The sequence below is a fragment of the Pholis gunnellus genome (assembly GCF_910591455.1).
Source record: "Pholis gunnellus genome assembly, chromosome: 8".
In the NCBI taxonomy this organism is placed as follows: domain Eukaryota; kingdom Metazoa; phylum Chordata; class Actinopteri; order Perciformes; family Pholidae; genus Pholis; species Pholis gunnellus.
The window spans coordinates 6,631,090-6,899,364 of record NC_136534.1 but is presented as its reverse complement, the minus strand read 5'-3'; the positions used below and the strand labels follow the sequence as shown (position 1 = coordinate 6,899,364).

Below are 268,275 nucleotides of genomic sequence, written 5' to 3'. Positions count from 1 at the left end.
TATTCTCTGTCAACGAGACAAGGACATAAATAATATTCATACCATTGTATGTATCTATAAATACTTTTTAGTTCTACAGTTTTCAGTGAGTCTATAGAAATGACATCTGAGCAAACGACTATCATTTTGCTCAGGAAGCTTTTCTATAGAAAACACTTTTTTCTTTTTAACATGTTTCTCACATTTGGTGACCTATCATACTTTGCATCACTGTTGTCATTGGCATACAGTACAATGACAAGCCTTGCCTTTTAGCTGATGCCACTACTAACACATTCACCTTTGTCATCGTCTTACTGCACAATCGGCCCTGACTTTTACAAAGCTTTAGACGCATGCCGTTCAGAAACATTCAGCTCCCACTTTCTGCCTGCAATGTTTCAAAGCGAAGCTTTGTTGAAGAGAAGCGAAGGCCGAGATGCTGTTGCTCAGCAGGGCAGCGTGGGTCCATTAATTGCAGATGTGTACTGAATGTAATTGCTTTGGAATGCTGGATGCCTGAAAAACACCAAAGTGATAGTTAAGCTGTCACTTTGCCTCCCATCTCAGTAACAGCCATTATGTTTCAGCATTCATCATTAAACTCTTTTACTCATGTGCTATCGTTGTTTTTGCAGGTCGCCCACTAAGGTAAGCTACATTTCATGATAATCATAATCTAGCGGTCTTTACTTATGAGAGTGAGGATAATTTGACTTTCTATAGTTTCTACTACAGACAGGAAGTGATTCATCGTGAAGTCATGTGTTGAATCACATCAGCTTACATAACCGCATTGTGCACCATGTAAGCAAGGTTTCTTTCTCTGCAGCAGGATGCGACAGCCAACAACAGCTCGCCGGTGGCGGCCGCTGCCGCTGTTGTCGCACCGGCCAGGCGTGCGCCTCCCGCTCCCGGTGGCGGGCCCCCTGCTCGCCCCGGGCCACCTGCCAAACCTCCTCCGCCCTCTGTCACCCCTACCACGCCAGCCCCCGCCGTCACCGCCACCCCTACCAGCAAGTAAGAGTCTCTCAAGAATATTACAAATGGTTTGGACTGAGCTGCATCAATATCCGAGCATCAATATTGCATTAGAAATGGATTGCCTCTGTCAGCAGCCCTCTCTTGTTCTCTTTCTTTGTGTTTAGTGCCCTTGATGATGGCTTCTTGTTGGATCTAGACCCCATGGCTTCCTCATCAGCAAAGGGCGCAGCAGCGACTTCCTCCATGACTGGATGGGGAGGTGAGAACTTTCTGCTTCCTCAGAACCTGGTTGTTAAGGCCCCGACCCCCTTAGTTGCTGTTGCTGCACACACATATGCAGTAGTGATAGCAGTGGTCGATTTAACCCTTGAAATTCTTCAACCGTCCATTTTTGCCTCTGAAAAAGCTGCTGCTAGCTTATTTTGTCAGCTGTAGCTAGCTGACTGAGCTAACGTTAACTCAATGAGTTGGTTGACGTCTCCAGCTGACTTTTTGATGATTCTTTTACTTGTTTGTATTTTCAAACAGTATGTTTTCAATTTAAATGTTACAATAGAAAATGCTTTTAGCATCCAAGACAGTTAACACTCAGTGGGTGTGTTGGATGTAAACAGGGTTTATTTGATCAAATGTAACCTGTTATTCTACATAACAATGTATTACAATAATGAGATGCTGCTTGGATTCAGAAGAAACGCTGTATCAAGCTTGTTTGCGGACTAATGATTGCAGTTTCTTCTTCTGTAGTTTAGCAATTTTCTGGGGCCGAAAATAGATATTGAGTGGCCTAAAGTTGAATTTATTTACAAAAAAAAAAAATCAATAAATGACATGGCATATTTGTTAGACTTAAATTCCATCAATTGTTTCATTCCGTTAACTACAAACCTTTTTACTTGCCGTTAGGACCATTTTCCAAAGTTTCCCTGAGTTGAGATCCCTGCAGAGCGTTTTTTCTATATCACAGTCAAATGAATGGAAACCCATTGCTACTTAGAAGAGTCTGGAAGAAGATCAAATCAAAAAACGTAATGGTTTGCTTTGGAAAACGGTTGGCACTTGTATAATAGTAATGAGCTGAAACAATCTAACTGTGGTCTTTTGAAATGACTCCGTAAAGTAGAGTAAAGAAGTGGTACCCTCGCTGATGCCTTTTATTGGACAGTGTGGTTTGAATAGCAGAGCATTTTCCAATATAAAGCTGCTGTTGCTCTTTGGCATGTTCTCTGTTTAGCCCCACATCTCCACTGATAGCCTGAAGATGGCCACAGTCCAACTGTACTCTAAAGTAAATTAAGGCGCTTTTAGCTTTATTGGGCTTAAACATCGGCCCATGTCTGCTTTTTTTCTCTGACTCGTTCACTATAATGTTGGCAGCTTGCAAATTAAATATGTCTAAATTTCATCAGGGCATTTCTAGAGTTTAATCATTCATTCTCTTTCACCTGTCTCTCTCTCTCTCTGTCTGTCTGTCTGATGTGCAGATCTCTTGGCTGAGGGTGAGTACTCTGTTAGCACTCTGCTAGAGACTGTACAGGAGAAACTCCTGCAGGCTTTTGATTTTTAACCTTACTTTCTACCTGACATTCTCCATGTCTTTGCGTCAAGCTATTTTCACTATATTCTTTTTTTTCACACTGCCGTCTTCCTCCCTATCTCCTTTTTTCCCCTCCTCTTTCCTCTCTCTTTCGGGGTTTGCGACTGGGTCGTGACGTTCGGGTTACGGGGTTTATCCACATAGCAGCACCGCCTGCCACTGATGAAGCCTCTGAAGCTCTCCTAGCGGAGGGAGAGTCTGATGCTGCCGATGTAATAGCTCTTGCCCCTGCACCTCCCGCACCCAGAGCCGCCACCGCTACCATTGCCGCTGCAGCCGCACCAGCACCCACCTCGCTGCCCGTCTCCGCTCCCGCCTCCGCTCCCGCCTCAGCCGCTGACATGGACCTTTTCGGAGGTCAGTCTGGTCCAAGACAGAATGTAGACCAGGATACTCAGCACGGCAGCCTGCCTGCTTGTCTACAACACATATTGTTATTTACAGATTCATTCACTTTTGTATGAAGTTGGTACTTATTAAAGGATTAGGGTTAGATTATCACTCCCTAAACTTTGCATTGTAACCACTGATATATTGCTACATTAGACCATAAAAGGTCTACAGGCTTTTCTCCCATCAGATTACACATTTATGACATATCTGCTATGTGATATCTTTGATGCAACATAAGAATCCTGCTAGAAATATGTATGTAAATGTACATTATGACGTTTTAGTAAGCAGATGGCACCATATGCCCCAGTGTGCCGCCTTATGTATTACCGTTATATTTGAGCCACAGAGCTGAACATCTGATTTTCAAAAAAAGATTATTACAGTCTTTGAACAAATCAGAGTGTTTAACAGAATTTCCAGAAACTTTAAAGACTTTGTCTGTTGCACGATAAAAGTGTTTTTGATGCGTTTCTCAAGTTGCGAATATATTTCTATGTAGTCATTCAGTACATGACATAATGTCCTTGCTCTTTTTTCAAAACACACAAAAGATATATACCAAAAGAGGTGCACTTTTTTTTATTCGGCAGTGTAATATTTTTTCATTTAGTTACTAAAGTCTTCAAGGACTCTGGAAATATCTTCAGAACAGCAATAAGCATTTTTGAATGACCTTCTGAGCTTTTCAAAGATTGCCGGTTATGTGTTTTTCAGCTGTGACTCAAATGCAATGGTTTTCTATCCTCACCGTTTTCTAATGACATCATGCTTTGTTGCAACCATGTACACTAACCTGCTGACATACCGTCAAGCACGGCATTGAGCACAGAGCAAACTGTGTACCATTTGTGGCACATCCCAAAAATATGAGCCAGTATTGTGGATTACTTGCTTTTCTCTGGGTTTAATCAAGGCTGCACAGTTGCAACCAAAAAAAACCAAACGCTAATGAGTTTTGACATTAACAAGTTACAAACATTCACCGGAGTGTTTTGTCATAATCTCGTGCGGCTCAATAAACCCACTGCACTGTAATTAATCTGCTATTATGACATTGTATTTTGGGGATTTGTAGCGTTTTTGCCTTTTTTTATTCATCACCCTTAATGATTCTCCCCTAATAGCCTACTAACCGTTTCATAAATATGTCAAGAAGATGAGTCGCTGGATTTTATTTAATTATATTTTGGCTTCATAATATTAACCTCAACCCGAGCATTCGAAAAGTATCCGCTAAAAAGAGCCGATTGAGTTTCTTTTGTCAAAGAGAGCCTTTGCCTCGTCCATCCCTGAACTTGACATCTTCCCTCTTGTCACAGAGTACAAGTAACTTGTGACAACTTGCCTCATTTCACAAAACCCGCACAGGTGGTGCACTCACTGAATGCAGCATTATGCAGCCCTTCAAAACTCAACACGCGACTGATGCTCCAATCAGATCTTCCGCTGCAGTAACCTGGGCTGCATATTTCTTGTATTCTCTACTTTTTCCTGATGCTGACCTCTCATTTCTGTTTTCCTGTTCCTTCCATCTGTTTACTCATCTTTCGTTCTTTACATCCATGTGTCTGTCGGTGTTATGTTTTGCGTTCCGGCTGTTTTCGTCTGCAATACCCTAGATGCGTTTGCACCTTCCCCAGGAGACGGTCCTGCCGCCCTGGCCGCGGGCCCCGTCGCCGATGCATTTGGTGGATCTGGTGGGTGACAAAACGACTTCTTGTGCAAGTGTGTGAGTGTATGGGTGTGTGTGTGTGAACGTGAAAGCTGTTGCTTTTATTATATCAAAGCTGCTTCTGCTTCCATAGGAGACAGTAGAACAAACATGTGCCCTCAGCGCCTACTGTCTCACCCCAAATCCTGCTTTAATGCCCCAGTCATAAACCCTCTCCTCCCTCATCTCAAATACTCTTCTCCTCCTAATATTCAACCACTGAATACTGCAGTAAAAAGCACAGTGCAGCAATTAACTGTACAGTAGTCCAGGAATGAATACCATTTGTTTTGATACCCTAACCCTGATAGTACCTGATAATAATAATGATGATTATATTAATCATTGTCAAGCCTTTTTTCTTTTTCTATTTCTTTTTAATAGCTCTATTTAGTTTCTCTCTTTGGCCTTATATATATATATATATGTGTATATGTATATGTAGCAGGACAATGAACGGAGCAATCTATGTAATGTCCATGCAATGTTATCTAGCAAATAGCTTTTTTAATTAATGAAATGAACTCCCTTGCGGTACATCTAGTTTGTGCATAGCATACTAACCACAGCAGTAACACAAACAGTTGTAGTTTATTTAATATGCCTTGCCATTTATTTTATTCTGCTCCCAAACTTGACCTCCGGTATTAATCGGTGTAGAAAGCACACACCAGGAAAACGTTTCCTATTGGTCAATTAACTTTTTCAGTGATGAGAGTATACATGTAGGCTCTTAAGTGAACCATGTGTTCCCTACATCTGCGGTACATCTGCGGTGCTACAATTGTTGCCTTGGTGAAACTGGCTAACACTGGATTTAGCTATTTTTAATAGCACGAATGGAAGTGCTGTAATATTCTCAAAGAGAAAGACGCTATCACCACAGGTCACAGTCTCTGGGTAGTTGAACCAAGTAGGAAGCAGTTTCTGTAATCACTTTTATTAGGTGCAAGATCTCTACTCTTAAACGTATGTGGTAGTTATGGCATTTTTATTGAATGTTAGCAGCCCAATGCCAACAATCTACCCAGGACACATGGAATATTTGGGTGTTGTCATAAGTTAAAAAATGAATCGGCCAATGTGCCAGTCAACCAAAAGTTGTTCTACACTACCATCTGTAGTCAGATATTAGTTCCGGAGGAGACGCTCACCACTGTCAGCTGTTGGATGCCGTTCTGAAGCTAATGAGTGTCCGTGTGCTTGGTTTACTTTCTTTGTATCTAACCCTGGTTTGGAGTTTCAGAGGCGTCTCGCCTCACAAATATGCTTTTTACAGTGTTTGTTGCTTTAACAAACCCTCAATCCCCCCTTCCTCTTCCTCATCCACTCACCATCCCCTTCCCTTCTTCTCTAATCATAACCCCCCCCCTAACCCATCAATCAACACCACCCCCCTGATGCTCTTCCTGAAGACCCCTTCGCTACGACGGAGGGGAGTGGGGTTATTGCTCAAGAGCTGGACCTGTTCGCCATGATGCCCTCCGACACAGATGCCACCAGCGTCACCCCTCCCACCTCTATTGAGGCGCCGACCATCGTCGCCCCTATCGCTGCCCCCGCTGCCCCCACCCCTTCTTCCACCACCACCACTACCACCAACACCACCACCACAGAGTCTGCAGCCGCTCCGACTCTAGATATCTTTGGTGGTAAAGTCCTCTCGCTCTCATTATGCCTCTCACTGCTTTGGCCTGCATTATGACGATGATAACGATGGTGATGATGATGTAGGTTTTTGATAATGATGATGACTGTGTTGCTCTTGCTAGTGATGATGATGATGATGACAGTAGTGGCAATGATCCTGTCCAGTCCCTACATTTCAGATGTGTTTGTTTTTTATTTTCCATAATGCCTTTCCTTGAGATACAGATCTTTTTATCAAAATGAAGCAAGCATCTTGACCTCCTCTGCAAAATCATTATGTTGAAAAAATCCACAATCAAATCAATTGTGTATGCAGTTTTAGTTGTCCATTAGTAATTTAATGTTTTGGACCAAAATCTCAGTTTTAATTTGGCATCTAGGGACAAAAATGGAGGTTGCTCAAGTTGTTTTGATGATTAACCAAATACTAACAAACAGACTGCCAAATCTAGGAGAGAGAATAGTTTTCTTCTCCTGCTTGTGACCAATGTTTTAGATACTGACTGCTGAGAATGCTTTATTTCAGCTTATACACTTTAGTTAAAAAGGAATATTGCTCAATGTCAGAATCCATATATGCCCAGCGTGAGCTAGGATGGGATCCAGCCCCCTGTGACCCTGCACAGAATAAGTGTGCAGAGATGATGGATGGATGGACATGTACTATTTATATGCGTTTCCAGCCACGTTGTAAAGACTGAAGTATCTCAGCAACTGTTGGATTGGTTGTCATCAAACCTGTGCAGGTGTTCATGTTCCCCAGGGGATGAATCATCTCACATTCTATTTAGCACCATCAGGTCAAATTTGAATTCGTCCAAACTGTGGTTTTTGGCCTCAACTGTACTTTGTGTTTAGGGCTAATTTGCTAATGTTAGCATGCTAACAGGCTAAACTCATGAAATGAACCTGGTAAATATTACTTGCTAAACATTAGCATTTTAGCTCAGTCACTGTGAGCATGTTAGAATGCCAACGTCAACATTTATTCAAATCACGGCTGTTCCTAAGTACAGCCTCACGGAGCCACTAGACTTTTAGCCTTGTTAACTAAACATGTTGGAGATTGGGAAAATGGGAGCTCTCAAAAATTCACAGAAGCAAACAGGGAAATCTTCATGCTGAAATTTAGCAATATACCCTTTTAACTTTTGCACTGTTTCATTTTGCATTGCACTGAATAGATACACAGCAACTTACCCCGTTTTAATAATCAAACTATCTGCTGCTTATTCTGCTTTCCCTCATCTCTCTCTTCTTAACTCATCATTCTGTATGCACTGGACTTGAAATCTGAATGTACATATGATTGTGTGTCCTTGTTCTTAGATATGTTTGATTCTATGCCTGAGCAAAGCCCTACCACAGAATCCAAAGCCGCTACCACTCCTAGCGTAGACCTTTTTGGTGCAGGTACAGGAGTCGATATCCATTTCTCTGTGTGTGGAACCTCTTCATCTCTTCTGGTTTCCATACGTCCACTCCTCTGTCGACTGTTTCTTTCCCCCCCTCCCCACACGTCTTGGTTTGTCCCCCATAGTGGTATGAGAACTGTGCATGTAACCCACTCGTCAAGTCTTGGATTGTCCTTGTGGCTGCTTTCTATCTACGCTGTCTTTCTACCTGCCACGCTAACACTTTTCTTTGCTCCCAAACCTCCGTGGTTTCCTTCTTTCTCGTATTCTGCCTCACGCTTGCGCTGGTCACTTAGACCTCCCTGCTGTTTCACGCGGGCCTTCTCCTTTGCCCGAGCCGACTCCGGGTGGAGACATTGTGACCGGTGAGTTAAGCTGCTTTATCTTTACTGCATCACTGTTTTCCCTTCCTTCTTTCACGAAGTGTGCAGCCAGCCTCAACTTATCATGACGGGTTTTCTTTTTTTTGTGCACGGTGCTGGTGTCCGCATGCACATGCACACCAGTCCTGTACCGAAACGGTGCACGCTTCGAGGTTGTGGATACACAGTTGAGATGCAGGGATGCCTGCCTCATTTCTGCATGTCTGCAAGCCTTTTAGAATGGCCATAAAAGTTCACGAGCAAAGCAAAAGCCTTAGAAATAAAGCTGTCACTGATCAATGCAGTCACATAGACTTGAGAGTAATTTAATCCTTTACTGCTTCTGTCTCTGCTCGTCTCTCCGTTCAGACTCATTTGACTCTCCAGCTGCTGCCGCCGACGCTCCCGTCGCTGCTCCCGCTGCTGCTCTTAGTGCAGCCTCCACCCCAGAGGACTTCTCTCCTCCCAAAGCAGAGCCAGCACCTGTCATTGACCTGCTGGGTACTGTACCTCCAAACACACATACACACATCTCTTTACAGCAACATGTGCTGCAAGCTAATTGTTTCACTGTTTGTGCATTTTTTTATTTCTCAGTTGGTACAGTAAGTTCTTGAGTGAATGTTTGTTCCAGTGAGGCTGATAGTGTCCAGATGTGGTGATAGGCTCCAGGTGTTAAACTAATTTCACCAGCTTAGACTATCCAGTGGATTATATTGCAGTACTTGTATCTTTTTTATTTTCTTGCGAAACCATTATTATAGGAAATATTATAGGACACCGCCTGGAAAACTTGCGCTGCTCTCATTAATTAAAACAAAGGATGTTGTAGGTGATGGAACAGGAGGGTGGGGTTTAAAGCCACAGCAATGATAATAACAATAAGAGAGAGACTCTCCTAAGCACCAGCTGTGCCGTACGTGCATCTATGACATCAACATGATAGAAAAGGTCCCATCATGCCCGGAAATCTATCTCTAACCACACTAAGCTTTCTTTTTTCTTAATTTCTTTTGACGTCTTTGTTCCCTTTTTATTTCTCTTTCAGTCATAGTTTTGTGTTATGCAGTCAATCTTGTCCCCTACCCCCTCATTGTGTCCCAGTGTGTGGTCCAGGGCTGACCTCTCTCACCCTCTTTCTGCCCTGCTTGCTGCGTTGTGGATAACTGGACGGCCCTGCAGACTCCTTCGGCAGTCCTGTGGAGGAGACGCACAGCTCTGCTCCTGGAGGGCCTGGAGACGATCTGCTGGGAGGTGGGTCTCCTCTGATATTTTTGGGGAAATGATGGTTGAATGAGAAAGGCTGAAGGGACCAGAACATTTTGATAAGATGTCCACAGTATTGCAAAGCGTTTTTGTGCTGGCAAACGGCTGATGGAAATGTTTTACGCTGATTAAGGAATAAAGCAGGAAGGAATGACGGAGTTGCATTTGTCAATTGAATAATGACACAGACTTGGCAGGGCTGGTTACATTTCATTACACAGCAGTTCCAAAGTGAATTTGGACTCATTTGGAAATGTCTGCAAAATGTCTGTCCAACACGACTTCCTAGGGATGTCAAAGCCAATTTCAAGTCATTTCATTTTATTTCTGTGACTGAACTGCAATCGTTCATGAATGAGATTGTCACAAACATGTATTTTTGTTTTCATCTTTGTGCGTTAAAAGATATGACGTTTTCAACACACACAACACAGCATGCATTTCAGACAGACATCCTATTTGCATAGTAGCGTTTATGAAATATACTTTCAGTATGCACTAACGTGTTAGTCAGGATGAGTCAATCTATGAAGCTCCAGTATCACCTTGCAGTTGTACATGACATTACAATCTGAATGTATTATAAGTACAGTAAGCTAATGTGTGTAACGTGTACACACCCTTTGTATATTTGTATTGGGCTATGTCTATGAGTATTCAGATCACTCAACTATGTAAAAGCGCAGTGCAGTTCCAGTACTAATGTAAAAATACTGCATTACAAGATAATGTCCTGCATTTAAAATAGAAGTACTTCTTCCTCTGTGACTGATCTATCAAAATACAGTATATGACATTTTTGTAAAGACAGATGCATCAATGCATAAGTAGTATTTTATTGTTGCAGCTGGTCGTGGGAGCAGAACTAATCAATATATGTCTTATATTCTGTCTCTCCGTGCCGTGTGCTGATACTATTTGCTGCTGCACTGACCGGCTTTGCCCACAGAGAACGCCAACATTTCATTTTGCTTCCTGCTTCCCGAGACGTCTTCGTTTGCCATCTGTTGTGTCAGTAATCATATTTAACATGTCCTCCTCGTGGAATTAGGGTGAGTCAGAAAACAGTGCTACATATCACAGTCATGTCTGTTACCCCCCCCCCCCCACAGGCCTGATGTCCCCCACCCTGGCTCCCACTACTGCCCCAGCTCTGGCCCCAGCTCTGGCTCCAGCCTTGGCTCCAGCCTTGGCTCCCATGCAGAACGACCTCCTGGAGTCGGGCTTTGATGCTCTGGGCTCCCTCGCCTCTCCAGCGCCGCCTCTACCTGCTGTGGTACCAATAGTACCAGCTGCACAAGAACCCGCAACCACCACACCGGCGCCCTCTGGTGGCTTTGATGCTTCGAGTAAGTGGATCATGAAGTGTTTTCATTTTGGTAATTTGTCTCATTGTCATGCCTTCTGAAATGTTAGAGAATCTCAATGAGTATTTTGTTCATATTTGCACAGGTCACCTGCTTGATGCACATTAATCTGCTCTGGCTCATTCAAACTGAGCTACCTTAACCATGACCTAGTTAACTCCTTCTGCTGAGAGCCTGACTGCTGCATGAATGACACACTGATGTGCTGCTGTCACTGTCCTCCACATACGTCCAACGGTTGTTTCTGCTGACTGCTTAACTCCTCAGCGCTGTTGCCTTTCTCGCAATGATTTTTCTTTTTTGTCTCTCAATCTCTTCTCTTGTACTTCTCACACTTTCACAAATGCTGTGCTTTCTCCACCTCCTGCTCGCCCCACCACCTCTCTGCAATCTTTCTTTTTTTTTTTTTCTTTCTTTCTTTCTTATTTGTTGTTTCTGTTACACACCTTTTTATCTTCTGCTTCATTACATTTCCTACTTCACCACTTCCACTCTGCTGGGTCATTGCTTGCTTCTTCTAATCTGTAACCGGTGAGTTCCACCCGGCAGTGCATTGCAGCATGTGCAGTTTGGACATGTCTTCCCTTCTGCATCTTTGCATGTTGCAGTAAGACCCCTGATTGTCTCCTGCATGAGACAAGGCCGACTGTATTGTTGTTTTCTTGCCCTTGTGTTGTAGAGCAGTGGCTTTTAGAGTAACCACATGCCATCAATGCCCAAGTCTGAGGTAGAGTCTGCAGGTTTTTATACATTTCATATTTTTACAAGTGGCCCATCAAACAGCCTCACATTGTAGTGAAAAGCCTTGTTCCTTGGTTACTCCAGTGGTGGAAGCTTGTTAATTAGGCCCTGTGTGAAGCCTAATATATCATTAAACGTAATGAATAAACAGTTGAAATAGAAGCTAGCTAAAAGTTCTAGAATAAGAGTTGAAATATACCTTAAAGTAATGATAAATAGTTAGCTAAAAGTAATGAATAAGAGGTTAGCTAAAAGCAATGTTGAAATTGTTATCTAAAAGTAATGAAAAGTAGTTGAAGTAGTTAGCTAGTCGTAATGAATAAACATTTGAAATAGAAGCTAGCTAAAAGTTCTTGATTGACAGTTGAAATTATAGCTTAAAGTAGTTTGCTAAAATCAACGTTGAAATAGTGAGCAAAATGTGATGGATTAATGGTGAAATTGTTAGCTTGAAGTATTAAACGGTGTAAATAGTTAGCTAAAAGGGTACAGATAAAAATCAGACATGGTTGAAATGTCCTGCTTCTGCCAATCCCAGTAGTGGGAGTTAAAATACAAACTTGACCAAACAGACCTAATTAAACTGTATGAAGACGTCATTGCTATAATTCATTGTGTTCAATAACATCCAGTTCAAACGTGTTTGGAACATGACAGGTGGTGATAAAGGGTTATCTGTATGGGCTTTGGGGGTACGTCAGACTAGGTTGAGAGCCACCGCCTTAGTGAATACACCCTCAACCAACTTTCAACAACACAATGCTTCTGTAGAGGTTATGTGGAATGGAAACCTGTGAACTCTGTGGTCTTGATGACACCTGGTTCAAAACCAGTGCTTTATTCCAAAATCAGCCAGTTTAAGTCCCTGAGATGTGACTATGTAAACTGGCTGTGCAACTGACCAAGTGAGTGCAGTTGCTGTAATTACGTCCCTTTTGAATGCTCAAATATATTTACAGTGCAGTCCTGCATCGTGCATGCGGTGCACAGCTGACTACTGAAGCTGTCACAGCTGGATTGTCCCCTTCACTGTACTGACTGGTCTCACACCTGCCCTCTGCCCGTATTATAACTAGATTAGGGATTTGCAGATTTGTAATTGGTGTTGTTTCTCTGATGTCCCGTCATTCCCACCCTCCCCCCAAGTGTTTGATGGATTAGGCGACTTGCTGATGCCCTCCATAACACCGCAGAGCACCGGCGGCAGCACTGCTGGAAGTATAGCAGGAAGCATGGGAACTCCTGTCTCAGCGGGAGGGATTATAGCTGCTCCTCCGACGAAAACCGTCGGAGGAGACCTGGACTCGTCACTGGCCAACCTGATTGGAGGTAGACTGCAGCTTTGTTTGTCTGGAGTTCAGTCATTTCTGTTTCCTAATGAAATAGAAATGTAACTTGTTCTTCTTTCTTTCTTCTGTTCAGACCTTGGAGTAAAGAAAAAGTAAGTGTGTGTTTAAAGATGTAACTTCTATAAATGCATGATGTTTGTTGAGGCTTTGACATGTATGCATAGCTCCTGTAGAGCTGCAATGTTTGTAAAAAACTAAATTGAGGGAGCAACACGCTCAAGGCTTTAAGGAAGCTTAAAGATTTTTTAGACATATTTTATCATATGAGCTGCTTACTTTTAGATTGCATCAAACCCGAATGTTGTTTTGTGCTAATTTCTTTGGTTTGATTTTGTTGAATCATAGCCACCATCTTATTATAAGTTTTCCACAGCTATCTAGATACTATAAGAGGGAATACTATGTGATGAATGTGACAGCAGTAGTTTGATTTCATTAGGATTTCTTTGGAGAAAGTCTTATCTAACGGATTTTCTGCAGTCGCAGACCGACGAATAGCACAGTAGAGCCTGAGGTGTATCCTGTGTTTGATTCTCACTAGGGACCCACTGAGTGAGAAGAAGCTGACAGGAGGGGCCAACTGGATGCCACATGTAGCTCCCACAAGCTGGGCTACATCAGGAGCCCCCATGGTAAGAGCAGCATCGACACCGCGCCCCCTGCACACTTCATCCAGGCCAGGACCTTGCATGGTAGCTCCGCCTCCATCGCTGTATGAATAGTGAATGAGAGGCAAATTTGAAATTGCTTTGTTAGGTAGAAAAGGAGCTCTATTAATGCAGAACATTTATTTCTCTAGCCATCACAAACAAACAACAAAGATAAAGATGGCAAAAGAAAAGTTCTTTCACTATTGCAACCATTGGAATTCACACTGGCTCTTCTCCGTGTCTCTCTAGGCTGGTCCCGCCCCTGGAGCTCCTGGGCCCCCAGTAGCAGCCATGGTGCCGCCAATGAGCGCACAGCCTGGCTTTGGCATGGTGAGCTTCAGTTCTTGCAGAGAAAGGTTCCCTAGAAATTAACTGTGAACCTTTATCAGCTTTTATTCAGCAGGATTAACCGTTGCAGTTTACAAATATTTACTAGCCATACCATTATGATGGCAGATGATGATAAATCTGCATAGCCCTTAAACGTCTACTGTGTTATCCCTGTGTTACCAGCCTCCTGCAGGAGGGCCTGGAGCTCCGATGATGCAGCCCATGATGGGGCAGCCTATGATGGGACAGCCCATGATGAGACCTCCCTTCACTGGGGTGGCTGGAGCTGCACCCGGAGCCCCTGCACCAGGAGCACCGGTAACAAACCACCCATAGTAAAACCCTACAGTGAATAATCGATCAATTTATACTTCATTTCAGGAAGATTCATGTTATCGTAAAAAGATGCTGCAATTTTCTGTTCTTATTTTTCTCAGATTCCTCCAAGCAAGAGCCCCAAGAAGCCAAAGGACCCTTTGGCAGATCTCGACCTCAAAGACTTCTTATAACGCCCCAGGTGGGAGCTCGGACCAGTACATGCAGTATAGTACATTGTAGTACAGTATGCCACAACTTACGGAGGACTTTGATACATTAACTTTGTTGTGGTTGATATGTAGAGTTGGTGGACAGAAGGTTCAAATGGCTTTTCCTCTACAATGTTTAAATAACAGAGATAGAGACTTGAGAAATGACATAGACTACAAAAATTCACCTTTTTACACACTTTGCATTTACAGTCTCAGAACTATTTATATTTGACTGGATCATTGGCTACTAATCAGCGCTAATTAACGGTACAGTCTGAAGCATTTAGGGGGATCTATCGGCAGAAATGGAATATGATATTATTAAGTATGTTCTCTTTAGTGTATAATTACCTAAAACTAAGAGTCGTGTTTTCGTTACGTTACAATTTATCTACATGTAGAGTGGGTCCTCTTCACGTAGCCGGCCGCCATGTTTCTACAGTAGCCCAGAACGGACAAACCAAGCACTGGCTCTAAAAAGGGACATTGGCATTTTTACGTCCTACACGCTTGGCACACAAGAAAAGTTTCTGTTGGTTGCAGTCTGCAACCTCACCGCTAGATGCCGCCCGATCTTACACACCGGACTTTTAAGGGACCGTTTTAAGTGTGCTTGGAGTGCTTGAACCCCTTTTAAAAAAAAATCTAAATACCCACCATACAAACGCACCATCAGTATTCATGGGAAAAATGTGACAAAAATGAAATCACTGTCTGTCAGCTTTGCATTATTTAAAATGTGTCTGACTCTTATGTTGAAATGTTCTCTATTTCCTGTCTTCCAGCTGCTTTCTTCTCTGGAGCAGGGCCCTCTCACCTTTTACCTGGTGTCTGTCAACATCTCAGGATGTTCAGCGACTATAAGAGCCTCTTATCTCCACCCCGCCCATCAACACCCCACCCTTCTCCTGTGTGATGTCGTAGCACAAACTGTGAAAGTGAACCATAGCGGATTACATATATATATATATATATATATGAGAAAAAAAATACAAGTGTGTGCTTATGTAGATGTTCTAATCTTTTGTCTAAAGAAAATCACTCAAAACCCAGACAAAAAAAAAGTCCACAAAAGTGAACGAAAGTGAAGGTGTGTGTGTTTAGGTTTATTTCCAGTGTTGAGTTGAACGATGGATGTGCTTTGGTGTCCTAAGCCCCACCCACCACCCCATATGTGTCCCCCCGCCTCCTTATAAAGGGGGAGGAGCTCTTCTTTGTCCCACTCTGATTGGATAAGAGTGGTGAACAAAGCCCCGGTAGATTTCTTTGGAGAAACCTGTTGTGTGTTGTTTACAGAAAGGTCCTCGTTGATGTACATAGATTTCTCTGGCGAGGACTACTTCTCTATTCTGTATGTCTGTTGAAGAGAAATATAAATGTGAATCTGACATGAAATTGTAAGAAGTCGTGTGAGTATCCTTCTATTTCCCGTCATCTTTTGAAAGTATTCGGAAACAAATATGTCTACCGCTACATAATTGCTGTATATTAAGAAACACCCTCCATGGTCGTCTGAATCATACCAGACCAGCAAGTGATCCTTTTAATTTTGTTCTTTTTTTTTTAACTTGTGGCTTATTTTTGTATGTTTCTTTATTTGTCCCGTGTTACATTTACATGTTCTGTTTCTGTTAGAATAATCATCCTCAAACTGCTGTCGATATATTTGCTGGCATCGCTATTAAAGAACATATCTTACAACTAACTCCCAGAGAAAATGCTTTAGTTATTCGTCAGTGAGGTAAACTCAAACTGTCCCTCAGTATAACTGTACATGTTTCTACCTGCGGTTGTGACTCTACCCATGTGGATATGTGTGTTGCCTGTGCTTTCATTATAACTACGACCAGGTCAGTATGATTCCCTTTTGTATTTAGAGTAGAAGATTATTCCATTGCCATACTAAACGCTATGTTCAGACAGATCAAATCAAAAGATTTCAAAGAATAGCAGACAACCAACATCCAGCAGAAAGGACTTCAGTAGCAGTCAGGTCGAGCTTTTGCTGAACAAACAAAGTTCTGTTTACACTCGCTGTTCCTCACCAAATAAGCTTTTGGGTGCGTCATTGAGGCCTAACAAATGTGATGAATGAATTGACTTCCTCATGAAACATTTGAAAAGCTAATTTTTTGAAAACTTTGAAAGCTACATTGTTTACACACAAAAGGGGGCCTAAGGACTGAACTCCACAGGGTACCTTTAAGTTCCATGATACTGTACTAACCTATTGCAACCATTGCTGTGGGACGTGACGGGCCAAGTGACAGCGCGTATGCCTGCAATGCTGCTTTGACAATATTGTAATTCACCTGAAAATGCAATATATTTGATTTCTGTCTGAACATATTTTTTGTTCAAGTTGCTCATTTGATCTTTGCTGACCTTTCGGCCCGTTGTCAGTTGAGCAGTACATATTGTCAGTGGCCACAGGAGGAGGCCACTGTTCGTCTAGCCATGACCTTGTCCCCAAAAGCATCATAACACAAAGCTCCTCTGTTCCCCGCAGACTAACAATGAAATCGATGTGTTGAAATGCATGTGGACAGCTGCTGTGTAACACCTCGGTCCTGTGCTGTAAACCAGACTAACGTAAAGCCTACTCGGCGTGTCGTCTTTTCAGTGGACTGAATGAGCAATTGGTCTTGAGAATCTGATATGATTCAGAGAAAACGATGGGAGATTACTAACATTTTTCATGACTGAATTATTCAAATTGTATTTTTGTTTTGTTGTAAATTTATTTTATTTACGATGGCCCGCCCCAGTGCATGTAAGCCCTTTGAGGTGCAATAAATTCAATGACGGATTGAACAGCACATGATGAGGACTTCTTTTCTTCCATATCGCAAAGATTTTAGACGTGTCAAATTAAAACTATTTCATAAAGTTAAATCCTAACATATCAACAGTACGTTCATGTCCAAGGCCAGATTACCAGCTTGGTAAAGTGGGCGAATGCCGAAGGCCCCAGACCCTCAGGGGCCCAAAAATACCTCCAGATGCATCGCTTGTAATTTGGTTTTTGGACACTTCATTAATTCAGAATTTTGGAATTTACACCACTGAATTAAAATACAGACTAATGCAGATCCTACATTTCTACATATAGAAGGGCCCTGTGTCAAAATCCAGATTCAAAATCCACATTCCCTATATTCAGTTGTCTTAACTCAAATGACCAAAAAAACAATTTCCAAAGAAAACCAGCATAAGTGTTTGTTTCTGGGGATCAGGGTGTATTCGGAAGCTGCCATGTATAGTCTGCTGTGTAGACTGTACTAAACAAAATTTACATATTATCACCTTAGAAAGTTGATGTGGCTAACTTGCTAGCAAGCAGATGCTTATTTTCACTTTCTGTCCAGCTGACTACATCCAATATTCACTCTCCTTCGCTCTTTATTTATCTCTCCTTAGCTGCTAAATGCTAGCTGCCAACTTTATCTGCCTGCAATTTGTACTGGTTCATTGCTAGTAGATGACATCTTTCACATTAAACATATAGAAAATATTGATGAGTGAAGCTTCAATGGGAAAAATGAGGCAACAGGGTACATACTGTACATAATGCACAACAGGCTAGAAGTCAGATGCGTGGAAAGGGGCCCAACAATACATTTGGCCCCCAACAAAATAATGCCATGGAGTTCAGTAGTTTGACTTAACATGCATTAGTTGTTGTTGAGTAAGTATGTTTTTGTGAGTTGAACAGCTAATTAAATGGTACAGTTACTGTTATTGGTAGTGGTCTCACAACAATTGTTGTCCACAGACCAGTGTATAATAGTAGACATGGTTCTTTGTAATCAGGATCATCACAAACACACACACACACAAGTAGTAATCTTGATTTAATGGTTGTAGTCTTCAATCGGCATCATTGATTTCAGGTATTTGGTATTCAAAAGGATACTCGCATGAATTTTTGGAACATAAACATCAACTTGAAAGGTAAAAAATATCACATGCCAGATTTAGATTTGTTATTTTATAACAATATTGCCTCGGTAATCTCATTTAACCCTTAGAATTAGAGAAATCTCTACAGCTCAAGTAAATCATTAAATGGTTCAGTCCCCATCTTAACACAACCCCAATATGTCGCCTCGCATGAAATACATCGTTACAGTACTGGGCTATCAAAATATATTCTGAGAAGTCTCCCCGTCCCCCCCCGCCCCCCAAAAAAGTTTACAATTCCATAAATTAGCACCACGTCTTCTGGATAAGCACCGATATAATTATGTGCACAACAATGAAACCACATTTCACTGCGTTGCAAGAACAGAGAAAAGATGGCGTGACTCCCACATCAGACAACTATTCTATCCAGGATTCATGAGGACCCTTTCTCTTTCCAGACAGAAAACAGTCTTTTCTTATAGTTGTAAAAAACATGTCTAGATATACACAATGCAAAACACCAGTTCTATCAATTCAAAAATGTTTATAAAACCAATTATCTCAATAGCTCTATATAGTTCATTTGTAAAACAAAAGTTACATAAATTTCTTCTGGGTCTTTTGTCAAAGCCATCTTTACAGTGGTGGAGGAAATGCGAGTCTCTCCATATAAAGCCTAGTTGGAATTTAAGAAGAATGTACCAGGGGCTTTGCTCACAAACATTTGAATATACACTCTTCCAACATCGTATCCAAAAAGGTCAAATCTTAAAAAAAAAGAAAGAGCCAAAATCGAAAGCAAAACGGCAGATCTCAACGATCTTAAATACATACAATACATATTTTTTTCTTGGTTGTTTTTTTTAAGCAAATAAATTAGAAAAGCTGAAGAGCCACAGTTCTCTTGATGCGCTGACGAGTTCTTGTTGATGTCAACACTGAGTCTGTATGGCTGTGTGCGTGTGTGTGTGTGTGTGTTTGTGTGCGTGTGTGTGTGTGTGTGTGTAGATCAGTGGAGCAGGAGTCCCTGGGAGGCACAGGAGGTAAAAGGAAGGCAGGAAGAGGAGTGGCAGTCGCCGGGGCCCCTGGTGGGTGGTGAGGGGTCGGGGGAGGAGAGTAGGTAGGGTGTAGAGAGAGGTGCTGGTTTAAGGGGGGGGGGGATCCTGTGTTTTTCTTAGGCTACCTGGCACTCACTCGAGTCCCCGTGGACCCAGTAGCAGATCTGGGCATATTTGAGAGGTGTTATCCTCACCGCCACGTTGTAATCCTGCTGCAATCCGTTCCCGTTTACATCCACCCACTGGTGACCGGAGAAAACCCCAATGATCTTCCTCGTCCACTTCTTCTTGCCAGGCTCTTTGAGGCGGATGTAGATCCCAGAGCCGCTGGAGCCGGGCTTGGCGTCGCAGTACTGGTACAACAAGTCGTTGGACTCCTCAGAGACGGAGCAGAACCGGTACACCAGGTTGCCAGGGCGGTCATCATCGAAGCCAGAGAAGTGGATTCTCCCGGCTGGGAGCTTCTTGACCGAGGGGATAACACCCAGATCCATGTGCTTGACCTTTGGCGCTTTCTTCAGCTCCAAAACAGCATAGTCATAATCCGCAGCCAGTCCGTCAGACACACCTTTGAACCAGCCCTTAGGCACCTGGGTCTTCTTCACCCCGGTCCACTTAAATGAAGGTTTCCCTGATTCCGCACTTCGCCGACTCCTGCTCTTTCTACCTTTCCCTTTTCCTTTATGGTCCCCTTTCTCTCCATTGTCTTCCTTTTCTTGCACTTCCTCTTTATCCTTGTCCCCCTTTCTCCTTTTGCCCTTTCCTCGCCCTCCTTTCCCTTTGCCTCCTTTCCCACGTCTGGACTTCTCCTTCAGAATACCAACGCGCAGCTTCTGCACCCCATCTAGATAATCCTTTCCGTCGTGGATGCAGTGGGCAGCGGTCAGCACATGTTTAGGCGACACGAGAACCCCGGAGCATCCTGTGGAGATCTTCACGGAGGTGGAGAAAGGATATTTGGTGGAGAACTGCTTATCTGAGATGGTGAAGCGGGTATCCGTGCCGTACACCTCACGCTTGTGGCGGGAGCTGGACGAGGTGTTCCTGGACCAGTCAGTCACCTCATTGAGGCCCTGCACGGAGACTGAGGTAAACGTGCGTGTGCCGTTGTCGTAAACCGTCTCGTAGGACAGGAACTGCTCCAGGTCGTCCAGAGAGGTGGCGGGGAGGCGACGCTGACACTCGATCCCACAGGTCCCGCTCAGCTCCGGCTGAGGATGGGCTGAAAATGTTGGGCTGCTTAGAGGCACAGTGCGTCTTTTTTTTACCAGAGGCACCTTCCACTGTGGCCAGGTGTACTCGTCGTCCACTGCATTGCCCTCAGCAGCTACAGCCACCACCACAGCCAGCACCGTCACCGGTAGCAGCACACACAGGGGTATGGGGCCCATTGTTAAGTTGGGCCTGGCTCTGGAATATAAAGAATAGAGAGGAAGACTTAGTGACACATTTATAATAGAGGTGAAAAGACTCAAAGATTCAAAGTTTAAACGTATTAGCTGGCTCTGCGAATGACAATGTCAGATGTTTGGTCGGTCCACCACTTTGGTCCAGAATGAAATATCTCAACAACTATTGGATGGATTTACATTAAATATTGTACATGTATGTACAAGTGATCCCTAACTTTTCCTCTTGCACCTACATGGGTTTTACGTTTTTTTAAACGAGATGTCTGGTCAACTACAGGATGGATTCCCATAACATTTAGTTCAGGTACCCGGTGTGCCCAGATGATGAACCTTACTGACTTAAGTGAACCCCTAACTTTTCATCTCGCTCCACCACCAGGTCAAGGTTTTCCTTTATCCAGGAAATATCTCCATGTGTACGAAATGGATTGCCAATACATTTGGTACAAACATCCATGGTTCCCAGAGGATGAACCCCAATCACTTCGCTGTTCCTCGGAAATTTCCTCAAGCGCCACCATGGGGTTTAAAGTTTGGAGTGAAATGTCTCAACAACTATTGAATGGACTGACATTAAACGGCACACATTTGTGCACACATCCGTGTGCCCCTCTTTTATAATCCCTTTGGGCACCATCTGACATTTCATCTGGCGCAATCATCAGACTCTTAGCCTTATTTAAGCTAAGCAATCACATCAACAGTTCAGCATGCCATTGCTCCACCTTTTATAATTCCTTGATATTATGATGCCGCTTCTGCAGCCCATTGCTTATTTTAACTGTTTCCTTCTGTTCCTTAAAATACCAGCTCGCCAGCATAACAATCTGCGACAGTTTTCACGTCATGATTACAAAAAAGCTTTTGACTATGCTTGTGACACTGATGATTCTGTGATACTTGCTTAAGTACTAGACATATCGGGCATACAACACTTCTTATTTGGAATCTTTAATAAGTTTTACACAAATGCAACATGTGGTAAAACTCAGACTCCACTGAGCTGAGATGGTGAGGCCTCCAGGTCGAGAAAATATAAACAGATCCATGTATGGCCACAGGGAGGCAGGGTAGCCCAGAATATTAGAGACATCTGTTGTGTGACAGCACAACACACTCATTATTGCCAAGATTTTCTTAAAAGAGCATTCCTTCTCGTTGCCATTATGTATGTAAAGAAATATTTTTCTCCGTGAAACACATAAAACATTAGCTGTGTGGTTGAGAGGAGATTAATGTCCTCTGAGTCTTGCTGGAGGCTGCGGGCAGCGAGGAGGAGAGGATGAACCCTGATCCCCTGAATGGGCTGAGACAGTGGCTTGGAGGTTTGCCACAATGGTTAACCTTCTCCTGCAGTAATGACCATATCTGGTTTCCTTAGCTCCACTCCACTCCTCGTCGTGCATACAAATGACATCAAACATAAAGGCTGCGTGGACCGCAGACAGCCTGCTGGTTCATGCTTCTACTGTACGTGTGTGATGCCGCCAATAACCCTGATAAAGCTTTAAAACATTCAGCAGACCATCACTTAACTACAGGGTAGGAGAGCCCGGGGATGAAGTCACACAGGAGAAGAAATCATTTGGTTGCTGTGCATTGAGGAGCACTGCGGCAGGAGTGCAAATCCAACAGTTGGTTTCAAACAGAAGTCACAGTGATTGAATTCACTCTGGCGTTTTATTAAGGAAGTTAGATGGTGTGTGACAGACAGAATGATGACCATCTGGGGAATTCAGCTGGAGTTTACATAGTCCAGGGGGTCCACAACCACACATTCATTATCAATGAGATATAAGTGCAGCGTGAAAATGAGGCTGTGCCTGCTTTGGCAAAGCTCCATGTATCACCTGTGGACCATATCGATGCATCATCATCCTCTGCAGAGATACTGCCCAAAGCACCATTTTTTGTTTTACTTGAAACTACCAAGAATACCCTTTTCATTCCAGGTTTGTTTGCCAGAAAGTGCATTGTCATCCATCTGCAAAGGAGACCATTCGGGTTAAGTTTACCACATAGTGTAATAAAACATACCCAGTGGCCAACATCTAACCAGCCCCAAGCAGACAGTGATAAAATACAAGCCCACATGAGCTGTAAAAACAGCCTCAATAAATGAAAATACAAAACTGACCCTAAGTTTCTGTTCAGCTTCACACTCCCACCGCCAGACTCAGACATAACACAAATCTAGGAGAGAGCCTGCAATTATATTCAGCATAGAGTGGAAACTGATACGCTGCCATGATGGCTCTTGGTCACAGAAGGCGCTCATTTGAACAATTTTTCCACTGCAGTCAGCTGAACAAGAAGCGGTGCCCCCTCTCCATCCCACAAGGTAGAGGCACCCGGGAGACAGAGTGACCAAAGGATGGCGCTATTTATATGTGCAAGTGTCCATTTCCAACTCAAGAAGCATGGATCACCTTCTATTGTCACCTTTAATTAAAAGAAAAGATTGTCTCATTCATTTTGACGTGTCTCAGGCACAGAGTTTCCAGCGTGACAAGAACAGGAAAAGACAGTTCTTAGTGTCAGCTCTTAACAATAATGTGTCAAAAAAAAAAGTCTAATTTAAACACAATTTAAAATGTTTTAGTAAATATCCAAGCCGAGTCTCTCCTCATTCCAGAAATAACAAAATATCCCTATTGGCATTGTAATGCATAAAAATGTCCCCATTAAATTAGATATCCAATCCAATCTAAAGAAACCACATCTGTAATTCCACATCTGTTACAGCATAGCATACTGTACTTGGAAAGAATAGGGACAGTATTAATTGCAAATTAATTATGAAAACTGTCTATAAAAGTATTTCTGATTCACGGATTAATAATAACATAAACATCTCTCAAAATATAGATTTTAAAGAAGGAATATTGTGCACCACAATCCGATGAAATTCCTGGGGGGGACAAAGTGCATCTACAAAGAAAATAAGCAACAATCCAAACAGAAAGAAAGCTATTACAAAACTGAAGACATAAACATATGGAATAAAATAAAAAATAAATAATAACTAAAAAACAAATAAAGAGCACACTTCCCTCAGGGTTCAATGAAGAGATCACAATAACTGACAAAGGTTTCCTACCTGCTTGCATCCGATTGATGGAAATGCCAAATCCGCAATGTTTGTTTTCCCTAGAAATATACAAATATGATCCCAGTAGACAACACACGGCTGTTACAGCATCCCAGACGTCCTGGTATCAGCGGGGCGACGGCTCCCTTCTCCTCATTGCTTCTGCTGAGAGAGAGAGAGAGAGAGAGAGTCACAGCCGGGACGCTCCGCTCAGGCTGCACTTGATGCTGAGGAGGGAGGGAGGAAGGGAGGGAGGGAAGGATGGGGGGGAGGCAGAAAAAAAAGAAAAAAAATCTGTAAAGGACTTTCTTTTTTTTTCACTTGTGACAAAAGCTGTTCACATATGGGTGGGACCAGACCGGGCGATCTAAGTAAAGGCTGAATTGGGTGAAGTCAGTGCTCTATTCAGCAGCGGCCCAGTATGGGAGGTGTGCCGGTGTACAGCGGGCATGCGTCCCAGCCAGGCAGCGGGAGGAGCGCGCCTCAGTCAATGGGACATTCAGCGGACTGTGAAGGAATTAGTTCTGCCGCTCACTCCACAATAGATTCCAAGGCGTTTCCATTCTGAGCCGTGCGAGCCTCAACATCTGGAGCGCTTTTTATTCTGCGAGTCCAGTGAGGCGTACACACTAGTGGTTGTGGCTGGACCCATAATGCACCCAAATTCTGTCTTTACACCTAACAGAAATGTGATGACCTTTCATAATGAACAAACATTCAAAATAGAAGGGGATTATGATTAATATTCACAAAATGTTGGCTATCCTTTTTACTCATGTGCAGTAAAAACACCACAGGGGGTTGGGACCTTAACTAAAGGGTAAAGATCCATCTGATCCTGTACATGTGGGTCATGAAACAGCACCAGGAGCAAAGAAAAATCATTGTTCTGTCTTCTAATCTTTAGCTTTTCTGGTAATATGCTGTGTACACATTATATTTGAGGCTACTAACAAACATTCAGATTAAACAATCCTTTATCCTTTACTTAAAAGTGCCGATACCATACTATAAAAATACTCTGTCACATCTAAAACCTCACTCCCTCCAACAGTGCACTTTGACGCATACTTCTTCCTTGTCAAAACCTTGTGCCTACATTACCCACGATGCACCGTGACAACCAATATTTCAGCAAGAGATTCAGGTGGGGTATGTTATTAGCCCTCTGGTTGAAGCTCAGTGTCTCTGAGCACTTGGCCGCTTGCTGCCTCCACATCGTAACAAGAAGGCTGCCACGGTGACTCGTGGAAGTCTCGATGAGCCAAGAAAAAGGCACGGAAAATATGTGTGTAATGAGGGAGAGAAAGAGAGAGAGAGAAAGAAGGGGGGAGGAAGAAAGGAGTGTGATGATACACATCTGGCTCGAGGGGGAATGAGGAGTACAGGATGTAATTTGGATTTGAAACTGATCTTTGTGTAATCACTTATGTCAGTCACTTTGATTTACAGGAGGCTTCACAGCAGTTCAGCCGATGTCGGCAAACTGGTTGTAAATTTACACCAGTTCCTGAATCTGTGTGTGAGAGAGAGACAAGTCTTGGGTGGCCTGCACACCTGACCGGCATGTTGACGATCCTGATGGACGCTCATCCATGTGGGCGGGGATCACATTGTGTTGTTGGAATATGAGCTACGTCTCTCTCTTTTGATTGACCCATTGGTCAGTGAAAACATACTACAGGGACTGTAAACACACCGGGGTCCCTCGAGTGCTTTTTTTTTTGTTGCAAAATCGCACTCATGCTCGGCATATCAAGTTATGCAGCAGGCCACACAGACTGTGGGAAAGAAAAACGTTGTGCGTTTGACATCACCCACAGCTCTCTGAGGGGACTGTTTGAAGCGTCAGTTGGGTTCACCACCCATCGCCATCCTCGTCAAATTACCGAAGCCACAATGTCTAAATTATTTAGGCAAGGAGCCGGGAGGAGCAGAGGTGGGATGAGCACGTGAAACCTTTTCCAGTCAACTAAACACGCCCCCTCGATACCTGAGGTATTGTGGAACCTAATGACAGAATATGAATGTTGAAGAAAAGTTTGTGTTTTCATGTTCAAGTCAGAGAAATATTGTGGCCAACATCTAGTGGCCATTCACGGAACTACAGCTTCAGACACTCGTGGAGTTTTCGACCTCTAGTAGTGGAGCAGTTTAATGACAGGGACCCTGTTTCATTTGTTGTGCATGTGTATGAGGATGCACAGACAAACATATACGCACACACACACACACACACACACACACACACACACACACACACCAATGTGACTGGATACACAGTGCTGCCAATGCTTCCACCCTGTTCCAATGATCTACAGGTGGCAGCGATGTGCCAGTCAAGACTAGCTAGTAAACATGAATACAATGGAGGATTTCACATACTTAAAAAAAAATAATAATCTTACTTGCAAATGTTATATGAGGAAACAAATATGAATGAAAACAGGGCACCTTTAAGCTGGGCTGACACTGTCAAAGTGTCAGATCGTTTATAGTTCAGGTTGATTAATTAACTGCCATCGACCATCTGGCAGGAATTCGGCCTAATTCTAAAATGAGTCTGGGCGTCCGATGCGTGCTTCAAATCTTAATCTGAACATTGTCTGCCTGACTTTATACATTTGCTTGAACAGTGGGCCATGGTGATTCACTCTTGAGTGTGCCACTTAATAGACCAGCAGCATTATCTTACAGAGAGAAAGTGAGAACATGTACAGCTCTACAGCTGACTAGTGCGTTGAAAATGAAATGGTTCCCCAACTGAAGTATTTCTTTAAAAACATCCTGGATAGACCAGCTATCAAGCTGTGTTTGTTCTCTTTCTTTTTCTTTCCGCAAATGATCGCCTGTGGACACATGACTGATTTTGTTGGTCACCTCTTGAGTGAGCTGGCAACTTGCTCCCCATCACTCAGAGGAGGAAAAAATACTGTTATCACAACCCTCACAGAACCTCAGTAAATGTTCCTGTTTTCAGTTAAGTTCAAGGTCAAAGGTCACAGAAGTGGTGTGAAAGAAGAAAAAGAGAGAGAGAGAGAGAGAGATGCCTCTGCTCCAAATAGAGAAGCAGTGAGTGATATTTCTGGTCGGGCTCGGCGCCGTGCGGTGTGGATAGAGGGGCTTTTGTGCCGTCCGTCGCTCCCCCACGGGAAGTGCTCCCTTTGCACTCTGCTGTGGTAGATGGATGCCTATTGGAGGGAGCTAAGTTTTAGGAATTTCATTAGTTGTGTTTGGGTGTAGAGGATGATACTTTGCCCTTCTTCACAGCAGTAAACCAGTAAATGGGCTCTGAATGGGCGTGCAATTGAAGGTTTTAGGGAGACTAGCCTTCGAGTTAACTTTCATCTATGAGGAGTCACATGACCTGACTCACTGTATCTCATAATGCTACTGGTGAGCTCTTCTTCTGCATTATTTTTAAGAGATGGTGAGCTCCCTGATTTGTGTTACAAATTTGAGAAAGCGCTAAGCTGTTTTTCCCAATTGAAACTGTATCTTAGACTGAGCTTCAGTTCAGTCTTAGTCCAGTCCAGTCCAGTTAAGTCCAGTCTAATCCAGTCCAGTCCAGTCTAATTAAGTCCAGTTCAGTTTCAGTCCATTTCAGTCCAGTTCAGTTCATTTCAGTTCAGCCTAGTCTAGTCTAGTCCATTCCGGTCAAGTCCTGTCCAGTTTTGTCCAGTTTAGTCCAGTCCAGTCCAATTCATTACACATTAGAATGGCTATTTTTCACGTTTCCATTAACAAATGTGAGTAGTACTTTTTGTAGCACCACCTCGGTCGATGTCCAACACGAGCTGAGGAGATACTAGAAGGTGAAGCTAAAACACTGCAGACCACTGATTGGTCAGAGAGAATCAATCAGTAGTGCGAAACGGGACATCCTGCACAAACACGGACATTTTTAAAATAGCCAAGCTATACTGATACTGTCAAAAGCGACGCTTATTGTTTTATTCACTCGACTCTGGTTTTTAAAAACAATGGCAACCCGTAAACTTACGTTGCACACTACGCCGAAGTGCAGACGTGCAGAGCCGTACCATGCAGTGGCATTAAAGGACCTCGTTGCCCTTTTCGCTGCAGTCTACATTAAAGGATGCCTACTCCTCAACACAGACCACACTAATAAACCAACTGAGAGGGCTGCAGTGACCCGCAGTTCACTTCCACAGGCTTTATTTTGACAACTGAACAGTCTTTTAGCTCCGCTCCACGCCAAACAGACCACCATTGATCTGATAGGACTCTCCACCTCACTACCTCTCTCTCTCACATACACAAACATTAATACAGTATATATAGTAAATATATATAAACAGTAATGGGACAGTTAGTTAAAGGTCTCGCTTAGATCCACATGCAGTTTATAACCTTTTTTGATCGTAAATATTTGGGTAAATGGTTGGCATGCCAGCTTTCAGAGCCGAGACTGTATGTGATGAAAGGCTGACTGGAGTCACACGTGCTCCTTTGAATCCCGTGCGCTAAATTAACAGGCAACCACAGTCCTGCTGCAAAGATGGACTTGTGAAGGCAGGTCTTGGCACTGCCGTCAGTACATTCAAGAAACACTTAACCTTTCAGGAAAATTACGCCTCTGCCCAAGATTGTGGGATTATGCTTGATTGCTCTCTTTGACGTTGGAGGTTTGTCACCGCTCCAAGTGAAGGAGTCCAAGTACCTTGGACGTCGAGTTCAAGCTCAGTGAGGGTTAGATGGAGTATGAGAGGGACGGGCAGATAAATGCAGCATCACCAGTAACGTGGACGTTGATTCGGACTGTCGTGGTGACATCAGGTGATGACATATCCCATCTGGCCGAAGGTAGGGAAAAGGACGAATGGGCTACTCTGCTTGCCACAGCAACCCGGACCCTGATGATCGGCAGAAAATGGAGTTGTGAATGTATGTCGGATTTTGAGAATACTCCTCGAAGTTGACTGTATCCCCAAAACAACGCAACACGTCACTCCCCTCTGTTTTATATCGAAAGGACTTCTTCACTCTAAAACAAATAACCCCCTGTAGTCTCCAGCCACATTAGCAGCATGTTAGTTAAACCAAAGTATTCAACAACTAGAAATGTTGACATGATAACTCTACTTGATGAAACATCCGCAGATCAAAGCACCACATTGTTTGGTAATCCATGGAACAGTTGTTAAGGTATTTCACTATAAATCACAAAAGTCAACCTGCTGGTGTGTTAAAGGAAACGCCACTAGCATACATTCTCTGGGGACCATCTATCCAATAGTTGTCGAGATATTACAGTTTACTCTAGACCAAAGTGGTGGACCAACTAACAAACAGCCACACCTCTAGCACGGCTACAAAGTCTAAACTGTAATTGTCTAAAGCTGGAAATACAACATCCAGCAACAACAAATCCAGCAGCAGTCGGCTGTGTGTCTTTGCACTAAACTTCACGGAAAGATTCTTGAGATTTTCTGCTTTCAGAAAAGCTAACGGATAAACTGAAAACAAAAACTCCTTGGTTTAGGTGTGCAGCACTCTGATATGCAGATTAGCACGCTGGACTGAGCTTGTCCTGTACAACAGACCAGCACGTATATATGCCTTTATCACCATCAAAGTCTTGAACTCTGTGTGTGGCCTCATGTTTACATAGGCAGGCCATAATCCCCTCCTGCAATACAATTCATAAAAATACCATTCCACATCACAAACCTTGCATGCACCTGAAACATCCACCATCCCCTCTCCACCAAAACACACAAACCATGCCCCTTTCTTTTCATGGCTTCACGGGGATAGTATTTGAACACTCGAGGTTTCAAGCCATGATTGATGATCTTGTAATTTGTGCTCCGGTACAGTAATGATTGGTTCAGAAGCTCTAAAGAGCAAGAGGCAAATGGCATTTAGGAGTCGAGGCCTCCTTTGAAAAGGCGAACTAAAAATAGGAGCCTCTTTCACTCTTTTTTTTACAGAGATCCTGTGCTGCTGCTGTACAGCACATACATGGCGGATGTTCTACCATAGATGCTCCTCCAAGTGCTGAAGTAAAGAGAAGAGGTCTTTGTAAAATGTCTTCTCTCCTCATCCATCACACCAGTGTCGAAACACTGCCCAGCTGCAGCTGAGATATCTGGGCTTGACAAAGAGGAAGCAGAAAACAAACACCACAAAGCCATATCTCTTATCATGATAACAATGTGTACGCACTAGACGGAGCGAGTGTTCCAAACAAAAGTTTGCACAATATGTTGGTCCGACATGAAACCAGTTCCTCCACTTTGAGATAATCTAAACACCGTACACCAAAACATATATTTTCGCAGATTATACACTTGATGCACTATCAGCTGGGCTCATTTGGCATCACAGGGGGAAGTTGAACCAACAATTCGGGGCCCCGCTGTCGAGCCGACGGATCCGCAGTGTGTGAAGCTGTTTAGACACGCCGAGACAAACACGGTGAAATGTGACATTTATCCCCGACGGAGCTCTTGTTTACAGTGGGGATTGTGTTTTCGTTTCACAACGCGCTGCCAGGACTTGAGACATGATGTGGGAGGAGGGCGGATACGGGGAGAAAAGGTTTTTGTTGAGCTTGAATGTTGCAGATTTAATCAAAGAAACTATGGCGGATGCATTTAAAGAAGAAAAAAATAAGATTAAATAAATCCATGTGTTCGACGTCTCGCATGCAAAATTTTGGACATTTCAGATGTGAAAACGTGATTTTGTGAACACAAACGCAAGTTTGCAAGTTTGCAATGACTTCATAACATAAGAATGAAGCGGGAAAAGTAGAAATGCTTCGGTGTCTTTGCATGTTGAAAGACAGAGAGACTCACATATCCTGCAGGGTCAAAAGGTTACATCAACACACTGCGTGACGAGGTTAACACACTAATCCCTGTCCTCTTTCCAGGAGAAGAAAGGGGGTTTTGTTGAAGTGCAATGATGACGCGTCTGTGGCTCATTCTGCCAAATGCCATGCAGCAGTTTGACTGGAGAAGCTCCACCGTCTCTCTGGCCGAGACCTTCTCTCTCTCTCGCATGTTCAATGTCTGGTTCCGTTGTGTTTGGCAAATGTTGACCTGGCTGCTGCACAGCTTCTTTTTTGAAATTCTTCAGTCACTCATAGTTCAGAGGCACACCTTTTTGTTTTTTTGAAAACACACACGTTCATGCATGCAAATAAAACACACGCAGCCAGAAACTGGGAGCAACTCATTTAATTTACTGTTGTTACTGTGACAATGTTTTTGTCACCATTTATCACACAAGTAACGTACTCCGCTGCATTTCAAGTAGCGTCAGAGTAAAACCAAAAGTCACATGAAAAAGTCCTGATTAATAGAAGAAAGGAGATCAATCCTGCACGCCTGCAGCAGAGAAGAAGCTGCAGGCGTGTCTGCAGCCGCAGGGGGGGCGGAGCTCCAGAGAGGAGACGGCGGGAATGATACGCAAGAAATGTTTGCGTTCACGAGCCAAACACTCGGCCGGGGTCACTTCACACACAGTCGAATGAAATAAAAGGGAACGGCTATAATAAGCATTATTGTACCTCAAATAACAATATAGTCAAACAAAAATGCTGCATATATCTTAATTCATCTTCATGAATGATTTAATGCGGTGATTTAATGTCGGTGAGCGCGCTGAGTGAAGCACCCACAACACGTTTGTGACCTACACAGTCGGGACACTTTGGGTCCGGCTAACATGCTAAATGCTAACAAGATCCTGGATCCTCCAGCAGTCACTTATTTGTTCACTGAGGACATTCTCCCATTCTACGCGGTGTGTAAAAACTGTGCCGTGGTGTCCTCTTTTTATTTATTGTTGATCTTTTCTTTTCTTTTTTTTATTGTCTGACTTTTGTATCTTTTCTGGTTAATTCTGGTGAGGCGACACTAAGGAAAGAAGTTCTATATTTATGTTGATAATCTTTTGTATATTTATATTTGATAATCAGTTGTATGCAGACTGCACAGTGCCCGTCTGTTGGAAACAGGTAACAAAAATGTAAAAAGTACAGTAACTTTACGCAACTTTAAAAAAGAAAAAAATCTAAACTCTCAAATCAATACCATCACTGCACTTGAGGCATGCATATGCATAAGGCTCAGCGGCACCTTCCTCAGGATATGTTCAGGGATTCCTCGACTCAACCTGGCCCATTATGATCAAGCACTCTTGTCAACCCAGCTTTCTCTAATAATGCACGACAGAAAAGCTGCAGCTCAAAGCTCTCTCTTTTTCCATCTCCCCAAATATCCGTGGGCTCAAACAGTGGGTCATTATGAGGAGTGATCGGTGAAAGGGCCCATTGATTTGGGGTGCTGGGGGAAGGTCATGTATGGACTTGTAGGAGAAACAGAGAGAGAAAGAGAGAGAGAGAGAGAGAGAGAGAGAGAGAGAAAGCTAAGCAGCGAGAGCAGTCATGTATGTATGTATGCATGTATGTATGGCAGCAGGCTTGGAAGTGCAGTGTCCCTCAGGAGCCCCTCCCAAAACATCCACCCATTTCCGCTCTGGTACTGAAGGTGCTGAGCAGGGCCGACGCCTCTCCGCTCTTTTGTGTGTGTTGTGTTCAGGGTCCAAAACAACAACAGTTAAGGCCTCATAAAAGTACCTAAAAAAGAGGAAATGTGCTTCTTGTTCAGATTTTCCCCCTGCCAGTGGTCAAACTTGAATCGACGCGCTGCCAGATCGTAAAACTGGAATGGCTTTTGGAAACCTGGGGGAGTTGTGGAATGGTTGACTATAGGAATGCTTGTTCTGTCAGTCTGTGAGCCCACTGCGGAAACACACCGGAGTTTATTGGTCCAAGGCAGTGATGATGAAAAAAGGTCAAAAGGTCAAAATGCCCTCGAGGCCTGAAGCAGGTGAGCGCACCTACGTACATGTGACAGGGACTGTTTCACCTCGAGCTCTCGTGTTACCTTACAATTTGACCTTTGTGTCTCTTCGCCCATTGGCTCTATTCATTGCATTCAAAATCCACAGCAACACCTGGAACTGTTCTTTCAACCATTGAAACAAATCCCACATTTCTATTGAAGTGCCCATGTCTATTGTTATCAGGCAAAGATGCTCAGATAATGTGAACAGTAGTGACTCACTTATTCTTTGATGTATAGGATTAGAACGACGTATTACCTTGCTGCAACCTTGTCTCCTACAAAATTACCTTCCCGCATTACGGCAGTTATGAAACCGTTTGAAACCGTTGGTTAATGTTGTAAATTTAAACTACTTTGGTTTAGTAAAACATCATAGTTTGGCTTAAAATTACGATGAAATTGAAACAAAACCGAATAAAAATGCAGCAAATCTACATGCTTATGTTCAGCCAACAAAAGTACTTGGTTCATGCGGGCATGAGCAGGGTGAAAGCCCTGTGCTTTTTGACCCTTCTACCACCCTCCTCCATGCGGACTCATTTCAAATTTACGTCAAACTTAATCCACGATTAAATACGTTTCCCTCGAAACGTACTTCACAATGCAGTTCTGTTGCGTGGGACGGTAGTTTTCAGGAGACTGGGCTGCTTAATAGATGGGCTGATGTATCAAGGTAATTCTGGTCCGTTACCCTGCTGTCTACTGCTCACATGACGGAGGTTTCTCACTGACAACAGCAACACTGACATCTAAATTCTAAAATGTATCGCCAATGGCCCGATTATACAGAAGTCATGTAAGCATGGGTTATTGATTATTAGTGCATTTTCATTGGGCTTGTTTAGTATGAAGCTGTGCAAGAGTTGTCTGAGCTCAACATAACTTAATTAAATTGTTCTTGTTTTTTGTGTTTATGATCGACGGATGTTAATCAGCAAACATGTAAAGAGGTTAAGATGCTTTCACTTCGAGATATGTAAAACATAATCAGTATCGGTGAGTTGATGATCTTAAGTTGTCAAAACAAAGAGAAATTAACTAGCGAGAAATCAACAATTGCAATCTTCCCAAAGTGCTCGGATGTCCATGTACATAGTTCAAAATAAATAACGTCAAGTTTACATTTCTTTTGTCGGCTGTATTTCTTCCACTGAGCAGGAGTCTAGAGCTGTTGACTCACCAGACAATTCCTTCAGAACCCACACTGCTCAAACCTTCACATGCACTCTCTTCCCTATAGTTTATACAGGCAGATGCCAAATCAATCAGAAGGTATGGTTTTCCCCTCTCTGGCTGTAATTACGTTTAATGACCACGTTTGTGAATCCTCCGCCATCAGATTTCGGCACAGGAAGCACGGCCAGGTGTTGCTGTCAGTACGCAACAGAATAACTGGAGATGAGGGAGAAAACCATGTGTTTGCGGGTGATTTTTATTCTCAGTAATTGTATTTGTCTTTGTCTGCTGCCTCCTCCTCTTCCTGACCAGAAAAGCCCCACGGTGATAAACAAGAGTCAAAACACAGACAAGAAAAAAAAAGTAAGGCTGTGTACGAGGCAGACCGCGTGGATCCTGATCATACGTTAAGGCAGCTTCCTCAGCGCCGTATGTCTGTGTGTGAGTCAGGACCACGCTTGTCATTAAGTTGCAATAACAAGAGATTTACGTCTATAACACATCTGGTTCAACCGCGGTCATGAAGAGTTGATGAGGAGAGGTGGTGATATGAAATCAAAGGCAGCCTTATATGTGCGTAACATTCGCGAGTTGGCACATTTCTGTCAGAATCATTAATCATTCTGTTAATATTACAACAAGTTATCATGTCATTACATCACCACCAGTAATAGTTCTATGCTCTCTTTCTTTATCTGCGGATCATATGAGATTGCAGCAGGTCATCCAAACACTCTCTCAGATCATGGCCTTGATTGTTGGCCCTTCACCTGCAGAAAACCAAGAAAGACTACAATAGTACAATGAAAGTATCTTAATAGTACAAAAAGTAAAAATGCACATTATGCAGAGTCCATTTCAGATTGATGTAGATCATATTATTGGTTTAGATTTAGAAAAAGTGTCACTTAAATTATACAGCTGGTGAAGGTGGGGTTAATTTGGAGTACTTTATACACTGCAGGAGAGATTGTAAATGTCTCCCTGGTGATTAATTAAGTCTTATCTTGAACTATAGCAATGCATCAGAATTTACTTGTTGATTCTATTTTGTATTATCAATCTGAATCTGCAAAGTAACTAGAAACTAGAGTTACCAAATAAATGTAGTATAGTAATTACAAAATTAAGGAAAATAATGTCAAAATTGTACTTAAGTACACTACTTGAGCTTTCATCATAACTGAAGGCGCAACTAAAGCCTTATCACTGCTATACCAATGCAGGAACTTTAGAGTTTTTATTATCATTTTCAGTCATGGTAGTGGAGGGGCTCCATGGTTATGGCCTGCTATATGGTCGGTCTGTCCACAGACAAAAATATATAATAATAAAACAATTGGATGGATTGCCATTAAATTTGTCATTTAAATGTTCCACTCAGGATAAATAATAATGACTTTTCTTCAAGTCAAGATTTCTGTTTGTCCGATACTGTGGTTCATGACCAAATACCTGCAGAACTAATGGCATTCCCATTCCCGCAGTCAACATGGCCCTTCACTTACCTTCACAACCTATGCCAGGATCCTGTTTGTAGACTTCAGCTCTGCCTTCAATACCATCATCCCGTCTCTGCTGCAGGACGAGCTCTCTCAGCTGCACGGGTCCGACTCCACCTGCAAGTGGATCACAGACTTTCTGTCTGACAGCAAGCCGCATGTGAAGCAGGGAAAGCATGTCTTAGTCTCTCAGACCATCAGCTTGTTCACCATATTTTATTGTACATTTTCATATTTTCTATTTTTAAATTATGTCATACTATTGCACTGTGTTTTACTGTTATGCACCAAATCACCAAATTCCTTGTACATGTAATGTACTTGGCAATAAACAGTTTCTGATTCTGATTAGAATACTTTGTGTTCACTGCCACTTTGCATATGTTGGCATCCTAACATAGTAAAATAACATGGTGAACGTGGTGAAAATGATACCGGCTAAACACCAGAATGTTAACATGGTCACAGTGAGCATGTGAGCATGCTGACGTTAGCATTTAGCTCCACGCACTGCTGTACCTAAGTACAGCCTCACGGAGCTACTAAGGCTGAAGGCTCTTAGTCTTGTTTTGATGTTAGTCTCTTTCTCTACTCGTGGTTAAACTGCCAGGAGTGTTGCAACCCATGGAGGCATTTTAGATTTGTTAGCTGAGGGGAAAATAAAGTAAAGTGTGGGCGTAGAAATGATCACACAAAGGCTTGTACTGGCACATCTCCTGGAGGGATTTTTTCGTTTGATTTGCCTGTAGTGCTGCATTTTGCAAAATGGGGCCTATACCTGGTTCATGAAAGCCTTTAATATACACTTGGTTTTCTAACCACCTGTTGTACTGTTGTGGGAGCACAGGGAGTGCTCCAGTGCAGTGTCTGTGCCCAGTGCTGCCACTGCTAGGTATTAACAGATTTTGAACGAGACATATCACAACTGTAGGTTTTAGCCCAGTTTTTTTGCCGTTGGATGAGAAAACATTTTTTAAATCTGATCAATGACAACATCCAGCTGTTCCAGTACTGTGATTAGCCTTCAATGGGTGGGCTGATTGTGCTTCCCAAACTCTCCCAGCATTCCTCATGCCCTCCCACTGCCAACTGGCGTCCTGCCTCAACCCTCGAAAAAAGAACTTCCTGCTCCTGGTACAGAAACAGATGGCAGACGTTTGTCTTCCAGATTAGTCATTCAAACACAGACTGAAAGCCTGATAAACAAGGTGATCAGCAAGGGTTCATCTTTGGTCCGCTGTGTAAGGAAATGCTTTGGCCGTAGTCATTGATCAATATCAAACGTTGACACACAGAATGCAACTTCTAAACCAAGTCTTTCAACGCTCCCTTCCTTATTCGGCCAGTGACACCTTTTTTTCATTTTAACATTTACCAGGTTGTAACATTTTAATCAAAATGTTTTGGTGGGTTGCTTATGGTTGCGTTCCACTAATCAATCAAACCGGATGAGGCATATGAGCTCAGGTCTTGGGTTCACAGAACTCGGTCTGGTCGGTGCGTTTGGCAGCAGCAGCAGCCGTCTGGTGTTGACTCTGAACCTTGAGGACAAAGTAGCTTGTCACCGAGTCTGTTGCCAAAAAGAGCCAAAACAAACCCCACGTAGCCCCATTTGAACCTCAGCAGCCTGTTGGTATGTATTGGTTGGTGGCCTGTGTTTCCCACTCCTGCAGACAGGTGCCCAAATGCAATGGCAATAGTATTGTATTTAGTGCAGCTTAAATGAAGTTGAATAGGAGAAACGCCCAAGGGTTCTTATTATGCTGTGCCTGCTGTTTTGTATGTTCAACAGTGAACGGATGAGTCTATCAGCGAGGAGACAATATCAAATTATCCTCTAATAGTAGTGTGACTGGACCAAATTGACACACAGCCACAATATGGCATGATTAATGGGAGACGTGATGTCTGAATGCAGCAGGTTCAGACATATCCTCCACTCTTTCTGTTAGAAAGTAGGCCGGCTTTAGGGGTAACAATGAGGGCAAAGTCCTCATTGTCCTGAAAACATGAAAGTGTGATATAATAGCACTACATGAGGACCCATACTGCCCTCCACATCCTCTATAGGCTCTTATCCTCTCCGTTCTGCAGTCACTGACTTTATCAGTTCAAACAACTTTACACACTTGGAACGAGCCCAACCATGACAAAGATAAATCTGTCTGTAAATGTGTTCACTTCAGGGTTCAGACTCCCTTTATCTCAGTGACGCACACTGGCAGGGAATCGTTGATAATAAAGATGAATATATAATCAAATACATTTGAAAAACTGAAACTAGTATGTCCCTGTGGATGCCTGTGATTCTGCAGGGACAATAATATGCAAATCGGCCTGTTTCGAGGCAAGGCGGTAGTGAGTTTGGAGCAGTCACCTCATCAACATGAGATATATGGACTGAGGGTTGAATAACCTTTCTTCCCCTCCCAGAATGCCATGCAGGGTATATCTCACTGTCCACGTTTCTGCTGCCAACTGTTGCATAACCTGAAACAGTGTGAAGGCTGAAGGATGACCTTGGCTTCAAACATCCTCACTCCTGTCACAGCCCTCAGACACACCAAGTCGTAAAATCATCTCAGTTGCGTGTCATGACTCATCAAAAAACTGGATGGATAGTCCACATTTTACATGGTAGAATATGTGAACTGTTTATTTAAGACCGAACAAATTCCTGGGAATGTTGCTCGCACAGTGTGACTTAGTTACTGTAGACGTATCATTATTATAACTGCTACAGCTATATCTCCTGGTGCTACTATTACTTTAGCTACTTCATGTAACTTAGTTCGGGTTAAAAGTTGTTTTGTAGACAGTTCACCAAGAAAATAACAATCAATATGAATAAACTTATACAAACTCATATGTTTATAAAGATAATAGTATAAGTGAATTCAAATTCAGTTTAGTCTTACATCATTTTTTTAATATGTAAGACGCAATATGAATAACCCAGCAGCCTGATCAATACACTGACGTCTTAATAACTACAGTACAGATGCCATTAATTAACCCAATAAAACTCCTGCTACAATACTGTTTGAAACTATGTCGTTATTATTCCGATTCTTTATTTAATAGAAAAGTTAATGCATAGAGAAAAAAGTGTACTTTAGTTCATTTGTACATTTCAGGTGTTCCTGTATATACTGTATAATATATATATAATATATGTATATATATATGCCTTGCACCTGTTGCAGGATGATACTACGGAGGGACTTTGCACGTATCAAGACCGTCAGGGAACAATAAAAACGGCCTCATTGATAAGGAGACTCCGGTTGTCATTAAATTCCCTTAAGTGACTACATAGGCAGAGGGTGCGAGCAGAGCTCAGTGGTCGGACCTGCGCATCCACTTGTTGAGTTCACAACAGTTCACCGTCGCTCTATTTAAAGAGGCAACAACATGGCACGCGCCGGTCTGGTCAGACGGGAATCAGTGGAAACCGAGATGCACAAGTCCGAAGATAAAATAAAAAGCTTCGTTTACACCAAGAAGAAGGGCTACGATGTTATCCGGAACCCCTCCTTGAACAAGGTCAGTGTGGAGACAGTTGTGTTAGTTGTCGGCTTAGTTTCCGTGAACGGCAAGGTTGACGAGCAAACTGCTGCTGCCTTCAGGCGCTGTAGGACATATTAGAGGCGGCAACGACCACAACAACGTTTTTGCTAATAAGTTACTACAGTGCTTATGCTAAAGATTGACAACTAACTTACTAAGATTCCATTTCCCACCTAATTTGTGGCGTTGATTATCATCTTCACCACACAAGCAGCAACCATCAATACTGTTTGATGTGTGCCACATGTATTTAATAGTTTATTAAGCTGTATAGGTCCTCTTGTTTATATTTCTGGACCGCGTTCAGAGAACTCGAGAAGCAAGTGAACGCAACATTATCCAGGAGGTTTAGGTATCAGCTTTGGACGCGTTTATATTTAGATTTAAAGAGACCAAACGGCGTAGTCACACAGAGAGGGTTTTTTATTAGTATTGCCCTGTGACGTATTGCTTTACAGAGACTCTTGCGGTGTGTCAGGAGCTTAACATAAGGAATGGATCATCAGGCCTGTCCTCCCAACAGTGAACATTACAATATGTGATCCAGCATATTATGACAAGCTCGCTGTGGAAGCTCATATATCTTGTCAAGTGTAAGCCAAATGTTTTTAGATTTAAAGTTGTTTTCATTTTCTCTTCTGGTCGTAAAATGAGGAACAGAGTTTGAAGTTGCTTAATCGTGGAAAAAAAATGTTGCTGAGCAGCTTCCTCTTGGATCGGGAGATAAGCGGAAGACTGTGGGCTGCTGAGATTTCCAACATGATTCCTTTGCTGTTGACTTAGCCTGATGTCATTTTTTTAACCATGCTCAACAATAAAAAGCCTCTGGCAGCGTCTGAGCCTTTCCAGTGTTTTCTCTTGGTTTGTGTGGCAGCACGGGGCCCCAGAGGTCAAGCTGTGGTGACAGCGTCTCTGTCCATGGTGCTGACTGACCACCTGAACAACTGGCTGAATTCAGGGCCACTCTCATGTCAAGTGTGACCTACAAGCAGAGCCTGGCCTGACAGCTCTTTGTCAAAGCCAGGCTAATTTTAGAACACTTGAACTTTCTATTTCTTCCCTCTGAGTGGTTTTTCTCGGCACCCTCACCGGCCAAATGTCTTCCCATCTCGGAAGCTACAGGAGAACTGTAGGCCTGTCCACGTCTAATCTTTAATCTCTTCTGGTTTGTTTCTCTATGAGTTTGCAGCTACAATAGTCTAATCGCTATACATGTTTAGTTTCAAAGCTGCTCCGCTCTGATAAAGGCCGCAGTCAGTTTTCCACAGTTGGTCGGTGTAAACAGCGAGCCCCGATAAGTGAGACAGTGGAGTTCAAACAGGCCAGTGTCTGTGGAGCGAGGAGTGGCGAGCTGGTGGCGGCACAGAGACGCGCTTGTTAGCGCAAGTTAATGACTCCACTCCTGAGACCGCCACATGCTGTTTGTTTTCACGTGCGTGGTGTGGTGGGGCGAGGTGAAGCGTGTGCACCGATTGCTTTATGACTAATAAGACACAAGTTAGGGCACCCTGTGCGCTCAATCAGAGACACGTCTTGCTTGTTTAAACATTCACACAAACGTGCTGTTTGTAGAAATGTAACAAATCATTTGGGATAATATTTACCAAAAACAAACCACACTGTCAATGTGAAGAATACTTTATGTTGTGTCACTTTAGAGGAAGTCCGTTGAAATTGCATAGCGGCACAAAACAGAAGGTTCTGTTCTTGTAGCATTAAAAAAAAAAGCAACATCCTCTTTTTGACATAAGGTAATGGTTTATGGGAAACGGGACCCTCATCAGGAGACACAGCAGCACTGTGAGTTATTAAGCAGTGACACATCCTGCACAACCTGATGATTACCAGCAGCGAGAGCGGCGCTGGTATTGTTTTCACCCTGTGAGTCTGTGGGTGTGTCATCATGACGAAACGTGGTCCCGGAGACACCTGCTGTACTGGTTTTGAGTACTTTGCTAGCTGTTGTTATTTCTGTTATGTCTGTATGTATGTATGTATGTCTGTCTGTGGAAAGCTACAGCAGTGCAAAATCTAGTTACTAAACTTCCCAGGTGTGTAGAGATCACAATGAAGGCCGAGTTTGAAGATGGGTGTGGTCTCTGCAAAGGGGTAGGAAGTAGGGAAGAGTTCATTGCTTCATTCTTCTTAAAATCTCATCAGACTGAGGTGATGGCTGTTTGCTATGGAGGTCAAACCGGGACCTATAGCCTCAGCGCCTAAACCTGGCCCAGTAAACTGTTTGTTTACGTCTCAATTTACACCTTGGGGCCCTGAATGGACCCAGTGTACAAGAGGGCTCTTAAAGAGGGCGAGATAGGTTGACCTAAAGCCATGGGACCGGCCTGGCACTCAGGATGTTTCGCTGTATTTTGTGTGTTTTATTAAAGGTCTGTTGAGAACGAGGCCTCAGACATTCAAATTTGGAGCCTTTACTAGAACAGTAAAGATGTGTTTGAAGCATAGAGACACAGAAATATCATTTTACTCACAGTTTTAAGACTCACACTCCCTCATCTGTTGTACTTACTGTCCTGTTTCTTGCTCATTCCTCTTTCTCTTAATTTCCTTTGTTTTTCTGTGAGTAAATGTTATGAAAGCCACAGTTCTTTCTTCCTCTGTTTACAAGAAGGCTGAGTATGGCCAACTTTAAAAGGGAGGAGAACTCCCTTTTAAAGTTGGCCATCTTAAATGAGCTCACATTTAATTTTGTTACATTGTTTTGTAAAACAAATGTGGTATAATGAGATTAAACTGGCATTGAAGCTACCAGGATCTGAGGAGCCAGTATGTTTGTTTTTAATGTTTTATTTTATTTTATTTATTATGTCAAGCTCAGATATCTTGCTATAACCTTTTATAGTGTACACCACAATTTTAAGTGACTGTAAAATCAACTTATTTTGGTCAGAGGAGATAGAAAGAACACAACCATTCCTACACTTAGAATGAAAGCAGCTCATCTGGGTTGGTGGTTGTATCCGATCTGCCTCTCGTCACTCGGTTAAAGTGACCCCAAAACACAGGCTCGCTCAAACACACACACAGGTCAGAGTCATAGCAGGAAAAAAAAACAGGTTTGTTATGCAGCCAGGTGAACCATCCACTGTCAGCCCCGTGCATGAACCGGGGCTGAGGAAATTGGAGGAGAAGCTAGGAAATGACTGCTAAAGAGAGTTTAGTGGCCAGGCACAGGCAGGCCTCTGTGGCTCAGGCGCTGGCACATTATTGCCCCTCCCTCTGATTTCAGCGAGCCCCTCGGGGCCGAGGCATGTTTACCTCCCTGGGCCGGCCCACTTCACCCCTAACAGGAGCCAGTCACAGCACAACCTGCTAATTGATGCTGAGGGACGCGGCGCTGAAAGCACCCTGTCCTCACATCTGCAGGCTTGGATTTCCTTTTAATCCCCCCAGTCCCACGCTTATACTGTATGTGCGGGGCTGATGCATGCACACACCACCAACAAACCTAGCACGCACGCTCGCTCGCACGCATGCAGCCTCACCTTGCTCTGCGGCACCAACGCTCCCTCCTTCCTCTCTGGAGGTGGAACCGGATATTATAGGTGTGTTTTGTGTGCGCTCGCTGCGCAATAAAGAGACGAAGTGGGGTGCGAAGGGCGTAGAAAGGGTGCTCTGTGGCGAGGAAGAGAGCGCTGGCCGCACTCCACAGACGACCTCTGTCCCCCAGCTTGATCACACGTTAATGAGGCATCTGTGTGGATCCCGGCCCCCTCAGCGCGTCGCTCTGACGCTGGTTCCGCCTGCCGGGGCCTTGGAAAACGACAACAACAACAGGCTCCTTAAAAAATGCTCTTAGCACCCAATCAGGGATGCTGTTTCACCTCAAGCGCTGGGCCGAGCTGCCGGTGTGTCGGCGGGCCAACAGATGCCCATTCACAGGCTCTCTACTGTGGGGGAAGGGGACTGTAACAAGTGCAGTCAGTCATAAAGGTTTAGGAGAATGAGAACTGAAGCTCCTGTCTGTCGGGCACGTTCTACTTGTTTAAACAAAATAACATCAAACCTGATAAAATACAGTCATGAGTAATGAAATGGTGAATGCTTTCAGTGCTAAATCCCAAGGACTCACATTGATCCCCTCGATTAAGCAGCGATGTTTCGTTTATTGAGGTTCTTAAAAATCGCTAACTCGATGCATCGCTTGAGCCCGCGAACCCTGAATAAAACGGAGAGCCCGGTGCCAAGGCGGGCGCTGCAATTGAAGGCCCCATTTGCATCCACAGATGAAAGGCTTCAAGTAAGAGTCTCTGTTGTTGGCGAGTGCCGAACAACAGTGTATCTGATTGGGCATCGGGGATAGCGCTGATGGTCCTGATAACCTTCTGCAGCAACTGGAAGTAATTAGGCTCTCATGTTAGATTTATTCTGGTTTGACCGCTACACTCATCGACTTTTTTTTCCTCCCCTCACCAGGTTTGCATTTCCTTCTAAACCTGAGACCGCCATAAATAGATTTAGCAACAAACAAAAATGGCAACAAATATGCCCAGATTTTAATTCTGAAATGGAAATATTTCTGTTTCTTCGTGGCTCTCTGAATCCTCTTTCCTTTGGTTACGTGTCACGCTTTGCTGGTCGCTGCACGGCGTCTGACACGCTGAGTTTTCCATGTGAATCGTAATGCGCTCCAGCCGGCCTGCGTTTCTAGCAAGGACTGATAAGGGTTTTATAACCGCGCGTGCACTCTAATAGAATTATGTCACAATTGGTAAAAGGTGCCGGTGAGACAACAGCTGGATGACCCGACGCTGACTCCAGCCGATGCAGTCTGGAGCTTTGATTTCCCACTGAGTCACTGTGTCAGCGTGACACAAGGATGAAGTTTGTTTTCTGCCCAGTCAAGACTTATAAAAGCTTGATGCTGACCATTTGTGCTGGTGAAGCATTACAGCAGTGCTCTGTTTGTGCTGCTAGCCGAGGTTCCCATGGACCTCGGTAATCTTTCTACATTTATTAGTCTTGTCAGCTTTCTGGACCCTATTCTTCATACGATCAACATTTCACAACCGAAGGAAAATCCTCTGGTGGATATTTGTGATGAAAGAGCAGGGTTTTCTTTTTGAAATGCAATAAGTTCACTGGTATTTCTTGACTCGATAAGATAAGGGGAGTAAACAATGAGCCTCTAATGATGCTTATTCTGGCAGATGTCACGTTTTTACCCCATGAGCCCTTAAATAGTTTCACATTTTGGAAAATACAATGCAGGGCTGTTCGATTACGGCACAAACTTTGGAAACATCATGCATCTAGAAAAAACATTTTGTACAGTTTAAGTTAAGTTAAATGCATCAAACTGCATCAAACTGGTGCACTTTCAGAGCAAAATTAAGAGACTAGATCAAGAACTCTGTGCTCTTGTTTTCATAAACTTTGCAAGAAAATCTGACTTAAAGCAGTGACACCTCAAGACTCCAGGAAGTGACTGCACATAACTCCCCGTAAAACAGCAAATTGTACTTTGGATTTTAGAGGTATCTCATGTTAATTAGTGAGATTAAGAGTGGCAGGTCGGAAGAGTTTTTAGCCATACTAGCGGTCGTCAACCACTTTGACCTCACAGCGTCGGAGCCTCTTGCATGGCAAATGTGCGTAGCTACGTTGCTACTCACAGTTTTGATCTCAATCATGTGCGAGTAATGCTGTGTTCCTTTTGAACTGGGAAGCAGAAATGTATGTGTTCCCAGTTAGAAATTTCACCTGGAACACTGCCTGATGTCAGATTTCCGACTTGGAAAGTCGGACGAACCCGACCCCTAACTCAAAATCCAAGATGGCACCGTGCATCGACAGTAAAAAAGATGGAGCAATATGATGTTGATGGCTGGAGCAAACCCCAAGTTTCTGACTTGTTCTACTGGAACGCAATCAACTCTGGCGTGATGTCATTCCCAGCTCCTAATCCCGATTTTCGGGGTAAATGGAATATAGAGTAACAGTAACTTTTCCAAAGGCCATTGCATGGGGGATTCTGACATCACGGCACTGTCTGGTGGGGCAGAAATTAAGTGAGAATGCTAGGTGTGTGTGTGTGTGTGTGTGTATTACGACAGCGGTTATGTGAGGTTGAACTCGATGATGTTGGCAGCGAGATTACAAGCCTTCGTTTAACTGAGCGGTGAAAATGGAACAAACCTTTCTCTGTTCAGACTTTACGCAGAGCAGCTGCACTTGTCGATCCACCTCACTAGGTGGACCGCCAGAGCTCCATGGATGATGAGTGTGTGAGTGTGTGAGTGGGTTGTCTCAGGTGTGGCCAGGTGTTCCAGTTTGACCGCACGCATTGTCGGTGACCAGACATTCCTCTGATGGACTGGAGTGGATCGGCCAGACAGAAAGAAAGTGCACCTTCGTTCCCCTCCAGTAACCAACCCCAACTTGAGCCTTACACACACACACACACACACACACACACACACACACACACACAGGCACCTGTAGACACAAACACATACTCTAACATCTTCATAAACCAGTTTAAATAGCTTAACCTGCGGCCCCATAAGTGCTTTTATCAGTGTTTTCTTCAGGGCTGGCTCAAATAAAGTGTAATATGATCACACTGTCAATTCACCTGTCTCTGCGTACACACACACACAACACACACACACACACACACACACACACACACCTACACACACACACACACACACACACACACACACACACACACACACACACACACACACACACAAGTGTGATGCTGTGTTTAGTCAGCAGCAGGTCTCTCTAAATAGCTCGACCTCCTCAGCTCACTTTTGTGTGTTTTTTTTTGTCAGGTGGTCCTCATTCATGAGAGGACAACGGAGGAGCCATTAGCTTGTCCCAGACAGACAGAGAGAGTAGGAGACAGTCTGAGCCTCATCACCTTCCTATGAAGCTCATCTCAAGCATCCCCTTCTACCCCCCCCCCCCCCCCCCCCCCTCTTCCCTTCAATGCTGCTTTTGTCTCTTACTTTAGAGTCAGAGTGGCGGAGGTCTTGTCGTGTCTTCACAAAGACCCAGCAGCAAGAATTTAAAGGTAGTATTTGGTTTCAGCGTCCTGCGACTTAGTGGATATATGGACATGATGTACAAATGGTTTTCCCAAGCGCAGAGAGATGGCTATCATTGAGACTGATGCTGTGTAGAGTGACAGGTTTCGTGGTGGTTGCAGCCCCGTTTAAAAAAAAGCGTTGCAAATGTTTCGCTCAACTTTGAGATGTTCATTTTTGCCGTTGACCGATAGTAAACCATCTTGATCAGAGCTGACCTTTGAGGGAACTGAGAGCTGGAGAGCTCCAAAATGAAGGAATCTTCCGAACCAATCATCTTGTGAACGTGGGTGGATGAATTTTGCTAGCATCACCCCTCCCCTGACTCCAAATGCTCCCACCACTAGCAGATCCAACACAAAGAAGGAAAAACAGCAAACTCTAAGTGTACTTAGCTGTTTCCCTCTTAAGTTAAGCTGTGCTCTTTACCATTAACCGTAAGCTACAGCCTTTACTGGTGGCAGTGTTACGGCCCGTTTCTTGTATTCTAACAGTAGTGATGTTTCTTTGCAAAGTTCTTTTCTTCTACATTTTTACTGTCTGGGTGCATTTAGAGAGGCGGCTGCCAAGTAGGTGATCATTTGTTCAGAATACGTTTCTGTCCTCACAGAAACTAGCAGTGACCACAGGAAAACACATTATGGTGGAGCTCCATCAGTGGAGTACCAGAGGTGAGACTGGCTCACTGCTGTTTTACACAAATACTGAAGGCGGCTGCGATTCTACCGATGCAAAGATAGCCGTAATTCACCCGTTTGCTGTTATTTTTACGACAAACTCTGACATTGGAAATATATTTGAGATTTCCAATAAAACAGTTCATCCAGCAGACACTTGTTGTTCGTGACCTTGTAACACAAGTCACAAGGATTTTGCTTCCGATGAGGAGGTAGTGTGAAACACCTGTATGAAGTTACACATGGCTGTCTAGGCCAATACTGTCATTTGGACACTGCCAATGAATGCTGAAGCCCAAAGTGAATTGGCTTGGATGTTTTTCCGGCAACACTCAGGCTCCTAAGGGACCTGGACTGTGGAGCATGAAAGGGCTGCCTCAGGGGGATTGGCCTGCGTTTGAAGAGCCCCGCATGTCCGCTACCTCCACCCACTCAAGGCTGCCCTCCCTAAGTCAACAGCGGCTCGGTTTCCAAGGCTGTTTGACCAACAAGCGTGTCTGTGCATTCACAAGTTGACACCTCCTGATTTAAGGAGCCGCTGCTCTTTCATATTTGCTCAGGAAGAGGAATTTAAGACGCTCTTTCCGGTCGGCCTCAGAGCTCGGTGTTGCTCGGCGGGGATCATTAAATTAGAGTGACTGTCTGCTCACTGATGGAAGATTAGGACAAGAGATGCGCTGTTGTAGTCCATCTTGAAAGCTTTGATGAACTGTTTCTGGGCTGGTTATACCAACTTTACCTCTCAAGTTATTTTCACCAGCATTTTCTGCCTTGTTCATTTAAAGCAAAATCAAATACAAATATCTTCAAAAATAAAGTCCAGTTTTATCAAGACCTGCAATCAAACAAACAGTGACATAGGTTAAGGTCTTTCTCTCTAAACCAAACATATGAAATTAATCTTAAAAAGCCGGCACGCAGAGCTCCCTTTCTGCCTCCTCGTTTTGCTTTTTCTCAGTGCTCCTGTCAAACAGCATTATTAGCACAGTGCAGCAATGTTGATAGAGAAAACGCTAGTTATCTCTCTGATTAATGCGTTTGGCCCTGCAAACAAAGTTTTCGAAGCGCCATAGTCCCCGGGGCTGCTAATGACCAAAATTAGTTGAGGAACACGGCACATTTGTTGGGAGGCATTCATTGGGAAAAGCTTAGTCAGGCAGTAAGATCCTGAGAGGAGACGGGCCGGAGCTGATGTGTGCTCTTTCTCTCCCTCCTGAGAGGAAGGCATGGATTTAAAGGGCTTTACTCACAGGGCGATCCTCTTGAATCCTGCAACGGCTGCCATTTTTGCAGGAAACAGATGGGGGGGGGGGGCATCTGGCCTTTTTTAGTGAGAAAACCTATGGGGTTTGGACACAATAGGGCAACCTGGTACTCAATACTGTTCGAATACAAACATAGGCAGAAGTGAGAGCTTACATGGACAAAGAAATGACAGTGACCAGGCATCTCGCTTCATATTCATCCTGAACAAGTCACAATAAGGCAGTTCGTTGTCATGACCTTTTGCTGAACTTTACCTTTATCTTTTCTACACAAGTAGATTGAGCGTAGCCATTGTGAGATATCGACCGTATCAAAGTACAAGTCTAGTAAATAATAAGTACAAAATGATAACCATACTAACCTGGAGACAAATATTTGTTGAACTCATTGGCCTATGTTTGAGGCGTTGTGTCCGTTCTGCTTTACAAATTATTAACAGTCTCTTTGTGTGTTTCATGTGACGGCCTTGCCCTATACATTCCTCAACTTCTTCCTGTGCCTTTTTATGAAAGATGGACCGATAGCAAGTGTAAAGATTAGACATGGACCATAAATTTGAACCTTCCAATACCACCCAACAGGCTCTAGTCGTAGACATATGATTTACTTACTTGTATGGGATGTTTTTAAAGATCCACTTCAAACTGTAACTTCTTTACATTATAGTGTCAGTCTTCTCTGGTAAAGATCAGCCTCAGTGCTGTTGTCTCACGTCTAGCACTGAATGACCCTCTTGTCTGGTGCTTCATACAGGTGCTCTGGTGTTTCCCCCTCTGGCAGGTTTATTGGGCTCAGTGTGCAGTCCCGTCTGTCACTGAACACTGCCGGAGGAGATAATGAGCTGTCTGTGATTGGCTGTAAGTCCGTACAGGATACAGGGCAGTACAGTACATCATTATGGAAGAGATGGAATCAGATGCATCAGCTAATCTGATAAGTTACCTACGATCTCTGCAGAGATCTTTGGGGAATTTCACACTGACTGTTCTACTGAGACTCAAACTTCAGTTGGATCTCTGGAGTCAGAGTCCAGAGGGTCGACCAGGACTCCGTGGTACCCGTCTTTTGCACGCAGATTGTAAGCCATTCAAAAAGAAAGTTGTGTGCTTTTTCAGGAGCCTGATTTAGCAGCTTGGCTGTCAATGACGGGTCATCTTTGTTGTACAGGACATTGAATTAAATTGGTAAAACACTGTAATAGTCTTTCCCTGCAGCAAGATGAAAACAGTGGTCTGCAATAAACCTTTTTGAAATGAAATTATTAATGCCTGAATACAATTTAGCTGCTTCAGTTTCAGGGTGCTGGTATTGTGCATGCTGGCTCACCATCACGCTGTAATGAGTCATTAATTACTGGGACACTTGAGTAGAGCCATCTTTAATGTCGTAGGGCTTTTCCCACTATGACATGCAATGGAAAAGGGCCAGTCCGGGATTTGAGCCCGGGACCTCTCACTCCCAGCGCTAGAATGATGACCCCAGACCAACAAGCCCCTCAAAAGGAACTAGAGGAAAAGTCAGAGAATCACAAAAGTCCTTTTAGATTCATCGTCATTGGTTGAGCCAGAAACTCTGTTAGATGTTGGAGATCTTTCACTGGATAAATCATGGACTTGCTGGTGGCATTAGAGCAAAAGTCCGGCCTTTGGTCATTAGAATACGTTGTCTATGAACCATGAATGTTATTGAACGTTGTAAAAAAAGTCATGGCAGTCCAATCTCAACCGTCAACTTAAGTTACTCATTTTATGAGTAACTTAAGTTGCTCATAAATAGCTAGTTACTCATTTTATTGCTCTTTTTACTCGTCTAACACAAGCGAAATTACAGTACTGCAGATTTGATGAGTCAAAAACACAATACAACTTCTTAGTTTATTGATTACCACATGTGATTACATCACATAATCATAGATTAATGGCTGATTGTGCATGTCTTTTTGAGTAGTTAATAGCTTTCTTGGCCTTCCATAGAAAAAGCTTTTACACTATTAGTTGAAGATGCTGAATGAATATCAGCAACATAAATGTCACCTCTCCCCTTTCATGTGCTGGTCTTTATTGCGGTTTTTTTTGCGTTTGTGTTACCATGAAGTTGTTACATTCATTGTGGCTATTTGTAATGGAATTTCCACTCGAGAGGGAACTTCCCTTTTTTAATACAGCGTAGGTCGAGGTAGCTCTGTAGAGTCTCAAGGTTCCCCTCAGTACGGCAAAGGAACCAACTCTCTCTCCTTCACTGTCTCTGACACACACACACACAAATACGCGCACATGCAGTCATGCACACACGCTAATGTACACCAGGCTGCGCAGTGTTTTCCATTCTTCAGTGCTACACCTGCAGGCAGAGCCCATAAATAAACCTCCCACTCTCTCTGTGTACAATTAGGATCCTTTAAGGAAATCTTCACTCTTACTTCTTAATGACAGAAAAACACTTAAAGTTGGCTCTCATAAAACGGTCTTTACCGAGCTCGTTACCGTGTAGTTTTGTTAGTTTACGGTCGGGTGCTGCATCGTCTTGGGGACAAATGGAAAAAGGGTGTGCTGTCAGAGGAGAGTTTAAAAAAAAATTTTTTTTAGGGAAACACTGTCTCACCTGTCATGTGTTGAACCAGAAAGCAGTCGTATGCGTCAGAGGGCAGAGGCCACATAGCGTATGATTCTCTGGCATGTGTGTCAGAGAGTAAAAGGGTCATTTGAAGGCCTCTTTGTTTGCTTTCATCTCCTCTGGAAACGAGCACAGACATCTCTGACCTCCATTGTCACATCGCTGCTCCAGACTTTCTAACTGCTTCTCTCAATGTCTTCTGAATGTTGAGAAGTTGGACCGTTCAGATTTGCTTTTCAGACTCTTTAGACGCACTCTGAACATTTTTCTTGAATTTACGACCTTTTTTTCCGTTGTTTTTGACTTCCGTGTGGACATGTGCCAACCATGTGCCTGGATGTGCTTCCCCTGGCTCTGCTTTCAGAGGAATCCCTGATTGAGCTGTTTCCAAAGCAAAGCCGCAGAGAGGATTCTGTTTGTCATGCTTGTCCCCCTGCCTTAAATATGAGCCGGTATAAGACCGGCCGTGGCTGTGAGCCGAGGATGCTCAATTATAGGGGGAGTGGGTCAGAAGAATCCGCACCGCCGGATGGGGAGGCGATGCGTATGGATCTAAAGCTGGTTGACAAGTATATATTGACAGCAGAATTGGTTAGCGAGGTCAGGTCGCAAGCTGCTGGGCTCGTGTTACTGTTCCGCTAAAGTAACCTCAGGAAATGACTTAACCTCCACTCACTCCAGGGACTCTACAACCTGGCTGCTGCTGCACCGCCGAAATGTGAATTCTTCTTTGGGAAAAGGCTTTACAAGGTTGTTATAGCTGTACGAGGACAACAGTATAAAAAGTCTGGTTCGACGATGTCACTCATGCAATCAGTTTATAAATTGTGTCCACACAATTGATGTTGACGTGTCCACAGAATGCACAGAGGCCTTTAATGTTGTTACAGTGAAGTATGATGAAAGGCATCTTTACAGTTTATTCTATGCTTTGGGTGACATGTGTCTTAATTGCCTTGAACGTGGTCAATTTAGTTTATTTTAAATTAATCTTACATACATCAGCCTGGTGCTATGAATGCTCACTAGAGAACCAAATGTGGATTAATACAGCACTGAAAACGGCCCTCAACAAAAGCCGTTCACCCCAGTTTGTCTTTTCAAAGAAAAGTTTCTTACATATATATGTTTATGAGATTCATTGACAATATATTTGTTGACAATATATAGAGTAAACAAGATAGAAGAAAGCCATTCTTATCCAATAAACATGACATCTTTGAGAATAAATTTTTTTCTTTTACATCCTCCTCTCTAATGTATGCGATGATGGAAAGGTCATCACGTAGAGCTATTTTGTGAATGCACTATATAGAGTCTGGTTATAGTTCTGTTATGTTAGTGCTAGTGCTATGCTAGTTATGTGGTTTGCCTCTGTGAGGCCGTGTATGAGCTGGTCCGTATCCACAGCAGGATGACTGTCCCAGGATGGACGGCCTTCTTATGTTGCTACCGTTTCCACTTGATCGCTGATGCCTGTAGGAGTTATACAGTGTAGGATGACCGCCACGGCCATTCGGAACAATGAGTGCAGTGATGCCGTTAGACTTGCTTCCTCAAAATCAGGAAATGCATTCCTGTGCAGCGTGGGCCCAATAAAAAAGATGGGGTTTTAGTTTTCCATGAAACCTGCATAATTTTCCTTTTTTGAAACCCAAGTACACCTTTGGACCGACTCCATATGTATAACCTGATTGATCGGCGCTGACACTGATCCCGAGACCCCCCATTGTATCGGAGATGTCTGTACGCCTCCATTCAGATTCATGGCTGCTGTGTGTTTTGCAGATCAAACGCATAGAGTGAGCATGGACACACACACACACACACACACACACACACACACACACACACACACACACACACACACACACACACACACACACACACACACACACACGTGCAGGAATATATGCACTCATTTTGCCCCTCTCTCCCTCTTTCTTCCCTTTTATTACTCCTCCAGCACACACTTCCACAGTCACTCTAATGTAAAAATGTAAGAAAACATATCGTACGTCACTAAACTGGGTCTGCCGCTGTGCACTGGAAACCATCAAAGAGGTTCAACACCTGCTTTGCCAGAAGGCGTTTTCAATGAAGCCGCTAATTACAAAGAAATTTCAAAATGTATGGATTGCTGACTTGTTGCCAGTCAGTCTGGTTACCTGTTTTATATTTATGCATTGTTTTCCCTGATTTCAACTTAAAGTTGACTTTTGCATTGTGAGATACTTTAACTTTAGGGGTGTTTACACTTTCCTTATACACGGGCAGACTGTTGTGTGTGTGTGTGTGTTTCAGGGTGGATGTTTCATGACCTATTTAAAGGTCCCTGAAAAAGATCTTTAACCAGACATCAACATGAACACCATTCAACTCCACTCAGTGTTTCAAATTAAAATTTCTCATAATTTTTCACTTGATTGGATGATTGGATTGATGCGTATCTAACTGGTCGTGATTGGTCGTTGGATGTATTTGACACAGCTTGCATGATATAGACTAGCCTATCTGATGACATGATTTTGATGTGCTCAGCTTCATATTGCCACCCACCGCGGTGGACGTGGGTTGAACACGTGTCCCGCTGTAGGAAAGTTCTCATGGACAACTGAAACAAGTGTGATTGTACCAAACAATGTTGCCTAGTGCAGCTTTAAATGATTCCTCTGCTTACAGCTCAAACCTCGCCACAGCATCTGTCTCTCTCTACGTGGCAGCACCAGAGAGGGGCTGAGCTGAGTGTGCCGGTGGTTCCTGGTCTTGGTGGTTTTGCTGTTATGTAACTGGCCTGGTCGGCTGGCTGATCTCAAGCCTAAAAAGGGCTGCGAATGCTGGTCCCGGTCTGAACGGTCTGCTTACGTCCAGTCTCCCCACCAGCCAGGCGCTGGCGGCCCGATCCGTTTGTCTTTGACCTTTTCATCGAGAGCGACCCCGCCTCTTTCTTTCCCGCTCTTTTCTTTGTTTTCTTTTTTGGTCACTCCTCACCCTGCTGTTTTGCTCATCTTTGGATTCTATCCTCTAATCCCTCACTATGATAACTCTGGGATGAATTCCTCTGGGCCAGCCGCTCTCTTTCCCCCACCAGCTGTTTTCACAGAGTCTAGACACACATGCCGATATTGATCAAACAAGAGGACGCCGCGGTGCGCTGCCGGACAAATGAGGACGTCGTGGAGAGTGGGTCTTCTGATGAAGTAGACTCTATGTTTGTGTGTGGGTGGGTTAATGAAGCAGGTTGTCTACCTGTGTGTACGCTCTTTGTGTGTTTATGAAGAAATTGGGCTTGAATCAGCATTAACATCCTGCTTTTAGCACGGCATGTATACGTGTGTGTTTGCATGTGTATGTGTGTATAAACACTGAAGCCAGGGCTGTGACTCAGTCTTTCCTCCAGCTTTTTGCCAGTGCGGGTCCTGAACTCATCAGGCGGCTTCCTGCGATAGCGAGCTTTTTAATTCAGCTTCTGCTGATTCTCTGCTTTCAGCGGTCTGTCCTGCCTGAGCTTTGAAGCTCTGAGAACAAAGATGTTTACGTGGGCATGCCTGAACCCTCAGAGCACAAAACCTTTTTTAACTTTCAGGCCACGTCCAAATCTCCATCTCGTTCCCTTTTAACATTATTTTCTGCCGATTGCAGCCGCTGATCAACTGAGAAGCTACTGCGCCGTACGCTGCACACGTCCAAACTGTAACAAAACAGTGTTCAGCTGGAGTCCTGGAGCAGTGCGAGGGAGAACACGTGGCGATGATAGTGGGGGTAGAGTGGATGGCGCTGATGGCGGCGTTTTATGGGAACAACCTCAGCAGTTTGGTCAGCTGCAGAGAGATCGCCGGTCGGAGGAGCTCTGACATCACCTGCACAAGTGAATCCAGACACGCCGGTCTATGGTGTAACAGCTGCGTGGGCGAGCTCAACCGCGGCAGACCACTTTCTCACAGTCCTGTTAAATGTTGCGTAAACGTCAGCCCCCCCCCCCCCCCCCCCCCCTACAGGTTTTCATTTAAAAATCTACTTTTATATTGGCAACCGCAGATGAGGCTCTAAATTTAACTGCCAGCACGAAGGTCACCCTCCGAGTGGTGACGCGTTACAGAATATAGAGTGGGCATTTATTAAAGGGGTCATTTCATTTTGTGGATTTTGATTTGTTCAACCTGCAGCTGTTGGCATGTCTTAGTGGCTTAATGCCAGTGATATGACCTTCCTTAAAAACCTTCTGTGTCCTTTAAAACACCCACGATCCAATTTTAATCCAGGCATTTCCATGATCTTGCCTGTAACTGAAAGTGATTGTAGCAGAGGTGTCAGCTCCACTCTGACTTATCACCATCGACTTGGGACTTAAGGACCTGTGCAGCGAATCCTGACATCAGAAGCCAATCCCGCTGCACGAGCATGTGTGGAAGGTGTGTTTGGCAGTGTCGGCCATTAAACATTTGATACTGGATCATTACATCCGAATAAAGACTTCCCGCGGTGTCTTTTTTCTTGTGTCGGCCCCCTGCATCTCCTGAAGAGCTACACTGTTAAATTCCGACATTTCTTTGCTCAATTTTGCTTTATTTTACTTTACTTGGACTCCACCCAGAAGTATATGCCTCGCAGAATTCATTTCCTGTATTCAAAATGTTGATTGAAGTGTTAACACCTTTTAAACCTCTTTATTGCGTTACAGTGTGACTGATGTGGTTCACCTGCTTCTACTGTAATGGGCTTACCCATTAGCTTCCTCTTTGTTCTGTTCTACCCTCATGAAACACCGGCACATTTAGATGCCTCCATAAATATTGTTGCCCTGAATCATTGAGTTGGAACATTTGAAAAAAAAAAAACACTGCGGAGGCGCTGACGCGGCATGAATAGGAGACGGATAAACGAGGGTTAAGATGGCTATCACTATACATCACTTTCAGCAAGTGGTTTTTGCCGATAAACAAGTCATACAAGAAGGCCATCTCTTGTAGTGCTTGGGCTCTGCCTCGCTATGAAAAGAGAAACCCTCCCCTCTCCCACACAGCGTTGAATAGAGAAGCGCTCTGTGGCCACACACGTCTCTGCCAGGCCGGATCGCGGTGCCAAACATTTGAGCCCTCTCCCTGTTGTAGGCCTGTGGGCTTTTGTCCCCGCGTCAGATCTGCCACTGCGGTCCAGAGGGGCTCAATGGGAAAAGGCCTCCCTGTCGTGTTGGGCTCAGGTCTCTCTCAATAGGGGTTGTTTCTCCTGGAGCAGGGGGCATTTCCATTGAAGCCGCAGCCGGGTAAACACTGGGAAAAGAGTGAGGCGTTTTTTTTTTTTTGATTTGGAAGTGGGAGTTGTGTGTCGGAAGGGGAGAGGACTGTGAGCAGGAAGATCTCCTCCTCGTCTCTTATCTGGGAATCTCACAAGCTGAATCAATCACGGCTTTGTGTGGAATTACATCATTTAAAAAAAAGTTTTACCCAGAAAGTGGAGAAGGCTTTTGAGGGTTTAACATTTTGGTTTTGAGTTTTTTCCTCGTCAGCACATTGACTAAATTGTCCCTCTAAACTAGTCATTTAGTCTCATGGAGTCACCGCGAGAGGAGGAGATGGTTTCATTTTCTTCCTCTGTGCTTTGCCACACTTTTGATATGATCTGCCATATTCCTACTGCAAAGATTCTCAAAATTGCATTGGAAATATTGCTGGACGAAATGCCTTGTGAGGCAAGGATGTAGTCCATAGTAGGTAATGTTGCAAATGAATGAATAGGTCGGCGTTATTGGTCGGATTTCTGGGATTTCGTGGGTGAGGACGCAGAGCTGAGAAATATAACGGATTACTTTGATAAACTGAATGATTTGAAAAGTACCGCAAGTACTTTTTTTGATTAAGTAGTTCAGCTCTATAGCATGTTTTCCAAATAACTCCCCCAACACTTCCCCTATTGCCTGAAACCTTATTGAAAACCTGTCACCCACCAGACAGCATTTGATTATTGTCAAAATATGTAAGTTTAATTTAGGTTAAAATGAAATGTTCAGCATCTGCACATTCCCAAGGCTCTGCGTGATGTAAATGTATGTCACTGCACAGTGTAGGAAGTCGCATCAGATTCCTTTACTACTCTTCCCCCACAGAAAGTGACATCTGAGAAAACATTTGAGAGTAGAGAAGTGTGTGAGAAATGTTTTAGAGCAGCGTTGATGTTGTGATAAGGAGCCTTCTCTTGTGGGCGAACTTAAACCACGCAGTGGCATTAAGGAATTTAACTCTCTCCAGATCAAGGACAAGTCCTGCTGTAATGAAGGGAGTGGCTCCGTAGACCGAGCTCTGTGCGGTTGTGGCAGATTGAAATGAAAAGGTCCGAGGTGGCAGAAATCTCGAAACCTTTTACGCTGGAGAGTTGCGATGAACCAACCCTTTGAACTCCCTTGGAAGCGAAGCAATGCAGTATTTATCAGATTCAAAGAAACTTGCCCTTTCATCTTTCTTGTTTGGGCATCTGGTGGACTAATGATCTCTTTCCTCTCCGCTGAGCGTTTTGGGGTGGGCACGGCAGCAGTCCGAGGTTAAGGGGTGGCACCGGCCGGCGGGGGCGGATTACAGGTTCGGGTTGTTACCGCGGCTTCTGGAACATGGAGCTGCGGGCGTCACATGTGTTGGCACTGGGTGCGGGCACTTCAGATGTGGTCGGGGACATGTGGAAGCTCTCTAGGGTTTATCCTGCCCGGCCCAGTTTAGGGCTCCTGAGGGGAGAGAGGGCAGGCATTACAGCAGTCAAACATCGAAAACCTGTATTCAGACAAACAAACACAGGGGTGCTTTGTTTGTGTGTGTGTGTGTGTGCATTTCTGTTAGCTTTCAAGTTTGGATGTGTGTGTGTGGGGCGGGGGGGGGGTGTATGTTTGTCACCGCGCTTTGGTTTTTGTAAGAATGTAAACCAAAAAGTACAGTCGAGGAAATTGTTGCCACTTGTTCTATTCGTGATTGATCAATCTCTGAATCTTCTGTTTGCATGTTTGGCTCGTTTTTGGTTCACACTTGACAATTGCAAGCCGACCCGAGACCGTTAACAGAACGAGTAGAAGGCTACAGATCTTTGCTTCTCGGGGAGCTGAACCGTCGGACTACATTTTAGGGTCATTTTCTGCCAAACGAAAGGAGGAAAAAATGCACTGCGTCCAATATTGTTGGTGTGAAGCTGTCGTAACATTTGAACAGTAAGCGGGAAAGCTCACCATTCCTGCAGTGTGTTGTCCCCAGTGTGTTGAGACAAAGTCCTTCCTTGATGCCTAAGACGTCCGACTGACGGACACATTGAGAGGACCTTGGGATTGAAGAGATTGGCAGCTCTATTTACACGCTGAGGTCAAGGGCGTCGCGAAGCCAACAATCAAGTCAAAAGGGATGTCAAAACTGGCGTCAACCGTTCCCACGCTTTCCCCGGCCAAAGTCTGCGAACCATGCAGCGCTGATCTTTCTTGCCGTGGAACCCCCGCCCCCTGCTCTTTTCTCCCTTCCGTCACCAGCCGTATCTTCAATCATGAAGTCACTCAGGGTTTCCCCTGTCTGGACGGCCGAGCTGCCCGCTCCTTTGTGGGGGATGTTAATTGGTCATTTTGGTCCCCGACTCCACGGATGGTATCTGTTTCTCATGTGACACTGGCAGCCTTTGAGGGCTCATAGAGCTGTGAGGGCAACTCTTTTTAAAGAGGCCTAAAACGCTTTCATTGCTCTTTTCATCTTTTCACCATCTATTGTATATGTTTTGTTCTTTAGACCACGTGACAGAAAGTAATGATGAGAGTAATTGATGGAAAACAACAACTGTCTTGCACAGCACCTGTTATTTCTTTTTTATGTGATATATATCTATATTGGTTATTTTTATTTTCTTTATTTTAAATACAAATGCAACAAGATTTTAACAAAAGCCCTCCAAACCCAGAAATTATTAAAAAAAAAATATTTTAAGGTTGTTTTTCCGCTCAGTGCCGTCATATTCGGAAGACACAAAGGTAATAACAAATAGACACCGCCCAAGCAGACACTGAACATGAAAACTAAAAAAACACAGCGGAGTTGCAGGATTAAGAGAGAGGAAAGCCGTTAGTTGTGGAACTCGCATGTGAGACAAAGAGAGGATACGGGCTTGACTGAGTGTTGTCAGTAAGCAAGAGTGAAAACAAATTTGAGTCTAAAAGTATAAAACCTGTCTGCTAATTACACAGCTCCATGTGTGTGTGTGTGAATCTGCAAGTAGCTTAATCTTTCGTGAGAGGGTTGTAAAGTAGAATTTAAGTATTTCTTTGAGGTACTTCTACCTCCATTGTTTCCATTTTATGCTGAGACGTCATCATACTTCAGTGTGAACTATTGCACCTGGTTTTAATGTGATTAATATGATATACAAGACACACAAGGAATACTTGTTGAATACATTTTGCTGATAATACCGTCTGAGCCTACTAATGGTAGACTAGTACGTTGCCGTTTGTTTGTGTTTTGTGGGCCTTTTTTTTCAGCGCGTTCAGGCTCCAATTGTCCCTCAGAAAGAGTCCAACAAAAATAATGTTTCTCAGCTAATGAAAGAGCAGCGTGAGCCCGTGTGAGGAATGAATCTCGTTTCATAGCCTCGTATTAAGCTCAGTATTTTAAGACTCTTCTCTCTCCCATGTGTCCCTCACGGTCAGCTGTGGCAGAGCAGCAGACCAAGCAGAGCGGCGGCGCATCGATGGAGGTGGGGGGGCCAGTTGCTGCTCCAAACGCACGAGGCGGGCGCCTGGAGACAGCAGCTGGCTCTCTGGAAAATAGAAAATCTTTTTTGATTATCGGGGAAGGTTGTAATTCTGAGCTGCTTCTGCCTATTTGAGGTCCGTTAAGTACAGACTGCGTCGGGCCGAGGCGAACGGCAGACGGATCGGGACTCGTACTTTGCCGAAATAACCGATGCCCTCTTTCTTAGTCCTGCTCACATGATTTACCACTGTCAAGTAGCTGACATTGTTTGTTTGAATTGATGTGTGCGTGTTCTGTGTAAACTCATGTCATTACTGATAGCTTGTAGACAGTAAGCAAACACAAAATCTGTTTCTTTAGATGCTCTGCCAAGAAAGGAAATGGAATTATTTCTTTCTCCTTATTCCCTCCTTTTTATTTTTGCATCATTTCCCTCAAGAATTACTGAGATTAAATCTAAAAACCCCCAGCTAGAAAGAGGTCTGCTTTTTTCTTTAACAAAATGTAACACTAATAAGATTTGGCAGCGTGCCTGTGGTCAGCGCTGATGCTTCTTCTTTCTACTTCCCTCCTAACAGTGCTTCTCGCGTGATCAAGCACATTCTTTTTGTTTTGTTTTAAACCTCAGAACCGTTTTAACACAACCAGATACACAGAGAGTGCCGGTGGCTTGGAAACGCTGTAAATTGCGGTGGCCAACAGGCCGAGCTAAGCATCCGTGGCCGTGATCCAAATCAGAAGAGGTTTACGGCGCAGCTTCGCTTCTGTCTCACCAGTCAGCAACAGTAGCTGGCATGTTGTGGCTGAGGTTTCTCCAGGTCGCTGCACTTTCATGGGCTTAGAGGAGATGGAAATGCCCACCATGCATCACTTGCAGAGAATAGTAGAGAATGCTGTTCCCATTTCAAATATGGACTCAATACTTGTTTTGGGTGATTTGGGGACAAATCTCCTCTTCTTTTTTTTATATCTGCAGCTGAAGTACCTCAGTCTCACGCTGTCACCGCTTCCCGATGTCACATCAACATACGACATTGTCTCCTCTGCTTAAGAGCCTCAAAGGTCAGAGGTCAGAGTCGACAGGGTAACAGGCTTGACACTAAACGTGTGCATGTTTTTCAATAGTCCCGTTCAGGGGTCTGGGGGGGAGAGATGAAAGCCAGTGTAGAGGTCAAAGTGAAGCAGGTTACTGGTCTTGACCTTGTTGTGTGTGGTTTTTGAGGATGTGCACTGGTGAAAGCGGACATCGCACCAGAATGCGAGCTGCCGGCGGCCCCACTGAGAGCAAACACCAAGGCCAAACAGAGGAGAAGTTTGACACGCCACCTCTCTCATCACTCAGGAATGTTTGAACAGAAACGATTGGTGAATATTTTCCCTCAATATGTAAAAGTTCAAACTGAGTTTTCAGAGGAGGGGGGTAAATACCGAGGGGAGTAAATAGACGCCTTTGTCAGCAGTAAATGGAATATCTGTTAAATAAGAAATAATGCATAGTTTAATCTTTAGAAATTGGATTTCATCACGGTTGCAACAATCTACTTCTTTGAGCAAAGTACACTTCTACCATGAATAGATCAGCTAAGTATTTTACACTTTTAGACGGGACAGTCCAGATCCAACATTTAAAGCAATATTTTTTTCAATATTTTTGCAATATTTCTGCATAATTTGGTGGTCAAAAGTCACTTTGACCTTACAAAACACATTTATAGCCATAACTCAAGAATCATTATGCTAATTGTGACAGTTTCACACAAATGTCTAAAAGGATAACGTTATGAAGTGAATACATTTTGCACAGACATGGTTGTAAACTGCAGCATGACTGGTTGGTGGTGGCATGCAACCTCGAGGCGGTTACTCTTATTGATCCATGAGGGGTTTTTATTCGTTAAACAAATGAGCCTAGAAAAGTGATTTCTAAGTCATGGAATCTGCAAAAGTTTTTTGGGGCTCATCATGGCAGTGAGCAATTTAAATGAATGGGCGTCATATTGGAATCCTGGAGTCTCAGCCGGTTGCCTGGCACCCTCAAGGTGATGACACGGCTCCAGGAAGTGACTGCCCCCACCCAAGTAATAGTCCCTGACAACCATTCTTTTTACAGATTACACAAATGAGATACAACGTATTCATTTGTGAGCTTTACAGGTGCTGGAGTAGAAGAGTAGTATCAATCGTGTCATCTAACTCGGCAAGAACGCACATTCTCCATTTTAATTCAATTGACAGGAATTTGTCTCAGTGAACTCACATAATCCGAGGTACCTCAGGACATAACATGGCCTTACTGGATCGCTGTTTGTGTTGGGATGGTTGGAGGATAATGGCGGCGGTTTGTGTGTGTCCGCAGGGCATGGCTTTCTCCCTGGAGGAGCGCCTCCAGCTGGGGATCCACGGCCTGCTGCCTCCCTGCTTCATCAGCCAGGACGTCCAGCTGCAGCGGGTGCTCAAGAACTACGACATGAAGAGGGACGACCTGGACAGGTGAGGCTTGCACAAACGCACCGACAGAAACCTCTACTTACTACCGCGACGTATCTTTCAATCAGAGTTGAATTTCAATGGATTCCGCAGAGGATTCGCCCCGTGCACGCTGGGAGTCCCTACATCTGGAAGCCTTCAAAAACACAAGAGGCAGATTAGCCATCAGCCCCCAGAGGTCTACACCCACCTCCTTACACCGTATATCTTACTAAACAGATCTCTCTCAGCCCCGTTCCTCCATCTCCTCCCTGTACTCCTTCACAAGTGTTTTTCTAACCTCCGCAGTGACCAAATGAAAACTTCAGCTCAGTTTTGCACGCGTCATTAGACAGAAGTGCTGCTAGCGTTATATAATGAATCCGCCTCATGCTAACATTTCAGCCTGAGCTCTTTGATCAACAAGACCGGGCCGGTTTCACTGCTTAATCATATGCAGAGTACTGGATATTAAATGGTCCTCTTATTCCAGTCTGCTCAGCTCGCTCTCAGTCAACCGCTCCATCAGCTGTCGCTCCCAATGTCGAGGACGAGCGAGCTGTTGGCGAGACAGGACTTTTAGGGTCAACAGTAACTACACGTCTTTTTAAAGGCCCCCTTCATTTTCCACCACCGTGGCAACATCACAGCATCAACATCTAGTCATTATGAGCTTGTCACTGCCGTTCCCATGCCCTATCAATGTCACTGACGATCCGTCTCCAAGTGCGTTCCAGCGTCGGGCTTTGGTCCCGCGGATTAAGGGCTGCTATTTGCCTGCCATTTCTCAAGCCTGCTGTGTTTACTTACAAGCCTGTTCTCCCACGCTGAATCCTTCTGTGGTGCTCACTGCTGGACGCCGTCATTTATTTTCTACCACCATAACTCATTCTATTTTAATCAAATATCTTGAATCTTGAATTATTCTGACACATTATGGCAAAGAGAAGAGCGCTGCAAAGCACATACGTTTATGATCTGAGATGATGGAGTGACTTAAGTACCTAATGTGACCGTCGTCAACAGAGGAAATGGATAATCAGAGGCTTTGCCAACCGAAACAGTGCAGCATGTAAAATGCTACAGCTGAGGGGAAAGCTTGTATCTAGTGAAGTTGTTAAAAAGCAGGAACAAGCTTAAAGAAGATGAGCCATTTGATCTCTGGTGCTGAACTAGATGAAGGTAGTGATAGATTATGTCCTGGCTGCTTCACTGGGTTGACTTTAAAGGAAACACTGCACTCAGTAAGTCAGCACGGATCCTGCTTTATAAAGCAGTGTGTACTGTAAATATTCCTGTTTCCTGGGTGCGGGCAGCTGCTCACGCCTTTTAAGGTTAAGAATGGAGAAAGAAATCTTCCTTAATGATCTGCCAGCATAATATCAAGCAATAGCACACAGCAGTAATATGTTAGGGTTCGATGTGGGGGATTTAATTATAGGTTTGTTTGCTGAGTCATAGCAGCTGAAAGCAACTGACTGACCGTGATGGGTGAAGTCATCAAAGTGTTGCAGTTCAAGCTAGTTGGGATCACAGTTCAAACTTTTGTCTTTGTGACTTTTCTTTCTTGAAGGTACATTGTGTAATATCTGGCTCCATGCTCCGAACAAACAGAGTCAGCTTTTCACTTCTACTACCGGGTCCATACAATCTAAATGTACAGTCATCTCATGCATGTATCTCATCTCATGCATCTCATGCATGCTCATTTCATTAGATTTCTCTGCAACACAATACAAAGACGTCTTTTGATGTAAAGTCAACACTGTAGCCCCTTCACATTCTGATGATAGTTTTAGTTCACTTTTTGAATGTTTATATCGTTTGATCAATAAAAAGTCAGAAAATTATGAAGAATTTCCTGAAGTCCAAGCTGACTTCTTCAAACCTCAAAATACTTTAATGTAAAAAAAGGAAAAATAGCAAATTCTTAGATTTGAGAAGCCGTTTGGCATTTTTCTTTCAGCCCAGGAGTTTGACATGAGGTTGAAAGTTCAAGTTAATGGACTAAAGAAATGACTTTCATATAAAAAACAAACATTTTCAAACATTTTAGGAACATATACAGTAGAAGCTACTTGATTCCACAAAGCATAATCACTCTATGGCTGAATTTCTTACAACTCCATACTGCAAGGCATACGGAAACCCTTCATGTGATAAATTGCACGTGGCAGAAGCTAATTCAGTTCACCAATATGAGAACAGTGCTCCTCAAGAGCAACTGTCACCACCGTGTATTGTGCAGCTGCGGTGGCCTAACCTATAGCAGGGAGGGAGCGTGCATGCTTTGTTTCCCTTCAACAAGAGGCACCTTGTGCTCTTGGCTTTATGGAAACTTCTCTGATTAGGAGTAGAGCCCTTTCTGGCGTGCTCCGCTTAATTTGGGTTGTATGCAAAACCCTCTGTTCCCGGGAAATCTACAGAACAAGGAGCTTGTGTAGGCTATCTGCTGGCCGATTTCTATTCCGTGTATTTATCCATTCATTTGGCTTTCTTTCCTTTCTTTTTTTCTCGATTTTTCGTAACCTCACTGCTTTTACTTTGGCTGGGTTTTTACAGTGTTGTATCCATCTAATATAGTCTCCATATAAACATACTCTCATACAGAAAACATTAACTGTTGCCTCTCTCTTTTCTCTGTGTTTCCTTGCAGTTCCAATCCTGCCTGGTACACCTCACACAAACACACAGATATGACCATCTGACTTTAATAAACCCCTCCACAGTTCCAGCAGGTTTGAGTCCTCAAGATGTTAAAGATTAACATGCTGTGTTTTCCTCCCTGCTCCTCCCTGTCACTCCCAGATATGTGTTTCTGATGGGGCTCCAGGACCGCAACGAGAAACTGTTCTACCGGGTGCTGTCGTCAGACATCGACAGATTCATGCCCATCATTTACACCCCCGTCGTGGGTCTGGCCTGCCAGCAATATGGACTGATATTCAGAAGGCCGAGGTAAGACACACTCCTAACATTGACTTATAAAAAGAACATTTTCATGCAGCAGTGCAAAATTACATCCTCTCATTCCCCACTGCTGTGAACGGGCAGAAGGCCAAAAGGAAGCTGGTGATACTTTTTTTACCACTTTGATTTACCAAATCAAGTCAATCTTCAACCACTCAGTTATTACGTTTTAGGATTTGGGTCCGTTTAATTGTTTTTTGTTGTGGCACTTGGTATCAGCCAGCATTGTCATATTCTGCTGGCTGTGTGGTTTCAATGTTTCACTGCTTTTGGCATTTGCACCAATCACAGCCCACTTGTTCATATATAAATATTTGGACATGAAGAAGTTCTGGACTGTCGTGGCATGGCTAATCTCACGTTCTGCTGCAGCAAACTTCCTAATATTTTGGGTGTTCCGCTATGACTGCACGCTCGAGGACCTCTCGTGGTTGCGGTCACTCACACTTTCTCTAAACACCTTTTATTGGCTGTTTTATACTGCCGTTGACGGCCTGCCTACTCCTAATTCACCACTCTTAACCGGCCACGGCCAGTTGGCCATTTCTCGGTTGTATTCATTCAATCGCACAATACAGCAGTGGTAGTTACAGACACACCTGAAGGAGATCTGCAAAATGTAATGTTAGTTGGGTTTAGTTACTACACAGAACATTAACATCCAGACTGTGAAGGTCGGACTAAAACAGTAATGTTTTTTCCCCCAGAGCTGTCGAAACTGAAAGCCGTGTTTTGAGTCTGAAAAAGTCCACATTTACATGAGCTAAACAAATTTGATGGGGCGTGAATCTGATCAGGACCAACTCTTTACCCAAACCTTTCACTTTACAAGCATATCTACTAAAGCTACAGCGAATTGTCCAATTATTTGATGTATTGCATTGAAACCTGAAGCTCAAGCACTCTTAAAGCATGTGTACGTTATGTTGGAATCGGTCTATGAATTTCGAAATCCGAACCCCATTTGGAGGTTGCGGTAGCTCTCTCAGCTGGAGTTTGGTTAAACAGCTCAACTCTAGGCAAACCGCTGTACGCTGTAGAAATCAGTTTAGGGTTCACCTTGAGTGGATCTGGCTCTGCTCCTAGCAGACAGGCGTTGGTCTCTTTTCCTCTTCGACTGCAAACGCACTTTCACGCTCTGTCTCACACACACAGACACACACACACACACACACACACACACACCTTCCTGCTAGGAGTGTTTTCCTTCAAATAGGTTCATCAGGTCCAAGTTTCCCACTATCTGGCAGTGACACTCCCTAAGCAGTTGCTAATCGATCTTTAGTTGATAGGGCTTTCATTCTACGTGTTGCATTCAGGACCGCACTCTGTTTAACTTGGCCCTGCCTCCCTGCGTTTAACCTTATATGCAGGTGGTTACAAGTGTTGGGTTTTTCTTTTACTCTAATAATACTGATAGGAGAAAGACCACCCTAGTCAACTGTCGGTTAAATGTGCTAACGCTCACTTACTGCTGTTTGCTATTATCCTTGACTCCTTTAAGTACCTAAAAGGATACATATAAGCCGACAATCCCCACAGCAACCTACAGTGGTTAGCTATTGTTTGTGGCCAGCAGGCATTTCACTAGCAGTGATGAATATTGTCTGAAACAAACTAGCTACATTTTGACAATTGGGCATAATTTAGCATGATAAAACCATACTAAAATAACACTGGTAACTTCTTAAGATGGTATCAGAAATATGTCAGTCCCAGTATTTTCCCCTAGCGTGCATCCACTCTTCAGTAGTTTTTAAAAACACTTTATTCAACAATGGCCTTGTTTACTTTGCTCCACAAATGCTTTTGATAACTGTGAAACCTCAGTTTACCTCATTTTGTCTAAGCAGTTTTATTACAAATGCCTACCATGGGTGCATTTCAAATAACCCAAGTTCTCCCATGCACATAGCTTTGTTTTCCGCCAGCTCCCTGCTTCCCATCCCTGCAGAACTATGTGGAAAATATTCCTAGCATGCTCCCTTCCTCTCACACTGAGCTGACTGGAGGAGTCATTTTACTCACTCCCTCAAAGTCACAGCACAGCGGCCCACGGCCTGCTGCCAGAGGCCCCGGGGTTGGAAGTTTGGCCTCTAGGAAACGTGCATCAGCGGGGTCACTTAGCAGAACACACCGGGGACACGGCCGACCATGTTTGACAGATGTAGCGTTTTCTCTCTGCTCACCAATGAGAAAAGGGAACAAGCTGAGACCTTGATACATATAAGTCTGCATTTATTGCATCTGTAATATCTCGACAACTATTTGAAGGATTGCCATAAGATTTACAGATCCAGATCCATGGTCCCCAGAGGATAAAGTTCACCAACTTTGGTGATCCCCTGACTATTCTTACTGCCACCATGAGGTTGCATTATTGTTGTTTTTATCGAAATGCCCCAATAGCTATTAGATGTATTCCACTGAAATCTTCTACAGATGTCCATGGTGGCCAGAGGATTAGTCCTAACAAATTAAGTGATCCCCTGACATTTCATCCAGCGCCAGAGGGTAACTGTGGATGAGTGGATCGTCACCCACAGAAGGATCGTCCTTCAATCGGAGGATTAGTGGTTTGATTCTCGGCTCCGCTAGTCGAACGTAATACACAATACTCTTATGCGGAGTATGAATGATTAGTTAGAGTTCTGATGGACATGATAGCCCCTGCCATCAGTGTATGAATGGGTGGGAATGGATGATTGATAACATGTAGTGTTAAAGCAAAAACACATTTCTAGTTGGAAGAAGCGCTATACAAGTCCATTTACCACCAGCAAGTCAACATTTTAATCCTGTGAGTCCTGTGAAATATCTCAGCTAAACATTGTGTACAGATATTCATGGATGCATTATTATGACTTTATTGAAGGGATTGCCAGTATACCAATGCCCCCCCTCAGAATACATTTTATTAACTCTGTGGATCCCCTAACTTTTGGTCAAGGGCCTTCATCAGATCAACATTTCAATTTGAATAATTCTTGTATAATAAACCAAATACCTTTTTGTTTTTAGTGCTAATTAGCAAATGTTAACATGCTAAACTAAGCTGCCTAATAAAGTGAACATAATTCCTGCTAAACATCAGTTTTATATGCATTGTCATTGTGAGCATGTTAGCATGCGGACATTTGCATTTATCTAAAAACTGTTTCCAAGTACATCCTCACAGAGCAGCTGGCATGGCTGTAGAGTCTGTTTTGTTTGATATGATCTTGACCATAGACTGTGTGGTTTGTAGACTGCTGTTTTCAGGTCTCAAGGTCAGCGTTTTGGCCGATGCCGCCTTGGTTTTTGGCTGTCACCATCTTGGTTTTTAGCCGTTGTCATCTTAGCTTTAGGCAACCAGAAGTGACACAAGAGGGTGGAGATACGCACAACCGAAAGCTGAATAAGACATTTTCAGGCGATCAAATGTTAACTTTCATGAACTGAAAACACGCTCTGAAAACGCAGACAACTCCCAGACCGGACAACGCCGTACTAGCATCCTGTCACCAACTAGGTAGTCTAGCCCTAAAGTATGAACATCATGCTGCACCGAAGAAGACTTGAAACTAGCAATTGAGACCATAAACTTGTGTTTAGATGTTAACTGAGGTAATAAATCAAGTGAGAAGTAGAGTCATTTACTCATTGCCTTCTATACAATTAGACTTCTTTTTGCAACCGGACGAGTCACTCCTTTATGGCCATTAGAAAGAATTTGAGTTTAAGCACTTCCACATTGGCTTCATTTTTCAGAACGGTTGCCGACTGATCTTGACGTAAAATATCTTGTCTCTAATCTCTGCTAGGTGTGACTGAATTCAAAATATTATTCAGTTTCTATCTAAGCCCAATGCACAGGGAATTTTTACTTACCAGTATCCTCTAGTAATGACTGCAATGGATTACTGATGCCACTGTGTGTGTGTGCATGCGTGTCTTCCAGTCAGACCACCATAGCAGCAGATTAGGTCTCTATTTACTGGCTCTCAGGTATAAAGAGTTTCTGTGTGGAAGCAGCAGCGTCTCCTTGTCTTGCCTGACTTTACCGGCTAATCTGCTTCTTGAAGACTAAACACTCCGACACCAGGCTCTGTACCGGAGGCCAAAGGTCAATCCCCATTAAGTGTCAAAACACGGCTCATTCATTGATCTTTCGATGGGGCAGAGGCAGGAAGCGAGGCTATAAAAAGGAACACATTCACATCATCAGGAGATTAGCGGACATGCTTACTTTTATTGGTTTGTAAGCTCATGAGCGGACGCAGTGTTTAGCAGAGAAAGTTGGTCTGTCTTCATCTCACAAAGTTTGTTTCTGTTTTTCGCCATAAATGTGAGTTGTATACTTTGTTTGACAGCTGAAAGTGTCAGCTGTGATAAATGATAATGTTTTGTAGCGGAAAAATTATCCCAAGTATTGCATGAGAGTAGTTAGGTGTACTTCAATCATGTCCAGTGTCCCCGGGCCCTCTGTGGTGCACTGCTACCGAGTGTCTAAATACACCTTTAATAGGCCCTTTTAAAGTAACACTCCGCTTGTTCAAGGAGCTCTCGAGGTACGTGACACAAACCAATCCATCTTACTGATGGAGATGGATGATCATCAGTATCCCATTAATGGAGTCCTGGTTGAGGGTCAAGGGTCAGCAACTCTACTACTACAGCTGCCTGTCAGGAGCTGGAAAATATAATTGATAGTTAGAGATAAAGACTAGATGTTCTCTTTATCTTCTGCCGTTCTTAATGCATATAAGCCTTACTTACAAGTATTACTGCTTGTAGAGCTGGAGATAGAATATATACATCTATTTGAAATGAACTGCTAAATTCATTTTGCAAAGGGTCCATAACTAAAAATGTCTGGGATTAGCTAACAATAAATATAAGTATACATTTTATTAGAAATATAGCCAGCCCTGTCTTTAAACTAGTAATTGTAGGTCTGACATAAAGCACGACGTAGCAACTTCCAGGCCAATTTCTCACCTCCAATTTCTACAAAACCTTTAGCCCAGTGGACACAATGAGGGAAATTTGACAGCATTCCCAGAACAGCCGCCATCTTTTTGTTTCCATCTGAGGATAGCTTGGTGATTGGCACGTTTGTCCGCTCAGGTGCAGGAAGGGTTTGTGATGTCCGTTGAAGGAGAACACCTGCTAAGTGAAACCCTTGCTCCTAGCAAATGCTTATCGAGCCTTGTCGGATCACAAAGAGGGTAAAGAGACCAAATAGTTTTTAATATATACCTGTATCAACTTGACTATATAAGTATTTATAGTGTATGTATCAGGCTGTAATGTATCTGTGTGAGGGTAATAATGTATGAAAGAATTAAAGTGCTATTTCATTCATTATCCACTACATAAAAGATGTACTGTAATGTGACCTTTTAAGGCTGGACTTTGATTAAAACGAGGGTGAGCTGCAGGAGGTTATAAAGGCCTAATGAAAGGCATCGGCCGAAGCTGCCTCGGCCACCTCTGAAGTGGCACATGCCGGATGAAGAAGTGTTCCAGCCTTCACAGATTAGGGGCTTCAGAGCTGGGATTTCACCCCATTCAGGCCCACACACGGCGTTACACTGCTTTGCCTTCTGGATAATTACTCCGCAGATGATATTGAACCGTAATGACTTACTTCAAATCATGGATGAGAAACAACTACTTATTCCACAGAACTCGAGTCCAGTAGAGAATTTGTTTCCTCATAATGACGGATTGTATGGCTTTTGCTGATGTATTTTTTTTACCGCAATTTTGCTCTTTGGTAGACCATGAGAGAAGCTCAGAATAGTCTGTGTTGAACTACATAAGCATTGGAGAAGTAGGAGGGAGAGAAATGGTCTGGAATTACACTGACCTCATGAGAAACGTGGCAAACATTGTGGATTAATTCCACCCTGGAATTTAAGTACCTTGTGCAACAATATAGAGCTCATGTCAGAAGATGTTTTAGAGCCAGTGAAAGCAAAGTACACAGTAGACTGTAACTAAAGTTTTCCCGCAGTATCCCTTGGTATAAGCAGCTAAAATCCACAGCAGTTGACTGTGTAAACATGGAAAGTAATCAACCTAAATAAATGTTTTGAATAACTGTCAACACGACTAAGACTACCTGGCTGAATTGTCTGTGACCTGTAGTACCGGGCACCATCACTGATTCAAAATGCCATAACTCTCCATGACTTACAGCGTTGTAGCATGGCTGGACAGCAAGGTGGTTGGGTTTGGCACTTATGAAAACATTGCAAACATATTCGTGTAGGTTTTGGTTCGGTTGACCGCTGTCAGCCTACGTAAACCTTGAAGATGTTTGGCCTCAGTCAGGGCCTGTGAACACCGTGGCTGTCAGGTACCAGCTTCATTGACTGACCGGCTGTCACTCAAACTCAGATTAAAAAATTTGGGCAAGTGCTATAAACACTATTCGATAAACGAATGGATATTGGCCCAGTAAATAACAGCCAGACAGCTGATGGTGTGTGGTGTTAATGCAGAGTTTTACAGCTTACTGACTTATAACCAAGAACGCACATGTCTTGTCCTGCATCTCAGCTTGTTGAAACGGCAACCAAACGAACATTCATCGGGAAGAAGTTTACTAAATTCAGCTTGTAGATTAGATAATTAACTGATTAACTGGACCACATTCAACAGAATGTAAACGTACCTGCGATTGTTACTCTGGTCTCTTTAGATGCTGATGTGGTCCTATCTGTTCTATACCACAGATAAAAAAAACAGTCTGCCCATGGCGTTGTAAGCTACAGGGCATTGGAGACTCTTGCAGGACGCTACAACAGGTAAGGCAAGGGTCACATGACCAACGGGATTCCAAGGCTCGATTTCTGCATGTTGGCAGTCGCCATCTTGTTTTTTAGCCTTCGCTATTTTGGTCTTTGGTCGTTGCCCCCTTGGCTTTTTGCAACCAGAAGTGACATGAGAGGTTGGAGGAAAGTACAACTAAACGCTGAATATGACAATTTTATGTGAAAAAACATTCATGAAATGAAAACACACTGTGAAAGGCTTAAAGTTGTAAGACGAAAACACGGATACAGATTTGTTTCTGCACTGTACGTTTGCTCTGGTTTAAGCTCTAACTTAGATGCTTATTTAAAAAAGGAGATGCACTTATGACTTCTGGTGACTAGTAGTTCTCTTGAATACCTGTGTTGAACACTTATTGTAAGTCGCTTTGGATAAAAGCATCTGCTAAATGACTGTAATGAAATAATGTAAATGGATACGAACTCACTGAACAGAATGTCGCTCCACCGCTTGCTGTTCTTGTCATCTAGCCCCGTGTTAGCCACATGTCACATCACCAGGTAGTCACGCCCTAAAACATACCCTACGAATTGAAACTAGCGATTAAGACCATAAACTCGTGTTCACAATTTTACTGAGGTAATAAATCGAGTGAGAAGTAAAGTCATTTTATCATTGACTTCCACACAATCAGCCTTCTGAAGACCAGAGGAGTCGCCCCCTGATAGCATTTAGAAAGAATGCAGGTTTAAAGCACTTCTGCATTGGCTTCACTTTTCAGACCTAGAGGTTACCGCCTGACTGTAACACAGATATCGGTAAGTAAGTGAAAGCTGTTGAAATGATCATAAAATGTAGTAACCAAACGTTCCTTACTATAAATACTATGATTTCAGTTTGACTTCATTGGAACTGCTAAATGATACATTGATACAAGACTCCCCTTCCCCGACTAAATTATAGAGCACAGTTCTGTTTGGCTGCTGTCCCCACACCATCTCCACCCGACACATTTTGGTGGTCAGTAGTAATATTTCACCAGCCCACACTGGAAATATCGACTTGCTGAAGCTTATCTGATGCTGTGAGTAAATCACACTCAGCCTGGCTTGTAGTTCTGAAGTTCAACTCTTAAGGTGTCTGAGCAGCGTGCAGCGGAAAATCCATCCAGCACGTCACAAAAGTTGGCAGCAAGCTTAGATCCTCTCTCATGGCTTTAGTGTGAATTTAGAATAAGTGAGAGAACCGAGTGTAGAATGACCAAAGGGTTGAGCACATAAGGACTTAAAGTGAATCAATTGCCAAAGCGTCCTCGACAGTAATGACCTGAACTAGTATGGATGTAGCCTTCATCTCCCTGCCTTGAGGAACTGTGGCAGAACCATGAGACCTATAAGAAGGTAGAGGTTGGTGAGTTAAATACGATGCCTTACGGATTATCCATGTGTTGGAAAACGTTGCCAACTTCCGCCACTTTGTCCGTACACGCTCTGTGTGTTTTAACGATGTTATCTTTTCTTCGTAACTGCTGCTGCAGGGACCCTTTAAATCCTCAAAGGGAGTGACAATTTAAAATATAACTATATCATGTCTTTATTACCACTGTCAAGGCTGAAATGTGTGCATACTGCTTGGATGCCAAAGCACATGTTGGAGGTGGCTTGTCATGAGCTTGTGCAGGAGGGTTGCCAGCTCCTGCTGGCCTCACTCCTGCAGCCAGAAAGGATACGTGCGACATAATGCAGCACAAGTGTGTGTGTGTGTGTGTGTGTGTAATGCGTCTATGTATGTCTGCGGGGTGAATGGAGTGTCACACATGTTGTCAGAGGTGGAATTTTTAACACGTGTGGACAGATTTGTGGCCCCGAGTTGGATATCGCCAACAATGTCATTGTCGTTTCCATTATTGACATTCTTCCCAGCAGCCCCAGCTGCACACACACACGGTGTGAGGAGAGCAGCGGAGCAACTGACCTGTTTTCCTTCCATAATGGATCCAATTGTAAAAAAAACCCAGTGGTATTACCTTAAACTCAAGAGTTAAAGATAGGGCTAAAGGATATAGAGTTAACATTTAAGTGTCTAATGGGTAAAAGATCACTGTTACACCTCTTTGTAATCAATAGACATACGAACCACTCGCACCACGCATGGAAAAATGCCTCCGTAGTTTGAATTCAGCTTTGTTTCCCCCTGGATTGAGTGGAAACTCCAAAACCAAAATTTCCCTAAGTCACAGTCCAAGCTTCTTGGCATGTTGCAATCTACAATCCCTGGCTTTCCGTTTCGAGTCGGGTGTAAAGCTCACATTATGGCCTACTGGAATGATGCACAAATTAGAAAAAATATAACAACAGCCCCATCGGATCTAAACTGCTGTCACAACTTGAAAGTCTGATGGAGCTCAGTGCTGGCCTGAAGCTTTTTTTTCAAGACTGTGTTGATTAGTGGAGATGATGGAGTTTGACAGTTTGTTGTCACTGAGCACAACTAACCATCTAATTTACTACTGTAAAGTGTCAATTTTTCCAGTTGTTGTATTTCAACTCGGATACAATTTTGGCCGTGCAGGGAGACTTCACACATTGCATCAATTTCTGGAGTATGTTGTGTTATGATATGGGTGAACGGTGACCACCAGTTCGTAATCATCATAAAGCAAGCAATTAAGTACTACGGGCCAAAATCACATCTATGTCCTGATTCATTTATTCATTGCTTTTTGTTTTTGCATTTTTTTATTCTGTAGACTATGTTCACATCATGAAAAATCAGCTTAGGTGGTTTTCCTGTCAGCCACGTCGCTGGCCATAACAAACACATAGCAGTCATAGCTATTTGGTTGTGATACAGTCGTTGTTGGAAAAAGACTACACTGCAAGCTTTGGTTAAAGGCAGAATGATGAGATTTTCCTAAAGTCATACAAAAATAATCCCTGTCAATCATCACTTCTGACCCACTAGAAGTGTAAGGTGGTGCCAATATCTAAAGAGACCCATTTTGTTACGTTTCTGGGCGTCAACCTCTATAAAGACTTAGCGACCAGTTGCCAGATCGACGAAGAGGAAGCTACGAAAATGTCGGACACAGTGGAGAAAAACATAACTGTAGCGAGACAAAATGCATATTTCATAAAATGTCAACTATTTCGAAGTAAAGAAATTCATCTTTTAAACATGACAACAAATGTTCCCTAACCTTTTAACAGAGTATATCTAAACCCAAACTATGATCTTTTCATTTTGCCTACATGTGACCAAACGTCATTCAAAGTTGTAACAGACTAGAAATCACTTATATGTGGGAATCTTCGTCTTTCTGAAAAATTCAAAGGCAATTTTAAGAAAGTACATTTACAGTATATGGAGGAATGATGGTTTCCAATCTTAGCTGAGCAGACCAGTGAAACTGGGTCAGCCTCATGTTGACGGGGGACACTCCCCTCTGACTAAAAGAGCTAAGTCAACAGATCACACATTAATCACCAACCAACGGCATCTCTTTTAATATCTTCACTTAGATAAGACCATACTTCTTAGAATGGTATGCGGTTTATACAATATCTGACAATAAAATCTGCTAACGTCTCTGCTTCTTAATCGTCAGTTCAAAACTCCCACTATAGTTAATGGATGTGGTAAGAAAGCACTAAAAGCTAACTTTTCTTTGTTTTGACAGCTCCGTCAGCTCTCAGCTCAGCTTTGGCTGTGAACACTTGTAGACCTGTCACGCATTTGGCCCGAACTTAGAAACTGAAAACTTGAAGGTATCCATCTGCGCTTAAGGGCCGTGTGAGCTGTGGAATCAATCAAAAGGCTTCCAGACTGTAAGCGTTTTCTACAAACATCATTTAATTCACTTTCAACACAACCTTCTGCAAGGAAAGAAACAAAATCAGAGAGATTATTCAGTGGCTTTATTTGGGGAGTAATACCTATATTAGTCTTGCAGACTTGAAATCATTTAAAAAGGAAACAGATTGCAACCACAGTATGCTAAGAATGTCGATTGATCTACTAAAAATAACATTACTATGAGCAATATGGCTTCTCACACACACACACAAAGCATGCCATCTACATCATGTCAGAGCTATTTAGAACATAGGATTCTGATTTGACTGTTATTTTTTTACATAAAACACAAGGCAATACACTAAAATCATATTTAGTTTGTTTTTGGCAATTATTTTGGCGAAGTCTATTCATGTGCCTGATAGACTTAGGCCATTTTTTATTTTTAATAGTTGAAAGTTTCAGAATATTTATTGCTAATCCATTAAGATTTCTTTAGGCTTTGTAATTGTGATAGTGAGTGAGAAATCAAATTGCACTGTGCGACAGACGTATATGGCATTGGTTCAGAAGTTAAGACGTGCTTGTTTCTCAGCGTTTAATATGTTAAGGCACTCCAGCAAATCTGCTGCACACTTTGTTCCATCTGAATATTAGCAGATAAGAATTTTATACATTCAAACTATAAATAATAACTTCATTGGTCTTGCGAAAGCCTATTTGATCCCAGCCAATGAATTGTAATAACATTATATATGAATGTGACAAATGAGATTTATATACAGTGGAGCATTTTTTGGCAGAGCATGCTGGATTTTAAGGCGGATCTCTGCAACCATCCTGCTGTTTCACAGCATTCATATTCCCCCTTGTATGAGGCACTGTCTGCACTTCTATGTCATATAAAATGTGTATGTCACACACATTAGGAGAGGTTGTCTGGATGTACATTTTTGCTCTTAATTCTACAGAGTATACATGGTGTCAGGGACATGGCCATTAATGAACACAATGTTTGACCTTGTGGATATTATGGATGATCTCACTGCGAGGTGATTGGTTTTGGTGGTGTTATAGACTGACTCTGTCTGACCTCTGACCTCTCCACAGGAATGGGATTTGACTTTCCTTTTTGAATCTCTTTGATCAGTTTTCGTTACGTGAGACTTGACCTCTCCCCTGGCATCCTGAACATTCGCTTTGAGTTATGCGTTAGCGTTACATCAGTGAGAGCTTAACTGTCGCCTACGGGGCCTTTTTGCATATTAACACATTCCTCTTGTATGACAGGTGGTAGAGTAAAAAAGAGATGGATTATGAGTACAAAGTCAATGTAGAATGAATTTGGCTTTCTTCAAACAAATGTATGACCAGTGTTTATTTACTAGATGTGACTCAAATCCTAGCAGTGCAGATAGTGTGTCCAGGTTAGTGTATGGTGTAGTTTTGCGAGCTGCCATTCTGAGTCGAGTGAATTCAAAATTGCAGGATGTCCCATGTTGTGCTAGTGTTGATTCTCTCTGACCAATCAGTGGTCTCCAGCGTCTTAACTCCACCTTCTAGTATTGGATCTGCTCTTTCCGAACCTTGACAGAATGGGTACCAATAATGGAGCGGTTCTATTGGTACTATCCACAACTTTTACTCATGAAAACACAGAAATAACCGTTCTAATATGTAACAAACTGAACTGAACTGGACTGCTTTGGTTGAAACGAGCCAATTGTAACCATGATTATGAAGATCCTTAAACTTGAAAAGAATAGTCATTTTCCACCATGAGTTTCCGATGTTTCTAATTTTGACAAAGTCTTTTTTGGAACCCAAAATATGATCTTTTCCTAAATCTAACCAAACCTTAACCATAACTAACCACTAAATCAACCCTACTCTCCAAGGTGAGCTGGTACCAAATATCACAGGTATCTTATTCAGGTTCTCCAAAACAAGACATTCATTCAGGTTAATGGATTCATTTTCCAGAAAATAACAAAATATGAATTCACATCTGAAGACCTGCTTGATCGTCTTGCGACATAAATAAATGGTCTTGAGAGCCTGAACTGGACAGTGAAATACAATTGTATTAATATTCCATTGTAAACTGTGATGGTTTTAGCCTCTCACTTGGTGTCATATAGTACATGAATTTTCTCCTCAGCTAAGCCCTGAAGAATTTGAAACTCTTAAAGCTTTTCTCCATCTGTTCTTCAGTGGACACTAGCGGCTCGCCTGACACCAACCCAGACCAGACATGCCTGAAATTGAATACACATTTTTCTGTGAGTGTCAAAGAGAATACAATGGGCCATCCATTATTGTCATCCATACAGTGCTCAATGCTTTTACAACATTCTCTTTCATCAATGTTCTTCATGTCTGTTTTTCATTAAAAGGATGACCCTTTGGATTTATGAAGTTGTCTTGTATATGCATTGTGCAATCCGGTCCTGACCATTGTTGCTAACACAAAGCAGCAGTTGCAAATGCACAGTTGCTGGCAGAGGCAAAACCCAATTGCTTTTGAATGCGACTTTGCAACCCACACTAAACGTCATTGGCATGCCCCAAATGACCGGACGTAGGGGAATGAATGGAAAACCTGCTTGCAAGAGGGCTGGAACTCCTCTAATAGCCAGCTGGGTTCATCAGGTCTGTGTCTCTGATTCCTTTAGCAGGGCGGTTGTGCTGGAACGGGCCCTTTGCTGCTGCTTCTCGCCCCTCGAGTTATGCAAGGCTGGCTGAAAGGGAAGCTTGATGTCCACAGCAATCGTCTGGACATTCGAATGTCTCTCCTTCACCCGCACAGCTACAGTAGACGACAAGTTTTGAAACCCCAGAACCTCACGCTGTCTGGTTGCTATTTTCATCACTTCCAGGTTATCCGGTGTAAAAGATTCCGTGCCTTTTTATGTTTCTCCTCAGCGTGTTACCCGAAGTGATGAAAGGCCGGTCAGATTAGTTAAACTGTGTTCATTTTGGCTGCAAATTCTCTCGAGTTTCCCGTCTCCTTCCAAGTCTGGAAAAGCTTCACGAGGGAAGATTAGTTGCTGTGTAGAAGCCCGGGATGATTTCAGCGGGCTGCAGTGGAATGAAGTGGGAGTGGGTTATGATTTTCCGAGGCCAAGGACTGGAACTGGTTCTTGATTGCGATTCAGGCAACGTGTTGAATACTTGTAATGTGATGGAATCCTGTCAAAGAGCGTGCCATGGAGGGTGGGAGGCAGTGGAAGAAGAGTGCATTGTCTTGGGAGGGTCGCACTGGATGGAGAGAGGAAAGAGAATTCCTGCGCGTCACGTTTCATTTCAAAGTGATGAGAGCTGTGTGTAGGACAAAACTTACTGGGTATAGTTGCGTCTTGCTGCTAAGACATTGAACAAACACAGAGAACTGAAGGCTATGTGTGCTTAGACGGTGACTGAGAATGGTGGATTATGGGTTGGATGACTGTTTGTTGAGCTGAATTATTCACCCACCCTTAGCATCCCTTTTGTCGTTTCTATTTATTTTGTTCTTTTTGTGTTTACAGAGTATTTTTCCCAGAAGTCTGTTGCATATTTAGTTTCTTTGACGATCATCTTTTCCATTGCATTTAGGTATTTTTAAAATGGGCAGTGTTTGCGTCAGCTCAGGCTGCACCATGAACATGGGTATTGATTGGCACTGCCAGACCTTCAGTTCTCCTGACAGTTTTTCTTCTCCTCCTCTATTGGTTTAGTCAGATGCTTGGCTGCCTGGTGCGCTGCAGCATGAGTGTGTTATTTGTGATGCCAACAGCTTCACTCCTTTGGCTTCAATGACTCAGTTGCCTTGGAAATGATCCGTATGAACAAAATCAAGGGTATGAACTAAGTAATAAAACTGACTTGCTCTACTGTTATATGGATACGTGTAGGTAACTTAGTTTGTGCCTAAACTGAAGAAACATCTCATTTGCTTATGAATGTGATCAAGTCTGTACTGTTAAAAATGATTATCTCTATTTGCGATACTTGACAGGAAAAACAGTCTTCCCTTTTCATGGAAAGCCATTAACTTATTAAATACCACTCAGCGTAGGAAGCAAGAAAGTTGAAACCAGCGGTCTCATTGCTTCAATATTGTGCTGTCAGTCCTTTTCTACAGCGTGTGGTCAGATACCACATCCAGTCATAGAAATTACTCTGTCTCCTTCTGAGTGGGCGTATGTCTGTGTGCATGTGCTGGGCTGGTTCATTTGATGCTGTGCTGGTCCTCAGAGGATACTCCACTCACCTGATATGATGACAAATAGATGTGTGGTAGACCCAGACCAATGTATTGAACTGTAATGTATTAACAAATTGACTACTGACATTCATTACAAATTAAAACATGGAGCCAAACACAAGATACTGTTTATCCTGGGATGAATTGTTGGGTTTACCTTACCTTACCACTTACCTGTCACTGACAACAGTTAGAAACACTGCAGTCTGCAGTGTTGTAGAAAGAACCAAGCTGCATTACAAGTTACTCAGGAAAAGCAGCTTTACACCACTGCATCTATTCGACAGCAAGAACCATCTACTGCTCGGTAATATAATTAATAATTATAATAAACAAATTAGTTCATTATTTTGTTGTGCAATTTATTACTTTATTAAGTAATTAGTCCAGTCTGTTGGTCAGTTTGATACACTTTACTTATAAATGGATGGCTCAGTATTCATTTACACAATTATCAAGTAAAGTTTAAGAAAAAAAAAAATATATATGTATATATGTGCGTTTGCCCCAGTGAAACCAATGTGGAAGTGCCATAAACTTGCATTCTTTCTAATGGCCATCAGGGGGCGACTCCTCCGGCTGAAAGAAGAAGTCTGATTATATAGAAGTCTATGAGAAAATGTCTCACTGGATTTATTACCTCGGCAAACATAAACATGAGAAGACTTGAAATATTTAGTTTCAAGTCTTCTTCAATACGTCATGATGTTCATTTAGTAAACTATGGTTCATTTAGAGCAAAAAAGAATGATATGCTTTAGGGCGTGGCTACCTTGTGGCTGACAGGTCGCTACCACGGTGCTGTCCGGTCTGGGAGTTGTATGTTGATGTTTTTGTCTTACGACTTTAACCCTTTCACAGTGTGCTTTCATTTCATGCGTTAATTGTAACATTTTGGTTGCCGAAAAATGTCTTTTTCAGCATTCGGTTGTATTGAGCCCCACCCTCTCGTGATACTTCTGGTTCTAAAAAAACCAAGATGGCGACGACCAAAATGCCAAAACTCTAGGCATATAAACCATAGTCCACAAACAAATGGGTGATGTCACGATGACTAAGTCCACTTCTGATATGCTGTCTATGGTTTGCCTGTGAAACCACTGAAACACTAGACGGATGTGTTGTACATGATCAAGCCGTGTCCTGCCTTTATTGCATTCCCTAAAGTAATTGTCTTCACATCCTTCATTTACTTTGTGAAATAAAGCCACTGAGGGTTACAACACACAATTGGAGTAACATCCGGGTAACTTTTATTAGTGCCTTGTCTCATCACTGAATAGGAGCCTGCAATCACCTTGTCTGGTCTTTAATTCACAGGAGAGCGGAGGTCATGGTGATTGCTTTGCTAGATGTGTTTCACTGAAAAATACAAAGACTACTGAGTCTTTCTTGAACTTAAAGGGTGCAGGCCGGAGGGAACATAGCCCCTTACGGCTGAGGCAACTCACATTATGTAAATGTAGAATGTGTACAGTAATACCTTTTTTCTTGAGTGACCATATGAACCCTGACCAAGTGACGAGTTGATTCACCTATTATAATAAAATCATGAATGTTAATCTGTTGTTATTGGCAACTGCATGGCTTTGTTTCAGTGAAAGCCTGTTGAAGTTCCCAGCCTTCATACAATGATATGTCACATATCCCAGCAGCTGGTCTGGCAGAGGGATCCAGTGTGTTCATTTTGGAGTGATGCTCCTGTTTGAGCCTGTTTTGAAAAGCCATGGATCTCCACGAGGGAGTTCTCTCACCGTATAGATGTGTTTCCTTTTCCAGCAGACAGACTGTATCTTGGACATCCCTCTGCTTTTATATACCATGAGTTCCACACTGTGCTAGAAGTTACAGTGCCTTGCTTTTTCAGTTTAGTTCACTTTGTGCGTGCACAAAACTTTCTGTTGAGGACCTCAGAATGCTACATGTCGTTGCTAAATGAGTGTCTCGCTATCGCTCCGTGTGCGACCTTTCTTGTTGCATAATCTTTGGACAGTGTGTCCAGCATGTCAGACAGCTCTGGGTAAATAAGAAAGTAGTTAGTCTAACAGATACAGATTTCTGGGGTCAGTGGCAGCTCCAGCAGGCTGATGGAAGAGATCGATAAACTGTAAGTCTTACTTTAAGTCCAAGTCCCTTTAAACAGTTCATTTTTAACGTCAGACGATTCGTATACAATTCAAGATTGGATGTAATGCAACTGGTCTTGGTTGAATGTGAACTAAACACTGTAGTTTGATTTATTAGATTATGGACCCAATGGATGTGTGCGTTGGCTCCAAAGGTGCGGCGTAACCTTTTAACGCACAATAAATGCACCGTAAGGCCATAACCTGTAGTGAAGGGTCATGGGTAGATATTGCTCCATGCCGAAAGAAAATCCTGACACAGCACACTGTATACTGGAACTGAAAGGAATAGTGTTTTATCTTCTTGACCAAGAAGGGTACTATAAATTCTGGCAAGGGAAGCTTTAGCTTTACCTCTCAACAATCACATTTGCTCTCTGTCAAAGTGACATTTCAGATGCTTTTACAAAATGTTAGACGTTTGTTATATTTTTAATTGGAAATTACACACATTAACAAAAAAGAATGTTTTCACTCAGTTGACATTTAGCCCTTCCCTCTGGCCAGAGTCACACGCCAAGATGTCGGTGCCATTCAGCTCCAATTAGGCCCTTTCAAACAAATTTAGAAAATCATGTGGGAAAAATCCTCTGTGTTGAATTTTCTCAGGGGACAGATTTGGAGCTTAATTAGTTGGAGACGTCTCATGGTGTGACTTTGACCTCTCGCACAATTTTTTACAGTCTTTTCTCAATGATTTGTGTTCACTGTGTCAGTCGAACCGCATGTAGCTTTGCTAACAGTGGGCGTCCAGCACAGTGAAGATCAAAGTTATGCGCTGGGGGTGAAGAATGGTGACTGGTGGTGTTTTGTGTGGACACGGGTCAACGATCGGAAGCCGGCTTCCCCGTGGGGCTCAGGCCGTGTTTTGGGGTCATGGTGCGGAAAGCAGCCTGTCCTCCTGCCGGCCCCCGGCAGCCTTTCCACACTCCCTGGGGTGTGTTTTGTGTTGGGCCGCAGGTCAGCGGCGCTGCTGTTTCAGGCCATCAGGTTGTTTTCTTTACCCTCTCTGTTCTCGCCACACTCTCTTACTGGAAGAGACAGACATGGCAGCTCAATGCTTTGTGGCCCTCCTCTCATCTAGAAAATAAGGCGAGTGCTATTCGTTGTGGTATTTCAGCAGCAGTAGGCTTACACACATGCGCGCACACACAAATATCAACTCTATAAGAGGAGAAATATAGCATTCCCAACCAGAGAGACTTGTATCCCAGGAGTGTACTTTTTCTTTGGAGGTACGTGGAAAATTATGGAGTATTTCAACTCATCTGCTGTATACTCTCAATGACCCATCAAGCCAATTTTTTCCCCTTTTCAAAAATAACAGACAGTGATGATGGATTTAAAACAGCACGACTCCTGACATCATGAGATAATGTAGATTAGCTTGTTCCTGGTCTGGGTTCTGTAGATATGTGATGGACTTTCTTAGAGGAGTTGGTGTGTGTGTGTATGTGTGCACTTTTCTGACTGTTAAAAAGGCATAACCACCGCTCCGGCAGCTCTACTTCGTTATACTTGTCAGGGTCAAAGGTCATGAGGTCGACAGCTCCTCTGCAAAACACAGAATGGCAGAAAATGAGGGTTTGGAGGTGAATAATGGCAAGCTGAACCTGAAATGTTTTTCATAACCTTCATGTTGACGGAGATTAGGCATTACTGCCAGTCTGCCTGTCTGCTTTGATCCATCTCATGGAGTTGTTTTCCAACAGTCGTATTGCCGGGTCAACCTTTCAGCCCCATTGCCTCTCTTTCTCCCAAAATGACTCATATTCCTGTTGCTGGCAGTGGCTCGTGGTCCTCTTGTCCTCAGGTAAACACACACAGCGGGCTATACACACATCCAGTGCGTGTGCATTTCCGTGCACAGATGTGTAGCTGTATGCAGATGTGCGTCGTGGTATTGCCAGAAACATTTGATGGTGTTTAAAATGCCAGATGTCTGTGACCTTTATGTGACCTGCAGAGAGCTCTTTGCAGAGGGAGTCAGCCTCCATGTCTTCTTCTCTCTTTTCTCTCCTTTTTGTCTAATGCAGCGCTGCAACCAATGATTATTTTCATTATGAATTAATCTGGTGATTATTTTTTTTCAATTATTCGATTAGCCATTTAGTCGATTGAATGTCAGAAAATGTCCATTCTAGTGGCCAAGGTTACATTGTCAGATGTTCGTTTTTGTTGGACCGGCAGACCCCAAAGATATTCAGTTTTACAATATAACAAAGAAAAGCAGAAAATCATGGCATTGGAGAAGTTGGAAGCAGAGAAGTTATTTGTTCTTTTTGTGTATGAGACAATTGTATGAGACAATTGTATGAGACAATTGTCTTGTATGAGACAATTGTCTTGTCTTGTATTACGAATGGGCCACTTGTAGAAAGAACTAGACCAATGATTACAGGTGTTTGTATGGGTACATATAAATATAAGCTTTAATTATTTATAGATGATCCATCCTAACCACCTTTGCTCAACTTTTTTTCAAAATATTCAGTTGTCTCAGGTTATGGAATTAATCAAGGGAAAAAGCTTTTGGTGGAATAAAACAATGTTAAAACAACATGAGTTACATCAAAAGTCTATTTAAAGGGGCTGCCTGATGTATAGCCTACTCTGGGATTTCGACCTGTGAATTGCTGTTTTTGGCTCCAGGGATGGCAATGTCGCTCAGTCGGTCAACCACTTTAGTCCAGACTGAAATGTCTCAACAACTGTTCAATGGATTGAACATTCATGGTAACCAGATGATGATCCCCAGACTTTCCTCTGGCGTCACCATGAGGCTTTTCTTTTAGTGAAATATCTCATCAACTTTTGGATGGACTGCCATGAAATTTGGTACACACATTTCTGTCCCTTTCAAGAAGACTTTAAATAACTGTGTTGATCCCTCAACGTTCCCTTCAGGTCAAACTTGGAATTTGGTTCAAGACCAAATACCTGAAAAACTAATGACATTCCCATCAGTTGTACTTTGTGTTTAGTGCTAGCTAAATGATAGCATGCTAAAACGCTAAACATACCTGCTAAATATTAGCATGTAAGCATTGTCATTGTGAGAATTTTAGCATACAATGTCACTATTAAGCCCAAAACACCATTTGTGTCCAGCCTCACAGAGCTGCCTGCATGGCTGTAGACTGTTTTATCTACCATGGTTACTGGTGTTAAGTGGAAACCCATGCTGACAGTCTCCCCTTCCTATCAAAGCAATTTTATGTGACAAGTTTATGTCCTTCTCTTCATCTCACTAGATTTTATTATTGCTTTTAACAATGTTTGACATTTCTCTGCTGTCTGTCTTCCACAAGCATTGACCTGAGATGGGTCTTTACTTTATGGGCAGATTCTTACAAATAGTAATGTTTTTACTGTCACTGCCGCATGGAGGAGGTGTTGCCGCCCCCCTATTCTATAACCAGATGGGTGTGTTGGGTAGAAAAGACGCCGCAGCTGGACCCTACACAGAGATGATCTCTTTATCCTGGGATTGTCCCAGAGGAAAGGACCCTCATTCCAGCGAGCAGAGGAGAGAGAAGAGGGAGGGTTGGTGGGAGGGGGTGATACTAAGATGAATGAATATTTGTGGAGTCTCAAGGGTCCAAAGCAAACTCCCTGCAGAGGCCCTGGGCTCTGGGCTCAACATTAAAGTCCCAGGTGCCATCGGTATTCAATAAAGCCGTGGTCAAAGGAAAGAAAGGCAGAAAAGAAACTTCAAACAGTCTCCTAAGAACAGCTCAAAGCTTTTCCCTCAAATCTTGGATATGTTTTTGTGTTGCCATTACAGTATTGCCAACATTTTAGTGACATTTTTGCATTAGTGATGCCTTTTGAACATGCAAGAAGTGTGGTCTCTTTCTCTTCCTTCTGCTAAAATGCGTTCTTCCATTTGATTTTCTATGTTCCAGGGGGCTGTTCATCTCTATACATGACCGGGGCCACATTTCTACGCTGCTCCAGAACTGGCCAGAAAAGGACGTCAGGGTAAATGATACCGCTCAAACGGTGGCATGAAGTCTTACTTATTAATGCTCATGTTGTTCCAGCACTGTCGGATTACAAAAACCCATGGACACTAAGTGTCATTCTGTCATCAATAAAGCACAGTATAACAATGTTCGAGTGCAAAAATGGAAACACCAGAAAGGTTTGGTCGATTGGCTCAGTGGCCAATAAAAAATTTGTGATGATACAAAAATAATTTGTGGCTTTTGTATTGGTTCCATGGAATTCGCTGACAATTCTAAATTATAGAATGTGACCTGCCTTATCATTACATTACATTACAGTCATTTAGCAGACGCTTTTATCCAAAGCGACTTACAATAAGTGTATTCAACATCGATATTCAAGAGAACTACTAGTCACCAGAAGTCATAAGTGCATCTCCTTTTTTAAACAAGCATCTAAGAGCATAAACCAGGGCAAACGTACAACAACATACAATAAGTGCAACGAGCTAATACGATTACAATAAGTGCAATAAGCTAATACGAATAAAATAAGTGCTAAGTGGAAGGCTCAGGGTAGTACTTCTTGAAGAGGTATCTTTAATATCCTTAGATTCATATGCATTTAGCAGACAACATTTTACTGTAGGACATTGCACTATACACAAATTGAAAAACAACAGAATACAACCAACAAACTTTAGAGTCATTGTTTCGACATAGATTATGGTGTCTATGATGTTTCATTCTGATAAAGCAACACAATGTTGTTACCTGGTAACAACATTGTGTTGGTCCTCTTGACCTGCTGTATTGGCCAATTTCCCAAAAGCCTGAAATATTCCTTTTAATCTTCTGTATAGAGCAACTATGTGCTAAGTCACGATCTAGTCATATTCAGAATGACGAAACCAGTGGACATTCCTGGCACGTCAAATAAACCTGCAGCTCAGCCACCTGTTCACGGCTGTCAACAGCAGGGCATTTAGCTCAGTGCTGACATGCCGCCTCTCATTGTCAGGGTGGTCTTATCGTAAAGTCACCTAATACGGCCTACTTTTAACATTTCCATAGAGGGGAGGGCACACGGGAGCCAGGGTAGTCATCCACTGACTCACACATTAACAAGTGATGGTTGGGGGGAGAAAAAAGCTCTTAATGGTATAAATTATGGTCATTATAGATTTTAAACATTCAAATGGGAAAACTAATGACACTCTTTGTCAGATTGTGGGAGGAACGTGGCTATTAAAAAAAAGTTATGCTAGTGTTATCTGCGTCACACAGATGGTGGAAAAAGACAAACACTTGACAATTAGGAACATTTCAAATTAAACTATTTTGCTGGGGATATTAACACAATGGATTTGATTCATGCTGTGGAATCAACCTCATTTACTGCTTAATGAGTAAAAGAAATAGTGGAAAGCCAGGAGGGTGAGCTGTAGGAGGGCCTGGCTTACACTGAGGGAAAATAAACATGTTACTGGGTAGCAGGGTGAACTTGTTATGCTCAAAACGATTTGAATTCATGAGGGAAGGAGGCAGAACTGCTGCTTCATTTATGTTCTCATAAGAATGTGTGTAAATGTGATGTCAAATCTAATTTTAGACTACCCTACATGAAACAGCATTATACACAGATTGTAATTGATGCGATGGTTGTTTAAAGCTTACAGTTCTGTTGATTGACAGGCGGTGTGTGTGACGGACGGAGAGAGGATCCTGGGGCTGGGAGACCTGGGCTGCTGTGGCATGGGCATCCCCGTGGGCAAGCTGGCCCTCTACACAGCCTGCGGAGGTGTGCCGCCACAGCAGTGCCTGCCTATCATGCTGGATGTGGGCACGGACAATGAGGTGAGAGCTGAGGTCTAAATATATGTGACGGACCATTCACAGAACTATAAGCAACTTCTTATATTGAGTTATCTTTATTTTGCGTCTATCAGAGATGGAAAGCAGTATTTATTCATGAACTGTTCAGTACACAAGTATAGTTTTAATGCATTTTCATTCTGTTACAGAATAAATAACTAGTCTACAGTTATGCTAGCCACTCTGTGAGGCTGCAGTTAGCACACACTTTATCTAAATGCTAACGCGCGAATGCGAACATGCCCTCAAAGACGACGCTAACATGCTGATATTTAGCAGGTTTAATGTATACCATGTTCTTAATCTTACTTTAGCACGTTAGCGTGCTAACAATGGCTAATTAGCCCTAGCACAAAGTACGGATTAAACAAACAAAAGATGCAACATGTTAATTAGGGAGCTTTTAAGGTGCTGGCAGGCAGATTTTGTTATCGCTTGCAGAGTTTCCAGTCTTTATGCTAAGCTAAGCTACCCAGCCGCTGGCTCTAGCTTCATATTTACCGTACAAACATGAGAGTGATATCAATCTTCTTGTCTAAACCTTGACAAATATGTGAACAAGTATATTTCCGAAACGTCAAACTCAACTTTAGTAGAATTTGGAGTGTAGGACTATCGCCTGTAGTGGAGTATTTTTAGTGTGGTGTTGCTACTTCGACTTTGAAACATTTACATTTTATTGAAGTACAGTGGAGCTAAGACTAGGCAGGGAAAATGGTTTACCTCCCACACAGAGGCCAGAGATAAAGGTTAGCTTCAGAGCAGCAGGGGCTGAATTCAAAGTGGATTACATTTAATTAGATAAAACTCTAATCGTCCCCTGTGGAGAAATTAGGTCATTATAGCCCAAGGAAGTAAATATCAAGTGTGCTTGGTCTTCCTGCTCACCTTTCAACTCTACTGCCCCCGACCCTTAAACTCAAACTATTGCTCCAACACATTAACAATCCATGAGTACATGATGGTTGATGCCAGAAGGGAAATGTTCCTTATCCCCCGTAGCCAGGTAGGCCTTGCCTCAGAAATCTGCCAAGAAAAAGAAAACTAATCTCACACTTAACAACCAGGAAACACCCTTAATATAAGTGAGGTAAGCAGCTCCATTGATGGATGCCAGATGGGAAAACACCTCTCCCATCTGCCAGCCTGCGACAGAGCCAGGGTTACCCACCTAGGGTCCCTGTTCTCTATGGCAGCGTCTCTTAAAAGATGATTCAAACTCTGGGCAGGGCAGCACGTGCGTCTGGAGCCTTAAACAGACTAGGAATAGCCTGTGTGCACATCTAAATATACACAACTCTCAGCCAAGGGCGTGGCAGCCTCAGATGCATGTGTGCTCGACACAGTTGAGCTCAGCCTGTCAGTAGCTGTCCTGCATCGTCCAAGACTGTCTTCACATGACTCAGTCCCCGGAGTTCAGTTTCTATCCAAGCAAATGTCCCAAGTGGATTAAGGAAGAGAGATGTTGCTGAGGATGGATGAGTTTGCAAATAAAATTAAACTTCAAATGTAACTGGCAAAAAAAGTATACGCTATATTTGTTAGACTGGAAACAGACCAAAAATAGGAAAAGCCCACTGATTTCATGCAGAAATATTTTGCATTATAACAACGAACACTGCAATCTTCCCAGAATGCCTTTGCAATATATTACATTGCTACGTTAGCCGTCTTCATGCCATTGGAACTGGATTAAGCGAGAAAAATCCTCTCTCATTACACCCTGTCTTTATCTTTATAGACCTACAGTACTGGCATATCTGTGTGTTCTAAGTTTCCACATTGAGCTTGAGCGATTCTGGTTAAGCGTGATAATACCATCTGCAGATTAGATTCTTGGGTGCACAGCAGTTTTTAGACATTTATGGGCAACACAGCACAACTTTAACAATCTGTCTCATAGCTTGATTTGTTCCAATCCCTCAATCTGCCTTATATCTGCTGCCAAAAAAATAGGGAGAGGAGAAACACTTGTTTTGTTTCTCTAACTATTTTGGCAGCAGATATGTGTGTCAGTCCATTGCAGTTGAAGCAGCGCTGTTGGTCTTCAACCATGACAACTTAAAATAGTGTAGGTAGAGAGGTTATAGGAACAGTTAAATTCACAATGTAGCTGTGCAGCTAATGGCACTGTGTAAACAGCCAGCTTGGTTCAATCCAAATTAAAAATTACGGGTCCTAACACCTCAATAAGCTCACTAATGAACACATTGTAAATCAATGTGTTAATCACTGGCTGAGTCATGCAACATGCAAAATATCTGGAGATACTGGGTGGGTGGATAAAGTGTTGTTTGTTAAGAAAGACTTTTACTCGGCTCCAGCTCTACGCTTAATGCACATATTTTTAGTTTGGGGCAGTAACAAGTAATGTGATTACTTTCTTTCAGTAACAAGTAGCTATGCCTTACGCTTGTGAGAGGCGGGACTGAAGGTGTGTGAGGCAGTTAGCTCCTATTAAAAAGGTAGAAATGCAACTCCAAAATTGTAAAAAAAACAACAACAAAAAACTATTCTTAGCGGGCTTGCTGCTGTTAGTCCTGGTTTTGTTTAAAGTTGGAGGTTGTGTGAAATAGACTGTTACTGTGCTGCTGTGTGCGGTTGCCCAGGGCTAACGTCAGGCTAGCTGCTAATGATAAGTACATACCTATAAAACATTGTCTTGCTTTTTCAGAAGTTGTAACCTTGGGTTTGGAGTTGTTTAAAGGCATATGCCATATGAAAAGTAATATAATGAGTAATATAGCAAATTAGTTTTGTTGTACTTTGGATTTATTCCACTGGAAATGAGACTTACTGTATAGACTTCTTGGAAAGAAAGACATTATTTACCATTAACTATAGGGCATTACTATCCATCAGCACCTAACAGAAAGTGTACTATACATGCACAGGGACAAACCTTGTCTGAAAGCACATACACACACACACACACACACACTCCGTATTGTTGTGTGTGCAACTTTAAAAGAAATACCTTTAAAAGAGATTTTACTGTAGTCTGCCTGGCCCTGGCCAACTTTTCCATTTTTCTCTTATTCTAAAGAGATGACAGGCTAAATGAGTTGTAATGGGCTAAATAGGCTGTGTGTGTGTGTGTGTGTGTGTGTGTGTCATATGTGTAGTTCCTCCCTCGGTACCCCACCTCAATCTGCCATTGTGACTGTGAAGGCATGATGGGAGCAGATGGAGGTGGGACGCTATGAGGTAGTGGTAGCTCCAGCTAATTATTAAAATTACTGTTATTATGGGATTATATTTGTCCTTGAGTGGATATGGGAGTAGAGAGAGAGAGAGAGGCAAGCTGGCAGACATCCAAACAGTCGAGCAGGCAGCAGACCCCCTGACCAAGACTTTTTGAACATTTTGGGAAACAAACTCACTTCTTCTCATCTAACTTTTGGCAAGAAAATGAATTCCCATATTTCCCAAGCGTGGAACGAGGAGGCTCGGAGCCTGTAAAATGTCTGTTTTAGACCTTTAGAAATTGTGCCACTGTGTAATTGTTATTCTTTCTGTGGAGGAATGTGGAAGCTGTGTAATCTCGTGTGAAAGCCAGCAATAAAGTCTCACGGGACCGCTCTTATCTCCGTCTTACATACAGTACGCCGAAGAATGAGTCCAGTTTTTACTGCATCATCCTGTTCTCTCCCTGGACTCTATCAGTCAGTGCCTGATGTCACCTGGAGTAACCTCAACACACACACATGCTCATGCTGAAATGAGAGTCAATGATGTCATCCAGGACAATATGCTGTTTGTGCATCGGTGCCGGGTGGGCTTTCACATGTCCAATGCCGGGTGTCTTTTCCCTCAGACAGGTCCGGGCTATTCTTCATCCCTGGTCTCGTTCCACTGCTTCTTCAAAACAAACTTATCAAAGATGCTGCAGTCACATTTCAAACTCTAAAGGTTGCATGTCGAACGACTTAAACTCCCTCGTTAAAAGTCCACCAGTCATCAGTTTGGAAAGAGTTTGCAACAGTGAAAGTGGAGCTTCTGTGTCTCTAGCTGGCATGAACTGTAAAGCCATACACGAGGACTAATCCCTTCTGAGAGAGAAGGGTCTGTACGACACAAAGGACAGCTTAGCCAATCAGCGGTAGATAATCGGGGACAGAAAGACGACTCATGACAACAGTTCAGCGCAGTGTCAACGAGGTCAGTCCACTTGAAACCCAGTCAGGACTATCCGAGTCGCTTATGACGCAGCTTCCTCTATTTCAGCTTTTAATACCAGTTTTGTCACAGCGTGTGAACGGACAGAGTAATGAAACAAAAAATCACCATCATATACACTCAATAGAAGGTGGTCATTTATATCTCTCTCCTTGCATGCAGTTGCATGCTCTTGCATCATCTTGTGAAATTCCCACCAAAAGCGCCTCTTTGATATCAATCCACCTCTCATCGGGATCACGTGAACATTTTGTGCTTGTTTTGATTACTGTTGAACTCGGCCAACTCTGACCTATTACTGTCCATTAAAAGCTTGCCAGGAAACGAGTTGTCGACTTCAAATAAATCTTGCCTTTATATAAACCTTTTGAGCTGTTCTTGGACGTGGCAGCTCTTGACCCTTCCATGGAAAGGCGGCTGTCGCGCTCGTCTAAGTGGCACTCTCTAATTATCCATCTCCTGAAGTAAAGGTCGCCTGTCCCAATAAGGCTCGACGCTCTGGATCACTTCCCCGGCCTCTGGGGCCGAAATTCCCCGGAAGTCAAAGTTTATGGAGTGTAGCAGATTTAGGTTATGAGTCTATCCTCCAAAATCTGTCTAGGTACAAATCTACAGCTCGTTGTATGTTTGGACACAGCCATGTTGTATCAGGCAGGTGCAGCAAGTCAAAGATCTGATGTGCCGATACCGCCAAGCAAAGTCTGTAAGCGATCTATCAGCACTGCTAGGTGACATTTGCTTCCACCTAATTCATCACAGTCTCTCTCGCTTTCATTCTCTGTGTTGGTCTCTCTGTCTCTCACACACGACTTTCCATCAAACTCTGCTTTCAATTTTCTCCCTTCACTGCTATATCCCTTTCATCCGTCAAAATACTAAAGTGCAAAGAGTTCACTGGTGCTGTTCAATCGGCTCCTATATCACATATTTACACTCTTCATTCATCCTTCTCCAGCAACTCATTTCACTTCCATTAATTCTTCCTTTTGTTCTCTGTTGCCGGTACAGTTAGGACCGGGTCATAATAAAATGAATCATTTTGACGTCATCCAAAAATCTGAAGCATCGCATGGCTGAAATGTTCAATTGTGCCACACTTTCTCACCAAATTAATTTCTGAATAAGGCCATATAGTGATTTCAGCAGCATGGCTCTTGGGACTTTGATCCAGGCTGAAATAGCTATTGGATGAATTGCCATGAAATGTAGTACAGACATTCATGGTCCCCAGAGGATGAAGACTTACTTAAACAATCGTTTGTCTTATCCTCTAGCTCCAGCATGAAGTGTAAGATTTTATTTATCCAGGAAAATATTTCAACATTTACAGTACTTGATAGATTGCCACAAAATTTTGTTCAGATATTCATCATTCCCAGACGATAATCCCAATGATTTAAAGGGATAGTTTGTTTAGTTTTTTTGAAGTGGTTGTATGAGCAACTCATCCATAGTCAGTAAATGACAGATTGGAGAAACAGACCGGCGTACCAGCACAGGAGCAAAGCAATGTACTGGTGTAGCAGCAGTAAAACATATTTTTGACATTTAAAAATGTATACCAGTTCAAGCGTACGCTCTATGAAGAATATTTTACCTCTTTATACCTGAAAAACGAATGACATTCCCATCAGCCTCCGCTGTGATTTGTGTTTTGTGCTGATGTATAATGTTATCGTGCTAATACGCTGAACTATAATGGTGAACATGGTCAAATGTCAAGACTGCACAGAAATCACGCAGAGAAGTTTGCTCAGCCTGTGAGAACAGTAGTAAAAAGTCTTCTTTGGCTCTGGAAGGTGCTATTTAATAGTCTGAATAAATACAAATTACATCATCAGTTATTTGGACTTGGACATTTTTAACACAAAGCTTGTGTTACAAGCTTTGGCCATCATGTTTGATAAACAGGTGGGCATTTACAAGACACTATAAATTTGCATTTTGGGAAGTGTAGGATCCTCTGTTTGGGACTTGGCACACACTTGGGAATAAGTGGATATTTTCACTTCAGCTACTTTTATTAGTCTATTAAAAGCCCCCCAACTTTATGGAAATGTGATCCCTTATAACTGGAGCACAGTCTAGTTACACACGGTAAAGCTTTTTTATTTACACGTCTTAAATTTCCTAATAATTTTGTAGTTTCTTTGCCGAAGAGAATTATGCACTTTGGTACTAACTGAAGTAGGAACAAACCAATTCAATCTGAATGCTTACAGTTTGATAAATGAGTGTAGGCCTACTGGTTATAATCTACTCGCATCACATTAGACTTTCTTGTAGTCAAGGTCTTAAAGGGGAACGGCATGGATTTTAGACATCAAAGTAATTTTTGGGGGGAATTTTACTGCATCTGAAAAAAAGTTGAAGTCTGTCCGGGTTGAAGACTACAAGTTTGAAAATAAAACTAAATCTTGAGGTGTGGACTTAGAAAGAAGTGAGTTTAGTAGCCTCCTCATCTCTGCTTGAGGCTAGCAGAGAAAACGCACCTAAATCCCTCACCAAAAGTTAGCTGTCGAGTTGCATTGTGGGTAACGTTGGTGCCCGTTTTTGACGAGTAAGAAGGATGCATGGAATAAAAGGCAGTATCTGGTTCGGCTGCATCATTTTAACTGCTGTTGATCCAACATTGTTCTAGGAGTGTAATGCTAAATTGGCAGGGTACTCTTTTAAAACAGTTACTAACTTGTACAGTTACCGAGTGCAGCTTTAAAGACAGAAATATTAAGTTGAGATGGACATCAAAAACAAAAAAAGTGTCCTCCTTTCCTCCCCCTTCTCCTTCAGTCTTCCCATCAGTATCACATTCCCTCCTCTCACCTTCCATTCTGTCCTCTGCCTCCATGTGTTTTTGCAGGCACTGCTGAAGGACCCTCTCTACATTGGGCTGAGACATAAGAGAGTGCGGGGCCAGGCCTATGATGACCTGCTGGATGAATTTATGAAGGCTGTGTCAGACAGGTATGATCCTATTGGCCTCATGCAGTCTGCTATTGTCATTTTTTTAATACAAACAGCACATGGTGCTGTTAAAAGAAATATGTCCAGCAGTTCAGCATAGTCGGTACATCCAGTGTGATGGAGCCAGACCTTTTGGGATTCAACGGTCTGGAACTTCGGTCGCAGATGATTCGGTTTTACTTTCTTTGAACTAAGTTTATATTGCTGCTCAGCAGCGTCAATCAAAACTCTGCCCACTGGCTGAATGGAAACATCCGCTTATTGAAAAGTGATCAGAGAGCCTTGGTTACCATTAGTGCTATTGATTTCGGTGGCATGATCTTCTCCCGACAGAATTCTGACAGCACAGCTAACCAACTATTCAGATACCGGTTGAGCCTCCAGCAGTTGAGCTGAACACTTGTATGTTTTTGACTCTTGGCAGCGTAACATAATGTATTTTGAACCTGCCCATAATGATCAGTCTTGCTTGTTAGTCCACAGAAACTCAGCCAATTGGACTTTTCCAGTGGTGACAGGAGAACTTCTCTGCATGATTATCCTGAATGCAGAATGATTGAGCATGTAAACAGCGAAGTTTGCAGGAATCTCTGTGTTGACTCCAGTGGTGGCAGACCAGGAAACCTATCTCACCGTATCTTCCCCAAGCACAGAGGAGGCATAATTCAGACTTGTGGTGTCATGTTTGATTCAGCAGTGGTTCACTGTGAGGGGTTAGCTTTGGCTTGACTTAGAGGCAGAGGGAGACTGAAGTGTTCAATGTTCCATATTGTCATGCATTTGGTTTGCACACACATTGATCGTATCTTTTCCCTCCTCTCTTGAGCTAAAACTAGGTGCAGTCATGCTGATGTTTTTATTGCAGTCCTACCCTTAATGAGACTTTTGTATACTTTGTGGCTTGCATGCATGCCGACACATCTGCGTATCTCTGCGTCCCTGTGCGCTATGAAGGGATCACACACACACACACACACACACACACACACACACACACACACACACACACACACACACACACAGGGGCACACATGAGAGTCCAGTAGGAGATGTCTGGGCCCCCTCCAGCTGGCAACAGGAATCCATGACTCTAATAACCGGGTGGCTTCTCAACTACAGGGAACAGCAGAGCTTTTTCCCCAAAGGAGCCAGATTGGCGGAAAATGAGTAATTATGGGTTCAGAGATTGAATGAATGATTACAGCTCTGCAGTCTTTTAAGTAATATTCCTATTTAGTTTTCTAGGAAATGTGAACGAGAACTAAAATAGTCCAGATTGACTCATCATCAATAAGCAGAGGGAGTAGGGAGGGAGTTTTTTTTTAATCCATCATCTCAGTTAAAGGAGAATGATGCAACTGAGTGTTTGATTCAAGGCCAGGTTTCTCTGTATTTTCTGTCAGGGAAACAATAACCTTTTTCATCGCCCCTTAATCCCTATTGTATTTGTCTTGGTCTGTGCAGATTTCTCTGGGAGAATTCCGCTCTATAAAGCTGATGAGATGGAACTGGAGGGATGTGCTGGAGTTGAAAAGCGCTTTTAGTCACACGGCAATAACACTTTAGCTTTTCTTTCTACTAAATGCAACTATTCCACAATAAGCTACAGTGAGTGTAAACAATGAAACGTGGTTTCATGTGTCGGTGCTAAGCTATTTTCCCAAGCTATTTAACTCTAAAATATAAGTTCAAGTATTTTTAGACCTCAGGTTGATACAATGAAAAGTATATTTCTATGTCAGAAATGATTGTACAGTGTTTGACACAACAGGCGCAGAGTTGTGCTCCATATATATCTGAATAGCAAGCAATAACCACATGAATGGCATCAACTATTTGAAACTCTTGGCACCGAGAGAATAAAGAACACAGAGAAAAGACTGATGAGGAGAGGAGAAAGAATGCAGAATGCGTCTTTGTCTTCAATGACGGCTCGGGGATTTAAGAAATAACGTGTGCTGAGAGATGCTGGCTCTCAGGAGAGCAAGAGGGGGCTGGGGATTTATTACGGTTCAGCCATGAAGCCCTGTAGGGACCGCGGTAACAGACAGTGAGTGTGTGTGTGTGTGTGTGTGTGTGTGTGTGTGTGTGTGTGTGTGTGTGTGTGTGTGTGTGTGTGTGTGTGTGTGTGTGTGTGTGTGCGTGTGTACGCGCACGTGTATACACACATATATGCACGCAGGTTCGACAGCTGTGTTTGGACAGAGCACCCTTGTGTGTGACCTTCTTTGCAGAGCTCCGACTAAGAGAATCACCTTTCCCTCCCCGCCTACGAGTACATACGACTTCCACCTACTTCCTGTTAGCTGGGGGTTCAGATTTCATCAAGTCTCAGGTGAAGCCGGATCGTGTTTCCTGAAGGATCTGGGTCACTCGTTAACTCCCCTGTTCTACAGATCGGCCCAGACGTAACGCCAAAGTCTGAGTGATTCGCCACATGGGAGCGCGTCTCATGTCTCGCGCTCTTTTTCATACTGTCAGACATTAATAATAAAGTCACAAGCAGCTATTCTCAATACATTGGACTGGTTTGGTATTAAGACACCGTGAAAGTGCGCCTCCAGAAAACAATGAGTCCAGCTATTGTTCTTTCATACTTCGACCCGTATTATAGCGGCACGTCATAAATCGCTGCAGTATAAAAGTTTCAAGCACAAAGGAGCTTTGTGTTGTTCTGCTAGCATTTCGCAGATAGCTTAAGCGGCCCAGCGGCTAGAAAGGTTTAGAGTCTCGCCTGCAGGTGTCTTGTCTGCCTGTCTGGCTGTTTTTCCGTTTCCAGATGTCTCCTGCGGGAAAATCCGATAAGTCAAAACACCTGCCTTCATATAGTTTGTGCAATGCAAAGGAATGATGAATGTAGATTCAGAGGCCCTACATTTTACTCAGTCGGCTTCTTGCAATAAGCGAAAAAACTATTTCACATGTGAGGTTTTGACTGGTTTGAAGTGGGCGGGGCTTAGTTGGAAGAAGGTGATTTCTGAGCACCAATCAGGATTTGGCAGTATTTCCGTCAAAATATCTGATAACAGGTGTGGGGTTGTTTAAAAGGCAACCGTCAATCAAATCTGATTGAGCCATACCCACAAGGTCCTGATGGAGCTGATGAAGCATGAAGTATTTAAGAGTTTATGTCAAAAGTCAGAATGAAATGATAAAGGCTTTTTATCCCTTTTAGATCACATCCCAGGTCATACTGTGCACCTATTAAACAATACATGCAAAAAAAAAAAAAATCATATTTAGTATTTTATATATATTTTATATCAAAATCCAATAATCTTTTTGTCCTGTAAAACAGAATGTGAAGTGTGCTTACATAAGCTAGTGCGGACCAATTTCCACCAGTAACAGAATGACATCTATGCGTCAATCAATCTGTAGCTCCCCATTACTCTACATTCTAAGCCCGCCCACTTCTTTAGCGGTACAATCAAACCCAAAGGATTTGTTTTAAATCCCTCTTGTAACTGTACACTGCTGAAATATTCAGTTTCACTGAAGAATACCTCACAAGGCGCTCTTACCTCAGGGCTTCAACCTGCAATAACTGATTTGCTGGCCACTTTGGGCTATCTCAAACAACGTACATGTCCAAATTGGGTGGCAAACAGTTGCTTCTTTAGATATTCAGAGCATTCTTATGCGTTGGTGTCTGTCTGATGAATGTCCAAAGTCCAATATTTGCTCTATTTTTATATCTGTTTCGCTGCTCACCACTGACTAAGAAATATGTGGTTCTTTAGCTGCTAAATGTTTCACTATGTTCAGCCACTTCTCTTTGTCGCTCAGCTGTTTGGTGCTAAGCAGGTAGTTTATGGGGGCTTTTTTGGTTGAAAACAGCTACTTAATGTAGCTCAACAAAAAAAAAAATACCCTGAGAGCAGCAAAAGTGAACCAGTAGAGTAAAGTTGTGAGCCAGGGAACCAAAACAATGAGCTGAAAGATGCTAAAACACTCTGTAAAGCTGAGGGGAGCTGCAGAGTCACTAAGAACAACCTGTTTCCCACGTAGTAGTCATGTGATCATCCACTGTTACTGTTGATTATAACCATTTGTCATGAATAAACTTATAGATGGGAGGGGAAGCCAGTGATCATGAAACATTTCCTTGCCTGTTGTCTCATATATAGTGACGGGTGTGAGTGCTTTCCCAGCAAGCCCTTTTAGGTCTCAGAAGTCACTGAACAGACACTGTTGTTGACAAAGCACCAGACGAAGAGATGGAAAGTGATCTCACTGCCAAATCTCAACAGCAGGGATACACCTTCTCTTTATTTTTTTTCATAACAGCCATGCGAGGGAGAACAAAGTCATTGCTTTGGCAGCAGTCAAGTCCTGAACTTAGTTTTGAGTTGAAAGTCACTCCTCACCAAATGTAACGCTATTTTATACATTTAAATACAAAGAAATTTCAATAGTAACAATTAAATGAATGATAAGATAAACAAGATAAAAGCCTACTAAGGGCTACCAAAATTGCTTTGAGAAGTGACCTAGAAATAAATTAGACTCATCAATACTCATTTGTGAGTGATACACAACTCTTAATACTGAATTTTGGCCAATAACATTCACTATAGTTTGTTTCTGAGCGAAAGTATATGATGCGCATTTATCATTCAGGACTGATGATGTGATAGGATCTAAAAGGTTCTTCTTTACATCAGTTTTGAGTATTTGATAGATCCATTGGACCCCAGAGCTGGTTTACTGTTTCCCAGTGTTTTAACATCAACCCTTTTCCCAGGGGCCCAATGTTTAGTTCCCAAGCTAAAAATATTCATGCAAACCATAATAATAAATAATTATTATCTAAAATCTTTTACAGTGTAATTCCCTGAAGTAATGTTTAAGTAAGAAGTGTGCAGTATAATTAATGATACCATAACGTTTTATGGCACTTTGGGCACCTTTACCACATCTATTTCCAGTTTTCCTGTGTTGTTACCCAGCAACAATAATCCCACTATTCAGATGGCAAATAGGTGCATTGTCAGATTTTGGCGTTCCATTCGGAGGGTCGTCAAGGACGGACAACAGACTTTCAGGCACAATAGGGACGATGAACACAAATGGCCAAAGAGGAGTTTTGTTGTAGGCAAAGCACACACACACACACACACACACACACACACACACACACACACACACACACACACACACACACACACACACACACACACACACACACACACGTTGTCAAAGACATTCCCCCTATCTTTATGGCTCAGGCCAAGGACCAAAGAGCTTTCTGCATCGGGAAGATTTTCCTTTCTTTTCCGCAGTACCACAACCACAGATAGTCACTCTGTAGTTTATGGTCAGTGGATGCCCATAAATATGCATGTGTTCACAGCTCAGTTGCTGTCAGGTCTTTGTCAGATCGAGTCTCTGATCTTTCTTGGCTGACATTTTGAAATAAATAGTTTTTCACTCTTATATGTAAACTTAAATGCTAATCCTCTCAGTCTTTACAGAATAGTTGCAGCATGAGTATCAGCTCCTGCAGAGCTCTACCCTCACACATCCATCTCTTTGGGCTCTCTGTTTAGACAGGTTGGTTCTGCATGAACTGGTGTGACCTCTGCAGCGGCAAGTTGCACCAAACCATACCAGAGGGCGCCTGTCTCCGTCTTCCAAAAGCCCCAACACAATGAAAAGTTTACAGCTCCTTTCTTGGCCTCATTACTCCTCCTCTTCTCACAGGCTCTCTGTGCTTATAGTGCTGCTCTCTGCTTGATAGAAAACACATTTCCCTCCTCGGCGCTACTGCCGTGTTGGCAGTAAGTCAGCCTGTCTGTGTCAGTCTGTCAGTGTCGGTATCAGGAATCGGTGTCTCGCAGTGGGGAGGAGGAAGAGTGACCTGGCGTTGGTGCTCTCTCTCATCGGGACGTTAGGTTTTATTGCAGTTGAACTGGTTGCTTCTCGTCCTGCATTTCTTTCTTGCCCCGCTTCCGCTCAGCTTCATCCTCCTCCTGCTGAAAGTTTAAGCCGTTTAGCAGTCACAGTAACAAGTGGGAAACAGCTTGAGTGAATTTGACAATAACCTCCCTTTCCTTCTGAGGTGGGGTTTCATGAAAAGAAAGAAAGTTTAAAGACTGAACGAAGAAAAGAGTAAAACAGTATCTTAACTGTGAAAAACAAATGTGACAAGGAAGGATTTCAACACCCCCCTGTTGTTCAGTTGACTGGCAGGCCTGCAGGTGTTGGCCTGTCCCCAATTTCCTCCGCCACTCACTGAGACATCCCTGGTGTTTTTAATACAGGTTTCAGACAACCTCACCCTTTCCTCCCATTGTTTCTGCAGCGATAGCCTGCTAAGTATTGCAAGAGCTTTTAGCCTTCACGAAACTATATAACCATCTGCTCTAACATGATTGTCCGGCTAACTAGCTTACTGCAGTAGCCTAGCATTATTTCCAAAGAGCATAGAATAGTTTCAGGTTATTATATTGGGTCTTTTTTGGATTCAAGGAAGTTAGCACTGCGGCAAAACTCGCTATCCAAGATGTTGTTACACTTGCCTACACGCTGATCGATCCTCCTCCTAACGGCCTTTTCTCAACTAATGAAGCTAACCTTAGCTTAGTTAGCTTGGTAGCTCCAGTTGCTCCAATCTGCTAGCGACAGTTATCATTTCAGCCGGCAAAAGTTTAGTTCATATAATGGACATTGTAAAATGATTAAGACTTGAAGCCAATGTCAGAAAATCGTTATTGATATAGAGTATTGAGCATAGTATTACATCTATCTGCCATGAGCTTCTCAGACATAATGTTATCCTGCACACCATCACCAGGTCACCTTTTTTTTTTTTTCTACAGCTGAAGGCCTGTCTTTCATCTTGCAGTGGCTCTGCAAACATCCAGTAAAATTCCCTGAACAAAAGCTGCATCTGTTGAAAGGCATGAGGACTCGGGATTCCTCTTTGTCGCTGCTAAATCTAATTTACAGACTCATAACGCCGGCCTTATGGCTTATTTTTATTGTATGATGTTTTCTGTGGGAGTTCACACGCACAGGCTCCTGTATTGACTGTATGTCTGAGCAGCATCTTGTAAAAATTGAACACGGCTGCTTTACTGGGAGACTGGGTGGGCTCGGTGTTCTTTCCCCTCTAATTGGGTGGGTTTGTGATTCTACCCCTTTGTGGAGGTTTGACCTCCTCTCATTGTGAAGTCGGGGAAAACAGGTGTCAGCTTGTCGAACGTCAACGAAACAAAACAGTGTACAAAGTTCTGTCTTTCATTTTGACTTTAGACATAACTTCTAACACAAAAGTATTCCTCTCTATTTATTGAAATATTTTATATATAACTGTGAGACTGAAATACTGCTCTGAAAGGCTGACATCAACCCTCTTCATTCCTGACCTGTGCGGTGTAGTGTGGTAGGACAGCGCCCCCTTCAGGACTGAAACAAAGTCTCTGAAAGTGGAGACTGCTCTCTTTATGTGTTTTATGTGTGTGAGTGTGTGCAAAAGCCTATTAAATGACCATTCACCAATAAAGGTTATCTCCTTTTATTTCTCCTTTTCTTCAGGTATGGAATGGACTGTCTGATTCAATTTGAGGACTTTGCAAATGTTAATGCTTTCAGGCTGCTGAGCAAGTACCGCAACAAGTACTGCACATTCAACGATGACATCCAAGGTAACTCAACGACACAAACACACACACACACACACACACACACACACACACACGGACATTCTTCTCTGTCCAGCTAACCCAATCATTCATTTCTCTTTCATAAAACCTTATGATCAGTGTAAAATATGAATAATATGTGTTGGTTCTAAGATGTGGGATGTGATTGTGAATCACTCATGTGCTCGTGCGGTAATGATTCAGCAATTTGCAATTAGCTTTACTTAGTCTTTTCTAACTCCACAGTTGTTATAAATGAATGAATGGTTTGCCCATATTCTTATTTCTGCTCATTATCTGCCATAAAGCAAGAAAACATCTGATTCCTAATTTGAATGTTTTTGTTTCCTTTGTCACTCTCGAAGGTGCAGCAGTAACATGAATGTCACACATTCTGTTAAGAATATCAGTCGGAGTATATTAAACTAAAAAGCGTTGATGTTGCACTATAATACTCCGTAGGTACCGCTGCAGTGGCAGTAGCTGGACTCCTGGCCGCTCTCCGCCTCACCAAGAGCAAAATGTGCAACCATACCATTGTGTTCCAAGGTGCAGGAGAGGTATGTGCAGCACACTTGAAGCGAGACAGACTGTAAATATATATCTTAAAGTGAAGTACAGCATGTTTAATTACATTTTATTTTTTTAGATAAAACCATTAAAAAAAGTTGACATGACGAAATGTAGTGAAAGTGTGGTGACGTCAGCGATCTGTGTCAGTAATGTCAGTTACACAACAGCAATATTTATCTAAAGTTTGCTCATTAAAGCCAACTGTAGTAGGAGTGACCCCGAATAGTCGATAATACGATGATTCAATCTAAGGAGCCTGATTCGACTGCCGGCCTCACAGGTGAATTGCGCAGTGGCAGGAAAATGTGGCTATGAAACAAAAGATCATTCCATTGTTCCATTCCATCATTTTACACAGATGGATTCTTCCAATAAATCACAATATATTCCATATTTTCATTTAAATATAATCCCATTAATAATACAGTTGTTAAAAATCTGAAAATATACCCAGGAGACCGACGTTTGTGTCTAATGTGAAAACAAAAGTATTGTTGACTTGACTTGAAGTTACGTTAGTGACGTTTGTGGCGTGTTTTCTGTGCTTGTACTTGTTTAGGTATGTATTTAGTTTGTGTACTTATCTTCGGCCTAACCCTGATGTTTTTCCTAAACCTAACTAAGTAGTTTTGTTGCCTGGAAACGGACTGCAGGAAAATGGGTCCTTCGGTCCAATGGGACATTTTTTCTGACTATTGCTGGCATGGAGATGTCATGATGCAGCTCCTCTCCCCCTCCTCTTTTGTCTGGCTTCCCAGGCAGCGATGGGGATTGCTGAGCTGATCGCCATGGCCATGGAGAAGGAGGGACTCGCTAAGGAGGAGTGCTTGAAAAAGATCTGGATGGTCGATTCCAAGGGCCTCATTGTCAAGGTCTGTTGATAAAGTGCTGCACATGCACATGCAATAATCCAATGAAATCTGACCAGAATAAACGGTCCAGTTAGAAAAATAAATCCTGGGAAAAAAATTACACAGTGATAACATCACAAGTTGATGTTATCACGGGTTAAAAACGTCTAAGGGTGGATTTTCCTAAGCAGTTACCTCCACAATCAAGAATAAACATTTCCTATGGTTTGTTAATTTACGTGACAGGTTTGTCCTTGGATTCACTGCAAAACATCAACATCTGTTACACATCTGTTTTGTCCACCATATCCATGTGATTCATCCCTCATTCCTCCTCCTCTTCACTGTCCTCAACTCCCAGCTTTCTCACTGCTTCTTCCACTCCACCACTCTCTCTCCTCCATCCCACCACCCATCTCTTCACCTCCGCTTTTCTCTCTCTTACCAGAAACCCCTCATTCCTTTAAGTGTTAGGGAGCAATGCCAATGACTCTAAGTATCAAACTGTGTTTTGGTGCTATTTTTCCACAGATGGTTTTATGTCTTTAATAGTCCTCCTCTTCTCCAAATCCTCAGGGTCGAGAGCAGCTGACTCACGAGAAGGAGAGGTTTGCTCATCAGCACCCACAGATGAAGAAACTGGAGGATGTGGTTCGGGAACTGAAACCTACAGCTATCATTGGTAAAACAACAAGCACTTGATGTTTTCACGAGGCAGCCGGTTAGCCATTTTGACGCCACGTGTTGAACAGATTGTCACTGATGGATTAGATGCAAGGGCTCATCGAAAGAAAAGACTGATAGTAGCCTAACATTGTTGACTTGAGTGAGGGTTTATTGTCATATGGAAAGTGAAGATGTGTTTAAAGTTGGAAGACTGAAAATGATATATATCTTGTTGCATATTGATTGCTTTCTGTCTCAGGTGTGGCAGCCATTGCCGGGGCCTTCACCCAGCAGATCATCACAGACATGGCTTCCTTCAATGAACGCCCAATCATCTTTGCCCTCAGCAACCCGACCAGCAAAGCAGAATGCACTGCCGAGCAGTGTTACACACTCACAGGGGTACTCGCTGAGGACCCTTATTCATCACAATAATACTCGCATACATGGCTATGAATGATTTCCTTGGTCATCTCTAATGAATGGGTGAATAAAGTTGGTAATAATAGTCACTAGAAGGGCACTTCCAATGACGGCTTCTCCGACGGTTCCGTGCAACAAAACCATCTGTCAGGTCAACACCTGCACAAAAGGTTTCATGGAAATTGGGCCGGTAGACAAACAAACCAACCGACAAACTGAAATGAAAACACAACCTTCATGGCGGAGGTAACAATAAGAATATTGATATACCTCGTTATGTTGCAGGGGCGGGGCATCTTTGCCAGTGGCAGCCCGTTTGACCCGGTCACCCTGTCTGACGGGAGGACCTTCTTCCCTGGTCAGGGAAACAACGCCTACATCTTCCCCGGAGTGGGCCTGGCTGTCACCGCTTGCGCCATCCGACATATCACTGAGGAAATCTTCCTCACTGCAGCAGAGGTTGCACACCCACATCTACAGTGTACACACACCCTATTTCACAACGTTTACATTATTGATCAATCAATGCATGAATCTGTACTTGTGTGTTATACATAAGTCACGTTGCCCCTGAACACCTGGCACTCAAAGGACAAGGTCAAAGCATGAAAGCATTCAAATGTAACTTGTGTAAAAGTGCGTAGACAGCAGGATGATTTCAATGGTTTATTGTAGAAGCAAGGGTATGTGTAGGCTTGTAGGCAGGCAAGTACTGAATGCAGAACAAATGCCCCTTGTGAGTTTTATACTTTTTTTATTGGATCACTGGATTATTACTACAGATGCATAAATGTGTCTTTATATGCGGTTTGGTGTTGGAAAACGTAGAAATGTCGTACTGTAACTTTAAAACGGTTGTACTTTAACAAAAACTACGGTGCATACTGAAATATCTGGAAATATCCAAAGTAATGCCACCAACACTATATACTAATGATACTGCTGAACTTACTTAAATAGTCTGATTTGACCTCCAGCTCTGAATCGCTGTCTGTCACTGAAGCCTCTGGCAGTGCTGAGGACGGCAATCTTTTCGGCTATCTTCTCACATTCATCCATAAAACTAATACTTCATGAGTGATTTGACTTAGGTTTATGAGGGAAACAGATTCCATTTACTAGAGCACTTATGCCTGATGTAGTATTTCTCAACGTTTCAGACCACCGATCTCTGCCTCTCACTGTACTTAGCTGAGAGTGATCGCACTCGTGCAACACAAGGAGGTGTGTTTCGATGATTTCCTTCTCTAGTAACATGAGTTGTTTGTGTGTGTGTGTCACCTTTTAACAGGCTCTCGCTCACCTGGTGACAGAGAAGGACCTGGCAGAGGGAAGGCTGTATCCTCCTCTCAGCTCCATCAGGGACGTCTCTCTCAAACTGGCTGTCAAGGTCAGAGCTCAGTGCGCACACAATGAAGAGCAGATGCACCTTAAAGGGCTTTATAGCCGACACTGTGCATCGCTGTAGACTCATCATTCATCTGTGGTTTTGGAGCTGGCAGCATGGCAATGCCTGTCCAACTGAGCCTTTGTTGAATATCCATTATGGTATGATAAACGTTAAATATGATGAAAATGCATTGATAAATAATGGAGACTGTTGCTTCTAAATGCTCAGAACAAAAGGGCTGAGAGCGGAAGCCTTGAGTCACCTACCTTTATGTTTTCCTTAATATAAAAAGAACAACATTCCCATCAGTTGGTGCATAATGCATGGAACTGTTGGACGCTGAAAATATCCCGGGGGAGGACCCCCAGACCCCTGCTAAATATGCTTTCTCGTGCCTTGTATGAGGGCTTGTGAAACTTTAAAAAAAAAAAAAAACCTTCTCAAACCCTGTGCATTACAGATCATGGAGTATGCCTATGAGCACAACATGGCGGCACTTCGCCCGGAGCCGTCCGACAAAGAAGCCTACGTTCACTCCCTCACCTATAGCACTGACTATGACGAGTTCGCTGTGGACTCGTACCGCTGGCCAGAGGACAGCATGACTGTGCAGACATGCAAACTTTAATGCACTGGACAGAGAGACCCAACGAGCCCTGGAGGGGTACGCTGACTGACGTGCAATACCATCGCAAGACATGACGTTGGGATAAGAAAGGGGCTGTGTGTAGAATTTTTCTCATTTATTTGTGATTGTGAAATCAATGGTAGCAACACATGCAGAGGTATTGAGCTTTGTGTATTTATTGTCTCTCTCTCTCCAGAATAGTCAGTAGTCTAAAACTCCAGTTTAAGAAAAAGCTCATTTATGAATCACCAAGAGCGAAGGACGCCGATGAAATGAGAAACAGGAAGCAGTTTGCAGATGTTGAAATATTGCACTAATGGTTGTTATCACATTACATTTTACGATAATATATTCAAGGGAAGTCCTTCACAGGTTGCTTTTAGTTGTGCTGTAATTGCCAGCTACTTGTTGACTGTGTTAACTATAATCCGAAAACTCTTTGTCAAATAAAAATGGTTTTGATTAATGTCTGACTGATGCATTTTTACTGGAAAAAGACGGGTGTGTTGAGAGTTAGACTTGGATATAAAAGGGACTTCTGTTAAAGATATTAGAATTTTAGTAGCCTTCATGGAGAAATGCTGTAAACAAAAGTTATTTTCTTCTGGCGCTCACTTTGTATCATTCTGTTGCTTTATCATCAGGCAAGACAGAATGTACGAACTGTTCATTTAGTCTTTATCCATATAACACTCCATACATCACTGCCAACTTGAAAATGCTCCAAGGTGTTTCTGAAATGCATCTTAAGGTGCTCTGTCTCCCTCTAGAGGCCCATTTCTGTCATTGCAATACAATTAGCAGAGTATCCTTATACAGCCCCATTATCAACTTTATGTGCAAATGTTTGTTTTTAGATTGATTTTGACAGGAAACTAAAGAACCTTATTGAGACTTAATCAGGATGTGCCATCATACAATTCATCGTCATACAACTACTAAGGGAACATGCAATAGTTGTGGTATGTGTAACACTCAAACAGAGCCGCACACTCAATTGGTGTGTACATGCAAGACACAGTAAAAGCAGCAGGGGACTCAAACTGGTTTATGGTCCATCGGTGCATTTTGTGTCTGTCCACTGTCTGATTTAAAGTGGAGATTATTTTACATTAACGAATCAATCACTGGCCAGACAGTCAGTACCAGAGGCCTTGGCTGGCCTGCTGCCCAACCCGGTCTGAAATCAATAGAGAAGCAACCGGACCAGTCAGCGTTCAGCGTTGAGCGTCTGGCCCCGGGCATGAATTTGGAGAGACAAACATTAGCTTTCTCTCCTTGCCTCGCCCTCCCTTTTAATTCAGCCCTGGGCGACCACCACTCTGACCCGGTGATCGATATGTCTCAATGTCAACACCATCCAGTGGTCAGCTGCCCACGACCATACATGGCGTACCAACACACATGAACAGCTCCTATGTCATGATGCTGTTTGAACATATCTTTGGTCAAAGTTGCACTCTAACCAAATCCCATCACTTTGAGCTTGGTTTAACTATTTCAACCATTTATCTTTTACTTTTAGGCATCTATGTGAACTGCTGATTTAGCAATATATCTCTATGCTAGCTAACAAGTTTCCATCTGTTACCTTTAGCTATTTCACCATTTATCAAATACTTTTTGCTCATCCTTTACAACTAGCTAACTTAACTTGACCATTTCTCCTTCACTTTAAGCTGAACTGTTTATCTAAAGCTGACTTCCATTAACACCCCCCTCTGTATACGACTACCTTATTACCTTATCTCTCTCTCTCTCTCTCTCTCTCTCTCTCTCTCTCTCTCTCTCTCTCTCTCTCTCTCTCTCTCTCTCTCTCTCTCTCTGCTTACCGCCTCACCCTGCAGCCCTATGTGGCACCTTGCTGGTCACAGACAGGCCGGGTGATTAGCAGCTGTAACCCGACATCGCTTTGACCTTGTTTACAGTCTCACATGAAATGGCACCTTGCGGAGACCTTGTGATCAGTGCCAATCAGTACGGCCCCTGAGGGAGTGTCGCCTGTCTACCCATCCTCCCTGTCGCCTGTCTGGCTTTGAGCCAGAAAAAAAAAACGCTTTCCCATCTGCATGGTCACCAACGCACTCTCAGCATGTCCTGCTTGGATTCTTGTGTAACCACAGTTCAGACAGCATGATTTGATTTTCCTCTCAGGGCCCATTGTTTGTTTTATCCTTTCACAATGTATGATTTACTTTAACTTGCCACTTGTTGCAAACATTGCAGATCTACTGATTTAAGCTTGCTTGATACTCTTAAATGTGCAGCTCAGTGAAGAAGAGCGTCCTCCCATAAAACACCAGCAGAGGGCGCTCTAACATATTGTTGGAGCAGAGGTCAGTGAAAGGCCTTAAAAGGCACTTCAATGTAACATTTGTGAAAATAATGATTTGAATGCACACATTTGTCGATCATCATCTGTCCTCGCCAGCACGCGTTCTCCTCTCATCACCTTCTCCTATGAGTCTACTGCAGCCTGTGTTGCTAATGAATTCATATAACGACACAAGATAATTACTATAAACGCAATAATGCGGCAAAACTAAATCACGGCATTCACTGCCGGCTATTTTCACCAGCTACATCTTCATATACATATAATAGTTCAGACTCCTGTATTGTTCCTGGTCTCTGTGTGACTCAGCCAGTGAATGGACATTATAGCCTGAGATAATAAGGATCATGATGGGTAAATTGGACAAAACCTATGTGGATATTATAACCGTCTATAATTTGCAAAATGAAATGAATTTCATTATGGTGACATTACTTACTGCTGGTCTGTTCACTGCTAAAAAGGCCATTTCTTATTAATGTATGCGGCTGTCACAGAGAAATCCATCATTATAGTTGTGTTTTCAGACATTTTTACCAAACTAAGATGTTACTAACAGCAGCAACATGTTTACAGTCACCAGTTCTCAACCAGCCTTTTACCAGATGTCTTTAAAAACCTATGGATTTTAAAATAGAAAAAAAAAACATCTGAATATATATTTCCTATTTTTTATTAATGCAATGATAGTAATAATTCCATTCATATTTCAAATTTGTAATCGTTCCATTAGATTCAATATTTATTTTTCCCATTCTAAGCATTGCTTATAAGTTTAGTTTAACAACATTTGTGTGTGTGTGTGTGTGTGTGTGTGTGTGTGTGTGTGTGTGTGTGTGTGTGTGTGTGTGTGTGTGTGTGTGTGCGTGCTCGTCAGGTCTGTCTTTTCAAAAACCTGTCCATTTTTGTGAGTTAGCGCTAGCTAGCTAAATATCAGGCGCAGAGTGTTACAGGTCAATACTCAGCTTATGACGTGATGAATGTTGTTGTGACTGGCAGGCAAATTCTATGTTGATATGTTGTATATTATTATAAATGATATTCTGAAATAGTCATATTTACATTTTATTTTAATTTTGTATACACATTTCTTGACATTTTTCCTCATCTTTCCTCCAATTTGCTAAGCCCCCCTATATAAACAGCTAAGTAAATGCGTTCTTCAAAAAACAACTAGTATCTGTAAGTACGAGCAGACATGACTGAAATCTCACTATGCTTCTGTGTCTTGCTGGTACTGAGATCGCCAATAATCTCTGAGGGCAATGCTGAAGTGTCTGTTCTCAAATCTTTAACATTTTCCTTCACAGTTTTTCTTCAGAGCCACACAGTCTAAGAGCATCTGCTGAAACAAACGGCATAATATCTGATTTGGAAAAAAATGACTGCAGCTGTTGTATTTTACATTTTGACACAAGGTCTTTGACACAAAGTTGAATCTTCTAAAAAATAATAATAATAACACTGTTATTTTAAAAGTGACATTTGTTAATCAATGTATTCATCTTTCATGTTCAGTTGTTTGTTTTTTTAACATCTACAGGCTTAACTCAAAGATCAAGTGGTCATTTAGGATAGCAGGGGTTGAAGTGTGCCTGAGCAGCATATTATGAGCTTCAACCCTGACCTCTGACCTCTCCATGGACACCAGTCTGTGACCAAAGGCAGGATCCGTAACACCAAAATGATTACTTTTTTTAATTTAATGTCATGCAACATATTTGTCTGTTTCAGAGGGACAGCACTGGCTGTACTGTGTATAAAATAACTCAACTATTTGTGGTGCGAGACAAGTTGTTACACCAAGGGACCTTTATTTTCTCAGCAAATTCAGCGCCCTGCCTGGCTGGTGGTGGACTGAATATGGGACAATTATCAAGGAACCACCTCTGCTCGGCAGCTTCATACCATTCTGCTGTTCCCATGAATGAGTCTGTGAGTAATTTAAAGAGACGCCTCCGTTTCGCAGACAGGCTCGTGAGGCCTGCGCGTCGCACAGGTTTGAGCCCGAGAGGCAGTGGTGGGCGCAGGTTTCAGACAGCCTGTTGTTTCCTGGGCGGGTACCATGCGCAGATACCGAGCAGGGGCGCCAACGCCATGACAACTTTTCCATGATTAGACAGAGCCTTGCGCTCAGCGGGGCCGTTCTTGCGCTGAAATCTAACGTGACATGTGTGATCACAACCCAAAGTCGTGTTTAATTAATTTTTGTTTCAGCGCGGGGCGCGCAGACATCATTCCCTGCAGCACTCGTCAGTGAAAAAAAAAAGAAATCAAGGTTATGCTAAGATAGGCCATTGTGCAGCATTTGTGAGCAAGTAGGTTGAGATGAAAATTCATTTCAGGCAAAATTCAACAAGTGACCGGTCCAGATATTTGATTTTTAGGACAGGGATGCTGTTCATCCATTTAATAATTCAAGAGTAGGGAAATGTAATGTTTTAGCCTAGTTTAGTGAAGCTACACAGCACGTCGCCTTTAGCTGTTGAGCATGTCTTTGCCGCCTTTTGAATGTCGGCACATGCTAGCCAGGCTTGTGCTTATTATTCTGCTGCAAGCTCCAGATGGATCAACACATGCTGAAAATATTACAAGCAAGACATTTGCATGTGACCTAAATCCCTCACTTCTGCTCCACCATGCAAACAAGTCAGTCCAAAGACATTATTTAATGACCCTGGACCGGGACATTTGCACGCCACGCTATAATTTCCCACACTGGGTATTAGAATTAGCAAAAGGCATGTTATGTGTACACTCAAAACAAGTATAAATGATTTGCCCACTTTATTAATACTACTACTAATAATATCATTTGGTAGTTAAAGCCACCTGTGATGCTGCTGTGGCTGAAAGAGCAGTGTAGTTTTTAATCTATCGTGATACATTATGTTTATTGCTGTATGTGTAAAAGCTTTATACTGCTACTCATATGTTCATGAGAAATAAGAGATACTGTTCATGGTGAAGAATAATAGGCCTATAATTAATGCACTCTTTAATCGTATTATTTTATGTAATGTGCATACACGCTTGTATGTGTCTTTTATATCATTCGTATTGTGTGTGATGAATGGATGCTCTTACAGTCTGAATTTAATCTTCAACAAGCATAGTCCATGGTCCAAAATAAATTGAACTGATTGATTGACGAAGAAAGGTGAGCCCACCGTCACACTTGAGGCACCCAAGACCAGTAATAAGCCTGCATACACTCTGAGGCGCACCATTGTCTGGAATCACGTTTAACATGCATACATTTTCAGATATTACCATGCATGCGTTTGCAACAATAGCCGTGCTTATTGTTTCCGGATCTTCATTAATTCTGTAATTGTTTGCTGCCAGTGATTTACTGCCAAGTTCTGTAAACATCAAAGCGATTCCCTTTTTTTCTGCAACCAGACATGACCCATCAAGTTAACATGCATATTGCATCTTGAGCTCAATAAGTTGCCTAATTAATTGTGAGAGGCAACAACAGCGTCTGGTTGTTGTGCGCGTGGAAAGTATTTTGTCCCTCTCAGCTTGTGTCGGTTATGGTGCGTGTCCGTCCTGCCTGTGCGTTTGCTCTGTGTATGTGTGTGTGTGTGTGTGTTGCTGATTATAAATGAGGACAGCGAGATGTGTGTGATGGTAATGTGGCCTTCGGTGCTCTCCCTGCCCGTTAATAACCAGGTTCCCTTTGATGTGGCCACGACTAGTAGCTAGTGCCCCCCCCTTTTTTCTTCTTCTTTTTTGCATCAGTTGCGGCATGTAAATCCGCCTGCTGTGTTATCTCCTTAACGGCTCAAGGGTCCACCTGAGTTTGCCCACCCGACAGAAGAAGAATTAGAGAACCTGTATTTTTGCTTTTTGATCATTATGTCGCAGCGTACTATGCTACCATCACACACTGGGCCCCTCCAGAGCCACAGAAGACATCATACAACCGTTGTGGCAAGTAACTGAACTCAATGTGTTAAAATAAGTGACAAGTAAAAACTAGTTTTGTTTCTTTTAAAGCTGCTATAATCATGAGCAAGATGATGACTGTGTAAAATGTGAAAGGGGTGGCTAGTATCGACAAACCCACAGAATTATCACCCTCTGCAGTTTTAGCCTCTTTTAGCTCATTGTATCGGTTTTATGGCCCATGATTTGACTGTTTCGGTTCACTCTCATGGCTCTCACCTGTGTCATTTTCAGATGCAACAGGCAGGTGTTACAAAAAGCCTCAATATCCGCCATAAGCTACTTTACCGAATGGCAGAGAGACAAAGTTAGCAACTAGCCGGTGAACAAAGTGGAGCATTTAGCTGTAAAGAGGCCCGATATTTCCCTCTGGAGTAAAAGGAGTAAATGATGGACAGAAACATGACTCCAAATGAATGCTAATACAAATATCTGATGGATCTGTATGTTAGCAATTGTTTGCTAACATGTTGGCCAAAAAGAAGTTAATAAAGGTTTACTTTATAATTCAGACTGCTTTGGTGCGTAGACCAGAAATACAAACCAGATCAAAACAATCACATAGACAAACTCTGCAGCGTCACCTAGTTTTAAAATAGTCATCTGTTGTGCTGGTCATTGAATGTCTCACAGGCCTGTAAAGAGCACCTGATCAGGCTCTTGACCTTGTGTTGAATGCTCCCTGTGCTTTCCTCCACTCCAAACCCAAAACTCCCCGCAAACGCTCAGTAGTTCAGGTCAGATTATTTCATGAAAAAAAAAAAATGCAAGCGGAATAGATCAATCAATGCAAACTGGCCACAAACTGTGGCTGAGTGTTTGTGGCCCTGTCTTAGTAAAATCCTACTGTGTGCGTGTATAAGTGTGTCCATCTTACGCTGGCTGCATATGGGTGGATAGCTCATTATCTATTGTCGGCGGGCACAATGGCCTGGAGGCCAGGCGACGCTGGCCCAACAGCCCCGAGCACAATACCTGTAAACAGCGAGCGACCTAATTGAAAACACAGTGTAGCGTCACCTTTTTTTCCCCACAATAACAAAGCTGATGAATAGGCTTTCAAAAAAAATAAAAAATCTGTTGAACTGTGGGAGTGTATTCCAAATGAAAGGATGGCAGCAGTGAAAGTAGCGAGTGTAACCTCGTTGTCTGAAATTGTATTTATTTATTTTTTATTTTTGACTAGTTCTCAAACTGCAGGTGCTCTTATCAATACTATTTTCACAGTTGGATGTTGTTTGGATGCACACAAATGAAAAAAAGATATATATATTGACCCCCACTAACTTTAGATAACTACTTTCATGATTAGACATGTTAGCTAACATCAAACACAGAAGTAGAGGGCGCACAGCATCGATTTGCTAGCTTTTAAAATGTTATGCATGGGCTCACTAATGCATTTAACCCTCATGTTGATTAGTACCAATGTGTCCCTCCCATGAGCCTCAAGGCACTGAAATCAGAGATATAATCGCCCTGTATGTTCCAAACGAGGCCTGTACGTCCTTTAAATGACAGACACGAGTGTGGAAACGTCGTTCATGTAGGTCAGTGAGTCTACATCCATCCATCACCTCCACCCACCAGGATCTTGAACAAAACGAGAGCGAGAGCGAGCGCGAGCGCGAGAGAGTAAATCTAAAAAAAGAGCCTTGTGTTACTCACGCTTGACTGCATGTGGTCTAAGTAACAGTAATCCAATCAGATAAAAGACTAGTCAACATACAAGTTTTGCCGGATATCTCAGCCGCTGCATGCCCACCACAAATTCACTAGTTCCCTGTCAACTTGTTGGCTTCCGTTATGCTGAGCTCTGACGTTGTGGACCTAATTCTTTTGACACTGTTCTTTAAGTGGGTTTTGCGATTAGGCTCAGATATCTGCCTCTGTTTCCTTTCATGCGCAATAAAGAGCCTCAGCCATATCTCTCCCTCTCTGTCCCCACACTCTGTTAATGCATCTTTTGTTTTCTCCAACCAAGTGGCCGCTGTGCTCGTTCCGATCTGTCCTTGTTTGTACGCTGAGCCTGTATTCAAAGCCATAGGCTGGTTATTGTAGCATGGTAGTGTCTCGTGGATCAGCTGTTGAGCTTCAAAGACAGGTTGTCTTGAAGGTCAGCGAGCTGGATTAACAGACGGTTGGGTGAGACAAAGGTGAAAATAAACAAGGTCAAAGCTAATTTTGTGGCGTTTACTTCGAGTATCTGGCAGTGGTGGGTTCCGCTCGGTGAGATGACTGTTAACATTCTCAATGCGATATATACAGATCTTTTTGCTATATTGTAAAGAAAAACTGGAGTTAGGCTACAGAAATTGCACACACCTGAAACCTTATTTTTAAATACAAAAAATGTCTTCATGTTCTCATTAAAGAGTCACTCTGCTGAAGTAGTTAAATGTCTTGGGCTTGGAGATGACATATTTGTAAAATAAAGTATTGCATTATGGGAGTTGTAGGAATCCAACTTTTTTGGCGTTCAACCCAAACTTAAAGTCAGGGTACCTCGGCCTCCGCTGCGGCAATATCCACCATTCTGTTTTTTAATCTGTCTCTTGCAAGTTTATGGAATTGCAGTAAGAAAATCCCTGAAATATCCCTGAAGATACTTCTCCTCTCCTGACGGAGACAGTAGAGCAGATGTGATGATAAATAACACCAAAACATTAAAAAGTACAATATAGAAAACACTAGCAACGTTGGGGCTTATCAATACTACGATCTTTAATAATTTAGCTCCGGGGCCCGTTTAATACAGAGTTTCGGTACGCATCCCTACCTTTAGATGATGTAAAAATGCGACTATCCGATTGGATTGAAGTTGAGAGATGACGTATAATGACCAGCAAAATGGTCGTCAGAAGATAGCTGACGGGTTCAGAAAAGGCCATTTTTCGGCCATTTCTTTTTACAATCAACACTTGCATGAAGGCACTTGCAAACGACAAGGTAGTAGAAAATGTAAACCGTACATTGGTGTTTCATTTTTACCTCTTTACTTAAGATTTCATTAAACTTATTAATTTTTTTCTTTTTACAAAATGTACCAAAACACTGGCAATGAGAAAGAACTTGGGTAGGTAATAACAAGAATAAATATGAAAAAACAATGTAATCATGCCCTTTAAACTAAAAAGGCAATCTGGTTTGAATTGACATCAACACTATTACTAAACTTGTTTACAAGATATTTAGTCAAGGCTGATCTATAGCGGGAAATATAACGTGCATCTTTGGATGGATGGAAAAACAACACTGAATGAAATGATATTGACTCTTTCAGCCCACAAAGATTTCATAAATAGTTACTGATGGTTTGGGATGCACTCAAACAAATTGTTCCCAAATTGAAACCATTGACTGGACAGAAATCAAACAAAACAAGATCAAATAAAATCATACAAATAAAACGCTCCACCTCTTTTGCTCTCCACTGCCTATACCTGTATGCAACCGAAGCCCGCTCAGACGCGATTGGTCAATACCACTCGGACTACAAACTGGAACCAGCCTGATCTTAAATCTGTCCGTGTCATACTGGCATGAATAGTACGAGGCCGTGAAATACATAATAAAGGTCATTTCACTGGGTTCTCATTTCAAATAAGTCAGCTGGACAAACTTTTCATATATATATATATAGTCTGTTTATAAGAGGTGGACATCGTCATCGTGACATCACGGAATGTTGACCTTGATATCGTAAATTACATCATCAGTGACATCACGGAATGTTGTCTTGCATATCATTAATGACATCATCAGTGACATCACGGAATGTTGCCTTTGATATCATAAATGACAGTGGCTTCACAGAGCATCTACCCATTTTTAGGGTATTGGTTTTTCACAATGCCACCCACACTAAGACCAACCATTCGAAACATTCGTCGCTCACCGGCTACTTGCCGGTGAGCGACTGTTGCATCGTGCGCGGGGGGGGGGGGGGGGGGGGGGGTGCTACGTGCGTGCTACGTGCGTGCTACTCGCAGGTGAGCGACTGTTGCATCGTGCGCGCAGATCGGGGCGGAACGCGATACAGAGAGCAGGGGAATTGAAAACGCGCGACCATGTAGTGACAGAACATGACATGCCGGCGTGTAAATAAATTAAGCACAAGTACTCGTCCTTCAAGCTCCCGTCTCTCTGCTTCTTCTACTTCTTCTATTCTTCTACTTCTACAGGGTGCGCGCATGACAGCTCTCATCTCGTTCGCTGATGGTGGTTGGCTGATTCAGGAAGCGTTTGATTTGATATGTAGCAGAGCACGTATTTTAAACGTCAATATCGCAGACGATCATAATGCGTCTCTGGTATTGTTCAGCGGGCCGGACCAAATGTGGACGCGGGCCGGATGCGGCCCGCGGGCCGTAGTTTGGGGACCACTGGTCTAAGAGGAACTAAGAGTGCCTAACAGTGCTTAACAGAGCCTAATAGTGCCTGCCAGTGCCTAACAGTGCCCAAGAGCAACTAACAGTGCCTAACAGTGCGTACAAGTGCCTAACAGAGCCTAAGAGTGTCTAACAGTGCCTAACAGTGCTCAAGAGGAACTAACAGTGCCAAAGAGTGCCCAAGAGGAACAAACAGTGCCTAACAATGCCTAACAGTGCCTAACAGAGCCTAAGAGTGCCTAAGAGTGCATACGAGTGCCTAAGAGGAACTATGAGTGCCTAACAGTGCATACGAGTGCCTAAGAGGAACTAAGAGTGCCTAACAGTGCCTAACAGAGCCTAAGAATGCCTGACAGTGCCTAACAGTGCCCAAGAGGAACTAACAGTGCGTACAAGTGCCTAAGAGGAACTGAGAGTGCCTAACAGTGCCTAACAGAGCCTAAGAGTGCCTAACAGTGCCTAACAGTGCCCAAGAGGAACTAACAGTGCATACGAGTGCCTAAGAGGAACTAAGAGAGCCTAACAGTGCCTGACAGTGCCTAAGAGTGCCTGACAGTGCCTAACAGTGCCCAGGAGGAACTAACAGTGACTAACAGTGCCTAACAGAGCCTAAGAGTGCCTAAGAGTGCATACGAGCAACTAACCGTGCCTCACAGTGCCTAACAGAGCCCAAGAGGAACTAACAGTGCTTAACAGTGCCCAAGAGGAACTAACAGTGCCTAACAGAGCCTAAGAGTGCATACGAGCACCTAACAGTGCCTCACAGTGCCTCACAGTGCCAAAGAGTGCCTAAGAGGAACTAACAGTGCCTAACAGAGCCCAAGAGGAACTAACAGTGCATACGAGTGCCTAAGAGGAACTAAGAGTGACTAACAGTGCCTAACAGTGCCCAAGAGGAACTAACAGTGCCTAACAGAGCCTAAGAGGAACTAACAGTGCCTAACAGTGCATACGAGTGCCTAAGAGGAACTATGAGTGCCTAACAGTGCATACGAGTGCCTAAGAGGAACTAAGAGTGCATAACAGTGCCTAACAGAGCCTAATAGTGCCTGACAGTGCCTAACAGTGCCCAAGAGGAACTAACAGTGCCTAACAGTGCATACGAGTGCCTAAGAGGAACTAAGAGTGCCTAACAGTGCCTAACAGAGCCTAAGAGTGCCTAACAGTGCCTAACAGTGCCCAAGAGGAACTAACAGTGCATACGAGTGCCTAAGAGGAACTAAGAGAGCCTAACAGTGCCTAAAAGAGCCTAAGAGTGCCTAACAGTGCCTAACAGTGCCCAGGAGGAACTAACCGTGCCTCACAGTGCCTAACAGAGCCCAAGAGGAACTAACAGTGCATACGAGTGCCTAAGAGGAACTAAGAGTGACTAACAGTGCTTAACAGTGCCCAAGAGGAACTAACAGTGCCTAACAGAGCCCAAGAGCAACTAACAGTGCCTAACAGAGCCTAAGAGCAACTAACAGTGCATACGAGTGCCTAAGAGGAACTAAGAGGGCCTAACAGTGCCTAACAGAGCCTAATAGTGCCTGCCAGTGCCTAACAGTGCCCAAGAGCAACTAACAGTGCCTAACAGAGCCTAAGAGCAACTAACAGTACCTAACAGTGCCTAACAGTGCCAAAGAGTGCCTAAGAGCAACTAACAGTGCCTAACAGTGCCTAACAGTGCCTAACAGAGCCCAAGAGGAACTAACAGTGCATACGAGTGCCCAAGAGGAACTAACAGTGCCTAACAGAGCCTAAGAGTGACTAGCAGTGACTAACAGTGCCCAAGAGGAACTAACAGTGCCTAACAAAGCCTAAGAGTGCCTGACAGTGCCTAAAAGTGCCCAAGAGGAACTAATAGTGCCTCACAGTGCCAAAGAGTGCCTAAGAGGAACTAACAGTGCCTAACAGTGCCTAACAGAGACCAAGAGGAACTAACAGTGCATACGAGTGCCTAAGAGGAACTAAGAGTGCCTAACAGTGCCTAACAGAGCCTAAGAGGAACTAACAGTGCCTAACAGTGCATATGAGTGCCTAAGAGAAACTAACAGTGCCTCACAGTGCCTAACAGTGCCAAAGGGTGCCTAAGAGCAACTAACAGTGCCTAACAGTGCCTAACAGAGCCCAAGAAGAACTAACAGTGCATACGAGTGACTAAGAGGAACTAAGAGTGCCTAACAGTGCCTAACAGTGCCCAAGAGGAACTAACAGTGCCTAACAGAGCGTAAGAGGAACTAACAGTGCCTAACAGTGCATACGAGTGCCTAAGAGGAACTAAGAGTGCCTAACAGTGCCTAACAGAGCCTAAGAGTGTCTAACAGTGCCTAACAGTGCTCAAGAGGAACTAACAGTGCCAAAGAGTGTCTAAGAGGAACAAACAGTGCCTAAGAGCAACTAACAGTGCCTAAGAGGAACTAACAGTGCCTAACAATGCCAAAGAGTGCCCAAGAGGAACTAACAGTGTCTAAAAGTGTCCAAGAGTGCCTAACAGTGCCCACTAGAAACTTACAGTGCCTAACAGTGCCCAAGAGTGCCTAACAGTGCCTAAGAGGAACTAAATGTGCCTAACAGTGCCAAAGAGGAACTACAAGAACCTAATAGTGCCTAAAAGTGCCTAACAGTGCATAAGAGCAACTAACAGTGCCCCACATTTCCTAACAGTTTCTAACAGTGCCTAAGAGCAACTAACAGTGCCTCACAGTGCCTAACAGTGCCTCACAGTGTCTAAGAGTGTCTTTGTGCACAAGAGTGCCTAAGAGGAACTTATAGTGCCCAACAGTATCTAAGAGGAACTAAGAGTACCTAACAGTGCCCAAGAGGAACTAAGAGTACCTCACAGTGCCTAACAGTTTCTAACAGTGCATAACAGTGCCTAAGAGCAATAACAGTGCCTAACAGTGCCCAAGAGGAGCTCAGAGTGCCTCACAGTGTCTGTGAGGCACTCTGTACCAAAGAGTGCCTACAAGGGTCTAACAGTACCTAACAGTGCCTAAGAGGAACTAACAGTGCCTAACAGTGCCAAAGAGTGCCTAAGAGGAACTAACAGTGCCTAACAGTGCCCAAGAGGACTATCTACGTCTGAGATGTCGAGGAGTAAAAAGTACAATATTTACCTCTGAGATGTAGAGGAGTAAAAAGTACAATATTTACCTCTGATATGTAGTGTAGCAGTGTTTAGTGGTGGATTAAAAACACCTTTATAACTCCACCTAGCGACTGTGTCAGGAGTGATTTCCGGCCAATCCAGAGTTTAGCGAGCAGAAGAGCAGTGATATAAGTCGTGCACCAGGGGATGCTCCTCCCCCCTCAAAGCATGGTCCTACTGCAGCACCCGGAGTTCCCCGCCCATCAGCCGGCTTGCGGGCGGGGTACACACACGTGATGACAGCCAGCTAGTTGAAAATCTGCAAAGTTTTCCTTCCATTAAAACATTGAGCCACTGTTTTTGTCATATAACCAATGCCAATAACTCACCTGTAGTGTTGGATTGTCCTCTGAGACGTCCATCTTCAGTAGTAGCCAGCAGCGAAAATATGGAGCCAATAGTTTTCATCATTTGAAAAAAAAATTGAAGTTGTGGTCTTGTACATTGAAAAATACAGCAATGTATTCAAAATAAAAATAACTGAATGAAAAGTTTTTTTGGGTTGAATATCATTTATAACTTATTTCGACACACTATACTATGCCTTTTTTCTGACTTAATATTTTATAGTTATATATTATAATACTGTATTATCATCATTATTAGACATTTTTTGACATACTAAACTATGACTTGTTTTTACCTTATTGACATACTATACTATGGTTGTTTTATGAATTTTTTTGACATACTGAAATATTCGTTTTATGACTTTTTTTTAACATACTATACTATGACTTTTTTACGATTGGTTTGGACACACTATACTACAGTGACGGGCCGTGCATTTTATACCTGGGCCTTCACTGCTGAAATACCATCTTATAACCACATGATGGCGCCACAGCTCCGGTTATTATTCGTTTCTAAGGCTGTAACTATATAACATTACGTATTTGTATTAAACCGTTTGGTACGAGGCTTACAAACCGAACAATACGTTTGAATAATACTAGTGCATTTGGAAAATACAGAAGCTTAAATTGTAGGAAATATGTTTTCTGCGCTCACTAGGAGACAACGGTCTGTGTGACCTCTGAACCGGAACAAAAAGAACCACAACAAAAAACAGCTGAGTCTCCGCAGGTGTTCCGGGAGGCTAGGCTAACTAGCTTAACGGGAAAACAACAGCAGTAACACGCATTCTGCTACACACCCAAGGGCCATTCAGATATTAGATGTAAAAAAAAACAACGAACCAGTTGACTTACCAAATGCTGATCACATCCTCTTTTCTTTGTTGACAAAAATGAATCCCACAGTTAAATCCCAACTCACAAATCCGTTTATCCTCCTTCAGCCATTGAGTGTTAAAAAACAAAGCTAGGTAAAAAAAAAAAAAAAATCTACACCAAGCAAAATGCAAAAAATATAATTTCATTCATATCTTTCAATATGAACTCTTACTACTCCAACTAAGCCTCTGCTGTAAGTTTCGTTTCACGACAGTCTCGTGCTCGCCCACTGACCAATCACAGCACAGAATCTCACTGAAGCGCTGCTGCTAATGCTGACGTAGTTGTAGGCCTGCAGGCCGCTCTGGCGCGTCAAAGAATGTTAAACTAAAGATCTGGCTGAACACTATGCCAATCAACAATATCGTCCCCATTCACTTAAACTGCACATGGATTCACTGGTGAGTCTGCAGGCCTGGGGCCTCTCTTCTTACCTAGAGACACAGAAGTAAAATCTGATTGGATAAAAGCTCTACTTAAAACAAGCTGCACTGGAAGCAGAGCAACTGAGGAACACAGTAGCTGTGCAATGAGAAAATAAGATAATGGGAAAAATATTTTTAGAAATTATGATACATGTAGTGCATAATTATTAAATTATAAAATAGCTATAACTTTGTGATTCTGTTTAGGCCAGCAGAGAAGGCTTTGCAGGCCCTGACGGCCCGCCACTGCTTTTCAACCATATGATGGTCAAAAGCAATGGTCCCTGAACAGAATTGAGAGCCCTGCTTATGTCTGCCTTTGTGTGGAATGTTATCTGGCACCCGATCATCATGAACTGTGCAAAAGCTTGACAGACCTACCGACAGTAACTGAGGATGGAGCTTGTCAAATGGTCACTTGATAGGTTTCTAAATGTGACGAAAAAGTTATATTTGAGATTTGAGTACTTATACTTGATCAATTCTTTTATGTTTTTCATGTCTGTCTATTTTTGCCTCCCCCTACCCTCTCTCTCTCTCTCTCTCTCTCTCTCTCTCTCTCTCTGTCTCTCTTTCATTCTCTGTCATTTGTTCCCCTTCCTCTGCGGACTAGCCTCACATCAGCCTCTTGCTGCCTGCAGCGATGCCCTCCAGATGTTCTTTAGTTCAGATCTTTGTCCACAGAAAACGGGGAGGGCCCATCATGTGTCTGACCGTGCTGGTCTGACCGTGCTGGTCTTTCTGGGTCGGTCGGCCTTTCTCTCTCCCCCTCTCTGCTGCTGCTGTTTCAGTTCCCCGAGGGCACAGAGGCTGGTCAGCGAGGCCACACGACCTGAGGCTATGGGTAAACTCGGGCAGGTCTTGGGCCCAGAGGTGCCGCCTCAGATTTGCAGTTAGTTGGTCTGAAGGGCCTCTGTGACGGGCCAGGATGTGATCGGATCCGAGTAGCACTAATCCACTGGGCTGGTTGGGGCGGGTTGAGACTCTGGTGTCCCATTAAGTTTGGCCTGGAGGATCATAAGGTTACAATTTCAAGAGTCTGGACTAGCCTTGGGTAATATGATCCGAAGGTCCACGGCGCAGAGATTCTCGTAGGACTACCAAGGAAGAGAAGAGCTATTAGACTATCAGAGTGACAGACAGAGAGAGAGAGAGAGAGAGAGAGAGAGAGAGAGAGAGAGAGAGAGAGAGAGAGAGAGAGAGAGAGAGGTGGGGGGGTGAAGAGATCAGAGGATTCTTCAGACCTGGAAATACAGCAATAAAGCAGTCATACAAAACCTCACACTTCCAGACTGATCATTGACTGAAACGCTGTGGGTTTAAGAGAGAGACCTTTCAGCGTGTATGGTTATGCATGTGCAAGGTTTTAGGTAATGCATTATGTTAACAAGGTCCTGTGTTTGAGTCTTGGCCTTTTGTCCATTGTATGTGGGTTTTATGTTCTGCATTGTGATTGTCAGTGGTGAGACAAGCGTTACAATCCTTTACTTTAGTAAACGTAGCAATACCACAGTGAATAGTTAAAAGTAAAAGTCCTCCATTTAAAATGTTACGTAGTGTATTTCTAGTTAAATATAGCAAAGTATTTCACCACTCTGTTGGTGTTGTACTATCATTTATAAACTCATTAGATTGTTATTGATTTACATTTATTTGTTAAACCTTTATTTAACCAGGCAAGTCATTAAGAACAAATTGCTGATGCATCAGTGTTTAAGTTGCAGTTTACTACTGAGACGACATGGAGGTAATTTTAACTGTTTTATATACTGTTAGCTTTATCTATAACAGTGTATCATTTTTGAAGATGTATTTTTTTTCTATAGAATCATAATTTGTAAAGTAAGTAGAAACTATAGCTGCCGAGTAAAGAGCACAATGTTGCCCTCTGAGTTGTAGTGTTAGCAGAAGTGCAGAGGGACTCAGGAGTGTGGATTTGTGTTTTTGTGTTTGCGTCACGTGACAGAGATCCAGCGATGGCGTTTGCCAGCCTTCAAACAAGTGCATGATGAGATAAGTTCCAACCGTCCCTATGACACCCAATAGGAGCCAGCACATATGGAAAAGGAGTGAATAGATGAATTCATGTATATCATTAACACTTACAATAACAACCCCTTTTAGTGTATATATATTTTTTATTAATGTTTTTATCAATTTTGCAAATTGCGTTATGTCCCGATTGTTTTAAACATGCTCGACAAAGTACCAGTATTTAGGTAAGTATAGGTTCATATTTTTTCTTTATCAGGTATCTTTGGTGGTAAATAGCCATGTAGTTAGTTTTTATTTTATTTGCCTTGGTTTTGAAATGTCCATAGTGAGACTTCAGATTTCACATCAATACGATAAAGAGGAATGGGATGTTGTATGAAAATTGGCGTTTAATGACATTTACAGGTGAGTAATTTAGCATTAGAGGAGGCTTGAAAATTTCACATGTATACCTTTAAGACAAATTTATACCCTGCAGGCACCATTGCTCAAATTAAATCTGATGTAATCAGATTTAATAATGTCCTGGGGAAATGTCCCCGTTTAGGTTCCAGTTTTCCTCGTCTGCATGAGGGTTGAGCTCATGATATTAATTGGGTCCCATGCCAGCCCACTTTATTGAACATGACACTCCAAACAGGCCCTGTCTTTACAACTAACAATATGGAGGGAGGTGAAGGAGTGGGAGGAAACATAGAAACCTGAATAATTAAAGAGAAATCACTGACCAGTTAATTAGGCAATTATGGTCAATTAGCCAGCACGTGGGGAAGTGTGACAATTCTAGCAGGCCCTGATCTTCAAATGAGCATTTTGACACTGTGACCTGTTTTAGCCTCCAGGGGCCAAATAGATTTTTAGGAGCGGAGCATCAAATCATCTCACAATAGAAACACACATACACAGAGAAATAATTCAAAGTACTTTTGACTCTCCAACACTTTAATGTGTTTACTACAAAACACAGATTTGTATGCATTTTTACTTAATATTTTTACTTTTGGCCTTTAGTCATTTTCAAAGCTAGGATACCAAGGTTACTTGAAGAACTCAGTCGCGTGGAGGTAGACTAGACGAGCAATAATAGAAACAACAGTTTGATTGTATCTGTTCTCTGGAGATACGATGGCTGCTGCCCATGTTAACTTAGGCCTACCCAAAAAGTGTCTCATCAAATGGCTGATAACAGACACAGTCTGGCTAGCACTCGCTGCCTTCGTTGGTTGGGTTGGTGAGGTTTAGGCATAAGGAGTTAAATGAGTTAGATTTAGGGTAAGTATATCAGGGTAAGCCAATCAGAGACATAGTAGGGAGGGTCGTGCCTTTGCCATACTGGGAAAAAATATACATATTCATCATGGCTGCAACATCATGAAAATATGTGTACCGTGTGTCATTTCTGACTCTGCGCTGTGAGCGGGCATTTTAGGGGCCGGGCTCGCCCTGGTTAACCTCTGCTCCCTCCTTGCTTCCTGTCCTCTCCCCTCCAGTTGCTGCCCAATAAGAATTAAAATAATTAGTTGTTATTATAAGTATTTTTAGCATCATAGCAATCCAGTATTTTTAAATGTAATGTCTGTACTTCAGTGCTGTTGATGCAGAATCGTGGTGCCTAGCTACTGGAGGTGATGCCAAGTACGCAGAGCAGACCACGCTCAAACTTTTTACTCAGGAGGTTTCATGGGATAGACAAGCATTGCCCCCCCCCCCCTCCCACACACACACTCTGTTAGAAGAATGATCTAATATGCCAACTTGTAAAAGTGATTTTATTTGTGTCATATTGGCGTCATTGCTCGATAACAGACTATGTAAAAATCGTGTGCACTGACTTGTTTTTGGAGGCTCACTTTTAGCCTGCTCCTTCTTCGATTTGAACTGCATAGCTGTGCTTATTATGATCTTTCAGGAAAAACAAGGTGTTTGGTCTAGGCAGCCCATGCAACACCCCCCCTCTCTCAATAATCCTGCAGCCAGGTCCGACACATTTTTCCCAAAATGTATAGCTACACACATTTGGTATCTTTAGAAACATGTTCTATTAGGGTGCAGCTGCAGTGTTCTTTAGTTGTGTCTTTACAGACCAGAAAGAGCAAACTGTTCATTTCAACATAAAAGGCGTAGCCCTCCTAAACTAGCAGCATTGTTGAGTCTGCTAAAGTCGTCTTCTGTTATCTGGGGAGTCAGAGTAACAACCTGCCGTGAGAGAGCGCAGTGGCACTCGTGCTGTGCTCTGTTCCAGACATAACAGCCTTCGTATGGCTCAGAGGTTATTGAAGGGAATGAACGTTAAACGCGTCGGTTCCCTGCAGTAATAAGCAGCGTTGAATAGTCACAGACAAGCCGCTGATCCAAATGGAAAGTCTATGTCAATAAATAAAAAGGCAGCGCATTAATTCCTGCTGGTGATTTTGGTGTTTCGTACATCTGAGTTTTCTTTGAGTGCTGTGTTTTTTTTTGTGTGAATTCTGTCTTCTTCTTCTGCTTCCGCCTTGACGAGAGGACCTGAGGGGAATGAAGTCACCCATAGCTGTACGTCTTGTTAGGGCACAGCCAGCGTTATCTCTGAGGGAGCAGAGGACATTCAGCATGACACCAGCAACGCAGAGAGGAAGATGAATCCCCTCTGTGCTGTAGCCTTTTGTTCTTCTATTTACACCAGTTTCCTCCTTCCTGCAAATTCAAAGGGGATGAACAGCATATCAATTAAAGGGCTTGTTCTGTTGGGAGTAGTGGTCTCAATATTTGGAGAGAATGGGTTTTTTTGGCACGGCACAGAGGCCATTAACAGGGCTAAATGGCCGAAGAGAATCCCGTTGGCATGCATATTTACACATGTCACACAGTCCATCTCTGGCACCTCTCACCTTCATGTCACCTGCATTCTAAACGTGCAAGTGCTACTAGGTTACCGGCAAACGTCTTCGGCTGTTGTCAAAAGTGAAAAATCGAAATGTGCCATTGTTGTAGTTTTAACCCTCTGGAAATGTTTTTGTGATACAAACCTTGAAGCGCTGGAGAGCTTTATTTGCAGTTAGATAACGGGAGACTTGTATCCCAAGACCATAAGTCTTTGATAAGTCATTTGACATCCCCGCAGCAAGGTTATCATAGTTTTACATTTTCCAATTTGTTAAAAATTTCATTTTAGTCGTAGTTATTTTTGAGAGTATGTTTTTGTTTATTTTGTCCATCAGAATGGTTCAGTTTTACAGTTGATTCTTAGTTTGTTTTTGTTAGGGCCGTGGTAAAGTCTCTAAAGAAGAATGTAGCTACATACACAGACAAAATAAATCGTTTGGAGAACTGTATAGAAATAATGTTTAAATCTTTTGACCTGGGAATAAACTTGAGAATACTCTTTCACCATCACCAGCAGTTACATTCCTACCCCAGCTGGATCACATCAGACCTGAGCGGAAAAGCTTAAATAACACTTGATCAACTATATTATTTAAATGATGTGAGGCAATCGCAACATCTCCTGTAATGTCAAGTCTGTTTAGTTAATGTGGTTTCATGTCAATGAGAGTTGACGGAAATTCATCCTGTCTCTTATTTTTGGTAGTGATATATTTGCATTTGTTTTTCAATCAGGCAATATCATTTCAGTATAGTTTCAGTTTTTCTTATAGGATATCTTTTTTTATTTACTTTCACTTTCTGACAATATCTTTCAATGCTTGTTTCTGTTTCCGTGTCAGTTCTAGTTTGCGATAATAACTCTGCCCTGCAGTCAAGTGGTTTCTGATGGCGAGCTGTCAGGTTCTTCCTCATACGAGGTGTGAATGAGAGTGGGAGACGCGGAGACGGACACTCCTCACCTCGTTAGAGTGAGCAAGTCTGTGCGGCCTCAATGTCCTGACCTTTGTGACCTCCAGCTGCACCGAAGCCCCGGAGGCAATTTACAAACTGCACTAACACAAAACACGATTAATTAATGGATGGATTACATTATTCTAATATTGTTTGTCTTTTTGATGCTACTCACAGTCAGAAATAGTGTATGAATAATATTATAAGGTAATGTTAATCTAATCTAATGCAAATGATGAAATAAAGCAATTCTGTTTCCATGTGGTGCACATTATTGGGAACAGATATGGCACGTATTTGTAAAAAATGAAAAACAAATACATATATATATATATGTGTGTGTATACATACACATACATACAGTACATTGTGGTGGAAAAATTATTCAAGAACATTTTAATTTGTATGTAAATAGTCACAGAAATGCGCAAAAACATAACAATAACATATTTGTTTGTAGAAAATAATAATAATGATATTTTCATCACCAAAGAGTCTTGCCATGAAACTGCATAACGACCGATAGAAAAAGCGTTCTGTAAGAAGTAGGAATCATTTCAATTAATTTGATGTCTTTGCCAACAGTTATCATAACTGTCATGCAGTCAGATCAACTTAAGAGCCATTAAGAGTGACGAGACACAGGTTGCAAAGCTGGTTAAAGTTAGTTTGAATCGTGAAGCATCGTTATGTTTTAACATCCCTGCCAGGGCAAAGACTGGGGAACCAATTATGATAACGAGAATACTTCCTCAGGAGGGCAATGGAAGTAATGAAAGAGAGGCTTTCCACAGCTTTATTCTGCTTGATTTGGTTAGTTTGCTGAGGCCAAGATATTCAAAAACAGCACTAACAGCCTTAAGCGGCATTATTAATTCATAATAAAAGAGAGAGAGAGAGAGAGAGAGAGAGAGAGAGAGGCGGGATGCCCTGCAAGAGGAAGATGTTTCCTTGAACATGCACTTGAATCCAGTCCGATGCGCTTTTGCACAGCGCAGTATGCATGTCTGAGTTCACAAGCCAATCCTCCCTCCAGGTCTGAAAAACTGCTCTAGCCTCCCTCAGACCCCAGGGCAAGGCATTCATATGGCGGGCGAGCTGCATATTAGACACATATGGTGCCGAAACAGATTTAAGAAATAAGCTGTCATCAAATAATCAAATCATTCATGTTTCAGGGAGCAATAATGGAGGTATGTGAGTAGTATATGTCCCGGACCTTTCCTACTGGGATGCCTTTGTGTGTATGTGTTTGTCTGCTTGGTGTGCCTGTGGACAAAGGCTCGTTACTGTCTCCTCTCTTTTTCGTTGGTCACACGCAAAAACATGCAAACAAGCGAGCATCTAAAACTGACGGACAAGCTTGATTCTGATGAGGATGCCAATTGGCCAATTGATGTAAATCAGATACATTTTAGAGCCACGTTAGATCCATTTCTAAGTACAGCTGAGCAGAGGACAATTTCTGTATGTGCAGCGGTGCAGGAGAATTTAAATTTCTCCATCCTGATTGATCCTGATTATGGCTTTTGTCTTTTATTGTAAAGCACTTGACATCTGATTTAGAAAGGTTCCTCATGAATAAACTCACAACAGATTGTCCTGAAATTCTGGCCAAACTGTTTTTCCTCCCTCAAATACATTTACAACAGAAAAAAGAAGGCATGGACCGGGATTGTTGGATGGGAAAATGTGTTTCTTCCAGTCAAAAGTAGTTTAGCCAACACTTTTCTCACTGATAAGACGACTGCTGATCAATCCCCACTGGTCCAGATAAGCGCTTGAATTAATTAATTAGAGCCTTAGCCGCGCAGTGGCTGGATATGATGCACACTATGCAAGCACTAGAAAAGACAAGCCAGTGCTTCCTGTACCCTGTCCGCACTCATCCCATCAACGTCAACAGATCGCAGTGTCCTCACTGAGAAAACAAGCCAGCGCAGAGGAAAAGGGGATTGTGTGTGTGTGTGGTGGTGGTGGTGGTGGGGGGGGGGGGGGGGGGGGGGGGTGAAGCACATGCACCACTCTGCCCACCAAACCCCAGGCTCTGCTTTTTTAAACCTCCGCCTCTGCCCGTGCCTGCTCGCCTGCTACCTCCCCCCTCCTCCTGAACCCATCCACCCACCCTACATTCGCAACCCTAGGCCATGCGTCCAGGCTGTGCATGACAGCTCGCAACATCCCCTGCCACAAATGTTTTTTTCCCAAAGCATCTACTTCCGTGACCCCATCAGCAGATAAAACCTCCCCACAACCCCCTGATGGAGTAAGCCTCTCACTATTTTTTTTTTTTTGAATGTGTCAACAATTTCTGGCTGGCTGGCCAGACACGGTGTCCTGGCGATGTCTGTCGCACGTGTGTGAGATGCTGTGTGCTGTGTGTCTGTGGACCTGTGTGTGTGTGTGTGTGTGTGTGTGTGTGTGTGTGTGTGTGTGTGTGTGTGTGTGTGTATGTGTGTGTACTTGCTTATGTTTGAATATATTTACGTCTTTGTGTTTTTCTTATGTCTTTTTCTACATAAAAGCCGGCAAAAAAAGGGCCCTGTCATTCTTCCACAACTTAATCAGGAGCTACACACAGGAGAGGGCTGCTGCAGCATGGACCTCCCTGATCATGTTAATGAGGTCCCCTGGCTATGCAGTCATTGAAGTATAATTGACTTGTTCGTCTCTTATCTTCCTAATAGACACTCTGACCCAGAGCACGTTTATTTCGCTATGAGAAATGTCAAGAAGGATTGGAAGTTTCCTCAGTGTGCCCATTAAAACTGAAGGCATGCCACCCTGTCGCCAGCCAGCCAGGGCCGCCATTGGCTCCCTGCCTCATTATGCAGATGCCAAACGTAAATAAATGATTTGCAGATCACTGCTGCCCCCCCCCCCCCCCCACCACCACCACCGCCCTCGCCTTCTTCCCAAACTGTGGTCTTCCCTCCTCTCCCGGCACTGGAAAGGAGGACAGGACGGATGGAGGATGGGAGGGAGGAGAGGCAAACACGAAAACCGTCCGGGGAGCACCGTGACGTTTTGTCTCTCTGGAGCAAAATAAATAATACACATAGGTAGTAATTATAATAAGACATGTCCCTGACTTGAAAACCTGGCGAAGCGCATTGATGTTGTTACAGCCACGTATGTCTCCTGGCTTTCAGGGCCCATCAGAATCAAACAGGGCAGTGTGTAATGCGGAAGGACCAAGAGGCAAGCTGCGTAAGCGGGCGCCGGGCGAGGGCGAACCAGTGACTGTGGTCACACGCTTGTGGATATGAGGGGGAACATCTGTGCATATCAGCATGTCCCTGCATGTCCACCATGTCTTCTCGGGCCAGTCGCAGAGTCACAAAGAAATTGCTTACGGTCACAAGGCACTGTTTGCTGAAAACTAGCCTAGTTTCTGCATGTTACATCCTCTGTAGCTCCGCTCTCCCAAAATCCCTTTTCCTACACTCTGAGAACGTCTCCAGTTTTGTGAGCATGTGTTATAGATGCTTATGTAGAACCCTGGTTGGCATTTAAAGGTTCTCTTATATCACTGACAACGTTTACATTTGATGGAATAATAATAATGGTCCAGACACAGGTGAATACAATAACAATAACCAACTAATTAAATGCAAACCTTTAAAATAATTCATCAATGTGAAGATTTGCTGCTTTTTTCACAACTTCTTGACTGGCCTGCTGTGAAAAAATGGTTGTAGGTGTAGTGCTGATGTCCTGTACACGGGATTGAAAGATACAGCATGGTTGTAATTGAATTGTTTTGCTGGGAAATGTTTGGGAAATTGGAAATAGTTGAAGGACATTATTCTTCTGCCAGTCTGAGAAACAAGCGCTCAGACACACTGAGACAAAACTGAGCCCCATTTATTACAACATCTGACTAATAGCTATGCAGCAGGTCTTTGTTTGCACATCATTTAGTGATACAGCCAATATCTATATAGCGTTGGTAAAATGAGGAATAAACGACAAAAGCATCCAGCTTCTAGCTAATGTTAGCTAGCATTAACGTTAGCCGGGCTACACTCTTGAAATAAGTTACCTTTCATAAAAACTGAGAAAATAAATACTCATGAAGCTGTTTCTACATTACTGTACATTCTATGTGCTGCTTGGTGAATATATTTGAATTACATTCACGTTGCAGGGTGTTTGACATTTTCACGTGCCAGTTAAAATTAGTTTGAAGCTAGCCAACAGTTACCATTAACCGACATTTAACCGTCATCTAACTAACACATTAGAGCATCCATTTATGCTGGGTTTTTAATGTTATATATTTATATAAATGCTCATGCTAAGAAGGTTAAAGTGCAAGAGAAATGGCTATGCAAACATCAATGATACTTACCTGACAAACAAAACATCATATCGTCTAAATGGCACATTAAAACATTCTCTATACTTCCAGTCTCATGAGTCTAAAGACCAACCAGTCTACTCCCCAAAAAGCCACATTGAATAAATAAAACGTAAACAAGGTTTTATTTATTCATTTAACTTTTCAAGTCTAATTTCTGATACTTTTTTCTTCCAATATGATCTCAAATGCTGTGTCAAAACCTTTTCCACGCTGCCCTATTTGCGTTATTGGTAGAGAATAATAAAAACACTGTTAAAAAACAGTTAGAATCCACATGAAATAAAAGCCTGAAATGTGGATTAGGTGTGTCATTATCAATTGAAAACTCAAGTCTTTAAAACCACAGAAATTCCCATAAGAAATGAAACATCATGAAGCTGTGGTGCACAAATACAGTAATTATTATATCAGTCATACAAGTGATTTAATTTGTAGAAGGCATAAAAAAAGACTTACGAGCCTCAGTATCATTTATAAGAATGCAATAAAAACAAAGATGTTCACCACACTTCATATTTGAGAAAGGCCGATAAGGGCCCTGCTGTCATTTCTCTTCATTTAGCACGCATTAATGAGATGACAATAGCTGCCTTGTGTGCCCCATGAAATTTGTATTTTCTGATCAGCTTCTATGTGATCGCGGCACTGGCTGTGCCTTGACTTGGAGACATCATTATAGTAATTACCACAAGCTCTAGTAGTTGCAGGCAAATAATTCTGCCCGGTTCATTTTTTCCTCCCCCTTTGCTGCAGCTCCACAGAGGAAGGGAAATTACATTTTTCACCAAGCCTTTCTGTTGTCTGTATTGTGACAGCGGTCATACTCCATCACATAGTCCCTCTCTCAGCTAGGAGTATCCCACAATCGGAGTAATGGTGAAAGAAAAAATAAAGAAAAAATCAGAGCCGAGGAAACAGTCTATTTACCACGCGGTTCCATACCACCTTTAGCTTGTGAATAGAAGAAAAGGTTCAGCCTAAGACTACCTCCCATTTGCATTCTTCTCAGTGGTGGTTCATAGATCATCTTTAATTACATGAATCTGGATTGAGGGATTCTAATTAATCTTTTGCAGCTTTGGTGTCGCCACAAGGTAATAATCTTTCTCGATGCATTGTAGTAGGAAGAATTCTGAATCTTCCGTGTGATGGTTTGTATTTAATAATACAAGGGACGCTTCAAGCAGCCGGACATGTTCCTTGAATGACCAGTATCCATTTGTTCTGTGACCTGTGAGCCCTTTTTATTTTTTACTCGGAGAAGGCCAATTGTAAGAAAAAAAAAAGCTTTCAGTAACACATTGTGCAAAGTTATCAGAGAAATCCTTCAAATTGTAATTTCTTTAGATGAGGTGTGAGGAAACTCACCCTATCTCCTCTTATTCACTGACCTGCATGTCCGACTCAATAATTTAGCGTGTATTAACAAACATATTTAGCCTATCTTTTGTTTCTCAAATGATTTTTGATGAAGCACCAAAAGCTGCACTTTGTCACCGCCCCGAAGTGTACTAGAGTGTTAGCTTGTGTGCAACATTTGCTGAAGTGCCATTGTGGTTCCTCGCTTGTCGCGCGCCACACTAACTCTCTATTTAACAGACGAACAATTAAGAGAGATGCAATTAATGCAAAATAGATAAAGGAGAACTGGTGAAAAGAAAGGCGTAAAGAAAGCTCCAACAATAGTGGGATGATATTGGCTGAGAAACACATTATATGGACCTGAATATCAGCAACCCCTTCACACACACACACACACACACACACACTCACACACACAGACATAGACGCATGAGCTCAGAAGGGCGTGAAGTGTGGATGCTTTTTATCAGCAGCATAAAATATACAAATTGAGAGCCCGCCCCCTCAGATGGTCAGGGTCAGAGTCTGTTTGTTAAACCTGACTGTAATTTTGGAGAGCGAGCCGGATAATTTCTCCACTCTGTAATTAGGTATTCAAGCCAAGGCCGAGCTGGTCAGCGTCTACATCTTTCTGTTCTAATTAGCCCAAATTGAACAATTTGTTTCTTCTTTCATACCCAAAATCAGCCCCTAATCTAACAGTCATCTACATTCAGAGGAGTGGCCGCAAGTGACACTGATAGACCTTCTACTGCAGCTCTTCATAACATAAGCACATCAGAATTGTGCCGCTGACAATCACCACTGACAATTAAAAGTTAAAGGTGCCGTGTGCAGCAGTTTGCTTTCTATGGACAAATTTCCCATTAAAAACTGTTGCCGTATGTTGCAATTTGTTTCCTCTTCATACTAACACTATAAAGCAAACAATATGTACTAATCCTAATCCTTAGCATGCGAGATACTTACATTATACTATTGTGCTGACAAGAAACACGGTGTGTGCCAACATACGGTCAAATCTGAAATGCTGCTTTCAATTGTAAATTCAGAAACCTGATGAAAAAGCTAAACGTTTTCCAGGGACATTCTTATTTAATAAATCCATGTTTGAACATTTTCACTTTGTTTGCAATAGCTCGTTTTAGTAGACATCAAGATGTAAGGCAAGACCAGGCAAATGTATGTATATGGCACATTTCATACCCAAAAGCTACCCAAAGTGCTTTAAAAGCACAATAAATAAAATGATGAAAACAAAAAAAGCAAAGAGGAAAAAGCACACGGAGTAAAACAATAATTAAAAGCAATGGTAGTTCTTAAGCTTGGATTTGAGAGTAGTCAGCATTGTCTCAAGTTTTAGCTCCTCTTGCATGTGTCCCTTCACCGTGTTTAATTCTGACTTTGGGAAAAGCCAGGAATCCAGATCCAGCCGACCTGAGAGGTCTGCAAGGTTCAAAATGAATCAGCACGTCTGATAAATATCTTGAACCTAAACCGTTCAGTGATTTAGAGACAGGCAATAGCATTTTGAAGTCGATCTGTGAGAAACTGGTATTTATATACTGAGCCTTTTGTCCCTCGTTACAACCCCGGCAGCAGCATTGTGGCTCAGCTGAAGCTGTCTGTTGCAGTTGCTCGGCCTGCTACAGATAAAGGCATGTACAAGTTTCTCTACATAATGTTTGGACATCAAGTCCCTGATCTTTACAATATTTTTTTTAAGTATTTTGTTGTTGATGAAATGTGACTACTGAGGTATCTGGCTTTTACTATCCAAGGACAGACGATTAAGGTGAGCTCCGACGCAGAAGGCAACAATGTGCAGAAAGCTAAGAATTTGTTTTGCAATTTAACAATTTCTCCACAAATCCTCGCAGCATTTAAACCATTCTGAACTCAAGAAAAATGCTTGCACACAAAGTAAATGTTATTGTCATAGGTTTACTTTATTATCTTTTTCATCATATTTTAATTCAAGTTTCAAGTCTCTGCATTCTGAATGAAAAAAAGTGACTCTTGTCTGCCCTTTGGAAGAGTCAAGGTGTTCTCAGTGAGAAGTGAAGCTATAATGGTGGTTGAAATTAAACCCAGTTGGAATTCTGTACCTTTACCATCTCAGTATTTCATTTTAGATTCTGGTGCTTTTCACGGAGACAGTATCAGCCTGAGGCAATCTAGTGGATTGCTGTCAACAGCTACAAAGACAGAGTAACCTTTGCTACTGCCTTTATTCGGTCTTGTCGATCTGAGGCGGTATCAGAATATCCTTCTCTCTGTTGGGTCAACAACGGATTACTTCTAATACGGAAAATTGTAAAAGTAATAATGACCTCTGCTTCCTTCCCATAAGAAATACAGATGGTTTTTCGTGGCTTTTTTCACTCGAATGTACATGTGTTGGGGAAGTAACAAATGACATTTAATCTCTTTACTGTTAGTAAGTCATTTTTTTTTCTGTAGTAATTTCTAAAAGTCTGTAATTTCATTTTGTACTTAAAGATACTACAAGGAACTTTCATTTTGTTAAGATTTTGTCAGTCCCTTCACTTCAAAAAAGTTTTCATTTTACTGCGGCAGGGGTCTGACAGTGTGCTCCGCTCAGTCTAGGTTCTGGTTCTCCCCATGTCTCCCTTCCCTCTAAATGGGCCCAGCTGTACGGACTGGGCCTCCGCCAGCATAGTGTCGGTGTTTGCAGAGCACTGAGGCGATACTCAGCTCCTGGTTCGAGAAGGAGATGTTGCTGCCTGGCGCTGAGCTCTCTTCCTCATGTGAAGCTTCTTACTGCATAATGATTTCATCTGATTTCACGCGGTTTCCGACCCTGTCGATGACCAGCATTAAGAATTACTAAGTAGAAATATCCAATCTTCTCGCTGATGGTCTCATTTACTTATGCAGGTCATATAGAGGCATCAGCACATAATTGAGACTTTCATAATCAGTTAAAAGTTCCTCACAGTAACTCTAAGTGCCCTTAGTAGATTAATCAGCAGCTGCAGCAGAGAAGAAGCTGCAGGTGTGTCTGCACCCCAGAAACGATACTTTAGAAATGTTTGTGTTCATGGCCAAGGTTCACCGGCTGGGGCCATTGAAGCCCGTACTTGAAGATAAATCTAATTAAGGATCACATAAGTGTGCTTTTGATTAACATTATTAAACACTGGCATAGTTAAAAAATGTTGCATCTTAAGACCTGTAACGTTCCAGTAGGGGCAACGCTGGGTCTGGCTAACATGCTGAATGATAACGTGCTTCCTCTCCAGCAAGGTACCTTCAGTGAGCTGTCTGAGGACTTTCTGTATTTTGATGCTAACTTTAATCCCTGAGCTGACAGTAGAGCCTCATTCAGCTCAAAGTGTTTTGAATATGAGCAGCGCAGTGGGACCAGAGAGTGGACTGGTTGTACCGGGAAAGAGACGCCTAGTGGACCGGATGTAATAGCTGTACTTTGCAAATGAGCGAGTAGAGACGTTGAACCTGGCGCAGACTGTGGAGAACTTTGCTGATGCTGTTTAGACAGGTCAGTGTAGCAACACTCTGTCCAGATAAGAACGTCAACAACCACTTCGTTGCCTAGCTATGTAGTATGCGTGTGCGCACTACGCAGTGTGTAAAATGTGAGCTGCCTTACCTTTGTTGTAATATGTGTGTTAGTGTCTGCAACCCTGTGGCGTTTATATTGTTTATATCTCCACGTTGTCTGCTTTGGTGATGTTTTATTCATTTCATTGTAAAATAAGTTTAAGGCGCCGTGGTGTCCTCGTTTTATTTATTGACGATCATATTTGTTCAAGTAATTAAGTAGAGTTTTGTCTCTATCTTTTGGGGTTAATTCTAGTGAGGCTACACTGAGGAAGGCAGTTGTATATTTCTATTTATAATCAGAACAGACTGCAGAGTGCCCATCTGTTGGTTTGGATAGAAGGCCTAAAGATATTCTAAATTTAACAGTATATATCAATATATTTTTTAAATGTACATTTAAACTGACTTACTTAAGTACATTTTTTACACAGCACGTTTACTTTATTTCAATATTATAGGCTACTATTTCAAATGACCATGTAAGGATCTCTGTGAGAGTCCCAGGAACTTTAAACTGTTCAACGTTGCTACATAAGAAAAACATGGCTCCACCTCAGCTCCATTAATGTAGACATGGGTGTGTGTGTGTCCCTCCTTTTTGTAGTGGGTGAACAGCGTGGACATGAGGGGGCAGAGCACATGGCCCTGGGGGGCTCTGGTGTTCAACACTAGAGGGGAGGAGATTTTGCTGCCAATCAGAACTTTCTTGGCTCTGTTTGTGAGGAAGTCTAACAACCAGTTGCAGAGTGAGGTACTCAAGCCTAGCACGATGTTTACCAATTAGTTTCATGGGGGGGAGGGTTTCTCAAAGCACTTCATCACAACCGAGATGAGTGCCACAGGGTGGTAGTCATTTAGACTGCACACTTTTTAGGGTAAGAGTTAGAAAGACATCATGAAAAACATATTGATATAATTCAGTTTAGCTTACACTTTCTGAGGATATGACCAGTGGCGGGCCGTCAGGGCCTGCAAAGCCTTCTCTGCTGGCCTAAACAGAATCACAAAGTTATAGCTATTTTATAATTTAATAATTTTTCTTACATACACTATATGTATCATAATTTATAAAAATATTTTTCTCGTTATCTTATTTTCTCATTGCACAGCTACTGTGTTCCTCAGTTGCTCTGCTTCCAGTGCAGCTTGTTTTAAGTAGAGCTTTTATCCAATCAGATGTCACTTCTGTGTCTCTAGGTAAGAAGAGAGGCCCCAGGCCTGCAGACTCACAAGTGAATCCATGTGCAGTTTAAGTGAATGGGGACGATATTGTTGATTGTCATAGTGTTCAACCAATCAGATCTTTAGTTTGACATGTTGGGCGTATTCTTTGATGTGCCAAACCCTGCTAGCTGGCCTATAAGCACGTCAGCATTACGTGCAGCTCAGTTTGCAGGAGCAGCTCTGCGGTGAGATGCAGCGTGTGCTGTGATTGGTCAGTGGGCGAGCGCGTGACTATTGTGAAACGAAATTTACAGCAGAGGCTTAGTCGGAGTAGTAAGAGTTCATATTGAAAGATATGGAAGAAATTATGATATTTCTTTGCATTTTGCTTGGTGTAGATTATTTATTTTTTTACCTAGCTTTGATTTTTAACACTCAATGGCTGAAATTGGAGAGAAACGGATTTGTGAGTTGGGATTTAACCGTGGGATTAAACTCTTTGTCAACAAAGAAAAGAGGATGTGATCAGCATTTGGTAAGTCAACTGGTTCATTTTTTTACATCTCATATCTGAATGGCCCTTGAGTGTGTAGCAGAATGCGTGTTACTGCTGTTGTTTTTCCGTTAAGCTAGTTAGCCTAGCCTCCCAGAACACTTGCGGAGCCTCAGCTGTTTTTGTTCCGGTTCAGAGGTCACACAGACCTCTGTCTCCTAGTGAGCGCAGAAAACATTATATTTCCTACAATTTAAGCTTCTGCATTTTCCAAATGCACTAGTATTATTCAAATGTATTGTTGGGTTTGTAAGCCTCGTACCGAATGGTTTAATACGAATACGTAACGTAAGAAATGAATAATAACCCTAGCTGTGGCGCCATCATGAGGTTATAAGGTGGTATTTCAGCAGTGAAGGCCCAGGTATAAAATGCACTGGATATAATTGATGTTCAATGTTCGCAAATAAATGTCAAATCGAATCGAATGGTAAAAAGACGCTTCACAGCTTGTCTGCGAATCATCAAATTTCAAAGATTTCAACTAAATCCTTGTGTGTACATCCACAGGTACATTGCAAACAGGACATAGGTAATTAGGCAAACTTTATTGGTTCCAATTTGTCAAAATGTAGGCTTAAAAACAGGGCTCAAAACATAACACCTAAAAATGATTGACTCTGGCAGATAATGAAGGGACATGAAACAGCCTGAGAAGGTGTTAAGTTTGAGTGGAGGCAGTGAATACTAAAACAAGTCTGCAAGATCTACAGGCTATTCTGATCTAAACCTGTATTACTTATGTGACCATTATGACCTTTATGTAAGCTCAAAAGGCCATTGTTTTGCATAAGATTTATTTAAAAAAGGAGAAAAAAAACGGTGACGTGTGTGTGTGAGACAGTGACCTTTGCCCTTTCATTGATACCTCCAGAATACTACCACTGGTGCTGTTAATCACAGCTCGAAACCCTCTGCAAGTGTCTCGATGTGAAGTGTGTGTTTGTTTCTCCTTCCGCATCTGTGTTGGTGTGTTTTCATTTGTGTATGAATAGATTATGACTGTGGGGGTGCACGTGTCCTTGAGTGTGTGTGTGTGTGAGTGTGTGTGCCCGTGTGTGAGCGGCAGCGTGTGTTGAACATGTGCTGGCGTTCTCAGAGGAACAGCAGGGCTCTAATAAGGACTAGTCCTGGATGGCAGCTGGTAAACTCTGTCCTCAGAATAGGTGTCCTTTATTCATTCACAAAGGAATGCAAATTAGTCCCAGTGCCGAGTGGACACTGAGAACGGATCCACATGGCACACACACTCACTCGCAAAACGTGCATTGAGATTTGCACCGCAACTTCCCGCAATCAAAAGAAAAACAAGCAGGACAAATGACAAGGCCCACCCGCACAGCTGTTTTTGTTTGTGGGTGTGTGTGTGTGTGCGCGTTTGTGAGAGTCTAAGCACGTGCCGCCACCAAGGGTTATTTTTTCACTATGACAACAGAAAGTCTTGTAGAAGTCTCAAGAACTCAAACCACACACACACACACACACACACACACACAATAAAAACACCTCCTTTTAAAACCCCACCTAAGAGCTACGTTTGGAGTACCCACTAGTGACCTGATCATTGCTTTTGTATTTTTTTTAAATCAAAGGCCTTTCATGCGTTTTCACCGCAGCAGCGCTAAGATGGCAGATAAATATCTTTTATACATAAAAAAAATAATACTCAAGATTTAGTCTTTCAGCTCGATTGTTGAGTTCATATAAACATCAAGTGTGTGACTTTATCAAGCTGGTCAAATGATGTCACTCTTCGTATTGGCATTCATAACGTTTTAATTCATCTTATCAGATTTTTCCGCTGCATTAATCTATTAATGGTGTTCAAGATGTGGAGGCCTTGAAAACAAGTTAATGGGCTGAGGGAGAAAGACATGTGTTCACATGAAGAGGAAAGGAGCTCTTTAAAACACACTAAAACATACTGCATTTATGTGTGTGCACTTCACTTCTATCTATTCCAGGGGTGGCCAACCCGCGGCTCGCGAGCCGCATGCGGCTCTTTGCCCGGTTTCATGCGGCTCTTACGTTCATATCGAAGTTTGTATTTGTGTTTTTTTAATGTTCGTGTTCGCTTCGCTTGAGTTAAATACGGTATTTTCGTCAAACGCGCATGTGCGGCCACAGATTACGTTCCTCGTCGACCCATTTAACGCCGAGACGGACTGTTTGAAAGCCCCGCTTTAAGTAAAAATGTAAAAGTCGGACAATTTACAAATATCCGTTGTATCGCGCAAGGCGGAGCTCCTCCCCGATCCGCACGCGCCGCGCACACCTCCACCAGCGTATGTGACAGCAGCAGCAGCAGCCACCCTCCCCGCCGACGAAGAAGGAGCAGCACCACCCCCCCCCCCCCCCCCCCCCCCCGCCGACAACCGGCCCTTTGGGGGCAACCATGATGCTGATGTGGCCCCAGAGCGACAATGAGTTTGACACCCCTGGTGTACACAATGTTCATTGTTGAAAATGACTGGCCTGTGGTCTTAGGAGTCAATTTCTGTCATTATCATATTGGTGTGTGACATTTACAATAAATCTGGCTGAGCAAAGGTATGTGTGTGTGTGAGGAAGGGATAGGGTGATGTTCATGTGTGCCCATGTGTATGATGTGGCTCTTTGCGGTAACACAGTAAAAAATGTGGCTCTTGGTCTCTGACTGGTTGGCCACCCCTGATCTATTCAATAGATATTTCATTTGCAATATTGAAATCTAATATCCATCCATGACAACAAAAAAAACACTCAATGTAGCTGAGATGTTCTTCATAGTACTTTAAGCTGCACTTATCACTTTTTAAATCTTAATAATGAAATAAACTACTAAACCCACAGAGAATTATCACCAACTCTGCAGTTCCCCTGAAATCTACAGAGAATTTTAGCAATTTCCAGCTCATTGTTTTGGTTTTATTGAAGGAAGCAAGCTCTAAAAAGCTGTGATAAACCCACTTCACACTACCTGTCAAACACCAAAAGGCCAACAGGAATAGTTGAGAATGGTGAAATCTGGAAACATATAGCAACACTGCAAAAATACGTCGGATGGTGCAATTAACACAAGCAGTGGGAAGATCAGACAGGCTTCAAGCATACCTCCACGCTAGCCAAACTCATTTGGAAGAGAAGTCAAGCGGTAAGAAGATTATCGGTCACATTGATCCCAGATTACAGACTGACTTCCCAATTCAACTCTGACCGTCTGTGCTTACATTACATTACATTACAGTCATTGCTTCAGTTTGTGCTTGCACACAGTTTTCTGAAACATTTCAGGTGAACTAACATTTGTTGTCACCTCCAGATTAAGTGAAAAAGAGGTCCGTAACCTTTTTCACACCGCTGACCTTCAGAGACGTTCTCAACATAAGGTCTCAGGAAAGTTGGATCAAAAACTACCGCTGACCGTAATATTGATATAACGGTTAGGCCCTAAGATGAACATTTAGAAATGATCTTGGACCTTTCATCTTCCGTACCTCTTCAAAACTCTCTCAAGCAACATCGTGGTTTTGTTCTGAACTAATGGTAGCCAGCTAGTTGCTACAGTAACAGGGGCACAGCACACGCAGATCAAGGGGCTATGTGGGTGATGAGGACAGAAGAAGTAATGGGATTAATATTCAGCATTAATATACTGGCAGCATGTTAGCCAGCGCAGCATGGTGCCAGTTTGTGACCTTGTGTGTAACCGCCCGTTTCTTGCCATGTCGAGTATCAAAAGTAACGTAAATAATGACCACAGCTACAAATATAAAACGCATGTTGTCATTAACAGGAATTATCCTTCAGGAGATCTAAAACAAATACAGGATTGACCTGGAGACGCAGAGATCATCTTGGTGGATTCTTTTATCCCTCAGAGTAATCTGTGGATCCTTTTGGCGGATGTAGAAAGATGGCGTTCAATGGCCCACAACAGTCAAAGCATTTCTGTAATTTTGGTCTCTAGTTGAGAGCTATCAATTTTTAGGTGTCAGGAAGTGTCGCGGGGAGCCCACGATGGTTATTTACAGCATGGTGCCATATAAAATGATTTCAGCGTCCTGAGAATAGCATGAATAGATACCCTGTCAGATGCAGCAGTGGAGGTGACCTAGTGCGAGGCCAGTCAGACATCAAAGGGTGCCAGCTGTTTTCTCAAACTGAGGGGAGGGGGGGCTTGGAGGAGAGGAACGAGTAGGGCTGAAGAGGAAGATTGAGATGACATGTTGGATCTCCAGGAGTGTCACTTTGTGTAATAGGCGAGTGGCGGGTATTCATCCACCTCAAAAAAAGAGAGCGGGAGAATACTCTACATGGACTTCAATGAGACTTCAGTAATTACTTATTACTGCACATATGGATGAGATGGCCGATGAGAGGACTTGAGGCGTGCGCCGCTCTTCCTCCATCTGAAAACCACCTCCGGGGTGACTTCAAGAACATCCCTATAATGCTCCAAGACAAAAGTCTCATTACAGGTAATTATGGACTGCCTATATCCCCCCCCACCCCTCCTTCCCTTTCTGCAAAAGCCCTCTGCCTTACCCTCACCACTTTTATCCTCTCACACAACAGGAGAAGCAGGGATGGAGCGGGAGGGGGGCGAGGGTGGTGGGGTGGGTGGGGGGGAGGCTATTACCTGGGAGCAGACACTGATCATGGCCGCTGACGCTTTACTGCACTTCCATTCATGTGGAGTGGCTCACTTGTGGGCAGCAATTACCGACCGAATGATCCAAACTGGGCCTTGCAATGAAGTAGCCGGACTGACTTAGTGACTAGCTGCACTATTCTTCTGTGCTTGTGTGCACCGTATTGTCCTGTATGCTTTTAAACAGAGTAGAGCTGCCGAGTGAGAGTGTGTGTGTGTGTGTGTGTGTGTGTGTGTGTGTGTGTGTGAGTGTGTGTGTGTGTGTGTGTGTGAATACTTTGCATAGAGCAGGAATAGTCTGATAACACAAGGGGACGGGGGTTTATTTGAGAACATATCCATGTGGAGGAGAGCAACCAGAGAGGTCAAACGAAGAACAGGGTCGGGCAACTAAAACTCAAAAAGTTAGGGAATATTGTGGTTAGGATTGATAAAATGGCAAATTAACTGAAAGTCTGCAACAGGACGTGAACTCCTGTCTCCTGCGAGACTCACTAGTATATAAACATAGCACAAAAAGTAAGGAAATTTGTGTTTGGTCGATTATTTCTTTGTTGTAACAATGCTTCTTGGCAATAAATCTCATACCTTTGGAAAGCCTATTTATTTCCCTTTTAAATGGTGCCACATTTGTAAAGAACATGCATTTGTAGGATGAGCAGTAGAGCTGAGTATGTGGGTTGCGGTCATGAAATATTTGCCAAATCTTCCCTGCCAATGCTAACAGAGCGGGGTTTATCACAGACTACCTCCAGAATTTGGGAGTGGAGAGGATGGAATGGCCTGCCAGCAGTCCTGACCTCAACCCCATTGAACACTTGTGGGATCAGCTTGGGCGTGCTGTTCGTGCCAGAGTGACCAACACAACCACGCTGGCTGACTTGCGATAAATGCTTTTTGAAGAATGGGATGCCATCCCACAGAAGTGTGTGACCAGGCTGGTTGTGGCTGTGTATGGTTCTTCCACACGCTACTGAGGCCCCTGTTTGTTAAATGAATAAATTGTTAAATTGCCAATATGTCTTGTTTCTTCAGACTTCAATCATCCAATCCACCAAACAACACCAAACAAGAGTCAATGGCAGAATGAGCTGTTTGGCATTGGCAGAGAAGATTTGGCAAATCTTTTATGGGCGCAACCCACATACTCAGCTCTGCTTATATAAATAATTGATGGTCTTGATGCAACGAAAACTAAAACAACGTCAGATTCTAGTTTTGTAGCTTGTTGGAGTGTGAGAGAAGAGTTGTATGATGATTTTTTTTTCTACAAAATGCATTGTGGGGAAAGAAAACATACTGGCACAAAAACAGTGGTAATCATCAGACTCATACCAAATGTCCTTTGGCGTATCCCTCCAAAGGCCCATTGCCTATCGGTCAAACCCTGGCATGTACTGTACACGTCCCTGCACACACGCCCTGCTCCCCTCTCACCACGAGCTCTCCAGTGTGGAGCTGGTGCAAACAGGCAGGGCTGTCATCCACAGATCAGAGGCAACAATGGTGCCGTCCTCGGCCGCCTTTGAATATGTCACTGTGGGAACAGCATAATCAACCCCATGTCACCACCAGCTGCTCCATCCGGGGCCGCATTAGAATAAACAACAGGCGAGGAAGAAGCAGAGGTATAAGGAGAGGAGACAAGTGGGTAGGAAATAAAGCAATACACTTGTCTTGTCTGCCACCAATGGACAGATGATATTGTTCCCGGCTATTTGGCCCAGTGTCAATCCAGTGCTCCATCTGCGGCCGCTGGTGAATGAGGAGGCATGAAGCACAACTCGAGCCAGTGAAGGGTGGAGAGGTATGGAAGAACCTCGCCTGATCATCTGTGTGGCACAACACAGCCTTTAACAAAAGAGACTGGCCATGCTATGTTCAGGGACGAACGCAATGATGTCGCTCTCATACCCATTAGAAAGCTCAAGCCTATGGCACCCTACGTCAGGTTTACCCTACAGAACTTCTGTCATTTTTTAATGTGCTTTTATAAATAAATGTGTGCAAGCAGTTTGGTTCGTACAGTGGCAAAGATTCCCAAGTATCTCCTTGGGTTGAAGATAATGGAGGAGGGAAGAGAAATACAGACGAAAACAGAAGTAGTCCAAGCACGGTGACCACAAGAGCCGCCATTGTTATTTATTATGAAAAGGTTTCAGGCAGGGATATGTTTGACAACAAGGGGGTGTCCTTGGAAAACTCAGATGGATGTGAATGGAGGTTTTTGTCAACATCTTTGACAAAGGACCATTGCTACCTGTACATAGGAGGCCATGCTTCCAATTTCTCCGAGGCCAAACACAGGTCACCCTCAGACAGGCCAAGATGTTACATTTTGAGGCGAGAATTGGCTCCAAGAAACTCCCTTAAAACTCTGCAAGTCAAAATGTGTTGAAGTCACCTTGAATAAACATTGAGGGAGTGAAATCTCCCGCCACCATTCCCCATATGCAGTAAATTACATTAAATATAGGTTGTGTAATGCGTATACAACACCCTATTCATCCTGTTTGAAGTGCCCTCTCACTAGCCAAGATCTCTTTTCATCTCCAGTACCTGTTAATCATACAAAATGATGCGTTCGCCATTGATTTTGTCAGTCCGCCGCAGTCGCTAGTAATCCCATTATAACATGTCTGTTAGTACAATAGCCAGATATGGCTTGAATAAAGGAAACCTTTCTTTGCCTTATCAAAGGTAGGCTGTCTTCCAAATTACTTCTTCAGAAGTTAAAAGGCCCACTGCCTAATCAGTCTATTATACCAAACTAATAGATGACCAGTAATTGCAACTAATAACTTATTACTCATCTACACAAATATTCTAATAGCTTGTATTTAGAAGCCATTTTTTTCCAATGGACATAGTAAGAAGGGGGGGGGGGGGTGCTATTCAGGAGCCAGACAGAGCAACACAAAGAAATACTCCCACAAAGGAAGCTGAGAAAGCAACCTGTAGCATGTTTTTTCTTCTCTTAGCTGGATTAATATCTAACCTTATTCACGGGGATGTGAAACCTCAGCTCCGTCTTCATTTCCAGAGCTGTCTAGCAGCAGGGCATTGTTTGGTACCCGGGCCCCTTTTGAGAGAGAGACGGCGCTGGGAATTACAGATAATGTCCTCTATCCTCTCCCCCTGCTAGCCTGCTAGGACTCAGACACAGAACTCAGTGGGGACCAGAGAGGTGGACACACTGTACATGATTTGAGCTGCAGCAGCCATTGTAGCGCCGACAGGGCTCACTGGTGGAAATGCATTCAGTCGCAGCCAAGCGGCAACGAATTACCTACAAGACAAAATAATAAAGCCTGCAGTGCACGTCGCTCATATTTGTTTGACGGAATCTGTTGTGATGGGACAATGTTCGTCTTTCATGATCTATAAAATGCCATACAATATTTAGATAATGATATATTGTTATTCTACAAATACCCTCGGACAACACCAACAAAACCAGCATAGCACATTTTACCGGTAGTTAGCTAACGTTAACACAAAATATTCTGCATTCAACAACTTTGGAGTTACAGGGAGTTGCACTGCCTCTCTTTAGGTCGAGGCTCGCTGCCGGATACTCTCGACGGGCCACTACGACCTGCGCGGTGACGGTAAGGTGACCAACGGGGGGGGGGGGGGGGATTTTTTTGGCATGATTGTACAATGCGTACTATAGGACGACTTAGAGCCGATTGCCTGCATCCATCGACGCTTGTTTTTGAATTAGATCGAAGTGTGTTTTACGACGCCTTAATGTCTAGACGGGGGGGGGGGGGATATTCATTCAATTACACAATACAGCGGTGACACACCTGGCGGAGATGTGAACTCTACTGTGTGCACCTTTCTCCTTACGTTTTGGTTTTAGTTGTGCCTCCACTTATTGTGTGTGCACCTCGGCACCTTTAAAATGAGGATTTTCTCCTAATGTGTTTTGCGAGGTTTTAAATAAAATGAATGAATAAATCACACTTCTCTCACATGTTACTCACGAATGCATTACAGAGCTCCACTGAGCATCAGTTACTTAAAGTCGCTGCTTGAAACTTTGTGATCCATAAACATACTTTGGACTGAATCTACATTTGGGAGGAAGTGTCATTAACAAATATGTTTATTGACCGCGGCGCATTGAGGATTGAATGGGTAAAGCACAATAGCGGTAGTTAAAGGGGCAGGACACACAAAAACCCACTGGGAGTATACAGCCCCCGCTGATCAATGACCTCATCCAGAGTCAGTTTCTCTTTCAAAGGCGGCGAGACCAAAGAGCAGCGAGGCCTTTTCAGCCCCGGAGATAACAAACCAACACCAGACACCCAATAAAGAGACTTCCACTTCATTTAAAAGCAATTAATATTCTTGGCCGGCCGGCGTGATCCCTTTGGTGTGGCAGGTCTGTACACGCCCCCTGCACTGTAATGGAGTTGACTGGTTAACTTTGAGTCTGTGGCCACAGTGTTGGCTGCCTGGGTGAGAGCAGTGATGCACAGTGGGACACAGTGTTTAGATCAGAGTGAATGGACCTGTCTCACAGCCCACTGCACCCCAAAAGAGCCTCCTCTTCACCATCTCTTTCTCTATACGTGTCTCGCTCTTTCCTTCTCTCGCTCTCTCTCTCTCTCTCTCTCTCTCTCTCTGTCGTTCCCGTCCTCTTTCTCTCCTCCACGTCCTCTCAGAGTCTATCTCGGCTTTTGTTTCCTTTTTATTTTTTTCCTCCTTTTCTTTCTTTTTTAAGTTCTCTTCTTGAGTCTGTATGAGTTGGCTCTCAATAGGAGCAAGGGTTTAAATAGTAAGCCTTTGTTATGTTTGGTAATGATTGTCCCCCGAGGATGTGAAAGAGAAAAGGGAAAAAAAATATTTTGTCCCTTTAAGCACACACACCCTTGCTATGTTGCCATCTTGTTGTAGACAAATAGGGTTGGGCGATGGCGTTCACGTACTTTAAATGTAATAGATGTACCATGTGATAAATACATAACATATATTGCATTTTAATATATGGCAAAAATATACAATAATACAATTCATGACAGCCTTGTGGAGCACTGGATGCTTCACATCAACAATATGGACTCGCTTGTCTGACAAGTGTCTTCATTTTGAGTCTTTGCTCCCAGCCGCTGCTTTTATGTAAAATAAAACGGACTTGATGAGAAATACATCTAGAGCAGGGGTGTCAAACTCATTGTTGCTCTGGGGCCGCATCGGCATCATGGTTGCCCCCAAAGGGCCGGTTGTCGGCGGGGGGGGGGGGGGGGGGGGTGTGTGTGCTGCTGCCACATACGCTGGTGGAGGTGTGTGCGCGCGGATCGGGGAGGAGCTCCGCCGTGCGCGATTTCCATTTTTTTTTTTTTTGCTGGTAGATTCGCGGGCCACACACTCCCTCCAGTAAATACACGACACCTTGGTTCTCTCAACTGATGGATTTATTCTTCCTCCTACTTCTCCGTCCACCGTCGAATTGTTTAAATCACATTTAGACATACAAAACAATCAGACGTTTACATTACATAAAAACACAGTTTGCGCGCGAATGTGCGCAATGGCGAATGTACATAAATAACGTACCTCACTGGCTGCACACAACTGAGAGGGAAATGAGTCCACTTGAAACACGAAAGATGATCCCTTGAAACTTGAACTGAAAACTTAGTTGACTTACTTTACTTTGACTTTGTTTACTGACTGACTTACTGACTGACTTATGACGCTTCGCGCCCTTCTGCTCACTGTGCCACGGTCAAACACGTCCCGGTACAACACAGCAAGCAACAATAGTTCCCCCCCTTTTATACAAACAAAAAACCCATTCGCATTAAAAACAAACCTTACAAATAACAACATGTAAACAAACATACTAAACAATGACATAAATAACCTTATGGCAGTTAAACTCCCACCAAATCACAATTTTTGGGATTTAACCTCACAAAATAACTATCAAATCTATTCTGCTTCAAGCAGTACAACTATCTTTTGTACAGGTCTATCAAGATAGACTGGCTTAGTGGTGCGTTTACCCTGGTTATCTAAGGTTGAGTCACTCATAAAAGGTTTCACCTTTCTGACTCTTCCATCAGCGCTAGGGTACACCGTTCTCCCACCATAAAAACCTCAGGTAGTCTTGGTCTTCAGGCCTTACATGGAACTGATGGAACATTCGCTCCACATCACACATAATAGCAATCGGGCCCTTGCGAAACCTACGAAGAACTCCCACCAAGGTGTTGGTGAGCTCTGGCCCAGTAAGAAGGTGGTCATTCAGTGATGTGTCTTGGAACCTTGCTGAACAATCAAAGACGACACGTATCTTCCCCGGCTTTTGAGGGTGGTACACCCCGTGGTGGGGAATATACCAGACTGGTTGATTGTTGAGTTCTTCTTCTGGAACCCTCTCTGCATCACCACGAGCAATGATATCTTTCATGAAGTTCATGTAGTCTGAGCAGTATTTCTGGTCTCTCTTGAGCTTCCGTTCCAAGCATATTAGACGCTGAACAGCACATGACTTATTATTTGGTAGATTTGGTCTGTCTTGTTTGAACGGTAAGGGCATTTCAAAATGACCATCTTGTTTGTGTTTGATTCCATCTCTCAGCTTAGTCATGAAGTGGAGATCTTCCTGAGAGACGGTTGCCTCTTCTTCAACTTTTTCACTGAAATCAGATTCTAACACCTTAATTACATCATCAGGACTGATCATTTCTTTGATCTGGGTCTTGTAAACATAGTGAACTTCACTTTTAAGCTTGACTGTTGGTTTGGGTTCAGGCGTTACTTGCCTTACAATGATGCGGTGACTTACTCCAATTGCATCGCTGTAGTGCTCTTGTGGTTCGCCATAACTCACGATGCTCCAACCTAGATCTGTTTTCTGAGCAAAGGGTTGGTTTTCTTCCCCACACACAACTTTTCGTGGCATTAGTGCTTGTGGGCAATTGTACCCAATCAGCAGACCAATTTCACACTCCTTTGGCTGCGCAATGTGTTCTGCAAGATGCTCCAAATGAGGCCATGCCTTAGCGGTCTCTGGAGTTGGAATATGTGTCCGATTAGCAGGGATAAATTCACGAGTGTAAGTTGTTGGCACTGTGATCTTCTTAGAGGAGAATAGCCCTCTTATTTGCAGGTTGTTTAGTCTTTTACAGGTTACAATGGTTGCTTTTGACGACATTGTAGATAGTTTTAGCTTCACTTGTTCTGTGTTCGTATCTAGAACGTTAGCCACTTCCTCAAGAATGAATGAAGAGTCACTTTGTGAATCTAGCAGAGCATAGACAAGAACTTCTTTGCTTGAATCACCTTGTGTTGACACGTAGACAGGTACTATCGCTGAAGTCTGTGTACTATTGCCTTCTTGCACAACTCTGTTAGATGTGGTTTCCTTGATAACTTCTTGTTGTTGTGTTGACTGTGGCTTTCTTTCTTTGACAGAACTTGGTTGCTTAGGATTTTCTCTCCTTGTTTCTTGATCTTGGTTTGAACGATCTTCGTGTAGGCATGTGGGATGGCGTTTTGAGCAGATGTCACAGACCATCCGGCTACTGCAGCTCTTGGATTGATGGCCAGGACTCAAACATCCAAAGCACAGTCTCTCACTCAGAATAAACTTGACACGGTCAGCGACTGGTCTTTCAATGAGTTTGCGACACTTGTGAACACTGTGTCCAAATTTCTGACAGAACACACATGTGACTATGTTTCTTTCACTGGTGTTCGTTGTGAAGATCTTGGCACCTACAGTTTGGTTCTTGAAGGTCACTGTGGTTTGGTTCTTGAACTTTGCTTTATCAGATTCACCTTGTCGTAATGCATTGTAAGATGTTATAGGGTTGCAAACAATACTAGCTTCCATTGATAGGAATGTTACAAAATAACTAAAGCTAGGGAACCTTCTGTGTTCCAGTTGGTATTGTGTGGCCCTTCGGTTCCATCTGATACTTAACCAATCGGGTAGTTTTGCAGTCAGCCTTTGATTCTCCATATCGTCATTAAGAACCTTTAAACTCTCATTGTGAGCAATAGCAGATTCACAACTACGTAAATAGTCCACAAATTCTCTTAACTCAGCACTCTCCCTAGAGGCTATCTTTGGCCAAGCATGCAATTTGTCTCGGAAGGCTTTGGCAATGACGAAAGGCTCGCCATATCGTTCGTTGAGCACGTCCCATGCTGTGCGATATGAATCTTCTGAATCAATCAGAAAATGACCTTCTATAGCCTTTTTAGCTGCTCCTCCCACGTACTTCTGAAGGAAGAAGATTTTCTCTGACGTTGGAATGTTTTTCCTTTCAATTAGTGTCTGGAAGGAAGACTTCCAATGATTAAACTTGAGTGGATCCCCACTGAAGATCGTAGGCTCTGGAATGGGCAGCCTATTTGCTGATATAGCCTCAGCCAGTACTTTCACAAGCTCTCCCATGTCGTTTTGAAGCACGCCTCTTGGAGCCACATCTCTTAGTGGTTGTGGGTACTGATACACAGGGTTCACCTGATTACTTGCTTTCTCAAGCGGAGGCAGCTCAGACTTATGTGGTGTAAGCCTTTGGTCTGGATAGAAGTCCTCTTCATCATAGACGTGAAGCCTTGCTCTGGCTGCATTCAGTCTTTTTAGCTCTTCCAAACGCACAAGCTCTCTTTTCAAGTCCTCTTCAGACTTTTTTCTTGCAGCATTTTCTTCTCGCTGTTTCCTTAAGAGAGTAGCTTCTTGTCTCTCCTTTTCTATCCTACGCTCAGTCTCTTCCCTTTCTCCTTGAAGACGGCGAGTTAATGCAGCTGCTTCTTGGTCAGCAACTATCCGCTTGTTCTCAACTTCAAGTCTTTGCAGGTTCTCTTGGTGGCACTCTTGCTCAGCCATAATCTTCAACACAGCTTTGGTGGCTGCATACTCGGCAGCAGCTTCTTGTCTTTTAACTGAGGATACATAAGAGCGAGTGGAAATAACCTTAGAACACTTGGAGTCTGGAAATGAAACACTGGAAATTGTAGATGCAAATACAGAACTTGCATCTGGCCAAATCAGCTCCTCCTCTGTTCCTTGAATTTGAGACTGAGCGTTATGTACAACAATCTTGGTGACTGATATGCATTTGTCCAGCTTGCGGCGCATTTCGTGAGCTGGGCTGTCAATCCTTCGATGTTCATCATAAACACTATTCAGTTCAGATAACTCTCTTTGAATAATACTCATGTGTTCTTGTAGGATGTTACTGGGATCCCGTTTAGTTACAGATTTTTTAGCCACTTTAGTTAAAGCTTTCCAGCGTTCGTAGATGCTGTCAAAGCGAAGTAGTAGCTCTTTTGTCTTGAGCAGGTCTTTTGTAGCGTTGTCCAGGTCCTCATCACTGTCAAGTGAGCTGCTTTTGATTCCCATCTGCATCGTCTTCTGAAATTCTTTTCCTTTTTCTGTTGACGTGCGGACTCTCTCACTTCGTCGAGGCTCTTCAGACTGTGCTGTCTGTTCTACAACACTAGACCCATCTACCTGCTCTGTTTCTGCCACTTGTTCTATGAGTGCACCTACATACTGACTCCCTTTACTTGTTTGTGACATTTTAAATTATTTTAACGTGAACTGTACACAGATCAAGTTGTCCCAAATAAGTAGTGTAGTTCACAAAAAACATTTTACAAAAGGCACTCAAGATATTAAGTCACTTTCTCTTAAATAGACCCCTTAAAGCAGGGGTGTCCAAACTTTTTTCAAAGAGGGCCAGATTTGATAATATGAAGATGACCAAGGGCCAACAGTCCCTGCTGACATTATTTTAAACAATACAAGTTGCCTATACATACACTATTATTTAATAATTATATTTTCAATGACACAGCAAGGATAATTTTATTTTAAATATGATCTTTAAAATGGAGCAAGAAAATTAAGTGATAACACATTTACTTTAAGCAAAAAACTAATTTATTATTCAGTTATTAATCAGTATTTTAGCTCTGGTTGAACAGCTGGATAGTTTTTTCAATCTATTATTATTATTAACCTTTTATGTAGACAAAATCCATTGAGAACGAGGTCTCATTTTCAAAAGTTTGTCATTTAAAAACAAAGATAGCAAGAGTAGCGAGAACCATCGACTGTACAAATAAAGTGATTAGTTTTCATTGAACCCCGTTACTGTATTAACTTCTACTGTTACTGTAAAGCTGTTAGAATTGTGGCCTATCTTCTATTTGCAAATAATATGCATTCAATCCAGTTCAATTATTTAAATTAGAATGAAGAGTAAAGTAATAGCTGTGATCTATACACACCTCTGCATTAGCAACCTGCTGAAATGAAGATACAGGCACCTTAACCCTCTCTATCATTACTTCAGGGCCCTGTTGGGACCGGAAGTACCCTGGCTGTGGTCATCACAGTGAACAGTGTCTGGGAGTGTGATGAGAGGGCACGTGAGCCCTTGTTACTGTAGTTCATCTCCTTGGAGCAGAGGCAGCATTTAGCATACCCTGCCTTATCAATATTTCTAAAACACTGCGACAGCAGTAAGCTGTACTCACGTCTGTTTAGAGTAGACCTCCACCTTTATCCAGGCCCAGCTCCTTCACATCTCAGCCCTGCATCAAGCTGCGCTACACAAACAGCGTCCTCTCCCTGAAGCTCTTTGACCTCATCATCTCATCAGTATCTGGGCCTCATCATCGTGGTCTTAAAAGTTATTGTCACCACGAAATCATCCTCATTCTACTTTGAGTTAAAAAAAAACAACCTGCCAACAGATCCGCCGGTGTTCCGGTTTAACGTTAATGAGTGACCGCGTGAACTGAACCGGGCATGTTTCATCGCGTTACGTTTTTTTTCCTCCTAAATCGCGATAATGACGCATGTTAACAAACAAAGTTCCGCATGCAGTGGACGTTATCCTTAACCGAGCAAGTCTGAACTGTAACGGAGGGTTTTTTTTTTCGGTGAAAAAATATGAAAGCGGCGGCCCTCGGTATCGACTTTCTTTATTTTACTTGCCGTAGCCATGACAGTTGAAGGGTCAGACAATTAAAAAAAGTTACAGTTACAAAGTGGTGCTGCCACCATGAGGTGAAAAGAGGAATTGCATGTTGAATTTGTATGATTTATTCATTCCGTTTTGACTGTGCTGGCGGGCCATAAATAATGCATTTTAAGACAGAAGGCGCGGGCCGTATAAAATCTGACCTCGGGCCGCGATTGGCCCGCGGGCCGGACTTTGGACATGCCTGCCTTAAAGTAAAGTAGAAATTGTAAAGGTCCTTAGTGCAACACTTAAATGAGTTTGCATTGAAAGATATTAAACCATTAACAGAAAACTTCTCTCCTAATGCTAGGTTTCTTATATTCACATACACAAACCCTTATTTTTCTTAAGTAAATTAATTACCTCTTTTTGAAATGATCAGCAGTAACAATAAATCACTTACATTAATGCCTCTTAATATCTTATGGAACACTGTTATGTTAATAGGCTACACACAGCCCCTTATAGTACTTTTATTTTTTTTTTTTCAATCCTTATGTCACCTTTCAGAACACGAACTTAAGTGTCTGACTTATGGACGTCTTCATGAAAAAACTTATGAACTTGTGTGTCCTTTAACGCTCAACAGTCTTATCTGTGATTCCGTCTTGACGAGCTGTCGGGCACGAGCAGGTCCGGGAAATTCACGCAGATCTGAGTTCGACTATCACTCCCTCCAGTAAATACACGACACCTTGGTTCTCTCAACTGATGGATTTATTCTTCCTCCTACTTCTCCGTCCACCGTCGAACTGTTTAAATCACATTTAGACATACAAAACAATCAGACGTTTACATTACATAAAAACACAGTTTGCGCGCGAATGTGCGCAATGGCGAATGTACATAAATAACGTACCTCACTGGCTGCACACAACTGAGAGGGAAATGAGTCCACTTGAAACACGAAAGATGATCCCTTGAAACTTGAACTGAAAACTTAGTTGACTTACTTTACTTTGACTTTGTTTACTGACTGACTTACTGACTGACTTATGACGCTTCGCGCCCTTCTGCTCACTGTGCCACGGTCAAACACGTCCCGGTACAACACAGCAAGCAACAATAGTTCCCCCCCTTTTATACAAACAAAAAACCCATTCGCATTAAAAACAAACCTTACAAATAACAACATGTAAACAAACATACTAAACAATGACATAAATAACCTTATGGCAGTTAAACACATAAAATGACGTGGCGGGCCGGATCCGGCCCGCGGGCCGTATGTTTGACACCCCTGATCTAGAGTGACATGGCAATGACACCGCGAATGACACAAAACAGTACACTCGAAAGGAAATAAGAATAAACTGAGGTCACTTCACTGTATGCATGCATGAATTTTTATAACACTGGGCTATCAAATGCAAATCAACAAACACATCCACACTTATTTACACTGAAAGGGGATTTAAATTCCCTGAACCTGAATGACCTTAGAGTTTGAAAAGAACAAGGCTAAGAGTTCACTGCCACGCTAGCCGCTCTGTGAGGCTGGACCTGGGCACAGCAGGGCTTGGAGCTAAATGCTAACATCTGCATGCCAACATGGTTACAATGGCAATGTTATCATGCTGATGCTAAGCAGATAGCCCCTGATGGTTACCATGTTCGCCATCTTGTTGTTTAGCTTGTTTGACAAATTGAAATTTTAAACTGATGGTGGCGCTAGATGAAAAGGCAAGGCATCACCGAAGTCATTACAAATTTATCCTGAGGGGGATGTGAATGTTTCAACCAAATTTCATGTCAGTCCATCCAAAAGTTGTCAAGACTTTTCTTTTAAAAGCCTAAATTTTCGACTTCATGATGTTGCCAGAGAAAAAGTCAGGGGATTACCAAAGTCAGTAGGGTTCATCCTCCAGGGACCATGAATGTATGTACAAATTTCTACGGCAGTTGAGATATTTCATTCTGGACCAAAGTGGTGGACTAACCAACCGACATTGCCATCCCAAGAGTCACCTGCCTAGCATGGCTAAAAAAGGAGCATCAAGAGGAAATCAAGGAGTTACAGGGAGAACACGCAAATGCAAGACAGCAACACCCCTTGCTGTAGTTGAGAACTGCATAAAATAATAAAACAAAGCATAGCTGAGGGATTTGCTCACCTGCTGTGTGTATATTAGAGGAACTCCACTGTTGGAGTTTTGACTTTGAACGAAGGTGAAATACTAGACTACTTCTATTGTGACTTCCATTCTGTAAACACACACGGTATACAACAACACAGCGAATGTCCTTGGGGATTATGGAGAGAGGTTTGCCTATACAGAGTTGAGTCCAGCAAGTTGAACGGTAATGACCAGTGCATTAGCAGTCGCCTGGTTGTTTAGTAGGCTGAGTGTAATGAGGAAATCAATGGACAACATTCAACACATCTTTAGCCACAAAAAGATAAAGAGCTTTTCCAGCGTGACAGCTCATTCGTCCTCAGTGCTGATGACATCTTTTTAACAGTCACGTACCAAACACATGACATAAAATAACTCCAGTCTTAATGCCGTGGCTGAGTTACAGCTCAGCAATGCCAACGAGGAGGATAAGTTGACCAGTTAACTGTTACTCCCTTTTAGACTGGGGTAAGCAGCCTGTCGATAGTAGCTTGTAGCAGCCTGTGGGCTTCAATTAAATCCAACTTTTAACCCGCCAGTCAGTCGATGACAGCTCGACCTGCTACTTTTTACTGCCCCACACTTGTTTTCTCTCACTCTGATCCACATCCATGCCGTACTCTGTCTTTACGGCAAGGTCAGAACTTAACAATGGTGAATTATTTCGCCTCCCATTCACTTCCATCCTGTGTGTGAAGGGGTAAAGGACATTTTAGTTTTTTGGGGAATTTGCATCGCTGCTGTCTGATATCGAATGCTGTGACTTTATTGGCAGACGGTTGTTTCTCTAAAAAATCTCAAAAGTAAAATGACAAACAGATCTTTCATGATGTTCAGTTGTATTTCAATAAGTATTACAGTCTTGCTGATACTGTTAGTTCTGTCAGCACTGTTGCCGTTGTTTGTACTGTTAACTGCGAGCCCCCGGCTCAGCTGTCACCATGTTGAGAGCCATGTAGAGGCAGTAGAAATGCTCTGAATTTTTAATTCAGCCACCTTTAATTGTTTTCAATACAAAGTAACATTATGTGTAGTTATGTTTCCTTTTGTAAGAGGTAAATGAGATGATAGATATCTGTCAGCCAAGGGACGGTTAGCTTAGCTTAGCTTAGCATGAAGACTAGAAGCAGGGGGAAACAGCTAGCCTGGATCAGTCTGACGGTAAAATAAACCCGTCTACCAGCACCTTTTAAAGCTCACTCCTCAATATGCTCAGGCCATCCCATGTTTCGTCCGTCATTCAAGTCTAACACTTGCTTCTTCTGAATGTGAGTGTGGTTTATTATTTGTGTGGTTTTGTGAGCTTCATGTTTTTTTTCCTGATATGTCAAAGCACCACTTCTCATCCACTTTGTGAGATGCCCATCATTGCCAGGAGGTCCGCATGTCTACCTCAGACGGATGCTTCACATACTACAGAAAGTCAACCAAGAAAGTCACTGTTTCTTGGACTCAGTAGCAGTGTGCTGTCTTATATCACCACAATATCAGTGTATTCGTTTTGACAAAATCTGTCCGTTAATGTGTGGCTTTGAATTGTATGTGTTTGTAACTCAGACATGAATAGGCCCCACCCGAGCTCACAGACCTGACTGCTTGATGTGAGGGACCTAAACAATAGTCGGTTTTAGTTTTCAGAAACCTGCGCACATGAAAATTCATCCTCATTATTCATGACATCAAACAGGGCTGGAAGCCCGAAGCGGGCTCATTTGCAGCTGAATGTGGGAGGCCGTGGAGACAGTGTCCTGTTTAGCATGTGTTTGCGTTGCAGAGGTGGTGGAGGGACGGAGGAGGAGAGGGTACCAGTGAGCCACAGCTGGTGTGCCACAGTGTCGACCTTCTACCTGCTGCTATCACAACTGACAGGCCGGGCCACAACCAGGGACTAATAGTCTCTCTCTGACTGAAGCCGAGGCTGTGGACTCTACCCACGCACCGGCCTTGTTACCTTCATGTCTGCTTGTTCATCCATCTGCGCCCGAGTTGTCAGCTGGTTTCTTCCGCGGCTGTCTTTCGAGCTCATCTGTCTGCCTCTATTTGCGAGAGGGACAACAAATTCCAGTACATGGTGCTCCCCAGTATAATGCAGGGCAGTGTCTCTTACCTTTACGCTAAAGGCAGTGAAATGCAGATGTCCATCTTTCTGATTATAACTTGTGTCTTTCCAACCTCCCTCTATAACTCCCTACAGTTGTGCGCATGCATGTCAAGACGTATCTAGAGTGTCTTTCGTGTTCTTCCATGCTTTTTTACCCCCCTGCGTTGTATGTGTGTGTCTCTGCAACTCTGTGAAACCAGTTGTGCGTGTTTACTCTACCTGGTTTACCTGCTCCAGGAGAGCATGGCTGCCGGCAGCATCCCCGTCACCTTACATCTGCTCTGTCGGAGACCGCCGACATTGCCTGGAGGTCTGCATTGTCCACCTCAATATTTGCCGACACGATGTGTACAGCCGGGTCATTCCAAGTTGGAGATGGTGCAGCCATTTGTTCCATCTCTCTCAAGCTCCATCTGACCAGTTGTGCGTGTTGACTCTTACCTGCGTTCACTTCCTGGTCTACCTGCTCCAAGGCTGCCGGCGGCGGCGCCGTCACTCCATATCAGACCCAAAGCAGGCTGAGAAAGTGAGACAAGCACTCGCTGCCTCTCTGACAGAGACGGGTCTTTCTTTTTCCAACTGTGCTGCAACAGAGAGCTGAGATCCTGTGCAGGTTAGTCGATACAGAACTTGGACTGTGGCCTTGAAATGACAACGTGGTGACATCACAATATATTTTCTAGTTCTTCCTTGTCCTTTGTCTGTGCTCCATTGTGAGAAAAGCAGGTGCTGCAGTGGACTGAAATAGCATGAATGGTAGTGAACAAGGACTAATCATTCTATTTCCTAGTAATGGCAGATATTGTATACTCTAACCAGTGGCTCAGTCCTGGTTATCAAAGGTGCTTTTGTTTGCCTGTCCTACTGTGAGCATTCACCTGGAGTCACAGCTCAAATCACGGATTACACGGCTGAAAGCTGCAGGCTCTTGCTGCTGAGAACCACAACTCTAATAGTTACACTCATTACGATTTTCATCATATCAAACCCAATTTTTGAAACTATTCATGGTTGCCATTTATTCTGCTTCAGCCATTAAATATATTTAAACTCATTAGTTACCTCATTATATAGTAGTTTGCACTGTCATTGTCACCGTCCGCTATTCTTGCACTGAGAAAGAACTCATGAGCCGCAGATTTCTCCTACATCCCTGAAAAGTCAGTTCTCAAGTTTCCACATCACACGTGTAAATTGCATATTAGACCGTGATTGGCTCCAAACTAGTTGTGATGTCACAAAAAATCCCCTCGAAGGTCCAAGTGTTAAACATCCAAGTCAAGTGACAATAAGCAAGACACCTTTTTGACTGCAGGGGGAATTTTTACTTGCCTCAAATTTGCGCTTCACTCTCTTTTTTAATTTGTTTTTATTATTATTTATTTATTATAACATTTTACAACCTAATATTTAAAGGGTTGGTTCATCAAAATTACACAAAAATGTTTACTATCTCACCTGTTTTATTTGCCCGGGGTTTAACATATCTGTCTCAAAATGTTCTGCTTTCACCCCATGAACAATGGAAGCTTACAACATTTATAATGACATTTAAAAAAATTGCAGGTCCAGGAACAGTTCCTCTGTTCCCTGTGAACTGTTTTTAGAGGGACTAATCCATCAGTTGAAAGTTCAGTAGTTCCAAATTGGACAGAGCGAGGTCTGTGGACCATCCAGAGTAACAAGGACATGGATTCTGTGCAGACATGCTGCTGCTGAATTTATTCTTTTTTTTTTCCTTTTTTCTTTTTTTTTCATGAGGGCCATAGACGATTTTCCATTTACTTCCATTGTATTGGAGTGGCAGCAGACATCTCAGCAACCAATATTTAAAAACCTGGACAAATAAAAATCAATCTGCATGGGCTAGATGCAACTATAGATGTAAGGCAGAGAATGTGTTTGTTCCGTAAGGATGACCTGACCTTTAAATATTGTGGGTACATTCGCTGAAACAAACTGGTTCGGTCCAATTGACCCAACACTCGGTCCAACACTTAGGAGCACAAATTCTGTCTGCACTAGTAAATCTTCATTGAGCGATGTCGTTGAAGTTCTCCTCACGCCCATTGTCTCTCAACTTGCCTTGTCCAGGCAGAGAGAGACAGTTGCAGCAGCACGAACAACAAACCGGCATGACCTTAATGAGAAACGATGTCTTGCGCCTGCATTGCAATCTTATTGATTGAGGCTGTGTTGTTTTTGTTGTGGATGTTTAATTAGTAAATTAGACCATTTAGAGTAGAATAGACCTGCATTGAACTGTCTGTGTGTTTTTTTGTGTTTTCATCTCAAAACGTTAACCCTTTCACAGTGTGTTTTCAGCTCGTGAAAGTTATCATGAAAGTTGTAACATTTTGGTAGCCTAATAATGTCTTTTTCAGCGTTTCGTTGTACTTAGCTCCGCCCTCTTGTGTCACTTCTGGTTGGCAAAAAAGCAAGATGGCGACGGCCAAAATGCCGAACTCAAGGCTTCAAAACATCAGTCCACAAACCAATGGGTGATGTCACAATGACTGCATCCAGTTCTTATACACAGCCTATGATACATGCTCAATAAGAATGTACTGCATACTGCCTAATAAATGAACGATTAAGATTTTACCAGCAGACTGAAGTTATTCTTCCGGGCTATTCTTGGGAACACTAAATCGCACTACACACTGAATTTGATGTCATCGCATGGAATGAATAGTATGTTAGTATGCGATTTGGAACACAGACAAAGCTGAGCTTGATGGGAATGTCGTTGGTTTTGCAGGCATTCTTCATTGACCAAAGGAACTCGGTGAAAGATTTTGATGAGAAGCAAGCAAATTCTGTTTTAAAATATCCATGTGGGCACCGATTGACCAACTTATCCTTTGAGGCATAATATAAAGCTGTTTTTGAATCAAATGAATGTTTAAAACAGTCACAGTGAAGGTACAAAGGTGGCTCTGGCCATGGCTCTCGTCAGAAAGGACATGGTTCAATTAAAGTGTATATCGCTGTGTGGTACTGTGACAGACACTGACCTTCCAGCTGACTCTCCAATGGAGAAAATGTTGAATACACAACTCACACACAGCACATCAAGATGCCTGACGACCTTATGACCTGATTTTTATAGCTAGCATACCAACTATATTTGTATTGTTCTTCGGCATTGACCTCATCTTTATCAGATCAGAAGCTGCTGAAATAGAGGCTAAATCTTTTAACACGGCGCAGCACATTCAGTGGGAGAGCAAAAAGAAAGAGAACGGCTTCATGACTTCAGCTGATCTCTGCATCTCATTTGACTGCGCAAATGAAAATATCCATCTTTTTTTGTTGTTCTTTTGTCTCCGGTCTCATTCAGTCATTAAAACCCAACTAAATGTGGTCTTAATGCTGCAAATACAAACACCATCATCTTTCCATCCGTCAGTGCAACGAACAATTAATCTGTTAATCTCGATAATCAGAATATACAGTCAGACTGATTTTAAAATGAAGCCCTCCCACTATGCTGTGTGCTGGGCATCATTTCCATGTTTCAAAAGGCCATTTGCTGAATGATGCAACATTTTATTCAGAACCTTTCCTCTTCAGACTCTTCCGAACACTTTCAGCTGAACAAGTTCTTCAATGAGACACTTTCTTTTCAGCTTCACGGTCTCCAACCTTTACAGTGAATGCGGAGAATGGCATATTTAATAGTTTTTAAACCCTGATATTGTCTCTGAAATATCTGCTACCTTCGCCGTGTCTCACCCGTTGCTTGGTCAGTTGAGACAAAGCGGCTGAAAAGGATTCCTGTGATCAAGGTTACCCGCATAAGCCTTTGGAAGAGACTGAACCATAGCCTGAAAACAAGTCGGCCTCGGTGTGGTGGCCGGCCTGCCAGTGAAGTCTGGTTTTGGATCGAATTCTAGGCTGGGAGTCAAACTCTCTCGATCAAACTCTCCCCCCCCCAATGTTCCCACTAATGAACGGCACTAATTGATTGAAAACGCTGGTGGGAGGGGATGAGCGAGCAGGGTGTTATAGTGTGAGAGCGCAGAGGAAACACAAACAGGGCTTGGACTCGGTCCAGCCTGATGTGGGGGCCCACAGCGGAGAGCCCCTGAGTATTGTGCGTAGAGGAGTGGATATAATAAAGGGTACAGTGAACACAGGGGGGGCAGCCACATAAAGGGACAGACAGCTCCAACCCTGCTGGGAGTGAAAACACTTTAGAGTTAATTACAATCATTCCTGTGGGTTGAATCGTAAGGGTGCATTTGTGTCCCATCATGAAGAGAATACATGTTGGGTAGGCATTCTGGGGAAAGATTTCATGTGCATCACACTGCCCTTTTTCTTCTTTTCATCTGACAATATGCAAGGGAATAAATCTACCAAGAAAGTACATGCATCACGTTGCTTTCAACTGCAAAGACCCTCTTTTCTTTTCCCTGGATAATTCCTTTCAACAAAGCTAGCTTGGGAACGCAACCACTGAACTCTTCTTATGGGAAGAGTGAGGTCACTGTCCCCCTGTGGAAAAATCTAATTTGATCGATGGTATCTGCAATCTCATTCTTTCAAACTCCGCGTAGCACTTGTGACCAACAGGTGAACAAAGATCAACCGGAAAAATCAAAAGCTTTGCTTTGTTGTTCAGGTCTATCTTAACCATCGCAGGCACCTGACTCACACTCAACCCCACCATCCATCCATTTCGCCCTCACTAATGGGAAAAAAACAACCCTCAGGATGTGTGGGCTGCTTGGCTTTGGGTAGTTGTTATCTGGAAGGAAAAGGCCACTTTTTTTTTTGCTCAAAATGCTCCCACTCGAGTCCGTTGACACCAAACAGGCAGTGCTTGAATTGATGGTAGTGATCGCAGGTATGGTGCACCACTTGCTGCTCAGTACCGCCACTTTCTAATGAATGTCTGTGTTCATGGTGTAGTTACTGTGTCCAGGGAAAGTAAAACCCATTTCTTGCTCAAACAAGCCAAGTGAGAAAGCAAAAATGGCCGCAATTTACCCCTAAATGGTCAGAACAGTGAAAGATTTTTGATAACTTGGACACATTCAATTCTATTATATTTGTTAGGCCAATATCACAAATCTGCCTCAGAGTGCTTAACAATCCTTACAGCAAACGACATCCTCTGTCCTTGAACCCTCACATTGGAAAAGGAAAAACTCCCACATCACTTAGAATTTAGCAATTAGAGTACTTTACAGTTTCTGAATAATTACAGTAACTCTGGGATGTTGGATGGATTTTAACCAGGAAGTTTAGAAGATGCAGTTAGTTGAACAGAAATCCTCCAAAGTTGTCATATTTACATACACGTTGTTCTGATTTATCTGCTAGCATGGCCCACATTGACCCCACATTGACCCCGTGGCTTTGCTGTAAGAACCGGATCTTCACGTCAATGCTGGTAAGTTAAAGCAAGTTGTGCATGGTGAAGAAGCTGCCTGAGCACAGATGGAATGTATTTCTCTCTGTGTGTAAAATGTAAATAAAGTATTTACAGCAACAGAGGACTTGCGTATAGTGTTTTGGCCGCTGACACAATGCAGCCAGCAGATTACTCCTAAGACCCCCAACAAAATAGTGCAGTTAATGAAATGTGAGTATTACGTTTTCCTTTCCGTCTATTGTGAGTCCACTTTTAAAATGGATGTAACACATGTGGAAAGAATTCCCAGCATTTTTACATGACAGAACTTGTACTCGTGTGACAGACTAAAACTTGATTATTCTTCACATTATGCTGCATCATTTCTTAGTGAATAACTTTTTTTAGGGGTGCTTTGTCCGCTCCCTGATTACATTATTTTTGACTCATTTTATGTCCTAGAAAATCGATGTGTGCGTGATGTTGAAAAAAACAACTAGCAATTTTCACCAGTCTCTTCATTTTTCAATTTAACATTTCTTAAAGGGAATATATTGTACCTCAATCTGTGATGCACCAGTAGACTGAGTTGTGCGTGCGTGTGTGTGAGTTCATTCAAATGTGTCCTGCTATATTTTTAGTTGAAGTGTTTCAGTGTTTTCCCAGTGTCACCACAAAGTGGGCGAAACAACAGAGATTGATAGTGACACACTATAGGCACATTCTTTCAACTTTTCACAAATGGATCCAGAAGGCCGTGTCAAGGTCAAACCTATATCTTGACTGCCTTTAGATCTTGTAGAAACGAGACGGTCATACGTCAGCGGCTAATTTAGAAGTACTAAATTGCCGGCGACTGTCATTGTGGGATGTCTGCTCTGATATCTGAAACATGGCTGCACCTGTTTTCTCTCCCACTGTGTGCAGTGAAAAGCTGTTTGACTGGTCAGAGGAGTAGAAGTGTGTGGAGAGCAGCCTGCTGGAGTCCAGGCGGCAGCTTTTATTTTACCACCTCAAAAACCTCTGTCTGAATAATTATATCAATTATGGATACATATATATATATATATATGTAGCATATATATATATATACAGTATATATATAATGTTGAACCTTTCTTATTTGTATATATATATATATATATATGAATAAGAAAGGTATTTAATATATATGAATAAGAAAGGTTCAACATTAGGGGATTGTATGGTGAAATGGCACAGTGCTGAAGTGAAATTTAAGTTATGAGTATTCCCTTCTGATGCCACTTTATTCTTCTGTGTCACTACATTTCACAGAGAAATACTGTACTTTTTACTCCACTGCATTCATTTGACAACTATAGTCACTGTACAAGTCAAAAACATATAATAAATATGATGCATTGTGAGAGATTAAAATAACAACGTAAACATTGGTATAAATGATCTCGGCCTGAGAACTGAAAATGCTAATTACACATGCTGTTATTTTATAGGATAGCGTAACTGGCAGGGGAAAGTATTTAGCATTTCATTTTTGTGCATTTACTTATAGCATAAATAAGTTCACCCCCAAATTAATTGTTTTTCCTCTTACCTGGAGTACTATGTATCAATCAAGTTGTTTTGGTGTTGCCCAGTGTTGAAGATATCCTCTGTATGTCTGCCTTCTCTCCAATATAATGGGACTATATGTCAAAAAATACATTTTTGAAAACTCAACAGTAATGTCTCTTTCCAGAAATCATGACCTGGTTTCTCTGGAACCGAACTCTTTTCTAGTATTTGATACTGCTTGTGAATTTTCCACATGTTATTATTATTTTTTAGCTCTTTGAATACCACACTCTACAGTCTAGATCGGGCAGGTGAGAGGAAAAATACGTGTTTTTCATTTGAGGTAAACTGTCCCCTTTGAGTAGCATTTTAATGCAGAACTTGTAACAGAGTATTTTGACATCGCTGTATTGCTACCATTATTTGAGCATCCAAATACCTCTTCCTCTGGGAGATATTTTTCATTATTATTATTTGTTATTATTATTATCATTAAAAGGAGAAGAAGAGGAAAACCCCATTATACTATAGCTTTGCTGCGGCTCATCATCTGTGCATGAACGTTTTCCTTGATGGCAACAGGCCCGACTGACTGAGCATCAATGCGGATTTTGTACTGCGTCATAATTGTTATGACTAATACATGTTCTCTATCATATATTATGTACCATCTGCATATCTGTTCAACCGCATTGTCAAAGCTGATTGTGCAACACAAAACAACATACCAAACTTAATGAATATCATATCATATCGTGGAGTTTAATCGGGTTTACATGGCATTACTTTGTTACTCATTTTGAACATCTCACGCGGATGGAAAAAAAGGAAAACCTCAAACAACTTTTTTTTGATATTTTAAATTAAATTTATTCAAAAACCAACGACTTAATGGACGGGAGTAAAATATTGTGCTCATAGACAATATCACTTATAAACAAACGTATACAACACTTCTCCACTGAAATGTGAAATATCATACTTTACACTTCTTTACAGGCTATAACTGCAATCAATACAATTTTCTCTCTCTAGAAATAACTCCTTAAATAAACTGGGTGCTGCTGCTGGCTGCTTCTTTAAGGACAGCGTAACCTCGGCAAGAAAGTGCAAATGTAAGTACAGTGTGTTACTCAGCGAGGCGCAGGGAATCCGAGATCTTTAATGAAGTCCTGAACATAAATTCGTTTATAATAATCGCGATGCATCCGTCCTGTTGAAATTAAAATGCCCATTGCTGTTTTTAAAGTGCAACTGACAGTTTAGAAGGGAATGTGGGAATGATGCCATTTTTTTTCTCACAATAAAAACAAATAATAATAATAATACAAAAAAAGAATCATATTCTTTTGCAGCTCATAATTTACTAAAATGCAGCCATATCCAGTGTGATGGAATGTAGTGCTCTCTTTTTGGATTAGGCCTTCAGTCATAGATCCTTCCTCAGGGAGAGACATTACAAAAAACAGTTACCTTTTTTTTACACTACTAAAAATATATATCTCAGGTAATTAAGTCTCATATTCAGCCTTGACTATTTGTTTTTCTGAAAATGTCTCTTAGTGATGTTGGATCATTGTTCTCGTTTTGTGTGCAGTTGTTTTGATGGTTTTGTAGAATTGTCAGTATTTTGAGACGCAGCAGATGAAGACAGATTTCACCATTTGCATAAAAAACAAAAAATGATACCAATTCAGATTTTTTTTTTGCATTTGAAACGAACGAAATTGTCTGCCGCACCAGCATGGTTAGGAGAGCGTAGGCCACAGGTTATTTGGCACAGCCGGGGGACATTGTTGCAGTGTCCACAAGCGAGACAAAGAACATTTTAACTGCGACTAACAATTAAATATATGGAAAACAATTTGTTTTGATGAAACAAACCGCAAACAAAAACAATACTCCCTTTAAGTCGAAAAGCAATAATTCAACTGCGAATTATCATTACATTTAGAAAAGTTGGTGCCATAGTTATATGGGTCAGTGTCTCAAATGTGAGAAAAAAATATCAAGATTCAGCACAGAACTAAATGACATTGTTTTTCTCGTGTACATAATTTAAAGTCAATGAACAGTCTCTGTGGGCACGGACGCATCTCAGTCGGTATTTTTGCTTGACTCTTGGTCGCTCTGGTCGTCGGTGAAGCACACGTCCACGTCACTGTCATTGTCACTCTTTTGCTCCGCGTCCTCGAACAGGCCGCCCGCTTTCTCGTCCAATTTCTTGACGGTCTGCCCGGGGTGCCTGGACTTGACGTGCCTCTCCAGGTCCCGCCTCCGCACAAGCACCTTGCCGCAGAACTCGCACCTGTACGGCGTGTTCCCCTCCGCGTGGAGCCGGATGTGTTTGTTCAGGTTGCTGGGGTCGCCAAACGGCCGGAAGCACACTTTGCACTTGAGCGGCTTGTAACCCGTGTGAGTCCTCATGTGGATTTTCAGCCCGTACTTCCTCGAGTACAGCTTGCCGCAGTACAGACACAGGTGTCCCTTTTTCGGTTTGCCAGAGCCAGCGTTGCTGGCGCTCCCGGTGGGCATCGTGTCCAGCCTCGTCCGGTTCTTCTCTGCGGAGATCTCGGACAGCTGCTGCGTGTGCATGGCGATCTCCCGGTCGATGTTGGTGATTGAGCCCAGGTCGTGGTTCAGCGAGGGCGCGCCAAAGTAGGACATGGACTCCGGGTACTTGAGGAGGTTACCGAAGTGGAATTTCAGCGGGTAGTAAGGCGAGCTGTACAGAAGCTCCCCGTTATAGACGGTGAGGGGCATAAGTGGGATGTTACAGTCTCCGCCATACGTCTTGACACCGTCGAAGTGAGGGAGGGAGAACCGCTCAAAGTGGAGTCCGGGGGGCATCTGGGGGTAGCGGGATGGGGACAGGCCGGAGTGCAACCGACTATCTACGTGCTTAAACGCCGAAGTCTCCTCCGTGTGAGGCAGCAACGGGAATCCTCGGATTGCGTTTGTGCATGGCACCATTGGAGATGCGGAGTCCATGATTGCAGGTGTGCACTTGGGAGGGTGGCTCCCTCCTCCGTTCAGCGCCTCGCCCACGTTGCGGGTCGGTTTCATGTTCCCGATGAGTTTGCTGAATCCCAGGCCGCCCAGCTTCCCGTTCGTGTCCTCTCTGGAGGCGTCTGCGCCCGGGACTTTGGCGACGCCGGTGGGTTTGAAGGCCGAGCGCACACCCGGGTGGAAGCCCATGCTGCTCAGCACGGAGGATGTGGCGCCGAAGCCGAGGATGTGTCCTTGGTTTCTGGCTGAGGTAACGCTCATGTCGAGGGCCCTGTCTTGCTCCTCTGAGCTGCTTTTCTTTGACAGTGCCGCTTTGTGCGGGAACGGCGAGGAAGACACCGCCCGTCTGCCAGAGTCTGAGATGGAGGAGTTACTGTGGCCGCTCCTCGGAGAGGTCGAAGTGTTGGGGATGTCTCCAGACTTCGGCGACCTGCTGAAGGTCTCCGTCCCTCTGGCCTGCTCGCTGGTCACAAACCCTCGCCCGTTGCTCAGGGCGCAGTGGAAGTGGACGTGGGCCTTGAGCGTGTTCGGGTACTTGAATATTCTCCAGCAGTACCAGCAGATGTAGCGCTCCTCACCTGTAGCGACAACAGCAAACGTGGCATTAATTATCAGATGGATGCGGATCATTAAGTCGCTCAACACAGCGTGAAGCCAGATAACGACATGAACATGCACTATAAATCCCCGTGCGTAAAATGCCAGGTCCGTGCGTAAAATGAAAATAACAGCTTTGGCAACCTGTAGAGAAAAGACCTGTGAGCGCCTACACGGATAAGTGACCAGCCCCCCCCCCCCCCCCCCCCCCTTCTTCCCCCAAACCACCATAATGGTTAGGGTTACACGCAGCACGCGCACACAAATTGTTGCCTACAGAAGGTGTGATGTAAACGAAAATACATTTTGCAGTATGTTGCCATCAAAATGCAGGGGTTGTCATATTAAAACATTGCAACGTCGATGTTCACTTGAAAATCTCCCTTTTAAAGAGCAACATTTCCATCAGGCACTGCTGCACATCGCCTATAAATTCAAATATAAGGATAGATGTGATCCGGTGTCTAAGATCTGGTGCCAAATGGTAACAGACACAGAAGGCCATTTTAATGACCCCCGCCCCCCAGTCGAGCACTCAGAGGTTAATATAGATGTAATGATTTTGTAATCCTCATACGGGCCATTGTTTATGATCCCCATCAAAAGAGCAAACGCCCTGCCCAATCTGGCGCTCAGGAACCGATGCATTGAACGCGGCACTCTCCCTCTCTGTGCGCTTTCCCGTGGAAGTGACAGCAGCTGTTGCTTGAAATCGCAAGTCTCCAGAAACAATGGCGCCGGCCCATCTGTTGAAGCCTAATAATGGGAGCGAGCGTATGTCCAGGAGCGCACACGGTGTTGGGCCGGAGAATCGGGGCAATATACACCCCATATAAAAGTTAGCATTCATTAGCCCACAATACCTTGACGCACCCACCTAATTTGCCGTGAAGCACTTGTTTTTGAATTTATTTGCTTTTGAATACATGAATATTAATGACGCGATGACATTTGTTAACCTCCGTCTCGCAACTGAATCACCAGCCCTCTTTCTTCTTCCATGGTCACCGAGACGCGTCAATTTCTGCTTTTAATTCATTTCTTTTTTTTTTAATGATGCTTCAAGTACCGTAATTACTTTATTACAATTATTATTATCTTTTCCCGGCGCACATTTGATATAATTTGAACCTTCCCCGTTTTGCTTTTTATATTTATGAAATTAGTTAACAGGCCCTTCCCATTCCAAATAAAACATGTAATCCAAAATCATCGTCAATTGATGGAATTCCCTGCAAACTGTCTGTTGATAATAATCTTTTCCTTTTTTTAAAACGGATTAGTTAATTCCGAGCTGGTTGTTTGCCAAGATTAGGGACTAATCCCCAAGCGCAACCGCCAAATTGTCATTACTAGTCCAAACAAACCGATTAAAAGTCGCGACACAGGCTGATGACAAAACTCAAACAAGAACTCTTCAGATATTCTGAAAGGAAATAATGTCTGTGGTGATAAAAGCTGAAATTGGACTGTAGTGCCCCATTAATTGTGCTGTTTATTTTTTAACCCGCGTTGTCTAACATTCCTGCAATCGGAGTTAGTTTTGCTCGTAAATATTGAATTATTATTAGACAACTCCAAATGATAAAAGACTTCACCTTCATCTGGCTAAATAGCGACCCAATCATCGCTGTCATAGGCCTGACGTAATGTTATCATCCCTTTATTAAACGATGTTGTTTTTCTAAAAGAAAGTCATTCTTAAATGTATTTTATTTTCGTTGGATGAAAAACAAATGTGGTATCGTTTGGAATTCTACGATGAATAAATGAATAGATAAAAAAAATGGGCTGCCTGAGGTAAAAACAACATCCAATTGATTTCCATCACTGAGCGATAATGGAGGGACATCACGGATATTGGCAGTCATTTAACTTTACAGTGATGGACTCCTCAACATGTCGATGTTGTGTCAATGTCAGCCCTCTCTGTAGACACAGGAGCCCACTCAGAAGTAATAGTAAACATCTTTACGCATTAAAAAACGTTTAATTTAAAGTTGATATGGTATTTCGAATTATTATCACTATTACATCTTAAATCCCCAGGGCTCCACGTCTGTTCACAGCCAGATATACAGTAGATCCTTATAATTCAGAGCTCGCGTGGTCATAGTTTCCCTGTAATTCCCATCACTTCATTTCCAGATAATATAGGCCGTTTGGCTGAATTATGGGTTATTATTAGCAGTCTGGTTTACCTTTCTCGTCGTGCGTGGGAGTGGCCGTGGTGGGGATGTCGTACCACTGGGCCAGAGCGTTGGAGTACCAAACACTGAGCTCCTCTCCTGCGGGGACTTCTTTCAGCACGCGGTAGAAAATCTTAAAACAGAAAAGGGGAAGAGGAGCTGAAGTTAAATTAAGTGTCCAAATGAGTGTGTATGTACAACTGACGTTGGCCTCAAAGTGTGATGTGAGGAACACTCACCTGTCCGCCAGGTAAATCCGACACGGCCTCCAGGTTTTGCTCTTGCCTGTTCCTGGCGGCACGGATCAGTCCGATCCAGTCTGGCACGGGACAGCCCGACTCGTCCACGAACTCCCCCCGCACCAAGCGGATCTATAAGCAATGCAGACAAACGGTTCAGAATGAGCAGGAGGCATTTTGACTATATACAGTATGATAGGAATGATGAGAAATGTGAACACCGAGGCTATTTAACATGTCCCCCTTTCACGAACGAATAACTAAATCAATATTTAGTCTACAGCTGTTCAAAAATACATTTGCCTCTTTTTTTTCCTGCAGTTTTTCTTGGTACACTTTATTTTCTTAATCACCCTATTTGTTGTTATTTTTTAATTTGTATTTTATTTTACGATTTCTCTCCCCATTATTGTCAGTGCCTGTCTGCTGTGTTACCTGGAGGTGGTTCGGCCACGCATGACCAAAGCGCGCTTAATGCGTCTTTATCCGCTCTGCTGATAATTTACTAAAGAGAATGACACTCGGGCCTAATTGAGTTGATATGGGAAACAAATTTGAGGAGTGTCAGAGCGTTTCTAAACTGTTCAAGGACATTAAAGATCGAAGCGTGACATTTGACACGGAGATTGCACCTGATGATCGCCGGCAGCCCGGGGCCACGCATTTAGACGCATCAATCACAGCCGCTGACAGCTCCCAACAATAACAGGGTGCGGTTATAGATGCACCCAGAGCCGTAAATTGTTTACTTCTGTGCGTCTGAAGAAAATAAGTGTGTTTGAATGTTCGATTTTCTTTTTGTTCTCATATTTTTTATTTCAATGTCTCGAGACTTATTTTTTTTATTCTCTGCTCCTCGGGACTTAGAAAATATGGTTTACCTTCACACATGCTCAGAATAATCCCAGTCCAAAAAACACGAATGTGGTTTGTTTATTTCTATCTTTTATACGTTTTATTATTATCAACAATTTTCGTATAACCCCAGGCTGCGGCCACGGCCTCGGTGGCATCTTTCCGTGGCCGGATTGCATTAGAATTAAACGGCTCATCGGGATAACAGGCCCGCCAGGCGGTGAAATGTGAGGCGGCTGAGGGCATGAAATCCCACACAGCAGACCCGGGTCGCCCATTAGGCCGGTTAAGTAGAAGCACAGACTGACAAGTCGGCCACTAATGGAGCTCAATTATTTCCAACTTGACAGGCCAAACCAATTAATAAGCGAAGGCCCGATGGAGTTTGACAGTGCAGCTTTAAAATCCAAGTCAGTCCGTTCGTTTTTAATATCACGCACGCTGAAATTTAAAGCGAGTACAAGATAGTGTGTTTAGATAGTAAAGGGGGTTATTTATTGTCAATTTTGTTCACAACAAAATAATAAAAACCTTTGGAAAATAAAAGTTTTTCATGCAATTTTTGAAAAACAAAATTGGTAATAAAAGTGGTACATAAAAGTTTATTTAAAAATATAGCAACGCAACCTTCATTCAAAGCTATCGAATGCACCTGGTTAATCCGCACCACCTCGACACATTTCAAAATAAAACGCATTTATGGCGTTGCACATCCCAAAACAAGTAATGAAACCTTAGAGAGAAACACATTTTCATGAAATGTTTTCAGTGTTTTTTAGTTTTTTTTAACTCACCTTCTTCTTGGGTCCGACTTCCCTGCGGTCCGACACGTACTTCCCGAGTTTGAAGACGCCCGGTACCGGTCCTATCCGGAGCCCGGCCGGGACGCTGCAGTCCGCAAACACACTGACGGTGGTGGACGCCCGGGTGGCTTGCATGGCGTGGGGTGAGATCAGAACCATGAAGACTGATGGAGACCGAGTGGGAGAGTGCAAGGAAGGAGGAGGAAGAAGAAGAAGAGGAGGAGGAAGAGAGGATGAGGACCGGCCGATATCCGCCCTCAAAGTGATGTGTTGGCGTTATGCTCTCCGGCTTTTCTAGTGATGGTGCAGGCAAGGTAGCCCCCCCCCCCCCTCCTCCTCAACAACCCTCCGCGCCCTCCACCCCTCCCGAGGTGATGCTGTGCTATAAGGTAGTTTAAAGGGGGAGAGGGGGGGGGGGGGGGGGGGGGGGGGGGAAGGGGGGAGCGGTCTTGAGTTTGAAGCAGCGAGTCTGAGCGCGCGCGCGCGTGTGTGCGTGCGTGTGTGTGCGTGTGTGAGTGAGTGAGTGAGTGAGTGAGTGTGAGAGAGTTGGGCTCTCCCAGCAGCTGTGAGGAGAGGGGAAAAACGGGCCGGCCTGGTCACATGGAGACTTTCCCTCACCCCGCTGCATAATGAATTGCTCCAAAACGGTCAAGAGACACAAAGGGCCAGGCGACCTTCCCATCCCCAAAATCCAATTTGTCAAGAGCAGAGAAAAGAGGGAGCAGAATCAAAGGTCCGGAGCGACCATTAATCCTCAGCATGTGGCTTTGTCCTCCGGACAGTTCCGATATTTTAACTGACAAATCCACTGTATAATTTATCCATAAATCCTCACGCTTTTCCATTCTCCCCTTTCAGGCCAGGTTTTGGAAATCAGCGGCTACTTTAAATCTACTTGGCTGGCATTCTTTGAGGTTTTATCCACTTCAAAGCGCTTTATTCTCCCTCCTCCTTTGTTCCCGCAGTTTAACAAAAGAGCAGGAAAGTTTAGAGGACTTGTTAACTTCTATTGACTCTCGGCGTGTGCCGGGTGGAGATCAGGCAGGTACTGAAAAGGAACCAGCAGCAGGAAGAGAGAGAGAGAGAAGGGGAAAAAAACAACTAAAGAACAACCATCACCATCTTCCCAACGCACACACTTGTGGTTTTCTTGTCTTGTCCTCCTCATTCAACACGTATATTCTCTGCAAGGGCCAGAAAAAATAAATACTGTTCAACAAATCTTCTTTGGGGGGTAATAATGCATTATTTTATCTTTGAATGGTAGCTCAATTCAGGCATTTTACTGACGAAATAATAATTTATAATTATGAATTATAAGTAATTAATTATAAATTGCTCAGAATTAACAATATCAGCAAAAATCTTCACAGGAATATTATGTAAATAGATTATGAAGGCATTGGAAGAAAATCTGATATTTGGTGAATAAAATGTTTCAATATTTACTTTAATATTTTCATTCTAAATCCATTTCAAAGCCGTCCCCAAGTCACTACTGTAGTAAAATACTGTGTATAAGTAATTGATTTAAAGTGTTTGACTAATTGATTTGAGGGTCTTGATTTATTTATTTTACAACGAAAAAATGATTCTAGAAACGTATCTCCAAAATATTGCATTGACATAAGATAAGTAGCCCTGCTTTTGTGACAATGCCTTTTTCACATTTTTTTTTAATGGTTGGTGTGAATTGTTGGTGTGATCAATTAATTGATGAAAAAAATCTAAATATGGAGACACATGTCTCACTGTGCATCATTTATAAGCAACAATGAAGACAGTCCAATGCACAATTTGAATCAGAACTGTGATGTGATCAGCTCAACTGTAACCACATTCAGATTATCATGGAACATATTCACATACTGTAGCCTACACTATTTCAGATCACAGTATTCTAATGCTAAACGGATCTTAAAGGCCTGAAATGATTGACTCTCTGGTTGGTTGGCACAGGTCGCCTAATAATGGATGTATTATGATGGGAGACGACGTCGGAGAGAAAGGGAGAACAAGTGGCTCTGTGCAGCAGGTTGTCTCAAGTTATTGGAGCCTTTTGATGCTGATGATGAGTCTGTGCAGAGAGGAAGAACAGAGGAACCTGTGGGCGATCAGTTCAGACCATTAACACTTTGACCTCTGACCTGTCCACTGTGGACAAGTAGCCTTGTGCTGGTAAAAAAAATCCCCAGGAAATGACTGTTTAGAAGAAATAAAATAAACTGATAAATTGTCCAAAAGCTATTGGAGTTATACCTCCATACATTATTTGACACGAATTAATAAAATGAAATATAAATAAACCAACACGATACAACAATGATACACAATCCACAGCTCGGACTAAATCAGTGCATTCAATAATTTCAGTTTGAATTCAGTCTGTTCAGTTAACAAATGCTGTAAATAAACTAATAGACATTAATCTCCCTCTCCCTCTCTCTCTCCGCAGGCATCCCTCGTCTCTCCTCTCTCTCTCTCTCTCTCCTCCCCGCGCTCCTCCACAGTCAGTCAAAGAGCCTGAACGACACGCGAACAATCTCATCAATGGGCGCAATGTTTGCGCCTGGCTGTGCGGAGGGGGTTATTTATTAACGCCTCGCCATTTGCGGCTGGTTCCCATCCACCCTTGCGCTGGTTTCTTTTAAAGCCCCGCACTTCTCCACAGTGAAATGAATTATTCTCCGAGGAAGAGGAGGAGGAGGGGAGAGAAAAAGGCGAAGACTTTTCCTTTCTGTTTGCGGAGAAGTCGCTGGGGGTGAATCTCCCCGCTCCACTGTGCGCTCTGAAGCCCCGAAGAGCAGTCAAAAGGCTCGGTGTCAGAGTGTTGGAGGCAAATGGGATGGAAAATTAAATGAAATTACATGGCTTGACCAGCGGTATTGTTCCTCATGCTTCTTAAAAAAAAAAGAAAAAGGAAAAGACACATTAATTACACGGTCTGATCTTTATTCTGGGACAATATCGCGGCGTCAATCAACAGCATTCCGCCAGTGCGCATCCCTTAAATCAAACCCCGCGTCTCTTTAATAAACGTAAATAACGACCGGAGAAGAATCGCAGTCTCAAGACGTTTTTATGGGCGGCTCTGCCTGGCTCTTGCCAGCCTTTTTTGGTGGGCGATTTTAACTGTCTAAACGGTGGGGCTCTGATTTAACTGGTTGGCCATTAATGAGCCATGAATATAGAGGAACAACCTGTCTGCAAAGCAACGCGGTAAATACAGAGAGCAATGCCCCACCAGGGATCTGCATTCATGGTCCCCGACTATACTTCAGGGGTGCCAAGGGTTCACCACCACCTCTCCTGGACTGGTTTCAATGGCCTACTATTTAAGACCCCTCCAAGCTCGGGAGAAAAACACATTTTTTATGTCGACCCATAAACTTTGTTTGGGGGTCCATTCAGAGGAGCCCAATCATTGTCCCACTTAGCGGCGTGGCCTATTTCTCACAGATTCCCACGTCTTGGAATTGACTCCGTGTTTGTCTAAATCCATTTATTTCTCCGCATGTAAGCCCACACCTTCGGCACCTCTCACATTTATTTGGTCACACTTCTTATAGCCTAATTACAAAAAAGAAATCTTAAATCCTAGTGCTTTTGGTTTTCGGGGACAGGTTGAACTCTCTCCAGCAAAGGAATCAGAACGTATTATTATTCCTTTCAGATCTCAAACAAAGAGGAAAAAGGTTTTGGACGGGCCTGTTTATCTTTTTCCTCGGTTCTTTTTATTTCCTCTCTTGACACCCACCATGTTAACGGTGTTTTCTTCTCTCTGAGAAACCCGGGAAAGATGCAAGCTGCACCAGAGGCAGACCAGCTGCCTTGATGCGGGTGGGACATTAGCGACGCGTTTGAATAGTAATTATGCTTGTATGGGACTCCCACCAGATGACATGATTGGGATTTTAAACCAGACTAATATTCAAAATCGCATTAGAGAGGAGCCGAATAAACGGCACCTGATTCAACGCTGCTCATGCGTGATTTCATTCAAAATGCTTTCTTCCCTTTTTTTTTCCTCCCACCGAAGTGGGCTGCACCGTTTCGGTATTCAAAGTCTCTACAAAGTTTTTTTTTTGCGCCGGGCTTTTTCAGGCCACATTTCCCTGACTTAAACTCACTTTGTCTCGCATGAGGAGACGCGGATAAAAGCGTGTGAAGTTTGCGTGAATTGATATGTTTCGGTGTACCTTATAAATTCATACCTTTTCTCACTCGAGCGCCTCGGAAAGAAAGTGTCACTCAGGCCAATTCTCTCTGCTGTCCGACGCATTTAGCAGGAGATCTATTTGAGAAGTTCATTCCTAGGCAAATGTATGCAGGCGCGGCTCTGCATGAATAGAGCAGCGTGTCAGCCGACCCTAATTGGGATTTAGCCACCCAAAGCATACGCACAAAGTGACAGAAAATCGCAGGTTTCAAAGAAAGTCACAACTTTTGCCCTTCTTGGTGAATGCAAGGAGCTCTCTCCCTCGACTCCGACTAAAACGTTTTATTATATGGACGGAGGTTAGTGACCCAACTGGCTGTGCGGCGTGTTTCTGCAAACTAAAAGTCTGAGCAAAACATCTTTGATGGCAAAGAGCATGTTTAAAGACACGTAACCTTGGCTGGCCTGTATGTTTGAACGAGGCCAGATGTTTTGGCCGAAGTCATGGTTATTATCTCAACAAATATCTGAATAATTGTATTGCCTTTTTCCCTTCTCGTGTTTTTATGACAGTTAAAATGTATATTTTTTATTTTTCTGTTTTTTAGTGAATATTTTGCAGTAATCAGTCGTTCAAAAATATGAGTGATAATCCCAATACTAATAATAATAATAACAGTAGTTATTATTATAATAATGATGATGACAATACAACAATAATTATGATAATCATGATGATGATGATGATAATAATAATTTGTGTCTAAATTTGCCAAATATAAAAAAAAGTTAAAAGTGCCTCACATTTGTGATTTGGGAATTTGTAGGGAATGCTTTTTGACAAACTGTTTGCGTCTGCGAAGGCAGGTTTGTGTATATTTCATTTATTAATTTGAATGATAAAACAACACTCGTCTCTTCCAATGCGTCCGTTTTCCCTCTGGGAAGACGAAGCACCATGGAGAGCTCCGCATATACATACACACGCGCAGTTCCAATGAATAACACTCCCGCTTGTCTGTTGATAATTGTTAATAAATTCCATCTAATCATATTGATGCGAAGTCCATTTATTTCCCTGAACTTGAGCCTAAATGTAAAGGCCGCTGATCGTTCAGGTTGGCTGCACATTATTAATTCGCGGTAACAAAATGTAATCTAATGATCTGACCGTCTCGCGGCTGCTCATTATATCTCCGATTGACAGTTCTAGGCTCAAACTAATTGTCTCCCGCTTATTCGGGTGGGATGAGCTTGTGGAAACGATGTGCGAGAGAAATATTGATTGCTTCAACATGAAGTCTGTGCATAATCATTGCAAACATGATTTATTAAGCAATGATATAATACAGTGATGCAGATCTAAGAGAGGCGCTTTGGCTCCAAATACTTAAGGTAATTTGGTTTCAACTTGCTTGTTTTTCATTATATTGTCATCTGAACCATGAGTTGGATTGTGTAAAAAATACATTTTCGCTGATAGTCTGCAAATACAAATACCTCCGTTTTTTTTATTTTTTTTTATTTTTAGCATTTGTCTTGAGTTAGAAATGTTATTGTTTTGTTAAATTTATTGTATTCCAAATTCTCAGGAATTAGAGTGTTGATCCAGCATACCCTTTCCAAAATGTATTATCACATTTGAAGATAACCAATAAATATGTGCATTTTATTTATTACTGTGATCATTCCCATCTTTGATTTTAGGTTTCCACTATTGTAGAAGCATTCCACTGTGCTATAAGCTTTTTGATCTTCACTTGATTTAAGTCATATAATGATGGCACAGCAATGTTTTTGTTTCCATAATAACACTGGTCCTGTTCCTATCTTTTGTTGCAGTTTCTCTCAGAGGATTGGTGTGTTGCATGTCTCTGCTCTATGCCCCTGAGCAGGACACTGACTGTGTTTGGCATCTGCTGGCCAGATCCAATCGCTCCCAATCAGCAGCAGGAGGAAAAGGTGTGGATGTGGATGGAATGAGGACAGGAAACGGCTGTGTGCAGTCACTCCGCTGCAGGACAGAATTTGACTGACGGATTCCTTAGCCCTCCAGAAAGTGTCAGGGCGACCGCCTTGACCCTCAGGTGATTCTGTCTTTCTCTCGGTTTTGCTGTTCCCTCGCTATACTTCCTCTCCCTTTTTCCACTTTTTATACTTCCCAGCCAAAACTATCAAATTAAGCAACATCTCTCTCAGTTGAGCAAAAAATATGCTTTTACCAGCATTTCATGAATATAGTATTGATAACATCCTGTGTCCTGTAGGGCACCTCAAGCACAAACACTAAAAAAGACAAGGTAATTGAATGCTGATAGCTTTATTTGCAGCAAGTAGAAAAGAGGGGGAGTGTAAGGCACACAAAAGTTTAGAGACCATGTTTAGTGTTAGTGAAGCATATTTAAACCCTATAAGGTGAAGGTTTCACTCTGTGGCAAAGGGTCATTCATGGTCTTCTTGTCCAGGGCAAAGGGCAAAGGTCAGTGCCCAGACATGGGCTTTGGTCAGTGCAAAGCTCAGAGGGGCGTAGAGGTTTAAGGGCAAGAGGAGGTCAATTGGGGATTCATGCTGCTCATTCGTCATCGGAGTCATCGGCTGCACCGGTGATGATGTAGGTCTGTTCCTGGTGGTCCATCTCCAGCACCTGATCATCATTTTTAACAGTTCTGTAGGGCAGGACAGGCACTTTAAGTAATTATTTCCTAAGCATGTGCATGTCTGATTTTTTTTAGTTTTACTGTTGCGATACAAAGAATGTATGTATAAAAGAAATAGAAAAAATACCTGATGGTACCTTTACCTAATGAGTACCGTCCTCCTCTCCGTCAGCTCCACAGCCTGCTCTGTGTAGGGCTCATTGTTGCCGTCATATCCATCGGATCCATATCCCATCCCGGTCCCACCAGTGTCACCCATTCCTCCACCAATCTTCCCCATTCCACCAATGCCTGACAGTGCAACTCCTCCCCCCACATCCCCAGTTCCTCTATTGCCTCCGATTCCGCCACCCATCCCAGCAGAACCCATTCCACGATCTTTACTTCCATCTCTATCTATGCCTCCGCCAATCCCATCACCCGTCCCTCCACCAACACTGCCATTTCCTACACTAAACCCCTTGCCAGGGCCGCTCATGCCGCCTGAACCCGCAGTGCCACCACCTGCACCCATTCCAACACCACCCTCACCTTTGCCTCCGGTGCCGAATCCCCCATTTCCATCAACACCCACACCTCCAGCACCAGTGCCCAAACCTCCATCCCTAGTACCCACACCTCCAGCACCACTGCCTACACCTCCAGCCCCAGTGCCCAACCCCCCAATACCAGCAGTGCCATCACCATTCATTCCTCCAGCACCCACTCCTCCCCTGCCTCCACCAGTACCCACACCCCTAGCACCAGCTCCTACACCTCCAGCCCCAGCTCCCAATCCATGAACGCCACCCATGTCTGCCCCTCCTGCCCTACCAACAGGACCCTTCTTGTCATCTGGACCACCAGCACCCATTCTTCCACCCACTCCTCTAGCCCCACTGCCTTGAGCTGTGCCCATGCCTCCTGCACCTATGCCCCCACCCATTCCTACTCCACTCCCCATGCCTCCAACACCTCCACCACTACCTCCCATCATCCCGCCACCCATTCCACCAACACCACCCATGCCTCCTCCTCCTCCACTGAAGCTCATCCCACCACCAATGGCACCCATGCTACAGCTGGTAAGGGACAGGGTTTGCATCATGTCAGAGAGCCGCAGATCCTCTCCTTCAATAAGTTTTCTGTAACAAAAATAAAATATTTGAAAAGGACAAAACTTTTGTTTACATTTATTTAAAATATTTCATGGCACTACATCAATTATAAGTAATGTTTCCTTCACCTGTATGTTGTAATCTCAATCTCCAGAGACATCTTGATATTCAGAAGCTCCTGGTATTCGCGCAGGTGCAGTGCAATTTTCCCCTTTGTGGATTTCAGCTCAAGATGCAGGGCCTCAATCCGAGCCTATTAGGTTAACAGAGCCATAATATTACTTTTACTAATGAATTATGGTGTTGGCTTTGTGTCTGCATGCATGAAAGTAAGCGTATGTGCTCACAATTGACTCTGGTGTGACCCAGTTTGCATCCTGGGACTATATGAGTCAATCTTTACCTGCAGGTCTTCCAGTTCCTTCTTGTGCTTTTCTTGTGCCTCTCGGATCTTGGCCTCAAGAGCTTCATTCCTGCTCCTCAGGGCATCCAACTCACGATCTTTGCTTTGGATCTGGAGATATTTTTATGATCATAGTAATTCAATATCGATTGTCAATCAAGCCTCATTCATTCATTTTCCCTTTGGATACTCACATCCTTTTTGGCACCTGCTATTCCATCTCTAACGCTTCGAACCCTATCCACATGCCTTGACGTCTTACTGGTCAGATCTTCAAACTTGTTTTTATACCATGAATCCATCTCCTAAAAATAAGGAAGGAAAAATTGACATGAATTTAATCTACAACACAGAGAACTTGATCTCGGACCGTGCTGATGTGCAATTATTTTACCTGGAGATTTTTGGCGGCAATGTCGTCGTACTGTGTCTGGATTTGTTTCAAAGCAGCTGCCAGGTCAGGCAGGGTGAATGCACTCTGAGCTGACGCGTGAGCTGAGTAGATCCGTTTCATAAGCTCCTCAATTTCCTGGGAAAAAGGAAATCGTTAGTCATCGTGCAAAAATGGAAGGCAAACTAGATACGTGCTTCTTACATGAAGATAGTAACCACCTGTTGATGGATCCGTTTTAGGAACTCAATTTCAACTTCCATCTGCTCCAGCTTCTTCTCCAAGGCAATGCGCGAGGAGGTGGCTTTGTCAACATCCTGAAGAACACACACCATGGTTAACATGTGGGTTTGGTACTGTAAATGAATTCAATGATGAAGGAGATATCGGCTAATTAATGTAACCTACTGGACGGAAGATTTCAATGTCTAACTCAGCTTTCCTCCTCAGCCCCACTGCCTCCTCATATCTGATTTTGATTGCCTCCAGTTGAGCAGCTGTGGATTCCTTAGCCGCCAAGGAAATGTCCTGAAAACCAAGAAGCCAGAATTAATATGGTCGTCTATTAGATTTGAAGGTGTGTGCATGGGGGTGTGCAAAATGTAGATCAGCCACTTTTGCATTTTGCATTTTATATCCTAACTTCATGTGTGTGTGTGTGTGTGTGTGTGTGTGTGTGTGTGTGTGTGTGTGTGTGTGTGTGTGTGTGTGTGTGTGTGTGTGTGTGTGTGTGTCTTCAGATGTACAATCAAGCCATCTCATCTGTGCATAACACATAGCTGAAGACAGCTGTACTCCATGACACGTTAACACGCTGAGGCACCTCTCCATTTGCCTGCCAGAAATAAGCCTGTTACCAGGTAAGGAACCTTGAAAACACCAAGTTGACGTCTTGTATTCGTTGCTTGGATGGATCCAGCTACAGCTCAGTGAGGTGTAAACCTCGCCGGAAACAAAGAATTCAGTCCTCACGCTCTGTTGAGCATCTGAAATGTAAAAGGAGGTGATGTGCGGCTCGGAGAATTCTTTCTCACCCGCTGAACTCTCATCTGGTCGGCGATCTTTTTCAGCTCCCTCAGCTGCTCCTCATATAGGAGGCGCAGACCTGATGGACTCTCAAAGCGGTTCTGGTAGGCCTCGATCTCCGATTCCAGAAGCTTGTTCTGTTGCTCGAGTGAGCGAACCTGTGAGCACAAAAAAAGAAACTCCCTTGTGACTTCAAGTGTGTCTGAACCAGACACCACAATATGTTCCCTGTCCATGTGCTCAAAGAGGTGAGAGTAATATGCTCCCATTTTTCAACGAAAGACATTTTTAGCCAGGCCTGACAAATATACGTTAGTTTGAAGGCTGTTTTACCTTGTCAATGTATACAGCCAGTCTGTCATTGAGGACGACCATCTCCTGCCTTTCAGTTGTGCGGGTGTTGAGGAATTCTTGGTTTTCGGCGGCAGCCACATCCAGATCCATGGGAAGTTCTCCACTTGGCCCAACACAGACCATGGCTCCTGCACTCATCCTGAAAGGTTACCCGTGGGCCAAACAGACATTTGGATTTTGAAGGGGTAGATGGCATTTCCAAAATTGTTTGAAAGAGAGCTTGAGAAAGAGGAACTTACTTTTACATAAGGTTTTTTTTTTTTTTTTTACAATGACAAATAATCTAACTGTACAGCCCTACTCATAAACCCTACATCTGTCCATCTGTAGGCACTGGGGCTTACCCTGCTCCTGCCGTGCGAGTCCTGCGTGCAGCCGAGGCGGTCCTCCGTCCCGCTGACTCCATACGCATGCCGCCGGCCCCGGATCTGCAGCAGTAACCGGCGGAGGCATGACGGGCGTCTCTCCTGGAGGGGGATGGGCTGGACACCCTGACCTGGTAGGACGAGGTGCTGCTGTCCTCAAAGTGACGGCGGTAGGATGAGATCCTCTCCGGGCTGCGGCTCATGGCGGCGTCAGCGGTCGTGTTTCCTCTGGTTCTCTGATGGGAGATGAAGGAAATACTCAAGCAGGGCCTGTCTGTGGTTTGCTGCACTTCACTTCACTGTTCCACCTTGTTGGTACTCCCCGATTGTCAACCCAGCCTCAGGTTTTATACTGCCCGTTGCCAGCCATACCCCCAGCTCTGTCAAAGACAGCCCAGTTTATGAGCCCACACCTGGGGAATGTCGAACCTCTGCTCCAAATCAGGCTTGACCTCTGACCACCAGATATCTGCCAGCAGCTTGTGAGGAGCAGAGCTTGGCTGTTATAGTGGCGGACAGCGTCACCCATTAGTCTTTCTGGAAAGCACAAAATGTGATCATGTATCAGTCTCCTTTTTATCAGAACCACTCTGGGTTTTGCTGAGATTATTGTACATCCACCACCTCATTGTCCACTGCAGCACTGGGCAGCAGACAGGCAGGCAAGCAGGCAGGGTCCGGCAGCAGCCAGTAAGTGCAGCACTGACGTGATCTGCTCTGATGGGACGAGGGACTTTAATTGAATGCTGAGCCGAAGCTGGAGGGTGACCTGATGAGGCTGCGGCCGCAGAGGAACAAAGAGCCCCAGCATGATTTGACATAAATGAGCACTTATTTGTCTGATGTGTTTTCAACATATTAAAACCATAGTAATCAGGAAAATAAGAGAAAATGAAATTAACTGCTGCTGAAGGGAAATAAGGAGATAGAAGAAAAGGAGAGGGAGGGAGGGGGTAGTCTGGAGTTTATGGTTGACATGGCACGGTGATATGAGGGGAGAAAACAGTGCTCATGTCTGTTCAGGGGCGTTTCTTTATTGACACCTTCAAGGGTCACTTGGTCAGTGGTCAGTAAACCCTGCACTGTCCTGAATATTTACTGTAAACATTAAATACCAGCAACATTAACCCTCATAGAAAACCCAACACGCAGGTTACACACACTCACGCGCACACACACACACACACACACACACACACACACACACACACACACACACACACACACACACACACACACACACACATTATAACCTGTCTAAAAGCCAGATTTATAAAATGCTGTTTAATCTATTGTTCCTGTGACAACCTGTCCTGATGGATTAAGATATAATCTATTCCTTTCCATTGAGCTCAGATCTTGCAGCAGCGTGGGACTTTTTGGGGAGATGTGGAATCAGTCACGTGAACAATCCAGCGGACCAGCTCTTTTCATGTGGCAAACAAATAGCATCACTCATCGTTGTGGTATTTGCTATTACAGTAGGCCTATTTGTGAACCCTCACTTCAAATGCTGAGTCAACCCCACATTCCACATCTAATGTTTTATTCAGCTAAGAATTGCTCAGGGGAACACAAGATTAAAAAAGTATGGACATGCTTCTTTCCAGAGTCATTTATTGCGTTTTGTGATTTAGACTCACAGACCTGCTTCAACAGTTAAATATATATATGTCCAATCATTTGGGGGGTTCCCTTGCTTGCTGGGAGAACACTGTTTATAATATGAACACAAATGGCATTAACACCTCTGAGCCAGATTATGTACTCATACATCTGGTAAGTCACTTCGAAACTAGTCACGAGAATGTCATGTGTGTGTATCCGGTTTGGACTTTCAGCTCAAGCTGTAAAAGGGTAAGTTTACAGGGAACAAGGTCCACGGCAGCGGCCGACATACGGTAGTTGAGGAATTCTTCTCCGTTGAAAACAAACACAGTCATTATCGTGGATGACGGAGGAAGCTGTTAATGTACTCTGTAGGGTGGGTGGCAAATTCATACTGAGACACCGTGGTTATTAGACACAGCCCTTCAATGCCGTAGATCATCTTAGTGCCAGCATGCTGTCACCTCAGCAAGCAATGTCACAAGTTATTCAAATAAATGGCCTTTTTAAAAGACCTGAAAAAAAAGAATAATTACAAAACACAAACTAGACATCACTGTTAATCAAAACCATACTTTTATTTATTGAGTAATGTTGGCAACAACTTCAGATGCATCTATGAGCATCAACCTGATGCGTTGGCAAAGCACCACTTCATTTTAACTCACAATAATCACATACAGAAAAGTAGTCATTTGCATAGATAATGTAGAATTGAACACTCATTATTGTCTATTGATATTTGTATTTTGGTTTAGAGTAATCACAGGTTATATATATTTGAATCTAGAAGTTGTAAAGGGTTTATAAATAGTTCTGTGATGAAATTAAATTACAAGGAACTTCAAGTAACATTGCAGTATATATATATATTTTTTTAGCAGCAGACATGTGCCTTGTTGATGTGTGCTGAGCATTCTGGTTTCAGTCTTTGGGATTCACAGATGAGGAAAACAACAAAAGAGTCAATGAACATTTTAAAAACCCTTTACAAGACCCCTTGTTATGCACTCTCGCTCGCCAGTCTGACCTCAGTTGAAAGCTTTACATTAGTATTTCTTTTCTTGTTTCGACATCCCTGGATCAGTTCTGCTGTTCATTTTTCACCCAGTCTTGCCATCCGCCCAGGTAATGCTGAACACTGCAACAGAGGGAAGAAGAAAGAAAGTCGATAGAATGTTGCATAAACAGAGGCGAGTCAAAAATGAAACTGCATTTGTGTTTGAATGTACTGTTATTAAGTAACTCTCTGCATGTGGTATGTGGCAGCTCTCAAAAGAGCACTGCATGATGGGTTGGCGTTGTACAACAACAAGCTGGTGAAACTTGATTCTGTCTCATGATGAAATATAACAGATATAACCTTCAGCCATAAACGGGTATACTCTAGCCTTGGCTCGGATTGGGAAATAAACACTTTTAACAACTCACAATAACAAGAAATCTTATTCAACACTTCCTATACATGACTTGACGATGAGGTGAGAAGCAATGATTTTGACAGATATGCGCCATGTCTCACTCTTTGTATCCCAACGAGGCGGCTGTGTTGAGCGCTGTCTTGCTCCTGACCCCTGCCAGACAGGTGAACACAATGTTATCTGTCTGCTGGGGCATTTCACCACCATACTTTTCATTGAACTCGTCAGGACCCAGCTGGAAGGCAGTGTTCACCTGTCCCACTGAAAAGTCAAAGAAGCACAGATAGGTCAGTTGCGGCTGGTAGAACTTGACATCTGTGCTGTTAGGGAAAACAAAACGTTAATGTGTCTGGTGTGATCTGGGAGCCGCTGTAAGCAGTATCAAAGCATCGTACCTCGATACACTTATTATGATTATCTAAGGGACGTTAACCATGAAGAGAGTTGTGCAGCTTGTCTGCAGGTGTCATGTTGAAATATATTGTATTTGACTGGGGGTGTGACATGTTTTCCAAATGTGTTCATGTCCTGCACATAAACTATTCGGGTACTACATTTGTATATTGGTCTAACAGCTGGGCATGACGTTCCATCCCTGCCAAGCTAAAACTAAGTTGATATGTATTTTATGGAAAACAACACTCACGGGGAACGTTGATTGACCCGGGGATGAAGCCGTACTCCCTGAGCTCCCATGGCTCCCTGACGTCTATAACTACAGCTTTCCGGCCCGCCAGGAGCTGCTTCATCTGCTCATAACTCACATCCGTGCTCGGTGGCGCAGAACTGAACCTGCGGAGCTGCAACTCTGTAGCTGAAGGCGAAAACAGACATGTCAAAGGCTACATGGGGATCAAAATCGTGACAGTGCGTCACGAGCCACCCGGCTGACATTCACGCTGACATTGCCCACACATGGGCAGCAGTGCTGCAAGTTAAGACAACGCAAACGTTAAATGTAAAGCTCACTTTTGCAACCGTGGTGAGAGTTGATAAGGTTGGACGCAGAGGTTGGTCGTCCAGGGACGGAAGCTCCAGGCAGGACGGTACTGTTCCATAACAACCGCGGAGCGACCCCCGCTAAACCCCAACACCTTCTGAGAGCCATGGGATAGTTACACCCTGTGTTACGCTCTATATTAACACTTCGTCAACATAAACACGTAAGTACGCAATAATACTACGTGCGACAACTAACGTTACTAGAACAAATACCCACTGCTCACAGTCAGCCTGCCGACATTGACCCGCGCATGCGCAGACGTATGGATCCCCAGAAGGACAAACTACTCCCTCCTTTCAGCTCTTACTTAGCAAGTGCAAACGCAAGTCATGAACCTAATATTTAAAAGGTTAACCCATTATCAATACAAATAAGCGCTATGTGTTCTAAGTAGCTTTAACTACTGAACTAAAATGATCAAAGACATAATATATGATGCATTCATGCTCAGGGGAAAGACGGAACAGCGACCATGACACGTCTGTCCACATCTGACCTGTGATTTATCAGTAAATAGTAGTAGTAGTAGTATGCTGCGCCTCGGGCTACTCCAGCTATCCTGGACGCTGAATAAACAAATCACACTAAAATGTATTGATAGCATTCCCTGTTATGATCTCGACTCAGTTATATCTGTTTGTTGTCAAAACTAAATATACACCATCTATATAATGCTGACCATAAATGATTGAATTTGAAAATGATGCGTATTGATGATACCACTAATTTCACATCGCATAAAAAGAAAGACTTGAGGCCACATTACATACAGTTATTAAGTTTGCATTCATAGTATGACACAGTAGGGCACTGTAATATTTTCACTACCGTTCCAGATTTTGGTCTCTATAAATAAAACATAACAAATCGTTCTCTGTAGTTCCATGTGTGTTATAAAACGTAGAAAAGCTCTTTCACAGAACCTGCACGCTTTGCCTTTTTTGGGATATTTCCCATTGTACCTGAATGCAGCATTAGGCCATACTGAGCCACCGTATTGCGTCACATGTTGACTAGTTTGCTAGTTGATGCTACCAAAAGCTCGACAAAATAATTGAAAATCAAAGGCAAAATCGAGCAATTATTAAGATAATTGTGCTGTTATTGTTGGCACACTGTACTTTGCTTTGAAATGCCTTAATATCTCCGCGGATTGTTGGATAAAACAGACACGTTAATGTTTTATTTATCCTGACAAGCTAATGTAGCTAGCCTGTTTGCTAGCCAGGAAGAGTTGACATCTCACTGTTGGCTTCAGGTTAGCTAACACAGTCAACATAGGAGCTAAAATAAAGAGGTGAGTTCATGCTGCCTTTTCGCCCAGTCGAACTGTGGAAAAGCTGTTCATTCGATGGTTGAATATATTTGATATATGCCTCTTATGCTTTCCTAATTTGGATTGTCGGGGCAGGTTGAGGCTTCCTAACCGTGTTATTGCACAATACTGAATAGTTATCTTTCATACAGTACCACCTTTTATTTGGCTGACTATATTTATTCTCGTTGACATACTATGCAGTCCGTAAGTATATGGACAGTCACACATCATCTGTTGTTTTGGCTCAGTGCTCCTGTGCAATGGTTTAACATGGTAACGTCAGTGTGACTGGGGATAAGTGACTTTCAGCTGTAAAGGTGCTTGAGGGTGGTCAAATGTATACAAGGCGTGTTTGAAACATAACAACATGCAGTAGGATAACCATCTTCAACCTACGAGCCACTGTGGATTATAAGATCCAAACAGTGGAATATTCTCGACAGGCTAAATTAAGTCATTCCCCTGATCTTGGTCCACCTGAGCAGTGTTTCACCTGCTAAAGACTAGACTGAAGGTGTAAATCCACCCAAAACGAGCAAGAAATGAATGTGGCAGCAGCACAGGCCTGATGCCCCAGTGAAGAGATCAAGTATGGGCTAATGTCTTTAGGATGTATACTTAAGCCAGTCATTCGTTAAAATGATTCGCAAGTAGATTTTGAAAAGCTGATGTCATTCAAATTCAAATGAATGCCTCGGGCAAATTTCGCTTTTCTTGTCATGTATGAAACAAGCTCAGAGTTCATGTGGTGCAAATGTAAATATCCTCAAGATATTGCTTATAGATGGCTCACAGAGTCATTTTACATCCACTGTAGTAGGTCGCTGTACAGATACTCACGCACTGCACTGTAGCTGGTTTGTGTGCTGCAGAAAGTAAAGTGATCACGGCAGTTACAGACGAGTGTAGGCCTTTGCAACATTCATGTATCTTTGTTACAGCACAGTTCTGTTAAAGCAGTTCAACCTTGTATAGTAAATCCTATGTTTGTCCACCTCATCTTCCTCTTCGAGAGCTCCAGATGCGGCTAAAGGACCCCTTCTCTTTGAAAGCCGCCGATATGACCAAGCGGACTAATAAACCGAGAAAACCTCGAGATGAGGACTCCTCAGACGAAGTCAGCGGTGAGTCGCTGAAGCAACACCAGACTGTTAAAGTTGGGGCTGTGAGTTTTGATTTGAATGCTAGCACAGTGGGTAGGGAGTGGCATTACATCTATAGTTATACTACAAACACAGGGTACTTATCTATGACACATCATAGTACTGTGTGTGAAAATGTTCATTCAGTAATTTACAAATGACATGCATCCACTGCCCATGACTGTTTACAGTGTTGAAATAACTGCTTTGGTTTTAACTAAACAGTGATCATTTTGTAATTTTTGTCTATTTTGTTATTAGTGAAATATCCATAAAAGGGGAATTTATCTTACAATGGATAGTATATATATAAATGCTTCTATTTTGTGGGGGATGTCCCACCACATGTAATTCACATCAGGTGCTGAGCACATCGTCCCCCTTTCAAAACATCATGACTCAGAAGCCTGAATTGTTCCCTAGAAGTGATTGGAAGGTAGATTGGTCATAGCAAGCATCGTTTGTTTTTAATCAGGGTTGACTTGCCAGCATGTGAGTAAAGCGGTGGACCTGAGCTCGGTGAAGAAATCAGTGGTCTCCAGTGTGTGGTTGGTGTGCTCCGAGTGCTTAAAGGAGAGAACCATGATCGATGGAGAGCCCGCAGCATCCCATGACATCCTGGTGTGCTTAAAGTGTGGCTTCCAGGTAGGATTTGTTTTAATTGTTTTTACAGTGCAAACACACTGGGGCTGAGCATCACACTTGATGTTATGTTTGTGTTGATCTTCAAAATGTTAGTACACAGAGAGACATTATCACCCATAACCATTCATATCATGGTCCTTTTGATTCTTTTATGTGTATTTACTTTTATGCATTTGTAAAAAGGAAGTTCAGTTCTGTGTGTTTTGAATTTAACCGGTACCCACATTACAATACATTGTTGACTAGTGAATTATTGCACCAGAAATAACAGGCACACGTGTTATCTTCTAGTTTCTTTAATTAGAAGAATTAAACCTGTATTTTCTACATTTACATTTTTTTTTTCAACAGCGCACATATATGCATATATATAATGGTTACACTCAAATTCTGACTATTTAAAAACATTATTGATGGAAAATAGTTGTTCTAATTGCTCAAATGCCTTTGTGAATCAATTCAGGAATTAAATGCATACATGTGTACATATACAGTGTCTTGTATATTGCCAAAAGACTTTTTTTATATATCATATATTCACATGCAAATTTGGCTTTATTGAGGTGGAAAAGAGCCGTGGTCTTGTGCGTTGTGATATGTGGTGCTTGTTCACAAAGACTCTTAACCAAACACATTTAAATGGACTACGTTTCAGGGCTGTAACCAGTCAGGGATCCAGCACGCTGTCAGGCACCACCAAGCTTTCCATCCAGAGTCTCACTGCATCACCATCAGCTTGAGCACGTGGAAGGCCTGGTGAGAAATCTCTGCATTTATTGTGAACCGCAACGAAAAGCCGAGATTGCACGTCGCACCAATGTGTGTCAACTCTGCCGTGACACATGTCGAGATGTGTGGGCTGACATAGGAATCAATAGGCGTGGGCGTCTTGAGTGATGCATGTCATGAGCTGTAGGTGTGTGTAGGTGTGTTGTCTAAAACTCCGACTGATCTTGGCTACCACAGTTTACACGGCAGTTTCAGTTTTTAGACCATTAAATGGTATTTTACATCATTTCATTATTATATTTGATAGTGTATATAAATGCTTCTCCAGTAATTCAGTTCTCAAAATATGTTTCATTTCTTGTTTCAGTTTCTTGAGTGTTTTTCATTTCCCCAGTAACTTAAAGCTGTTCTGTGTCTGTCTCTTTGTAACAGGTGTTTTGAATGTAATGAGGAGCTCTCCACACACTGCAACAAGAAGGCTTTGGCTCAGACCCTGGACTTTTTACAAAAGCACTCTGTCAAGGCAACATCAGGTAAGGTGTTCGGCAACATCTTGGAGGTCTATACACTACTGATGGGAAAAGCGTTTATTAGACATGAGCATCTTCACTGCTGTTTCAAGGAGGCTGAAGTCAGTTCATTTGGAGTTTTATAGAAACATTCCTTTAATTTAGCAGCCTCGTCAGCTATAGCAGAACAAGATTGGCTTTCAACACAGACTACCTGTAATGATAATCGTATATTTAATGGCACAGAATTCTTTGTAGTAATCTGCACAAATGAACCTCAAACAAGGTTTCACGTGCCTAATGTCTTAGTGTCCGCAGCAAACAAATGCACAGGATGCACACAGCACAATAACACCACGACTGTACGTCACACTGCAAGATCCATGACCGTTGAACAGAGTGGCCTCTAATACAGATTAATTGATTTACCTGGTCACACAGGTTCAAAATGACCAGGAATTGACCGCAGCACACCTACTCCCCCTGGTGGCGGTGGTCGTCTGAATCCCTGTATTTCACCTCTGATCAGTGTAGAGACGGCCTGTGTGCATTAGGCAATACTGCAGTGAGACCCCTCTGTGTCAGGTGCATTGTTTCTTATGAATGCAGCTACTTCACCTGTGATTTACTTAGCTACTTAGGGCTTGCGGAGCCTTTTTTCATGCCTTCTAATGGTTATATAATTAGAATGTATCCTTGACATTGAAATATATATTTCATAATGCATATTGCTTGATTTAGAGGACTTTGCCTGACGGCCTATTTTTACATTACAGTCATTTTAGCAGACGCTTTTATCCAAAGCGACTTACAATTCATATCCTATCACACTTCTACACCGTAGGCACAGCTACGGGAGCAATTTTGGGGTTAAGTGTCTTGCTCAAGGACACATCGACATGTAACTAGCCGATCCTCTGATTGAAGGATGGCACTGCTCCCCACTTAGCCACAGTCACCCCTATTTCAGGCCACATGAGCCCCTTGACTGACTCCTTGCCCAGTCAGTCAACCATATAGATATAATCCCCCCTCCCACCCCCACCCCCACACACACACATACTTACACACTCAAACACCTTCTGTTCCTGCCTCCCTGTACCTCTCCTACTTTGTGCTGGCATGCAGAGAGGCCTGTCAGGGTGGTGGGCATCATCACCACTTTCGGGTCTCACTGACCGCCTCAGCTTCGCCCAGTGGCCAGAGTGCCAGCAGCCCGGGCCCAGTCGGGCTGGTCCCCACCCATCCATCAGTCCCTCAGCCACAGCTTCAGAATTGCGGGCTTGGTGCTGCATCAATCCCCCTCTACCTCGCCCCCCCCCCCCCACCCTACAACATCGCATGACTGCACAAATTAGTGGAATTAGGCGCTCGAGCGATGCTTCCCGGCTGGGTTCCCTGAAGAACAAGAGCAGCTGCGCGGGGGTTCAGCCACTGCCCTGTCGTTCTTTGTCTCTCCATCGCTATCCGTTTCCGTCCCGCGCTCCCTCCGCCGAGCCGCTGTATGTCTCACCACCTCTGGGCCTGTGTGCTGCACTAGTGGGAGCCGGGGTCCTCAACAAGTCGGAGCGACTGGATCCGAACAGCTGGAGCGCACTGACTCTCGGCGGACACACTCGCAGATACACAACGAGGAATTTTCTCTCTTTCTGCATCATATGTTTTGTTGGCCGCTACAAATGTTTTTATGTCGGGTTAGAATTGTAATTAATGGAACTCTCGTGTATTCTTTGCAAAAGAGAGCACAAGCTCTCGCAGGAACAGAACCTGAATAACTTTAATTTGCCGAGTACATTACATACCTGAGGAATTTGCAGATTTGTTTTGAGTAAAGCTTGTTTTTAGAGGGCCTGTGTAGCCTGTTTCTAGGCTTCACACAGTGTTTTAGGGACAGACAGGAACCTCCCACAGTACAAGGAAAGAACAGAGGTATTTATACGTTAGATATACTGTACAGTTGGTTGACAAATGTACACATTTCTAGTTCCCAATTTCCATCTCCATCCCACTGCTCTTGACAAGCATATTCCGTCAAGTTATTTTCCCCGTCACTATTCATTTAGATTCCCGCGTTGCTCTTTCAGTATTGCCGTTTTTCCATCACAATACGTAGTTTTCGAACAAACTCTTGCATAGTGCACCAGTGCTTTGAACCAGATAAACGGAGAAGACTGCGGATGAGCAATTTGCGTGTGTCTTATATTGTCCAAATATTTGTTGAGCCGTCCTTTAGTGGACACGATGCAAACCAGGGGTCCACGTGGGTGGGAAAGGCTCTTCTGAGCTGGACAGTTGCTGCCTACAGCTTTCCCCTTTTGCCTCTTTAAATTACCTGTCACCTCTCCTGCTACCCGATTGTTCCACACCGGTCGGCCAAATGGATATAGAAGCAGGCAGCCATTGTCGCAGCAAAATAGGCGGTTGTTGTCTGTTGAGGAGCTTGTGAAATTGCATTTCAGTATGAAGGCCATGTTTTCAGAGGAAACTGCTGTTGTACGTTCTTTGCTATAGACCCCAAGCACAAAAGAACCCCAGCAAGGATTTATTTTTTTCAGAATCCATAATAATTTTGTGCAACAACAGCTCAGTTGTAGAAAGAAAGTCGATTAACTGTGCTCTCTCACCATCAAGGCTTTCAGCTCAAGTACCAGAGTCCCAGTAAAAAGCGAATTGACCTCAGGGAGCGAGACTCCAGCTTGTAACAGCTGGGGAGTCTTTGTGGAGCAAATTAGAATGTTGGTTCTGAATAGGCACCAGAGCTCGTCTCTCATTGGAATCTGTCAAATCGGTCTTGTTATATGGCAGCAATTGTTATCAATTGCTATATTACTGTGTGACATATTACCATACTGTGTATTTTCATTTTTTATTGCAATACGTCAACTTAACTAAAATCTTATAAAAATGATTCATCTTGATGCTAAACTCTGGATCTATTTTAATTCATTCATTCAGATATAGTTTATATAAACATGACGTTGAAGTGTTTGGACAAAAATATTTAGAAACAAAGGCTAAATCTATGTCTATCTATATTTAACATATATATATATATATATATATATATATATATATATATATATATATATATATATTAAAGTAATTAAGCAAAATATGTGTGCTGGGCCATGAAGCTGGAAAATTCAAAAAAATATATGAATGTATTATACAAATATATATACATATGTATATACATATATATGTGTATATGTGTGTGTGAAAAAAACCCAAAAGAACAGAATATCAATATTTCTATGTATTTATTTCTTATTCCACCTGGCCTCTATATTTATTTGTGTATTTGACTCAACTCTGTCGTGACAGTCTTGTAGGTCACTAGTGAGGCACATGTTGGTCCTACTTATTTTAAACGTGTTCGTCTCAGCAGTACAACTTTGCATCACAGTAAATAAATGATGTAATGAGTAAAAAGTATTGCTTTTTTTGGGGGGGGGGGGGGGGGGCTGGAATGTTTTACTGTGAGATTTGTGTTTTTGTATGGAGTGCTGTCATGGTGTGAAGGTCATCATATGCTTATGTGAGGGATATTTACATTCGTCTCATTCATATGTCTGCATTGCCTGTGTGACTTAGAAGAAGAGACAGTTATGTGTTCAGATTACTCCCGCGCTCACTTTCCCGAGATCGATGTCTCCATTGACTTGTCCTCCTCTGAGAGACGTTGGCTGAAGTCGATGATACAGTGTTGTGTGATTACTGCACCTTTACTCACCTGGTGTTCTTGCCTCTGGCTGTTTTGGAAACCGTAGTCTTTGGCTTACTGTCAGTTTAGCTCAGCTGAGTCGGTAGCCAGCAAGATGCTTGTCCCCTGGTGGTGCTTTCATGGAGGTAATCAAGGGTGATCCTGTCTTTATTCCCACCACCGCACATGAAAGTAGGCCAGATAGTGGGTAGCAAAAAAGCTGTGTGTGTGTCTGTAAGTAACATGGCACTGGGTTCTTTTTGGCCTCAGATGGCAAAGAAACAGGCTTTTCGTGCCCTGCAGTCACAACAAATTAGTGAATTAATAAGACATTTGGTGTTGCCTGGCCTTCCTCTTGACTGCCTGCTCTGCATGAAGGGAGCTGGCCTTGAACCTCCACACTGCTGCACTGTGTGTGTGTGTGTGCGAACATGGAGGAGGCATGAAGCCCACTGGCCATGGGATTTGACGGTCTCTCAGCCCAACTGTGAATCAGATCAGGAAGACTATGAAAAAGCCACTCAACATGGAAAAATATGCTTTCACAGGCTTTTATTTTTGGCTTTATTATAACGACAAAATTTGAGAGAGCAGCACATTTTGGTGTAAAACAAAGTTGAAAAGAATATGCTTTAGTTTATGGCATTGTTTCATGAGCTTGAATTGTCTCACACAGGGCCTGGTGTTGGCCTTGTTTCAGCTCTGCAAAATGTCACAACAATGCGACATTGTGCTTTTTGAAAGCGTTTCCGTGAAGCTTTTGTGTCTTGTCTCCTTTTTTTTCCTTTTTGCGAGAACTCCAGTGCTGTCTTCGGTAAAAGTAAACGAGGCCTATGTTGGGTCCCTTGTGTGAAAAAGAGCAGGGAGTGCAGGAGGTGTTGGTGTACATGCGTGCATGTGGACAATCCCGAGCACCGTGACGCTTTCCACTACCCTGGGGAAAGGCTCCACAGTGGCACTGCTGCCCATACTCGGTGGCTGAGCAAGGAGGGCCAGGTGGTGGTGCCGAGTGCGGCACAGTCAAGCGTGGACGCAGCGCATGCTGTGACATTCGCCTTTCGCCGACTGCTGCAGGGAGAGGAAAAATCTGCTTTTCCATATGCTTGTGCTCGTTGCAACCCTTCCCTCCACCCACTGCCCCCTCCCGTCCCACTGATTCTGCCCCCCTGCCCCTTCTCCCCAGTCTCAACCAGATGGCTCCCTGAACATTGTTTACCTTGGGTGACGGTCCCAGATGCAGAGTGTGTCCATCGGCATCCTCATTCCGCCCAGTTAGTTTCCTCATTCCTCTGCTCCCTCTTCAGCTGAAGTGCCAGTCACGGCCCTTACACTCAAGTTGCATTAAGTCTGTTGATTTTTTTTTTTTTTGCGGATCTTCTCAAAAACACCACAAGTAGACGCACACATGTACGCTCTCTATCTCTCTCTCAATTACTTTCTCTTTTGCTCAGTGGTTCACACTTGCGTGAGCACATCTCCTCACACCTTCTCGGTCTCACACCAAATACGGAGAAGCACAGTTTGTTTCCCTGATCAGGGCTGCCGTCTTTCCCCAGCTCCACTTGTTTGCCATGCATTGTGTGTGCTGACATATGGCAGCTCCCTTATGGCTGCCTATTGACGGTTGGAAATAGGCCTCCAGATGTTGCCAGCGCAGAGGGCCAGATGCTTTTAGCACCACTGGGTGGAGCGCCACGGAAGCACGTCGTCCCAACAAGCTGAACCTCGCCCCCTTCTTAGACACAAACGCTCTCCTCATTTCTCATCAGTGTTGCATGTTTTTTTTTCAGATAAAGCAATGTAAATGTCAAGCACCACAGTTGGTGCGGCCAAGAGAAATACAATAATGCAGCAGACCTGAAAGAGAGTGTGTACTGCATGCGTGTGTATGTTCAAGTAAGTGCGGTTTCAACAGCCAAGTTGCACTCATACCCCCGTTTCTTTTAGTGGTTTGTGTATAAAATGCAAATTGCCTCGAGTGAAAAGCCCACTGTTCACATTCTGCTGATGTCGTTGGCCTTGAAGTGGAGATACTGCGGCTGCAGGTTGAATAGCTTCTTCAATACATGTGTTGCACAAGGAGCGGTGCTGTGGATTGAATATGTTCAAGGGCAAGGCCATTGTGTGTTGAGTAAAAAGAACGGAGAGAGTAAAGGTGCAGGTTATTCGGGTGATTGTGATGGTTTACGGTTCAATTGAATTTCCTAAGATTGGACAGTAGCGGGTTCAGGCCAGTGACCTCGCTGCAGCCTGCCCTCTTGACTGGCTCGTACGGGTGAAGTGCTCATGGACCGAACTCTTTTTGTGTTTACCAGCATTTAGTTGATTTCTCCACAGCCTGTAGGCCCCGAGGCGCTGCCGTCGGTCCCTGTAAGAAATTGCCATTTTGCACCCGACATGTCTTGTTATCCGCTTACAACACGAGGAACTTGTAGTTGTATCATTTACTATAAAAGCCTTTGGATTCTTTAAGAAAATTATAGCACAGTCATTGTAATTCTACAGCAGTCATTATAAAAAAATATCCTTCCTCCTTTTTTGTAATATATTGAAGAACCATTTAAATATTTTCCATTGCGATGGAGCAGCTGCTGTATCTCTTGTTTTTGTATTCAAAGATGCTCATGTGAGATTTTCGAGGCCGCACTTGAAATACATTGCACTGCGATGCTGTGTTCAAGTCCTTTTCAATGGAAGCCGGTGACACGGAGCTACAAACTGACGGCCGACACGTCGCTGTCCGACGGGCGTGAACCAGTCTCCACGTTTCTCAGCGCTCCAATGACACAGTGAAGCATCAATCAACCATATGGTTTTGTTTCACCCTGTTCAGTTCCATCTAGAAAAAAAAACAACCACCAGTCAGTTCCCTGTGCTATTTAAGCGCTTGAGCAACACTTCAACGGCCACTCGGCAGCGATGTGGCTGGTTACGCTTGGCTGTTTTGTTGCTTTTGTGGCTCGTAGTGTCTTAACATATATAACCTATATATATATAACATATATGACGCTTTTAAATCTTTGCGAGTTGATTTCCATCTTTGCCTTTTCTAAAGGTAGAAAATCAATCTCAATCTAAATTTGTATTTAATGTCCTAAAACATGAACATTTACCACAACCAATATATATATATATATATATATATATATATAAAAAAACGTTTTACTCTGTACAATATTGCTGAAAGTAATAATAAGAACACTAACACAATTTTGCATTCCTAATAAAATTCAATTTTACCTACCAAGTTAATATCAATCAAATATCAATAATGTGGTATATTCTCTGCAGCCGTCCTGGCGACATGCCTGCAGATACCAGTAGGTTACTGTGTGTTGTGCCTTAGAGATCAGAGGGACCATGTAGTGCTCGGCTGTGTCATCCAGCGTGAAGCCCATGATATCCTGCATGAGGCTAAACGGCTGGGATTTTCTGAATCCGTCAAACTTCTCCAACACCACATTGAGCGAACACCTCTCTGCCTCAATTAGCACCTTCTAACTTATCCCGCTTTCATTGCTTCACTCATCTCCCTCCCGTAACTCTAAATCCATCAGCACCACCTCCGTTTCTTCATTCTCTCTGAGAGAAGTGACACCGTGTTATAGCGTGTTCTTCACACACGGACATCTTCTCCCGACTGCAGCGACCAATTTTACAGAGAAAGAAGTGAGAAGTCTCGTAATTATCAAAAGTGCAATAGTCTGCAAATTACTGTTACATTTGGGAACCCTTTAAATGATCCGTGTTTTGTCAAACCTGCGTGAGAGACTGTTACAGCTGAAATTTGTAGTACTGTTTCAGCAGATTCAAGTATTTGGTTCTACATTGTATATTATGGGTGGTTGTTTTTCTTAATTGAACTTTAAGTGTGTGGTATGTGAATGTGTCGGCTCACGGAATATTAGAACAAGACTCTCTATCAGCACATACTTTATATTAAATGGCTCAGTTGCAAAAGAAATCCAACGTAATGGAATTTATTGCACGTCTACTGCTCAGAGCTTATTTCACTTTTTATCTCTACCGACTATTACACTTGGGGTAAAAAGGCAAGGTTCAGGAAAATGTGAAATATCCATTATCTGTTGAATAGTGAGGGAGAATGGGCAGCAAAGGGTTGTTTGACCCAAAACAGCAGCTTTAACCTCCTTTTGAAGTTGCTGAGAGATGATGCTTTTGGCCCGTTACACATCATTCCCTTGAACTCAACAAATCCGTAACTACTAGCTCGTGTCAGCAACACAGTCATTGCTATTGAGTCATCGTGGTGTTTTTATTGTCAGCTGCTGGCACGCCTTCAGCTCGCCCAGCTACACTACCGACCCTAGTCCGTGTGGCACTGTCAGATTCTGACCACCTGTGTCTGAGTTCCTGTTTAAGGTTAGTTTTCATCGGTGATCGGCAGTAACAGCTGGCTCCGGAGAGCCATCTCTCTCTCTCTCTCTCTCTCTCTCTCTCTCTAACCCCCTGCCCCCACCCCTTCCTCACTAACCAGCGGAAACTTCTACAGCTGTCATCTGCTTTCCCAAATGACCCAGCTTTCCTTCCAGCTGCCATCCCAGCGCCCTGCTCCCAGCCCCAGTCTCTCGTCAAGGCTAAGCCCAATTTTTCTTCTGTATCCGGCCGCAATCGCAATTGAAGGGAGGCCGACGTCTACCCTCAATCTCAAACAAATTGCCAACTCAGCCACCATCTCAGATCTATCTTTAAACTTGGCTGCCAGGTCTTATTATCCAAAATAATCTCCAAAGTAAAGCCAGATCAGGGTTTAGAAACTGAATCTTTAGTGTATTTCAAAGCCAGCCCACACATCGTAGCCCCATTATGTGTCCGTAATTTCCAGGCTTGTATATCTCTTAAGTCATTTCACCAACAGACATTGTTTTTGAGTTTCTACTACTGTGCATCACTCACTTGTTTTGTTTTTCTCCGTTCCAGGAGCGTCACCCAAGATCATCAAGCTGCAAGAGGAACCATCAGAATATACTGACTCGCCTAAAGGCAAGAGTTCAGCCGCCAACAGCACCTTGGTCCCCGTCAAAGGCATAAATAACCTCGGTAACACCTGCTTCTTCAACGCTGTCATGCAGGTTGGTATAGCGATGAGTATTTTTCCGTGCACGTGTCTGAATACTGTCAGGGGAAGAGACTTGTATGAAATATGGTGCAGTTGTATTACACTATTTAGACAGAATACATACCGTAGGAAATAACAGAAGCAGGTGTGATTAAAGGTATCCTCATAAACCTTTCACACATAACCTGCTCACAAGTCATTGCTCTATCTCAAGAGACCCTATGATAGCCTAATGAGTCACATGAGTCATTCAACATGACAATATGAACATGTGTATATAAAATAAACCTTTCAGTGTTTCCGGCAGGATTTTATGAGACTAGTGGGTGGATATCAGACCCTCTAGGGGTTGTGCTCTTGTTCTAATCGTGGTGAAATGTAACTAAGTACATTTAGGCTACTCAAGTACTGTACTTGCGTACACTTTTAAGTACTTGTACTTTACATGAGTATTTCCATTTTATGGAACTTTATATTTATATGTTTGTGTATTTTGAATGCAGGACTTTTACTTGTAACAGCGTATTTTTACACTGTGCTCTAGTAAATAATTCAATCATAAACGCACATTGGTTGTATGAATGTGAATGGTGACGACGCGGCAAAAAAGTCACCCTTACAAAGCATGGTAAGTGACACGGGCGCCGTGTTTCCAGAGGGGGTCGGGTGGGTTTGCCGACATCACAGCAGATCGCGTACCCGAGGACAGTGCGGCCTGGTTAACAGTCGTGCGGGGAACAGGATGTTCTGTCACTCGCCGCAGGAAGAGAGGGCGCAGCGAGCAAGCTCGTGGCCCAGAGACCGCCAGGCACTTTTTGAGCGGAACTAGAGAGAGCCCGGAGAGAGCCAGCTAGCCAGCCAGCCAGCCAGCCAGCCCACCCTTTGAGAAAATAATTTCAGTTCATTATGAAACTCTGGCGGGACAAAAAGAACTTTGGAAATTATTGGGAAAAGCTGCCTTTACAATGTGGAAACACTCCTCAGGTGCCGCTTCTGAAGAGTCTGGCCTGTAGTAAACCAGATGTCAGTCCTACAATGACGTTTTGAAGCATATTCAATGCAGCAGTAAATGCAGTGCCGGTTCACCTTCCCATACATGAGCGGTACTCAGTTGGTGCAGAGCATGTTCACCATACACCGCAGCCATAGAGGCGCCCCAGTCTGTCTCTGGTCGTGTCATGGTGACTGCAAACCATCGGGCCTCTTCAACAATGAAGCTGTTTTTTTTCCGCCATTTTGTTAATCACCCTCAGGGCCCTGCTCCTTGATTGAAATGTGAGTGAGCGCGCATTACACGGTGTTCCCTCCCTCTCCCTGTCTGTTTGTGTTGTCTCCTTGAAAATTGCAATCTTTTTGGTGAAAACAAGTAATTGTCAGGGGATGAGCTGTGTGTGCGTTCACAATGCCAGCTCCATTGTGCGTTTTCCATAGCAACTGTCTTCATCTTCAGGATGTGACAAAACAAATATCTCTTGAAAGGGAAGCAAGGGATGTGTCTCTAACAAGAAGGGACAATGATGGCTTCAGGCTCCTCTCCCCACAAGGATCTTCTCTACATTTCAAACTCACAGATAAATGAAGCTTGCGTAAATTCATGCAGGACACGGAAGTTATACGCCCCAGCTGTAACCAGCTGACAGCCAGCCGATTGAATCATAGCTTCCGATCGGCCACGCACCAATCACAGCCCACTCTCACTTCACGGAGGTTTATTTAAATATGGCTTCCTTCTCACTGATTCATTCTACATCTACGCTGCTACAGACCACACTGCTGGCGAAGCTTCGCCTCCTCCACCCCAGCCTCCACCTCTTTGTTAGTTCATCTTCTGGCAAATGTTTGAAATTTATTTAAAAAATGTACCTCTGTCCTGTAAACCCGGGGGGGTTATTGCTCGTGCTCCCGGTCTTAGCTCAGTAGCTGCTGGCTAATCCGGGGAGCATTCAAAGAGCGGAGCCATTATCGCCAAGTTTAACTGTATTCCATTTGTTGCAATAAATGGTTAAAATCTATAACGAGAGTGTTCCTGACTGAATGGATGGTTTTTTTAAAACCACTTTCAGAATAATGAACCCACCACAAGTTTTCTAAATCCTACTACAATGGCGATAACATTTCTCAAGGGTATTTTAATTGACCACATTAGATTGCCACAAGCAAACTGTGAGTACAGTTTATCATCTTTGAAGAATTACAACTTCTTTTCTCGTCCACAAAATGATCGCTGGGTCTTTTCATTTGATGAATAGTAAACTCGTTGCCTATAACCAATTTCATGATCCAATGATTTTATAAATAGTATCTGCTGTTGATCTTACAAACGATACCTAATTCCATTCAATGCATGGATGGATTTAAAATGTTCATGAAATGTTTGCAAAGCGGTCTGAAACTAGTTCTGTTCTCCTCACAGAACCTGTCTCAGACGCACATGCTCATCGACCTCATCCAGGAAGTGAAGGACAAAGGCTACAAACTGAGGATCGGCCCCACGCTCGACACCAATGTGGTACAGTCCATCTCTTCTTCTTTGTTAACGCCATAGTCTTGTCCAAGATCATCCCAATGCTGTATGTGTCTGACCTGTGGTTCTCTGCTGTATCATTTACATGCATTAGATCAGTGACAGTTGACCAGAACTGAATGTAGACAGTTTGAATCAGTTAATTAAAAATGTATCTGAAGCAAAGTTCATTGTTTAGTATTTTTGGCTTCCAGTCAACTTTCAGTGCAATTTTAAAGGAATACTTCACCCACCAAATGACCATTTGTATATCTGTTACTCACCCCGGGCTTCCTTGAAGTCTTGTTTTTCTCGCATGCCTCCACGGTGAATAGAGAATCAAAAAACATAAAGTTTTGATGAATTGAAACACAGTAAAGAACAAAAGAAACAGCGAAACTACGTATATCAAAACATCCGTTTTACAGTCATGCGCGGCTCGACCCCAAGTGGCAACCTCCGGTGCCGAATAATGAAGCCAACACAGAAGGGCCAAAAACTGCAGTTCCTCATGTTTAAATGCCCCACTTTGCATCAGAAATAAACATCAGCCACAAGCCCCGGGTCGGATGGGTTCGGGTGAGCTCACCAGAAGACATCATGGGTTCAGGCTGGTGGGTCATAAAGTGCGAAATAGCAGCGTTCAGAGGAAGTTATTAATAACTTAGAGAAATACTGCGTGCAGTAGTCTACCTTATCTTCCCCTCTGTCTGTCTCTGTCTCTCTTAAACACACACTATAGAATTCAAGGCAACACGAGATGAGTATCCTGATTTGATAAAGTCTTTTGAAATCTTGAAATAAATGTTTGTATTCTATCTCTTCATATTGCAGAGTCCGTTGACAGTAACGCTGCCCAGTCCAGAGCCGCTGACTGCGGCTATGTTTATCTTCCTCCAGAACATGAAGGAACCTGGGAAAGGCCCGATCAATCCCAAGATCCTCTTCAACCAGCTCTGCCAGAAGTAAGGCGCTGCTCTTCTTATCAGTCGCTATCAAATCCCCCACGGTGATACACCACCTTCAGACTTTGTATGCACCTATTTTATCTTAGGGTCCGTGAAGTTGTGTCATAGCTGTTAGTGTTGCAGTTCTCCGTCATCCCAGCAGCAGTTTACAGCACAGGAGCCACAGCTTTCACCTGCTTTCATCCCCTCACTGCAGTATAGTGACCACTTTAACCAGCCAGACCCAGGTAGCACCTGGTCCCAGCTGAACGCCTTTCCCGCGCTCTAAGTTCAACACACACAAAACACACTACGGGCACTGTACCCTATGAAATGTGTAGCGGCAGCAAGTAGCAACCCATTTGCAGCTCTATTTGCTATCTTGCCACACTGCTGTGCCACCTGTGTCACATTTGATCCAGAGCAAGGTCCAACAGGCCGTGTGACGGGCAGAAACAGCCCGACATTTGTGAACTGAATGAACAGCTCTTTCATGAGCAGTGTGAATGTTTGGTTGGCTGGGTTCTTGTTTGAGCATGGTACACTGCTGGTGTGTGTGTGTGTGTGTGTGTGTGTGTGTGTGTGTGTGTGTGTGTGTGTGTGTGTGTGTGTGTGTGGGTGTGTGTGTGTGTGTGTGTGTGTGTGTGTGTGTGTGTGTGTGTGTGTGTTTGAGTAGTAGTGCAGGTGGGTGACCAGAGCATTTGACATTGGATGACTGGGTGCGTCTCTGATGCGGTTTGACAGTTATTCTGGTACCTAGCTTTCATCAGAAAGGCCTGTGTGTGTGTGTGTGTGTGTGGGCAGCCACCTCACCTGGTACCACCTCAGCCTGCAACACACATGCAGGCAATTGTGCATTCAGACAGCAAGCGCTGCACACACCTTTATGCATTCATACGCGTCTAATTCCAGCTAGGGCTAATCTATTCCACTGACATGCATTTGAATAGAGATTGAATATGCCTTAAAGCCTCAGCAGCACCCATTATCCATATGGTACACTTACACTACAAGCTAACTTGTATTAAGGCCAGTATGTGAACGCTTTGTATGTCCATCTAACTATAAAACAGGGAATCCCTGCCTGTAAGTATTTGTGTATGTCCTTTGCGTTTGTCGAGAACCGTTCATCCGATCTACTTGACACATGGCGGGTGTATTGCTGGTGACTCCAATATATGTTGAATATGGTGCAATTTGTTCATTATTAACACGCTTTGAAAAAGCAAGCGAACAGCGCTCTGTGCAGCAGAGTCGAGCACGTCGTCTGCAGCGGGCAGGCCGCGGCTAATTGACGTGCAGTTGACTTTTGCTGCTGGATACACGTACTTTACATTTTGAACTCTTCTTCACTTCCCTGAAGTCAACGAGTGATGAGCGACAACGCTGCAAGCAGCACTGCTCGGGGCTGTTAGGCCCGTTCCAAAGGGACACGTGCTGAGAACTGGATCTGCACCATTACAGTAAAGGCAAGAATCTAACATCCACTTGCATTGTTTCTTCATAGCAAAAGGGTAGCGAACGACAACAAATATTGGGAAGTTGGAGGTTTCAAAGCAAAATTCTGAGCACTTTCTTATTTAAAACATAGTTGCATAGGTATAAAGCTCAATCGATTAGTCGATTGACACCAAAAAAAAAATCTATCCGCAAAATGTTTTATTTAAAAGAAACAAACCGTGAAGAACCAAAGAAATCACTGTCACTCTTGAGCACTTGAACTTCGCAGTGTCAACGTAAATAGGGGAATGATAACATTCTCTGAGCTTCTCTTACCAAGAACTCAAAAGTTTTGGGTTTGTTCTCAGTGACCTTGTTTATTTCTGGAAAAGAGTCCCTGATTTCCAAGTAATGGTGCAGAGTGACCTGAGCGCAAAGAACGAAGAGATACCAGCGGGTAACATTTCAACAGTTGCTGCACACCAAAACGTCTGCGTCAGAGGAAAAGCTTGGACTGCGAAAGTACCAAGAAATCAAGAGTGAAACGTCCCCATGGCCTCTGGTAACTTGTGAGGAAGTTTCAAAATGTTCTGACATTTTATAGAATAAACATTTAATCAGTTAATAAAAAATATCTAATCGATAATAAAAAGAATCACTAGTTGCAGCACCATGTAGTACGATAAGATATTCTACCTTGTTCCACTCTATTGGCAATGTAAGGGAACATGGAGCAGCCAACCCCATAATGTAAACGTAATAGGATTCAGCTGTGTGCTGAATAACCTGGATCTTAGCAATAAATAATATTTTGGGGGAAAGAAATCCCAAATATTTACTGTTGTTTTAGTATTTCTACGTTGTTTTTTTTTACCTCTATTCACCACAATCAAACTGGGTATGAAATTACACTTTAAAGAATTTACATCTGAAAAAACTGACATAAGCTTTTAGATCTTAACCCTCATGAAGAAAGAGTTTGAAATCATGTAAACGCAAAAACCATCTAACAACATTTTCAGTTTGAATAAAGTAATTCATTGAGATTAAATGAGCTAGTCTTTTTTTATTAGATCAACTTTCCTTAATGAATATTAATCGTCAGTGTTTGCCTCCCTGTGTGTGCAGCAAGCGGGAGAGCAAACCATTTTTTGACCGCAGTGAAAATGTTGTTTTTGAAACGCCAACAAATAAGGATTGACACAGAAAAACATGTTGAGAATTTTGGAAATGATTACCTGTATCTTTTTTTCAATACATTTTTGCTTTTGGACATGAGGAGGCTCTGGAGTTATTGGACATGTTTGGAACACACGAGTTGGAAACAATCCTCCGCAGCCACCACTGGAATCTAATTCTACAGATAGTATAAAACTATTCACTCACCGCCATGAGTGAAGCACGAGAGCAGAGGATTGTTATGATCGTGTGTAATTTGAGCAGCACTATATATAAGGGTTACAGTGATTAGTGTGGCCTAATCTTTACCTGCAACTGTGCAGAAATACCGGTTTCAACAGAATTCATAAACATACAAGAAAAAAATCTTGATTTAGAATTTGAACGACAACATTCTGAATGAAGTTTGAAGAAATATAGCGTTGGTTGTTTTAAGAATTTTGAGGAAATTGTGGTTTATCAAGTAATGGTCATCATGATTTTCAGCTGCTTATTGTGATTTATATGGAAGAACTGGAGATTTGTTGTACTTTGAAAGCCTTATTCACATAAATGCTGTTCCCTTCAACATCCACAATGTGTACCTGATTGCAGTAGCATTCTGAACTAGCCTGAACACTCGCACGCTTCTCTAATAAACTCCTCCACACAGCACCTCATCTACAGTCACTCAGGTCTCCAGCTTTGAGCTGAAAGGACGAGGTCAGGGACTGCTTCTGTTTACATGTTTCTCCATTTTAGTGAGCTCTGTGCTCGCTACACTCTGTGAATAATATAGCGTATATCATCCTCTTTTGTCATTCCAAGAGGTTAGGGTATGCCCTTCGCCTGCGGGCGCTGAGAACGCTTGTCCGTTTCTCTTTCACTGACTTTCCCAGTATGTTGGTGTTAATGGGAAGGTAAATAAGGGTATCTGGCTCCGATAGGGGCCAGTTTGAGCGTTAATGTGCAGCACTGAAGCCCTATTAAGCCCAGTTTTTAATTTATTAGGGCTCTACCTAAATCAGATTTATTTTATTTGAACTGGATTTGGCTGTTCAACGCGACAATTTGGCTATTTGTACTTTTCTTTTTTTTTTTGTAAATATCTGGCCCCTCAAAATGTACGTAGTTAAATGTGGCCCGTCACAGTTTCATATTGAATTTTATATTTTTTACACTCAATGCCGCACAGTCTGACCGGGGGATCCACCATCCAAATCTATGCAACCAATGCGTTCATGATTAAATCGTTTACTAGAGCACAACATTCTTCATAGCTCTAGCCTCTTAAAAAAAAGTAAAAGTCCCTGACAGCTGATTTGACTCATTGACTTTCAGGGGGCAGCCCTGGAGTGTCTGTGTGTTTCTGGTCGTGTGTGTGTGTGTGTGTGTGTGTGTGCATGCATTTGACCTCAACCAGCTGAGTACCCCACAGCCTGCCTCTTCCCCCTGCCAGCAAAAGGGGTCTGGTCTGTACTCGGACCAGTGCCAAGCTATGTGGGTTGGATGGTCAGCACCACACACTCTATCTGGTGCCAGAGAGGGTCCCAGCTTGTACCAAGGCCTTGTTTTACTACAAAGCTTGTCGGTGGTGTGAAGACAGGGGAAAATAACTTTTGATTCAAATATTGATTTACCTCCTGGAGTCTGAGGGCAGGGACAGTGGTTTTTCATACGGCCTGTCTACTGCTGCTATTTGTTAAGAATGGCAGGCCCTGTCTATGCATGTCTAATGCATACCATAAATAAAACAGGCCACAGAGAGACATTCATCTACACCTGCTTCTTTCAAGGACTGATTCAATTTTCAGGACGGCCACTGGACACTTTCTTCTATTGCAAAATAAATGAAAGGTATGCTAGCTCTCTGCTCCATCCATGATGAGACTTTATGAGAAGCCCTACATCCCTGATAGACATAGCAGAGGACAACAATAGATTCCATCTAGTGCTCTGGCATGCAGGACACACACATCTACATTGATGTACACGCGGTGCAAACACAAAGAGGCAAGGCTGGCATACTGGTCTGCTCAAGAGGAAGACCTCTTTCAGGTTGAAGAAAAGAGGCAGATATTGATAAAAGCAATACAAATATTGGTGTGCGCACATATGCTGAGCTGAGAAACCACAGTCCAGGGATTCCAACTTAACAATCTGGGGCCGGTATTTCAAAAGGATCTCACAGTTTGCTGTGTCGGCAGGCACATAATCACTTTAGCTGGCTAATATTAGCTTTAGCACAGCTAAAACATATATTCAAATGCTGGGTGGGTGTTTTATTTGAGTCAATGTATGACATAATTGCAATTAATTCCCCTTTTAAAAAGTTGAACTATAGACTGCCACGTTCATCAACAAAGCCAGCTAGCTTGCTAGCACGTTAACTACTTTACATAGAAGTCAACTGCCCAGTTAGCTCCTGTTAGCATAACCTAAGCTTAATTAGCGATTGCTAAAAGTAGGTGGAAACTCAAGTCTAGTCTTACAAATGCTAAATATTATACAATTTGGACACCATATCTGTACTACCACTCACTCTTTTTGTGAAATGGTCCAACTATGTTTTTTCTTCTGTTCAGACCAGGGGCTGGGAGTCGAGTTTTGGAAATCCTTTAGCCGGTCATATTGGGATCACCATGATCCAACCTGACAATGTTTTGAATTACTCGGACAAAGGCAGTGAGATCATTTTGATCTTTGACTAAGAAAAGGGAGATTGAATTATCATTCGGATCTAAATGACTGATGATAAGAATCCATTGTCCTTTGGTCTACCAGTGAATGTTAAAATAAGGATTGTTGATGACTCCTCTATGTCCATAATAGGAATAAATAAACCTGCGCAAATAAGCACAAGTTGATAAATACGTTGATTTCAAAGAAGCTGACCATGAAACGTCACCGAAGGCAGGTATGGATTTTGTTAGCGGCTCTCAGTCTTGCAAAACCGTTGTGGATTGATTGAAAAAAAATAAACTAAAGAGACCAGAAGTCAATAGATGCTGTATGGTTTTGACCCACAGGCATTCAAATACACCAACATCTCATGATATAGCATACGTAGATATGACTACATTTCCTTGTCCTTTTTATCTGAAGGATGTGAGCTGTGTGCGGGTGCATTGTGTCGCTCATACAGTACGTGTGTGTGTTTGGGGGCGGGGAGCTTGTGTGGCCTTGTGTCTGGTACTAACTCATCCGGCTATTAATTGTATTCGCACCGCAGCTGTTTGCTTTGGCCAGATTGAGAGCAGCGCTACAGGGCCCTTCTGCTTCTCTCCACTGGGATGAGCTTCCAGACCTCCTCATTCCCACTGATCCCAACCAACCTTTTCATTTTTCTCTCTCTACTTCCTCCGCCTCTGTCTGTCTGTCTGTCTCTCTTTTTCCATCTCACTCATTTCCTTCTCTCTTTTGCCATATATTCCTCTCTCTGTGTGTGTCTCTGTCTCTCGGGAGATCGTCAGACTAGTCAGTGGAACGACAGGCGAGCATTCCTTCACATGCTGTTCACTTTTAGGGATGGTGCATAAGTGACATATGGGCTTTGTACCATCCTCACCCCTCCACCCACCCTTGCCCATGTGTCTGCACGAAAAGGGCATAAGAGACGGATATCGTGTCTTTATGTGAGGGTGGGGGACTCGAGGCTCCTCCAGACCTCCTGGTTATGACCTGTGTCGAGGGCAGGTGGTTGGCCATCTCTCCCCCAACCACGGACATCCCGTCTTGGGCCACATGTCAGCATGTCTCAGAGGGATGATTCATTTTAAGTGAATTATTCCAATAAGTAGGATTATGAATGGCATTAATAATTGGATACAAAACACTGTGGCCAGATTTTGTCTACACCAGGATAATAAAAAAAACACAAATGGCTTTATAATATTATTATTGTATATAATTATTAATAAAGAATGGTATGTATCTGGTGGGTTAAAGAATTGGAAGCCAATTCCGTTTAAAAACACCTTTGTCAAACCACAATACACAAAAGATAACTTTGCCCCTTCAAAGTGACAGCAGATTTATTAATGCCACACTATAAGAACCCGAGAACCACTGGTGTAATCGACACAATGCCATTAAAAGAAGTTAACCCACCGCCCTCCGAACATCCTAAACATTTGACTAATGGCTTCTCAAACCAGCGATGTGGCCTCTCCGTGTGTGTTGTGGCCGTGGTGCCTGTCGGACCAACCTGTCCTGTGGTTATGTGGCTGGCTCGGCCCAACAGGTTGCATTGGCTCCGACCCTGGCTGCCCATCTGCCCCTGGCATCTGTCCTCACATCTGCTTCACTGCGGACGGCCAGGGGACGAGCCCAAGGAGAGCCTCCCCTCTAACCGCTCCGGCATGAATGTCCAGGATGGATACCCACCAACAATATGTCAATAATGTGCTCAGCAAAAGGTCACGATAAGTTGACGGCCAGCATGGTAGAGCTGTGCTGTGACTACCGGTTGTTGTTATTGTTGTTGTTGTTGTTGTTGTTGTTGTTATTGTCATCGTCCAGTGCGGAGCACTTTTGGCCCCTCTGTATTCAAACCAATGGAACAAAGATTGTGTCAATTGGCTAATCATTTTAGTGCATTGTCTGCCTTTTAAGACTTCCTGCCTGCATAAGATATGATTGAAAGTCTGTGGAATCATTTTGAATTTAAGAAATACAGAAAAAAATGCTTGTGGACAAGATCTAATATTTAAATCAAATAATTGTTTTAAACACTTGCAATACATTTGACTTTCATCTGTGTTTTTATTTTGTTTTTTCCCAGAGCTCCGCGCTTCAAGGGCTACCAACAACAAGACAGCCAGGAGCTTCTGCACTACCTACTGGACTCCATACGAGTAGAGGAAACTAAAGTGAGCTTACATACACGCACATACTCCTGTAACTTTTTTTTAAAAGTTTGCTTAAGTTTTACTCTTCATTACAGAAAGGTCCCTTAAATCTGTACAGAGTGCTCCTCGTACTTCTGGTGTTTGAGGTTTCTTTAAAAATGCATTTGGAACATTTGGAAGAAGAGAATGTGCTATTATGCTAGTGAGGGCAAACACTGCATGTACATGCTTTTTTTTAGCCACGCTATTGCTAACAAACTCATCATTACCTACTTTGTGTTTTGTGCTAATTATAAATTCATTACATTTTAGCATGCGGCTAACATTTAAACTAAGATGGTGAGCATGGTAACATTACACCTGCTGAACATCACCATGTTAGCACTGTCACGGTGAAAATGTTAGCATGCTAGCGTTAGCATTTAGCTCAGAGCACCACAGTGCCCAAGTACAGCCCTCAGAGCTAGCTTGGCTGTACAACCTTAATTTGTTTTCTTCTATTTGATGTGGCAATTTGTATTTAGTTATTTTAAAATGTTGTTATCTTCAAATGTTTGCCTGGTTTACTGCGTTGTGTGGATTACATTGAACAATTGATATAAGCAACAATGACAGTAGTTCACTTATATAATTCATGCAAATGCCTGAAATGAGTTGAGAGTAGCACCAATAACATAATTATATGGAATTTGTTTGTTTTGAAAAGCCATCCTAGACTCGTGTAGTCATAATGTAAGACATCCAGCGGTGTGGGTGGCAGTGGAAGCTCTCACACAACCCATATCTGTTTTTTGCTTGGCCAGTCATTTTTGTTTTGTTTCAACCTTATGGTGCCATGTTTTTTGGCAAGTACAAACTCCCTTCACAGTGCAATTAGGAGGCCCCACAGCAGCCCTTTTCAGGGCTGAGCTGGCCCCTGTGGCCCCACCAGTGGCTATGTGAACCAAGGAGGAGAAGTTAGCGGGTGTGTTTAGTGGTCAGCCCCAGACCCAGAAGGGGCCGCAGGCTGGGCTCCCCTGCTCCCATTCAAACTTGTGAACACTGACAGTTGTGCCACTTAGGGGACTTGCAAGTGGCACGACCGGCATCATTGTGTGATCTTGGGAAACCCACAGCTGCTGAATGAGCTCCGGGGCTGTCCCATTGTGCTGGAGGGTCACCCACAGCCCCCCTCCTACACACACACACACACACACACACACACACACACACACACACACACACACTCACACTCATCAGCCCATCTCCCAATCCAATCAAGGAGGTAAAGAGGGAGGGGGGGTACAGCCTCCTCTATTCATTCACTCTGAAACTCATTTATACAGCCAGCCACATTCGGAGATACAGTGGCATTTTAGCCGACATTGTTGAAGGATTTTTAAAACGCTAACATTAAACTTGTTACTAACTTTCCTAATAAAGATTATACCTATTATAAGGTGTTTGTTAATATAGCTTCTTCAAACACTGGACAAAGATGACACAAACAATTTTTCTAAGCTGACAGCGATGAATCTATACCAAGTGAACCTGAGTACACCGATTCATTTTGAAGAGGCACATTTGAGTAACACTTAAATTCCGTTCAAATAGAACACACACACTATCCTGTGTGAGCCGTGTGTCACAGAGCGAGACGGTAATTTTAGCAGTGGGTATCACCAACCTTTTAGAGGCCCTAAGTGTTTGTGTTGATTGGCCATTAGTATCAGAGATCTAAATATGCTAATTTGGCCCCAGTCAATTATCACCAATTAGCTGAGACGGTAGTTATTACTCTCTCAGGGCATGGACTGTCCTTCTTCGCCCTGTCTTCATTTTAGTTTCCACCCCTGCACCCTTGTACCAGCAACCCTCTCCAACCCCCCTCCCCCGAACCCCCTCCCTTGGCCCATCCAGTGTGGGACAGTGCACGCTGTTACTTCGGGGAAGGGGGAGAGGGAGGGTATGGGGTTACTGGTAATTAATTACTAGGAGAAGCTCAGCCTGGTTTGACTGCTGACTGAGTGGGGTGCACGCTGGCTAGGCTGGGATTAACAGCACTTTTTTGACCTAAATAGCCAGTCCAGTGCGTGGGTCCCGGGACAATGGGGGGCTGACTGGTCTCGACCGCAGACATAGACCGCGGCCAATTATCTATTGATTGGTGCTTTACTGTGGCTGTGCCTCTTCACAGCTCTGTCACAGACACACTCACTGACCACGTCACCTCCAATAAGAGGGCCCCGTGAAGAGCTCATAGACACACACAAACATGCACTGTTAATTAAGAGATTTACATGGTAACCTTTTTCGACAAGCACAATAATTATTTTACACTAATGACGCTTATAAGAAGTGTACCTGTCAAACTGAGCTGTGGGCTGGATTTTGATGTTTCACTAATGGATGTAATGGAGGGAATTCGTGAAAAAAAAAAAAACATCCCAGGGTGAATTTGTATTTTAATTCATGTATTTATTCGGCATCATTTTAAGCCTGCGTCATCATATTTGTTGTTGTATTTGTTGTGTCTAGAGGGTGAAAGCAGGAATTCTGAAGGCTTACAACAATCCCACAGAAAAGACAGCAGATGAGGAGACCAAACGCCAAGTCAAAGGTTTGTGATCCTTCTGTAGTGGGTAGCTGGCTCAGATCAATAGTCCCATCTTGTGGCAGTTAAAGGAACCACAGCTCAGTTAGTTATCAGACTGGTTTGATGGAGGACAGAGCACAGCATAGTCTTTGTTAGATAAACCTTCACAGCTACCTATACATTTCTATTGTCAACACTTTAAACTAACCAGCTTCTTAAAGCTGATGACTCTTATCTCCTGATTTGATGAATCATTACAATTAGTTTTCAGCCTTTATTGGAAAGCAAATAGTGACCACAGTGGTTTAGTGGAGTGAATTGACAGATTATTCACAGTATTAGTCGATTAAAAACAATGTCTTCTCTTTCCCACCAGCATACGGAAAGGAAGGTGTGAAGATGAACTTCGTTGACCGCATTTTTGTGGGCGAGCTGACCAACACAATAATGTGTGAAGAGTGCGAGCACGTAAGTGTGCACGGGGGTGAACAGGCACAGCTCAGTGTGATGACCTCAATGCAACACATAGGAGCACAGGGTCCACAAGATCACACTTTCTTCGGCTTTAGGCAGTAATTGCTTTTTAATATAGAAAATGTGTAACCGTGGCCTTTTCTTTATGTTTCATTTCATTTTGCTGCGGGAAGCACGGTAGATTGCCATACAATATCCAGCAACGCTGGCACTCTCCATTAACTATGAATTGACAGATATTTGTCACTGACCTGAGGTGTAGCTAACCAGCATTGAGTTGCCATTTCTCTTCTAGCAGTTACATCAAGGGGATATTTTTTACTGTGATACCCACAAGCAAAGGATGTGCTGAAAGAGAAGTCGGAACTCGGCAGGAAAAACAAAAAGCCCTTCAAGGACCCGCTCAAACACCAACTGTTTGCAGCAGGCGTTTACAATAACACGAGGGAGCTCAGAGCTGTTAACAAAGCAAACGCCACTATGAAAATTCATGAACATCCTTGAAGGTAGAAAGCACCAGGTGTGGAGCTGGAGAGGAAAAAGCTGAAAAATAGCCGCTCAGAGCTTCACGCAGACTTGTAGAAGTCTGCAGCAGAGCAGGCTATGATTCTGACTATTTAGAAAGATGATGAATATATGTGTGTGTGTGTGTGCGTGTGCGTGTGCGTGTGCGTGTGCGTGTGCGTGCGCGTGTGCGTGTGCGCGTGCGTGCGTGCGTGCTGACACTGACTTCCATGTGATTTGTCTTCCAGATCTCCACCGTGAAAGAGGCTTTCATAGACATCTCTTTACCCATCATAGAGGAGAGGGTGAGCTGCTACAACTGTTCATAAGAACATCTGTGCAAATATTATCAAAGGATGATAATGATCACTCTCCTACAGACAAGTTAATGAGAAGGAAAAATAAAATGCCACAGTTATTTGACAGACGGCCAGATTGTCTTTGCGTTTGGCAGGTTTTAAGTGTTGCTGATGGTTCCAGAACTGAAGATGCTCTCTATGTCGTACTCAGATATCAAAACCCTCCAACCCTGGTAGGCTGGGGAAGGGCAGCCGGGAGCAGGACACCCACATGACTCACAACAACGACCAGGTCCTTGCCGCAGCGCACTCTGTCAACAGAAACACGAGGAAGCTGAGTGGACAGGTAGGGATACGTATGTAATCTCGGGCCGTACCGAATAGTTTGAAGCTTCATTCGTAACTCTGACATTCATCTTCAAAAACAACATTCGAATGCTGCGCAATTTTTTATTTTTCCAGTGTCCATTTATTGTGTTTAAACAGGGTATTTCTGCAGTTTAGGCCACAACTTTTCCAATGACTCCAGAGCATTTGTGAGTCCCAAAGTCAAAATTGATTGAAAACGAAACGTATAATAATTTTCAAAATTCACAACATGCTTTTATCTCATATTTATTTTTATCTTATATTCATTAAAGAAAGCTGCTTTAATGTAAAAAGAATATTCAAGTTGAGGTTTTTGTTCAAGGATATTTTTTTATAGGGTGATGACATCATATAATATGACAATAGATATTCAAAGCTTTGTTCAAAAACCTCAATAGAAGCTTCAAATGTGAAAAAAAAAAAGACGTTCGGTACAGCCCTGATGCTAAGTGTGTGATGGAAAAGAAGTTGCTAGTGAGTACTGCTTATTAAAGTAAAGTGATTCTCTTTACCGTTGATTTTCATGCTTTGTTCATTTGTTTGTTTGTTGTTTCATGCCAGTGTTGTTTTTTCTCTCTATTGTCTGCAAACTGGTGTTAAATGCACATAGTTTTGCGATGTGCAAAGCCTGGGCCAACATGTCAATCATTTCATGTTCGGTTGTTTTTGTTTTCTCTTCCTGTGTGAGACTTTGAAAGAAGACAAAGCCTGACCGTTTAGATTCCTCTAAGGGAAATTCTCTTATTCTCTTGTAACGTTAACACCAGTAGAAATACAAAGCAACTACAGGCTGTCAAACATGCTGCAATGGCCAATAAGCTAATAGCTGATGTTTTCCAGATGTGTAATTATCACTACAGTAATTCAATTTGATACAAACTTCTAAGGTATTTCACATCCACGTCACACCCTATTTATGTTTCCTAACAACGTGTGTGCTCTTACTGATAGAGCCACAAAGCTACCACAATATTTGGCATCTGGCACAGCAGGCAAAGCAGCACATAATATATTTTACACGATTTACAAGGAGGTCAATCGTTACTGCAACATGTCACCAAGATGTCTTGCTGTGTCATTGTGTGATATTGTGCACAAGAGAGAAGTTATCTCATTCCAGTGGAATCTTTTGCATACCTTTACTGGTAATGTAAATACTTTATTTCACATTTGAGCAGCGCAAATTGTTATGTCGGCAGATGTCCATAAACCTTTATTGGAAACTAATCAAGATCCTTTTCAAACGTTAAAACCTACATGTAACATTGCATAGAGTCTGCATCTCTGACAGGGGCTAATGTAATCTGTTGTTCTCTCCCCAAGAAGCAGCAGAGCCGGAGGTCTTCAAGCTCTCTGGAGGAGAAGGCAGCAGGCTGCAGTGCGGAGCGGCCAGAGGAGGAGGGGGTGGCCGCCGGATCAGCTCGCGGTGTCTCCGTCTGCAAGATGGCCGCTGCCGGCAGCCTCTCGGACGGCAGCGAAAGGGACTCTGCTGCTCAGGACAGCAGTAACGACGCCGACAGCGAGGCCTCGGAGAGCGAGTGGGCCCCGCGCACCTTCTCCTCCAGCCACAGCCACGGGCACATGTCCACCCCGTCCTCCACCTCCACCCTCACTCCGTCCCCCACGCCCGTCTCCGCCACCTCCCCGTGCTCGTCGTCCTCCGCCACGAGGCAAGGCGGTGCCGTGGAGCAGCTCGTTACCGCAGTGTCCAAAGTCAACCTCGGGGGCACTTCGGGGGAGTGCTCTCCTTCGACGCACTGCTCTCCAGAGGAGCCGGTAGAGACGCAGTCCCGGGACAACCTCCACCATCAACACCACCAGGGGGCCTTCCAGGCGCTGTCCCACAGTTACATACCCAGCTCCAAGGAGTGCTCCATCCAGTCCTGCATGCACCAGTTCACCTCTGTGGAACTGCTGATGGGCAACAACAAGCTGCTGTGTGAGAGCTGCACTGAGCGCAGACAGAAACAGCTGCGCAAGAGCAGCTCGGCCGGTAAGACACAACATCTAGAACGACAAAGAGCTTTAAGGATGAGCAACCGGGCGGCAAATTGCCTACCTGCGATCAGTTGATATGGTGCATTTTCATTGCAAAATGATTCTTGATTATTGCCAGGTTATTGTACATGTGATCATATACATCACAGGTTGTCCTTAGGAAACCCTTAAACCCGTCTTTAGAATATCAAACTCATCCCCTGCAGTCTTGGTTGTTAGTTTCATCTCACATGGAGCCGGGCGACCGTGGGCAGCTTGAGATCTTACCAGTTACAATAGATTCCAACAATGACCAGATCTTGCTCTGGAAAATAAATATATGAAAACGTCCATAGAAGCTTCTCAATCCACTCCTGGAGGCGGCGTAATTCACTTCTTTGCTCTCTGACTGTGTGCTCATAATGTTCCAAACACTCATATTCCTGCCATAATACAGATGATGTTGAGTTCATCATTAGCAGCGTGTGTTTGCACACATCAGAGCAAGAGCCAATTCTTACTCGTGTCACAATGAAGGGCTACAATCCCACTTTGTTTTTTTGCAACTGCCAGTTTGTCCTTGGCTCCAGCTGTTCGTATGATCCTGTAATGAAGACTTGCTATTTTCAGCGTTTGTCTTAATCCCTCAAATCTCTTTTTCAAGAGATTCACGACTTTGTTAGTTTGAACAAAACAGAATTAAGGTTTTTAACAGTTAAACCTGACGTTTTCTGTGTGATTTGTGTTGTTGCCGTAGACAAGAAGCTGGAGAAGATTTACACCAGTGCTAGGAAGCAAATGCTGATCTCCTCGCTGCCTCCCGTCATCACATTGCATCTGAAACGCTTCCATCAGGTGAGCAGCCACACGCTGCCTTTTCTTGCCCTTCATTTTATCGTGCATACAGTCAAATATTGTATTTGATGCAGTGGTGTGTGTTTTTTATGTCGTCTGCGTTTCATTTTGAGTTGTCAGTCCGTCTGTACCATACGAAAGCCAGATCTCTCGCCCTCTTGGACTCAAGGATGAACTGATGAAAACATGTTTTTTTTCCATAACTCTAGAGTTCATATGCTGATTATGTCAAAGAAATGTCCAGTAGTATAAACTGATGAAGTGATGACATTTTGGACAGACATGGATGTAAATTACAACTTACCGCAAGGCGGTAATTCTAGTTTTTAACCCAAACATTGACGAAATGCGGCTTGTGTTCGTTCTACACGCCTAAATGTTCAAGCGCTGTTGTTCTGTTTTTGTATTTCAAGGCCGGGATGAACTTACGAAAAGTGAACCGCCATGTTGACTTTCCCCTGATCCTGGATCTGGCTCCCTTCTGCTCGGCATCCTGTAAGGTAAAATATACTCCGTGTACTTCTCTTCTCCGTCAAACTTACGATAAAGAGCTTTTTGAACTCTTTCATTTACCACTACTTTACTATTTCTGTACTATTGTTTCTAGTGGTTCATTAATGAATGTCCGCGGTTGACCTCTTTCTCAAACCTTTCCTTTTTTTTGTTATTTTGCCCCTTTCTGCTAACCTTCCTCCTTTTTTTTTTTTTTTTTTACTAGAACCTGGCAGCTGGTGAGCGTGTCCTCTACAGCCTGTATGGGATTGTTGAACATAGTGGCTCAATGCGGGGGGGCCACTACACTGCATATGTAAAAGTGCGCTCTCCCCAGAGGAAAACGGAACAGCACCACAGGAACCAGTCAGGTCAGGGTTTGACTCTCTTGATCTCCTTTAAGACCGTTTGCCTATTTTCTGTGTCGGTGTGTTTGTGTGCTGTCCATGAAAGCGGTAAGCATTTTGCAGCAAAGGCCTTACTCCTTGTGACCGTGAAAATATCCTCGACAAAGGGCAGGGTGAATAGTCTTTGTGCTCTATAGATCCATGTTGTTTTCTCTCTTTCTGTTCCTCTCAGGGCCGATGTAATAACGGTAGTTTGGAGCAGGAAAAAGCCAATAGCCGAATAATCGGTCGATAAAGAATTCACATAAAATAGATGAAGTAAAACCAGCCAGCAAATTGCATCAATCAAAGCATATTCATTCTGCGTTGAGAGCAAAAATTATCAAAGCGATTTCACTTAAATGTTGCAAGTTGTAGGAATGACCAACATAATGTTTCTGCTAGATCAGATTCTGAGTCAGTTCAGAGTTGTTCATCTATATGGACACGAGCGCACGTCAGTGACAGTCCACCTTCTCTCTCTCTGTCTCCTTTAATCTCTCTCAAGCACACACAATCGTTTCCATGATTCACAACATGATTTTACCTAACAAAATGTTCTGCTTCAATCCATATTTGTTAGCGTTTATTCTCTCGGAAGCAACATTTTCAATGGGACCCATATTTTTTTTAGCTGTCCTGCTCGCAGCGGTGCAAACAGAAGGGGGCAAGCACCTCTTTAACCTTATTAACACACATTCAACGCGTCGTTCAAAAACCTCAATAGGTAGCTTTAACATGACATTCTGCACAGCCCTAGCGGCTCGGTCCGATCCAATTTGTGAGGTGTGGCGGCGGGTGATTATGACAATGATGACCGTGTGGCGTGCACGGCTGGTGAGCGGAAAGCAGACAGACCTTGCTAGGTTTAATGCAATTACAGCACAAATAGCCTATGATGTATATTAATTAGTCTTTTTTTCCATATATTTATTTGTGGTTGCGCTTCGCAGCAAATGCTTTGCACCCGTTGCAGGTCCACGGCCCGGGGTTTAAGGGAACCCCTGGTTTGAAGCCTGCTGGACTGGCTTCACCAATAAGCTAAGGTGGTTGCAGCTTGATTAATGGTCGGAACTTTTGGTTCCCTTGCGACATTGAGAAGCTTTAAAATGTTACATGCTAGTTTGTTGGAAAGTCTTATTTTAGCTTTGTTGTTGTGGAGCCATCCTCTGAGAGCTCGTCTACATGTCTGTACACTGAACAAGATTGTTTACCCACACTAGACTTTATTCAGACCACCACCAAAGGATCAGTGCTTTTTTATTGAATTAAAAATGAAATGATGACATCCCCACCACGAAACAAATACAGCACCACATACCCCGTATATTTCTCTAAAAAGTCTCTGTGCCTTACAATATTGACACACTGTGTGTGTGTTTGTGTGCGTTTCAGGTGCGAGGGAAGCCGGGAGCAGCTTCCAGGGCCAGTGGGTGTACATCAGTGATACCACCGTTCAGACGGTACCAGAGTCAAGGGTACTCAACTCTCAGGCATACCTGCTCTTCTACGAGGAACTGCTGTAATGTGACTAGCAAAAGTATTTTTCCCTAAATGTCCGTTTTGCTTTGTGTTGTTTTTTGGGGTTTTTTTTGGTACATGCCTGTACTACTCCTCATACTGTATCTGTGAGTTGGTGGAGGAGAGAAAAGGGAAAGACTTCACTGTACACTCATCTGTCTTGCGTGAGAGGAATGACCGTTTTGCATACAAATTATTTGAGTTTCCTGTTTTAAAAATCCTTCCCTTTAAAAAAAAAAAAAAAAGATGTCGGGAGAAAAGAGTGTTACTGAACATGAGCTGTTCTAAGTTTATCGTCTGTCACGATCAGGTGCCTGAGATATTAACTGCATGAAGGAGTTTTCTACAGTAACTAGCAGGAAATCAGCAGAATGATTGCATGCTAAACTGCGCTCAGCACTGACTAGTTGATGTCAAGTGTGTATGTGTGTGTGTGCGTGCACATACACACACACGTATGAGTGAATGAGTGAGTGAGAGACGGGAGAATGTAGATTCAAGGTGCTATGTGTATCATTTTCACTTTGCTTCTCTCGCTGCATTCGACACGGTTTCCTTTTTCGGCTCATATTTGTTCAGATGTGTGCTCGATTGTTTCTGGCGATGGCAGATGATAGATGGTAAGAAATGCCAGGAGAAAAAATGAATTCAGACAGGTTTGTCCTTTTCAGTGAAGAGAATGGAGTGTGAGGACATTTAGCCGCATCGTTCGTGACAGAGTTTATGGGACATACCGGCGCGCATTTGGGAAACACGACTAATAATACAGCACCATAGGCGTTAAGGGAGCAGTGTGTAGGATTTAGGGGGATCTATTGGCAGAAACTTTTCATTAGTCTATAATCACCGGAAAGCTAAGAATCGTTGTGTTTTCTTAGAAGTCCTTCATATCTACAAAAAGAGTGGTTCCTCTTCACAGAGTCATAGAATGTACATAAAATGATGACGAAATCGTCATGACGACACCCATTGACTGCCGTTTTGAAGCCTTGAGTTCAGCATTTTGGCCGTCGCCATCTTAGTTTCTTGCAACCAGTGAGCGTAAGTTACCATATTTGGACTGCGGAGGACTGACAAAGATTTGCCGTATACGGCTCTGGTAGTGGTAGCGACCTGTCAATCACAATGTAGTCACTCCCTAAAGCATACTCTGCTTTATTGTCTATTTAACTCTAAATGGACCATATTTTAATAAATGAACATCATGCTGTATTGAAGAAGACTTGAAACTAGTGATTGAGACCATAAACTCATGTTTACAATGTTTACTGAGGTAATAAATCAAGAGAGAAGTAGAGTCATTTTCTCATAGACTTCTATACAACCAGAGGAGTCGCCCCCTGATGGCCTTTAGAGAGAATGCAGGTTTAAGTCACTCCTGCATTGGCTTCACTTTTCAGAACCGGCGGTTGCCGCCTGCTCAGAATAGACAAACCAAACACCGGCTCTAGAGAGAGCTTTTCTCGTTTTTACATTACCTGAAGGCCACCGTAGTCCGCTGACGCGCTTGGAAAAGGAAGGGGTGAGCGGAGGGGTGTCAAGTTGATCGAAATCTGCAACCTCATCACTAAATTCTGCACACTTCTCCTTTAAATAGCGACTAGTTATTGTCTCAGTCTTTACCCTATGTATGTATGCTAATGGTGATAACCAAGCTATCGCAGCTTACAGTCGTCTTCATTGCCATACTGGTTTACATTGTTACATATAGCACCTTTTAAAGAACAGCACAACAGGTATTCTCCAGCCTCCTTTGAAAAGGTTTTTTGTTGTTTTTTTTACATCAGAATGTAAACACGTAAGACTATCAGTTAATCACATTTGCCAAAGACAAGTTTTTTGCAACCGTAAATCAGAGCAGAAAATTCAAACCAAACACACGGAGGAGTTTACTTCATACAGTTTCTTTAAAGTTTGTTCTTTCAAGGCCGTCAGTATGAGTGTCGCACAAAAAAAACGCACTCGGATGTTTATCAGACCAACAAAGCACCTTGTCTGCCTTCATTGTATTTCAGCTCTGCTGTTACTGTACAGGATCACTCACAAACCCCTTGAGTTGTTGAACTAAGAGTTAGCGCTTAGACTATCCCTAATACTATCAGTAAGGTTGAACAATAAAATAACTTTTAACAAAGAAACTCAAAGGCTTTAAAGCCTGACTAGAATAAAAAAAAAACATCTTTGCTATAATGTGCATGGGTTAATGTAAAAAATGAATGTATTGCTTATTCTTGAAATGTCTGTCAAATGAGCTGTTCATCTTTTTCTATGAAAATATTTTAGATGAAAACAAAAAAAAAAGCATTTTTCTTGGTTGTTGGACATTTGCCAAAACGGTAGAAAGAACCGGGCTGAACATGTGCATCAGAATCTAGCAGGTTTATTAATATTATTTTTTTCAAAACAAGGACAAATTCAGTGCCTGTGCTTCAGGTTTAAGAAACCTGTGCATGGTGGGAGGAAAACATATGCAGATTAAAATGCAAAGAGGGATATGTGTGGCATATTTATGTATAGTATAACTTACTGTAAGCAAAAATAATAAGAGTATATGTAATTGTACATAATAGAAACGATACAAAACCATGGTGCTTCAGGCGTGCAGGTTTTTTCCTCAAGACAGATTTTGGTTTCCAGAAAATCATTTAATTTCATTTATGAAATGATTTAAACATTTGGAATGAGTATACTACAAACTGTATCAAAATAAATCTAATTTATGAACTCAATATTCTACAAGACTCATCTTTCTCTCTCTGTGTGTGTGTGTGTGTGTGTCTGTTAGCCCCTATTGTGCAGCAGCAGGAGCGAGATCACAAGGGAGAAGGTTTTTTTTTTTTTTGCCGTCTCTGCTTTTGGAACTTGGATGTCATCCTATTTTCACTCCGAGTGGGATGTTGTCCACCATCCCTATCTGGGCTGTCGCTGTGGATCCCACGGTGCCATATTCAGCCCGTCTTCACCGGTGATCCGCCCTGACGGGTGCAAAGCAGCACTGCTTCAGAACATGTCGCGAGCTGGTGAAGAGGAGGTGGGTGTGGAATCGGGGAAAAGGGCAACGTCCAAAAGCATCGCCCTCGCACGTCCCCTCGTTCCCACACGCTGTGACATCCGAGTCGTGCTGCCGGAACATTAAAACAGGTTGTCAAGCTGCCACCAACAAAAAGAGCAAATCTTTTCTGAAATGCATTTGTCTATTTTTAAAGCGGCAGGGCGAGGGTGGGGGTGGTGTCTTTTGGCTCGGGGACATGCTGCTGAAGCATTAGATGTGATTTAATCTCACTTAATGAAAGGCACCCTCACCCCCCCCCCCCCCCTCCTCCCCGGTGTGAGACAGTTGTAAGAAACTAATGCCGGAATGCTCGTTACTGTCTGCCTATCTACCAGCAGTGGAGGTCACATTTCACTGCTCTCACCATGCAGGCCATTTTCACGGTCAGTCTCACCTAGAGGACGGCACCACGCCACACATACCCTGTGTCGATCCGCAACCCGGTCAACACGTTTTTTTTTACTCGTGCAAACGTCGACCAGCGCCGCAGGCTTTGCTCCTCACGGTGCAAACGCATCCCGGCTACTTATTAACACCAACAGAGCACGTGACAGAGCACTGAACAACACCTGCACATGACCCCTTCCTAAGAGCATGTGTTAAATCGATTTCAGACACGTTTTAGGAAGACGGTGACACCCAAGAGTCACAGAGCAACCAGACAGCAGGCCTTGCAATTAACACTATAGGTACAGGCTGATAAGAATTTTCATATTTTGCCACTGTCTGAAATCACACTTATAGATCTGTAATACTGGACTATCACTGATTGCAGTTTGTGTATCAATTTTGGCTTTATTTTGCTGTGTTAAATGTTGAAATGTATCCAGCCAACACATGCTTAGTGTATGCTGCCCTCTACTGATGCAGACATATTTAATGATGATGATGATAATAACCTTGTTTGTAGAGCACATGTCATGACAGAAATAAAAGAACAAAGTGCTTTGTGTTCAAATACAATAAACAAAGAATGAACATGAAAACAGGGAAAAAAAGATGCAAATTAAAACACACTTGATAAAATAAGATGAATGTAAAACTCAAATTGGAACTTTCCGACACTGATATGGGAATGTAGTTTGGTTGGACCACTTTGGATCAAGGTGTTTTATTAAGTAGTTAGTTATGCTTGAGGGGGGGGGGTCCCAAATACCAGACATAACCAAGTGTGCATTTTCTGTTACTATTATCTACTAACAGTCTGAGTTATTTTTAAGACACTGGAAGGAAACAAAGGCCTCAGAACTGAAGGCTTTGTTAGTGCAATGGTGGAAACAGCATCTAACATGTGTACGCTCAGTAGAATCAGTGGGGATCAGGATGAAAGGGCGTCTACCTGTGACAGGATCTGGGATTACATTAAAATGGAACATATATACATATAATGCATTACATAAGATAGAAAATAAAACCCATTGAATAATAAATATTAAAATCCGTGTCAGGGCTCAATCCTCTGTCTCCAAGGGTCTGTGTTTGCCGACATGTTTTGTTGCTCAAGTCTTTTCTGTGCAATTCCTTGCTTGTTTTCTTTGTCACCAAAACATTTTTTTCAGTAAACCTCCGAATGCACTTTTATTTAAACTCAACCTAAACAGTATAAGCAGTAATATATGTGCAATACAAAGTATGCAACGCACAACTCCTGTAGCATGTCTTAATGTTAAAAGAGTTTTATTCATTCACAACAAATTAAGCTGACGATTACAACTATATACAACAGCACTAAAATGATATTTTACAGAGACGATGTCATGCTGCCTCTGTGTCGTCTTCAGGCAGGACGCAGCAGTAGACGTATTTTTGCAGCCAACCGAAGAAGCAGCCGACCCCCCTCATCTCTGCCATGTTGACCTCTGAAAAAGCAAAGGACAGTCTCGCCTGAACTCATCACACCAGAAGTAACGGTTAACCCGTGTGAATGGACCTGACGGCTCAGATACGAGCCAACATGAGTAATGACCCCTACCTGTTGTGGCGTTGAATGATTCATCCTGCTTGACTGGCTGCTCCGTGATGATTGCCTCATCCTGCGCTGCAGAGTTGACAGGAGGTTCATCAACGAGGATCACAGGAGGAGGTGGAGAGGAAACCACAGCGGAGTCTGGTTGTGGGCCGAGCGCTGGCTGCTCCTCTGCTTCATCCAGACTGTTGTTCAAACTATCGTGAATGGCAGCGGTGGCCACAGGGTCGGCACTGGAGGTCAGGTCCCCCTGCACTGCAGTGACGACGGAGGGCTCATCGCGGAGGCTGAGAGGAAGTGGTGGAGATGACACCCCGGCAGAGTCCGGCTCTGGGCTCGGTGCTGGCTGTTCCGTCCGGCTGTGATTCGAGTCATTCTGGACGGGAACGTCGCCACAAGGAGGAGTAACGACAGCAGAGCCCGGTTCTCTGATTGCTTCAGTGTTCTCCTCCGGACCTGGCTCCTTATTCACATCCTCAGCTGAAGTTTGGGCCTCTGCACCATCCACCACGTCTGCCGGCTGGATGCAATCCTTATCAGTGTTCACATTTACAGACACTTTTGTGCGAGTCCGATGCTGAAACAGCACGCAGATCTCTCCAGCTACAACATCAGTGATGGAGTCCAGCATCTCCGGAGCGAAGCAGCTGAGCCTCTTCACCAGGACGTCCTGAGCGTAACCTCGTCTGACCTTCTCCTGGATAGACAGGACCATGTCGTCTCTGACAGTGGAGACCCGGACATCAACGGCTTTCGTGACCCCAGCAGCCATTTTACTGAGCTGCTTGGAGGGCATGTTGAAGGAGATGTTTGGAAGAGGCAACCAGAAGCCCTGCAGGACTTTCGGAACCACCTCCATCACCGCCTCCCGCGGGCCGAGCAGTTTGGAGCTGGGCGACTCCCGCTGCTGCTCTGTCAGGCTCCTGGCATACTCGTGAGCCTGGCTGATGATTTTGGGATGTCTGCGAGTTACAGCCATTCCATGTTTGTTTTAAAAACACCAGCGTACTCTAACTCAGAGTAAATTTGTGTCAAAATATGACTCACCGAAACTGAGGAGAGATGGCCTCTGGTGACTTGAGCATCCTTCTGGCTTCAAACTCAACATCCCTCATCTTCATGCCGGTGTTCACCTCAAACACCTGAAACAAGGTGTGAGACAGATTTGACAATATTCACCGAATAAATCAAGCGTCACGTAAAAGTCGATTCCAAGCTGCTGTTTTCCGGATCGTGGACTTACCAGCTTGAGAAGAGGCCTGGCGTCGGCTTCATCAAAGTCCTCCAGTTCAAACTCCCAGAGCCTTCAAACAGAGAGAAAACACAAGTGTCATCTGTACTGTTCCACGAGCAGAGTTAACGTAAATGTGCAGGGTGGGACTGTGTGTGTGCATGCGTGTCATCAACTTACTGCACTCTCAGTGTGCTTTTGCTCTCCTCCACCAACAGCTCAGCTATGTCTTCAGCAGTCACCCCAGAGGGGAGCTGGTTTTTCAGCTGAAGCCTCAAAATTTCGGCCACCAGTGCGATCTAAACAACACACAAGAGAGCTTGTGTCTTTATGTTCAAGTACCAGACACAATGTAGGAGAACCTTCTATTTCATATCGGTGTAGACTTGAAACTACGGCGGGTCTTACCTGTGCCTTATAAGAGCCGAGGTGCCAGCAGATCTGCAGAGCCCTGTCAGACAGCACCTGTGAAGGAAAATAAAGTTGCTCATTAGTTTGTTACTCTGTGGTTTAACTCCGTCTGAAAATGTTAATAGTTTAAAAAATCTCTCGCGTACCCTGATGGTTCTGATAGACTCCAGAGTACTCGAAGACAGTTGATCCTCCTGATGCAAATGAAGAGTGTGTGTTCTGGTCGAGGAGTGAGTGAATTTACAGAGAGTGTCTGATAATTGAGTCACAGGAATCTATAGATTCCAGAAACCAAACCTGTTTGGCTCAAAGGTCAGCTGATTGACCAGCGATTACCAAGGGACAAAAATAATGTAGTTTAAGTGCACAATTTACATTTGTGTGATTGGACATGCTGAGAATGAGCACAGAACCTGTCCACGACCACATGTGTGCTTATGTAGTCAAAGGCTGATATACAGCTCAATAAACGACAGCGAAATGACAAAGCTGGACAATATGACTAAATAGTATTATTACCAAGGACTTAACAAAATATTTATAACAAGGATTGTTTATACTCATAAAAATACGTTGGACTAACACTCCTGTAAATAAATGCCTTTTGAATTCATTACAAAATTGTTTAAATAAAAATGTAGTTCAACATTGTTAAGCTTTTTTATTCATGTTTTTTTCTTGTAGACAAGATGGGATTCAAATACACATTTTGAGTGAAAATCATGTTACTGCTAAGTGGCTCTTTGGCTCTGCAACCTACTACGAATTAATGAATTACTGTAACAAGAGACCAGGTCCAAATGTCTTGCTTCACCTAAAACTTGTAGAATATTAACAAAGGTGCTCTCTGAGTAGTAGTGGCAGCCAACTGTCATACATATGATAGTATGCACATCATAGTGTGATGAAACTTGATCACAGCATCGCTTTTAAAAAAGAAAATCATCATAACAACCATTATTTAGGTCACTTAAAAAGTGGGCTATCAATTAAAACTACTCTTCTTACCTCTCGTTGTAAGTAGGTCGATAGTTTAATGGACTGGAAAATGTGGTTCTGTGTTTTTTGTAAAAAAAAAAAAAAGACCCAAATCTACAAAGTTGAAGTTTAGTTTTTTTTTTTTATTATATCAAATATTTTTAGTCAGACAGTCATGATACTTTTGACGCATACTTTTTAGATTTTAATTACAGTAATCCCCTGAGTGACTTCTATACATGTTTTAATCTGTTCAGCATCATTGTGCTCATTATTATCCACCTCATCAGCATCTCAATGTCTCGCGGTCCCTATGCTGCCTTCAGGTGCTGCTCGTAAGCTCCTTCCTCGAATTGAAGAAGTCGTAGTGAAAAGTAAAACTCGTCGTTTAAGTGGAGAAACTGCCTACATGTCTGCAACTGATAGTTTAACTAAGTAATTCACCCCAAAATCTACCAAAAATAAACGAAGTCGAGTTACATTGTAGCAACAGTAAATACACTGATTGGTCACATTAAGCTAAAGTGTAAACTACAAATACGACGCAATTTTGGAACAGGAAAGAATAAATGGTAAATATAAGAAATTCCCGACAGCCCCTGAATGCAGCAGTACCTCGACTCACACTTCCTCCGTGTAGTCCACTGGAGCAGCCATTTTGATTCAGAGCCGCAGAGCTGGACAGAACCCGTCTGGAAAAGGTGGGGACTACGTTACTCAAAGCACAGCGCTGATAGAAGTTTCTGTAACACATTCCCAACAGCATAGAATTTAATTTCAATGTTAACGCACATGTTTTCGTCCGTGAAGATAACCTAAATGGTGCAACTATCTTTTAGCTTTATTTTAATTTTTAGCTTAGCTCACGTTAGCTTGGGCTAGCTTCTTTAGCTCACAATTGCTTGACCACAGTCAGCTTACGGGGTTGAGATTTCACCGGCCCAAAGTGTATTTCAGTATCATGCGTCATCAATGACACAGTACGTTAGCCCATACCACATAACGCCAGTGTTGGCTTCCACCATTAATGGGGGGAATGGTTTCCAGCTAACGAGTCGCTAAATACAGCTACCCGGTCAGCTAGATGTAACGTTAGCACTTAACGTTTGTTCGAAGCTAACCATCGCTCTTTTAGAGGAGACCGAAGAGTAGTATTATAGCGCATTAACCGTTGCACCCCTCGTGTAAAAAGAGATGCTAATGGTGCACATCTAACTCTAGCTGGCCTTGATATTTCAGTGTTAAATCCAGAGGAGAGTGATGTGGGACCAGGGAGGACAGCCCTGGCCGCAGTGGCCTCTGAGCCAGCAGCAGTGGATGCAGTCTTTCCAGCACCAGCAAGATCCAGGTTAGTGAATGATGTACAATGCACTTTGAAGAGCATTTTTCCTCAAAAGAAGTGTGCCCCAGCAGGGCTTCTTTGCACATCTAATCATTGCTCAAACAGACATGATCATTTGGGTTTCACTAGACCTGTATTATCTTCTGAATGGGTGTATTTTTTTGGCTGTGTGCAGGTCAAGTGGACTGGGCTGCACTGGCACAAGCGTGGATAGCCCAAAAAGAGTCGACGGGGCCAGAGCAGCCAAACATTCAGCCCAATGGCCAGGACATCCCAGGCCTTGAATCAGTCGGACAAGGCAACCATGGCGCCTTCCAGGGCGACCCAGCATTTGGCAGAATGTGGCAGCCAGGTACAATTTTAACTCCTTTTGATCGTAGCAAGTTTCACCATTTTTTTCTGAACTGTTTTTTTCTTCGGTTCTGTAAATGGTGCAGAAAATAGTCAGTACATTCGGTAGCGGCTTATTATCATTTATTAGACTGAAGAGAATTAGTGTGGTTTCTCTCTCATGTGTTAAACTGCTGGATACCTTTTTTGGGAAGAATAAACAAAAATGTATTTTGTGTTTACACATCTAAGTTTGCATTGCTTTGGCTTCTGTTGATTAATTTTGCTGTCATAAACAGAATGGGGAATGCATGGCCAGCCCCCTCCTCCTCCTCCTCCTCCTCCTCCACCCCCCCCTGACCAGGCCTGGATCCCTCCAGGGTCAGGACCGATGGATGTGGTGAACCCCAGCGAGGACAGCAACAGCCAGGACAGCGTGGAGTTCAACTCTGAAGCCCACCACGGGGTTTACCCCCAGAACAGCCATGGGTATGGGGCACAGCCCGACAGCTACGCCATGGCCCCCATGGCCATGAACCAGTTTGATTATCAGGTATGCAGATGCTACTGTAGAAACTGTTGACGCGTTTGGGTTTTAGTGTGACAACCAAGTAACTCGAGAAGGAGCAATCCATAGAAACTGTGCCGGGTCCCAGCATCTAGGTGTGTCAGTCATTGCTCTCTTGATGCGCGGCAGAGGATCCAGCATGGTGCGGTTGTATTTAGTAGCTGATATTCTTTATTTTTTATTTTTCTAAATCTTTTTTTAAACCAAACAGACATTCTAGCCCAGTCAGGAGTGATGGATGGATGGATGTCAGCTAACTAAATCTGGGGAACGGCGACCCGACACTCAGTGCGTGCCACTTGGTGGCAGTTAACAGACGACCGTATGTACTTTGAACCAGCTTTAATTTTCAGTTTGTGCCGTCTCTCCACAGCATGGAGCCGCCTCATCCTTCGCCCCCACGCCCACGAGCTTCCACTCCCCTTACTGGCAGGGTCCTCCACAGAACAGACGGGATACCAGACAGCCCGGCTTCAGAGACCGGCCCAGGTCCCCGATCCAGCTCCCTGTCAAACAGGAGGCCCCAGCAACGCTAGGTGAGTGTGTTTTCACTCGACTAATAGCCAGCCATCATATTAGGTGTTGTTATTTTTTGGGGTGATGTTATGCATTACTTCATTCAAAAACCTCAATAGAAGCTTACTGCCTTCATTTAAATACAACACAGCTTTTTTCTTTTTTTGGAGCGTGCGGTGGGTCATTTGAGTGGAGCGGTTTTGAGCAGGGTCCTCCAGGGAACAAACAGCTCTGTGAGTGAGGAGCAGAAATTCTCACAGCTCCACTCGCATGCCCTGCACTGGACACAGGATTTGAACAGTCTTTCCCAGCCGTTTCCCCAAATTCCCTGATGATTGTTTTACAGGCCGTGTGGAATTTAACCTGCTGTACCCAAGCTGTGCTGTTGCCCTGCATCTTGCCAAGCATCCGATTAGGCTATTTGATACGCTATCAATGAATTTAGTTATTTATTTTGCATATTTCCCAAAAGACACTTTGTCCATTATTTATTTCATCTGCCGGCAGGACAAAACCAACAATTTCATGGCATCACCTTGAGCTCTAGGAACTCTGATGGGCTATAGTTTAGTTTTTACTGCCATTTTATAATCCAAATGAGTAATTCAAGATGTAACATACATGTTCAGATCATCAGCTCATTGTAGCCTGGTCAACACAGTTCAGATTCAGTTCAGGAAACTGTCACCATGGTAAATGCTAATTTCCAAGTTGTTGTACAGAAGTGTATAAAGACTCAGAATGGGTTAATGTATCTTAACAACATGGCAGTATGTGGATAACTTATTTTGACCTTGTATTACCACCTTAGATGCAGTAAAAAGGCGCACGCTACCTGCATGGATCCGAGAGGGCCTCGAAAAGATGGACAGGGAGAAGCAGAAGAAGCTGGAGCGAGAGCGAATGGAGAAGGAGCGTTCAAAAATAGCAAAAGAGGATAGCAAAGCGCATGAGGCCGAAGAGGAAGGTGACGGGCCACGTGTGCCCCGCAAGAGTAAATTTGTAAGTAACGCATTCCCGGCCTTCACAGTAAAATGGTTTACTTTGTAAAAACAGTTTAGGCTTCCTGTGTTGCATTGGTGATGGACATTTAGGGTCATGAACCGTTTTCTTTGGCACCTGCTTGTTGGTTGAATATCAGTCCTTTCCTCTGTATGCATCAGGACAGTGATGATGAGGGGAACGACGACCAAGACGATGAAGAAAAGGTCTCCATCAAGAAAGAATTTTCCGGTCGGAGCCCATCGCCTCCTGCAGAGGACAGTGAGCCTGAAATGACGGAGGAGGAAAAGGAGTTCCAGCTGGTCAGTTTGACCATTCAGATGACCTTTTCTGCATGGAGACGGTTGTCGTTGATCCGACTGTTTTTGAAGAGGACATATTGGAAATATTGAATATTATGTTTGTGTTCACCCCTCGTCTTTAGATGATCATCACTAAAACACTTCTGACAGAGATCCTTCTTGAGGTCACCAATGAAGAGATCCAGCATGTGGCCAAAGAGACTCACCGCAAAGCCACTCGAGGTCTGCTCTTGATTTTCCCAGATAATGCCTCATCTATGCTTGTCACCAAGACGTATTTAAATCTGAAGAGAATCCATCATGTGCATAATGATCTATTTAAATGAAACTCAACTAAGCCCTGTAAACGAGGGTGATTGAGCGACAGACATGGGAATATGTCTGATAAGCATTTTCAACCATTCTCTGCTAATGCATCAGAAGGAGAGGGAGCAGAGCAATGCTTTTCACTAGCAGTATTTGAAAACCTGCTGTTCTGGTACATGGTACTGAAGGTCCTGCTGAAAGACTATATGAGTGAATTTAGTCTCAGTATTGAATCTGACCAGCCTCCACCTTTAGATACAATGGACTTCCTCCGTTGAAGTGACTGTGCATTAGTACAGACTGGTTCTTTCCCTCCTGTGAGACTGTTTGTCTTGGATTTGTGTGTTAACCTTCTCTCTTTTCTCCAATTTTTTTTTTCTTTTCTCTTGTTACCAAAGGCAGCTCTTGTGAATAGTGCTTTATCTGTGACCCCCCTTCTCTAGCGACTCTTGCCTATGAGAAAATGGCAGTATGTGTTTTAACATGTTGTTCCTGTTGTTGATGTGAATCAAAGCTCCTGCAAAACAGCTGGCACAGTCAAGTGCACTGGCTTCTCTGACTGGTCTCAGTGAGTATTCCCTTTTCTGTCACCGGGAGGGGAGGGAGGGGGAACTATCTATATTTCTAGTTAATGGCGGGGTGTTGGTAGGAACAGGAAAAGCTGTTTGCACAAGCCATAACACCCAAATACTCTTCCTGGGTTCAAAGATTCATTTAATTCGAAGTGGAATCTCAGTGATGGATTTGGGTTTAGTCTTGCACTTTGATGATAGAAGCATGCTCTTGAAAACCAAGAACTTCTTGTAGTTTTTCTTTAGGTCTATATGTATTAGTGTGAAATATAAAGCTATACAGGATTAAGTGCCTTTCACTGGGACTTTGGGTTGGGATTGAGGGTTTTCAAAAGTGAAACCTGATTGTGAGAACATAATCTTTGTCCTGACCAACACTCAACAACCCGGGGGTTCTGTTGTGGCAGGTGGGCTTGGTGACTATGGTTCAGACGAGAGCGACGACGAGGACGAACGCAGCGTGCGAGGGTCTGAATCCTCCGACACCGACGAGGAAGAGTTACGCCACCGCATCCGAGAGAAGCAGGACGCCTTCCGTCGCAAAGAGCGGGAGACGCAGCAGCTGCAAGAAAAACAAGCACAGGAGGCTCTGCTTGCACGTGGTAAGACACGATGCTCATGTCTTAATAATGACATCTGAAGTTCAGTTAACATATCTGTGCAAATGCTCAAAGTGTCACCAGGTGTTAAAAGATCGACTTTAGTGCCGACTTGATCTCACCTTGAACATCACTCAAGATTTCAACCATCATTAGTGTGAAAGTTGTATAGTGTGTCTTTACAGCACCTGATGCTTCCTTGTTTATATTTATCTTTGTTGTTTGTTTCTACAGAAGAGATGGCGAAGGAGAGATTGAGCAGAGAAAAGGGGGATTATGATGAGGGCCAGCCAGAGAATCCACACAAACAGGAAGTAAAGGATAGGGAGGCGGAGCCCTTGGTAGAGAGGCGTAGGTCCCGTAGTGAGAAGGAGGGTAGCGAGAGCAAGCACCCGGGCAGAGGGAAGGAGCGATCAGGGCGAGGCGGCAGCAATTCCCCAACCAACGGTCACAGCAGCAGCTCCCGCTCCACTTCCAGCCACAGCAGCCGTCGTTCTTCCTCCTCCTCGTCTTCTTCTTCCTCCGCGTCTTCCCGCAGTTCATCGCGATCCTCCTCCCCGCGAAGGAAGAGGAGGCGTAGCCGCTCCTCCTCCCACAAGGCTCGTAGGCGCAGCCGCAGCCACAGCTCCCACAGGCATCGCAGTGATCGTAGTGAGAAGGGCAGGGACAGGAGGAGGAGCAGCGCCGAGAGGTCAGGCCGCCACAAGAAAGAACGCAGCGACTCCAGGGAGCGCCGGGGCCGCAGGAGTAGATCCAGATCCAGAGAGCGAGACAGGGCTAGAGCCAGGGCCAGAGACAGCCGCAGTCGCAGCAGAGAGAGAGAAAAGGAAAAGGAGAGGAAAAGGAGCCGGGATGGCCGAGACGGCAGTCGTAGCAACAAACGCAAGCAGAAGGCCTCCAGCAAAGACAGAGAGAGGGGGAGGGATAGGAGTCATAGCCATGAGAAAGACAAGAAAAAGAGGGAGAAAGAGTCGGATAAAAAGAAAGAAAAGCCAAAGGCCAAAGAGAAGGAGAAGGAAAAAGATAAAGGTAGCTCTGTAGTGACCGAGGAGAATGGCAAATCGAAGAAAAGGAAAGAGAGTGACTCATGCACGGACGCTCAGAGTGATAAGCACTCTCGGCAGGATAGCAAAGCCAGCAAGAAGGGCTCCGCCAAAGCTAGCAAGAAGCGCTCAGACTCTGACTCAAGTAGGTCCCCCACCCCGGAAGTTAGCAAGGAAAAGAAATCTAAAAAATCCAAACGTAGTCGCTCAAGGTCGACGGAAAAATATCACAAGTCTGGTAAGAAGGCAAGCCGCAAACACAAGTCTAAGTCGCGATCAAGGTAGTATTCGTTTTTTTCCCTTTTTTTCCTACTGTATGTTTTCATTGCGTGTCTCATTGTGATTTTGCTGGAGTCCTTTTTAATCTATATATATATATATTTGCAATAACTTTAAACAGGCAAACTATGACTATTATGAAAATGTACTGTCAACTGCAGTCACTTCTGCTTTACTGTGTACGGTCAACTCTGATGCAATAAAGGCCTTTAATGCTTCATGGTGGTCTTAGCTATCAAATGCAAAATGCCAGTTCTGAGTTTCTAACAATAGTCACATGAGTTCTCAACCTCCCCCCTTTTTGTTTTGGTAGAGTCCAGTATTCTGTTTAGTAGCACCTTGTTAACATGTGAAAGAAAGCCTTCTATAGAGTCTGCAGAACAAACGTTGTTATGGATATTATGTACAGTTGTGTTGGTCCTCGGAGTACAGTGTGTCTGGTGGGAGGGAGGTGTTTGTGCATGTTTGTATTTTGCAGTGTGAGTGGGTAAGTGTGATTGGTGCAGTATTAACGTTAGGTCAACGCCTCTCTTTCAGGTCAACATCCCCCTCCCGTCGTAGCAGACGCTGAGGAGCACAGTTAACCTCCTGATCTGTGCACTTTACCATTTTAAATTCCATGAGTTGAACAGGCTTGTCTCATTATAGAGGCAGTTGTGTAGGTGAACCCCCCTCATACATCTTTCATCTTTGTAAATATGTTGTTGTTTTTAAAGTGTGACTGAAGAACAAGACTTTTTCAATGGTAGGAGTTTTCACTTGTATCATTATGCAAAGATTAATAAGCCCCTATGGACACTTAAAAAAAGTTGGATCATTTTAAACCATAAAACAATTAACTTTTTTTTTCCTCCAAAAATTATTGTAAGATGTCCAATAAAACTGTTTGTTCATTGTCTTGCCTCACTGTCTCTTTTTGTTAATGCTACATACAACAAGAAAAAGCCTTTCTAACAGCTCACAAGGATTCACAGTTACTATAGTAAGTCAACACATCATCACATAGGACAGAGTCACTATGGCTCCCTGGAGTTTATAATGGCTCAAATTAAAGCTGACTGAGAGTTAGAAACAGTGTAATTCCTCATTAGAAGATAAGGCATGTTTCTTGAAATATGCTATCATTTAACAAACCTGAAAAAGGATGTTGTGAATTGACAAAGAATGCTTATAAACCATGAATGGCAGTTTACATTACAGCATAAATACTGCAAGCTTTTAAAATAAAATGTGAAAGCTGGCTAAGCATCAGTGTTTGTAACGTTCACGACATAAACCTTGAAATAGTCACGAATATATTACACAAATAAATTGCTATACAACAAAAGACTTGTTTCCCGTCGAGAGGGGCAACTTTTACGTGTCTGACCGGTAGGAACCAAAGTGTATGTTGTTTCTACCCGAGCAGAAAACACGTGCGCACTGTTGGTCAAACAGTCAAGAGCAAAATTGTCAGTAGCTAGCTGCAAGACTGGCAGGACACCATGTACGCGAATAAGTTGAACCGCCTCATGTTAGGGTTGTTCAGCCGTCAGACGGCCGCGGTGGGACGGAGCACGTTTAGCTGGACTGCGGTGTGTAAACAGCGGACTCTGTGGCTGCAGAAGCGCGCCTGTCTGAAGACCCATCAACACGTCGTGACCTGTCCCACCAGGTACATATGTAGTCAGTGGGGCCACTCGGTCCACGGTTCTATATGACTTCTTGCATCTGTATTTAGAGGCGACATGTGCAACGGTACCGAAGGGGAACGGATAACATGTGTATCTCCTTAGAACTCTTTATGAATGGGACTAACTGTAACCCCAAAATGTCTTCAAGCTGGCGAATCAAAGAACGGTTTAACTTTTTACAGTTGCACTGTTAAAAAGTGCAACTTCTTACCTAAAATGGTATGACACTTCTCTAACATCTTGTTAGAGGCTTGTATATTTACCTACTTGGATATATGAGACTGCAGTAGTAGCGTTTTGTGTTGAATTAGGAGAAACCACTTAACATTAGTTGTGTTGAGCTATTTCAAAAAAATTGTCATTAACCACATTAACAATGTATAGAGTGTATTTCTGATTAATTTATTATTATTTTCATTGAAAGAAACAGTGCTTTTCTTTGAGAAATAAGGACATTTCGAAGTGACCCCAAACTTTTGAACGGTAGTGTGTGTGTATATATATATATATATATATATATATATATATATATATATATATATATAATTCAGTGATTTGATAAGAAGAAAATCCTTGCATCTGAGAAGCTAAAACCAACAAATGTGTAAAAAAAAAAAAGCATTCTTGACTGAAACGATTAATGGATCATGAGAAATGCTGCAGTTGTTATTATCTTCTCCCAATCGACCAATCATTTCAGCTACAATTGGAAGATGTAGCATCATACATGATGCAGCCATGGCTTTTAAATCCATGGCACCTCGAAATGTCTGTTCCCTGCATTGAGTGCCATGTTTTAGGAATGAACTTCGTCGATGTAGTCCTGTCTTCTTTTTATTTATTTTACCACCCACAGCGCTCGGGCAGCCTCCCAAACCACAGTGGACCCCGATGAGGTGAGGAAGTTCCAGTCACTGGCCGGCAAGTGGTGGGATGAACAAGGAGAATTTGCAGCTCTTCATGCATTGAATGACCTGAGGGTTCCTTTTATACGGTGCGTGTTTGCCCATGATGTGCGTCTCAATAGTCGTATTTTAAAAAAATGCCAAGATGTCACGGCCAAGTCGCTGTCAACGCAGGATTGATTGGCAGAGGCGTCGAGCAACTGTGGCAAAACATGACCTGGAGGAGATCCAGCCTTGTGGTATTTGAGAGCAAAAAAGAAAAAAAACCCACATCAGGGGTACGTAGGAGCAGCATGAATTGAAAGTGACAGGATTCCTCCACACATCAGCACATTTTCAGCAAATAGCATTTCAACTGTTTTGGGGGTCGGCTGCGTCTGTTGTGATTGATAAGATCTGCTGCAGGCCCCCCCCCCCCCCACAAGATAATCATTACATTACCCATCCAGCCACGAGCCCCTCGCTGCGCCCTCCCCCCCTCCCCGTGGTCCTGGTGGTGGTGGTGATGTGTGTTTGTGGTGACAGTATGACAGACCCAGTGCACGTCTGAGTGTGGCTGATTTGCCAGATACGAGTGTGCCCCCAGGGTGAGTCTAAATGAGGCGCAGCAGCACTGCTGCTACTGTTGCTGCGGCACCTTTTAGACTCAGACAGTCCTACTAGGATGCAGCAAAACATCAGCAAAACCTTAAATATTTGAATCGCTTGTATGTTTAATCGTCTAAATACATCCAGCTCCAGTAATATGTAACTACAAGGGACTCTATTGCAACAGAGACATTTTGACAGTCATCATGAGGAGGAAAATGCATTTCTTTGAAGAAATTAGCAATTTTGTTGCACTGCTTCTCCGCTGGTTAATGTCAAAACGAGCAAAAATGCATTCAAACACACGTTGCATTGATTCAGAATACAGAACGCTTAGCAGTCACCCTTTAGCGGTTTGCACTTTGTATTAAAGGACCTGATGCTCTGTTTAAAGCAAGTCAGTTCGGCTTTTATTCCAAAATAGTTTTGCATATTGAAACTCTGTTGTGACAACTTGCCAGCGTACTTGCAGCAATATTAAAATACTATATTTTTGTGTTCTCAATTATAAATCTGGCATCGATTTTTTTTTGTTGTATACGATTTCAAATGAAAGGGAATGTCGAGGTGAAAATGTCTTGATTTTGAACGGCACTTTAACAGTAATTTGATGAGTCAGATGTTTTTGGTATCACCAGAATAACAGCTCTTATAATGGCTCATCAGGTGGAGGTGGTGTTACGTTCCTCTCCAGACTGAGGCTAAGTAGCTTTTCGTGGGCGTCGCTCTGTGCTGTGGTGAGGTTCGGAGCTAGTTAGGTGGATTATCTGCCAACACCTAATCCTCTCTCCCTCGCTGTTTGCACGAATGCTCTAGTGCCCCGGCAGAGCTTTAACGAGGACGATGCGTACCCAGATCTTGGCCTGCTCTGCACGTGTACAACGCCTGAGGCGGACACTCGTCAGACAGTGTGTGAGGGAGGCAGGGAAGGTAGGGAGGAAGGTAGGGAGGAAGGGAGGCAGGAGCGATGAGTGGGAATGAATTCGTAGCCAGAGGATATTTGCGGTCGTTAGCTGGCAGACACTGTAGCTCACGGTGAGATGGAGATGGTTGTGACAGTGGAGGGTTGTAAGTGTGCTCCAACCTCCCATCCACCTCCTTATGCTGAGCAGCGTAACGTGGGGCTGTGGATGTTTAAGAACGCTCACATCGATCTGCTTGGCCGACCGCAGAAAGGGCGCCCGCACTTTGTTTTCAGAAATAAGACGTAGACACTGTTTGTTTTTTTTTGTTTTGAAATTGAACCCACTTCTCATGTACCTGTTCAGGGACAACCTGCTGAATGTGCACAGAGCCCTGCGTCCCGGGAAGCCACTCGGAGGGCTCAGAATCCTGGATGTGGGCTGCGGAGGAGGCCTGCTCACAGAGGTAAACGGGCGCATGTGTGTTTAGTGTGAGAAGCTGCAGACCCAGTGCGAACAAAGACATGCCGACGACAACGTGTCAGCCCCTGTACGTCCCTGTTTCCATTGCTAATGGGTTAAATTGCTACTTTTTTCGACTACAAAGAGAGAGCAGAACGCTTCCAATGCCGACGTCTTTCTGCATTCATGCGTTCATGTAAAATGTGTTTACAGAGATCAAGTCTTTTCTGATCAGATATCAGTCAGGATTGTGCTTTCAGCGTTCCGCATTACCGAGCCAGTCCTTTCACATAAATACCAGCGCCCAAACAACATTTAAACGTCAGCTTAGTTCTCCCTCTCTTTTGATCTGACTGGTCTCAGTGTGGTGGAGCGGACAGTCGGTCATTTACAGTTGTTTATCCGTTTGTTAGTGTCGATAGCCGGGCAGCCGGGACAGGGGATGTCCGTCTCTGCCTTTTATTTGAACTGAGGACCTACCAGCTGTGTGGTGTGATTTGAGAAGACAAAATCAGGTCCTGTGCTTCTACGCCTCTGTCACACAGGCTGTCATGTTCAGACACACACACACACACACACTCATACAAAAAAAAGAGAAAACAAAAAGTGTCTGTTAGGATTGCAGCTGCTGTTGTGTCTCTGGGTGTCTTGTCACTGCAGCTCCTCCCATCAGAAGGGATGAGCTGTGGGAGGATAGAGATCGGCCCCTGGGCAAGTGCAGCTCACTACACGGGCCTGTTGTTCCACGTTTGTCCACAAGAGGGCGTTGTAGTTCAATCCGAAACACGTCTGATGCTCATCGCCTGGTCTAAAACTGATTATTCTTTCTGTAAACAGTGTTGATACAGGTTTGTGCATTAAATGACCACATCTTTTAAATTTCATGAATTGTTTTATAACTCAAACTCCCACCAAAACTCTAACTACTCTAACAAAATGACTATTTACAAAAAAATTGTAAAATGGTGTGAAAATGTATTATTAAAACCATTTTTTAACAATTGTAAACACGTTTATTCATTCTAGGTTACATAAAGTACAGTTAATGTAATGACTGATAATAAATGATGACATTGCTTAATTTAGTGTTTTAACAGTTTTACAGTCCGTACTTGAATTGGGTGAGTGACGAGTATCAACATCCTCTATATCACAGACAGTAGCATGGTTTATGGGAACTGTAGTCTGAGGAACAGCTGCACTACCCAGTGTTCCTGCTGTTTGCCCTCATCTATTGTCTTGTTGTCAACACCCTGTGTGATGGAGCCAAAGGCACTTTACCATAATGTGGGATAAAGTTCATAACTAACTGTCGCTCCAGGAAGGCATTTAAAGAATTACAAATTGACATTTAGTAGATTCCGTTTTGACTTTTCTCCGTCTCCACTCTCCTTCACAAGCCCCTCGGTCGCCTGGGAGCCGACGTGTTGGGAATAGATCCAGTAGGCAACAGCATCGGTACGGCCGAGCTGCATTCGTCCATCGACCCGGACCTTCGGAACCGGGTCTGCTACCGGGCCAGCACTCTGGAGGAGCTCTCAGCAGAGAGGACGGGAGGACAGGAGGAGCAGGGGGCGGACCACTTCGACGCCATCGTGGCCTCCGAGGTGGTGGAACATCTGGCCGACCTGGAAACATTCGCCTCCTGCTGCAACCACGTGCTGAAGGTGTGTGTGTGTGTGTGTGTGTGTGTGTGTGTGTGTGTGTGTGTGTGTGTGTGTGTGTGTGTGTGTGTGTGTGTGTGTGTGTGTGTGTGTGTGTGTGTGTGTGCGCGTGCGTGCGTGCGTGCGTGCGTGTGTCTTCCTCCAGCTGTTGGCTCACGTCTGATACTTCTGCACCGTTACAGTATGTGTCTGTGTGTTCATCTGAGCGTACGCAAACGTGCAGATGGTGATTTTTTTTGTTTGTTTTGTTTGCATCTGTTGTGTTTCACTGGGAATAGGTTAGCATGTGTTTTTATGTGTGCGCGCTGCATTGGACCTTGATGAGCTTGAGCTTTCAGCTGTACATCAATACTGAGACCAGATGACTGTAATCTCCCAGATCAGTGGGCCAGAGGGCTGGAGAGGGGAGAAAAAAAAGACAGCCTAATCTTCACTTAATGCCGCTGCATTTGGTTTCGGCACGAATGGACTAGAGTGGCAAAGGGTCGGTACATATCCGGAACATTTCCAAGGAATCTTGTGCACTATTTCAAGATAAAAATGCTAACTTCTAAAGGTGAACTTATTTGGAGGTAAAATACAAATTTAAAAAGCAATGCTATAGGTCTTGTGTGCCGGCTGAGTTGAATTGTAACCGTGTGCTGCATTCAGCAGCGCACTCTTCCGTCACGTGTACAGACAATGTGGAGTTCTTCTGCACGCACGATGCATTCTCCCATCACATGTGCAGCCCACACTACTGTCTAAGCTTTGATGATACTTCGGTTAAACCAGCAGAAAGTGGCCCGAGAGCAGAGTGCACGGTGTATAGCTCGTTAACACCTGCTGCTAGTTTTTGACAGTTATCTGATTGAGCTTGTTAATTGAGGGGATGTAATGAATGTTTTTTCATTCATTCTTTATTGTAAAACATTTATTTTCTAAATGAGTTGTTCACTTTAAACCCTTAAGTATGGACACTGACCACGTTGTCAGTTACTAAGTACTTTCCCCATTAATTAACTTGCTCGCTAACTAGTTCACCACATGGCCCGCTCCACATTGTCTGTATGGATTTGACAAATGAATGGATTTATTTGGCAACTTAATTGATTATGTCTGCTTCTGGTGACATGTTTGTTTCCATCTCCACGTGGTAAATGCAGCCTGAGCGAACAACTCCTATATTTCCATTTTATTCCTGTTGTTTCCCGTTATCCACCTTTTTAATATTCCAGATGTTTTGCAACCCTTGACTGGACTTTCTCTCTTTCTCTGGTGCAAATCCCTCACTTCTGCTCTTTTACAAAAAAACTGCTTTCAACTGTATCTTGCTTCAGGGCACCGATGCGTTAGCATGAATTCCTGTGTTGTCTGGATTCATTTGACTGCACTCTCCTGCTTTTGTTTCCTATCTCTTCCACTCTCTCTCCCTGTCCACTCTCCTCCCTCCCTCCCTCCCTCCTCTTTCCTCTCCTCCTGTTGAAATTGTTAATCTTGACCTCGGTTGAACTTTGAGGTTTGGCACCGCTACTCTCTGGTCTGTCTCACTGTCCATCTAATCCGTTCTATAAATACTCGTATGATTCAGGGAGCAGCAGCACCTCCCCTTGTGTGCAAAAGCACCTGTAAGGATGTGACGTCATTGTAAAATATTTTCTGAAGCAATATAACCAGTAAAACGTGTAAATCTTTAATACTTCTTATATTAAAACGTTTTCTTTTCCTTTTGTGCAGCCGGGCGGCTCTCTCTTCATCACTACTCTGAATAAAACCAACCTGTCGTACGTGCTGGGTATTGTTGTAGCCGAGCAGCTGCTGCGCATCGTTCCCAGCGGGACGCACGACTGGGAAAAGTTCATCAGCCCTGTAGACCTGGAGCGCCTCCTGGAGTCCAGTAAGTCCCTCCAATTTCCATTTTTGGGGAAAAGAGCACACGCAGAATGAAGTGTTTTTTTTTCTTTCTGTAAACGCCAAACAACAGAAGTTGTAGGTCACGCCCTCCTTTCTTCTCGTCAACGTCTCTCAGATGGTTTCTCGGTGCAGTCCGTCCAAGGGATGCTGTACAACCCGGCATCAGGAGCCTGGAGCTGGACTGACAGCACTGCCATCAACTACGCCCTCCACGCTGTCAAAGTGAGAGACGATCCCCGCACGGACCAGGCTGAGGACGGAGGCTCCCACCCTGAGGGCCACGCTGGAGCCACAGCCGAGCCAAACAACTGAGGGCCGAGTCAGAAAACAAATATCATTCACATGAGATGCGGCGAACGAGACTGAGGTTGCTGAAGGAAAGGAAAGGGACGAACGGCCTTGAGATGTAATGTGGCTGCAGAGTCCGCAACCAGAATAAGCTTGCATCACGCTTTTGGTCTGTCAGCTTTTGCTGTGAAGTGATGCAAACAGTTAAAGGAATGTTTAGTGTTTGAGCTTGAAAAGCAACATCCTCTAATTGTGTCGTTGAGCGGCAGAGAGATGTGTAACCGCGCAACTTCAGAGTTTATAATTTTCAGTACTTCTGTACTGAATCCGCTTTCTATTTTAAGGTTGAATATTTTTGTGATTTGCCATATCCCCCTATTAAAATGGTCCTTCCAAAAGTTGCATTTCTGAGGTGTGAATAATATCTCATGTTGGTTATGCTCAAGCCCGTAGAAGATGTGTTCACACACGAGGGAGGGGGGGGGCGCAGCAGTCTCCTCCTCTGGGATTCTCATGGGTCTCGTGTGGAAGTATTACATAATACAAATCAAGCCTGTGGCAGAGAATAAGGCTTGTGTACATGATGTTCTTAAAGAGACCAATGACCGGGCTGTAAGTGCTTGCAGAGATATTTCTCTCTGATGCAGCAGCTAACAAAACGGACTCTGGGAACCGCATGATGGCTTTCAGGGGTCCCAGCAAACCAAGGAATGCTACTTGTGTTATTTAAATTTGTATCAGACTAATTAAACCGCTATTGATAATTAAGAGGGAAAACCCTCGAGGACTCACACATATTTAGCTGGGCTACAGCGGTGCCTGCGGAGGACTACTGTTCCCACAGCTGACGATAATAACAAACAATCCTGCTTTAACGCGCGCTCCCTAAAGCCGCGGGAGTGCGCACCTAACTTGCAGTAGCCAATGGCTGCAGTTAGACTTTTTAAAGTCCATCACCGGGCTTCGGATTAAAATGCACGTCGTCAGTACATCCTGTTCTGTTGAAACACCTGCTGCTCTTATCGAGATGGAAAGATTTGTCACCCGTTGACCGGAAGGAAACGGGAATTTGACTGGCAGCGTACACAACATCTTTACGAAATCGTCTTTTCTGGATCCGCATCCACCTCTCGGCATGCTCCACGAACAGGTTCAAAGAACAGCCGGTGGAGTTCTACCTCAAGATGAATATCTTCTTACACTTCCGAGGTTGTTCCAGAGTGAGTAGACTTTCCATTCCGCCTCTACGCAACCGTTTTTTTAAATTTTATTTTGTACATGTTTACATTAACTTCTTGTTCATACGTTTGTAAATGAACCCGCTTTTAATTCAAGCATACACAGTATACTGCAATAAGATAAGAATACTTGAGAATGCGACTATACACTCTATTTATAGCCCATGTGAAGTGAGTTTTGCGATTTTATTCCTAAACAAATAAACTCCAAAAGCTACAGCAGATATCCTGTAGGCGAAGAAGATGTCACTGAACCTTCGAGAAGGCTGCAGCCAGTTAGTTACATTTCTTACATAAATATCCTACGGGCACTTAGTCAGTGTTGTCATTGTGTTCTTCCTGGTGAGCCACTGGTTTCACTGGGATGCAGGCGGCTCGTCTGGGCGAGGTGTCTCCTCCACTGGAGCAGATGATAGGCCGGCTGGGTCAAGTTACCACAGTAACACAAATTAACACCGGATGTTGCTCGGGTTCACCGTGAAAATAAGACTACTATGCTCAACCTGCTTACCTCGAATAATTGGCTGTTACTAGTGATACACGTAATCCTAACATTATATTCATAACTCCTTGTAGTAGCACTTTGTAAAACATTAATCAAATCTCCTCTTTCTTAGTATGATTTAGGCTATATTGTCAAGAATGAGCTTTTATGCTCAAATATGCCACACTCTTTGTTGAGACCAAGATTACAGATACAGAAAGATGGAGCAGAGTAATGTTGATATCAAACTCTTAATATATATGTAGATTGTTTTGGAAAAGGCAAAATAATAAACCAGGTAGTTTAAGTCTGCTAAAATAAAGAAACAGCATTTCTCAGCCCAAACAATCAGCTACTATTTGATACTGAAATAATCATTTGAATCATTTTTTTTGCCAAAGCTTTTCGGGTCCTTGCTTATCAAACGTGAAGATCTTCTATATGATTGGATATCTTTGGGTTTTGGACTGCTTGACATCTAACAAAACAAATCTGGAAAATAATATTCAAATTCATTGCTAATTAAAATAATTGTTTGTTGCAGTCTTGATTACTCTAGAAAAGATTAGTCACTGTAAACGTTAATGTTCAAATACATTTTAATTGTTTAAAGAAAATGTAATTGAAAGTGTACAATTTCATTATGATTATTATGATGATGATTACTATCATTATTAATATACAAGTCATCAAAATACCGTTGTTGTAACAGCCCCCAACAGTGACATTTTGTTTTGAAATGTGTAACCGGAAGTCAAGCTGTTGTGTCTGTTGATCTTGACAAGACTTTCTAAACCCTGCAAAGGAAAGCGGACTGGGCGCAGAGCCTCATCCTGGGGAGGGCGAGCCGGGATGTTTACACCTTCTGGTTTTTCTGGAGAAATATTAGCCACGCGCCGCCACCATGCCGTAGACAACACGCCGGGCGTTTAAATGAAGCCTAACGGGGACCGCAGCAGGGAGGAAACGGGGTGGCTGTAACCGAGGGGGTTAGGGAGGATGTACTGGGCTGCTGGCTTTGCCTCTTCCCAGCCGTGTGTGGTTGAGCTCGGGCGGAATCACAGCCTACCGCTCGGGCTGTGCGGCTCCGAGCAGCAGCAGTCTCTGTATGGCTATATCATCGCCGTCCCCTTACAGGACTACGGGGGCATTATGTCGGCGCTGGGCTCGGACTCCTGGTGGAAGAAGACCCTGTACATCACCGGGGGGGCCCTGCTGGCTGCTGCAGCCTACCTACTGCATGAGCTGCTAGCCATCAGGTAAGGACGCACAGCATGCCTCATCATCCCCATCACTTCTTTTTATTTAACCCTCAGAGCTGTGCGGGTCTGTTTATCCCACCTGCAGACGGTGACTTATCGGTGTCATTGGCGGTGGGGCGTGATAAAACCATGAATGGAGACGGGAGTCCTTCCATAGGATGTCATTTCTGTGCAGATCTCGCGGTGGTTGCTGAGGTTTCAGCCGCCCCCTGTTTCCCTCCTCCCAAGGACACGACGCTAAATGGAGAGAGATAAAAAAATAAAATAAATAAAAAAATAATAAACGAGTCACGCGTCCGCTCCCGCGCCTGCTCCGTCGGCACCATACGAAGCGCTCCTCGGGGGCTGCGGAGTCCGACCGACCTTTTATGAACTCCACCTATATAAACACGCAAGGACAACACGCCTACGTTAACACCTCGTAATGATGGTGGATAAATTAGATGTGATTAGAAGTGATCGGTCCCTGTGATGGATAAGTGGTTATCTCGGGACTATTGTTAGTGCAGGGAGTGCCTGTCAATGGAGGGGGGTGGGGGGATTTATTATTTTGGGCCGGGCCCGTGCCAGGCACTAAGTACATCCTGTAACAGTGGCCTGATAGTGTCTACTTTCACTCTACACCCCCCCCCCCCCCCTGTCATAATCTGTGTAACCTTGTAGAAAACGTTGTCACGTGCGGGCTGCTGAGGCCGGACCCCGCAGCCCGCCGGCATCGTCTGTTCGTGCCATGTGACGTGTGTTGTTGGCACCAGCGGGGGGGGGGGGGGGGGCATTCCCTCCACGGGAGACCCTCTAATGTTCGGAGAGAGCTCTTTAAGTGGCTCAACATGAAAGAAGGATATGACGCGAAACGACAGATGAGTAAACGAGAGAACAAAGATGAGATGTTGGAACGGGTTCAGCACCACGTGACCGTGGACAGCGACGTTAGAGACTCGGATCAGTTTCAGCACCACAGCACGATGGACAGCGACACATTCAGGCGCAGCTGTACAGGGCATAGACTTAGCACTGTGGTCAGTTACCAGTGTATTAGGTACACCATGGTTAAAACTAATGCAGCCTAACAGCCCTGCAGTTAATCGCCAAAAGCTACATCTACCACAATGATCATACACATATCTGTAAAAGTATTGAAGCCATTGGTGTATGGGTTATGTATGAATATATATTTGCCAAAATGTTCTTCACAAACAAAGAATGAATATATAGTATATTTTATACAAGGAGAGTATCACTCAATGTTAGGGTTAAAGGGGCAGTCAGTTTGTGTTTTGATGGATTTGCTCTCATTCTCACAGGCGGTTTGCACAGCTCAACAGGGAATTCAATCAGTTGTTACCTAATCATGTTACAGCCCAAAGATGCTAATGTTTATTATTTTATGGTAATTTTAGAGGCTTTAGCATGCTGTTGTGTTGTGTTATACAGATCCATTACTATCACTGAGGGTAGAATAAATATCAGGGAAGACTACCCCCTATTCTTACCCCCTAATGTGGGGTAAAAAGCCCCCGCATTGGGCGTCTAAGCTGTGCACCATCATCTAACACAATAATATAACAGTTGACCAATGATGAGAAATGTATTATCATCTAACTAGCTGAGTTTATGTTCCGATAATTACGTTATAGCACTGTTAGCTTGCTGTAGCACTAGCTAGCTAACAGAAATGCTGCACTATAAGCATCCATGGTGGTGTGTGTGTTATGTAACATTTACTGTTAGAGTAAGAGCAACGTCAACATTTGGAAATAAAGTTAATCTTGTGCATGAATACCAAGTTTGTATATAAATCAAAATGAATCAAAATGAATATAAATGAATATATATATATATATATATATATATATATATAAATAAAACTGGCAACTGATTGTTTTATTCATATTATTATTTAATAAATGATATCAGTGTTGTTTTTATCTGATCTCAAATGATTTTCATCTTTTTTTTAAATGCCAAACGAGACAACATCCTCTTAGATCTGAATCAAACATTGCTCATCAAGTGTGTTGTGGTGATGATAATACAACAATACACTGACATCACATACATGCATATTGACATAATTGTTATGGGGACAACTGCTCTACAGCAGTCAAGGGAACACAGCCAGATGAAAGAACATCAGGAGAATGGTTGGTTAGTGTGTTCAGACAGCAGGCATGAGGGATGGGAAATGTCCAGCAGTGTTGTAAACATGGGAGCTCATTTACGTGACATGATGAGGAAGTTGCAATACTGACTGAAATCATAAAACAACCTGTAATTGAATCGAGCGTTACAGAATGATTTAATTCTTCATGGAGTTAACTCAGGACAACGACAATTACACAACGCTTTAGTTTGAAAGTTAAAGAAGTGAAGCCGCCGCCGTCTCTGAAAATAATAATGTGTGTTGGTGGGAGGTTGAGAGCTCAGGGACACAAGGACTTGCTACTGTGTCACCGTGCTATAATAAACTACAGGTTTGTTAGAGCCTCTCGCTGAACAGCACGATGCTGAGTTCTGTTTGGTATTCATCTCACAGCACTGGCTGACCTGGAAAACAGGTAGTAACACCGGTTATCTCAGCCACACTTGTGAGAATGTAACTTTTTAATCAAAGGATACCATTACTGTCTGTGAAGTGTGTATCAATGCTCTCTCTACTGTTGTTCCTGCATGGTGTCTACACATAATCAGTTAAATATATGGAAGCTGATGGTCCTCCCTGAAGAATCAGCCGTTTGCTGCGGTTTGTTTCTAAAAGCAGAGTGGGAAGATCCATCACAGCATCAAACGCAACGCTTTGGAGGGAAGGGCTTTTGCATTCTGCTTATTGTCAATCAAAGGTGGCTTCGGGGACAGCAGATAAATAATTAGTTTTGACACCATGGATTTTAAATAGAAATATACTTGTATATGTTAAAAACAAATAAGAACTATTCATATTCTGTCATTTTTATGTAACAGGCATTTCAAAAAATTGTGGGAGCTTAAGCTTAAGTAGATTAGTCCAAACAACACTGTTGGCTTACTACAGATATTGTGTTCCTCCTCTGTGTAGGAAGGAGCAGGAGCTGGACTCTAAAGATGCCATCATCCTCCACCAGTTCTCCAGGCCAAAGAATGGCGTTCCCAGCCTCTCACCCTTCTGCCTCAAAATAGAGACGTACCTGCGCATGGTGGACCTGCCCTACCAGGTGATGCTCAGCAGAATGTCTCAGAGTTCAGTACGGCTCTGTTGGGCTCTTTGTTGTGGTGTTTCTGCACTACACTTCCCAGAGATCACCTAATCACACAGCCTTCCATGCCTATTTTCTCTGTTGCTATGCTGCTCATGCTAACTAACGACTTCTTCCAATGTTAATAGAATGTAATGATGATTGTTGCCTGCTTTCTTCTTTCAGAGACGCATACTGAAGCACTGAGCTGACCGATTGGTTCATAAACTATTTGGCTTTTGACCCCTTGAAAAGAAGACTTTTTCTATATTTCATCACCGGTTGCACATGTTTGCAGTTTAAAAGTGTGATTTTCTTTTATTTCTCCTTCTCAGATGGTTTTATCTGAATACGTTTTTAGGGGCGTGAACAGATAATGTCCAGTAATTTATCATTATAGTAAGCTAAATTAGAAATAAATTGTGTAATGCACTTCCACAAAGTTGGCTGGTTTGAAAGAAAATGGTCAAAAATTGTGATCAGCAGGCCGATCCTAGCTTTAAGGTTCTAGCATGGGATAAGCTACAGAAACAATAGATCCTACAATTCCCACAATGCAACTCGATGGCATCTTACAGTAGACCCTTTCTGCTCGGTAAACACACCTCCGGGCTCTCACTTAAACATTTGCAGTGTCCATGCCCAAGCTGAGATAACATTGATGATAGTGTCTCCAGCGCTCCGGAAGATGTAACACAACTTGAGTGGTATTCCTCATGACGAGTAAACGGGACTTATTGTGTAAGATTAGGAGAGTGACCCTTGAGGGATCCACTGAAATACTAAAAGTCAACAATGTGATGAGCTTGTCAGTCGACAGTAACATGTTGTTTTTGTCCAGGACGTGTCTGTAAAATTCTACATATTCTCATATGGGGACCGTTTCTCTCTGCAGAACTACTTTGATGGAAAGCTGTCGCCGCAGGGTAAGATGCCCTGGATCGAGTACAACCACGAGCAGGCGTCAGGGTCAGAGTTCATCGTGGACTTCCTGGAGGAGAAGCTGGGTGTCAACCTCAACAATAACCTCACCCCGCAGGAGAGAGCCGTGTCCCGAGCTGTCACCAAGATGGTCGAGGAACACCTGTACTGGTAGGGAGCTCATACCCAGAGAGTATGTCGTGATGGACAAGTGACAACTGTGTCTTTGGAAACTATAATTCAACTTGCTGAAACCGTGTTTCAGCCTCCAGTGAATCGAATGGAAAAATCCAACTATAAAGCAACGTTTAGCTCATTCTAAAGGCAGAATACAGCGACCTTTCTGTGACTCAATGCAACTGTTGTGCTTGAGGGCTAAAATGATGCATTTGCTGACTTGAATATAGTACATTTATTTGTATATATTCTTATTTAAATACATATTTCAACACCTAAACTCAATGCTAAACAGTATCAGGAACCGCCCGCACAGATCTCTATTGAGATCTTTTAATTTCTAAGCTTTATTTATGTAGCCTCCCAGGCCAGACGACTCTATCCTCGCCATCAGCATTGTGTTAGCAGCCGTCCTTTGCTGTGGTGAGTCACTCCAGTCCCTCTGGGTGAGAAACATGCTGCTGCTAGGAAATCATTTACCACTCCTCCCACGCCCTCCACAGAGGCTCTGAGTGTTTTCCATTACCTAAAAGTGCTATCCATCTTTCCCTATCCCCCCTCACACACACACACACACTCACTGTTTTATCTAGGGTGATGTGCCCTATTCTCCTCTATTTTATAACGTCAGGACACATTTTGAACTGAACCTGTGGATCTTAGTCTTCACCTTCAGACCATTTAAGGGTTTCCGTCTGTAAAGAAAGAGCGTAACTGAGGATGTGACATGTGTAACACAGTTCAATGTGTTAAGAAATGTCGGAATTGGGTGTAACATATGAGATTGCACCTTTCGTGTGCTGTAAAAAGGGAATTCTATAACATTTCTCCAAAGCTACGGAGGTCATGCATCCCCCCTCCCTGCGTCTCCTCCTTGCTGGCTTTTCTCTGCTCCTCCACGCGCCCTGTGCCATGTTTAGATCCACATATAGACCTATTGATTGAATTATTTATGTCAGGGAAGGGCAATGTGGCAGCTGGGTTGCTCATTGAAGGGCTACCGAGCAGCTGGCCAGCAATAGTCAAGAAGAGACAACAATTTTTTCACCGTTCTCTTAAAGCTGCACTAATCAATATGTTTAATGTTAATGGGTCAAATGACTTTGTGTAATGGCTGTGGGTCACTTGCAGTGATCTTTTCACATTTTAGCCTCTTTAAGCTCCTTTTATTGGTTCTACCAGCCGTAGACTCCGCTCTCTCATCAACCGTGTGTCGAGCAGCAGCAGGCAGCTCTTATTTAATAAATCCACTAAACGTTTCCTGTCCAGCACCAAACGGCGCACAGGCAACTTTAGCAACTATCTGGTGGACGTGGTGGAGAATTTAGCAGCTATAAAGAACCACATTATCTTTTTAAGGGGTTGATAGAAACCAACACGGAGCTAAAAGGGAAGTAAATATTGGACTTGCATTCATCAGGTGAACTCCAAATGTTTCTGCTGGAAGTGTATCTGACTTGCTAACACGTGATGTTAGGGGAGACGTGTTTTACAGTTTGTTCCACTGCCCCAGTGGCTAAAGTAATCAATAAATGCAATTTTAACATGAATTTGAGTTCTTTCTTACAAAGAGTCCAGTAGGAACCAATTTAACTATTAATCATTATCTCTTAAAACCTACTGACTGCAATTGCAAAGTACAGTAAGGACCAAAAATCAGACAGTCTTCTTGCATCCCCTCAAACTGAACCTGTTTTAATCTGCTAAGCAGGGTTTTTCCAAATCTTGAAACAAAGGACCGTTTATCCTCTTGGGACAGCAGATACTGTAACAGGAAGTCATTTATGGCCCCTGGACAGTCACCAGTCCCCAGATATAATGCAGGTCAGATGCTTTAATTCAATTTCCATTGAGCGACTAGTCATCTGGACTGCAGGCTGGAGACAGAAGCCCCTTTACAGTCGTATCCCGGCTCAGGGGTCAACCACTACCAGCAGAATTATGACATGAGGCTGCCACGCTTCCAGACGAGCAGTGAGAGGAGCTCAGTCCGTATTTCCACTGAGGTGGTGTCGAGAAAGTGCAAGTGTGGAAGGATATAGCAGCTTAATCTTGTTAGTGTTTAAGCAGCTTGGCTGGAAAAAATATCAACAGAGGGCAGAGTCCACGTTTACTGTACCAAATATCAGAGACAGTTACTCTTTATATTTGGTGTATTAATAAGATAAATGCAGGTAAAACAACTGTCTCTCATTGGCTCACTTTATTTAATCTGTAGTCACACAAGAGGAGATGAAGATAAGTAGGAGCAGAGTTAGAGAGGCTTGTTTGCACACATAGACTTGATCCGTCTGTCTACGGCTGTGAGACAAATCTCTGCTTGACGTCAGCATGGCTCATGTAGCTTCCTTCTTTTGAAAAGATGTTAACACGAGCGAGAGGGAATCTGAATGACTCAACAAAGAGGCCGTGCAATGCGTCAAAAGGTGTTTGTTTTTTTAAATCCAAATCTGTAATGGACTTTCTGGGATGCGTGCACAGTCACCTTTCCTCCTCGGACCTATTTACAGGAGGAGAGGCAGCGACAGACTCCGAGCTCTTCCTCATGTGCACACCACAACAGCAGCCTGGCAGTTTGCATGTATGATGTCGTGCCCTGGCAGAGAGTTGAAAGCAGCATGGCTGATGATTAGGAAAAGTGTATCGTCAAAAGCCATGAAGCTGTGATGGCAGCAGGACACAGGAGCTGAACCTCTGATGAAGAAGTCTCATTGTTGACACGACCGTACACGCTGCATGTTCGATTCCTGACGAGCTCGGCCGCTGCCTTTTGTCTTTAGAACTGGCATTGCTGATAATGGAATTGTGTGCTGCTTTAGCTCACTAGAGCTGGAACAAGGTGGACTTTTTGACATCAGTCCCCACCGGTGGGGTTCCAGTCTTCCGACATGAAGGTTGGAGAAACCGTGTTTTCTGCTGTGCCAATGTCGCCCCGAGCTGGTTCACGCTGTTGGCGATGCTGTAAGATCCAGAGGACTGGTGAGGCTATCAGAAGGTGTAGCGTCTTTGATGGCAGTCACTGCGCTCCCTCGGCGGTGTGACCCTGATACCTGTGAGATTGTGTGTCTGCTGAGTGTGATAACGCTTTGTCAGTTTGGAAATAGACTGCTGAGTAAATGTTGTTGTTTTTTTCTGATACAAAATGATTCAACAGAAAGTGGCAGACCCACGATTAGGAAAACCGCCGCGCGACGTTAACGCCGTCTTGTCTGTCTTTCAGGACGATAGCCTACTGTCAGTGGGTGGACAACCTGGAGGAAACTCAGAAGCTCCTGGCGATGAGCGGCCCCCTGAGCGACACGCTGAAGTGGCTGCTGAGCCACCTGAACGGCAGCATGGTGCGCAGGGAGATGTACGGCCACGGCATCGGACGCTTCTCTAAGGAGGAGGTCTACACACTGATGGAGAAGGACATGAGGACGCTGGCCACACTGTTGGGTAGGACAAGGGCTGTGTGTGTGTGTGTGTGTGTGTGTGGGGGGGGGGGGGATAAGCATTCTTAATACCTCCAAACCGTTGCCATTAAAATGTCTGTTATATAATCTGATTCGAGAGTTTCCCGATCTTTTTATTTGGGTTTAAAGAATGTCTTATTATAGTATGCATCTCTAGCCATTAGTAGGAAGAGTCCAGTTTGTCTCTAATGTATTCAGAAACTTAGTTTGCAGGAAATCAAAAGTAAATAACAGTGACAGCTCAAAGATAAATTAGTCAGGCAGAGGAAGTGTTTTCATGTTGATGGCAATGACATTTGTATCAAGCTCATTTGTTACAGCACCGCTAGGCGATAATGGCCTAAAACATAGTTGGATAGCTCTGGCAGGCTAATGTGGCCTAACGAAGCATTAGTAATAATGACTAATAGAGCCTGACACATCAATTCAGAATACATATGCACAGTGATATATCCTGGGATGAAAAGGCATGCTTCATAATATCAATAAATATCTGTCCTGGAAATAAGCAGCGTGTAAACGTAGTTTATTTCCTTGCAGACAAAATACCAAAGATTCATTCGTGTATGTCAAAACAAGATATATCTGTCATGGACTTTGTGTTTTTACTTCAGTGAGGTATCGAAGAGATGGGAAAGTTCTGGATGTCAGCCACAGGGATACAATATCAGTCTTCAGATGGAAACAACGAGTGGAAAGAAAAGTGATTTGCATCGATCTGTTTGTGCCATTTCAACGAACGACCACTCGTAAAACGGAAAACGGATACTCCGAGAGTTAAAGCGCCATCAGTTCACTCAGCTCCTCAGTTAATGTTTTCCAAACTCAAGCACCAGAAGTTTGAATCTAAAATCTGTTGGTACTGACAAAAGTGCAGGTCTGCCAGCTTCAAGATGAAATAAGTTTATTTTAAAGTATATTCAAAACTATATTTCCATATTTTTATTTACCCTTTATTTACCCAGGATAATCCCTTTGACACTAGGGGCTGCTGGCCAAGATGGCAGAGTCGAAGTTTCACAAAAACACCATATAAAAACACAAATAAAAAACTTCAAAAATCACATAAAAGAGACAACAGACTTAAAACGGACACCAAATTGCATCAACCAAAGAATTCTCATTCATTGCCAACTAAAAGTAATGAATAAAGGTAATGGATAAACAGTTGTTAAGGGTTTTATCACTAATTAACCACCATTACCTTGTTTATTTCCATTCTGAAATCTGAAAATGTCTCTGCCTCAGAACGTCAAATACCTATATATTCTTCGTCCTGTAGGAGACAAGAAGTACTTCATGGGCTCTAAAATGTCGACATTAGATGCTACCGTGTTTGGACATCTAGCCCAAGCTATGTGGACTCTGCCTGGGACACGACCAGAGCAACTCATCAAAGGTAAGTGGATCTGTGAAGTACTCGGAGTGGACCAGAATATTCTAATAATAAACTAAATGAACAGATTAAATCATTGCATATTCACTGAAGATACTGATGCTTTAGTTTGAGCTCTGTTATTACCCTGTATTGCAGTATGTACAAGCATAGTTTACGTTGTTATTTACAGTTTTCCTTGCTGCTTTGTCAGATGTATTTGTCTGTTCCAGCCACTAGATGGCAGTCATATTTTACTGCAATGCAGTGCTGCTGACACAGGCTTTGATTGTTGCTTTCACATCTTGCACAGAGTGGGGCAGACTTGAGTCTCTCATCTTTCCAGAGAGCAAAATCAGAGCTTGTAGTGTCACAAACGAAGGTTCTCTGTTGTTGTTTTGATGCGTCATTTCTGATGAAAGGGCTCATAGTGACGAGGACAACACAAAACATAAAGTATCCCAGATGTAATGTCTCAGACTCATGACGTCAGTCAGCACCAGTGCTACCTCCTGCTGGGTGCTAACTGAACCTGTAAAGGCGTGTGCATGTGAAACCCGCTGTGTTGTCTTCGCAGGAGAGCTGATCAACCTGGCCATGTTCTGCGAGCGGATGCGGAGGAGGTTCTGGCCCGAGTGGTTCGTGGATGTGGAGGATCTTTATTATGACGGAGACAGCGAGAGCAGCGGCGTCTCCCCTACAGGCCTGCTGGACTTAGGCCTCTTCTCCCGGACCGACACTCTGGACGACAGCGACGCCAGCAGCCACTCAGCCGGACACAGGCACACGCACTCCCCCGACTCTGACCACTCGCTCTTTGACTCGGACGTGGGCACGGGATCCGACAATGACATTCAGCTCAAGGAGGAGCTGATTCCCGACCTGGAGGTTTGACCTGGACAACGGTCGTGAACCGGCTGAAAAGGTGGCAGTCTGGACAGGTTTGCCAGAGATCGGCTCTCACAGCAGAAGAAACTAGTCCAGCTCCTCCACCTGCAGAACCCTCAACAATACACCTTCCCGATGGACAGACTGGGTGTTCATATGCAGAGCATACAAACTGAACCTCATAATACACATGCTACTGTGTGGTCTGCCCTCCCTCCTGTGACATCAGAACTGTCCCTGTGGCAGTTTCTCTTTGCCTTATTTGTCTCGTCCCAAGATACAGAACGCGAAGGATACATTTTCGTGGAAAGGTGCGGCGACGACAGAAGAGTGGCGCAGACGCGGCAGGTGGCACTTCACTTGCTATGAAACGATGCAACTAATCACCACTCCGCCACGTGTCTTAACGCGCGAACCCCGTTCGAACAGGTGGAGATCGATCATGTGGCTGAAAGGAACAGCTGCTGTGGCTCGGCTGTTAACCATCCGTGTGCTGGAGAGGAAACACAGACGACACCGGGGCGCCTGTTCGTGCTCTAGTCTAGATTGATCCCTCGTGTCGTTTCCTTTTGTGCTACCGTGTGTGGGAAGAATCTGTATCAACACGTGATGTATGTCTCCATAAGACCACGTCCAATAGGTGCACTCGTAGTCCTGTGGTATAGAAGTCAGAGGGAAAGAGGGGCAGATATGTGCTCATTACATTTACCAGTTATTATCCTGACTTCTCTATTCTTAAACATTATTTGCTTGCACTTTGTTATTGGGTAATGTGTTGGTGCTTTCTATCATTGATTTGAGCATCTTTTTGGTAAAGTGCTGCAATTTGTATATTTGACCACTAGGTGGAGTCAGCAGTCAGCCTGATGCCTTCTTTATTCCGTAACATCAAGGTCATTGCACCCAGAGGGCCTGCGGTCCTTTTAACACAGTAAATAATTCCCCCTACAGTCCCAAAGTGTAATGTTGTGGTTCCCATTCACAGGTAACCTGTCAGTCTGTGTGCAGGTGTAATGTGCATAGCCCAGCAACAACCCAGCCTTATTTCCTTCACTAAATACATGGGTGAGAATAGTCGTTTTCTTTGTTGTGATATAATTTATTATCAGTGCCACTTTATTATTCTTTCTATGATCTTATGTGTCAAATATATAATTTTTTGTTCATATTTGTTTTCTTACTGCTCTCAAAGAGAGATGTTGTTTTGCACTAGTGGAAATTTATTTTCACCTTATTTTAATCTGCTGCGGAGGAAGAGAACGGTATAGGCCAAATGAATGGGAAACAATAGATGTGTATATACAGGACGCTGAGTGTTCTGATCGTGATTGTGCTGCGAGGGGACTGTGCTGCGTGGATGTGAATCTTACTGAGTGTGAATGTCATCAATGAAGCAGTGGATGAAGTCTTTGCAGAGAAAGTCAGAATACCAAATGGACAGAATTGAACACCCCTAGTTTAGAAAAGCGTGGGTAAAGAAATGGACCAAAATGTCTCGGGAATTTTTTGCTTTGGTCCGTCGCGTTAAACTTGCTGGAAGTGCTCGTAATGGCAATATGATTGCTGTAAAAAGATTGTGGTGCATATAGAGTAGATGTGATTTAAGGTTAGGGGTCAGTTCACCCAAGTAACAAAAAAGCCTCTCTTACTTAAACCTGGTGTTATTGAGCCATGCAGATAGTTTGGGTTTTATTTCTCCAGGTTTTGAGTTGTGTGTGGCAGATACAATGAAAGTGAATGTTTTTTTGCTTGTTGTGTTCACAGTATTGAAAACAGACAATGTGAAAAATTCAGCTCATTGTAATTACTGTTATTTGGGATTTGTTTTTTGCCAGAATTTATCCCCAGTGAAAACTGTAATAACAGGCTTTCAAACAGCCTTCATCCATGATTTTTCCATGGTGTCAAATCCTTAATGCTTCCCCCCTCATTCAAACGGTTGTTAAAGCTGCTATAGTCAGTAGTTTTATATCAACAAGGGATCAATTGAGTAATGTGAAAGGGGTCACTTGTAATGATGAAACCACAGAGAATTATCACCCGACTGCAGATTCCCTAAATTGTTGCTGTTGTGCTTTAACAGCCCGCAGCTTTCTGGATTTGGGTTTGCTCTCAATACTCTTGTCAGCTTCATTTTGAAACACAGTAAGCATGCGTTTTCAGCAACAAAGCTCTAAAAAACCCACTGTACGCCCCTCCAGCTCTGCACCAAACGGCAGCAGACAAAGTTAGTGACTAGTTGGTGACCATAGTGGAGCAATTAGCTGCGATATTTCCCTCGGGGGTTGGCGGAGAGCTAAAAACAGAGTAAATATTGGACTTACATTCCACTCCGAATGAATGCTGATGCTGCTCCGTGTCTGCTAGATGTAACTGTCTGCTCACAAGTTTGCCATGCCAACTTCAAAATAAGACTATCTGCACAGCTAAATGCCACTCGGGGTAGTGAGCAGATATGTAAAGATGTGTTTTTTGTGCGGTTTGGGTGAAGTGACCCTTTTAAATGAGAAGCCTGGATAGATGGGTGAGTTAGTGACAGGGGGCCAGAGTTTGATCCGGATACTCGGACTCTAGAGACAACCTTCTACCGCCACGTAGCCCTGAGGTTCGGATCCCGACTGCCCCCCCCCCCCCCCTCTCGCCCGGATCGTGCGCTTTTTCAGTCGCCTCATCCAGTCTGGGCATCATATACAGTTGGACTGCTTTAATCAAGCCATATTAACACTAAATGTCTTGTTATCGAAGCATTACTGCCGGGGTAATGTTAATGTTGTATGTGTGACAAAGTGTACCATACTGTATGTATAGAGCTGCCTGACTGATCAAACTACCTGCGGGTGTGCAGTCATAAACTGGAGCGACTGGTTGATTTCAATAAAGAGTAGCTGTGACAATTTTAAACAGGCTGTCGTCGTGAGCTTAATTTGCATCCTTATTATGTGTCTGGGGTTAATAAAAGGGTGTCGATGCCATGACGCCGCTTTATTGAGCTCTGCGCTGTAGCTTAGTAATCATAATGGCCTCACAGATTGTGTTATGTTGTCATATCTCTGAATGTTTTTTACGTGTGTGGTTGTGTGTTTTCAATCAGGCTAACAAGTCGCAATCATTCAGGTGTGGAGGGGGGCTGATTAAGACTGCCAGCTGCTGGAGGCGAGACGAGGAGGAGAGAGGAGCAGGAACTGGAAGAGGAAATGTTAGGAGAAAAAAATAAAACAATAGAGGGGATGGGAGGAAGTTGAGCCAGGGCAAGCAAAAGGCACAACAAAACGTGGAAGTAACCAGGAGCAAGAGGAGAAGGAGGGATAAGGAGGAGGGGAGGAGCAGGTGGTGGAGAGGAGAGAAGGGGTGAAGAGGCCAGCACTGAGGAGTGATGGGGTAGATGGGAGTCACCGGGGAGGAGGAAAATGGAAAGGAGCATCAGGAGTTTTTGGAGGAGAGGGAAGGAAGTTTTAGAAGAGTATGGAGGAGGTAGAAGGGAAGGAAAAGGAGAGAAGTTGATGGGGAGGAGAAAGAGCAGACAAGAAAAATAGAAGTAGGAACTAAAGGAGAGGAGGAGGAGGAGGCGGCTGGGCTAGGGGCCCGGGGAGGAGAAGCGAGGGCCACGGATCAGGAACCAGGCTCCCAGGGGACGGAGCAGGTGCAGGCTGCGAGCGAGGCCTATGGGCCTGAAGGGGCTGCCAGAGCTTAAAACAATCTGCACTGCTCCTTTTTTTAATTTGGCTCGCTGAACAACCCACCCTCCACACTGACTGTCTCCCCATCCCTCTCTCTCTCTCCGCCTCTCTCTCTCTCTCTCTCTCTCTCTCTCTCTCTCTCTCTCTCTCTATGCTTAACAGATCAGCGATCCACAAAGAGGGGTAAACACACACAGAGCAAAATTAAAATCGGAACTCCCCTGGCACGGCAAAACAAATTAGAGCAAACAAATTACAGAGAGTCAACACACAAACAGTGGAGCATCTGTGGCTCTCTGGACTACTGGAGCCGGTGGCTACCTCCCACACCCACCACCACCACCACCTATAGTACATGTTCACAATAAGCGCTGTGTCAATCCTACACACTCTTAGCATATTCTCTTCAAATCACTGGGACTGTCTGTTCCTCAAAACAGCCCTCCGCATGGTATCGTTTTTGGGCATTGTTATCAAGAAACATCTTTGTTCTTTTGCGTGCTGAAAATCGTAAGGTTAGGAAAGAGGCTTGATGGTTGGTGGATCTGTGTTCATGAGCATCTGTGTGTCATATGTTATAAACATGCAGGCAGTGCAGGCTTGAATACCAATGACGTGTTTTCTATTCTGTCCTGACTTGTTAATAGAACACACCTGCCTTCTCTGCTGTCTTCTAGTGCTCCCATTCATCCGCTCTAAAGCCATTGTTCAGTGGGGCTTTGAGCTAATTGCTAACGTGCTAACATGTTGACAGTGACAATGCTAACATGTTGATGTGTAGCAGGTATACTGTTTGACATCTTTACCACCTGAAATTTGGATCTGATGGTGGCGCTAGATGAAACATCAAGGAGATCACCAAAGTGATTCCGATTCATCCTGTGGGGGACATGAATGGCCGTACCAAAATCCATGGCTAGATATTTCACTCAGCCATAAATGTCAAACTCATAGTGGCGCTAGAGAAAATGATTCATTCTCTGGGGACCATGAATGTCTGTGGCAATTCATCCAAGATATTTCAGTCTGAACCAAAATGGCGGAGCTACCAACCAACTGACTTGCCATCCTTAGAACCACGTCAACAGCGTGACTAGAAATATAAGCGAACATCAGCGAGAAACATCAGGATTTGGTTTGTTGTGCTCTGATGTTCCCAGCCATTCTCAGGCCTGCTTCAGAAGGCGTTGTTGAAAGTGTTGTCACTTGTCTCAAACTGGATGTCAGGTTGAATTAGTGGTTTCTATCATTTATGGTAACATTGTAGTCATCAAAAAAGAATTGCTAAGATCTAGGATCACAGAGTAGTATAGGGCGATCAGACAGGTTGCAATCAACTTGTAAACTACTTTATGTGGAAGTGAGACTGATAGTGACATTAAAATGTCTCCAATAAAGCACAGCAGGTCAACTTTGAACAAGGAAGTCAGGAAAGTCAAACTGTGGTTGTTTGAGTTGGTATGAGTTCAGCAAACCTCGGGGTTCTTGCGAAGACTTGTGTCTCTTGCCCTGTTAAACTTCTTTTTGGCAATGTACCTTGCCAGATCTCAGCAGTTACTTTAATATTTAATAATAACACAAAGTTATCATAGCCGATATTAATGATGGCCAGCCCTATCAAAAAAGATCCAATGAAACAATAAAATTCAAGTAATTAAATTAAAAAATCCTTCAAGGGTTAGTGGTTAGTAAGGGTTAGCAACTAAAAATACAACATAACAAATGCAATGCACTGCACACCACACACATCTTAAACAACACCACTACATAGTTTTTCTCTCCTATTGTCTCCTATATGCAAACATCTTTCTGCGTATGTAATGTAACATTCAGCTATTAAGAAAAAATTATAAAAATGAGTATCGGTAAAATTCAATGCTTTTTGTGTTTCACGTGTATTTCATTTGTTACTCTGTTTTTGTGTGTGTTTTGTTTTCCCTTTTTTGTGTGTGAGTGAGCTCAGTTGGTCTTGGCTGGCCCTCTCCCTCGGCCCCGTGGCCCCTCTGGCCCTCTGGCAGTGGCAGTGGCCTGTCCATCTGCCTCCTACTGTCTGGGTCTGGTGGGACAGGGGCCATGGAAGACCCCCCGTACCCCTCTCAAACGTACCCCCACCGAACACCCTCACCAGCCCCCAGGCCAGCTGCTCAGGCCCGAGAATCTGCACAGCGCTGCCAGGTGGGCCCCAGGACACGCAGTTGGACCCCGTCACATACACACTCGTACACCGCGGAGCACACACACACATAGACACACACGCTCTCTCTCTCTCTCACAATACCAACACATATGCTCGGTAAGCCTCTTTACAAATGGAAGCCATACAACACACATGGTTACACGGGTGGCCCACATGAAAAAACGTCCTCTCTCACACACCCATGAGTGCCATGCCAACCCCTTAACTTCAGCCTTTGCAGGCTCAGGTGTTTCCCACAGCACCCTATAATGGACTGAGTTCACAAGGGTTGAACACCAACAGGTGGCGCTGTTTTCTTTACTAATTAAAGCTTTATTTATTCATTGGCATGTGGAAGCTTCCAGATGACTTTGGCTGGCCTGCTCATTCACAGGATAAAAGCCAATATGTGTGTGTGTGTGTTTTCCATGATGCTCTATTCTCTCCCATAGGACACAAGCCATCACCTGCCTTTTAGTACTCATAATATGTTGGTTCTTCCTGTGAGTCTTTTGCTTCACCGAAACAAAATGAATTATACTAGATAAACCAATGCTTATGTGGCTCCTGAGCTGATGATGCATTAAAAAACATATAAAGTCTGTGTCTTAATGTTCTAAAGTCAAAACGGAGCTCCACAGGGATCAGTACTTGAATCACTTTTGTTCTTCTGTGCACATGCTGCCACTTGGCCACATCTTTAAAAAAATTAAAGCACACATTTCATTGCTATGCCGACGACACACAAATGTATTTACCTGTATAACAACCAATGTTGTGAAAGCGGAGCACTGCTTGTCAGAAGTTTGTTACAACTTCTCACAGTTGCTTCTAACCAGACACAAATTAGTTTGAATTGATGTTTCCATAAATCATGATGGCTGCATAAAAGGTCAGAGTCACACAGTCAAGCATTTCAGAATAGTGTTTGATCTCTCAAGAATGTCACAAAATCTGCCTTTTTTCATTTAGAAAACAAAGCCAAGATCCATCCCACTTTATCCAATTCAGACACTGAAATCCTTTGACATATATAGGCTAATATCCAGAGTTTATTACTACAATGACCACTTCTCTCTCTGCCCTACCCATGACAGCAACACAAGGTTTTTGGATAAAAAAATCAGCGGCCGGATTCAGTACAAAATGTTAGAAATCTGACAGCTGCCCCGATGTGTTTGCTTTGGCAATCAATACACGGCAGAGCTGACTTAACTCCCAAATCAAATAATAGCCATCTTATCTTTCCTCTACGTCATGGTCCCTTATAGGTTTACTGGCTCGATAAACATTCATCTGATTTCTACTTTGCTAACTAGTTACTGAAAACAAGCAAACACACACATAATGTACGTGCACATGTGATTGATTCATTCATTAGGAAGCTGAACATTGATATGAATTCATTTGGCAATAAAAATGGTGCCAGGGATAAAAGGGAATTCTTTTTAAAAAACAAGTCTTGCAAAAGAAGTTGAAACGCAAAAAAAGGAGAATAACTTTGGAATATGTTTGGTACGTCTTGTTTGTGTTTTTCTTAACATGCTGGTTGGATTTTAAGTGCTGTGGCTGCAGATTGTTAATTGGTAAACTGTTAACCAGCTAGCTAAACTAGCTGGTTTCCTCAGCTGGCCAATATATGTGCAACACATACTGTGTGTAGTTTGATCGTGTTCAGCTCTCACAGTTTGAGGTTGCTAATGTGTAGCCCTATGTGTGCGTTTATGTTTATGTGTGTTATTAATTATGAAGGGGTCTGTTTGTTAATTTCTCAAAGGAATAAAAGAGACAAATGAAAGATAAAAGAAGAAAAGAGATAGAACGAATAGATAGAAAAGATAATTAGATGGGAAAGTTAACCTTGAAATGTTGAGAGAATGCTGTTGGAATATTGAAATAATTTCGTTCCGATCTTAATACTTCTGAAATTAATACATTTTCAATGAAGCTGCCCGAGAGGAAGCAACGTGTCAGAGTATCTTTATTGATAACTTCCCTTTTCAGGGCGCAACGCACGTAAAAATAAAGTTGAAACATCGCTAAAAAGTTAGTTGAGGTGGAAAGGTTGGTGTATCATCAGCAACAAAATGTGACAAAGTGCACTGGAAGCAGGCGGCAGCTAAACCATGATCTACATGACGCATGTGACCTAAACGTCCAGTGAAGCAGTAGCTTCAGTAGAAAATATAGCTGCAGACGGAAACATCAGATCTGTGTGGAGCGATGAGGAGCCTGCGCCACCAGCTGTTTATTTAAATATTACCATTGAGATAGTGAATGGAAACATGCATTAACTCACATTGGGTTTTTTTGCCAATTTTTTGGAAATTCTGGATTACATTGGTTACATTTGGATGGAAAGCTGGCTACTGACATACAATTTCCCTTTTTAAGTTGATATGGCCAACTTGTTAGCAAACGGTTGCCTTATAACACATCCAGCAGATACAGAACAACATGTGCATTCATTCATTGCTGGGTTTCTGTCCACCTGAAGAATGTAGGTCCAATATTCTCTCAACGTTTTGCTCTTGTTTTGGTCTCCACCAACTACCAAGGAGAATATCTGGCTCTTAAGCTGCAATGTTCACCAACTAGTTGCTAACGGTATCTGCCTGAATTGTAGTGCTGTCAAGGGAGCATACAATCCTGCTGTGGCCCAAAAATGCCCTATGAAAACCAAAACAATGCGTTGAATATTGCTATAAAGCTCTGTAGAGGTGAGGAAAACTGCAGAATTCGGTGGTACTGCTCTGTGGGTTCATCACCATGAGTGACCTATGTCACATACAAATAGTCATGTGATCCATTGTTAATAAAAAGAATGTCATTATAGCAGCTTTAACTTTTTTAATCACTTACACTCAATCCTGTTGTTGTATTAACATATTTTGGGGGGGAATTTGCCTGTGAACGTGACTACCGTTCTCCATCACTCTCTGGTTTTTGGCGATCCATAAACTGTCAAACATTCGAAACTTTTCCCCTGTCAAGTTTCCTCACTTTTGAAGATCCTTGGAGACGGGAGTGAGTCAGTGAGTCTCCTGATACCGTGGTGTGTTGTTGCAGAGAGAGCAGAGACACCGCCATGGACCAGACCCTATCATAGCTCCCCTTCTGTCGACCCATTATCTTTCTCCCCCATGCTCCTCTTCCTTTTTCTCCCCTTTCCGCCCCATCGTCTTCCTCTGGATGTTATCTCCAGCCGCTTATGCCCTAATACCCCAATTGTTGTACTGTAAAAACAATAATTAGCAATCCCAAACGAGACTGAGGGGCGAATTTAACAGCTTTCTTCTGATGTGTTCACCCCCCCTCCTCTTTTTTTTCTCTTTATCTCCCCCTCCTTTCTTCATAAGAGCAAATGGAGGTGTGTGTGTGTGGGGGGGGGGGGGGGGAGTGTTGGCAAAGCCTCTTTAAACTCTCTGGTATTATGGAGGATTATTTTGTGCCGAGATCCTGGCTTGTGTGTCTGTTTTTTTTCCTTCTTTTCCCCCGCCTTTTCTCTTCCTGGTTGTGGCAGACACGCTAGGTAAACAGTTTGTGTCACACTTGATTGCGTTTGAGAAATTAAAAAACAGGAATAACAATAGGCCAGGGCTGGGGATGAGGACTGGGGGGGGGGGGGGGGGGCACTGACACCATAAGACCCAGGCCCTTTGGGGACCCCTGGTACGCCGTGTGACAGAGCGGCCCTCGCAGCCACAACAATACAAGACCTCGTCCTTCAGAGAACACTCCTCGCTCCCAGTCTCTGAGTCTATCTGCACTGGGCCATCTGCTCTCCTACTCTCTCCTAGCCCCCCCCCCCCTCCTCTTCCTCCATGACTCCTTTTGGAGACACGGTGTGTTTGAATCTGGCTCAATTATTCAAGTGTTTACAAGCACAAACACTCTGCCAGGTTGGAGGTGTGTGTGTGTGTGTTTATGTGTGTGTTTTCTAGACATATTCCCCCTGTGATTCACATACAGTCTGTGCATATACACATAGACAGTGCAACATCTGCGTCTGTCACTGAAATCAGTGCAAAATTGAAAAAGCCAGCCATTTACAGTTTACACTGAATGAAGCTCAACTGAGGAAAATGTTGCTTAAAAAGCTCCTCAGTGAAATGTGTTTCTCTCAGTGTTGAAATGTGGATCAGTAGAGTGTTGTGAAAACAGCTGGGGAGGGTATATCACTGAAATCCACATGTCTGTGTGGAGGATCACTCCAGTGCAGTGAGGATGCATCCCTATAGAGGGCAGTGTGATACTACAAAAGAAAACTGGTCTAAAACAGCATGTTTTCAAAGACCACGTCGAGCGCTGGAACTACAGAAAGGTGTCCAGCGCTCAGTATTGACAGCCGGAGACATATTTTCTACAGTGTTGTTTGTTGCCAGTGACCTCAGCTTTAAAAAGCACCGGTCACAAGCAGTTCATTTGAGGGTGGTTAAATGTCAAGTTGAAGAGGTTACAGGTTCAAGTTTAAGGTCTAACATTTTGGGGAGGCTGCTCATTTATGCCTTTTTGTGTTTTTTATCCTCTTTTGAACAAAATAAATTGTATTCTCCTTTTGTAATATGCTGAGCGTTTTATGTGTGTATGTGTGTATTTATAGCCAAATCAAGTTATGTTTCAATTCTAAATCAATTTAAACAAGAGAAATAGTCCTACTGTGGCAAAACTACTGCTGCAATCAAACCTAAAGTTATAATGGAAATGTCATGTTAATTAGAGTAACAAAGACGAAGCTACCATCTAGCACAACTGTAAACATAAAGTTTAACTTCTATTGAATCTTAAGAAGTTAAGTGTAACCTCATGCTATCTGTAAAGCTAAAACATAACTTACAGCGGAAGAGAATTCTGTAAACTTCACGTCTAATCCTACGGTAACACAAATCTAAATCTAAAATTAAATGTAAAACATTTACATAAACCTGAGACTAAAACTCGATGCTGCAAACCTGGTCCCCATGAATTCTGTGAAATGAGCTTTTGTCTCGTGCTTTGCATGTGAGGACTGAGAGGGAATTACTGTCTCACCAAACGGAAGGACAGAGT

At 43.2% G+C, this 268,275-nt stretch overlaps 9 protein-coding genes across 12 annotated transcripts; 5 read left to right on the top strand and 4 right to left on the bottom strand.

Annotated features, from left to right (window-relative positions):
• Nucleotides 1-18,535: 18,535 nt before the first annotated feature.
• On the bottom strand, nt 18,536-23,902 carry prss35 (serine protease 35). Its single transcript, XM_079165218.1, has 2 exons — nt 23,804-23,902; nt 18,536-20,701 (listed from the first exon to the last, which is right to left on the bottom strand). The coding sequence occupies exon 2, from the start codon at nt 20,680-20,682 to the stop codon at nt 19,408-19,410; it is 1,275 nt and encodes a 424-aa protein (XP_079021344.1). The 5' UTR covers nt 20,683-20,701; nt 23,804-23,902; the 3' UTR covers nt 18,536-19,407.
• Nucleotides 23,903-38,693: 14,791 nt separating this feature from the next.
• me1 (malic enzyme 1, NADP(+)-dependent, cytosolic) lies at nt 38,694-107,222 on the top strand. Of its 2 annotated transcripts, XM_079164011.1 has the most exons (15): nt 38,864-38,903; nt 60,220-60,305; nt 61,600-61,733; nt 64,518-64,667; nt 85,523-85,598; nt 87,260-87,421; nt 94,479-94,582; nt 102,125-102,234; nt 102,694-102,791; nt 103,563-103,676; nt 104,232-104,337; nt 104,581-104,723; nt 105,030-105,203; nt 106,036-106,134; nt 106,595-107,222. In XM_079164011.1, exons 3-15 carry the CDS (start codon nt 61,603-61,605, stop codon nt 106,760-106,762), a joined length of 1,635 nt encoding a protein of 544 aa, XP_079020137.1. In that variant the 5' UTR covers nt 38,864-38,903; nt 60,220-60,305; nt 61,600-61,602; the 3' UTR covers nt 106,763-107,222. The 2 variants fall into 2 exon arrangements, with proteins under 2 accessions (XP_079020136.1, XP_079020137.1); XM_079164010.1 differs by lacking the exon at nt 60,220-60,305 and having other exon boundaries at nt 38,694-38,903.
• A 60,712-nt stretch (nt 107,223-167,934) lies between these two features.
• On the bottom strand, nt 167,935-173,688 carry prdm13 (PR domain containing 13; the record flags this gene model as incomplete). The annotated part of the gene is made up of 4 exons (XM_079164917.1): nt 167,935-169,424; nt 171,645-171,765; nt 171,872-172,003; nt 173,521-173,688. The coding sequence occupies 4 exons, from the start codon at nt 173,686-173,688 to the stop codon at nt 167,935-167,937; spliced, it is 1,911 nt and encodes a 636-aa protein (XP_079021043.1).
• Nucleotides 173,689-180,080: 6,392 nt separating this feature from the next.
• On the bottom strand, nt 180,081-184,184 carry LOC306700530 (uncharacterized protein; the record flags this gene model as incomplete). Its single annotated transcript, XM_079165561.1, has 12 exons — nt 180,081-180,354; nt 180,489-180,792; nt 180,958-181,469; nt 181,571-181,695; nt 181,846-181,956; nt 182,040-182,150; nt 182,240-182,374; nt 182,458-182,553; nt 182,645-182,764; nt 183,271-183,420; nt 183,596-183,755; nt 183,961-184,184. 12 exons carry the CDS (start codon nt 184,182-184,184, stop codon nt 180,261-180,263), a joined length of 2,142 nt encoding a protein of 713 aa, XP_079021687.1. The 3' UTR covers nt 180,081-180,260.
• Nucleotides 184,185-186,152: 1,968 nt separating this feature from the next.
• On the bottom strand, nt 186,153-188,284 carry tstd3 (thiosulfate sulfurtransferase like domain containing 3). Its single transcript, XM_079165375.1, has 4 exons — nt 187,980-188,284; nt 187,657-187,824; nt 187,112-187,271; nt 186,153-186,730 (listed from the first exon to the last, which is right to left on the bottom strand). The coding sequence occupies exons 1-4, from the start codon at nt 188,116-188,118 to the stop codon at nt 186,673-186,675; spliced, it is 525 nt and encodes a 174-aa protein (XP_079021501.1). The 5' UTR covers nt 188,119-188,284; the 3' UTR covers nt 186,153-186,672.
• A 765-nt stretch (nt 188,285-189,049) lies between these two features.
• On the top strand, nt 189,050-224,208 carry usp45 (ubiquitin specific peptidase 45). Of its 3 annotated transcripts, none has more exons than XM_079164329.1 (18): nt 189,050-189,310; nt 190,353-190,455; nt 190,949-191,118; nt 191,774-191,874; nt 192,280-192,380; nt 201,001-201,152; nt 203,553-203,648; nt 204,477-204,607; nt 211,971-212,058; nt 214,555-214,636; nt 214,989-215,080; nt 215,839-215,895; nt 216,101-216,235; nt 217,585-218,251; nt 218,993-219,090; nt 219,504-219,590; nt 219,809-219,953; nt 221,364-224,208. In XM_079164329.1, exons 2-18 carry the CDS (start codon nt 190,353-190,355, stop codon nt 221,492-221,494), a joined length of 2,436 nt encoding a protein of 811 aa, XP_079020455.1. In that variant the 5' UTR covers nt 189,050-189,310; the 3' UTR covers nt 221,495-224,208. The 3 variants fall into 3 exon arrangements, with proteins under 3 accessions (XP_079020455.1, XP_079020453.1, XP_079020454.1); XM_079164327.1 differs by having other exon boundaries at nt 217,582-218,251; XM_079164328.1 differs by having other exon boundaries at nt 190,345-190,455; nt 217,582-218,251.
• A 5,569-nt stretch (nt 224,209-229,777) lies between these two features.
• On the top strand, nt 229,778-236,882 carry pnisr (PNN-interacting serine/arginine-rich protein). The gene is made up of 12 exons (XM_079164583.1): nt 229,778-229,828; nt 230,367-230,475; nt 230,645-230,821; nt 231,099-231,352; nt 231,741-231,903; nt 232,695-232,885; nt 233,047-233,187; nt 233,310-233,409; nt 234,008-234,061; nt 234,473-234,667; nt 234,899-235,988; nt 236,524-236,882. Exons 2-12 carry the CDS (start codon nt 230,388-230,390, stop codon nt 236,555-236,557), a joined length of 2,487 nt encoding a protein of 828 aa, XP_079020709.1. The 5' UTR covers nt 229,778-229,828; nt 230,367-230,387; the 3' UTR covers nt 236,558-236,882.
• A 553-nt stretch (nt 236,883-237,435) lies between these two features.
• Nucleotides 237,436-244,753, top strand: coq3 (coenzyme Q3 methyltransferase). Its single transcript, XM_079165371.1, has 6 exons — nt 237,436-237,640; nt 238,516-238,653; nt 240,421-240,520; nt 241,917-242,183; nt 243,897-244,056; nt 244,189-244,753. The coding sequence occupies exons 1-6, from the start codon at nt 237,471-237,473 to the stop codon at nt 244,383-244,385; spliced, it is 1,032 nt and encodes a 343-aa protein (XP_079021497.1). The 5' UTR covers nt 237,436-237,470; the 3' UTR covers nt 244,386-244,753.
• Nucleotides 244,754-247,082: 2,329 nt separating this feature from the next.
• On the top strand, nt 247,083-257,379 carry faxcb (failed axon connections homolog, metaxin like GST domain containing b; the record flags this gene model as incomplete). The annotated part of the gene is made up of 6 exons (XM_079163986.1): nt 247,083-247,342; nt 250,401-250,536; nt 251,453-251,649; nt 254,876-255,093; nt 256,393-256,509; nt 257,063-257,379. The coding sequence occupies 6 exons, from the start codon at nt 247,083-247,085 to the stop codon at nt 257,377-257,379; spliced, it is 1,245 nt and encodes a 414-aa protein (XP_079020112.1).
• Nucleotides 257,380-268,275: the final 10,896 nt, after the last annotated feature.

Coding starts and splice junctions, on each gene's coding strand:
- prss35 (XM_079165218.1), bottom strand. CDS start 20,682: ATGGGCCCCATACCCCTGTGTGTGCTGCTACCGGTGACGGTGCTGGCT.
- me1 (XM_079164010.1), top strand. CDS start 38,772: ATGGCACGCGCCGGTCTGGTCAGACGGGAATCAGTGGAAACCGAGATG. Junction 38,904..61,599: donor GGAACCCCTCCTTGAACAAG/GTCAGTGTGGAG, acceptor GTGTGTCCGCAG/GGCATGGCTTTCTCCCTGGA. Junction 104,338..104,580: donor GAAACCTACAGCTATCATTG/GTAAAACAACAA, acceptor TTTCTGTCTCAG/GTGTGGCAGCCATTGCCGGG.
- tstd3 (XM_079165375.1), bottom strand. CDS start 188,118: ATGGCTCTCAGAAGGTGTTGGGGTTTAGCGGGGGTCGCTCCGCGGTTG. Junction 187,825..187,979: donor CTCTCACCACGGTTGCAAAA/GTGAGCTTTACA, acceptor TTTCGCCTTCAG/CTACAGAGTTGCAGCTCCGC. Junction 187,272..187,656: donor CGGGTCAATCAACGTTCCCC/GTGAGTGTTGTT, acceptor TTGACTTTTCAG/TGGGACAGGTGAACACTGCC.
- usp45 (XM_079164327.1), top strand. CDS start 190,353: ATGCGGCTAAAGGACCCCTTCTCTTTGAAAGCCGCCGATATGACCAAG. Junction 204,608..211,970: donor TTCAACCAGCTCTGCCAGAA/GTAAGGCGCTGC, acceptor GTTTTTTCCCAG/AGCTCCGCGCTTCAAGGGCT. Junction 219,591..219,808: donor TCTGCTCGGCATCCTGTAAG/GTAAAATATACT, acceptor TTTTTTTACTAG/AACCTGGCAGCTGGTGAGCG.
- pnisr (XM_079164583.1), top strand. CDS start 230,388: ATGTGGGACCAGGGAGGACAGCCCTGGCCGCAGTGGCCTCTGAGCCAG. Junction 232,886..233,046: donor TGCCCCGCAAGAGTAAATTT/GTAAGTAACGCA, acceptor TGTATGCATCAG/GACAGTGATGATGAGGGGAA. Junction 235,989..236,523: donor AAGTCTAAGTCGCGATCAAG/GTAGTATTCGTT, acceptor CCTCTCTTTCAG/GTCAACATCCCCCTCCCGTC.
- coq3 (XM_079165371.1), top strand. CDS start 237,471: ATGTACGCGAATAAGTTGAACCGCCTCATGTTAGGGTTGTTCAGCCGT. Junction 237,641..238,515: donor GTCGTGACCTGTCCCACCAG/GTACATATGTAG, acceptor TACCACCCACAG/CGCTCGGGCAGCCTCCCAAA. Junction 242,184..243,896: donor GCTGCAACCACGTGCTGAAG/GTGTGTGTGTGT, acceptor CCTTTTGTGCAG/CCGGGCGGCTCTCTCTTCAT.